The sequence below is a fragment of the Channa argus genome, chromosome 4 (genome assembly GCF_033026475.1).
Source record: "Channa argus isolate prfri chromosome 4, Channa argus male v1.0, whole genome shotgun sequence".
Classification (NCBI taxonomy): Eukaryota; Metazoa; Chordata; class Actinopteri; order Anabantiformes; family Channidae; genus Channa; species Channa argus.
In genome coordinates this window covers 7,761,867-8,050,224 of record NC_090200.1, presented here as the reverse complement: position 1 = coordinate 8,050,224, position 288,358 = coordinate 7,761,867, and the positions used below count along the sequence as shown (strand labels likewise).

General features: G+C 39.9%; 7 protein-coding genes and 1 long non-coding RNA gene across 13 annotated transcripts in view; 5 read left to right on the top strand and 3 right to left on the bottom strand.

Moving 5' to 3' along the window:
• The first annotated feature begins 96,257 nt into the window (after positions 1 to 96,257).
• On the top strand, positions 96,258 to 159,729 carry cspg4 (chondroitin sulfate proteoglycan 4). The gene is made up of 11 exons (XM_067500294.1): positions 96,258 to 96,398; positions 133,411 to 133,574; positions 135,372 to 138,896; positions 140,344 to 140,544; positions 140,695 to 140,970; positions 145,123 to 145,299; positions 151,421 to 151,619; positions 151,885 to 152,016; positions 152,937 to 153,097; positions 154,671 to 154,854; positions 155,394 to 159,729. Exons 1-11 carry the CDS (start codon positions 96,329 to 96,331, stop codon positions 157,241 to 157,243), a joined length of 6,939 nt encoding a protein of 2,312 aa, XP_067356395.1. The 5' UTR covers positions 96,258 to 96,328; the 3' UTR covers positions 157,244 to 159,729.
• On the bottom strand, positions 154,094 to 196,239 carry snx33 (sorting nexin 33). Of its 2 annotated transcripts, XR_010914102.1 has the most exons (3): positions 193,739 to 196,239; positions 154,625 to 154,838; positions 154,094 to 154,522 (listed from the first exon to the last, which is right to left on the bottom strand). XR_010914102.1 is itself a non-coding variant. In XM_067500300.1 (2 exons), exons 1-2 carry the CDS (start codon positions 195,168 to 195,170, stop codon positions 180,967 to 180,969), a joined length of 1,686 nt encoding a protein of 561 aa, XP_067356401.1. In that variant the 5' UTR covers positions 195,171 to 196,226; the 3' UTR covers positions 177,504 to 180,966. The 2 variants fall into 2 exon arrangements, 1 of the variants encoding a protein (XP_067356401.1); XM_067500300.1 differs by lacking the exons at positions 154,094 to 154,522; positions 154,625 to 154,838 and adding an exon at positions 177,504 to 181,220 and having other exon boundaries at positions 193,739 to 196,226.
• A 680-nt stretch (positions 196,240 to 196,919) lies between these two features.
• Positions 196,920 to 207,042, top strand: snupn (snurportin 1). Its single transcript, XM_067500301.1, has 9 exons — positions 196,920 to 197,072; positions 198,049 to 198,213; positions 198,557 to 198,743; positions 201,937 to 202,041; positions 204,467 to 204,563; positions 205,178 to 205,275; positions 205,441 to 205,518; positions 206,008 to 206,088; positions 206,323 to 207,042. Exons 2-9 carry the CDS (start codon positions 198,056 to 198,058, stop codon positions 206,641 to 206,643), a joined length of 1,125 nt encoding a protein of 374 aa, XP_067356402.1. The 5' UTR covers positions 196,920 to 197,072; positions 198,049 to 198,055; the 3' UTR covers positions 206,644 to 207,042.
• Positions 205,589 to 212,983, bottom strand: LOC137125209 (uncharacterized). The gene is made up of 2 exons (XR_010914103.1): positions 212,323 to 212,983; positions 205,589 to 206,490 (listed from the first exon to the last, which is right to left on the bottom strand). It is a non-coding gene; the product is annotated as an uncharacterized lncRNA (long non-coding RNA).
• Positions 212,984 to 213,244: 261 nt separating this feature from the next.
• Positions 213,245 to 233,311, top strand: ptpn9a (protein tyrosine phosphatase non-receptor type 9a). Its single transcript, XM_067500299.1, has 13 exons — positions 213,245 to 213,837; positions 220,529 to 220,672; positions 224,033 to 224,122; positions 225,487 to 225,611; positions 225,891 to 225,996; positions 227,235 to 227,345; positions 227,532 to 227,848; positions 228,409 to 228,496; positions 228,786 to 228,855; positions 229,995 to 230,073; positions 230,190 to 230,340; positions 230,812 to 231,019; positions 231,168 to 233,311. Exons 1-13 carry the CDS (start codon positions 213,763 to 213,765, stop codon positions 231,356 to 231,358), a joined length of 1,755 nt encoding a protein of 584 aa, XP_067356400.1. The 5' UTR covers positions 213,245 to 213,762; the 3' UTR covers positions 231,359 to 233,311.
• A 2,440-nt stretch (positions 233,312 to 235,751) lies between these two features.
• Positions 235,752 to 253,063, top strand: sin3aa (SIN3 transcription regulator family member Aa). Of its 4 annotated transcripts, none has more exons than XM_067500297.1 (21): positions 235,752 to 235,823; positions 241,386 to 241,602; positions 242,121 to 242,303; positions 242,570 to 242,676; positions 243,497 to 243,791; positions 243,928 to 244,176; positions 244,299 to 244,451; positions 244,566 to 244,721; positions 244,865 to 244,954; positions 245,261 to 245,379; positions 245,483 to 245,693; positions 246,086 to 246,202; positions 246,467 to 246,705; positions 247,169 to 247,352; positions 247,553 to 248,129; positions 248,506 to 248,675; positions 248,770 to 248,943; positions 249,397 to 249,489; positions 250,006 to 250,100; positions 250,287 to 250,479; positions 251,176 to 253,063. In XM_067500297.1, exons 2-21 carry the CDS (start codon positions 241,417 to 241,419, stop codon positions 251,404 to 251,406), a joined length of 3,822 nt encoding a protein of 1,273 aa, XP_067356398.1. In that variant the 5' UTR covers positions 235,752 to 235,823; positions 241,386 to 241,416; the 3' UTR covers positions 251,407 to 253,063. The 4 variants fall into 4 exon arrangements, 3 of the variants coding, with proteins under 3 accessions (XP_067356398.1, XP_067356399.1, XP_067356397.1); XR_010914101.1 differs by lacking the exons at positions 235,752 to 235,823; positions 251,176 to 253,063 and adding exons at positions 239,197 to 239,429; positions 249,861 to 249,898 and having other exon boundaries at positions 250,287 to 250,304; XM_067500298.1 differs by lacking the exon at positions 235,752 to 235,823 and adding an exon at positions 239,197 to 239,429 and having other exon boundaries at positions 244,868 to 244,954.
• Positions 253,064 to 262,052: 8,989 nt separating this feature from the next.
• On the bottom strand, positions 262,053 to 278,833 carry crabp1a (cellular retinoic acid binding protein 1a). Its single transcript, XM_067502654.1, has 4 exons — positions 278,507 to 278,833; positions 275,072 to 275,250; positions 266,102 to 266,215; positions 262,053 to 262,457 (listed from the first exon to the last, which is right to left on the bottom strand). Exons 1-4 carry the CDS (start codon positions 278,574 to 278,576, stop codon positions 262,407 to 262,409), a joined length of 414 nt encoding a protein of 137 aa, XP_067358755.1. The 5' UTR covers positions 278,577 to 278,833; the 3' UTR covers positions 262,053 to 262,406.
• Positions 278,834 to 282,371: 3,538 nt separating this feature from the next.
• skic8 (SKI8 subunit of superkiller complex) overlaps positions 282,372 to 288,358 on the top strand; it is a 6,190-nt gene continuing 203 nt past the window's right edge. The window contains exons 1-11 of one of the 2 annotated variants that reach the window (XM_067500909.1): positions 282,372 to 282,505; positions 283,237 to 283,293; positions 283,381 to 283,408; positions 284,338 to 284,443; positions 284,916 to 285,088; positions 286,001 to 286,149; positions 286,361 to 286,454; positions 286,953 to 287,046; positions 287,259 to 287,351; positions 287,716 to 287,794; positions 288,324 to 288,358. The exon at positions 288,324 to 288,358 is cut by the window's right edge and continues 203 nt beyond it. In XM_067500909.1, coding sequence (XP_067357010.1) covers positions 283,282 to 283,293; positions 283,381 to 283,408; positions 284,338 to 284,443; positions 284,916 to 285,088; positions 286,001 to 286,149; positions 286,361 to 286,454; positions 286,953 to 287,046; positions 287,259 to 287,351; positions 287,716 to 287,794; positions 288,324 to 288,358 — 863 coding nt within the window. In that variant the 5' untranslated portion in view covers positions 282,372 to 282,505; positions 283,237 to 283,281. Of the gene's footprint in view, positions 282,506 to 283,225; positions 283,294 to 283,380; positions 283,409 to 284,337; positions 284,444 to 284,915; positions 285,089 to 286,000; positions 286,150 to 286,360; positions 286,455 to 286,952; positions 287,047 to 287,258; positions 287,352 to 287,715; positions 287,795 to 288,323 lie in introns of both variants that reach the window. The other variant, XM_067500910.1, reaches the window with a different exon arrangement.

The following is a 288,358-nucleotide window of genomic DNA, read 5'->3' as shown; positions in this document are numbered from 1 at the left end:
GAAAATACCACAAAAAAAGGTATAAATCATGTTACAATCTCTTTCTTAATATAGCTATTGATTTATATATTGTGCAGTAAAGGACATGATTTTCAACCACCACTCTCTCATCTAGTTACTAGAGCATATTCATCACTGATCACTCATCACTATATCATAATATTCCATCCACAATCCAAATGCTGACGGAAAAATTCCCCTCAAATATTTATGATACTACTATTGAATCATGTTCAGCAGATACAAATGGATTTTTTCCCCACACTGTTATTGCAATCTGAGATAGCCAGTGGCATAAAATACCATTACCTTTGGTCCCTTGCTGCCAACTGTCTGTCTGACACCATATATTTAACGTTTCTGTTTAAGCCAAGTCACCTTTTTCTCTAATTCCTTTCCTAACTCACACACACAGACATAAGTCCTTCCCCTCATTCACAAACAGGCACAGGACTCCTTCATCCAATCTTTATATATTTATCCGTTTTATTTTTATTTAAACAGCTTTCAGCAAGGCATGAATTAGGTCCCAGAGAAAGCCCTACTGTATAATGTTTCATGTTTCTATCACATGCTGAAAAATGGGTTTATGTGTATGCCATGAAAAGAACAGTAGGCTAGGAAGTGCAGGAGGTTCAACACTTCTGTTACCAAGACATTGTTAATCTCAGTGATTTCACTGTGAGCTGACTGCACTTGACATTATATTAAAAAAAAAGCAGAGATGATGATGTGTTGTGTTTAACAGAGTTGTCTGTTCTAGGTGATGTGTAAAGATGCCTGAAAAATTAAACCTGCTCCTGTTTTGTCCTACCAATGTTATGATTCAATCTATTCAAATGCACAATTTGCCATTCATGTTAAAAATGATGTATTTAGAATTTGAGTGTGAGGCTTGATGTGGGAGGTGAACATACACAACAATTCAAACAATTTTGTGCAAGTCTTAGGAAAAATGATAGTAATGACTGAGGCTCCATGTTTCAGAGTAGCGACCTGCTGATTTTGTGTTTCCCATTTATGTTGGAGAGAGGATTCGTTTCTCATAGTACATCTACAACATCTCTACACAGGTTTCAAAAGTCCAACCGATCAAAGCTTTAAAGCAGCCATTAGGTGCATTTCAACAAACCATTCTTGGCAGTTTTAAGTTAACAACTCGTAGGCTAAACGTCCCCTCAATGCATTATGATTTGCAGTTCCACAGTAGGGTTAATGCCCAGGAAAAACAAAACAAAAATACAGCTCCCAAATTCAAATTGTCACTGTTATCAGACACTGGCTATTATCTGAAGGGGGGATGTCGGTTTTATTGTAGCAAGCTAACAAAACAACCCCCTTGCTTAGCTCCTTACGACCAATAAGTGATGCCCAGCACTGCAGACTTTGCCCTGATAGTTCCTGAACCTTCAAAAAGTACTACCATCAGACAAGGGACTTTTTTGGGAGGTAGAACTACAGCCTGGATAAAAATTTAGACCCTGGTTGCTATTGTTAAAATGCAGATAGAGAAAATAAGTTCCACACAAGGTTCCTGGTGCAGGTAAAAGTCTCCACTGATGGAAATGGGATCAAATGACAGCTAAGCAAACATGTATATGTTCTTAAAGCAACATTATCAGAATGTACAAGACGAATATAGTTTGTTTAACTTTGCTGGAAACCTGCGTGATTTACTGACAAAAAATAAATTAAATAAAATACTTAGATGATGGGGCTAATTAAGTATTATACGGCATTAGAAACTGTGCCTTAATTATTGACATCTTTGTAATACATGATGTATGGGGAGATAGATGTCCAAAACTGCAGTAAAAACTTTTGAAATCGGCTTGTAACAAATAAAGGCTGACCAACATGGCATTAAATTGTGATGTGTAACAAATGTAAAAAGTCAGATGTTTAACATGTGTATCATTATTAACCATGGTCCTTAGAGAATATACCAATCTTGAAGAAGCACTATAATCGCTATTTAAATGTTTCACAGTCTGTGATCATTTCAGTTGCCATAAAAATCTGTAGCTCAAGGATCAATGTCAGACACAGCTGTTTAGATTGAGCTTGTGAAACATGTGGACAGCAGTATAAACTGAAGCGCCCCAATCAAAATGCTAAATCACAAGCACTAATAAGATATTTATGACAGCTTGCTTCTTAAAGTCAAAGCTACATCACACCAAGTCACAGCAGCGGCTGCAGATAAAATCTTTCATTAAATACAATGCCAGTCCCCCTCTGCTGTTCATGAAAGGCCCTGTCAACGGCTAATCCACCATTATGGACATCATTTTAGGCCTGATAACTTGTCACATGCAATTCCCCACTTGCGCGTAGGAGGGACCCTAAAGGACAATCTGATAGTCACCCAATCAGAGGTCCGAGAAAAACAAAGGTTGTCTCAGCGTGTGCGGGGCATTTGGTGGAAAATAAGGACTAATCCCAACTCCTATTCTCTTCCCTTAGCATTTCAATTAAATTGTCGACAGTCATCATCTCAATGGCACAGACAGACAACTGGCGTGTGAAAGAAAGCAAATTAAAGATAGATTTACAACTGTGAATCTCAGCCATTAAACGTTATTTTGCCCCAGAGCTAACCTTGGGGATAATAAAGAATAGCGTTATGAAATGCCTCCAAATGACACACAGGGAATCAAACCAGAACTACTCAAAAACAACATGCCAACTAACTGATCTTCTGCAACAAGCAGTTATGATTCTCTCTCGTTTCTCACTGATTGGGTAACAATTCAAATAATGTGGATTGTGTTAAAAATGTAGCTAATCTGGTATACAGTAAAAAATAATAGTGTACGGTTTCATTGACATTTGATTTTAAAATCCAAATAGTTTATAGTTAGATTTAAAGATACATTTTTTGTGCTTAAAAATGTGGTCAACACTAGATTCCCATTCACAGCCAGTGTATTTATGTGTCTGACTTGAATGAATGAATTAAAGTGTATGAAAAGCATCAAGATAAATGTGATCTTAAACGTAATCCAGTTCATGCAGGTCCTAAAATTAGGCATTCACTTAAACAAATTAGACAAATTATCATTATTTATTGTGGAAACTCTTCCAGTTTTAAGTTTGTGTGCGACTATACGACAGAAGATTGACCCCCATGTGCAGCAATGACTAAACATTTCCAGTAGCTGTTTCAGCCCAGCATATCAGGGGTTTTAGCCCCTTCCTCTTTAAAGAACAGTCTCAAATAAAAGATGTGGCTTGACTTCCTTGTAAGACCTGCCAGCTTCTGGACCTTCAACAGAATTTATATAAGATTTTGGTCAAGACATTGACTCAGCCATTGCAAAATATTACAAGTCTTCTGCTTTAACCATTCTTTGGTGAAAACAACTTATTTTCAGGTTTGGTTTATGCCTTGATATTTTCATGAAAGATATGTTCATAGTTCAGATTTGCCAAGCTGTGCTGGTCCAGAAGCACCAAAGCAGGTCCACATCATGATACCGTCACCACCATGTTTCACAAATTTGATAGAATTACACTCTCACCTTGTTTGACCCTTATTAAATATAATGCTTCTCATTTGAGCCAAAAAGTAAAACTATTTTCCCACAATCAACAGAAAAATTCTTCTAACAGCCTTCTGGTTTATTCACATAATTCTTAGAAAATTGTAGATGTTCTTTCTGGAGAGTAAAGGCTTTTTCCTTGCTACTCTGTTACAGCACTGCTGTTAAGTGTTCTGATAGTAGACTCATGAACATTGATATTAGCCACTGCAAGAGAGGCATTTAATTTACTGAATGCTAGCCTGAACTTCCTTGTGACCTCCCAAGACTATTACAAAGCAAATCTTAGAGGTTCACATGTTTTTAATCAACAAATATGCAAGACTGGTTGTTTTCTCTTAGAAGTCTTTACCTTTGACAGGTGCCTAGTTAGCACCTGAGACGAGTACAGCAAAACAGATTTCCTTACACTTCAAAAACATTACAGATGAACAGAGCAATTTCTTTTTTCAAAAAGATGAACAGGTGTCGCCTCAGGGGAACGTGTTCGGCATGTGTATTTGGCATAAGTTTTTTATGCCTGATGCCCTTCCTGCCGCAACTCTCCCATTTATGTCCAGGCTCAAGACCAGAACCACGGTGGCACTAGGTGGATGGTTGGGGCCACCGGGCTCCCTATATGTATATCAGAAACCCTGGTATACATACATAGGCAGTATTACTGCACCTCTTTCAGACATGACTAAAACTGATCATATTGCAGGGGTTGCTGTCAAAAGTAAAACTGTCAGTCAAACTTGTTAAAGCATCTGTGGGGCATCTGCTGTGGCCTGCTGGAGTGTCCTAGAGCAAGATTCAGAATTCCAACCAGCTCTAGGGAGGCTGTTGTGCAGCCAAGTCTGACCTCTGACCTCCCTGGGGAAGGAAGTAACAGAAAATGAATATTCTTTTTTTATTTCGGTAGAGTACCAAACACAGCCAGGGGAAACGCTGTAAACCATCAGCATACCAAATATCTCAAGTCACAGGGTGAGGAAGTAGAATGCATAGCCTTTGCAATGTGCTGGAGTTGTAGCCATCATTTTGGTATCGATGAGATGGGACAGGTGAAACTCAATTGACTTCACTTACATAAGGCCAGCTGGTTCTGTAGGTGTTCTCAATGGGAACTGGAAAACCAATAATTCTTTCGTCTCTTATTAAAACTAATTATGCTCACACAGTGTATACACAAGACAGACAATCATAAATATGTAATGTGACTTTGCATAATTTAAATACACACCAAAAAAAACAAGTATGATATTAGAGCACAGGATTTCTTCTTATTCCACCAACCAGAGAACACAAACATTGGGCCACTGGCACAGCTCAATTTGTGTGTCACTCTAAGTTACACGACCTAAAGGGAAAATTAATTAAAACCTTAATTAAGTCTACACAACGGGCAATATGAACAGGCTGCTTAGAATACTACAGCGATGGGTGGCTAGGCCCAGAAGTAGAGCATCAGCATTTGTGCAACTCCACAAAAACAAAACAAATGACATGTCACAAGGAATGAAGCAGGCTTTCATTTAAAAAGGGCTGCACAAATAATCCAGCTGACTTAGCATTTGTAACTAAAGAAAAGGAGAATAAGGGATGAGAGCATATAACAGAGAGAGCGAGAGAGAGAGAGAGAGACTAGGGCACAGAGGCAAATACAAAACAAGAACGGTGTAGTAAGAAACAGTCCAACGCTGGAATACTAATGTGTGCCATTGCCCTGTTGGAAAGCCTGTAAGTCACATGAGTCATGACATTCAGTTTAGGACCATGTCCCGAAAGACAATGACAAGGATTTTCCCATCCTGGCCATTATGGGTGAATTGTATTTTATAAGGATTAATCTGTTCTGACAGGAAGAAAACTGTTGGGATTGTTGCTTGTGACTTGTAGCTTTGGTACCGTAACTGGCCTACGGCTGGTCTGGTGTTATACAGTCCACTGTAAGCTAGTAGATCCTGGGTAAGCTACAGCAAACAAAGAAAAATAAATAAAGGGGGGGATAGCAGTAGTAGCTACTTATACTAAGTAGATGCATCATTGATGTGAACTACCTGAAAATGATGTAGGGGCAATGGTGGCAACAGAAATTCTGGAGCCCATGGGAATAATGACTGGTCAGCTTGGGCTCCTGTGTTTGTTTCTACAAATGTATGCAACCAGTAGTGAATGTTGATAGTGAAGAAGACATATTTTATCAGCTCTGTCACACTGAAAAATAAATAAATAAATAAATAAATAAATAAATAAATAAATAAATAAATAAATAAATAAATAAATAAATAAATAAATAAATAAATAAATAAATAAATAAATAAATAAATAAATAAATAAATAAAGCAATTGCAATTCTGTAGGCCCCTATTTAGTGAAGAAACAAGCAACATCCAAGTTGTTCTATCACAAAGTAATTGAATAAGTGCATGGTGAGTAGACATTAAGACATTAAACTTGCATTGTGATTGGCTGTCCAGACAGAAAGCAGACGCATTCAGGTCTCTAAAGACCTTTTTTTCAAACCCTATAATTTACACTATTTATGTCACTTCTCCTCTGAACAAAGACTGAGCTATGAATGCCTTCCAGGAGAAACTGCCTGAAAATATATACCATTCATCGTGTATTTAAACAATACTGTGCCTCCGCCTCAGATATCAGTGTCAGCTTTGCACTCCATCTTCCAGTGACAGTGTTCAGAACAGCTAACTTGGTCAGACAACACAACATGAAGGCTGCTTCTTTTGTGAGCATAACCTAACCCTTAGCAATAAGTGAGTGATGCATCATTTTCAGTGCGATGACAGATATTGCAGATATTATACATCTTAACTGTTTGCAATTTAGGAGTGATTCCTTGGCAATGTGGTTACTAGCATTGTTTTCTTTTCTTATTCAAGTCCAGATACCTCATAACTGAGTTTTGAAGCTGCTGGCTGCCACAATCTGAGTGTCCTCAGTTAGCATTGATTTTGCATAGCTAAGCTGCAGTAGAAAAGAGATGAGCTTCCGTTTCCTGAGAGAATGGAAATAGGAATGATTATTTACTTCAAGGCTGATGCTTCTGGGAGTCAGAAGACAAGTTCAACTTTTGCCAACCTCCCCATGTCACACCACAGAGAGGCTTAAAATGCAAATATGGTTTCAGGATTTTATTTGGAGGTTCAATTGAAAAGAAACGACAGCCTGCTGTGTCTTTGTATGCGTCACTGGTTACTGTATGGAACAGAAGCCTGAATGCAACCTGATCCAAACACTCCATCTGGTATTGCAATGGGACTGTCAAAAGGGCAAAACTGATGCTAAACAATAAATAAAAATGTGCACCATATCTGTGGCGGCAGTGTTGTTAACTGTTGTTGTCATAATGGTTACATACCACTTAAAAACCCTACGATCGACTTTTTCTTTTCATCCGTGATCTTCAACCAGCCTGTGGGCTGCACTGAGTTTTCTCTGCAACGTGTGCTGCTGCCTAACTATCCTGATGGTTCTGCGTGAAAAGCAACTGAACCCTGAACCTCTTCGGCAGGACGGCACATGGCTAGAGTGAGCCATTAAATATAGGCTAACACTTGCCCTTTGTTGAGCCTTGATCAAAAGCCTTGACCCAAATACAAGGTGACACATCATAAAAAGGCTGTCAAAAGGTTTTACCTTGATTTTGTCATTCTGTCTCACTCTCCTCTAGACCTCTGTCAATAAATTAATTACATGCATTGATTGAAGTTGGCTGATTTGGGGTCCTACAAAGTCTCATTCAATACTATTTTCTGTTCTTCAGACATCTGTTGTTACAAATCTAGACACACAATACATATGTCTGAATTGTCAAGAAAAAAAAACCCTGCCAAATTAATGTGGCTAATAAGGAGGTGGTATATTGCAGTTTTTAAAATCTCACATAAAACTATTGAGACTCCCACACACAAAATGAGGTTGATAGTTATACACCTGCCAGCTGCATTCACAATTTTTTTTTTATTATAATTTGTTGGTTCAGAGATAGGTGTTGAATGGCTAATAGCCATTTTCCTTTAGCTCTTTGCTTAACTAAGTAAATTTTAATTGCCCATTAAAATGCAAATGGTTTCATTAATTGAGTGCTGGGTTGTGCTAACTGCTGAACACAGCTATTGTGTTTACATAGGTAAATAAAGAACCAGTTAGTGATCATAGTACACAAATTATTATGCCTAAATTGTTGTGTTGCATTGTTAAATGATTGTTTACTTTTGTTTAGATTTTGAAGGACTTCACAAATGCATGAAAGCAGCTGTAGCTCAGTTGGTAAGTCGTTCACGTACGGAGTCAGTAGGTTAGTTTGAATCCCTGGTCCCGGCTATATGTCAAAGTGTCTGTGGGCAAGATACTGAACCCCTAACAGCCCATTTCCATCCCCAGCTGTGCAGTGCCAGTCCAGGCCGGGTAGAAATTGGGGAGGGTTGCATCAGGAAGGGCATCCGGCATGAAAACTGTACCAAATGAACTTACAAGATAAGCCGAAAGCAAAACCCGAAAAAAAAATGCTAAAAGTACCAGATACTATATATCCTGGTCGCTCAGTGGTAGAGCATTGGGTTGAGATGCAGAAGGCAGCGGGTTCGAATCTCACCCCACCAATTGTGGCCTCACCCAGCCACCAAGGGCAACCTTGGTGCCAGTCTCAAGCCCAGAAAAAAATCCCAAAAAATGGGAGGGTTTGGGCAGGAAGGACATCCGGCGTAAAATCACATGCGGAACGTGTTCTGCTGTGGCCACCCCTGAGGGGACAAGCCGAAAGCTGTTGATCTTGAGCAGATACTATATCTTAGCAGTAGAAAGTGAAACAATTATATTTAAATAATTGTATTAATTATTAAATAACATTCATCTTGTGTTTTATTTCAGTGGCTGACCACACACACACACACACACACATCACACATGAATAGGTAAAATACTAAAGGCTGTAAAGTTATTTGTGCACAGTACTATATACTCCAATAACTTAAATTCAACAACAATTTTCAAGTTATTTTTGTATTAATTTTAACCAAATTAAAAACCAAAACCAAAAAACTGTAACCAAAACAAGTATAATTTATTACAAACAATGACACAATTTACTGCGGTTTTCAATAATTAATGCAAAATACCAAAATTTCTCTCTCATAACCTTTAATCATATCACATGTACAAATTAGAAATGCTGGGTTATAGTTAATAAAAACAAAAAACTGCACATTGAACAAAAGCCTAGTATAAACTGTTTGTTCACTAAATGTGTGCACAAAAGCACAAGCTTAACTGTTGCCATCACAAAGCCACAAATATTTCTCACTATTAAAGTTCTGAAATCTTCAAGGCACATAGGAGAATTATATGATGAATTGCTTTTATTTTTCAGGGAGTAAATATAATATCCACATTTAGTTGTTCATAAATGTTTCTGAATCACTTTTCAAACCTATGATGACTTCAAAATCCTACAAGCTTTTTCGCATAGAGGATGTGTTGATTTATCAAACCAAAGGTGGTTTTTCATTTTATTTCAACAGTGCAAGGTTGTTTGCGTTTGTGCAAGTCAACTCAGTATTAGAATTTACTGGCATAGATTAACTAAGCTATATTTCATATTTCCCACGCTATGGAAATTAAAAAACAAAGTCACTTCAAAGCGACACATTTTTTCAACTTTAAACCAAAATATATTAACAAATTGTCACATCAGAGAATGACACTAATCTTTCCAGATCCCCCTCTCCCCAACAACAATTTCATTTATGTGTTACACTGACTTGCAACGAGGTGAATGACATGTCAGCCTTTACCGCGGCCTCAGTCAGTTCGTGGATCTGTCACAGCGCCACGTAAAAGGGCGCTGGTTCTGTATTTTCTCAACAATACATCCATACGATACATCCGAGGTTATTCTTAGCATGGCTCAACATGGCAGGTGCTGAAAAAAGGCAATGAAACTGTGATGAGAAAAGATTGTGACTGAGCAAAAGACCAGACAAGAGTAAATGTCAGACTGGCTCGTAATTGTTGGCAAGAGGTAAAAGTGATAAAAGGATGCCAGACAGACGCTGAGCTGGTTCTTGACTTTGGACCAGTAATTAACAGCATTTTAAGTTTTAGCATTTTATCATACAATCAAATCAACAGGGTTTGCAGCTACCTCAATATTTGAAAGTTAGCAATTTGTCTAAATAACACATTAAAACTGGTAATACATGCTCTGGTGTTGGGGTCTATAACTTTGTGGCAAGACAATCCAAGTTTGGTAGGAATATTTATGTTGAATTCAGTTTATACAATCTTTGACTTGCAAAGGGCAAGAAATTCTGGTCTGTGTGTTGTTGGCACGTACATTACTTTGGGCAAGATTGTTATATAGACGTGGGATTACATCCTAATGTCAACATCAGGTGGCTGTTCATCTTTGATGTGACAAAATTATGCACGTCATGTTGTATAAAACCCAGTAATATTACTGTATCATGTCAGTCAACATTGTTAGCTGGCTTCTGATGCCTTCTTTGCTGTGCACTGGAGGGCTCAAACCATGACGTATTTACAACTGTGGTCAAAAAGTGAATTACACTCAGCAAGTCCACTGGAAGCCGAAACATAAAATTACAAAACCCTGCTTCTTGGGTCTTTGAAAATTCACTTAAACCGTTTTCATAAAGAATGTGACATTTTAAGATCTTATTCTACAGTTGTAGTCTATAAAATTATGATTTCAATTACAATAATATGATTGTCTATTTATTCCTGGCACCAGACACCAAACATTTAATCCAAGTTTGACAGAAATTAGTTGCTTGTCTATAAATAAAGACTTCTAAATCTGTTTGACTTGAATTGTGATTATTTATAGGTTAGAATTATTCACAGAAAGGAAACGCATTATTTTAACAACAACAGTTACCCCATAAATATGTATAGTCTCAGATTAGATACTAAATGTTATTTTTCCCCTCATCAGTTATGCCCTTCATCAGATAGAGCCTTCTGTGTGCTTACCTATGGTTAAAAGGAACAACTAAAACACACAACTCCAAAGAATTCATTCACCACGAGGCACAAACAAATTTGTTGTTAAGAAACAACAATGTAATGAATCTGTCCGTAGACTTTTCTTAGGGCTTTTCTTAACAAATTTAGGAAGAACGTAAAATAGCAATGATTGAGGCCTACTATTTCCAACATCACTCACTCTGTTAAAAGGTGTTCTGTCAACTGTCCAGGAGTTGCGCTGTTGACAAGAAGCTGACTGCAGACAGAGGCACTGCTTTTGGTGAACTCATTCCACTTTATTTTTGTGCTACCATCAAGTAATAGCAATACAAGCATCTTCCCATGCGACTGTCAAACATTAACACTTTAAGGAGACAACAGATGTCAGTTAAAGTCTGTGCATGTCCAAAATACTGTAGATCATCCTGGTTTTAAAAAAGCTAAAGACTGAAAAACGGCCACATCAATTAAGCTTAAGTGACAATTTAAGCCAACCGAGAAATTTTTAAACTTTGGCTTTTAGTTGATTACATAAAGGCCGCAGGGGACAAAACTTTAAATGTGTAAGTCATAATGGTGTGTATTACAGCATCAAAACAGAGGACTCATGTTCACATCACATTCGTGGACTACAGAAGGATTCTGGCTAGTGTCCATCTGGCCAACCAAAGCACGCTGCCCAGCCACAGCTGATTGACTGATGGGTCCTTACAGAGAACAAACGCTGCTGCAGTCTGAGAAGTTAAGAATGTGATTTTGAATTTCACCCCAGGGAATACCTGTGCAGGGAGTTGACATCTGTCTCAGAAAGCCACACTAAAATACTGAGCCATGGCTATACACCAGACTGAATGGAATTAGAAACTGCCTGCAGCAGGCACTGAGGTTGCCGAGAATGTAGAGAGGAGCCCTCTATCAACTGGGAGTCGAATTGAAGAGGAGGGGCAGAGTGATGGAGGGGATTGTAAAGAATGCCAAGCATGATGCTTTTGATTCTGCCACCGTCTCACTCAACAGCTTCGTATCAAAGCCTTCAGTGCCGTTATCGCACATGAATTGTAATGGCACTGTCAAGCTGACATCTTACATTCAAGGGAAAATGATGGAGACATTATAAAGCTATTAGTGACTCTACAGGTGAAACTCAAGCCCACCAACTGAACATAAGCACTTACAACCTGTGGCATCATGTCATGGAGATCACAGAGGCAGATTGCTGAAATTAACTCTACTTTTTCTTTTTTCCCCTTCTTCACAAGAAGGATTTCTCACCACCATGTCTAGTTCATCCGAGCTACTACTGTAATGGATTTCATTGGAACTACTTTTAGCATTTGCTTTGAGTTTGAAAGGCTTTGTTTCTTAGAACAAAATTCTAGTGTCTGTTAGCTTGAATTCAATTGTCAGGCAGTTTTTCTAACTTAATACACCAAGCCTTTTTTTAACGAAGTTAACATGCAACAATTAGCGGCAACAATAATTGATTTCCTTAACTCTACACCTCATGAAAAATCAGGGGCCTGCTCTTCCCGCTTTAGCACTATCCATGTTTGATAGCATCACGCCATAAGCCTTGGCTGCAGGATTAGTTAGTTGGGGCATGCTGAATAAACGATCTCATCAATCAGGGCTTGACATTAACGCTTGACCTCTTGCCCAGGGCAAAATAAAAAAAAACTATGTTCGGGCAAGTGGAAAGTGTCATGCAGTGGCCCAATAGTGCAAGTGCAAAATAAATGTGACAGTCTGCAGTATTTCCCAAACACTGGTGTATGTGTGTCGCCCTGCTACAAATTGGTTAAAATCTTATTTCATTGTAGAGCTGCATGCAGAATGTTCAAACTTAAAAAGTCCACAATCTCAGATTTCAGATAAACATGAAACATCATTTGCTTTTTATTTGATGCTGTCCAGCCCATGTTTACTACCTTTACAATTAGCATCATTAACATGGATCTGCGCTACAGAGGAAACATTAACCTTGTTTAAATGTGGCAATTTATCTGTGCTATTAAAATGTAGAAAATATTCCGGAGAAGCTTCAACATTTTGTTAATCATTTAGTGCCGATTGATGCAGTTTCAAAACTTGACCAGAATGTTGCAAATCTTAAACTTCTTAAAGTTAAAACTTCACTATACTTCTAACTTTAAATAACTGTCCAAAACACGGGTGGTACCTGCAGGTACCTCTGCACCTCAGCCACGGGAGTTAGAAGTTACAGACTGTCTGCTCTTTACTGATATCTGTAACAACAACAACAAAAATAAATCAGCAAATCGCTTTAAGCAAATGTCAGTCAGACTACATGTTATATTAATGTGACAGATACACATTTAATCAACATCTTATTTTCTGGTTTTATCAGTATTTATGCTTCACTACAGCACTGAAGGATGCTATAAGTACATGCTGAATAAGTCTTTAACATTTTCGTTTTCACATTTGAAGGTTTTATTAAAAACTTAAGAGATAAACCTTCAGTATCAGTTTACTTTGCTTTTATACAAAACGATTGCTAAATGTTAGTAAATCCATGTGACTTAAAGTGACATGAAAACTAAATATTAATAATGTGTTATGCTTTTGTCATCTTAAATGTCAGCTTTAAGTGCCAAAGGCAACACAAACCAGCAGTATGTGGAACACATGCTTTAGCAGTTTTTAAGAGAAACCCATACACTGCTAGCATTAAGAAAAATTATTGGAAATACAATTCTTTCTTTCACCAATGTCAGTTATTCTTCAGTACTCTGAAAAGGCATCACTGTGGTCTAGTGTACACGTCACATCCATTGTAGGATTCCTGAATCCTACACGTCACCTTTTACCTTTATAAGAAAACTATAAGAGGTTGGCATTATATTTTTCTAAATGCCAATAAATCCTATGAAAAGCTAAATCATTCTTTATACTCGTCCTTTTTAGTACTTTTTGGCCATTTTCCTACTCTGTATGTGCCCTTCAGCCCCAAACTTAATGCTTCTTTTAGAAGACATACAGTGCATTTACACACTTTTAAAACATTACAGATGTTTTTAAATCCTTACATTGCTTTTAGGGCATTAAAAATTATTTAGACAACGAAGCTTTATGCCACGGAGGAAAAAGTATGTACATGCGGCATACGGCTTAAAAATATTGGTTTTGGTGTTTAAATTTTGTTTTTTTGTTTTTTTTTAACTGAAGACTGGCTCATAAATCTATGAATTGTAAGTATCTTTAAGGTTTATCACAATACTTTTATCTTCAACAGTAATACAGTTCTAATAATTATAATAATAATAATAATAATAATAATAATAATAATAATAATAGAAACTGGGTAAATAATGTGTATTCTGAGTACAATCTGCACACTCCGACCATAAAAACTAAATCTCTGTAAGAACCTTTAACCTTTATCTAGCCTGTCCATGGTTTGTAGTGCCTAGTTTACCGGCAGAAGCTTTTAAATATAACAAGACGGGCCCTGCCATGACCCTTGATTCATGCTCTCCCTCTCCCTATTGCTCCCACTCAGTCTCCCTTCCCTCTCAACGGTGAATTATTCAACAACAAGAAAATGAGGAGGGGGTGGAAAGGTGCATTACTTTTCCTAAGATGAGTGCTGAGGATTGGGCTGTAGATCAACCCCCGCCCCTCCGCCCATCTACAGATTTTTATGGACCAACATGCAGCAGTAGAGTGGCCAACACCAGTGTCCTGTTTGTGTGAATTACGACAGCACAGGCACAGCACCCACCCACTAGGGACAATATTAACTGCTGATTTGATGAAACGCGCACGCACTGATTAGTAACCCATATCTTTAGTGGGATTAAGTGAGCAGAACTGTGCCATCGCCTCTGTAGGTGTGGGACTGATGTACTCAGATCTGTGCGTGTGTGGGGGTGGGTGGTTGATCCCTATGTGAGTATGCATGTATATAGTTGACTGTGTGTCTGTGTGGGAAAATCTGATTTATTTTCCTTCCAGAAATTAATAGACTATTATTTTTAGTTTAAAACATGAACTTGCTAAATCATACAGAAGCTGTAAAGCTACTATTCAAGCTGTGATGCATGGTGTGTGTCCTGACACCTGTCAATCATAGCCAGAATAAAATGTTTCCAGTGCCGAACCCCGTCACCCCCAATATTAACACCGTCAGGACGGGTTAATGTTGCCTTGTGCTACATCAGTTGCTATTTAATATCCACGACCTCTTGTTAAGTGAAATTAAACAAATTTTAAGGTTCCTTGTATGACACATGCAGATGACCCACAAATATACATAACTGTGTCACCAAACAAGAATAATTCAATACTCCTTTGGGACAGTGTAGATGTAGCTCAAGTGGTAAGGACCAGAGGGTCCGCGGACCACAGGGTCAGTGGTTCAATCCCCAGTCCCTCCTGGCTACGTGTGGTGTGTCCTTGGGTAAGACACCGAACCCCAAGTTGCCCCCGGTGGGTCAGGTGAGCGCTTCGCATTGCAGCAACTGCGATTGGTGTGTGAGTGTGTGTGCAAATGGACGAATAAGAAGCCACATTGTAAAGCACATGGGATAAAAGTATCTGGATGACTGCATCCGGGTCACCTTTCGTACTCCCCTAATATCTACAAGAAAACAAAATCTTTCTTCTGTTACCCTTGAAATACAACAACGATGAGAAACTTCAAGGCAGTATTTGGAGAAATATGTGCATGCATTTATCACCATCAGGCTGGACTACTTCCACATCTGTATAAGAAAGAAAAAAAAGTACTTCTACTGCTTGATCATGAATTATTAAACAATCTCGGTATGAGATACATCTCTCCCAACCTGGCATGGGTACCCTAGATCAGTGGGTTCTGGTTGTTCGGAGAGTCAAAAGTAAAGATTGTAAAGCTGCCTTTAGCTTCTACACAGTTCCGATGAGGAGTAAACTGCCAGAAAAGCTTGGCCTTGAAAAAATCTCGACTACGTTCAAATCCAAACTTCCTTTCTTTCTCCATTGCTTTAAGCAAATGACAGTGGAATTTCTTTTTTTTTTAACAGTGGAACTCTTTTTAAAAGCTTAGCCCTGCAGTCTCTTTGCTGCATATGGGTGCATGTGCGATAACCAGCAGCACACATGATGGGGAAATAAAAAGTTACTAAGTAATGAAAAACATGAAAAAATAGATGCTTGTTCATTTATATTTTAAATACTGAATGTTGATATAACGGATTTGAACTGCTTTTAAACAAGGCAACGAAAACAAATTGTTGGTTAAAAAAAAAAACAAAAAAAAAAAAACAACTAGTGATAATAGTGATCTTACACAGATTAAGGTTTAGTAAATACAGATTTGGGTCTAGTCTCTCTGTGTTTTCCTGCCAGAAACAGCAGTAAGAACTCACCAGGAAATCCAATTATTGGAATAAGATTATCTGGGCGGTGGATCCAGCAGCGTTTTTTCTTTCCAGCTATTCAGCTGCAGATATTGGCCACCCAACCCACCGATTTCTCTTCCCTATACCTAATTTAAGACCCCTCTCAGCAGACCTCTCACCTTTGATAATGGCTAAATTCATCAGCATGGACCGGCAAGGTCTTAAGGGCACGGCAGACTGAACTAAGCTATCCTCTCCTGCCATTTTTCAACTCATCTCTAGCAGGACCGGCAGCCATCCGTCTTCTTACAGTCAGTGGCTGACATTCCAGCTGCTGCGCAAGCTGCTGAAGAAAAAAAAAAGTAACAAAAACACGACAACTCCTCATGCTAACACTTATACTCAATAGTCGAACCCTGTGGCTCTTGTGGCTTTTCCAATTTCAATCCACAATGCTTACGGTTTCCTTTTTATACACTAATCCAGTCCAGTTGCAAAGAAAAAACAAAAAAAGCTTGAATGCTTTTTGAACTCATATATAAAATGCTTCAACATGTTCTGAGTTACGTGACTTTTCTGTCAACCTTTTGATCGAAGAAAAGAACCCTGTACGCCTAAAACATCTGACATAGCATTACAAATAAGCGTACTGCACATGAACAGATTAGCCATTTTAATTTTCAAATCTCAACCTGTACTAAAAACGTTTATTAAAGTAAAAATTACTTTATTTGTACAGTTTAAAACTTCACTGTGGCATGGTGTTTTGAAATAGCATGACATATTGTAGTGACTGTATTTGTGGCCTTGTCTTTTCCAAATGTAAATGCCAATTCTTTGTATGTTCTGGCTTATTTAAGTTTATCATTTTAGTGACACTCCATGAATGTACGATCAATTGAAAACTGCTTTCGATATCGACACTAGAGAAGACTGACATCATTAGCAACCCTCATTGGATGTGTTTGCAGGATGGCACAGCAAGGATTCTGTGGGTTTTGCACTGCAGGCAGCCTTCAGCAATCAGTAGGGGGATATGAGCACATTTGTGGGGGTTTCTTTCTGGACTGGGCTTTACAGTTGTTTGGCCATTAGTAAGTTTTATTTGTTGTTTTCTTCTTTTGTTACCCACAAAATATAACACACTAGAATGGCAAATGTCCCTGACACTAATTAATTCCTGAAATTCTTTCTTCTATGTAAGTAGGAATAAACTAAAATTTTATTTTGCCTCTCCTATGACTCCTCCACAACCAGCCTTTGTGCATTTCTGTATTTTATACTACTCAGAACACTATTTTAATTTTTTATTTTATTTTATCTCGGTGGAAATGTTTTCTCCTACACTGTCATATGATCTTTAAAGAAAAAAAAGCAGTAATAAAAAGAAATGGTTTATATTTATTCTACATACAAACAAAAAAAGGATGTGGCAAGATAGTTGATTTCTTAAGAAACTGTTTCATTTAGATTTGAAGCTTTGATTCCTAAGATACCAAATAAAGATAAAGGTTGACCATCTCTGGCTTCACCCTTTGAGTTCACCAGCTATCAACTCTCATTTTTCAAGCCAAACTTATCCCAGCAATTTCTTGAGGCAGTGTCAGTGACCCCAACACAGACCTCATCTCAATGTCCCGTTCATGACATTTAGGCTGGCCTACAGGGACAGAATGAATAAGCAAAGAAGACAATAGAGGAGGAGCTGTAAGAAGTAGACCCTCATTTGAAAAGGGTTCAAAAGTCCTGCAGGGACCAGACAGAATGTGACATGGTCAGTCGCCTCTGCTCTCAATGGGTGCTCATCTCACACAGTGCTGTGTCAGAAAGACCATGATAGCCATGGTCAGTTTAATTTGACATCTTCATATCTAACCATCTGAACTTTGGGAATCACTTCGTGTCCAGTGATCCAAAAAAGTGCTTAATAAAATTATACTGAACTAAAGGTGGTTTTAGTAGTATGAGCTAGAATTGCTCGTCTCACACGGGATGTCATGTGATTAAATATAGGGTTTGTAGGTGGCACTCAGCCTACACTCAGAGATACGGAACCCGGTGCATGCACACATCATAGTCCCCACCACAACGTGCCATACCAGTATTTGTACACCAACAAGGTACTGGAGTAGAAGATATATCCAGTATTATTCAAGAGGCATGAGAACAGCAAACATGAAGTTTCTAGAAACCTAAATGTTTTAATTAATTAGATTTTATGAAGCGATCACACAGATAATTACTGTTCAGACATGAACAGTAATTATCTGCTTTGAGTGTTTATACAGGAGACTGTGCACTTTACTGTTTTTTTTTCTTTCAAAGCCTCTCGCCATAAAAGAAAAATGAGGGTAATATGCGGTGTTGCATCCCTGTTTATAAGATCACATCAATCTAAGAATGTTCACTTTGAATCATATGCATAATTTTATATTCCTAAGTAAAATCTGGTTTTACCTGGGAATTACTGTAGCCTGCTGGTGTTTTTTAATCTTCGTTATTTTGATAACGCAAAAAATATTCAGCTGGATGAGACTGGGTGGAGTCAGGAAATATTTTCCGACCCATGGAAAATAAAAAACAAAAGAAGGAGAAAGGTGAAATTAAGTTGATAATCTTTAATTGTTTTAGCGCCGTTTTACTCTGATTCTATTCATCCTAAACAAGAAAGATGTTATGAGAAAACAGAGGACAAAGCCTTAAATGCTTTACTGGTGAAACAGACGAATATCGGACGGGTGTTACAGAAACAGGAGGAGACAGAATGTATTTGGGTCAGTGGTTCAGTATGTATTTGTTCATGAAGACAGATTGGGTGGAATCACATTTATAGCAGTTTCTGTATTTGTGTTTGTCCCCCACCTTAAAAGACACCTGCGTGCCTCTTTTCAGCTTCATGACTAGGTTCACGTCTTTTTCAGATGTTAATAACAGCACACATTCAGCCTTATGCTGAGAAACAGCAGTTACTACTCTCCGGTTTCTACTCTCAGCTCATTCCAGTTAACACCACGCTTAATGTCTTTTACAAGCAGAAACTTTTCAGTACCTCTGTTTGATGCTCGCGAGTCTTCTATATAACAACTGGGCCTCCTCCAAATCTCCTGTGTCTGGTTACAAGCACATAATCATTAAAACAGGCTGATCGCACTGGTAGTTTAGAGAAAATTCTGAATATACCGCTTCAGATTAGTTTTCATAATTAGATTAGTTTAAAAGAAATTGTTCTAAACAACACTGAACTGCATGTAGCCAATGAGGAGAAAATAAATTAATTAAATCAATCAATCCTAGCCGACAGACTGGCGGACGAAACAGCAAGATGAGAAAAAGAGTAAGAAAAGATGCCAGGGATTTATAAACAGCGTCAATTGTGAATTTTTAAATTTTAGACTCGTACAGGCAACTGGGGTCGGACTCAATGTAAAAACCAGCAGACGTCACTGCATGGTCATTAAGTCTCTTTTCTGCGCTCTGTTACAAAAAGCCGGTGGTTGTTTTAATAGCTGATCTAACAAATCTATAAACCGTGATACAATAATTTAGCTTAGTCACCCTTCAATGAACGTAAAATCTAGTCTAAAAATTATGAGCTCCTTATTAGCATCTGGAGTTGCTTGATGTACTTTTACAGCTGACACCAGCTTTTACTTTTCAAAATTAAAACGCTATGAACCTGAGCCAGTGCCGGAAAGCCACCGCTCGTTCTGTGGCAGAGAAATCCACACGAAAAAAAAAACCTAACACAGCGTCAGATGAAAATTAAACATCTTTGAGCCTCAAAAACCTGAAGTCTTGGACTTTAGCGGGGGCAGCAGACGGAGATCACCGCTGGCAGCACCGATCTCACCGGGCTGAAAACGTCGGGCCAAATTTATAGGCTGAGATTTTCTTCCATTTGTCATTGCAGTAAAAGGTCACTGCAGTACATGTTGAGATGAGAAATGAGGAGCTCCAGCTGATCTGACACCAAAACCACGCACAGTAAAACATGACCACAGCACATTATGAATAAAAATTATCCAAGTAATTCACGTAGCATTTAACAATATTTATACACAACCAGTTACAGTGCACAGAATTTTCACCTCAAGCATCTGTGTAGTTTGTCCAACACTGGTGATCTGTAAACTTGTGCTCACTAGAGGAAGAGAGGAGAACTTCTTTTAATCGAACTCACAAATCTGGCATTAAATTGCTGCACTCTGGCAGCTCGCCACTGCGGTAGAGTGATGGATAAGTGTTCACGTCTGTAGGTAAATATCAATATCATATTGTATCGATTCATGTTGCAGTGGGCTATAATCCAAATATCAAATGTGCCCTTGAAAATGATTTTGCAGTTTAGTTACTTATGAGCCTTTTAGGAGACAGAGTGACTGAACATTTATTAAATTGTAATGTAATCTCATCACAACCCACGTTAAAAGAGACAAAGACACAATCTATATGATCTCTATATATCTTATGTCCATCACATCATCTGACAAAGTCAACGTAAACACAGGGTTATGACAGCAGCTGTGTCATAGATTAGATTCAAAACAAGTTTGTAGATGCATTAACAACTTATTGGCGCAGACAGTCGGATTCAGTACTGTGGACGAGGACGACACTTTGAGATGCCTGGTGGCTTAAAATACGAATTGCAGGTTGGACTTAATGAGCCTTTTTCACGGTGCTTTCCTGACCGAACGCCACCAGTAAGGTACCGCAGACATACCACACACTGAAATCATGACACTTTCAATGGCTAAGTCTGCAAATATTTTTGAGATGCAACAACTTTGGAAGAAATCTTTAAGTTTTTAAGAAAAGTTTTATTAGCTACGAGGCCCCTCTCTGAATCTTGTTATAAAATGTGGCGAAAAATATTTCAGCCCAGTAAATAGAATGCGGCGTTTGTTAGCCATGACAGACGAATGCAAGAGTCAATCTGGCTCAAATATTCACATGTCCTTCGTTTCAAAACAAGTTTAGTCAAAATACTGTATGTAATTTTAAATAATTATGTAAAGGATGGCCTCAATTCTAAGCTTTGCTGATAGTGAATCATAATTATGAAAAAGCCTCAAGGTTCCCCCAGGAGCACAAAAACCTTGATTAATGAATCTCCAGCTATTAATGTTTGTATCATCATGGGACATAACTGTAATGCAATGAGATCATCGTGGAGCCGGTTGATTGGAGATGAAGAAAAAAAAAAAAGATGAAAAAAAAGAAGAAAAACAAATCTTTAGGGATTCTGTAATTAGATGCCTAGTTATTGTCTTGTGGTTACACTGAGATTACTATAAATGGGAACCATACATGTGACAAAAAGGGTTTAAGCCATATTTTTTAAAACAACGTAAATTGATCCCAATCGTAGTTGCACAAGCAACTCAGTTCTACTCTGCAGCCAGTAATAGTAAGAGTAGCTGATATGAAAAAGTAACAGGTGTAACACACTTACCATCTGCAAGTTGAGAGGCATGACTTTCCATTAGGATTTTGTCATTGAGCCAAAAACCTTATCAGTTTCAGAGAACAAGCCGTGAATTCTGAATTTGCCTTTTTGTTCAGCTGTGTGACAAGCTGTATCTTTCACAAGCTGCCATATCTCCGGAGATGTTGATGCATCCTGAATCCAAAAGCAGCCATCACTACAGAAGCAGCTTTTGTTTTACACACACTCAATGTGATAAACAACATTACAGTGTACACATGATACAGCACTTGACATGAGGGATTTACATGCAAAATTAACAAAAGAATTGGTAAAAAAACAAAGCAAACAAAACATCACACCACTATCATCACACCACATAAAACGTAAAATGTAACTGACTACATTTTCTGAATACGACACACTGTAGCACAGTGGTTTCAGTACTTTAGGATCACGACTACCAGCAATTTCTGCAGCATCAGCCTATTGTCTGCTGCTGACAACACACACTGCTGGACAAGCTCAGTCCCTCTGTGCTTCAAAATCTAAAAGACTTTATTAAATTCTCTTTTAGCTCAACTGACTCACTCATTACATTAAATTAGCCTCTGTTTTTTTTTTTTTCATGTCCAGAACCTTGTATGGGTTTATTAGTTAAACAGAGGGGCCATGAGAGTTGTCCAAGAGATGAAGAGGTTTCAATTTTGCAAGTTTGTGCCATGTTAGATTTTTTGTATTTGCTCAGATGTTTTCTCAAGTAAAATCCAACCTTGTCTCAACTCCGCTCTGTGCCATGTATAGATTTCATGACAGAATTTCACTCACTAATCTTCACTCACCTCATAAACCTCCATGGTACATTTAAGTTACCATAACATGGTATTTACTTTGTAACCCTGCATCATAATGTGTCAACATTTCTACAAACTGTCAATAAACTAATTTTGCCGTGTTTGCTACTTCAATGGGCTAAAAGTAGCAGAGAAAGTGTGTGTAAATCCAGCTGTTGGTTACACATAAAAAAAGCCATTTCTCTCTTGTATTGCGACTTGGTAAAGGCTAGGTGTGTATTATTACATATAAAGTTATGTTCTTTTAAATAAAAGTATATTTAAAAAAAAAAAAATCTATTTTCTAGCTTGTCATTTCCACAGTTTTTTATCAGACGATAGGAACGATGGCAAAACTGTGAAAGAAAGATCCAAAATGCAATTATGCTTTAATGTTTTAATAGTGATCTATTATACATCATAACACTTCAGAAACTTCTCTTAGAACTTTTGCAATCACAAGATTATAAAATGTGGCTCACTAGAGTTGCTGCTCTACTAACTATTGCATAACCCATTTCACAAAAAACACTTTGTAAACTAATTTTAATCAGAATAAATCTAATTGATGAGACACTGTAGTTTGTCCTTGACCTTTCATGTTCATACTTTCTAAACAGAAAAATTTGGTTTTCTATGAATCCAGGGTTGGTTAAAAGTGTTTTCATTCAAAACCAGCACTTGAAATCGCTTAAAAAAAAAAAAAAGAAGAAAAAAAAAAAAAAGGGTGTTTGGAGACCTGGCCAATAATCTTGGATCAGCACTCTTTCAAGAGATGATGCGTCTGGGAAGGACCTCCCTGTTTCTGTCCCCTTAATTCCTTCTGAACTATCTAAAATAAACCCTTCAATATTCTGTGTGAGCCAAGTCTGCAGTCTTCATTGCGACATCCATCTTTAAAGTTCTTCAAAGTCTTCTACCAGGGTGCATGCCTGAGGGACCGCTCACTGCAGGCTGGATGACCCACATATTCCTCGTTGCCATCTATATTCACTTTGGTCTCATGCTCTTTTCTCTTTCCATTTACCGGGGCCTATCTGCTCATTTACAGGCTGCTATCTTGCAGCCCATCCATCATTCCGTTTTGTACCATACAGTGGCTTTGTGTTAATGCATTTTCTCAGGGCTCTCAAACTGTGTTCCCTTACTGAGGGAGACAATCTGTCTTAAAGAACTGGGAATTCAAATAGAGAACTACCAGGTTCACTGCAAAGTCAATACAGTAATATGCTACTTTAGTGTGGCATGTTTCTTCTTTGTCTTTCTGTTCAGGTATGAACTGAAAACCAACAATATACAGTTTGACTGCATTCACTATTTTTTTATTTGTTAGGGAAAAAAACAACAACTCAACAACTTTTAATAAGTAATTTCACTTTTTAACAGACTAATGTTAAAAGCTGAGGAGGAGCTCATAAAAAAAGGAAAGGAATCATATGAGTTTGACATGAACCTTGACTTTCATGTGTGCACTTGATAAAATATATAAACGGACCACAAAAAAAAAAAAAAGAATTATTGCTTCTGGCATTTGAAATTAAAATGGAAACAATAATGACATACAGCACAGTCTTTGTTGTAAGGAGTCAGAATTTGAAAGTGCAGGCCCAAAACTACACAGGCCATGTCTGGCTGTCTTTCTCTGAAGCCCATTTGACACTACAACCTGTCAATGTATGCAGCCAGACTGAACAATGCTGTGTCTCTATGTGATAGATACAGGCATCTGTCACTTCAAATACTCAAACTGAATAAAAGTGACTCTTGGCAACAAACCCTCAGCATTTGTACTGCATGCCTCTCTGTCTCTCCACCTCATGAGCTTGCACTTTTTTGGTTCTCAAGCAGAAACAAATGGAATAGCATTCTTACATACTTTGACGGATATACAATGTTAAATAACACAAACTCCACAACGCATTACATTCACCGCTAGTGTCCTGACCAAGCAGTTTTAAAACAGGCTGGCGTGACCACGGTCCTTGTGAACAATGGCTACCAACAGAGCAAGAAATTGGATCAATACATAAGTAAATCTGACACCGTTATCCCTACAGCAAGACAACAGAAAACAAGTTTAAATCCTCTCTCAGAGTATTGGAAGTTGCTTGGCCCATCACAACATGAGCAAGAGCAGTGAACTTGGATGAAGAAATGGTAGCTGAAATTTGCATTTCATAGCATAAATTATATATATATAAAAAATTTAAAAAAAAACAATGCACAGTTCTACGAAAATAAAGGTTTGTTTGGCATAACATGCATGTGCAAAAGGAGGACAGAGCTTTTTTTGTTTGTTTTAAGTTAACAGCACAGGAAGATGAAGATTTCCATCTTTAACATCTTTTTGTCCCTGCAGTAGTCAAAACTAAATATGAATGAATAAAAGTTAATGCTAATGCTGTATTTTACTGAAGGTCTGATTGGAAAGACTAGAACATCCCCATTGGAGAAAATTTGCAGAGATGTCAGAGAGACCAGTGGGAGAACCCAGGGATGTGGTATAGATGGAGAAAAGAGAATTTAGCCCTGCAAGAGTGGAGGTGAGACCATCAGAGCTCTAAACTTGCCAACATACCTTAAAAGGTTTGAAAAACAAGATTTAGGCCAGGATTAGGTGCTTCACAGTTTTAAAGACTGCAGATAGCTTGAGTAGAATTAATACAGAAGACTGAGCTGCAGTTCTTGCATTGATTCCATGACATTGCCATTTTTGTTGAAATTAACCCTCTTGAAGCTGGACTGGTTGACATCAAGAAAGTATTTCAGAAGTGAAATCTGAGATGTGATTAACAACTGTTTGTTCAAGGGTCTTGGCCAGAAATGGAATGAAAGACAGGTCTGCAATTTTCCCCAAGGGAGGGGTCGAGAGTCTGCTTCTTAAGCAGTGAGGTAACTCAACCCTGTTTAAATGCAGTGGGGAAGGTGCCTGTTGTGAGAGATTTATTAATGTATTGTGTAACGGCAGGGATTAGTATGGGTGCAGTTTCTTGTTGAAGAGCAGAGGGGATGGGAAGTACAGACCAGGTGGTAGGATGTTTGAGAGGAGGAACATGGATGTGTTGCCCCCAGAGTGAGAAAAATGAGGAAAGTGATGCATTGTTTGATGAAGTTATTAGCAGGATAACACCAATCTGGGCAAATCTGCACCAAAATGAGGAGAAGACAGTGTTGAAAAACACCCTCGGACAAGCTACTCACGAAGGTGAGATTTTTGATTTACTGAAAGTGTTTTTGAACATTGTGGTCTAATTTTACAGGAGGAAAAATGATTTAGAGGTTAATTTTGCACAAGTGTGCAATGTGCCATTAGGGATGCAGCTAATTGGCTTCACTCATGAATTGAGCCATCTTGTCTTTTCTTAAGTAAAGTCACACTTTTGAGTTTTTACCATGGTCAGACGGAGTTGTAGGTTCGGACATATACACACTAACTCTTATCCAAACAAATGAACATGCAGTAGCATTGAGGATTAATGTTCTCATGTAGACCAGTCCTTCAGGCAGACAGCTACAAATGCCCTTGGAATTATATAGCCTTTGTTTTAAAAGGGATAAGAATCAAACCTGAAAGTTTAGTTTTTGTTACAGGTACCCGGGAGTCCTTTTTTATTTGGTTCTAATTTGGAACAAATCTCAAATCCCAAACTTAATGGTCACAAAGTCTGTTTTGTTCAGGACTGATTAAAATATCACAGCTCTATCTTCTAGTATCACAGTACATGTAAAATTCAAATACTATCATCAATAGAAGCTACACAATATCACATAATGCTGCCACGTCTAGAAGTTCGTGTTTACGTTGGTGTTTAAGTGCACCAACTTGTGTGTATAAGGCACAACAGTACTAACTGCAATAATATCCTGTCATTGCCACACATCCAAGGCTGCCAAGACAAAAACTGAATGCACGCCATGTCTTTGATCTCCTCTAGTGAAACAGCCAAAGATTGGAGTGATGGATGCAATCTGGATGTGTTGTGACGACACCTCTGTTTATCTCTTACCCAGCCATGAAGTTTAATTTACTGCTTTGAAGGTCAGAAGAACTGTCCTAGCTTCATTTATCAGTCATTTATTTCACTTTGTGCTCCATTTGTGCTACATTTGCACAATAGAAAATTCATTCATATTTTAGAAAGAAAAAAACAACCTGGGATGTTATTGGACATTCACAGCTTAAACCCCCATCTATTACAAAAGAAATTTCGGCTTATGTGGAAATTACATGACAGAAACAAGTCAATTTACCCCTGCATATCTTTTTTTTTTGGATGACTTTTGCTTGCCCCCAGCCATACTGCAGTTTGCCTGTATTTGTAAATGTAAACAGACAACATGTGACAATGGTTGAATTAGACTACTGAGCGTGTTCTGTTGTTTTTTTGTCTATTTTTCCCTTCGGGATGGACCGTTACTACTAAAGCAGTTCACTAGAGCGAAAGATATTAGTTCCCCATCTAACACCACTTTCATGCACTCTGGCTGTGTTGTGCTGGGCAGTCGTGCAGAACTTGCTCACTGAGGCCATTTGAATGGCATCTCCTGGGAAAGTGTCTAAAATCTGTGTACTGCCAGTCACATGTGTAGCCTCTCAGATGGTCTCCTCCTTGGCTTCATGTGTTGTGTTTGCTACCAGCCAATTTACCCTCTGCTCATTTGTTTCACACAGGTGACATTAAATATAAAAGTTTTTTCAAATCTGTTGGAAGATGTCAAAAATTGTTATTCCTTATATGAAGGTTTTTTGGAAGATTATACAGTATGTACATTTTTATACCTGTAGTTAGACAGAATACTATTTTATGTTTTGAATTTTAATCAACTCAACTTTCTAGTTCTAAATGTTTTAAACCAAAGACATTGTAGGTAACTCAAGAAATTGAATTTTTAACTTCATCTAAATGATTGGACCAATGATTGAAATTAAGTGAGTTGTGGCAGGTAGTGTAGCTTGAGGTGACTGGTAATTGCCACAAGCTAACAACATAATGTAATGACACAGAGTGTGAAAGGGAGTCCACAATAGGCGGGCTGATGGTCTGGGTCTGGATGCAGACTCTATCCTGTCCAGACAATTATGAAGTATGGGGTCAAGTGAAACACAGCATTTACAAAAAATAAAAAAAAAACCTTATTGTGAATTTTTTTTTGGCTACGTTATTTATCTTTCCAGGTTGTTAACTGAATATTTTAGATTGATGGCCCAGTTAAATTTTCAATGCGTGAGCTTAGTCTCAAGCCAATTGTGGTAGACATTTTCTACCCACCCACATCCCACCCTTTTCACTCTCACCAAGTGAAGTGCCAGGAATAGGTAAGAAAGAAACAAGTGGAAGACGCTCTGTCTTGAGTGCTAGTGTCCATCTTTAGAATCCACAGCTTATTTAAATCAATAAGCAGTGTGGTGGGGACACTAACTGGAGGCCAGCACAGTAAAGGGACTGCACAGATTGCTACCTGCATGTGCAGATGGTGTCGTGTCAGTGACTGGAACTGTTTATTGCTCCGTGTGATACTTGTTCAACAGGCACCATTTCGTAAGGAGCAGGCGGAGCTAAATACGATGAGGCCTGGGCTGGAGAGACAAATGCCACCTCCAGAGCTGTGGAAGTACCTGTGGTGTAATTAAGTAAACTCAAGGCATTAGTTACCCTCTGCCTTTAAGGTTTACAGTTAGTCTGCATTACGTCATAACTTATGCTAGAACTGCTTAGTCTATTTCGAGTTTCATAATGGAAAATGCAAGAACCAACAAAAAAAAAGTCAGCATTTCACTCTGACCTTTAAGAACAAAAAGAAAAGAATCCCCGCCCTGCTCTGCTCCAATGTCAGACTAAATGGGAAACAAACAGAGATGAGCACCTCTGCATGACAATCACAAAGGTATTTGGCCTGACAGTGCAAGTCAGCAGTGCTACAATATGAAAAGGCCAGTGTGGGCAGCTTGGCCAGTGTTCCCACGCATGTTAAGAACCTTGCTGCTGAATGTCTTATTGGGTTCTTATGGTAAGGTGAAGTCAATGGCAGGGCAACCCAAAGCTCAACAGCAATTAGCGTGCATTAGTGATAGGGTTTGATCGCATTTTATCAAATGTGAATCTGAACACACTTATTTAATCCCTTTCAATCCATTTTCATACTTAGTAAGATATATACAATTACCCTAATCTGGAATTTTGCTTTTACTAATTACATTTATAAACACAATTCATACTTTTAATTATTTAGAGATCAACAATCTAACCAACCATGACACTGATACAAACTTCATTAATTAATCCCTCCAATGAGTCACAATGTTGGTCATAAAACATTGCAACAGGCATCACACATTTTTTGAAAATTCCCAAACTCAGCCATTTTATGTCACAACAATCAAAAGACTTCTGTGAGATCCTGGTGGGACTGATAATGCATTCTGCATTCAGAAAATGTCCACATGAAGTTGTTTTTTTTATAGAGAGGTAACGTTCCTCTTGGCCATGCAGTATATTGTTTCAAAAGCTCTCACATAAAATTTGTATTATCCATGAGATCTCAGTCTAATTGGCTTAAGGCGTAGTTTTCACATTCACACCAAGCAAAATGAAACACAACTAGAATATATATTCTCATGCGTGTGTATTACTAAACTCATGGAGTAACACCGTAGATATAATGATCTGTAAACTGGAGTCTTATCCTGAATGTGAGGGAGTAGAACTGTTGTTATAAAGTTGACTTATTTGCTTAACAAGTCTGATGCTGAATAAAAATTTCAGCAACAGACCTGTCGTTCTCACTTTGTCAGCACATTTTGCAGTTCTTTTTATTTCCTTCTTTAGCTACAGAACATCTGGTTTACTTTCATGGCCTTTTTTTGGCCAAAGTCTATAATAACAGAGAGGTTAGAGCAACATGAATGAAATCGAAGAATGCGTTTGGCCACAGAGCTCAACACCACAAGATATTTTACCAACCTGGAACTGGATCCAAAACAGTACTATCACAACACATTCCTAACCTGTAAATCAAAAATTTTAATGCAATGATATACAAAAAAAGATGCATGCAAAAAAACAAAACCCAAGAGCAGCAGAGTTGTCTAATCCTAAAGTGAATGTCATGGCTTAAATGTCAGCTCCTGATATGGGCAGACAGTAAATTCTTGAGCAGGCATGTCAGGTTATGTAAAACCAAGCCCAGATGATTCACCAGCAGCTGATAGTGACATACTCACTACAGTTTGCCAAATGTGGGAAATTTTCTCATTTTAAATCATTCTAGCTTTGAGAAAGTGTTTGAACTTTTTTTTAATCTTTAAACCTATTCTTTTTTACAGTCTAAAAGTGCTGTGTGCACCCACAGTTATTCGTTTCACAGTCACCTTTCTTGCTTTTGGTTACCATGTAAAGCTATCAGACAAATAGTGACAGTCTGTATTTTCCATGTCATGACCAAGAACTCGGAAAGTCCCCCTTTTGTGATTTTTTTTTAGCATGTTGAAAACAGGTGTAATCATTAAAATGGAAAAGCTAATTTTCAGAGAGAACACCACCACCAGAATAATTCTGGTGCTGCATTATAAAAAAAAATAACTTATGCCCTTGGTTTTGACTTGATTATAAGTGACTTCTTTTAAAAGAGGTGCAAATTGCAAACAACATTACTGGCAAACCCTTCTCAGCTAATGCACTTCCTTTTAACTATGATGAATTGGAAAAAAATCAGTCTGTATCTAATTTAAGGCATCTATATTTATAAGAAAGAAAAAAAAAAGAAGAAGAATTCTACATGTACTGCCTTTATATTAAGCATTTTTTTCCCCCGCTTGCCTCAGGCGAAATGGTAGTCAACTTCCAGAGCACTGAACCCCTTAGTATTGGTCGCAACCGCTAACAACATGTCGACCAATTCTGGGTAGCAACCAACCGCTCATAATTACTCCTGTCTTTGGGGTACTGCTGACAAATGAATCCTGTTTTGGAACAAATAAAGCTGAATTTGGTTAAACTAGGGATAACATGGAAGACTCATGTAAAGGTTTAGTTAGCACTCATCCATATGCATGTGAAGGACTGGCTGTCCCAGGCTTCAATGTAGGCTTGTCCAATAAACCTAATTTTGATATAGGTTATCATTATGGCTTTCTAACTTGATAAAAAACACATTTCTCAAGAAAAAACTATCATTGTGCCCCGTTGCATTTTATTTCTCTTGTGTTACAAATACAGTCCATCCTCTTCTTGTAGTCGTTTTCACCACTGACTGCAGTAAAAGCTCACACTCATTCATGCTGTGGCCCGTTGAGTTCAGCTAAAGATTCTACAAAGCAAAACAGTTTAAGAGGTCAGTTGTTGGTCCAGTTTTGGACCCAATAAGGCTTGAATGTGCACCAGAAGGTGTATTGTGTTAACCCTTACTTTGTCAATATAAGAGGTAAGCTTGATAATCTTGGCAGAACTTTGTGGGTCTTGTTCTTGCTACTTTTTATCCAGGTTATCAGAAAAACGTCATGGTAAATGTTACATATACATAGACATAGAGGCCAAGGAGTAGTCAAAGGTGACATTAATTGATTTAGATTGGTTCAGATGAGTGCACATAAAAACATGCGTTTATTTGCCCTACAAAAAACAGCAAGGTCAGTGAATCTGCTCTGCTATGGATGTAAAAAGTAACAGCAGCTGAAATGTCTGAACCTAACGTGCGATATGTGCATCTGAAATAACAGTGAAGGACTCAGTCTTGGTTTAACATAATAATCGTAATAAGGATTTTAGCACAATTGGCTATATAAGCTCAAAACATTTTTGAGCTTGTAAAATAACGTACACAAATACCAACCTTTCTGCACACATCTACATTTTTAATTACAGATGAAGCAAGTCCTACTTTTTACCTGCCTAAAAAGGACCAAGACATCAAATGATAAGCTAGCTCTGGCAATTTGTAAGGAATGCTGGGAACTATGTGCTCACCTTGTGGTGTTTATACAACCCCCACAAACACAAATTCAACATGGTAACCCGTAAAATAGAAAAGTAAAACTGCAGAAAAGCAAAGACTCACTAAATAAACACCAACTCTACCACCCACTAACTTTAGTGCACAGTGTGTTACAGCAGGGTGAAGGAAACCTACTCCCTTCTGTGGTGTAATCTGAAGCCATTTAAAAATATATATATATCTTGCTGTGTTGCTTAAAACAACCACATGTCTCTCTCTAATTATAAAGTAATATTAAATACAATGACCAAAATCATAAATAGCTATTCAAAATTAAACAAACTGCACAAATCACCTATCAGATGATGAAGAATGTATTTTTTATATTTATATATATATATATATATATATATATATATATATATACATATATATATACATATATATATATATATATATATATATATATATATATATATATATATATATATATATATATATATATATATATATATATATATATATATATATATATATATATATATATGTGTGTGTGTGTGTGTGTGTGAAATTATTTGTTAATATTATTTTAAATTAAAATCTTTGTGACCTTATTTTAAGCCTGTATTGTTAGTCAAAGAACATGAGGTTACAAGAAAGTGAAAGGGCGACAGAAAAATCAAACACTATTACAGTCGTCAAGTGCTACACGTGAGACGCTTCTAGGTTTGCAAGCTGTAAATGCAGCCTAAAGTGTTCCTGGCCAGAAATAAATTTCCTATATAACAATGAGAGTGTTTGTGGTAGATGGGTGATTGAAGAAAGAAAGAGAAAAAAAAAGGAAAAAAAAAAAACCGAGGCATCAACCAAGAGTCTGCGTGGACACTGAAAGTCGTAAAAAGGAACAAACAACTAGGCAAGTGACATTTTGAACACACTGAATTTTATCATCAGTCAGACATCCCAGCCCACTTCAAACCCTTGTATTTCCACGGCTCTAAACTACTGTTCACCTAAAAGGCCTAGACTCGTGAACAACTGTATTTCCTTACTAACAAGTCACTTAATGTACAAGTCATTTCAACAACAACGGCAGCAACCTATATGAGCACTTGTGCTACAGGTAGTCATCAGTTTAAAATTACAAAAAAAAGAAAAAGACAGAATACTTATACTGTGCAATAATCAAGCAGAAATAAGTGACATTTTGCTTGAAAGTGTGAGTCTCACTCAAAACATTTTAGAAGCAATTATCTCTTTATTTCTACCAGTGCTACATTGCTGTTCTACCCTGGACCACACATCTCCACTTCTAATTACTTAATGTAATTCTGATTTTAGATATTTTTCTAGGTTTTTTATGATTATGAATACAAAATTTGAGCTAAAACGGTTGTTGTGCCCCTTTTACTGATTCCGTCAGCCTTTCACCTTTCATCAGTGGTTTCAATGGTACAATTTGACATGAATAATATTATTTAGTTACAATATTGCAACAAGCTACTGTCTTGTATTCAGACAGTGCAGTCGATTCAGATTTGGTGAATTACCACACTTTGTCCTTCTGTCAAAAGTTTTCAGTTACTGAAACAAATATTAGGCACTCCATGACATAACTATTTGCTGACAAATCACTCCAATTTTCTACAGAACTATGCTGTCAGTAGCTTCCACAGGAAGGGGCGGCATGGAATACATAAATGTAAATATCAGCAAATGTAAAATATTTTTACACTGGAGGATTTTTACATTTTCACCCTTTAACTGGACATAAATTCATAGTGTTTTAAATTAAATATTGCAAAAAATAAATAACACTAAAATGAAACTGAGCTAACATGTTGAAGTCAACAGTGTACACAGGAGAAGGTCTTGATACAAAATAAATAGCAAAAATCACGTTTATGAATTTGAATGGAGTATCTCTTTTACCCCTCTGTGCAGTACCTTAGGAGTATGCAGCCCGTTTTCCACTTTTGTGCATTTCTGGACTGACCATTAAATTGTACTGTAGCATAGGCTGTTACTATTTAAATGTACATTTTGATAGTGCAGTGAGTGTGTCAGGCCTCATGCTTTCACTCTGATCGCTGTATGTTGTCAAACCCAGAAATTACTCCCAGCCTATTTTGCTGACTAGAAAGTCAATGCTATAATGATAACCATGTACACACCGCCCAGTTAATTTGAATGGCACAGACAATCAGACAGCTCACTGCAGCGAGGCCTTCCCTGTTTGAGAGATGCCCCTAACCTGTCACTGTGTAACACATCATAAACAAGATGCCACTCTTCGGTCCTCAACCCCTCAAATGAAGGCAGCCATCTGCTTGTCATCGCACTTGTCAATGGACTCATCCATCACGAGGGAAAATGGGCCACTTTTACACTTTTCAATGACAGGCAGATTTCTAAATCACTTTGGTCACGTAGCGGTTTACTATCAAATACAAGAAAAAGTCAAGCACTTGTTTTTAGAACAAGTTTCCGCCACAAAGTTACTAAACTGAATTCTAGCAGCTATTAAAAATGTATTTATAGCCTCACTGGAAGCATTTCATTATCAAATTTATTTTGTGTGTAATCTTTTGTTGGTGTGAATTTTAGTATACAGCATTGGTAGAAATCCCACAAGGTAGTACTAACCAGCCAGATAATAGATGGTTAGGGCTCCTTTTCCTTTGGGCTGTTCCCTTTCAGGGGGGTCGCCACAGCGAATCATGTGCCTCCATCTAACCCCGTCCTCTGCATCCTCTTCTCTCACACCAACTAACTTCATGTCCTCTCTCACTACATCCATAAATCTCCTCTTTGGTCTGCAGATTTTGTTCTAAAATATTGTTGGTGTCTTGTTGAATAGGTACAAAAGCAATGCAGACAAGTAAAAACTCCGCCATAACTTTTGAAATAAACTAATTGCTGCTGAAGCTTCAAAAGGAAAATAAAATTAGGTCTGAAGTTAAGTGGTTTTCAAAATGTCTCCATTGTAAGGCCCCTTTATCAAGGACACTGTTTTTCTATAAGGTGAACTTCTCATTAACTGAAAAAGCAGTCTAACTGTAACACGATACTGCATTATGCGTAATGGTTTTTCAAGCAGTGTTTTCTTTCTTCACATGAAGGTTTGGCAGTTTCTGAATCAAAATGCTGTTTGTCGTTTTCAAATAGCCACTTATCAGCAATCCCCACAGTGGTAATCAACATAAATCCACATGAGCATAGGGGATGACAATAGAGGGGAGAGAGGCGTAAAAGTAAGAGTTGTAAGGAGAAATGCCAAGTACGTGACGGAAAGGTTGGTATTAACAGCACCAAAACTGAACCGGGTCCAAACACCATCTCACACTGAGAAGCATAGTAGGGAAGAGAATGTATGGGGCAGACATCTTGAATTACATGCTGCACAAATAAATCTTGGCACAAAAGATGAAAATACAGACTTGCAAACCTTCTCTGGCAAACCCACTGCAGCGTAAATAGATTTTTTTTTTCAAGCAATAAAAACACCATGTTGTCTATATCCTGTGACTGTGTTTTAATTTCTGATGTTGCTTTGCATAAATTAACATGAGAAAGCAATTCTGTTCCGCTACAGGAAAACATTAAAAATAAAAACAATAACTAAACATGACAGTGCAATCACCTCTGTGACAACAGTGAAGTGTTAACTAGACTTGGGATATACTGTAGACATGCCCCTGTTGAACCCATGCCACATCTCAAAAGTGCTATGTGTAAGATAAGTGCTGTAGGTGCTGCACACAGTATTAGGCACTTGGAAGGGGAAAACATTGTGTAGCATGAATACATTATACTAAGAAGAGAAGTGACATAATGGGGCTACAGTGCCTTTTGCCTGGTTTAGTGTCCCTCACTAACTGAGACTCAGGTTAGTCGTAGCAAGAAGCAAAGAGACAGGCATGGCAATTCCCTCTGTGTCTTCAACATCAGCCAGACTGGAAATAGGATTAGGATTTCACTCCCATACACAGAGTTATTTGGTGCATTTGTTTATGCTTCATATGCAGTCACATCTGAGAAGAGGCACGCACACACACACACAGACACACAGACACACACACACACACACACACACAGGAGATGACTCATTCGCTTTATGAATCACATTGTCCTATCTTAAACTCATGAGGGGTTTTCATGAGGGGGATTAAAAAAAAATTACAACAATGCATTTTCATACTGTACTCCTGTAGATCTGACGATGCAGCAAAATTTTGCAGATGGCAAATATATTAATGGAAGAATTTGTTAAAATACTAGAGGTTTCCTTTGTTTAGCACAGGTTACATGCTGAGTATTGCAGTTTAGCTACTGCATGTCTATGAGTTGAAGGGATTTTTTGGGGTCATTTTTGGAATGTATGAGTCTTGACTTTTTTGTCTGCTAGCATGTGGTCTCACTTTTGTCCATGTCATCATGAGACTGTTTGCATTTTCTGGTAGAAAAAAAATTATATTTATTTTTAAAAACAAATGTCCGATGCTTGAGGTAAAAATCAATGACGGTTTTCTTTATAAAGTAAGTACACATTTTTTGTTTGCTGCAGGTACAGTACACACTGCATTACTTTGTTACTTCATGGCAATAGACTCAATGTGTAGTGGCAAACAGGACCCACTCTACATTTTGTCAACGTTATTTAAACAGTGTAGTCTGATTGTAAATATACCACAGTATGACTTGTATCAGTTCATTTTATTTAAGGTGACTTGCATGTTGTTTCAGATACATTTACTTATTAATGACAACACTGTGCATCTGTATAGAGTTTGGGAAAATATGTCTTTACAAATCTCATCAGAGTTTCCTTGCATAATCTGACATGTTTTTTTGTTTGTTTGTTTTTTACAAAGTACACCATAATGACTAAATGATTTGAGATTTAAATTATGCAGAGTAGAACATCTAAAGTTGGTTGTTTGCTTTATAATAATGGCAGGCATTGTGTTCTTGGTCTTGAACAGAACACACAAAACTGGTTTTACTGACAGGAAATGCTAAAATTGACTGTGGCATTCAAAATGTGAGTTGCTCATCCACCAAGAAAATTTTTACTTATTTTTATTACATTACTAGATATTTGCTTAGGAAAATCCAACCTCAGCCAGCATTTCAATTGACTCAGTTCATTTTAAAGCCAGATCTCTATTTAGTACATCCCCTTATGCCTTTTCTAATTTTGAATCAGAAAAGCACAATGCTTGGCTCAGGAGTCCTTACAAATGCATTTCGATCTATTCTCACTATTCATTTATGAGATAGCAGAATGTGGCTCAGTGAATACAAAGGCTTTTTGTCAAAACACAGCACATAGCAGTACACCTAGCCTTCTAAAAACTGGACCTCCAGGAAAATGGCAAAAATGTGAAGGTACAGTAATAAACATACAAACATCCTTTGACTTTCTGCTTCAAACCTGGTGTTCTGCTAGATAATGCAGTACATGATGTAAAGTAGAGCTTTTCCATCCCGTCTCCAATTTATCTTGATATTTTGTTGCCACGTAGGAACGTATTGTTCCCAGTTGAAAAAAATATCCGGGTTAAATTTGGTTTCACATGTGGGCTTTCTGTAAACCCATTTCCTTGAAGGTTTCATGGAAAAGACTGCACCCATAGAAGTAAATAAAATAAAATAAAAAGTTAGAAAATAAAATAAAAATTTTACAAAGGAAATAAAACAGTACATTTGGATGAATTTTCTTCAAAAAACAAACAAGAAACACTTGTTAGACAAATTGGCAGAAATCAGTTAAATCACAAATAAATATTAAAACTCATTATTTTGGATTTTGGAAATTTGGACTTGGTAAAACAAAACCTTAGCAGCCATCAGCAATTTATTAACCTTATGCCCCAAAATTCACCAAATCTAAATATTAACTGGAATTACTTAGGACTCCAACTAACCCTATATTTATTTTTCAGTAAATATTCAGTCGCCCTTAGGCATCACTTCACAGGTGCACATGAGCTCCCTTGTAGAAGTTCCACTAAATGGTAAATGGTCAGGTCTTTGAAGCATGCAATCAATGAGGTGCTGAAAACATTCCATGGTACTGTTGGTCCTAGCTGACTCAATAACTTCGGTTTTTGTTGTCCCTTCCATTCACAGCAAAAGCACGCAAGCCCCAGGAGGCCGGCTGCTTCCTGCGATGGCTGCAAACAGCGTCTGGCACCAACGATCAAAGCAGCATCACCGTCACTTGGATAACACACATCAGAGATTTTAAGATTCAGTTAAACAATAAACAAGCTTAACTGCCTTTAAGCTATATAAAGTGAGTCACAGCAATCTAAAGCTATGATGTCACATATAGGGCGTGTCAATAGAGAGTTTTTTTTTTTCCCCCTCACCCTTTAGTGTGTGTATGGGGGGCAAATGGCAGTCACTGGTAAAGGTGACTGGAGTGGACTAAATGTGGTGGGGAATTGTGAGGGATTTTACTCATCAATTTCTATTTCTGCCATGGGGTTGAAGAAGAACCTTATTTCATTTTTTCATCCACCCTTATTCACTTCTTCTTTATTTATCCTGAGGTATTGATTTTATATGAGTGATGAAATGATGGGTTTTTGCAAGTTGGGAGGATGGCTTAGGATGTCAAGTGCTTTCTGATTGGTATTTGATGTTGACAGCAGAGGTTGAAATGTAAATTATGGCATGAGTGAATGAGAACTGGTAGGAGACAGGCAGCGCATGCACTGAATTTGAATTTGAACATATGATACAAAGGACCCAAGAGGTCAGGGGGCCATAGACTAGAGTCTCTGAAGTTACAATTCACACTTCTTTTCAGAAAGAGCTCAGTTGAAAGACACAAATTACCATCGAGGGATGCACAACATCCACAAAAAGATGGAGAAGGACTCAACAATAATTAATGACCTAAAACCGTCTAAAAAACGGTGCAAAAAAAAAAAAAATTAAAAATGCTCAAGATGACATAAAAGGGATGAAAAATACACACATACATAAAACATCAATAAATAGACACAATAAGCAAAGAAAAACCCACCAAGCAGCCAATGTGCCCAGGGGCACTTTTCCTTATGATCCATCCATGAATGGAACTGGCATTTATTAAAAAGACATCAACACTGTGTGTTGCCCTCAACCAAGTTAGACTAGACCAAAACTTTTATTTCCAGTCATTTTTAGTCATGTCCATCTGAAGACGGTGCCTTACTTTGCTTTTGTAATGATTTTAAAAACTTTGGCACAAATACTACCTCCATTTTTAGTCTTTTCAAACTCGTCTATCATGGTCTTCTCTAATAACTTGAAGGCATTCACAGCTCCAAGACAGAAGATGACAAAGCTAGAACTAACCAGGAGACAAGCAGCTAAAAATCTGATTTATATGTTCAGGGGAAGAATAAGAAACACCACCAGAAGAGCCCTTCACCTTATCATCATTAACTAGGATAGCCCCCACATGTGTCCTTGGCTCTCAGTTCAACTTTTAATTCTAATGAGCAGGAAAAGGCTAAAAACCTTGACAGAAATATCACTTTTTTATTTGTCGTCGTTACAAACCCGTGCATATCCATGTCTGTCTTATCTGATACAGTCCACACTTTCCAAACAAACACACAGATTTGTGCCTTGTTTAGAGAAGCATGAAAATATCACATTTTGTCTTCTTGTTTAAAGCCAGCCCTATGAATGAGAAGAGGGCATGTGAGGGTCTCTGGCCTGCCATGTTTTAAGATGCAGAGGATGGTTCTACACCCAGAGGCATGCACTTTGGTCACAGAGTGAAATCTGTGTAGTCTGTCATCTAAATTTGATCAGGCCCCAACCCTACACGATGCTGTCATAGGCAATACAACTCTGTGGGATTTGGGGGTGTGAGGAAGAAGGGGCGGAGCGTCAATGTGCGGGGGTAACATCTGTTTCAAAGCAACCCGGGGCCCATGCTTGTGTGTTTGACCTTGCGTCAGCAAAGTTGGCTGGGGCTCTGTTCCATGGACAACGCGTCGCCAGTGGCATAAACAAGAGGAAGTGATGCTTAAACAGCCCTTTTGCATCCAGAAAAGAGCAGCATTATCCCCCTGCATCACACTTGGATTCACTCACATAAACACTTATTTGCCTGTGCTTGATACACAAATATCTATTCACAGACACACAAGTTACTGCTGTGGTGTTGAGCTCCTTATTGACTTGCCTTAGGCCTGAGAAGGAGCACTGGAACACAGTCTGGTTTGCATGATTGCAATGTGGGGTCAACCTTCAGATATACAGCTGTTCCTGCTCACACATCCCACCCACTGCTAGCTGCATGTGTATGACAATTGTATTAATGTTTGCCACAGACACACATGCACACACAAGTAAGAATGCAGCGCGTGTGCATCCACAAATGCAAACAAATGTAGAAGTGTGTACGTGCCAAAACACACAGAAACAGATGCAAACAGCCCTCCAGTGTTCATTCGTATAAACAGAGGTTCTGCTGGAGCCGAGCAGCCTACCTGCTTTTCAGTGTCTGAGCTTCTATTGTTTTTATTCTGTGGTCTTAAACAGCAGCTGTCTCGCTCCTGTAGATCTGTCTATGCCACTGTCCCTCTCACTCTTCCCGTCAGCCTTTGTCATCCTTGGTTCTCTCCTAGCCACTGTCCTCTTTTGCTGTCTCACTCACTGCCCATGTGTTGTCCTGTCTGCCTTTTGCAATGTCTCGTTACCAGCCAGGCTAAGCAAAGAATGTTCTACTTCTATTTCTTTCTCTCTACTGCCTCCATTTCCCACAGCTAAGTCCCAATCCAACCCTTCTATTCCTCCGTCTGTCTGCAGTTTCTTCTCCTTGAGTCTTTCTCACCTTACTCTCCCAGCACTCTCCTTACTGTCTATCATAGGCAGGAGCTGCCAAAGATTTTTGCATCCCTGGAGCATCAGGAGGAGGAAGAGGAGGAGGAGGAAAGGGGGGTGTTAGCAGGAGGAGAGCAAGAGCTGGCACTGATGTTGGCATCTGACTGGCACAGGGAGCACCCAGTTAAGTGGAATCGGATACACTGTGCACTTCTCCAGTGTACTGCATTGTCCAAAAAAAAAACTTCAGCCATCCATCTCAGCCCTCTCTCTGTCACGGACATTCAAATTTGAATTTTAGTTACTTCGAAAATAAAGAGCGATATAGGAACAGTAGCAAATGCGTTTAGCACTAAACAGCTTGCCAGACAGTTCTGGACAAGTTGAAAGTACAGGTACAATAGATAGCAAGTTAACAACTGAACTTTTTTTTTTTTTGGTCCTTTCATCTTATCCCGTGAGTTCAGGGTTGGCACAGTGAATCAATTGTCTGCATGTTGATTTGCCGGTTTTTAGGCCGGATGCCCTTCCTGAAGCAACCTTCCCCAATTTCTACCAGGCTTGGTACCGATGCTGCGTGGATAGGGATGGGAACGGGTTGTTTGGGTGATCAGTGTTTTGCCAAGGGACACGTAAACATGTAGTCAGGAAGAACGCGGCGTAAACCTCCGGTCGGTCGGTAGGTAGCCACTCTACCAAAGGAGTTAACAACTCAACATAATACACGTAATTGTTAATTATTTTATTCTAAAATTACAGATGCAAATATACTGTTTTTTGCTCAGTTGCTAACAATCTGACTCACAGCTGATGCGTCACTTCAGCTTTAAATACGAGGACATCTTAAAATGTAATCACCTTCAAGTCTTATTAAACGTAACATGTTAAAAACAGAGGGAAGTTAGTTTGTCACCTTACCAGCACCTCTTAAACCTAATATTTCAGGGTTGCAATAAGTAATAGAAAAATCAACAGCATTTGACTTGTCCCTTCAGGGTTTGTTACGGTAGAACGCGATTAGGCACAAGATTTTTTTTTATGCTAGATGCCCTTCCAGCTATAACCCTCCCATTTTGTCTAGGCTCAGGCCAACACCTGGTTGGGTGCGATTCGAACCCGCAGCCTTCTGCAGCCCAACCCAAAGCTCTTCCACTGAGCCACCAAGCCCGCTGTGTATAAAAAGCTAATGCTAGCATAAAACTGAAATCTGTCCACTGTATTCTGCTCAGTCCTCACTCTCACTGCTCTCCTAATTTGCCCAGCTCGGACACGCCTTTCCTAAACGTTCAGGTAGGTGTCATTGTAAAGGAAAACTAAAAAAAGGATTACTGCAAATCTTAGTAATCAAGCAAAACTAGTTACAATTCTCAAAGTAGAAGAACAAGCTAGCCAGTCTATGTATTAAGTGACCACAGGAGACATCAATAAAACCTCACCACATTAAGATTTTCAAAGATTTGGACAATAAGTCAGATAAGACATTTGAGTAAAAAGTAATATGCCAAACATATATATTCAGTTACATTACTAAATGAATAAGCAATCCAATTAAACATGCAATGTTATCAAGGGGGACCAGGGAGTGAGGGTGTCAGGTCCATGCCCACTTACCAAAACACCACTGTGTTAAAGGACACCTTCACTGATGCTGAACGTGCTGCTTTTGGTTCTAGTTTGGGTAGAACATGTTACTGAACGGCATCAAAATCTCTCTCTACTTCGAGCTATACACGCCTCCAGCTGGCATCACCTTAACTCCTAATGATGAAAAAAGCCTCCAGGTGATGTCATATATCTAAGTCAGAGAAAGGTTAAAAGCATTATTGTACATTTACTCCCTAAACTAAAGCCACAGAAAGCAAGTTGAAAATTGTTAAAGTCGACCTTTAACATGCAGCACTTTTGCCCTATAATGTTGCAACTTCTATAATTAGGCTACAATAGAAGGTCAATAAAAGAAATCACTTATGTAAATGTTTGCTTCCTCTCTCTAGATTTCTTTCACTTCTGTCTCTCAGTGGAACCCTCTGCTGCCCGTTTCCATCCGTCTTCATTTCTACTCACTTCTCCTGTCATTCTCCCCCTCTCACTCCATTTCCCTTTCTCCACACTAATCTCCCATTACCAGAGATGCCATGTTAGAGAATGAGTGTTTTGAGCAAGCCGAGGCGTTTGTCTCTATGTCTGCAAAGAGACTACCTAAATCTGAGACTACTCTTTGAAACGTATACATCCAAATCTCTGCCGCCCCACACACTTCCCATTCCACACTCTCATTGCCACTTACAAAGCTATACATTTACAGAGCAGTCGATGGGAGGTGAGCTCTGTTTTCATGTTGTGTTTATCTGACTAACCGGAAGAAAAAAAGGGGCTCTATTGAAGCACAATGTGGCCCCCTGGTGACAGTGACTGGGAGTGCAGATACTCTGCAGAGGTTTTCCTCCCTTAGCCTGCTGCCCAGTGCTGTGCTCTCATTCTGTTTACACAGTCTGGGCTTTGACTGTCAAGTCTGCAACTGATTTAAGGAAGATACTACACACTGAAGTTGCTTCCAAAGGCTGCAGACGTCTATTTGGTGAGGCAGATGGTTTACCATGTTAGTGAGCCTAATTACTCAGTGGGTAAAAACATTTGCAGAGTGTTTATATTTTTAATAGTTACAGTTCAGATTATGACCTTGTGGTTCTGAGTAGCTTAGCCGAAACAGCAGGGTGCCAAACTTACCAAGGTCAGGAAAATGACACTATCCACATTAAAATCATTATATCACCCACATTCCAAAGGAATCTTTTCTATTTTCTCACTTTTAGTGGTATCTAACAATGCAGATCGTTTTGGGATGGATGCAATTTCTGTTTGCGATACTATATTTTCCCTGTAGCAATACTGTTGCCACTATGCGTGTACTATTAGGGACCATTTTACCTGCATGCTGTAGCTTTTGTTTTGCTTGGCTAAGAATCATCAAATTTGATAGAGATGCGTCAGAGGTAAGGCAGCACTCATTTGCTTCCCTACTATGGCAGCAGCACTGACCTACCATAACAAAAGGTTAAAAGATAGATTTCAGCTCACCAAAGGCAGCACAATGCACAAAAAGGTATGAGGGCATATTCCACATTATCTATACAAAACCTTCAATCTTAGTTGACATTATTGCTATGCTAGTGACTCTGCATTACTAACAATTGCCCTGGGATGTGAAGCAATTTTGGAATGGTCGCTAAAGCAAGTTACAGCAACTTCTGCACACATAACATGACACACAGGCTCAAAAAGCATATCGCCCAAAGAGAATTATCACAAATGTCCTGCTAAAAAACACTTTTTTCTTAAAGCCTTGAAGACTTTCCCAATTAACAGAAGGCTACTGCATGTGCTCTCTAGGCCCCGAAACTATTGAACTGTAGCCAAATAAAATCAAAACCAAATGAGCCTAATTGTTTATTATGGTCAAAACATTTCACATTTGAATCTCTGTTTTGAACATTAGAATACATGTAATATATAATATAATATAATATAATATAATATAATATAATATAATATAATATAATATAATATAATATAATATAATATAATACATGTAACACATACCTGTCTGAGTTTAAGGCTGCGTTTACATCAAAATCATTTTCTCCAGTCAGACTCTGTCTTTTTTAAATCGTGTAACCACGCAGCAGCTAAACTGGACTAATATCACATGTATCAGGTGTCTAACAGCTCGTTGACATTTTATGGTCCCATCCCATTCGAATTTTAAATAAAATCCTTATAATCCTACTATTCAGCTGTCAGGTTTTAAAACAGCTAAACCTCAAAGGGCCACAAAGATTGGAGATTACATTTTTTATACTGCAGTGACATAATGAAAACAATATATCCACAGGCAGCCAGGCACACATGTTGCCATGTGTCATTTTTGTATTTCCTCAAAATACGGAAGCTGGATAACAGGTTTACTGTCAATGAGGAGATCTAATCTCAGGGTGGTGAAAGTGTGAGAGAGGCATGAGAGAAATAATCAGTTAATAAAGCTTCAAGCATGCCTACAAGACATAAAGGCCTGGATGTCCCACAATTGTTTACTTCTAAACTCAGACAAAACTGAAGTTATAATATTTGGGCCCAAAAATCTCAGAGACATGATGTCCAACCATATTGTTACTCTAGATGGCATAAGTCTGGCCTCCAGTACTACTGCAAGGAACCTTGGAGTTATTTTTGACCAGGATTTGTCCTTTAACTCACATATAAAACAAATTTCTAGAACAGCCTTCTTCTACCTACGGAACATTGCCAAAATTAGGAGCATCCTATCTCAAAGTGATGCCGAAAAACTGGTCCATGCATTTGTTACCTCTGTAAATACTGTAATTCCCTACTTTCAGGATGCCCCAGTAACTCCCTTAAGAGCCTGCAATTAATCCAAAATGCTGCAGCAAGAGGGCTGACTGGTATTACGAAGAGAGATCATATTTCACCTTCACTAGCTTCTCTCCATTAGCTTACCGTTAAATTTAGAATAGAATTTAAAACCCTGCTTCTTACATATAAAGCTCTTAACGGTCAGGCTCCATCATATATAGAAGATCTCATGGCACCATATCATCCCAGTAGACCACTTCGCTCTCAGAATGCAGGCCTACTTGTGGTTCCCAGAATTTCCAAAGGTAGAATGGGAGGTAGAGCCTTTAGCTATCAAGCTCCTCTCTTGTGGAACCAGCTCCCAGTTAAGATTCGGGAAGCAGACACCCTCTCTACTTTTAAGTCTAGGCTTAAAACCTTCCTCTTTAATAAAGCATATAGTTAGTTATAGTTATGCTGCTATAGGTTTAGACTGCTGGGGGACCCACCCCTGATGCACTGAGCTCCTTTCCTCCTCTTGACCATCTCTCCTCTCCTCTCACCCCTTAATAGCACCACTTTATGTCATTAACTCTGTGTGTTCTCTCCCGTAGTTGTCTTTGTCCTTCTCTGTCCCTTTCTGCAGGTGTCCCTGGCTTTGAAGCTGTGTGTCTTCCAGCATGCAACTACTGGTCCTACCAATCTGCCCGATGTTTTGTTGGGGTTTTTTGTTGCTCTGTTCTTTTCTCTCCCCCCTTTCCACTCATCCCAACCGGTCAAGGCAGATGGCCGTCCACCCTGAGCCTGGTTCTGCTGGAGGTTTCTTCCGTTAAAGGGAGTTTTTCCTCTCCACTGTTGCCTATGGCTTGCTCCAGGGGGAATTGTTGGGTTCTCTTTATACATCTTTATAATCTTGACTTTATTCTGTAAAGTGCCCTGAGATGACTTTGTTGTGAATTGGTGCTATATAAATAAAGTTGAATTGAATTGAATTGAATTGAATGTTAAGGGTATGTCATTATACAGATATCACAAAGAACATCAACAAAGTAGTAACCGTTTGCTTACTGTGCACAAGCGCATGCATAGACACGCACAGCAAAAGTAAAAGCAGGAATCCCATAGGACAGAGCTACAGAAGATCCTCTGATCTCATTACCCCTTACCTCCGAACTCCGCAAACAGATATACGATTGCACAAAGCAGAGGTTTCCAAGTTTGAAGTAAGCAATGATATCAGTCCTCATAGTTCATAGTTCGCAAGCTGTTCACATCCCGGCCTCACTTTCACTCATTTCTGGCCTAGGTAAGGGCCCTGTGGCACTAGTTAGTCTCTGTACCTTTGTCTGCAGTACACTCACACACAGAAAGAGGCTCTGTTATGTGAGTCAGACAGAGAAACGTACTGTACATGCAAGCCCATTTTACTTTGTGTGTACTGGAAACCTTCAAAAGACCCTACTCAGGAGGTTTATATAGATTAAAATAGATGAAGCAGTAGTTTATACTCTACATGATGCATAGTGAACACTTGAGCAATCATTGCAGGAGTTTTAATTCTTCAGTCTCAATGGTTTGCATTTAATTTCTGCAAGCTGTATGTATGGAGTGGAATAAATTATCATTTACCATTTAAAGTTATCCATATTCCACTAATCATTAATAGTGGAATTTAACAGAAAAGAATAGTCTTCCTTGAAAACACTAGGTTATGTAACCACATCTGCTCCATGCTTGAGGATGTTTCCGATTAATTGTTAATACATTATGTATTTACTCTATGACTTTAAATCACGGTCTGACATAAGGCCAAAACTCATTAAAGTTGAAGTTGATATGCATCATATTGAATGTTGTTGCCATGGGCACACTACAGATGGGAGAGTTAAGGCAACAAGGAAACAAGTTTTAAACAGCACTGGGCACAGGTCTAATTAATGCAGTATTTAATAAGTGTTATTCTGTTGCATCAAAATGATTAACTTTACCCAGCTTGGCTTTTATTTCACCAAACTTATGTCAGACCAGAAACCAAGCTAAGACACAGTAAAACTAGAAGAAAAGACAGCAACTAAACTTGTTTCATCAGTTTACTGAGCCACAGGAAGACCCACAGCAGACATACTACAGACTGGCTGACTCAGACTATCCCGGAGGTATCAGCTAACTCTATAAGAACCACTAATGGAGTGGAAAAGTTTTGGCAGCAAAATATTGTGCACTTAATGTTATATGAAATCCTGAAGCTCACTAATGGCTGTGGTCAAACCCCTGCACTCTGTCACGCTCTTTTTCAGTCATTTTGCCTCCTTCGTTAAAAGCTTCTTTACACATTAAGTATAAAAAATCCAGAAGGCAGGAGTTTCATCAGTATACTGATCAGCCATAAAATTATGAGCAGTGACAATAAAAATAAATAACATTGGTTAAGGCTTTACAATAAGCTTTTTATATCTTGCCCTTTGGTTAAGTAGCATAGGTGTTTTACTTGCCCATTAGTTAAACTGGGATTTTGACAGTAATTATATTTTATTAATATACAAAACATAAAATTGAGAGTTGACATTATATGCTCTCTAGTTTTCAATTTTATTTTTTAAATAACCTAGTTGGGGCAACTGTGGCTCAGCTGCTAAAAGAGTTGTTCAGGATCATAAAAAAGTAGGACTATGACTATGGGATTTCAGTTTTGACTCAATTAACAAATTTCTTTTTCAATGCTTTTGTATTAAGGGGGATTTAAGGGATCACTTTTGAATTTATTTTTATTGACTGAGAAGGCCGAAATACCACAGTGTAACGATTACAGGTCATGATAAAATCTGACAATAACACGATTAACAAAAAAAAATAAAAAATTAAAAGGTTGATTAAATGTGTATCTGACAAATTAATACAACATTTTAGGTCAGACTTTACGCTTTATGTATAAAAAGCTAATTGATCCAAATATAAAAAGGCCTGATTCGCAAATCTAAATTAACATTTTGCATATTAAAACACTGACATCAAAAAGAGTAAGAGGCCTTTGAATACAACATAATAAGATACATACTGTACAGGCAGCTGTGTTATTCCACCCCGTGTGTGTGAAGCTACTCCATGGATATTTTCTACACTTTGCTAAAAGCAAAAATAATTTGCCACATTCAACCAGATTGAACACTTTGTTTGTAGTATGGATCCATATTTTTAAAGCTCTGGGAATTTATGGTGAAGTTTGTTAATGGGTAGGACAGATGAAACAAATGAAAAATAAAAATAAGGTTGAACAAGCTGAGCCAGCTCTACAGTGAAATCATTTTAACCAATTTGTGGCAGAGCTACACACATAACAGGAAATGTTACAAACTGTCACATATATTTTTCAGTTGCCCAATCAAGATGAATGCTGCACCTTACTTGCCTGATAATAAAGTTTACTTGCCCCAGGTGATGTTGACTAGCTTGTTAATATTGCACCTAGAAGTCTGTAGTATATATTTCGCAGGTCCCTGACGTTCATGTATTGGAGTTAGAAAACATGGACAAGGGAAAGGATTTGATCACCTTTGACAAGAGTCAAAGAAAATCCAAAACTGCACCTCTTGTGGAATGTTCCCTAGTCCACAGTGGTCACCAGAAATGGTCCTGGGAAGGGAAACTGGTAAATGGCCGACATGGTCATGGACAGCGCAGGCTGACCCATGTAGTCCAATCCAGTAGAAGTGCTACTGTAGCTCACACTCATAAGAAAAAAAAAAAAAAAAAAATGGAAATACTGGTTCATCTCACTGTACATCGCAGTTTGTTGCATATGAAGCTATGTAGCTGCAGACTGAACAGGGTGCTCATGCTACCTGTGTCCACTGTCCCAACCTTGCACAATAGACATGCGATCATCAGACCTGATGCACAGGCAATGGAAGAAAATGGCCTGGTCTGCTGTTATGTAGAAATTTGCGTATATAATAATAAATAATAATAATAATAATAATAATAATAATAATAACTTTATTTCTAAAGCACCTATCAAACATAGTGCTACATTAAAAATGAAAAAAAATTATAAAAAAATTATTAAATTAAATAAATTTATAAAATCAGGTGAAAAAAACATATGTGTACATCATTTATCCGGCGAAGTGATGGGACCAGGATGCACTGTGGCAGTCAGATGTATGGTGGGAACTTAGAGGACTAATGCTCTGCTGCTGACATCCTGCTGTCAGATACCAGAAAACACATTCAGAGCTTCTGTAGAGTTTATTCTCTGATTGGTCTGAGCCGTTGTGGCAGCAAAACAGAGACCCACTTTATATTAGGTAGGTCAGTTTGAGCAGGGTCATGCTGCTTATTCACAATGAAAATGTTCTCTTCCTGTATTCATTCAGGACTATTCTTTGTAATAAAGTTACAAAATGCGTGCTTCTTCTTCTTTTCCTTTTGGCTGCTCCCTTTCAGGGGTCGCCACAGCGAATCATGTGCCTCCATCTAACTCTATCCTCTGCATCCTCTTCACTCACACCAACTAACTTCATGTCCTCCCTCACTACATCCATAAATCTACAGTGCTACAGTTATCATTTATGGGAAGGAACCGTACACTCAATATTGAACACTACGGTGGCTTTGCAGTTACTGTCCATAGGCTCCCAAAAAGACAAAAATCTCACAGGACAGTGTTTCTGCAGTGCCAATGCAATCGCACCGACACCAACTGTAAAGAGGAGAGGAATTTCATCACACGCCTGCCATAACTAGGCACACACAGAATGAGCTGGGTCCAACTTTAGACTGTTGACTGTCATTCACCCCAGCAGTCTGATATTACCAACATAGCTGGGCTCTTACTAAATTCAGACCTTCTATGAAGGATCATAAGGCCAAGTCAATAAGGAGCTGTCAATGCCTTGTTTATCCGAGAGAGAGAGAGATTTCTCTCAGTGGGATTACTGACTTTTGAGAGCTCTTAATATAAGTTATGTTGTGATTAGCTCAGTGTCAATTATGTTATGTACTTACAGAAAGTCACCAACAGCACCTAAACTTTTGCACTGGTGTCTGCTAAATGACTAAATGTAAATGTAAATGTAAATGGATAAGATGGTGTGTAAGTGTGTCTGTGTATTAGATTTCGTATTCTCACTCTTTTGTATTGTGTTACAGTGTTATTTTTTTGTTGATGGGCATTGTAGTTCTTATCAGTTCAGTATTTTTACTTTAATTTGATAGTTTTGCGAGCACATCTATGCTGGGTGACATCCCATAATACATCATAATGACAAAGTGAAAAGATTTTTTCAAAACCTAAAAACAGATCTTTCATGTATAAAAAGATTGATACCCATATGCAGAAGCCAAATTTTAGCAGCAATTACAGCCAAGACTAGACTGGATGGGAGGAAACTGAAATCTTCTTCAGGTCTGTGCACCTACAATATGTTTCAGACAGAGTCTTGTACAGGAGCCAATGCGGTGTTGTCTTAGCTGTATGCTTTGGGCACTGCCAGGGTGAAAGGTCGACCACCAACCCAGTCACCATTCATGTGCACTCTGGAGCAGGTTCTCTTCATGTTCCGGTCTATTTGGTCACTTTCATCCATCCTACCGTTCTGAGTAGTTTCGCTGTCCCTGCTGCTTAAAAAGGCCCCTGTAGCTTGATGCTGTCACAACCATGCGTCACCATCACCATGTCAGTAACCAGGTGATGTGCACTGCCTTGTGTTTGTGTGACATTCAGTAGGGACTTGTGTTCTGAAAAACACTGACATTTTGGTCCCAAACCACTAATGAGGAGTAATGAGGCTCAGTTTGAGCCAATGAGGTTTGTAGTCATCTCCTGCATACTTAGCCAGATGCCCATCACAACAGACTACTTCTACTTTACCATTATTGAGGCCATTTTGATCCTGAGAAAACTCAAAGCCTCAGAAACTGGCATCAACTCTTGCTGCGATGTACAGTATGGCACAATTTTATTACAATTTACACATACACAAACACGTACGTTTGTCTTAGTATGCGAATAATGTATTCAATGTAACACAGGTATGTGACCATCAAATATTATGTTGAAATGTTTTTCTTTTGGGATGGAAGATTTCAGTTTGGTTTTATAAATTTACAGTAATTAAAAAAACATGTTTCTATTTTATGAGGTGTACAATCATCAATATCTATAGTCCACAATAACTACAGTGGATAACCAACAATGAGAAAGGACGACTACAAATTAACAGAAATGTGTTTATTAAGTAATTTTTTTTATAAAAAAAGAATATAACATCAGTGATTAGCTTAACAAGATATTTCTTAAGTGTTCTCTACTGTCTTCTTAGCTTGAAAAGGTCCAAGTCAAAATAGCTGCAGGCTTTTGATGATACACCTATCATTCTGAAATGAGTTCATTATCCACTGCTACATTATATGCTAGAAACGCTACTGCCTGAGACTTAACTTCTTGGCACGAGAAGTCCAATTTTATTTTGCCAGAATTCAATACCATCATTTAGTGCTTAGCTCGTCTCTTGATTCAACTAATACTTTTACTCCCACACTGACAACTGAAAAAGGAGACAGAGAGAGGGAGAGAGTGGAATAGGCATAAAGAGATAGAAAGGACATGAGAGTATGTGAGGGTCAGAAGTTGTAACGGAGGACAGAGGTACTGTAAAGACAAAGGAGGGGAGGACACATCAGTGAGAGTGGTGTGGTAAAATGGGAAAGTGAACATCAGGATAGAGAGGATGAGAAAGTGAGGGTGTGGGGACAAAAATGAGCCTCAGAGGACATACAGAAGACAGGTAAGAGGTGCTCAGGACAGTCCATTTTGACTACAACTGGCAGCATGCAGCAAGAGTGCTGCCACAAAGGCTGTACTACAGAAGGCCTAACAATTGCCTAGGACCTCTCTGAGAACAGGTTTCCCTTAGAGGCTGCTGGCTGTTCCATGCGTTAACCGCCACTCCTTTTGAAATTGCTCCTCTGAGATTTGATGATATGGGCATGATGTGCTTAACAGCAAATAATCTTCACACAGACAGGAAAACGAATCTCTTTCTCAAAACACCCAATTCATTAGATGAACAGGTGATATGAAAGTTAAACTGCAGAGGTCAGAGAATGGTTAAGTGTACGCAATTGCACTCGTTTTGAATTGTACTTGTTTCCTACCAATTTTGTTTCATGAAAACTGTGGATTTAAAATATTTGCCTCAATATAACTGTGAAAAAAAATAAAATAAAATATAACAAATTAAAAAAAAAAAAAACACACAGTACAGCAGCAGGATAATGGGACTGCAACCTTGTGAGATTACAATTTATCTCCAGTATCCTTTTTGTTTCATCTAAATTGATAATATGCAGAAGTTGAACCATCATCTGAGTGGATTTTTATTAAGGTCAACACTGAGTGACTGCTAACTTTTAAAGCTCCGAGGTTACGTCAAACAGGCTTGGGAGTAAGCAGCATCAACGCTGGAAACCACTATCAGAGACAGGAGCAAAGAAGCATTGGGTCATTCATTACAAATACTTTTTTTTTTTTGTGTTTAACTTTTTGGATACAGTTATAGAAACACAGGCTGTCACAAAGGTTGAGTCCTAACATACAAACACTGATCGTGATACAGTGAAAACACAGGGTTTTGTGCATAATATGATTTGTTGATCTTTCTTGTTGCTCTTCTTTGCTTTTCTCTTTCCAGCCTTCACTCATCCCAACCCGTCAAGCCAACTAGTGCTTGCTCAAGGAGGATTTTTTGGGTTCTCTCTATATTCTTGACTTTCTTAGGTAAAAGTGCTTTGATGTAACTTTTTGTTGAGAATTGGTGCTATAAAGTTTATTTAAATTGAAATTAGAAAAACTGTTTGTGGGCACCTAAACTAGGGCATCTGATGACAAGTTGATGACACTGGCTGACAAGTTTCAATAATCATTTGGATCATGTTGCTGAAAGGTTGCTATATAACTTCTCTACAGGTATAAAATGATGATCAACAACAATTCATCATGACAATAATTTAAAAAGCTTTCCATTTTCCCCGTTGTTTAATATCTCCATAGACAAAATGCCTTAAGAAGAAGGGAGTACAAAAAACAGCTTTAAGATATTACTATAGGGTACAGCCAGGAGAATATAAGGCGAGAAAATGAGTGGGCATGATTAAAGATAATCTGCGCCCTGAAATTGTCGATTGGCTGGGGGGTGGGGGGGGCGGAGTGGATGGCATGCCATCTCAAAATTAACAACTCCATGTGATCATCTATATTTGGCCTGTCACACGCAGTAGGTGGAATTGAATCCCACATCTCTCTCATCTTCCACTCGTGCAGCTACTAGCGCCTAGTGCTCCAACCTGCGTCCCTGGCAAACAAGGAAGCAACATCCCCTTCTGCCAGCTTCACGGCTGACTGACCCCCTCTTGCAGCTTTATTTTGTAGCCTAATAAATAATGAAGGTTTGATTTCTCAGAGGGGTCTCTGCACATTGTGCACCTGGACACCATGCATGTCAGTTGGCAGAAATTAAAAGGAACCTGCCAACAAAACTCACAGAACCACAATCACTTCCTACCATGCACTGCACTGTTAAATGGGAGGCTTTTTTGACTAAAATTATGCTTTTTTTCCCCTCGTAATCCTCATAATTTGCTATGTTGGACTCTGTGGCAGTTGCAAATAAAAATATTCTGTTGCTCTCCACAAATCAAAAATACACTTTTATAATGATTGTCTCCAAGAGATCAAAAATCACAATCCAGGTCTAAAGATGCCTTTCGATTTTTATTAATTTGCCAGTGACATGTCAATGACCAAGCGTATTTAACAGAATGATTGGCCGTATAAGCCTTGGATTTAAAACTGCCCCTGACAGCAATGAGTGAGTATGGTTTCCATCTTTTGTGACCTTTGCAGTATGAAAAAATGGTAACCATCTGAGTGAAGACCTAATCTTTGATAAGGGAATAATTTCTTCATATGGAAAATCGAGTAGTTTATTGGACATTTGGTGGCGGGTTCAAATCTCCTGACCGACTGAGCAACTGAACTAGAAAAACCACTATGTCTATAGCTTTCACTTGAGAAAGCTCTTCAAGGAAAAAGCTAGCTTTACTATTACACATCAGTCAGTTGTGTTCCGTGCATCCCAGGGGTTACTGCTTCAAGAATTGGCTTCATTTATTTTTTTGTTGTGTCCGTTTTCTTTCAACCTCTCTCATCCCCTTCTACTTCAGTAAGCGGTTTCCTACAGTGCCCAGAACGACTTCAGAATCCCTAGAGAAGAGGCGGGAACATATTGCATTTAGCTGCGGTTATGCATGTAGGTGGAGAAAGCTAAACTGATACAAATAGTATTACAAAGGCAAGAGAGCATAAGCTTTTGCACATCCTAACACAAACTATCCAGAATGCAATACTGTCACCACATGTTAATCGAGAATCCTATTCATTTAGAAATGTGCATCTTCTTGATGTATTTAACAAGAGCGAGATTATAAATAAAATAATCTAACGCTGAAATTTAGGCTAATGCTCATGTTGTACTTTAGAAATGTTAGTCACTGGATGTGATATTTTTATTACTGGAGGCACTTCTTATGATGGGTTAGGGTTAGAAAATTGTGATACTTATTCAAGGGCCTCACAGACTTGACAGCATGGCTTAATAACCCTCTTTGGAACCAAATGACAGGTCAAAGCATCATTAATATAAATACTGCATTTACAAAGGCATGGTCACCCATTCTTTAGCACACGCAAGGGGAAAGGCAGCAATTTCCTTAGAAATGCTGCCTTCTATGACAGCAAACAATTGAAGCAATAAAACTTATTATGAAATAAGCTAATTCTTTATCTTCCCAAGAGTTGGATAATAACATCAATGCCATTATCACTGTATAATGTGGGAAGATTTTTAGTTTTTTATTACAAGTTTCTACAGCTATAAAGGAGTTTATATACTGCTTAGCTTGCTGTTTGTTGTAGGGCAAGTACTAAAGGACAACAATGGAATATTTGTACTGTATGTTCACTCAACTCTGAGCACTTTGTGTTAGCTTCATTATAAACAAGCACCTGTTTCTGTGACTCACTGCTACGGGCTTATATTCAGCATTAAATCCTGAGACTCTGGATTGGAGTCTGGGGGAAACAAAGTCTGTTTTCCCATAGATATACATTTCACTTCACCATAATCTGACCTTACCTTAAGATAACAAGCTACCTCTGACAACTCCTGAGTCTTGGGATCTTTCCATAAGGTTTGATAAGCTGAAAGCCAATGAGAACCCCCATCAAGCATTTTCAAAATTAAACACAGTAAATTGTTTGGGTATACTGTACGTGTAATTCTCAATCTAAATATCAAAACCCAATAGATTTGGCATAATATAGTCTGAGAAGGCACTTTTAATAGTTTTACTTGGCTCACTGCTACACAGCTAACAGCTGGGCTTTGTTAAACGCATCGTAAACACTAAAGATTAAGTTTTACATTTGCCTGGTAACACCTTAAAAGTTCAGTTATTGTGTGGCTTAATCAATTTTATGAAGTTAATATTTCTTAAAAAGGCAGTTACTCTTGAAAATTAGTAAACGATAGGCATATTTTATTTTGTCACACTTCAGGTCTGGGACCCAAGACTCTTCTCATTGGTTTGAAGACCTTGAGGTCTCAGAAGTGGAGTCTGCAGCTGGACCTTTGTGCCTTGCTCTGTCCAAAAGTATCACTTGCAGGGCAAAAAAATATATTTAAAGAAAAAAAAGGTACATTTTGTTGAAACACGCTAGCTGCTTCAGCCATTTGTACTTTTACTAACGTATGCTAATGATAAGACAACCAGCTAATGCCTGTAGGATGGAACACACCATCTAATATAAAGTTAAGAAAAAAAAAAAACTAATCCCAACATTACAAGCCAGAAGGGCTCGGAAATAACAGAATCCCAATTAAGAGCTGTTAAAATTGATAAATTGTTTTATAAAGCGTCAGATTTGTATTTTCCCCTTTGATAACAATTCCGGTGGCAGTTGACAAGAACAAAATTTAAAAAGGTGTTTTTTGAGAATTAACTGTGTCAGGTGGGAAATGACCCAAGGCTGCATTGTCTGCTGCTGTAGAAAAGGTGGACATTTTCTGTCGAAGACTTGTATTTGATCTTGAAGTTGATTTAATCTGTTAAAATGTGTAAAACTTTTTGATGGCAGCCAGGTTGTAAACTTAAGCGAGAGAGCACAAAGATGCAGTTAGTCTGCAGGTGTACTATAGTCTGGCTGCTTCTTCATTTTCCTGCTGACCTGTATCAGTAAGTTTCATTCAAAATCCCTTTATGTTCTTTTCGCTTACCTCTTTATTAGATAAGACTGCCGATGGCCATTATTCCCCATGAAATATATTTACTCACTATTTAGGTAATATTACACTCCCTTTGTATCACTGTGAAGCAGCTGCATAGTGTATTAAAGTCTGGACACTGGTTGTAATAGCTGGGGAACAGATAAGCATGTTAGTGCATTGGATAGATTGGCCAGTACATTCCTACAGGCTAGATGAAGAATTATGCAGTAACATGCAAAGCACTTTGAGTGATTAAAACCCAATTATTATGATTATAGTTCTTGTACATATTAATACCTTGGACTGCTAATGTCTGGATGCTGGTTCAAATCAGATAAAACAGGCAGCTGGCATGTTCGTATAGGGCATTTTAATCATTTAAGGCAAGTTCTGCATATTGGACATTTTTATTTCAAAAAAGAAATGTGTCAACAAGTACAACAACTGCTCTGAGAAAACAAAGTTGAAAAGAGCATTAGTGTGCAGCAATAAAGGCTTTAATATTTAGCATTCTGTATTGGATTCCTGTACATCATCTTTTTCATATATAGTTAAGGTTTCTTCTAGCTCAGTTCAAATAACTGAAGTAATACCTCCTAGGTTTTTAATAATACCACAAAGGATGATTCTTCTTCATAATGTTTTCACACTTTTCTTCATTCTTTTACATTTCAATCAACAGATGTGGCGCAACTCAATATGTCAATTTACCCAGACTTTATTTGATAGACCTTATCTTGGAAGTGTTGGCGTAGCTCACTATTGTAGCCCACGGAACGCTGTCTGGTTTATATCCTATCGGTGTCAGATGTAGCTAAAGGCAATGTGATGCATCAAAAAAGCTCTGGGACTCATTACCAATTCTCCCTTCCAAAAGGAGGGATTAAATATTATTTATAGGGCAGGGGGTAGACTTAAGTTCACTTCAATTGCTTCTGCCCCTGTTGTCAATCTAAATGATACGCTTTCAGGCGTGAGGCCTTTACTGGATGTATTGGAGAGTTTAAATTTCCTATTTCGCCGCAGGAAGTCTTTGTGATGAGCTGCAACCTAAATTATACTGACTGCACAGGGAACAAGATATTGAAATTGACTGACAACATGAAAACAATTACTCTTTATATTGGGATTACCAAGTAATCCTGTAAATGACCACTGATCACCTCCCGTTTTAAATAGTTAATAAAAAGGGTACATTACAGGATAATCAAAGTTTCAGGAGACGTTTCCTCGTAGCAATACCCCATCTTACCCATTCGTCTGAGGTTATTGTGCACTAACACACACTCTACTGCCTCCACTGACCCTGTCTAGCATCATAGATCTATATTACAGACTTGGTCCTGCATAGGCTGTCTGTATGACTGATTCTATTGTGTGCCTTCACACACACACACACACACACACACACACACACACACTAATCTTTTCACAAGGGCAAAACTCTGAGTTCTTGTAAAGATTTGGGAGTGTGGCAGTGCAGTAATGTGCTGCAGTGAAGTTGTTTCTCACAACTTTTCATTAGTTTATGAAGACTTTCATTAGTTTGTGAAACTTCACTTAAGAAATAAAATCTTGAGATGACATCTCTTCAGAGATAAGCTCCTTCCAACAGTGATTGATGAAATGCTATGATACAAAGCTGTGCTGTTGTATCTAAACATTTATTCTATCAGTAGAATTTGTGTTTTAGAGACAGAGTGATAAGGCCAATGTCCTTCAGCACAGCCAAGTAGCACTGATTCTTTAGACGTTTACTGTGTGATCTTCTTATCAGTACAGCTGCATAGTACAGTCTGTGTGTAAAAGCTGCTCTGCTAAGCAGCAGTGTGTAATTAAAAAGGTTTCCCTTTCATTAGTGATTCTGCTCATCACTTAACTATTGTGATTTGTGCGTATGTCAACTGCCTTCTTGTTAGGGTCCAAATCTTTCACAGGACTGTGTCTTTATGAGCAGGTGTCCTGCTCGGTTTTCGAATACTGATTTAATGGCAGCAGAGGATATTGATGGGCTGTACCCAGAGGCTGTCAGAATTCATTTAAGTCGAGGGTCTTTTGATGTCTTCTCCCACAGACAAGGTATGGAGTTATTACCTCGTCGTCACTGACTGCCCACCCCCCCATCTTTGCCTCCCCCCACCCACCCCTTCTCTCCATCTGTCTGTCTTATCGATGCGTCTGTTGTCAGAGAGGATTGAAGATGGGGGGGCACCCGTATAGAGAATCTTCACAATCTCTTCACTAAAACAAATAATTGTCCTCATGTTGATTTGCCCTTCCTGACGCAACCCTCCCCAATTTCTACCGGGCCTGGACCCGCACTGCAAAGCTGGGGATGGGAATGGGCCGTTAGGGGTGCAGTGTCTTGCCCAGAGACACTTCGACATATAGCTGGGACCGGGGATTGAACCACTGAACCTGTGGTCAGCCGCCCCCAAGTAATACTTTTGCTGAGTACACGTTGCATATTATTACCTGGGTCTTTATTTTCTATTTTGGAAAAGTAAGTTATAACGCAAATAAAAAAAAAAAGAAAAAAAGAAAAAAGAAAGTAGCCCTTTTAAGGTTACTTGCCTAAAAAGGGGTTATAGAAAAAAAAAACAATAATCAAAAACAAAACAAAACAAAAAAAAACTTAATGCAAAGTGAAGTTGGCAAGTAATGCCAAGTGCACGTAACTTTAGATTAAAATTGGGCACTAAAATATGATTAGGTTGGCCTTAGGGTAAGTTTGCCTTAAAATCACTAATCCCTAAAGTTACATAATTTCTCAATCTGTGCATCTCATATCTATTTGCAACATAAACAATAGTGGTTTCACACTATTCTCACATTTCTGTCTCCTGTGGGATCGTCCTGTGTTTTGTAAAGCCACCAGATGTCGCCAAACTGTGATACGTATTTGTTGTTTATTTTTAATGTTTGTACAAAAACCAACTGCGTCATATTTTACAGTAGGACAGTGTAACAGGTGTCACAACACAGTGCATTGCAGCTTACAGCCCAGAATCTTTTGGCTCTTTTCACATGTATCCTGCATATTTGAAATATTCAACTGTCATGTAAATTAAACCAAAACAACTGACTTGGCATAATTTTAAAAGATCAAAACCAATAAGAATAAGCCATTGCTCTGCCCTTCATTCCTAAAAGATCTCCAATTCCTTATAAAGCCTTTTCATAGCCTGAATAATCACGTCATGTACATTTCCTAGAAATTTGACATGAATTTATTCATTCAATATAAAAAGCCTGTCAATCTATTTGACATTTCAACAGCTCTTGCCTTACATAAGCAAACTGACACAACACATGGCCTGTGATGTTCAGTCCAATCTTACCAAAGACCACTGAACTGTCTTATGTACTAGGTGTCAGTTGTCAGTCATATGGGAGGAAGACCGAGAGGACGAAGGGAAATAGAAAGTTGATGGGAGTGTTTAGGATGACCTCCCAATCCTTGCCATGATTAAGTTGCATTGATGAACTTAAATGAAGACCTTACGTTTTTCAAAATGTTTTTCTTAAAAGGACAAACTTGAAGAATTGCTCTTTTAGCACAACTGTTACCATGTACAATTCAGGGGTCTATAAAATATAATCGTTCAGGTGTCACCTGATATGGGCAGTGATTTTTGGTTGATTCTTTTATTTTCTGGCATCAAGCATATCTTCCCTCATGGCATCTGTTAAAAGTTCTCAGTTTAAGCTAAAACTGTCAGAAATTGATCATTCTACCATGTGTTTATTATTTAGGTCAAAGTGGGTAGTGGAGTCCTACTGGAGAACATTATAAGAAGAGATGATTCTAATGTTTTGACCACCCAGGGTGACTTGTAAAAGTAGAATTCATGGCAGAGCCACTGTATTGGATTCCATTAAATTGCACAGGTGGTCATAATGTTATGCCCGATTGGTGTATTTAAATTAAGAAATTGTAGGTTTTCTTCCATACTTACTGCATTTCCTGCCAAGAAAAGGCTCTTGATTTGCACTGATGTGTGGCCATAATAAGATGCCATAGTGATGATGGTGCATTTAAAAGATAACACTTTCATTAAAGCTTAAATAAATCAATTTAGGAAGGCAAAATTAAAACTGCCCAGCTATGAATAATTTGAGGCAGTTGCATATTAGCAATATGTAATTAAAGTGAAATGTAAAACCAGTTAGCCATGGCTCATTAAAAGGCATAAAACAAGCTTGAAACTTTAGTTAGAGGAGGGCTAAGAAATCCAGTGGAGGCGCGAGTACCTAAATACTAAATATTGGATAGGGCATGGCAAAGTTTTCAAGTACCACCGTTTGATCAGGCTAAGTGAAGATGATTTGCTGTGATCTTGAGGCAGACCTGGCCAAGCAGCTTCATGAGTTTCTTTGTCTAAGAAAGCGTAAAGCTGTGTTTAATACCTTTAATACTCTCTAGTAACTACATCTAATCCTGCTCTTCTAATTTCACTAATTCATGTTTCTTATGAATCACTGACTGCTTATCCCTTAGTGTTAATGTCATCTTCATGATAAAATTAAAAACGCTGTAAATAGACCGGGGATTTAAATATGAGAAAATGAATAACATGTAACAGTTGAGTGTTTGCATCAAAAAGGCATTTGCTTATTTCTAACAGCCAGGGCGACTGTCTGACCAGCCATTGTGGGAGGACAGGAGAGTGGCAATAAAATGCAAAGAAACTGGACACCCCCTCTATCCTCCCTCACCCCACACAAAATATAGAGGGAAATTATGCGTTAAACATCACAGAGCCACTCATTTCATGAAGGAGCAGTGACACTGTCAGTAAAAATGGCAGAAATAATAATCAGTTATTCACAGCTCTTTATGGTGTCTGTATAGTTTTGTGACTATGAGCTCCACAACTGAGCCCAATGATTACACCCACAAATCTCTCTACACAGCAGATGAAGACTAGAATCAGCAGGCAAGTAGCTAGTCAAAATGTTTTCCTCATTATTAAATGGACATGAGGATGGCTCTGCTATGTTTAATATTTTATGACAGTCTTAACAACATCCTCTTGACAAACTGTAGTTGTAAATGTAGGTCTACACTGCTGTTAGCTTGGCCTACAGCATCATGTAGTGCTGTTCAAAGATGCAACTGTGTAAACACGTGAAAATAGACGGCACCTTGATCCAGCAGCATCAAGGAAAAATGTTCACTATTGCAGTTCATCTGTTTGCTCTGAGTGTCTCAGGAAGCTGTGCATATATTCCGGTGAGCTCTTCCACGTAAACACACACCAATATGCACAATACCCACAACTTAGGGCTGGCACCTCTCAAATAGAAATACCTGAAGCAAAAATTGAATTGCTAAACCTCATTTGTCAGCAAAGCAAGAACAGAGAAGGTGGAAGTAGAAATGAAGAGCAGTGCCAGACCGAGAGAGACTGAAATTCTTCTACTGTCTTGTTTTAATTGCTTTCTGCTTCCTTTTATTTCACCCACTAGCAGATAACAGACACTTCTCCTTCCTCTTCACCATTCTGAAATCTGTATCTGTCTGTTTTGTGCAAAACTAGGTTATGTTTTATTGTGTCTGTCTCATGCACGCACATTTCATAATACATGTATTTTATCTGTCATTTTAATTTACCTACTTTTTTTTTTATATGGAAAAATAATGTGCACCAAACAATAAATAAACAGAATATATGAGCATCAGGGCTATTCTGGGTATATATTAAAGTACCAGCCAGGGCTGTAGTCGATCTATCGAATTAAGTTCATTCCAATTTTTTAATTCTCGAAGAGAAAAATGCCTAAAAACACTGATCTTGCAAAACCATGAGTAGTGTTTTCTAAAATGGCAGCAATTTTCAGGAGTTACAACAGTAATATAGCATTTTCTTGAAAACATCTTCATGTGTGTGCTTTGTCAGTCAAGAAGCTCAATGGCAGCTACAGTGTTTGGAGACAACAATATAATACCAAAGATATGCATGATACCTCAGTGACATAAAAGGCCAGTATCCCTGGAGTTTATGCCAACAGCCATCCAACTGAACCCTAGGATAAACCCAATCCTTTAACAATTTTCCAAAAATAAAATAATAATAATTAAACTAGGATAAACTTGTCCCTCTAATCAAGCCCCTTGTCAGGGCTGACCACAACCTGATGCACATCCTACCTGCAAGCCCCAGGTTCAAAGGCAGGCCCCCACCTCCAAAACAGTGAAAAGAAGGTCTGAGGGTGTCACAAATGCCTTGCAGGGATATTTTGAGGACATGGATTAGAAAACACTCTGTAATGCACCTTTCATCAATGTCCTCAGCATGTGTCTCAACTGTCTTGTTGACATCTGTATACCAACAAAAACTGTCCGCTGCTTCTCAAACAAGAAGCCATGGGTCACCAAAATAACCTTGAATGAGAAGGCGGCAGCATTCAGGTCAGGTGACAGTCTGGAGTGGCATGAAAAGAATCACTGGATACAAGACCAACAGCCATAGGACAGAGGGGAGTGTGGATAGAGCTAATGGTTTTAACATCTTTTATAATAGATGTGATGTGCCCATATCCACCCCCCCAAGGAGCTTCAATACAGGTGCCCACACCTCGCACCTGCATGACTTGAACACCACTCCTACCCATGCAGCAATGACCATCTCAGCACAGCGGGTGAGGAGAGACCTATGCAGGCTTCGCTCAAAAAAGGCTGCAGGTCCTGAAAGCCTGTGCCCCAGCAGCTATGTGGCGTTGTTTTCCTTCAGCAAATCTTCAACCTGAGCCTGCCGCTGGAACATCACACCGGGTGCCAGTACTGAGAGTGGCCCATCCGAGTGTCAACAGCGACTCTAATCTAATGGCTCTAATCTCCCACAACATCAAAGTGTTGGAGAGACTGGTCCTGGACTTCCTTCGGCTCCTGGTGAAACCACCTCCGGACCCCTTCCAGTTTGTAGGATGTATCCAGGGTGGAGATGTCAAGGAGTATTGATCAGTGGTCGACAGTTTGGTTAGCTGTTGTGAGCACAATCATCTCCAGCTCAACTTCAAATAAACAAAGGAAATGGTGCCGCTGTCTGGGGCATGAAACTGGACCCTCTCCATCTTGTGGCTGAGAGGAGAATGTTGTCCAAACTTGTCTCAATCCTGGACAATCCCTCCCACCCACTCCAATGCGTGCTGGCTGCACAGAGAAGCTCTTTCAGCCAGAGACTGATCACAGTCAAGTGCCCCACAGACCACCACAGGAGATCCTGACTCCCAGTGGCCATTAAACTATTAAACTCATCCTCCTTCTGTAAAAAGGAGGGGGACTAAATGGTCAAAATAGACAAATAGAATTATTTTCATTTCATTTATGTTTACTCCTCTAGCTGGGTTTGGTCTTATTTGTTGATCACTAGTTTGTACTTGTACTTGTTTATTGTCATGGTTTGGTGGGGTTTCCCCCCCTTTCTTTTCTACTTTTTATGTGGAAAACGGCTGAAACAAGGCAACACGATTTCACGATGGATCAATAAAGTCGCTTGAATCTTGAATAAAGTCGTTATTAATTAGCGATTAACTTTGTGTTTAAATCCTATCATAATAGTAATGGCCAAAGTATAGAAAATAAAGACCAGATTTTAGATCAACGGCTTGTCCTTTCTGGGGTCACCGCAGTGGAACTTGTTCCGCACGTTGATTTGGCGTGTGTTTTTACGGCGGAGGCCTTTCCTGCTTCAACCCCTTCTAGCCGCAACCCTCCCATTTTATTCGGGCTTGGGACCAGCACCAGGGTGGTCCTTGGGGGCTGGGTGGGGCGGCCTTCTTCATCCCAACTCAGTGCTCTACCCAGTCAGCCAGGCCCCCCAGAGAACAGATTCTACAAATTCTATTTTCTATCAAAAAGTACACACAAGGAGCAGTATACATTTTTCTGCATAACAGACCTTCACATTTTTTAGTCAACATCAGATTGTCTTTTTTTGTGAACAGCACGATTTAAACTGAGTAAATTAAGAAGACAGTAAATATTCGTAATTGCCCTCCGGACAAAGTAATACAGATCTGTGCCATGCTGTTGCTCTGTGTTTTGCACCATCTTGCCCAAGGGCTCCAAAAGTCGTCACTCAGCTGTAAGCAGACAGCCTTATTAAAATTTTGCTCAAACACACCGGGGCATCTGATGAACCTGGTCATGACTGAATGAATCACAGCACATTTGAAGTCTGTTTTTTTCATTTCTGCATCCTCCACTCCAGTGGATGCAACATTTAAGATGAAAATGACTCTAACCAACTGCAAGTCCTAGAATGTCCAAAGTAAACTGAAACTCGTACAAAAGAAAAGATGGTACAATAAATAGACATTTCATTTCAAAGAAATGAGTAAATTTAGACAGATTGTCTGGTGGTTACAGACAAGACAAGTACATGAAAGCTCGAGTGTTTGTTGTGCAGACAGCGATAGCTTCAGGTTCTATTGATTTACCAGCCAGCTCCTGGCATAATCAAAGCCCATCCCAGAGGCAGCGCCATCACTGCTTCACTGCACTCCAATCATATTTGCGCTTGATCACATCCCAAAGAGCTTGTCACCTCAGTGTTTTGTGACACTTAAACCCAATATATACACCCCCAACTTGTAAAATGGAAGTTGACCTTCCTCTCCTCAGGTAAACTGCAGGCTTCAGTGATTCTGAATGAGATGCAGTTTTACCCTGGGACCAGGGAGTCCCTGTTTATTCCTTGCATTACACTGCTTAAGACAGTATTCTACAAAACCAGCATGGTATAATAATTTAACTTTAGTAAGGTCTTGTTGATAAGTAGCTACATTATTATCTGACATTTATACAATGGATGTATTAAGAAAGCTTGATGGGTCGCTGACCTTCGGCCAATTTGTCCCAGTATCCAATTGTGGTACCGCAACAAATCTCTGGTGTCTGAAGGACTTCACTGAACACACCTGATCTGGGTACTCACCTGGAAAACAAGCAGGACTGTATATTAAGGACTTGGTATGGCCATTTCTGACATGTAACAATGTATAACAACAAGAGCCATCTGTGACACCACTGATCACAAAAGTATATAAAACATCTTACCCTTTCAGGGGATGTAACAATATTTGCAATTTTAAAAATGTTGTGGGACTGTCACAATATCTACAACAACATTATGTGATTATTTGGCTGAGTGGTTCTACGCTGATCAGACCAGGCACAGTCTTACTAAAAGGTTGTTGTGGACATGTAGCAATGTGAAAAAAATATTTTGTACCTAATTTAAATCTTGTATCTCAAGCATTGTTGAATGCAACCATCTGCTCCTTGTCCCCCAAATTCCCGCTGTTGTACTGGTCTCCAAACACAAGGTTTGTCATTATTCTTAGTTTTTCAATATTGTTAGATGCAGGGATAGTTGCAAAACAAGTAGGGCTGCAGAGCTTGAGGCCTGGAGTTCGCTACCCCTGATCTAGGTGCAGTCTGTGGACGAGCTGACAGGACCAATGCAGAAAAATAAAAAAAAAACCTTTAACTACTATCCTAAGAACTTTTTTGCTTCTATGCAATGAGAGCAATTTTCATCCAAATAACCGAAAAAAAAAAAAAAAAAATGTATTATGAGAACTGGAACCCACTCTTCGAAGTGCCAAACTGCCTTTATATGGATATTTACACAAGAAAAGAAAATTAACCAACAGCATATTTGTAAGTATTGTTAATAGAGAACACAAACTTCAGTGGCGAGTAGAAGCTGCCAGGAGGTGAGACTGCCTTAGTTAGGGGAGGGACTCTGTACTTCACAGTATAAACACGTTAACCATGTTAGGGAAACAGTGGGCAAAAGATCATGCACTCCCCAGCCTCATCTAAAAAAATAAATAATAATAATAATAATAATTAAAAAAAAATCCATCTCTTCACTGGCTGGTTAGTTTGACTATCATAAAACTGTGTGTTTGTTGCTGAGGTTAGTAAAACAAACAAGTGAGCAGGCACAGCACACAAAGAAACTAGGCTATGTTCTGCTTCAGTGAATGCAGTTAAGTAGTTCTAAACTTTTGATTAATTATTAAACAAATGTGTTCCGGACGTTCTATGGTATTAAAATATTTAATTGTGAATGTTTACTGTGCTACTTTGCATTATACTCATACTCTAGGTCTTCCCATTTGCACTGGATGCCTTTATGTCTGTTCCCAGACTAAACAATACACATATGTATTTTGGAGATTTTTTTTTGGGGGGGGGGGGTCCTATTGTAGAGGAGGTGGAAATGAGATTTGTTAAGGGTTTGCTTGAGCTGTCTGGAGTGTTCAGCATCAGTAAGCTTCAGCCAATGGAAACTCCTCAGAGACAAAGCAGTATCTCTCCCTCGTCTATCCAGCTGCCCTGGTCTGGCATTAGCTTCTGGCTGTCTCAGTCGATCCTGTCTCAACTCTTCCCTTGACTCTTCTAATCCATTTTTTCACAATGGTGATGCCTTGTCTCCACATTAAAATAGTTGGGGTTAAGAATAGGTCGAGAAAAGTTTTGCCTCCATTTTAGAGTCTCAGTCACAATGTCGGGTAAGTCGTGATTACTCTTTGTTGTGATGGTAAACTGATGTAATTTTTTGTACTCCAGGAAAATACAGCCCGTTTGCTCAGAAAATATAAATGAAGCAATGCCACAGCTCCAAACACCTACAGAGAAATAGAGTATGTCACATACAAGCTTAACCCTGGAAATGTAATCTATTGATGGCAGGTAGATTGGATTAATGACAGACAACATTCCACTAGGGATTGGCTGGTAAAAAGACATCTCAGATAAACGGTTTACGAATCGCCGTTCTAGCTAGTATGCCCCTTCCTGTCAACCTACATCTGTCTGGTGAGGCAAGAGATTGATGTCTGCTGTCAGTCTGCTATCTGCTCCACCTCGTCACCCCTGCCGGATGCCACTTCTGCCGCGGTAAGAGTCCATCTTCCTGTCCTCACTGGTTTGACAGAGTCGAGCCACCTTAAAACTCAAGTCCCATCCACCCAGTCAGCAACAGCTGTCCTTTCTTTTCCTTTAAAACCCCTATTTAAAGAAATATAGGCATGGGGGCTAGCAAGGATGATCTGGATATATTTGGAATGAAGGGTGATCAGTGACATTTAGCCATTCAGACATGCCTTAGCAATCAGTGTGAAGAAAACAAGTCAGACAATGTCAAATGTAAACCAGAGCTGCTAATAATTACAGTCCAAATTTGGACTGGTAGCAAATCAAGCTGCCAGGATGACAAGTCAAAGACTATGAATATCATTAATAATTCCAAGCACTATCAAATGGCTCAACATCTACTTCAAAGAGGGTGACTTTATTTTGCCATCAACACCTGGATGTGGCATGTAGCAGTGGAAAAAAGTGTTGTGCCTCCTTGGCTCTTGCAGGTGCCCACTGAAGCAGAATTAGCAAAAGACATAAAACCTACCCAATTTGGCTACATGTCAAAAAAGTTTTCATACAGTATGCGCTGTGGATGGACTCCAGTGCCTCTTTAATCAGGCACCAGAGCCTAGTCAAAGTATTGCTGACATGCTGGTCTTTACATTTATAAAAAGAAAGACATCTGTTTGCGTTTGTGAGTAAAAAATAATTAAAATTATAAATAAAATAAAATTTAAAAAGCTCATGTTTGTAGATTTCTATGACCCAGGAGGACATTTTACAAGGTAAAAGAAAAAACACAAAATCTTAATTTTCTCAGCATTTGCATTCCCTGTAGGAACTGACATATGTTCATTCTAATAACAATCTTTATCACATACCTTTAAATTTTTGCTTGTATGAATCATGGTACTTGCTTTACCATCTGTTTTGTACCCACATCGACCTCATCAGCCACACAGCTCCTTTGGCTGCCAGATGCCCACTGGCTGAGAGCCACAGTATTAAAAAGCTCAACATCTCACAATATGACAACATACTGCTGTATCATAGAACAAGCAAACGTAGTGGAGCTTTTCCTTAAAGCACTATAGGACAATAATATGTGAGCAATAAGATAAAGGTACCAGTGTAGTGTCACTCTGAGGTGCTGCCCAGAACTTTAATGCTTCAATTATGAATTAATCAATTTTGATTATCCATAAAAAAAATAATTATAAATCTCAATATACTTTCCATCGTGTCAGACTGTGACAGGGCCACTTGAAATCAGGATTAATCCACCAGTCTATCAACTCCAACTGTGTATATACAAATTCTACGATTCACATTTTTAGGAAGCTTATCCATTCATTACCTACTGTTGGGCCAAAACAAACAGTACCATAGTTAAACAAAAGTTAAACAAATTTGCAGCTTTTAAACCTTTGAGCTACTACAATCCTGTTTATTTCTAAACTGTGCTAACACTGCCACAATTCCTTTTAACTGTACGTTTTACTAACCCTTAAATAAAGCATAGCATGTCCCTTAACTATTTTGTTCATTATTTGACCTTCATTTCCTTCTGTATATTTGATTTAGCACAAAAACATCTTGCTCTTGCAGGATTTGGGCAGTGTGTCAATCTCTAGAACATCCAGTCATTTCATTCATTAGGTGTGTTGCCCCCAAGTCTACTCAGTCATCAGGTGTGTGCTGGTGCTAGACTTTCAGAGACTAGAAATCTGTGACAGTGAACAGTCTAGCTTTTTACAGTCTTTGCTCGTCTTCAGAATTGTCCCCAAATTTAGGCACTGATAGTCAAACAACCAAGAACCAAACAAAACTTACTGAAATTAATAACCAAGCCTACCGTCAATGATTTGGGATAAAGTTTCATTATCCTTTGCCCAGGAGTGTCAATCACAGGCACGCAAATCACAGGCATGCAACCCTTTTTGACTTTGGAAGAACTTTCCAGGTGTAGCCTTAAGTGTCCATTATAACACATCAATAAAAAGTAATGTGTCGTAAAATGGATTTGCTCTCTGAACTATGACCCAATAACTTCAAATCTGCTTTTTGTAGTAGCAGAATTCTGAGGTCAATACTTTTTACATTATGAGACAGTACTTAGCAGGTGAGGAACAAGTGAAGCCCCGAAAATAAATTATTAAAAAAAAAAAAAAGGGGGTTTTCAATTTCCAGAAGAGTGATTACTCAAAACTCATCTAAAGTTTGTCAGTCCAAGCGCTGTACAGTTATCAGTTTTCCTGCCATACTCGGGACTATTGAAAAGTAACAGAATAATCTACTTTTTAGAAACTCAAAACAATCTCATATACTGTAGCCATTTATTACAAGCCCTGCAGCTGTGATGCTCTATATATCTGAAGGTAAAATGATACAGATTCTCACTGGACTTGGTTGTTAGCCGCAGATATGCCTGTTTATATGTGCATGTTCCCTCTGGTGACTTGTCGCAGGGGATTAAAAACATAAATATGGTCGGGGAATCCAATAACCGTGTGCAGTGAAGGGAGAATATGCATCACCTACAACTCGCAAACACCAAATGTCAGCAAGCATAGCTGCAGCTGTAACCTTGACAATGACAATAATGACTATTAAAATGGAAATAATGATGACATTGCCCAGCAGGATTATCATGTCGGTTGTGTGCAACACTGTTAGAGTGTCTCAAATCATAAACCCAAATAGTGTGATCATATTACTACTGCAACCTATTGATTACCTCATAAACATGATTTACAGAGTATCATATGCAGTTTCAAAAGGGGATACCCATGTTAAAACATGGGTACATTATACTCACATTTATGGCATGATTACTAGAATTTGTACTGGCATTTTTTAGATGCAATGTGGACATTGCCTTTACAAAAAAATATATTATTGTTAGGGAATATCACAATCTAGTTAATCAGGGGTATTCTTTTTGAAAAAAATATCAAAATATTGTGACAAACTTGACACCAAATTATCAAAAAAGGCTAATGGTAGTTACTCAGTTCCCCTGTGTGTATTAGCTATAATTTTATTTTATGACTTATCTTCTGTTTTGCTGCATTGGTAGCTCTACCCAATTGATAATTACAATAGAAGTCTAACATGTTTGAACGTCTTCTTCTTCTTCTTCTTTTCCTTTGGGCTGTTCCCTTTCACCACAGAGAATCATGTGTCTCCATCTAACTCTGTCCTCTGCATCCTTTTCTCGCACACCAACTAACTTCATGTCCTCTCTCACTACATCCATAAATCTCCTCTTTGGTCTTCCTCAAGACCTCCTGCCTGGCAGCTCCAACCTCAGCATCCTTCTACCGATATATTCATAGTTTCTCCTCTGAAAATGTCCAAACCACCTCAATCTGGCCTCTCTGACTTTATCTCCAACACATCTAACATGAGTTGTCCCTCTGATGTCCTCATTCCTGATCCTGTCCATCCTCGTCACTCCCAAAAAGAACCTCAATACCTTAAGCTCTGCCTCCTGTCTTTTCTTCAGTGCCACTGTCTCTAACACCTTTACTTTCATTCTCGCTGATACTCTATTATCCTAATGTTTTAAGGTTTGAACATAAACATTTAAAAGTACTGCTTGCTATTAAAATGTAATTTAAAACCAGGTAGACCGTAGAATGGTGCACCCAAAATAGTGCCTACAGGTGGAAAGCTGTATCCTTTAATTTACTATCCTGGCCAATTTGGCCTCGAGTTCTGCTCATAACTGAATAGCAATTTTAATCAAATCTTCGATACCTGCCAGATCTGAAAAACTAAAAAAAAATAAAACAGTGCAATGTGATAAAAAGGGAACCACATTAAATGTCCTTTCCATTTAGCTCAACTCTACAACTGAATACTAATAAGGTCTGCGTTTTTAGGGGTTTTTTTGCGCTAGATTCACCCGACTTCTTTTGCCTCTGGTAGGCCATTTTTGACTTGGATTGTGCAAAACGCAACTAATCATCTGTGCGTGTCATCTGTGTCTGTGAGGAGCAATCTGCTAACAAAGCAACTACTGGGTGTTTGAGTGGCAATATAGGAAATTCTGCAGCATTTTTTGCCTTTTTCTATTTTACTGCTCAGAAGTGTACACTAAGCATTCCATAAAACACTCAAATACAACTCTGTTGAGGACAGGACCAAGAATGCATGACATGATGATACAGAGAGCTCTTGGCAGACTCATCAAATCAATACAAATGAAGATGTCTTTTTGAAATAGGGCAACAGGCCCCTGCTCCTTCCTGTTTTGGCTCCACTAACAGATCAGTCTGACAGGACCGTGTGTAAAGCAGGTTCACAAACACGAGTCACTTAAGCATAAAAACTGGCGGCTGTATTCCATCTCAGAGATTTGTCCATTTCATAGCAGCTCCCTCATGGATCCTATGTGATTGGACATAAAGCCTTCCATCTTTACACCCTGTTATTTACACTCAGTAATTCTATTAGTTCTCTAGAGGTGGGAGGATGGGAGGGCGGTGTGTGGTTGAAGATGTGTTTGTGTGAAGGGATTTAGTTGCCATTAGAACAAACAACTGAATGCTGCACACATTTAATTAGGTGCATCAGCTTTAATGGCAGTAAATATTTAAGCTGATATCAGTTTGAACTTGGATTAGAAGTATTATGGGAGGGTGCAGTGGTGTAATCAATTGGGTGGTGGGGGGGGGTTCAGATCAGCGTGCAAAGTAATTACAACTGCAACGTGTCAGTTTATTCAGTTTGCTGAGAAAACTGCAGAGGTGGCAGTTTATTTATAGCATTTCATTGTTTACCTCAGCATTCCTATTAAAAAGAAAGGAGACATTTCTAATCTCAAACTAATCTGTTGTTTGGATCAGACGGTCTAATCAGTGTAAGCATGAACAAACGACTTACTTAAAACCAGGAAAGGCTCCAGTCTCATGTTACATTGCATCAGTTACAGACCAGCACCCCTCAGTTAACATATTGTATAATAAATGAATAAGTAGTGCAAGCAGTTAACTTGTTACCTCTTTAGCAGATCATATTTGTTGTAGTGTTTTGATAATGGTGTGTGAGAGTGCTTTTACTGCAGGCTATTATTTTGCTACAACATAAGTAAACAATTTGCCATTCTCACTTAATTAATACCGAACAATCTCACAACTGAATGCATCTGAAAAGGTGAGAACATGTATCAGTACAATGTGCTATACTGTAATTTCCAGTATATGGAGCACTGTGTTTATATTAACATTACAGGACTCTGTGTATATGAAATTCAAGGTTTCAAAAGTGACAGAGAAACAAGGACGTCTCACCAAAGTCTGCAGTTACCATTGGTGAAAAACATTTTGACGGTTTTCGTTTTGAGGCCCCAAAAGCCGCACTTTTTTTTTAAACTGTTGGATGGGTAAATAGTAGAAATTTGTGAAGATTGTTCAATAAAAACAGATGTAGGTATTGAAAGGGTCAGTCTCTGCCACGTGAACTGCCAACTGCCATTTTTCTAATAAATGATGTACTGTACTGTGCTGTATTGTACATTTACCTACAGAAACCTAGAGAAAGAAAGGGATTCAGACATGATGTTATTTCAAAGTGGAGCTCTTTCATGTGTGAGACAAGACTTCATGGCAATTATGGCTCATCCTGCTTTTCTTTGAGCTCTTGCAAAAAGCTAACTGGTCGATAGTTGATCTAACAATTCTACACAGTCGCCCAGTTTTCATCATAAACTAATTGACCACATATACATGTGGATCACGCATTCAATAAAACGTAAAATTTAAAATAGTCTTATATTACATAGACTCATTGACAGCAGTGGGAGATGGTTGAGGTAGTAGAGTTAGCTGCAGCATTTTTGTTTCTGACACCAGGTTTTTTTTCTTCAAAAATTAATTGATTCCAAAATCGCTATTTTAATATTTAAACGATGAAAACTCGAGCCAGCCATAAACTGCTAAAATAAGGATGTTTGCCTCCCCAGGAATGAAGGCGGACACCAGTCTCTCATTCTCTGGCAGAGAGAGATCTGCATCCTGAAATCTGGATCAAATTTAGAACTCAAAGAATTAATAGGATGAAAGTTAATACAGATTTGAGCCTCAATCAAAGTCTCCAGTATCATCACTGAACTGGCTGTTTTTCCCCAGGGGAGCTACAGACCCAAAACAGGTGTTGCACTTAAAAGCAGGCACTGGACAGAGATCAGTGCTGGTAGCGTGGATCTCAAAGGGCCGAAAATGCTGGGTCAAATATGTAGACTTAGTTTGGATAAGCCACTAAACTCAAACTTACTGGATAGTCAGGTATTACCCAAACATCAAATGTTCCCTATCAAATTATTGTGTATGTATGTATGTATGAAAAAGTCATTTAATCTCAACACAACCCATGTTAGAGAGACAGAGACACAATCTTATGTCGATCACATCATCTGACAAGGTCAAAATAAACACAGAGTTATGACAGCAGCTATGTGACAAATCAGACAAATCATGCATCCACAGACAATAGGAGTCTGTACTGTGGACTCTGGATTAATAAGCACTTTTTCTTGTGGCTGGAAGGAGAACTGCAGAATACACTTTCTGACCCTGCTTCAGAGTTAAAACATACTGCATTCCTGACAGAAGGCCACCAGTAAAGTACTACGAACATACAGCACTAAAAAGGCCAACACTTTCAATACCTACATCTGTATTGTAAAACTGAAGGATAAGGATGCTAGTGACGATTGCTTGTACTGATATTGCATTCATATGAACCCAGTTGAATTATATTCTGTCTTGAGTTCGTGTATACAGGGAAAAACATCAATTAGAACTGTGAGTCATCTAGAACACTTGGGACAGGAAAAAAAAAAAAAAAGGGTTGTGAATGTTGTGTTTTTAGCTTTTTCTGCTGCGCGAAGCAAATTAAGTAATGCGGCTTTAAATACTGGATTAATGCAGTTAAGGTATATTTTCTACTGAAATGCGGACTATATGACCACCTTGTATTTTAGGACTAAAATAAATGCTACACAATCAGTTCATAAAATATGTAAGACATGAGAACATGTCACATCACAGCTTATATGACAGGACAAGATTTGTTCTTGTTTCCTTCTGAAAGCAGCAACACAAAATTCCCTAATACAGTTATTGGAGTACAAATGCAACACAAAGCTAAAAATCTGTATTATCCCCCTCTTAAGCCATGGACAACAAGACACAAGAAACACTCCATCAAGCTTCGGGGAATTGTAATACTCCCACACAGACTGTGCAGTATTGAATAATGGTCTGATTTAAGTGCCCATCACTGTCCTAATTGGCTTCCTCTGGCTCCGTGTCTGCTCTTCTTTCTCAGTCTCGCTAACATTCTGACCATCTCTCTGTAACTCCCCTTGAGGCGTCGGGCACATGTCTCTCGCTGTGTTTTTCCTCATATTACCTTTTTGTTTGGTCTTAGATCCTGCATGCTGGCTTGCCTTTCCACTGTAGCGACTAATTAAAACAGGGAGCCATGCACAACTTACAACAATTAGTTCTCACTCTGCCAGTTTTGACATCTGGTTGAATCATCCCTGTTGATGAATTCCTGTACTGACTGTGTCAAAACCTCAGTGAAGTTTGTCATCATAACTGTGAACTTTCAAAAGGAGCCGTTTTTGAAAAATCAATGATATTCTTACCAAATCAGGAAATTAATTGACATGCTTTATAATTATACTTTCTGCTCTACTGCATAGATATGATATCATTTTGACACACGTATTAGTCATTGTTCACTTTTGTGTGAGCAGAAAAAGTTATGCTGACACTTCCTTGTATAATTTTCTGGGTACATGGATACAGTTTATTAAAAAGAATGAAATACTAATCGGAGTCAACTTTACTTGCTATGTATATGTCTTACAAACCTCTTGCCATCTGCCCATTTCCTCAAAAGGGGAAATACTCATCTCACTCATACGAATTGACCTAATTATAGAATTTTTAAGTGTGTAAAATACAGAGCCACCATGCTTTACATGGACAATATCTGAATTGCAACAAAAAGTACAATAGACAATTATGGCGAAGTCACTTTGTGTTTTGAGGCAGTAGGGCATACGGTGAGGAACAAGGCAAGATTGTTCTAGTGTAAAAATCTCAAATAACCTTTTTGTCCCAAAAGCCAAGCCGCCTCTCATTGTCAGTGGAACAGGTGGTGTTTTGCAGAAATCACTACAGCTGGACAAGTCGTAATATTCTGAGGTACATTTATAAATGTTAACACCAGTTTTTATCCATTATTTCTATGTTTAAATTAGAATACTTTTTTTTGTGGCTAGCGATACCTTTAGCGTTATGATGAATAATGAAATTCTCATTTGTGTAGGTACAAAAAACCTACTTTAAAATTAGCTGACCCACATGAGACGTGTAATTAAAGTATGTTATGTTACTACGCATAGCAGGACAGTATTTCTTGTATGTATCAAGTGATTGACAGGAAGTGAAGCATAACATAATGTGTGCACTGTTCTTAAAAGCACACAAGCACAATAAAACAGCACATACCAACAGCGACAAACCCAAACTTAGGCGCATCTTTTGCTGTGACAATTACTCAGTCTTTTGTATGGTTTTTGTCCATACGGTGCATTTATGATGTGGACTGCAGGAAGATTAGTGACCACTATTGTGTTCCTGAAAAATAAACAAATTGAACATACTGTACAAGTATGATTGTCAGCAAATAGAGAAACAACCTCATCCTACCCATCTACCCTACATCCAGATGAATATATGTACACAACTCCAGGGGAAATGCAGACACAGGAAGTCTCTCAGAAATGCAATATTAGAGTAAAGATCTAAATGATAGTAAATTATATAATAAATAAAAACTAATGAGAACAGACTAGAACTGCAAACAAATCGGAGTTTTCGGTATCAGCACATCTCATTAATACGTTCATTTTTTTAATAAACGCGCCACATTATTACTGTTATCAGTTATGTCTTCTCTTCAATGTTCTTTACAAACAGATACATATTATTCAGTGGCCTGCCCAGAGGGCCAGTTCAGCTACAGTAGATCCACACTGAATTCATCAATCAGTCTCTACATGACCCCCCCCTCCTTCTTTGTGGTCTCCGTTTGTCATTTGTGATGGGAAAAGACCAGATTTCCATACACAGAAAAAATAATGACTTGAAGAAAGAAAAAATATCCACATATTTGTTAAATGAAGCTAAGGGAGCATCAAAGAAAAGGCAGGAGGATATTCAGGCCTCTAAAGAGGCAAGTGCCATCTACTAATCGAAGTTTAGCTGTAGACCATGTTCGAAGCGGGCCCCTCACACGCACAACGACAAACCTGTGTAACCTTAGCTCTGCGTATATTAAATATCACATTCAGCACATGATTTCCATATTTTTCCCTCAGAAGCTAGCAAACACAGCTGAGCGTGCGTTTGACTCACCTGCCGCTGACGGTGCTGCACAGGTGTCCAGAAACCACGTCCCACGTCGAGTTGCTCCATCACAAACGGCTCTTTTTAAAAGGTCCGCGGCTGCGTTGAAGCACTTATGAGTGGACTTAGTTTGTCCTCATCACTCGTTCTGAGCTTCTCGTAACTTCCACAACCTAAAAAAAAAGAATTATTTCTTCTTCTTCTTCTTCTTCTTCTTCTAGTTCCTTCTAGTTCTTTCTAGTTCTTTCTAGTTCTTTTTTTTTCTTCTTCTTCTTCTTCTTCTTCTTCTTCTAATTCTTCTAATTCTTCTTCTAGTTAGTTCGTTGTCGTCGTCTTCTTCTACTTCTTCTAGTTCTTTCGTCGTCGTCGTCGTCGTCTTCTTCTTTTTCTTTTTCTTTTTCTTCTTCTTCATCTAGTTCTTCTTCTTCGTTATAACTGTTGGTAAACAGCCACTTCCGAATTGAAGTGTGGACCAGAACCGCAAATCATTTATACATCAGTGATACTCGTATCATTGCTACTACATTTCTTTAAAAAGCCCCGTACTTTCAAAATACAGCTAAATGTCTGTGTATCTGATATCTCCTGAACTTCCTCTCAATATTTCTTTGAATATAAATATGTATTTTGGAAAGTGCATAACAAGACTGATGATGGTTTTTGGGTTTTTTTCAAGGGTCAAAGAATTTGAATTAAAAAATGAGGGTTAAAAAGTTCTTTGTCATTTTACGTCTAATTATGTACATTTTGTGACACATCTTAGTAAATCTGAACAGGATAAAGGGTTAAGCAATTTTTTTTTTTTTTTTTTTTTGGTCATTGGACCTTTTGTGTCTGTTTTTGGTCATAACCTCGTCCTTTTGGAGAATTTTATGCCACTGTTTATCATTTTCGAGTTGCTTTGCATCTTTCTGCAGTCAGCCTTAAAAGACTCTAATCCATGGGCCGGTTCACTAATCACTTATGAAAGGCGTTCAAAGTAGCATCTAACTGGCTGGTTGCTGGGTTGAGTCGGTCAATGTCCTCTCTGAATTTGGCTGTTTGCTATTTGCTGTATGAGTATTTGATGCTGTTGAGTATTTTTTCTGAATTGTGAAATTACATCTTCAGTGACTACTCATGGTCAGCATAGTATTCTTCTTACATTTTCTTAGCGGTACCTCCAAATATTTTCTCTACTCCACCCTTAGACCAAATATTCTATTCGCAGATGAAAAAAAATCTCCATCTGCACCCCGAGTTTAAAACATTCTTATTCTGGATATTCTGCCTTTTCTTTACTCCATCAAATCAAACTGTCCACTTTGGACACAACATACAAATATTAATGACTGCTGGCTTTTATATTGTCATTTACAGTTACTTTAGAGTTGTGCAAAAAACTACATTGACCACAAATTAGTTTTATTTAATTAATAAATGTATTTTTTTTTATCCTGTTGCATCCCATTCCACAAAGGTTTTAAGCTCGTCTATCTATCTGTTTGTTTTAAATAGCTACAGCAATTTAATATCTGACTTCTTCATTGTTGACTTAGTATTTTGTTTTTGTTTGTTAAAGTAAAAGACTGTGACTAGATTATTTGGATGTGCTCAATAGAGGTTCAACCTCTATAAACTATTTACTCGAGGTGCAACTTGCCCCTTCTGAAATACTTTATCTTCTTCATGCTATTTTTATACCCATTCATGGTGATGGCCAGTTGTCAATTAACCTAATTAGTTGAGAGATGGTTTTTTCGGGGGGGGGGCATCACACAACTTTTCAAATTGAGCATAACAAATGACATTCCTCAGTTTCAACATTTGATATTTTATCTTTGTACTGTTTACAATTAAAATATGTTTCAAATTATTTGCAAACATTTATATAGTCCCAACTTTTTTAGAAACAGCATTTGTATTTATGTAGAATCCAAAGTAGACATATTTTCATTAGTTTGCAATTCCACCACAATGGTCCCAAGGTTCAGTGCTACTTTCAAGCAAACCCACATTTACTTCCACGCACAGAGAAGTGACATTAGGAAAAATTGTCTCAAACTCTCAAATTCACCTCTGCCTTGCGAGAAGCTGAAAATGGAGATGTTATTGTTGTTTACACAGTTGTTATGACTACAAGCAGGTTTTGCCTCAGAAGGACGATCTCCTTGACATTAAAGATGGCATCTCCACTTTTCACTTCCTTCTCTCAGTTTCTCTGAGCTGTGAAAGAGAGTGCAATCTGTTTCAGTGATTACAAGCGGACTCACAACAACCCAGCAGCACTGAAGTGCTGGTGGTGTCTTGCTGCCTATTCTCCACAATGCATTGTGGCACCTTTTAAACGATGAAAAACAAACAGCCCGGCTCTGCTCTGTGACAAGACTTTTTGTCTATTACAGGATATTAAAACAGCGAAGTAATTCTCGACTACTCTCCCGCCATAAACCACTTCACTAATGTTTACATGAGCTGCAGGAATGAAGTGTCTTACAGCCAGCTAAATGCTTGTGAAACCACCTGTCATGTCAGCAAGATGGGTTGTGGCTTCATTTCCACTCCGATATAAAACTATGTTTAAAAAGATTTTGCAGCCTCCTTTTCAAACGCTTCATGCTGATACCTTATAACTTATTGCATTACTTAAAAAACACCCGTTGAACAAGCAAACCTGGAATAATGACCATCTTTGTACCTTAGAAAGACTGTATACTAAATATTAGGGAGGCAGTTCTTCTTAAATGCAGCATTTCTTCTGTGTAAGTCTCAGGTCCACACAGAAAAAGTCACTTGCAATGCTTTGCAACTAGATATTTAATTCAGATGATTCGATGTGAAGCTTGAAAATTTGTCATTTACATGTTAATTTGCATGTCACAGTAGATCTGTTTCAGTGTGAATTTGTTAGTCTGCAGTGTCTCTGGTGTCTCTGCATACATAAATGTGAAGGGCAAGACCGGCTGAAAAAGCAAGGAATCTGCTACATCGTTGGCTCAGTTTGGATGCTGGTTGTTGTTTGGTCTGCACATTCATTTACAGCATCTCCAATATTTACGATAGAGGTCGGGTCAGAACACCTGAGGTGGGCTGCTAACCCAAACAAAAAACACAGGGAATTATCACACAAGTCTGCGACTCTGTGACATTTTAAGGCCTCTATCATGCACTTCTTAGCGTTTAAACCACTTTTCAATCGAGCCAGTTCAAAGGCTGGTTCATAGCCAGCGGCGGTTCTTCATAGATGGCACCAACGCTTTGCTGGTCTAGAACCAACCACAGGGTGTAGGGCAGAGCGTGGGATTGCTGTGACTAACAAGAACAAATATTACTTTGTAGTTGGAAAGATTAAAATCAGTCTATCGTTTATACGTTTTTTGTTTAACTGCGATGTGATTGATACCAGACCAGTTGATGCTACCTACTGTAGCTACCTAAATGCTAGCAAAGTCTAACAATATACTGTTCAGTGTTAATACAAATCAAAACGTGTAAGGTAAAACTACACTACATACTTCGTATTGAACCTATGGGCTTTCAATAATGAAAAACAGTGGAAATGCATTGTGTGCATCAGTATACGGGCTTCATTTTTTGCAAGAGATTTTTCTTTTGCACTGATATTGTATGTGTAAAGGGCTTTTGGGGACCAAGTTGTCTCCTGTGTTTGCCCTACATTAAAAGATTAATTTTACGTACATATTTTGCTGAAAGTTTGGCAAATGTCACATCTGTTAAAGTTTAGCATTTGTGAAAGTGACATAGCTTTGTATGTAAATTCTGAAATGCCATGAGGTCTACGAGGGCATGGATCTTGAGCTGTATATAGACTCTATCATAATGATGCTCTCCAACCTTTTCAGAATACGGAAATCATTTCAGAAACATGGGAGTGATTTGGCTGAATGTCTGTCTGTTTTACTATCAAGCAGATGATGATAACTCCCAAACTGAACCCTACAGATTAAAAAAACTACAAAACGCATCACGGCTACAACTGAAATTTGCAAGCCTACAGCTTTGAAGAGGTGACAAAGAAGATGTTAGGAAAGCAAGGCAAGGGGAAGGAGGCCGAAGTTAAGCTGTTGAGCCATCTTCATCAGGTTAAGTGCTTGAACTCCTGACAGTTGGATTCAAAATGAGGTCTGTCAGCTCCCATAAGCTGTGGTGAGACAAGCTGTTTCGCAGCAGACTGAAACCGGCCTACTGAGCTGCCTGGCAATCTGCTGATCATGAGGTCAACAGATGTGGAGCTTTAAGCAACAGCTCCCCCTTCAGAACATGGTCAGCTCCAGAATTTGTGTCACAAAAATGTAGGAGGAAGTAAGGCCAATTAGTGTTCTGTCTGTTGAACTCCACAGACCAGATGTGCCCTGAAGAGGAATTTGGACCGTCTCCACTTTCTTTTCTCCATCCTGAAATGGAGCAGACAGCCGTGGAGGTCTGAACGCATACATCTTCATACTGACCACACTGACTTAGACAGATGGGAGGGTGAGCAGCCTTAAATAGATACTTTTGACCTTTATTTTTTAAGTTCTGTTTAGAACTTTCTTAGAAGTCATTTGAATTCTTCTCGTCTGGGTATACATTAAAGGGGTTAAACCTAAAAATCTAAAATTTAATTGTCTCTGGAATATTCTTTCAAGGGCTGAACTAAACTTGATCCAAAACCAAACTTACCGACTGATTAAATGTAGTATTTTATTCTTTGCTAACATCCACTTCATGGTGCTCAATGCTGGAAAAATATAACCAAAACGTGTTGTTCTGAATGAAATGTTTGTATCTGTAGCTTTTCTTTGTCTTTTTAGTCAAATTCTTGTGGGTACGTTTTGCAAAGAATCAAAGATCACCTTGAGTTCACACTCCGTCTGCTGTTTCTGTGCCAAGTCTAAAACTGTTATAAAAGATTTTTTTTAAACTTTTCTTTTACTTAAGCATAAAAGATCTAAGGTTTGTAAATCATCTCAGTAGAATGTCTTTTACATTAAATACTTCAGATGATACTTTTGATCTGTTTAACATTTAATACCCACTAATACTCTTATTGTTTTCATTCTGTGTGAGGCAGAAAGACCCGGTGGACTTTAAGTCCCACTAGCCGTAAGTATCAAACCACTGTTTCAGTTTCTAATATCAAAGCAATTCACAGACACGTTCCACTCCTCCTGAGATACTTGTTATGCTTAGTCTGCCAGCGTTGCCTACCCTCATGCGTCCTCTTTTCCCTCTGTCGCTTTGTGTCTCTCTCTCTCTCTCTCTCCAGCTTAAAGTGGAGAATGTAACATACAGTAATTCTTCCAAACATTTTTGAGAGTTTGTTCTTTTGCTTTTCATAAAAGACACGTAGACGCTCTGACCCCGAATATCGCAATCTCATTCAAAGCGTCACAATATCCTCATGGGAGACAGGTATTTATCCACTCCTGGTCCACTGTAACACAAATGGATTTCTCTGTCAGACACCTATTCTATAAGTACAGTGCCTGATGTAGCCTCACTTTTAGCTCTTTCAGGAATAATAAATTGCTGGTGCTGTACCTGCAGGTCAGCTCACTTGCTGCTGTAGACCGTAAGAACCCTGAGTGTGAAGGCACTAAAGCAGTGGAGGCAAAAGATGAAGGTAACGTGTTTTAACGTGTAACGTGTGTGTGTGTGTGTGGGTGTGTGTGTGTGAGGGTTTGCATAATATTTTTGTGTATATCTGTGTCAAATTATCAGTCATCAGAGGAGAGAAAGTATTTAGGTCCTTTGTGGTGCAAAAGACATAAGCACTTCTTCAACATTGTTAACTAACTAACTAACTTCTTAATGAAAATATTTATCGATGTGCACAGTTTGTGACTGCTCTTCTGTTGCATTCTAGAAGAGCAAACATTTAAGGTATGTTATGTTAGTATCCAGTAGTCCACACATGTAATATTTTAAATTATATCATTACATGTCACAGGTTTTGCATTACTAACACAGACACATAGTCACCTGAGGGCTTCTCCTATCCGCGCTGAAATCTCCAAGATTATAACTTTAAGTATAACCTCCAACCTAAATGACCATGCATGTTGTACATTTACATAATGGCCATGTGGTTAAAACAACAACAAGAGAAAAATGTGGTTTCCTTTGGCCCCCAACCTCATCCCTACAAAACCTCCTTACATGACCGTGTATTGCTTGACTCTAACATGTCTCTGTTGGTGTTTTAATGTTGCTGTTATGATCAACCCTAAAGAGTTATTACAGGACCGTGGTCTTTTGAATCTACTGTCTAATTAGCTCATTTAAAGGCTAATTTCTCTCACTAAATCTTCTTAACTCTTGACCTCTGTTGTTGTCCAAAAAGTATTACAAACACATCCGCAAGACGTACCCATGTACTCGGTGATGTGTTCCTTGATTCTGAAAACCAGGACCTTTATAAATATTGCCCACACTGAGCAGATCAGTGTGCTTCAAACTCTGTACTGTGTGCTGCCCCTGCATAGTTGACCAGCCGCATTAAAAGAACATTCGGATTTGAAGCATGTAGGGTTAACGTTTGTTAAAAAAATCTCAGGGTCTAGGCTTTTGAAATGAAGAAATGTGTTAATCATTTTGGGACTACAATGAAGATCACGGAGCACAGATGAAACAAATATGTCAGGCTGCAGACTGACAGACATGAAATGTGAGAACATTAGATTCTGTGTTGGTTTTACCATATGTGGTGATTTTGGACAATAAAATAAATTTAGAAAATGACTGAAATGATCCTTTAACTATGTACGTTGAGAAGTCTAAACCACTACTGTGTATCTTATGGAATACATGAACTGTATATGTTCTATTGTACGTAAAAACTCATTTAAAATACAAAAACTTTCCACAGTCTTTGGCCACATATTTCAAATGACTAATTACTGTCTCCAAGCCCCAGTGGACAGTAAAGTGTCTGCCATCACTGTGTTCTGATGATGCAGCTAGTCACCGTCTGCCGACTAGTCCACTTTATATTTGTAGAGTCCTGTGGGTCGTCAGTATGCTCATGATGCTTGTGAAAGCTCAATACTGAGCCTATCACAAAGCTCACACAACCTGTGATGAGGAGAGTTTTAGGCAAGTTGAGACGTGGCCTCCACTTTACCCTGCTTGGAGTTTCCACACTACTGTTTCACTCATTGATATTTGATGAGCTCACTTCAAAAGAGAAGTTCAAAATATTCTTTTGTCTGCCTTTTTTTTTTGTTCCCCCCACACAGTCTGTGCATGTTTGATTTGGAGAAACTGAGGTGCGTTGGGTCTGAAAAAGATCCTGCACATGAGATTAAGGTTCTTGGTTTTAAAGAGAGACATAACATGTGGCGTACACTAATTTTAAAAAGTCCAGTGTTGATTTGCATCCTCATGTTTCACCTCATAGTGTGTCCATTTTTAGCTGACTACAACTAACAAATCCTAAGGAGTTTATTGATACTCAGAAAGGTGCAAATGTAGCTGACAAAAATTACACTTTATATTTAAGGTCAGCTCTAAAGCAAGAAAATATACATATGGTACTGAACAACAATGAAACTTAGAATATTCAGAAAAGCACAAAATGGATTGGGTGCAATTGGACAACGATGGAGCTGCAATCACTTTTAAAGTGAAGAATTCTCTGAGCTAATGTGACTTTGAATTTTATGTGCTGTGACACCTTATACAACAATCTAGGTGAAGAGAAAATGGTGCCGACACATGAGAGACGAATAGAAAACCTTAGTAATTTTTTTTTTTATTATTCTTAAACAGCACCTCTGGCTTTTGGACATTGGAGTCTGTGAAACACTCTTTGGATGGCTGCCTAGTTGTATTTATATATATGTGTTTGCCCCACATAGATATACGAAATACTCACAGCAGCAGGTATAATCTCTGTCTGTAAACAAGGTCTACATTTGTTAAATTAGTGTCTTGTGGTACTTAAATAAACAAAGCAATCAATTCTATGTTGCAGTCATCAGGAAGTAATACAGGTTCTCATAACCTCTGCATAGCTAGTAAAAATGAATCCTTTAAATTCAAATGAATTCCTTTTTTGTGTCTACAGTAGAAAGCTGGATGCCTAATCAATCATAATCCAAACAAAAGAATAACACAAAGCAACTATGGAGTGCAATTTACTTCTGTCTGCTCTCACAGGAAAATAATGATCATCTCCTTCCCTCTCCTTCTCCACTTAAACATTTTTCAAGTCCTTCCTTAAAGATCTCAACACTTGGAGAAAGGATTAACAGAGAAATTATCGACTAGTTTTACTTTGAGACTAAACCTTAGAGACCATCCATTTGTTTCTCACTTGGTTTTATCTGGTGCAAAAGTCCAGCAATTACTTCTCCTCTAACCTTAAGAAGCTCAAGAAAGGCTTCTGTAATCCTGCCTATTGTACGATGGAAGTGGTTTCGTCTTACATTTGCGTGTGCTTACATTAGAATGCACTGCTCATGTTGATGGAGGCCAGCAGGATCAATCCATTCTGAAAGCCTCCGCATTGAGAATCTCTGACGCAGTATTGGCATTATTTAGCCGTCGAGGGCTACATTTAATTAACTGGCAGTATGTCAGTTACCGAGAGTCTGAAGGGTTTAGCAGCTGGTCATGTCACTATTCGCTATTGAACGGGTGTTCAAGTCCAACTTTGTCATTACTGTCCATTTACTTTATTCTTCCTCTATATTAAATTACACCTCTTTGTATTAACTGGTTATTTCAGGCCTGAAATACTGGCTCCAGAAGGCCTCATTCGCCGATTCACAACCGTGCCCAAAATGCTGAGTTGTATTTTTTTTTCTGCTTTATTGTGGGGCTAGAAGGACAGCATGATGATGAGGGGGCAAGGGCTATTTGAGGCACTCTACAATAATGTAATCAATGGCGTTAATGGAATCTGACGTCCATAAAAGAGCTAATGTTGGTCAGCCTCTGCCACTAATTTGCATGGAGAAGGCTGTGGCATCAAAAACACAGCAGAGAGCCATCTGGAACTGCAGCCCAATGGCAGCTGTCTGGGTATGCCATTAGTGATGAGTACTGCTACTGTACCTAAGCCAATCAACATCACATAAGGAGGTGGCTGCAAAAAGGGGACTTAGTCCATATCTCACTCTTGTTTGCTCCATCTCTGAATATTTGTTAGACAACAATGGAATTGCATTTGTTTTTATTTTACTTCTGCGTCTGCTTTGTACAACAAATGTCCAGTGATGTTTATACATGAAAAAAAAAAAACCTGAAAGTTCCTCTGGTTTGTTTTGTTCTGTTTTGAACACAGCAGCACCTAATCTATGCAAACGAAACCAGTCAGAATGCAAATGTTTTTCTGTCATCTGTCATTTACTGAAGCTGACACTTGACTAACAGGCCCCAGTTGTGACGAATCCCCAACAGATTCACGGCCTGCACCCCATGTTACATTTGGCATGTCTTCTCTTCCTCCTACGACTATGGAGACTTGTCTCGTTACCATCATTGTGGAATTTCACAAACATCTTTTGTATAAGTTTCCAAAATGCATTTATGAGCTTTAAAAAGTTTTGTTTTCTAAAGCATATTGTTATAGATAATCTGATATTGATTGAGCCGGAATATGTGTACCCTGGCAAAGTATTTGGAAGATTGTAACTTTCATTTTGACCTTTCGGGACCCTCTGCACACTATGCATGTCTTTGATAGAAAAGGAAACATTATCATTTTAATACTTCTATTAAATGTGCCCTTCTGTCTCCACATTCAGCCTCTTTGCCTCCATTTCACCATTGGCTGCAGGATTTGTTTCATTTTTATCACATTTGGCTCACTCTTGCTTTCTGTTTCAACCTAATGGCACTCAACTGAGAGGGCTGAGTGAATAATGAAGTGCTACTGCTAGAGCATGGAGAACATATGGACATTTTCAGAAGTAGTTGAGCTGCTGCAAAACTACTCTTTATATTTACATATAAATTCTATAGGTGCATCGATGTGTTTGTAATAGATGTGCATTGGCAACTATGCATGTGACTGTCTGTCATCATCTAATCGTTGTGTTCAGCTATGAATTAGAAACCACTCAAATATTACTTCTTTTACACATGCTTTTGTTTTTTTCTATAGGTGTGCAACACGTGGAACTTATGACCAACAGGTTTAGGATTTACATGTCTCATCTTGAAGTAATTAGATTTTAGGTAAACGATAAATATACGACATCACTGGCACCTATTTCAAACACTTGTAAAATTGCAACAAAGACATCAGCGCACTGCTAAATCTTAAATTAAGACAAATTATAAAGGGCAGAGTCAATTCACAACATCTTCAGTTGAAGCAGTGCAGAGCTCTCCTGCAGTATTTTCTTTTGGCGGTGTGTGAGGCCTTATTATTGAAACAGAAGCCAGGAATCCTTAATCCCCAGGGGTCTCAGTGGGAAGGAAAAGCTTCTTGAACAGTCTTCGTTCTGGGAGCCTGTGGTGGAATCCAGCGATCAGTCAACCCTGAGCCACTGAGCCTCCTGAGAGCTTGGGACTCAGACCAGTGTTTTACAATGGCCTCGCTGCACTGAGGAGAGAGAGACAGAGAGAGAGAGAGATAAAGAAGAGAGACAGAGATGTAGAGATTTAGAGAGACTGAGACAGCTAAGGTCTACTGGGAAAAAAACACCATAACTCACAAACATAAAAAATTGGCTCAACATCGGTGTATTCACAGAGCTGACTTACAGTACGAGGCTGACAGGACACAGGAGTGGGTGTTGATTTTGCACAACACCTACGCACATGATACAGTGTGTCTGTATCACGTCAATGCATGTGTATCTGGATGGACGTCTTTGCACAGCAGACCATTTTTGTGAACAAAACAGCCTTTCGATATCATTCAGACATCAGTGTCCAACAGAAGCCCATGGGAGGCCATCTTGTTCATTTTAAAACAGTGATTGAAAAACTATTCATGCTGCACTGTGCATAATCTTCCTGTTGCTGCTCCATATTGTTGAAATCTGAATGGACTGCCACATGGTTTTGCACAGCTCATAAAGTAAGAAAGGCAGACTTTGAAAAAAACTGGAATCCATTTTCAGATTTATTGCGGGCATGAAAATACAATTCACTGCTAAATGTCAGTGAAATTATGAGCTGTGATGAGATTTGTATTAATAAAAGGACAGGATTGTGAGGATGGAACCGGCTGTCTTTGACAAACAGTAGGAAATCACCACCAGCTAAACATATTAAATTTAGCATGGGGACATAGTCTATAGATTTCTACACAGCAGCCATGCTGCTCATATAGGACCAGATCATTTTCTGTGATTCATCCAGTTGCCGTTTAGTCAAGACAACCTTTGACCACAGCTGGCTAATGAAATTACTCACATGCATAAATATATTTTACAAACAAACTGCACTTCCTTTTTCCCACAGACCCAGAGACTAACCTTGCATTTCTGGCCATGTCCTCACATCACAGTACATGGGAAACAACTTTGGGTTTGTTTATGTGCTTAATACGTCCCACTGAACAATAATGAAAGTATCCACTATGTTTACCGGAAGCCTTTAATTTGAATGTTTTCTCATGAAATGGCTCTGGTGAGTCACACATACATCAAAACCCATGACCCTTCAATCTGGTCATTACAATAATTGTAGTCACACATTCGAGTGCATGCAGGCACAGAGGTCTTGTGGGTGGTCATCAAAGCTCATTTGATCCTCCACCAGAGGGCAGTGCTAAGTGCTCTCTTGACCTCATAGCTCTGCTTGACTCTCTGGTGGTACAGCGACTGCAGCTCATCCCACCTACCACTGTATCTCGGAACTGTGGTTTATCTGTGGCCAACTTAGCATCTTGCAGGGTCAAAATTCAAAGTCCAAAACAAAACAGCTTCTAACTGCTGCACATGTTATTGTTGTCCAATAAATCCTGAGTATTTATTTTCCCAAAGTAGAGTACTATTTAGTAAGAACTGTGCAGTTTTAACTTTCAGACAGTACGGGATGAAACTTCTTTCCTTGACTCGTCGCACTGACAAATCTCACTGAATATACATAGGAGGGGCTTTGGATCTGTGGCAGCAAAGGACTACAAGAACAGAGGATGCACAGAATTAGTGAGAGTATTGAAATAGAGCTTGTTTAATAATCACTGTGTTGCACTGTGCTAAGCTTTATATCTGAGTGTGTCTTTTGTGTTTGAACAAGCTTGGTGCAAACACAAAAGGCAGCCCAACCTTTTTAGGCTTCCAACAGGTTTCTGTAAGTGGTGAACGCTGAATGCCACTCTCCACATTGCATGCTCAATCAAGGTTCCACAATAGAAGGTAATTAAGTCATTTAAAGGGGGGTTTCACATTTTTTCAAATGCATCCTATAACATGTAAAAACACGTTTAGAGGTTGTCTCAAGACAATATGAAGCCTCCGCCTTTCAAATGAGTAACATTAGGTGGAAGATATCCACCTAATGTGCAGCATTTTCGATTCAAAATTCCCTCTTTTGGTGTCTTTATTTTTATGGAAACTTACAGACTTAAACTTGAAGATACCCAATAACTTAATATTCTCAGACTGCCGATGTCTCATTTTAGCTTTAAATGGACATTTGAAGACATTTTTGAAAGGACTGCGACCAATTAAGAAGGGACCTCTCAATGGCCTGTATAAACAAGAGAAGTGATTACAGCAAGAAAAATCTCTTTCACTGTTCATGTGGGCACCTGATTGGACACACTTGAAAAAAATGTGAACCTATGCTCTAACTGACAAGCTTGATGTATTGCAAGAAGTTTTATGTAGTAATAAAGTCAAAAAAAGAATATTATACAAAGAAAATCTGTAGCCTTCGTCATAAATACATTGTTCAATGCTAATGCTTCGTGTTTCTGTAAAGGAACACACATGATTATTATTATTATTATAACTTCAAGTTGAGGCTTTTCTCTTTTCTCGTGCTTTCACCGGTATGTCTGAGACTGTACTCTGACCCTGGCGAAGATGAGCGTCTCACCACCCACACCGTGGCATTCAAACCATCCCACGCCTTCACATAATGTGATATAAATACATCTTTCTAATTCAGGAACTAATAAAGTGCAACTCTGTGAAGGGAGAATGACATCTTAGTTAATTACTGTGGTACTGTACGATACTGTACCTGCAACGCGTAACATTCAAAAGGTGTCGCTGCAATGAAAAAAATAACATTGGCCTATATGCAGTTGAGTTGAGTCCACATCAGTAGAACTGCCAGTCAATATCAAAGAGAGACCTTATTTTTTCTAGCCTCCATGGATTCTGTACCAGTTTGATTGTGTTTTTCATAAATCCTTTAATATCTAAATTCATATTTTAGTGCCTTTTCTTCTTTGTTCACCACTGTCATTTCTGCTGAATTGTCTCATTTCAATAGGGCTCAGTTGCCTTCACGTAATGATGACAAGGACGCATCATGATTACATTTTCCAACAGCCAAATTTTCACATGCAAACACGTGAAATGTTATCACGTGTTTGCATGATCAGACCTAAAAGTAGAGTCGAGCTCTCCACAAGAAAGCGCATCAGCTTATTTCCTAAATACACTCCACAAAGCCAGCGGAGCTTAATTTTTCTTGCACGTGACTTGTTTGTTTCGAAACCTCCGGTGCAGTACTGACAAAAGCGAACCTTTCCTTTTAAGGCTAACCTTGACGTTTTAGTTTTAGTATTCCTCCTCATGTGGAATGTCCACACTTGTTGATTATTAATGAATGGAGTTTCCATGACTTATTTATCAGTTTGCCCCAAGAAACCCTCATTCATTCATCGCCCCAACATGAGAAGAATTCATCACAACTCTTAACCTTGTAGGACAAAAACCTTTTGAGATAAATGTGCAAATTAATTTCTTTCTCTCTGTGTGTGAATTTGTTATTGTAGAAATGCATGTTTCATGCACAGCTAACAATCCTCTCCTGTTTGTGCTGTTTCAGAAATATGCCGCAATGCATTACTTATTAATTTCAGGTGAGAAAATCAAAGGATGGATTCTTTTACTCCAAATAAAAAGCCTCACAGTCTCATGTGCCTTGACTGTTCTTTTATGACTGTTTCAATCACTGCCTGACTGTCTCTCCAAAGACAACTAGCGGCTTCACACGTTCTTTCTTCTTCTTGCTGCATATTTGCTGCTTTAAAGCAGTGTGATGTTCAGAGCACAGTGGGGGGACTTAGTGTTACAGTAACAACGTTGTCACCCTCCCTTCCTCCCTTCCATTTTGCAAGCTCATATGCGAGCAGCTTGAAGTGAAACGGCGCATGAAATTCTGAATTTAGTTTTGTGTACATGCTGACTCTGGCACACAACTGATTGATAGAAAGATTTCTGTCCCACTCTGTCACACTGATGATCTGTTGGCTTTAATAGAGGGAAAATCCAGTTTTAGACATTGAGCTGGTGATGTTATGCCTTACAATATCGTGCATGTGTCAAGAAATAAAATGGAATAAAAGGTTAAACTTTACCAGAGTTTAACCTTTTTAAATTGTGACAAATTAAGTTTAGACTGACACGGTAACCTGGTTTACTAAATAGATCGATGCTAATGAGATATTATTCTACCAGTCTGAGGATCCCTATCCATCTGTAGATAATGTGCCCCACAGCATCACATTTGGAACAAAGACTTAGTCACCAAGCTGTCAGAGAAAAGATAAACGCGCTGTATGCAGTGTATATTTGGAAACTTATGTGCTAACAGAGATTTTAAATGCCAGAACACAGTTTGGGTTGCAACTACTTATTACCATGTTACATGGTGTAGCTTTAAAGGCCATGGGAGCCTTTGACTGGCAAGCTTAATCCTGTCCTTGAGCAAACATACTGTATCTTAGCAAGTGATTGAAGATTGAAGATGGGGGGAAAAAAGAGAAATATGTGTATATATGAAGGTGACACAAATACTCTCATAGGATTTAGCATCATTAATAAACAAAAAGAAAAGGCTGCATTACATGTGCATATACTGCAAATGAGTCAACCGTTTTCCAGCAGTGTCATGCGTCAGCTGAAGTGATAAAATAAATTAAGTTGACACCGCCAATGAACTGTCAAAAAAGGAGAGTAATAGGCTTAAAGCAGGAAGAAAGTAACTCTGACAACTAGTGTCTGCTAATGTCGCTGCACAAAATAGAAGGCTGAAAAATTAGATTTGCCATGCTTTTTTATGATCTGAAAATGTTGGCTGTTGGTCATTGGGAGCCCTTTGAACGCTGAAAATGTGTTCTGGGAGTGAACTGACTTTATCAGTGAGTGTCATTCAGTGGCAAGAAAGTCAGTGTGGGTGCAGGACATGTGGCTTTGATCATTTATTGATTAAAATCCCTTCAGAAATTCTCCGAACTTCATTTTGGCTGCTTGACATCAGCATCAGGCTGCAACATAAAATCTGACTTTAATCAACACCTCCGTGACAATGTTAGGTGTGTTAATCAAACTGTAAAACCTCTATCCCCGTCGGGTAGGCGAGCATAGATTCAAAAAGCTCCAACAACACATTTATCTGAATTATTATTCGACTAAAGTTGATCCAAACAAGCCGTTTTACATCAGCAGTGCAAGACATTTTTTGGTGTTTTCCAGTGAATCCATGTAAATAACGACTAAACAAAGACAATAAATTGCTAATCTTATCTTGATACTGTAACTATTGTAAAGTTGTGTAAACATGCATTTAGACATTACGGAGATTTAAAGTAAAAGTGTTGAGATTTATTGTCAAATAACTTCACCATCACATGATGAAGTTATATTAATTAGGCAACAATTACAAATGAAAACTGACAATAGTCAAAAATGTCTCTGAAACCACCTAAATGTTCCCACTGGGGAAGCTGGAACCGGTGCGATTATTAATTGGTTGTTCAACTTATATTACCTGATAAAAACCTCAATATCTATGAGCACTGTAAACTATTAAAAATGCAGTGTCTACATCCGATTAACTACCAAACTGAAAAGGCATGATGATGGGTTACAAAGCTACTTCTAAGGTTCCGGAACTCCACAGATCCACAGTGACTAACACTACCTACAAATAGACATGACTTGGAACGATAATGACCCTTCCCAGATCTGACCGACCTCTAAAAGTCGTCCAAGAGCATGGCGGTGACTCGTCGAGAGAGTCACAAAAAGTCAAAAATTGAGTCGTTTTACATCTGGTATAAACCAAACTCGGGCTTCCACAAAATGAACATCAGGCTGTAGTTACATGTAGTTAAGAATGGAGGTGGTAGTGGGATCTGAAACAATTCAGTATGACGTGCACACAAAAAGAGAAGGAATACGTAGATTTCCCTTCTCTGTGTGCTGCTTTCTCTCCCAGATATTCATCAAAGTGTCCAGTGGCCATGCTAGAGTTGGGGTTGCAGTGTACAGGTGGTTTCAATTTGTCCTCCCTTTTTTTCTTCAGAAAAAAGGCGTATTGTTCACAGATTAATATTATGCATTGGGGATTCTTTTGGTCAGGCCGCTTCTCTTTGAATAGCCCTCAACGAAGAGCAGCACAAAGACAAAGAGAGCAAAAATGAACATTAATCAAACAATTAGTAAGACATTATATTGTTCTTAAGAGAAAGTGAGTGGGCTCACACGAGCAGAAAGGCTCAACTATTTATATTTCCTGTAAAAAATGAAGAATTGCTTATTATGAAACTGTGTTTTCCCACACCAGGGTCCCTGCTACCACCAGTGGGACTGAAGACGCCTCTTGATCATTAAAATGTATTTTAAAAGTGTTAAATTACAGTGATCAGACCACAGTGATTACACAGCATTTGGCTCAAATTCTTATGCTAACAGTGGAAATAAATGTTTAGAATAACATGACATGCTCACTGCGGTTACTCCTAGTCTGGAGCTTTGAGGTCATAGCGATGGTCTGGGCAGACTAGGCTGCAACAACAATTGAAAGTGGGATTTGAGACCATGTGGTGAAAACTCTGTGGAAGATAATTTGCAGATTTTTCAGCAAAACGAGCCCCGTTATTGTTCTGTGTGGAGATAAGAAATGCAGGACTGACCACCAGCATCAGGAAAGCTCCTGACATACAGTATAACAACATATAATATGAGAGAAATCGAACATGCTTTTATTACAGTATTCATGTGTACTTTATACTGAAAATAGTACTAATCACTCCTCCGCTTTAAAATGGCTGTGTGTAGTGTTTCATTTGTGCGACAAAATGCAGAGTCTTCATTCTGTATAAAACATATTATAAAAAAGAGTCTCCATCAGTTTGAGTTTGTCATATCAATTGAAGAAGATCTTCTTCAAGCCTTCAAGTCTTTTTAGTTAGATTTCTCCCAGAGGGTGCTTTCTTCCTGAGCTCCAAAATGGATAACAGTAAGACAAAGAGTGGATCTCTGCACTGTACAGAACCTCTGGAAGATACAAATACTAACTAAGATAAGATAAACCTTAATTTGTTCCACAGTGGGGAAATATCCATGTTACAGCAGCAGCAAAAGTGAACAATTGTGTGGCAGGAATTTCTGTACAGAATGAAAAACAAAAAGTACATTAAAAATATCTATATAAATAAAAAAAATAAAAAAAAACTGAGCTGAAGCCTCATATAAGCTTTCGAATTTCAGACTCCATTTTTACTGAAGGACTGTTTTCCACCATCTTTCACATTCTGTTTTAGCTGGGTAGGGGTCGCTTCACAGCCAGTAGAGGATAAAGGATGATAGTGATAAGCAAGTCCTTCATCGTGCACACCGGGCACGTGGGTATTGCCTGAGTAAAACCACATTTAGCTTTTAAAGCTGCAATAAGAGTAGTAGTACAGGTCTTTGTACCTGTGGTCAAAAATGGCAGATACATATAACATCCAACAGCTGTCACTGTGACAAAGTATTTAGATGCTGAAAGGTTTGTCTGAAGGAGGTTGGAGTGGACATTCATGAAGAAAGCACTGATTTTTAAGCCAAACTAATCGTAACACCTTTGTTTAGAACCCAACCCTAACCTTAACCAAATCCCACATTTTTTGGTGTTCAGGGCAAAAATTGGCTGTGAAACTGGCGCCATCTTGTCTCCATTGTAAGTAACAGTATTTGTCATTTTGTTGCTTTGCGCCTAAGAAGGATGTAATTTCAACAGGCAGCTACACCAACCCCACCCCACCCCCCCACAAGGCGGTGCTACTTCAGCGAATGGTTCACTACGCATGAGAGGGAGCATTGCCCTATACGTGGGTAAAGGTTTCTGTAGTAATGAGCCAACTACGGAGAAATATTCCCAACTATGCAGCTCTGAGGTCCTTGTTAGCTCCATTAAACTCCTCCTTTTCAGACACAACATTACCCCATCAAATCGGAACAAAGGTGGCAACTAGCTGGTTAATGTAACATACTGTTAGCATTTAGTGGCAAGGCAACTAGAGTTTTGCCTCCAGTAGTTGATGGAAAATTAAAACAATTTCAAATGAACAGCAAGGAATTAATGCGATGCATATTTCATCAGAAAATGTTGCAAGGCATCTAAAGAAACGAGAAAAGAAGACGACTTCACGCTGGCGTAAACAGAACAGGTTTTACAGATGTCTACAATGTGGAAAATGCATTCAACATGTTTTAAGGCCTGTAGGATAAATATAACGTGTTTGGCCGAGAATAGCTGAATGTAAACACTTTGTTTACATTCAGCTAACAAAGACTCCACACGACACCTTTAATCAAAGCACGCCCATGCATTATTAAGTCAAAGCCCTCTTTTCAATTGCATCAACTTACTTTGATAAAGGGGAGGTTCACACACATCTACTTGCATCATCTGGAGCTTATGCTGAAGGGACTAGTGCTGTTGCTGTGCTCTCACATACTGCAGGAGCCCACTCATATCAGTGGGTGACATCCCTCCAGGGCAAATTATGCATCCCCAGGGAGGCGAGAGCATGTCATTGGTGCAAACGGTTGGCTGTAGCTCAGAGGGAGCATTTTAATTGCAGCTTGTGTCATGCTGAAATAATCAGGGAGGAGGAGTGGGGGGGGGGGGGGGGGCTTGGTGTCAGAAAAGGTTGTGTGCAATAAAAAGTATTGTGTTACAGGTTTAATGTGTTATTCTACAGATTGAAGACTTTGTTTGAAGGAGATCTTGCTCTTTCTACACAGATCATTTAAATACAGATGAAAGCCCCACTCCATCAGTCATGAATGAGAAAAAGTATCAAAAGCTGGTGTTAAAGTCCGGGAATAAACACAGCCTCTCCATCCTTTATGTAGAATTATACTCTCATTTCCATGTTCTGGGATGGCTTATCACATTTCACATGCCAGCTAAATTGAACATCATTCTCGAGAAATTGTTTGTTCAGTTGAATAGAAAAACACTAGTTGAACTGTCTGGGCTGCAGTCAGTGGCTGTTGTAAAGTTATTCCGCACATGAGGGGAAGTGTTTAGAAAATTCTAATTGTATTCCAGTTTCAGCTGTCAGAAAGAACGAGGAATAATTTGCCAACCAGCTGAGTGTGAGACAGGTGAAATTGAACGTTCAGACTTTGAGAGCGAACTTGAGGTTTAATCTTAGCATCCAACCAGAAAATACTAATCCTTGCGAGGAGTTTGTGCATGTTCATTACCGAAGAAAAAAAAAAAAAAAAAAGGAAAAGCCAAGTGGAGAACAATCAGTGACAGCACTCAGCACAATTAAAGTCCCTCTGTGAGTGCTTTAGATAACTTGAACAGTAAAACTTTTCTATTGTCCCTGGCCTATCAATACGGGAGAGATAGTGAATGCAAATCCAACACACCCCACCTCTATTTCATGCTAAAGTGTGAGCTTAATTAGCTTCAGGAGCAGGTTTGTTGAACAAAAACATAAAGTACGAGAGACATTGATCAAGGGAGGAGGGCTAAGATAAAGCACCATGAGAGTTAGGCATTTTTCTTTAATTAAAAGTAGAAGGTTTATCCTTGCAGAAGGCAGCTGCTGGTCTCCAAAGGCCACTCCAATTACCGAGTGAGACAAAAGGAGGGAGACTGTGAATCCAGGAGTGGCTCAGACTGAGAGAGGAGAGAGGCAGTGTTGCGAGGGGGGATGTTTGAGCTGATAGGTGCTACAGGAAGTCTTGGTAAACCGCTGTATGTGCATGTACATCTACATGTGTCTCTTTGTGTGTGAACGTGTGATTTCATGCACGTATGTGTGCACTCGCACATTTAGATGTGCGAGTGCACACGCAGCAGGGAGAGCAGGCAGCAGAGTAGGATTTTCCAGTGTGTGTGTGTGTGTGTGTGTGTGTGTGCTAGAGAGGGGCGTACCTCTTGTGGTCCCTCCCCAGCCCTGCCCCTTCACATAGAGGAGTATCCTGTAGCAGGTCCCAAAACTGGAAACTCATTCAGTCCCTTCTGAATGGAGTGTCTTTAACGTGAGAGTGGAGGACTTAACTCTGTGCACGAAAATATGACAGCCCCGCATACGGCCGTGGTCTTCCTGACCCTGCTGCTCTGCCTCCCCAGTCCAGGTCATGGAGGTAAGTGCCACTGCAAGTCACTCTGTTACTGTCCTGCCCCCCCTTTTAACTTTTTCAGCTGATGAGAAAATGTCTCAAACTTTATCCTTCACTGTATTGGACTGAGGACAAAGTTTGTAAGTAAACTCCACATAAGGTCTTTTTTCTTTTTTTTAACATTTCTGTTGTTCACACAAACACACCCTATATCTCTCTCTGCCCCCTTGTCCTTCGTTGTTCAGCAGTGAATCCCCCTTATTCTTGTATGACACTCGAGAGGGGAATTTTGTACAGAGGGGGTGACCCCGGTCCAAAGTCGGAGACAACATCTGTTGCTTTCTCATCTAATGCAGTTTTTTCCTGTACCTTTCAGTATGTGCCTGTGAGTGTGTGTGTGTGTGTGAGTGAGTGAGTGAGTGTATTGTCTTTGAGAATGTTTGCATTGAATGCATGTTGCCAAAAGGCAGGAGGAGGTAGTGAAGCTGAAGCCCTCTGTGGTTGGGAGGTGAGCTGAGGTCCCTCTGCCGGCAGCAATGAATGGCTCTTTCAGAGGGAGCACACAGTAGCAGGCAGAGCTCCTTAACCACCCAGAGAGGAGAGATGAACGTGTGTGTGAGGGACAGAGGTGTTAGTAAGGAACGGAGAGAGCCAGGGTGTGTGTTTGGAAGGGGCGTGCTGAAAGGAAGGCCAGTACAGTGGTCCTAAAGAGCATAAGTAAAGTCTGCAGATGGCTTTTTTCTCACTATGATAGGATGCAGTTTGCCTTTGTGTGCAGGTTTGTGTGGGATGTGCAGTGTTTGGGCGAGGCAAGTGTGGTATGCTGAGGAGAAGTGTTCTCCAAAACTTAACTAACTCACCTCATCGCAAAATTGCACTGTACATATGGTGAGTTGGCAGCGTCAGCCTTGGACTTAGAGCAGCTGTTGAGCCCGTTGTCTTCTGCCGGCTGTTGGATCTTCAAACTCTCACTGCAAATTCCACTCCAATTCCGGGGCAAACCTCTCGGCGAGTGTCTCATTGGCAGCTAAAGTGAAAAAGTGTCTCTTGATCTGAACGGAGGAGTATCACTTTGTTTCAGTGGCACTGAATCAAAGCTCAGCTGGAGAGCTGGATTCAGTTCTTCTGCACTGTGATCTGTTCACCGCGAGCATGAACAGTCATCTGTTTGCTCATTTGTAGAAAAACCCACTAGCGGTGACACCTCCGCTGGAGACATTGCATTCGATGCAGAAACTTTTTGCACTAAACTGGGCAGCGACTTTACACGGGCACATTGTAGTTAGTGCTGACGGCTTAAATGGTGCTGTGGATCATATTTCGTAGATCCAAAACCCATGTTCCTCTAATCACAATGATGGCTGAATAAAATGGGAAAACTGTGTAAAGGGACAAGTGAAAAAGTGTCTCTTGATCTGAACGGAGGAGTATCACTTTGTTTCAGTGGCACTGAATCAAAGCTCAGCTGGAGAGCTGGATTCAGTTCTTCTGCACTGTGATCTGTTCACCGCGAGCATGAACAGTCATCTGTTTGCTCATTTGTAGAAAAACCCACTAGCGGTGACACCTCCGCTGGAGACATTGCATTCGATGCAGAAACTTTTTGCACTAAACTGGGCAGCGACTTTACACGGGCACATTGTAGTTAGTGCTGACGGCTTAAATGGTGCTGTGGATCATATTTCGTAGATCCAAAACCCATGTTCCTCTAATCACAATGATGGCTGAATAAAATGGGAAAACTGTGTAAAGGGACAAGTGAAAAAGTGTCTCTTGATCTGAACGGAGGAGTATCACTTTGTTTCAGTGGCACTGAATCAAAGCTCAGCTGGAGAGCTGGATTCAGTTCTTCTGCACTGTGATCTGTTCACCGCGAGCATGAACAGTCATCTGTTTGCTCATTTGTAGAAAAACCCACTAGCGGTGACACCTCCGCTGGAGACATTGCATTCGATGCAGAAACTTTTTGCACTAAACTGGGCAGCGACTTTACACGGGCACATTGTAGTTAGTGCTGACGGCTTAAATGGTGCTGTGGATCATATTTCGTAGATCCAAAACCCATGTTCCTCTAATCACAATGATGGCTGAATAAAATGGGAAAACTGTGTAAAGGGACAATTTCTCCTCAACTAATTATCTGCTGGCAGTTTTCTTGCTGCCTCAGTGTGAACAGTACTCACCCACTGACCCTGGAGAATGAAATGCTAATGTTGACCAGATGTACCAAGCCACTGATTAGATTTTGGCTCCCTACGCTCCACAAAATGCCTGCCACAAGCTGTCGGGGGACTCTCTTTCACCAGCTATCTCATTTTTTTTGTTGTTGTTTCTACATCTGTAAATGCCACAGGCCGTATGTCCAGATGACTTGGCATCACCAAATCATCTTCTGCTCTAGAAGCACTGTGCAAGTGTTCTTCAGGTGCTAAAGTGGTCTGCTTGCTCCCACTCTCACTTTATTCCACAGCCTTCGGGAACTTCTTGCACGGTGGCAGAAGCCGATTTGAATCGAACCCCGAAGGCAGCACAGAGAGCCATCCCCTGTAATAACATTTTCCATGAGCAGTCTTCAGTGGTGCAACCTACCACTTTCCCATAGTGTTAAAGCCTTTGTGCTTCGTCCGCCCACACAGCAGCCACAGGAACATTATGATGCAGTGTGAGCATAAGCAGTAGCTCACCAAATCTTATATTCCAGTTCTATAATTCTTTCTCCACATTGAATGAATAAAGTAAATGAGAGAGTTCTAATATATTTTGGTTTTCGTGCCATCTGTATAGCCTTCTGGTGATGTTACAGCACTGATAAAACAAAGTTTCACCTAGTGAAGCTCACTAAATGTCTCCTAACCTATTTGGATCCTGAATATGATTTCACTAGAGACGAGAATAAGGACACACAAAAGAAATAGATGACCGGCAGGGTTTTTGATTTAGAGACCATGTGTCGTACTTTTTGCTGAAATCAAGAAATTAAACATAAATCTGAAATTAGACATGACGTGTTCCTGGTTGGAGTCCCTGAAGCACCCTCTGTATCTCCTCAGTGCCATTAGGGCTTGTCCTTTAATCACCACTTTACCAAAGTTTGGAAAACTTAGCAAAGCAACTATTTCCAAGCCTGGAATAGTACTCTGTTGCGTATATGTTGTTTGGTTGGCCTGGTGATTTGGGTCTGTTTCCCGTTTTTCTGTCTGTTGATCTGTTTGGAAGTTATTTGCTTCTAAGGAAGTCGCGTCCACTGCCACTCCCCTCAGATGGTCAAAGGGTGTGAAAAGTTAATGACTTCTTTCTTGCCCCATTACCAGCCTTTCTACTTTCTAAGTCTTTTGTGGTTTGTTACCCAAAATAACTCTTTATAACATGTTGCCACCTTTGACAATATTAATATGAGTGGAGATATGAATACACAGACAAAACTCCTGTCCAGCTCTATTGGCAGAGCTAATGATGCCGTATACCAACATGTACAACATGACAAAGCTACTAGATAAGTTTCTAAAAGCATTAATCGAACCATCACGTACCCAATTGTGAACACTTGTGTTAAATTGTTCAAATAACGTAAGATAAGGCAAAACATCTTCCACCAACATCATCTAAAGGCTCATGCACATGAGCGTTTCAGAGATAGCGTGCTCCTGAATGTGTTTGCGTTTTCAATTGCAAAGCTTAACGAAGGGATTTACATCCCGAGACTGCATATGATCCTGCTATCTTCCCTAGAGTGTAATGTCACTATGGTAACAAGAAAAAAAAAAGGAATTTGCCTTGGCTTTGTGAAGTGCTGTACACGAGGCATCCATGTGTTCCTTGAGAGCTGGCAGAGAGAGAATGGTGGGACTAGTGTCTCTGCATGCACAGATGATTAATAAGGCCATAATTTGCATTGGAAAATTGATGAGATTAGTGTTGTGCTTGTTGTGCAGCATATGCGGACACACTTTGTGACCCTCCCATCACCCCTTAGTTTAAACACAACGCAATGTTAAAAAAGAACAGAAATGGGACTGATGGAGTAAATCCAAACAAGAAAATCACAGTGTTTATACGTGTAGAGTGGAATTTGCAGCCCCCTATCTGCTCCTGGTTCGCTCCTTCCCTGTGCACATCCCTCTACATGTGACTGAACAGCTCAGGGTCCAAAGAAAATACCTCATCCTTATGAGATGTGATCGTATGAGTCAGTCGGATCAGTGTGCACTTACTACACTATATTTTATGCAAAATATATAATCGGTAACAAAATCGTGTTTGAACCGGAAGTAGAAACATTACAATTACAATTTAAGTGGACGCGCACAAAATACGGACCAATCTCATTTTTATTTTATTCTAATTTTTATTCTAATTTTTATCCGTACAGGAGTCATGAGGTCCTCCTTTTAGTTGCATGAAAATGAGCCGCACCACCACCACGCACCCACCCACACACACACACACACACACTTCTCGTGAGATAGTTTCAGTAAGGAATGGTTTATTAACTTCTTTTTGTTGTTGTTTTGGAATTGTGGCCTGAGGCAAACATCATTACAAGAATCCAAAGTTAGGTATATGGGCAACCTGGCTCACCCTGCCTTCCCCTCTATAACTTCATCTTGTTACTATAGTTAGAATTTCATATCTGAACGGCTGCAACAAGGTGAGCAGCATGTCTGCCCTGTAATTACAGCGTATAACGGAAATGGTCATGGCTTGAGTCCTGTAACAGCAAAAACCACACTTGAGCGAGACTATGGGCTACTGCTGTTTATTAACAGGAAGCTGCTGCAGTCAGAGAAGTGTGTCAGCTAAAAGCCAGATAAGTAAAATGCAAAACAGTGCTTTGGAAAAGTCAGGGTTGCTGATCATTTTGTCATTTATTGCACTGTAGTACAGCTACAGTTAAAGTATGATTTAAATTCTGGTCTTTTTTTCATTTTTTCATATCACAATGGTATATATCAGTATGTTAACCACATTATCTAAACCACTTTATTGAGAGGAAGAACTGCAAACACACACCCTGAAATGCCCATGATTGCAGCAAGTACAGGGGCTAAAGTTGAACCAGTAAGTTGGAAAACTTTTACCCTTTGCCTGTAGTTTATCTTCCAAATAAATTTGGCCAACTTTGGGGCAAGGCTGGATGGTTAACTGGGCAACTGCCCCAGGCCTGCAGACTCTCAGGGGTCCCAGAGGCTCCAGTTCAAGGCGTGTTTGTTACTTTGTGGTAATTGAATGGTTTGGTAAAACTGCAACCTCAACACAATATAAAATGTGGACTATGTACATTGCAATCACAATTTATTGGCTCTGACCTGAGGGATCCCAAATTAGACTTCCTTCAGTTCAAACTGTGATTATGAAATAAATATTTCTGGGTAGTAATACAGTTTATAATAATAACCAATACATACACACTGAGAAACAGTTTAGGCGAAACAGAGGGATCCCCAACAGCTCAATTGTGCCCCAAGGTCGCCCAGTGACTGCTCATGTTTTCCCACTGACTTCCACATCTCAGCAAATATGCAGCAACAATTCGGGCACTGACAGAAATAATGTCCAAAACTTAAAATATGGTTGTAGTTAATCACGATTATCCCTCAAGGTAGCAGAACCATGTGACAGAGCTATTAGATGTCCTTCACAGGTTTATAGAAGTGCGGGTGCGCAACTCTTCAAAGAGAGAAAGTCGGCCTTGCTCTTCATTGTACAGTTATTCCCTGCATGGTTGTCAAACTTAAAGCAGAGTAGCTTCAAATGCACATATCACAGCTCAGTTTATTGTCATTTTGATGCAAGAACACTTAAAAAAGGGCCTGTCCTTCGCCCTGAGGACTCTCTTCTTCACTGGCAGATGATCTTTCCCACATTGCTCCCTTTGAGGTTGCTGGCTGCCGATGGCAGGCTGCTTGGATTATATTTTAAGGCCATTATCTGCGTAGAGCAGCCAGACAGCCCACACACAGACCCTGGGTGTGTACACAAAAGAGTCTCTGTACATAAACACAGGCACAGATCTCAGTCTTAGGTGGAAGGTCATCACATGGTGTTGTTTTAACCCCTTTTCTATGTCAATCAGATAAGCTGGCGTGAGGGAGTCGATGGTCTACACCCAGATTTCAAGTGCAAAATTGTCAATTTGAGTGTATTTGAAGTGTAATTACCTTGTCGCCATGCAATTGTTGGTAACTCTCAGGGCACAGTCTTACCTACCGCACTGCACTGTAAAACAGTGAAAATGGAAAATGCATTAAAGGTAAATTTCAACTGTTTAGTCATAAATAAAGCTACAAATAATGCACAAATCATTTGTTGGGTAAAGGTGATGATGTGAAAGTCAAGGATTCATCCTCTGGGAGTCCTAAAATATGTCACGGCAATTCATCCAACAGATGTTAAGATATTTCAATCAGGACCCAAACAGGTAGACAGACAGGTGTCATACAGCAACACTACTGGCATGTGTAAAAATCTAAAAGTGAACACAATAAAAATCCTTGGGACCTTTGTGGCCTTATCATCCATGAAAAACTATGAAAAGATACATTTTACTGCTTATTGTCATCTAGTGGCTGTATTTAACGACATGACAACATGACGTGCTCTTTAATTTATCAGGAGGTGGTGCTATTTCAATGATTGAGAGGGGATGTACAAACATGAGAGAGGGGGTACAAACAACGTCTTTGGGCAGTAAGGTTGGCAGACAAAAACACAGATGACCTATACACTGCACTGTCCCTGAATGCACCACCAGCAGAGAGCTGCTGATGCTGCAGAGAGGTTGAGGATACTTAATATAAAACAGACACACAAAGGCAATAATAGACCCACTTGCCACAACAATAAAGGAAATATCCTATTTCCGGGTGATTGCTTATTATTTTGTGTATATCGCTAAAGCACTATTAATATGCGGGAGAGTCACGGAACGTCCGGGAGAGGTGCAATGCCTCCCTTTGGCCAAAAGCTGGACACACTCGGAAACAGCAGGTTGGATTTGATTCAGGATAAATTTAAAGATATTGGATCTTTGAAGCAGCAAACAACAGGATATGGATAAGATTACTGCCGATTACTAAGCATTATAAAAAGTGAGCATGGTAAAATATAAGGAAGTAGCTTTAAAACAAACCAGAAAGTCAAGCATTTCCTTGATGGACTACAATGATAGTGTCATGCACATTAGGATATCTGTAAGACCACAATGGGACCAGAACCTGAACTGGAACATTAGAAATCAGAGTGTGTTATGACCCTGAGAAAGGCTTATACTTTCCCCCAACTGCAGCAACTGAAATGTGTGTTTATTTTTGATAAGAGCTGTTGGGGAGTTAAGTGCCCAAAATGAAAACTCCAGAGAAAATTCTCATCATCACGGAACTGCCAAGTTTTCAATAAGCAGGAATTATGCATGACCAGATGTCTCGATACGAATGGCCTCTGTGGGTTTTCTTCCCTCTTTTTTCATTTTTATAAAGAGAATAGTCCATTTTTATCATTTTTGTTGAATAAAGAGGATTCAGTTCTACTCTGGGAGCCATTGTTTCTCTTATCCATTGAAAATAAATTAAAAAGATAAAAAAAAAAAAAAAAAAAAAAAATCTAATATATTCTCTTCCCAAGGGGCTTTAGTACAATTAACCACTCTGTTTTCCTCCTCAAGATCAGCCAGATCTTTGTTTATCCTGAATTCTATTGTACAATAGTTATCTCACATTATCACCAGATTTATCGTCAATATTTCTGCAGTTGAACAATCTGCTTCGCGTGTAACTCACATGGCCTCACCATTGGAATCAAAGTAGTGTGTCCAGTGAGTTGAGAAAAGGCTGCTAAGACAGTGGAATCATGTGTTTCCAGTTTGGGGCTGCTTCATCTGAGATGTGACAGAAAACTAAACTCACAAAAAACATCTGGAATCAGCTTGTTCAGCTAGTAGCTGGAAGCTTTAATGAGCCTGTCCCTGTACGTCACTTACCTAATATAGACAAAACAAACGCTGTGAAAGCATGCCGAAAGTGTGCCGAATTAGGCAATACTTGGAGAATGTTTGGTGTAAGATCTGAAGTAGTTGAGTTTGTCGTCAGATCTGTTTTTATGTTCACTCAGCCAATCTACGACTCCAACTGAGAAAAGTGTACAGTAAGCCACACTCAATAGTAGCTCATTAGACCTTTAATATGTGACGTTCTGCAAAGCATTATCCCTTATAAACTTCTATTTTTACATGTCCAGCAGGGACAGTAGCTTGCACATGAATATGACTCACTGCTTTAAATATAGAGAAACCCACTGTGAGTACAGGGGACTCCCTCCAGCCCAGAGGGTGTGTGACTCATAAACACTAGGCCAGAGTGGTTAATCATAAGACGTCAAGAGTCCAAACTAATCATTTTTAATGCCTCTAATTAGCTCCTCTCTTTGAGATGTTATTCGTCTTAACCCCACAATGACGGGACCGAGCTTTAGCCACGAATCTCTGGGGATAAATAACATTTTTATTTCACTGTTTGCGAATCGGTGAAGGCTTGGACATTCTAACAAAGTTCTGAGAGTCTGGAAACCACCTGACATCTGATGCATAACTTCACCAAGAATGTGACTTAATTTTCTGTCTTTTCCACAAGGATGATTTTGAGTTGTGTGAAATAAATAAGAAAACGCCCCCTTTTTCTTCCGACTAGCGAGTCTCCTGCACTATAATTCCAACAACATGACAGCCAGAGGATGCTGTTAGGAGGGCCACTTTTCACAGCACGCTGACATAAAGGCAAATCAGCGCCAGCTCCCATCCTGTTGAAAATCTTCATCAGCACGGCCGAGGGACCATGAAGTGTTCTGAGTAATTTGACGCCAGACGGCCTCATTACAGGCTGGGTTCAGACAGAATCTACAGGGCTGGGGATAGCACAAGGCCTGGGATCTGGCAGATTACAGTCTAGAATAGTTTGTGCCAGATAAATATGGCTAGTCGGGAGGATCAACAAAAGAGCCGGGTTGCTTCATATAGAGTTGAGGGAAGACGGAAAGGGGATCCAGAGTGGGGACTTTGTGGGCGTGTTTGTGATTGAGTTTGTGGGTGTGAAGGCATTTTTTCTGCGTGTGCTCAGCTCACACAGGTCTCCAGTGTCAAGGGGCCAGAGCAAATGTCGTCATGTCTCCAGTTAGCAAGGCCTAAAATAACCAGAGGAAATGACGAAGTTTGATTTGACTGTCTGTATGACAGCAGCTTGTAGCAGGGAACAGCTGCACGGCGGAGCTGAAGCACATGCCGCTGGTTTTTGGCAGACAAACAAGCTCCTGGTTCAATCATGTGCTGAGTCTTTCACACAATTGAAAATAGTTTTATGAAACACTGTGAAGTAGAAACTGGAACATGGATCAGAGTCCACTCCCAAAGTATTCTTATATATCTGATGCTGTTTAATAGATCTGGATGTAAAAACCAGAAACCAGAGAGAACTTTACAGACAGATTTCGATAAACAGTCTGATACGTAGTATTTATTTATATAGTATCTGTATGACACAAATATGTATTTGTTGAAATGTTAAACTAATGTTATAAAAGATGGAGTGGGAACCATAATACTATGTAGCATTTTAAAGTTTAGAGAACAGTTTTGATTCACGCTGCATTGAAAGTATACACGTGTTACTTGTGTGGGGCTTTTATTTTGGTGGTTTTGCAAAGTACATATACTGATACTTTGGCCTTTCTTGGCTTTTAACAACCTTTCTGCACTCTTTACACTGTATTTGTATTAAATATATCGGTCAGAAAACAAGTCTACTGACCTTTATCCTGAAGGAGATTCTCTTTCTCTGTACAACAAACCCGATTTCTGTTTACAATTATACAATTCGAGTCTTTATCCTGCTGAAAAATGTCCGTCTCAGACATATGGATGGATTGGATTACTCAATGGGACTGCTGGGCACAGGCCCTGGGGCCCAAGAGGTCAGGGGCCCCATGGGAAAGAGCCTCTAAAGTACATCTCTGTTCATATTTTTGGTTTGAAAAAGCTCACTTAAAAGACACAAAATGACCACAAAGAGATATACAACAGTTCGAAAACGGATGCGAAACCACTCAAACTCAATAAACCATGAGACTGTCCAAAATAGACAGATATTTCTCAGAAACAGAAACGAAACAAAAGTGAAATTAGCACAGACTGAAACCAACCATACAGAAACTCTGTGCCCAGGGGTCCATTTTCTCATGATCTATCAGCGCTCAGACAGACTTGCCTCAGAGCATATGTTTACATTTGCAGACATTATTCCCATTTCATAAATTTTGGGGCACTTGAAATGAATTCACGCTTGATTAAACAAAACTATTAAAAAAAAAAAATAAAAAAAGCCTTTCCAAACTTTTCTATTATGTGAAAATAAGCAAAGATTGTGAGGAATTAAAAAAAAAAACATCACAATGCACTGAAGTCAACAAATGATCAGCCAAACCAGAAGAAATGCAGATGACAGGAAAGATGAGGGTGCACCACGAACAACCAGTATTTTTGTGGCTGACTAGGCAGACTGATGTAACATTCAGTGCCAGATCGGGTCAAGGGAATAGGTCCCTGGGGAATGTAGCGAGATGGAAGAGGGAAGCTGACTGTTTGTGACCTTGGAGCGACCTGTCACTTTACGGGCAAAAACACATTCCTAAGCGTCTCATCAGGACACACACTAGATGTTTCAAACATTGTCGAGATGAGTTTAGATTCAGTCCGCCTTCGCAGGCGGTTCGTAACAGCAGCCCAAATGACCAAACGATACACGTTATCATTTGCTGACATATTGCGGCTGTAGTGAACATGTGATCGTCATCAGTAAGCTCGCAAATTTTTGCTAGGACGGGGTTTGTTTGTGTGGATGGACCAAAGTTCAAGTCCAGTGTGAAGCTGCTGTTAGCTCTTATAGTATTGAGTCACATGATGTGAGCCATGTGACATTAAGGATCCTGTGATTTTTATGGCAAACCGCTACTTTTTTTACTAAGCCAACCATCCTCATTTAGTGCCTGAACCAAACCCTGATGTTTGTGCCTAACCCCATCTCCAAACCACTATGTTTGCACAGTTGTAATACAGTGTTTTTGGCTGTTTAGGGCAGAAATTTGTGCCAAAGCGGCGCATGTCTCCCTACACCATGGTTGCTCTTTTAACAAATAACATTGTTGGTTGTGTGAGAGGCTATGGACATGGTTGGAGGACGTGTTGCTTGATTGCAGTGCTGTCAGAATCATCTTGTCTTATACATTGGAAACAAGATGTCGTTTCTTCTCTTAAATAAAAAAAAAATAAATAAAAATACACACAATCTATTCATTCTTCCAATCTAACAGCGATGTGTTCCAATCCTTGCTCAATATGCTCCAGAGGCTGTATGGCTAATTTGCAGATGCTACACATAAGAATACCTATAACTACTGGATGGCAATTAGCTTGAGGCCAGCCTACGGGACAAAACTGAACTTTCTTCTGTGGCCTCCTCACTCTCTAATGCATGTTCATTTATTCTGAAAAACGAGCAAGCTCCTGGTGTTTTGTTGTCCCATTTCCATTGAGTGCATAAGTTATTTTTGGAGATGTGTGGAAAGGAAAAGTGGTCAAGAAAAAAACTAGATGTGTTGTGCAACCAGGCGCCTGTTTAGTCATTGCTGACTCAAGAAAAGGTCTGTCATCTGGCATTTAGTGTGCACCCTAAACACCTCCATACTGTTTAGATCCTTGGGGTGTTGAAGTAACAACCACCAATCGCTGGTTTCCATCAGTGGAAGTTCACTTACTCATATTATTGTGAGCATGGAACTTTCCACATCAGCATGCGAATCCAGGTGAACGTTATGATCCTCTATTGAGTAGACTAATTAAAGAGTTCAGGCGCAAATGGGAGATGACAGTAGGTGAAGGAGGGGGGGGCGCTTTTAATCAGGTTGAAGTTACGAGTCAACTGAGACACTATGTGTGTAGAAGCAAGTGTGGAGAGGGCGTGTTTAAAATTTCACACACACTGGCGTCTTTTCTACTTTAGCAGAAAGTGAAAAGAGGTCAGCGATTTGAAATGTGGTCCGAACTTTAAAACGGGAAGAGCTCCCTGCGATCAGATGTCACTCTCATCTAAAACCGGCCTTAGAGCCTCACCAATTCTTTCCAAACAAAATGGAATGTTTTCTGCTTTGCAACCAGACATTACCAAAGCAGAAAGCACAGGGGTTTGCTGAGGGGTGCGGGGTTCACACAACTTATGTGTCACAAGCAGTCATAGGGAGAGAAATATGAAAAGTTGGAAAAACTAAATAGCACCAAGCTATTTTCCTATCTCTGCTTAAGGAAAGAGGCACCTTGGGTAATTTATCATGTTGTGTCTTTTGGTGGAAGTCTCACAACTTGCTCGACTTGCTCAGCAGCTGTTGTTGCAGAGAAATCATAGTGTCATACTGCATGCAGACACTTGCGAGCACAAATATTTTCCTGGCAACTGAAAGTGAAATAAACTAAATTCACTGCCTTGCCAAACTGTGGATTTCACTTCCAGACATAATTGAACATGACTGTCCAAGGCAGAGAAGACCGAGGTGTTGTCCTCACGGTTCGCTGTGTCTGTTTTCCTGATGCATTTGTGTGATAAGTAAATAGGGGAGATTGTAATTACATTGGTAATTGAAACAAAGTAAACATCTAATGCCAGTAAACTTAATCAGTTTGATAACAATGATTAAAATTGCACATAATCAGGAATAAGCCCAGATAATGCATCATTGATTAGACCTAATCATGAGCATCCTGTTATTGGTTGCACAATCTGAACACAAACTCGCTCACTTCAGGCTCCCACTTCTGCTTGCAGCCTATAACAAATTACAGTATGTGCTCGTTAAACACGCGCTGGCATCGTTGTGACCTTCGCTTCTCCTCTAATGGGACACCTTCACTCTCGCTCATAATTGACTGGCTTTTTGAACAGTCTCTGCTCAGCAGCCAACTCTCGCTCGCCAAAAAATGGCACTGCAATATTTTAGTGGAAAGACTCGCCTCCTGATGGCACTGCAGAAGTGGCTGTTTAAAACATGACACCTCCAGGACTGTGCTGAGAGGTAAGAGCCAGTCCACATCCTCATAAAAACACACTTTCTGTGTGTTTGAAAAAGTGCATTAATGCCATTACCTGAGATCTGTCTTTGTGTATACAGGTCAAAAACCCAGAGCCTGTCAATGGCCTGAGCGAATACAGTTATGAAGCTGACGCAGTTTTGAAGTTGAAACTGTTTGAAAGGTGATATTTCTACTCTCTGTTTATTACTGAGGTCAAAGTGGGTAGTGGAGTTCTACTGGAGTGCATTATATTAAGAGATGTTTCTAATGATTTGGCCATCCTCATTCATTTTAAAGAGCGTGGCCAAAACATTAGAACTTTAGAACAAACTCTTCTGATAATGTACTTTGACCTCAAATAGTAAACAGGGAGTAAACATATCACCTTTCTGACAGTTTACTTTCAAGCTGTTATAAAGTTTTTAAGTAGAGCATACAGTATTAAACTCCAGAATACACTCTATACAATATATATATTCTGTCATTTCTGTAGTTTATTAGCAGCTAAAATGAGGCTGAAGCCCCAATTATAATTGTATAATTGAGGAGCTAAAACCATATATAGGAGGAGGCAATAAACTCTGGTTTAGACTGACATCTGACAACTGCAGACAGGTGAACCACATACTGGGAGACCACATGACACCAGAACAGCTTCTATGGGCCTTGGTCTTGATTCTCCAAGTCTTCTATGAATTAAAAGGATGAGACATTATTCTTCCAAAAGATATTCCCTCATTTAGTGTTGGAGAAAAGCTCTGTCTAATACCTGGCTCTAAATTCTGTGTTTAACTGGATTGAGATCTGGTGACTGCAAAGGCCTGAACATGTGATGACCATTTTCTTCTTTATAAAATCCTTCAGCTGCTCTTTCTGACGACACGACCCAAACACATCAAGTTAAGGTTACGTTCCGTCTGGGCACTAAAAAACATGGTTGGGTTCTGTTAAACTGAGGTGGCTTTGTTTTAATTCGATGACTCTTCACAAAGCAACAGCATGTTGTTTAACACTAGACTTGAACTCGTGTCCCCTTTGGGAATGTCCTCTGCTTTGTTGACCTGTCCAACTGCCTCCTGGCAAAACTTTTCTCTGTCTAAATACAAGGTGACACAGTTATGTTCTACAGTGCTACGGCTGATACCCGTGTCATTATGGTGTCACGTTTGTGTGGGCTGTTTTTTCCAGCTTGTACAAGCAGCCTACACAGAGGACAGTCTCCTTTGTGTCCTGGATTCATTTAGGGTTTCCTCTAACATGGTGCCCATCTGTACTTGTCAAATCCCCCACGACATTTTGTCTGGCCACACAAAGTCACAAGACAAAATTTCCCATGGACTTCTGAGACTGAGAAATCTCAATTATGATTATGATTTTACAGTGTCACAGTGGGATTTTTCCCTTTGTAGCATCACTTTCAGGACAAATGACACACGCCCACATAATCCTGTGAGTCTTGAAGAATGCAAACTTGCATGAATGTTGTCTTTTTCCATTATCATTCATGTTTTGGTATATAATGCAAATTCACAATTTTTTTTTTTTTTTACTTTTATCACTAATATCACACCAAGACACCACTACAATACACAAACAGGATCCCATTTAAACACCTTACACATGGAAATGTGATTTCAGCCCTGCAGTGATGTCTTACTATCAGATGTATGATTAATTCACAGACAATGATGGTTTTACCTTAACCAGAACAGACCTCCTCAGGCCTCTTTTTAAATGCAAGTCATAAACTATTGATGTTGGTCTCCGTCTGAACTTACTGCTGACTCCTGAATCACATTGCTCCTGAGTGAGGTCATTTGGAAACAAACTTAGTGGCCAAGAAAACAGGGGAGCTGGATAATAAGTACAGTAAGACTCTGATTTATGAATGGAGCTTTAAATGTGAACAGGTGTCCTGTCTTGTGGACTTATGCTTCATTCCTGTGAGTCTTCAGCCACAGTAGGAAAAAACAGAGCAACGTCGAGCTTAATTGAGATGAATAAATTTAAACTGTTGAACCTCAGAAGTCTCAGTGGAATAGTTTAACACTGTGAAGACATGAAACACACATTGTGCGCTGCAGAGATGGTTTAATGCCGGATACAACAGGATGAGCCCTGCACTTCCTGCAGGTCGTCTGGTGTCAGCACACTGCTGTCTCCTCCTCAGCAAAAAAAAAAGAAAAAAAAAAGCTTAAAACACATGTAAAAATTATAAATGTGATGAATTTTTTTCATGCAATAACAACCATGGGATTCATGATAAAATTAGGATCAAATGACACAAAGCTTTGATAAATCATGTGGCTGTGTTGCAGTTTTTGAATCTACAGAGGCTTCTTTATAAAAGCCTCCTCCTGTTTTGGCTACAAACCTTTTCACTAAAGCTCATGTTCTGTGGCTTCATCCAATGATATTCCAATTTTTTCCAACTTAAATGATCCCCCCATCCCCCAGAAGTGTTGCATAAGTAACATTTGATACCCACTTCCAAACACTATGTATGTTTGATTTATTTACTAACACTGTTCCTGTCTGAGCGTGTACAACTCATACACAACTCATTTGACTTGAACCAGAACATCCTCTGGAACCAAGACAGTCAGCAACAAATGGACTATTCTCCATAAAATCCAGTCTGTTGGCTGGGAGGCCACATAGCAAAGTATGTTTGTAAAAATGCATCACTCACGCATTCCATACTTCTGCAGTGCCTCATTCAGGATGTGTTTATTACCATGGGCTTTTCTTTCTTTTTTTTTTCTTGTTGAATCGAGCACATCTGTAGAACATCTAAGTGCCAGCTGGATGGTATTGGATGCCTTTGGCAGAATTTCAGAGCAGCATTCATTAGCAGTCAGAAAGACATGTGCTTCTTCATTGGGGCTGTGGAATTGAATTCCTCAAACTCATTTAAATTCTAATAAACAGCTACAAATATGTCCACAAGTGAAGGACAGGCTTCGTTTGCATTCGCAGGGCCAGCGTTTTGAGTTCAGCAACCCTCTGACACATGCCATGTGACATAAATGCTGAAAATCCACGTTGCCATCTAAAACAGTCGGAACACGAAGCACTTAATAGCTTAACTTGGAGAACTTTTGAATTCACAAGCATGTTAACGCGAAATGTAAGACGTGTGAGTAAACTGCATTACACAGTGTGATTCAGCAGGTTTTACATACTACACATCCAACCCGGAGCCTTTCTTCACAGCAGGCTGCTTTTACTTGGTATCCTCAAGGAACCTTATTGTGTGTTTCTGTCAGCTCGGGGAGTGTAACATGTTGCGAAATCCTCAGGGCACCAGAGGCTGGAAGTTGCCTCTATGGTACAATGTTTTGCTGGAAATGTTTAAAAAGCTTCAAGCTGCTTTTCTGCAGTCACATGGCAACAGGAAGCATCAATAGCCATTTGCAGTTTTTTCAGCACTGCAGCTAAAACAGAGGTGTGGTTTCTTGTCCCCCGTGGGCAAACAGTACTGCACATTTCTCCATTGAGTTGTCTGTCAAAGTAAATCCATACTTGTGGTTTGTGTGTGTTCCTTAGTTTAACTGCAGCTTCTCACTGAATACAACTGTTGCAGTTATCGCTGCCACATCACATAACTGAAGCAGTTAAAAATAAAACACATTATTAAGGTCTTATGAAGCGGCTGTCGCACGGAGAGTGACGCTATTGGAAACCAGACCAACGCCCAGACACTATGCCAAGACCTTCTGGTGAAACAGCAGATCAGAAGCCTCTTTTGCCCGAAATATATCTTTTGCTGCTCACCAGAAAATCCCCTCCTTCCACTGGGTACACGCCGTACCTTCTCTTTGAGTCTTTCTTTCCATTTGTCCTTTCCTCCACTGCAGTTAGTCAAAGGTTGGTTGAAGCCGATTTTTGAGAATACAAAGGCTCCTTTTACAGTAACCATCTGAAAAATAACTTTTTGTGCCATTTGTTTGGTTTGCCTTTTTTTTTTGTTTGTTTTGTTTTTTTTGGGAGGGGGGAGGTGGTTTCCTCCACGGCCTGAATTGGACGGCCCCTCCCTTCTGCGATGAAGTGCCCCCGCAGCTTATAAATGTTTAAAAAGAGCCTTCTTCTCTGCAATCCCAAACCACGTCAAATCTTGGCAGAGTTAAAGGACGAACGCAGTAAAAACGTAGCAAACACATTCCATGTCATCTACCACACAGAGCACTGCTGGCTGTGCGCGCGTGTGTGCACGTGCGTGTGGGTGAGAACTAAATCCATGTGTGCATGTGTGTAATTCAGTTCGCCAAACTTCTGTCAACCCAGTGCAAGTCTCACACTTGCTGTTTGCTCACCACACCCCGTGTGAGGCTGAGCAGTCACTTGCTGTCACTTCATGCTCAACTGTCGACTCGTACGATGACTTGGTGGACAAGGAAAAATCGAATGTATGTGCTCCATATTCCTTAGCAACAGTTCAAGTGTTTGCTTTTCTGTTGGCAACACCACGTGTGCTGCCACACTCTCCATACGGCGTGTTGAAGGCGTGATGAGTAATTCAGAGATAAGTAATTTTTCAACACCTACAGTAGCAACACTCAGCTTCACTTTTATATTAATAGGCGCATTCGCACTGGGGAGCCACCATTGTTAGCTGCAGCTTACGTGTCTTGCTCAAGGGCACCTCACTGGACCCATGTAGTGTGAGAAAATGGCATTACTCAACCCACACAGAGATCTCATTTGGGAATTCAACCTGACATCCCTGCAGGCGTAAACCCTCCTCTATAACCTGTAATCCACTAACACACACGCTGTGGTTTAATCAGGAGGACCTTTATCAGTATCAACGTCTGTCTGTGTGTCCGCTCTTGCCTGAGTGGTTCATTGAATTGATCGTGTCTGTGTCGTATTAGGAGGATGCGCGAGAGCAGGCGGTGGCGATCCTCATGTGTTTATGTATGAGATTTCCTGTGTGCGGCCATCTGAAGCATTAAGGCAGATGGATGAGTCAGACAATTTAAGCTTCTTACTTTTGTTTTTGCCAATAAATCCAGTTCTGTTGCTATATTTTTAAGCATATTTATGTGCTTTATTCTTCTGTGAGAAAAGTTTCTAACAACCCTGTTTGCCAAAAATTATGTTTAGAAATAAATGTGACTCTCTCTTTTTAATGGCAACCATTGCATGTTGCATGGTGAAAGCATTCATTTCTCCAAACCAAATGATGCTATAAGATTTCAGTTTATCTGAACATGCCCTACTATTGCCACAAAAAACCACTATATCAGAGGATGTTTAGACAAAGTTGCTGTGCAAGTTACTAAATAGAGCACTGACTTCATGCAGCTTTAACAAATATAGCAATATAAAGGACTAACTGACATTTATCTGTGCACGACCCAGAACCACACCCTTCATATGACTCAAAGATAGGAAATAATATGTCATGCAGCTTTTACAAAACTGCCAAGCTAGCATCCTTGTATGAGGCTAAAAGTCCAGGCCTTATTAGAGTGAGGAACGGCGACACCCACAGCCAACGTTTGTGCAACAACGGCTTGTTAAGCATTAATTGCGCTGCCATCTCCGAGCACGTGCACATTATTCAATTAACATGAGTATAAACTATCACCGCAGGTGGGCTCCCAGTATACACAACAACGTGGCTCCTTCTTTTTAGCAGTTTTATTTAAACAAGGTCACAAAGGAACAGTTAATTACTTGTAGTAACCTCTCTGAAAGCGGGAGGAGATTGCATTTCCACCATTAATAAGAGTAAAGAGTGTTCAAGTCAACATGGGTTTTGTGACACTAAGGTGTTGTTTTCCAACTCTTTGGCATCAAGATATGTTATTTGGAAAATTCTCACAGATGGATTGCCGAACGGTTCCGCCAGATAAAGGCCCAGAGGCCCGAGAGGTCGAGGCCCGTGGGCCAGACCTTCTGTTTCAAGTGAGTGTTGAAATTTCATTGTTCGAAAGTCACAGAACTCGGTTCAAAGACAACAAAAAAAATAACAACAAAGAGATGCAAAAGAAATAAATCACCACAGACACACAGAAATCACTATGAACTCAAATGATTTAAAAAAAAAAAAAACGTATGACAATCTAAAACATACACAATACAAACCACAAGATAAAAAAACCCAACAACAAACAGATGCACATTTACTGCAAAGACATGCAAAGTATTTCCAAAGAAGCAAAGCGTCTAAACGAGAAACAAAATGCTAAAGAGAGACAAAAAATGAACAGTTGTACAAAATGCCAGTTCCCTTTTCTCCCAATCTGTCTACAGATATTCAAAGGATAAACCAGCAACATGTCAGTCCTATATAAATTTTGTAGTATTTTTTTCAAAAACAAAAGTGAACCGTCTGAAGCCAGCCAAGAGAGGCTCTTACCCTTTTTGTCTTTTCGATGAGACTTTTGCTTGATATTAAATGTGGGTTAAGTTTGGGTGCAGGCACTCAATGACTTACAAATTGGTTCAAAGGGATTGAGTCACTGCAATCAAAGCGGGAAGGCTGCACACACTAGAGGAGATAGAAATGATATTACTCGCGCACACGATGGGAAAAATTGCTAATGAGTCTTTATGAATGTCTGACCCTAATAAGAGTATAATCGTATTGGGAGCTGTGAAATCACATGTTCACCCATTAGCAAAAGAAACACACTTCTCAGTGTTTCCGATTAGCTCGAGAAGGTCCCAAAAGGGCCGTTAGCATGCGCACTCGAGAATGTGTTTAAATCCAGAGGAATTTTAATTACTCTCAGATAGCTTTCAAGTGGGTCAGCTTATGTTGTATGGATGCTAAATGAATGGCTCTGTAAGCTGTTTTCATTTCATCTGCAAACTCAGACAAGAGTAAACACGTCAACAGCATCATCAGGAGGTGTCACCGACTTTTTTCAACGGTTGAAAAAAAACGAGGAAATTGTTATTTTGTAGTTGTCGTGGAGCCTTACTGGACTCTACTCTTCATCTGCTCTTCATAAAGACTGATACCTGTTTCAGATTTCAACAGATTTCAGTTTCTGAATCTTATTCCAGTCTGTTTACTATACAATGCTGATGATCAATTTAGAAAATGACTGATAATGACACTTTCTAGGTTTTTCAATGCTGTGTTTGACAGATGTGTTCTCCACACATAAAGTGTGTGTTTTGTTTTGTTTTTTTTTCATTTGTTTGTCTGACGTCTGGGGCAGAAGCTTGGAGGAACCCTTTTTTCTCAGGAAACGTGTTGCCAGCTTGACAGATCATCCAGATCTGTGAAATACTCAAAAAGCTAATCCTCAGATTTATGGTTATCATATCCGTTGGCATGAAATTTGATCTCCCTGTGAAGTATGAGATGTAATATATGCATGTTCAGACCATGTGGTGCAGCAGTTCTCACACATATTGACATTCAGCGAGGTTTGCTGACTTAGCCAGTAAGAACCCATGAACACATCTGCAGATGGTTTGGGTTTGTACTGCAGGAGAACTGCTGCTCCATATTCTTCAAGCATTGGGTTAAATCACATCATTTGTACTTAAATGAGGCGAAGAGAGAATGGAAAAGTTGCTTCTCATACTCTTCCTCCTCCACAATGAGCCAGATGGACCTTAATGCATGCTAATTCCCTTTTTGGAAAATGTTCAAATAGTTTTACAAAGCCAACTAGCCAAGCCAAGTGTATACAGCAAGTTCAAGTAACAACTAATTCATCAAATCAAATGTCCCGAGTACAGGTGTACTTTTTGGCTCCTCCTCAGCCTCTACTTTAATAATATTCTGTACAACTCTTTCCTACACATGGATGAGCTGAGGAGGCCATACGTTAATAGACATTGATTAAAGTGAGAATGGAAAAATAGTATATTAAAATATCCATTTTGTAGTTGTATAAATGTAAACAAAACAAATGTAAACAAATTGTATAATTCATTTGGCCATTCTGTGTGGAGTATTCTCGGGTTTCCTCCAACAGTCCAAAGACACATGTCAGGTTAAATTGGTGACTCTTAATTGCCCGTAGGTGTGAATGTGAGGTGGCTGTCTGTGTGGGTCTCTCTGTGTTGGCCTTGAGATAGACTAGACCAGTAGCTCTGAGAAATGAACAATATACCAAAAGCCAGACCACTGAGCATGATCAAACTGGGGCAGAAAGGCTTAAAATCTCATCAAGGCCTAGCGTTAGTGAAGAGACATCAGTACACAAAGGGGCAGATGAGGATGCAAACCTTGGCAAAAGTCACCACTGCCACCACTTTTAATTTAATCCTATAGGAGACTGGTGACTTATGTAAGCACACCCCAAACAAAACCACCTCTACATCCTGATATAATCTTAATTGAACTACAATTATCGAATCTCACATCTTGATAAACACTAAGAGACATGAAACCAGCAAACGAGGCCATTACTTTCGGACAAAGGGCTTTAGGATTCAGCTCTGGTGGTTGTCGCTTGATTAAAACTTCAAACCCAAGCCTTTCCTTGACAATCCAAAAAAGGTTTAATTTAGCAACACAGCATCTTTAGCCTTATGTATAATTTGTGGCATTATTTGATGTAACATTGTCAGATGAGTTGCTAAAGAGTGGGCCTCACTGATTTCTGCCGACCAGAAGTTAGATCTTTAACACAAAGCCATCCATAGCTGTCAGTCTAAATCTTAAAGTAAAAAAAACTTACATCAAAAAGTAAAAGTCTCCTTTGTGCCACTGAAAGGTGATTTAGTGCTTTTACTGTGCTGTATAATTGACCTGCAAGACTGTTATAGGAGTCACGTGGCCACGGTGTCAGTGTCAGCCAAATGACAGTATGTTGAGCACATGTTCATAAAACATTAGACGGGAAATGGAGAAGAAAGAAGGTGAAGGACAGAACATTTGCTCCAGGAGGGACCATTATCTGTAATAGCATGACATAGTTTCGCTCGTCCACAGGGATTGGGAGCAGAGAAGAGGAGTCTTTAATCAAGTGAATTTACATATTTCAAACATGGTCCAGTACATGATTCGAAAATATGCTGTGTGCTAATAAACAGAACTTTGTGACTTTAAGTTGATGGAACAAAGTGAGCAAGTGATGACTTTTGACAATGTGCATTAAAACGTGAGACATTTCACAGGTTTTTCAGTTTTTTACACTTTATCATACTACATTTCTAGTAACTTACGGCATAATCTTCCTATTGACTATTGACCACTGTGAATGGAAAACTAGATAATTACATTTTTGTTAATGATAAATGTCAGACTAAATAAATGGTTTGTGCACATATGAAATATCACGGTTCTGTGGTTTCTGTGTGAGAGCTGCGTTCAAACTAACGATAGAGCTGTTAAAGCACAACACTGTGTACAGAGCTGCTTCACAGACTCACACTTAACAAGTAAAACCTTTCATTCAATCAATACTTGGAATTATCAGCTGTCTGGATAGACTCTTAAACCCTCACGGGCTTGTGTTTATTCTTCCCTGCCATGTCAAAGTTTACAGTGGCTACCTCCGCCGAGTTCTGTTCTGTTTTCAGCAACAGGATTTTGTGAAGGCGAGGATCGATTTTAGACATGGGCTTTGTTTTAGTCTTCAGTCAAGACAGTCACTCTGTCTCAATGGAGCTTCTGCCTCCAGCAGTGAATAAAAAACATATTCCTCCCTTTCCATTTTGCCGCTGATCAGTTACTTGGCCCCGTTGATGATCCTTCTCTCACTCGATCTCACTGACACCGTGTTTCAACATTGTGCTCTTCCAACGCCTGGATTCATCAAAGTCTGACAGCCTTGTCAATATTCCCCACCCAAAGTGGGCAAAAAAAAAAAAAACATCTAGCGCCTCAGTGCGATGAACAAATGTGCTCATAAATCTAAATATAGCCGAGGAGCTGTCAGCATTGTATGTAAAACTATGTGCAGTGATGTGGGTATTATTCACCAAATCTGCTAAAGCCATCTGTGCGTATGGTATGTCTCATACCATCAAATTACTCACCCGTGTGTGGCACTTTCATTAGAGCACATAATGCTGCCGTGGCAGGATTAAAGATTAATTTTGTCTACCTGATGATGAATGACGTGCTCACAAGATGCACCCGATCTGGATTAGCGGATTCTGACAGGTCTGAGGAACATGTGCTCTGAAATACACACCAGGTACATATTAATGGATGATTTAATCGTTATAGATTTCTTCCCACCTGTAACGTCATAAAGAAACACGAAGACACAAAACCTTCAGACAGTTGAGACATATATTACGAGGATTTGAACTGAATGTCAGTTTCCACTATTTTTATCGCTGAAAATAGCTACAGAGAACTTGAGTCTGTCTCAGTTGGTTTCACTTGGTTTTCCAGAAGGTTTTACTACTACTTGGGTATTTAGTCACAGGTCAAGGAAACTTTGACATGTGGCCCAGAGGAGCCAGGGTTGGAGTCGCTGATTTTTGGACAACCTTCCCCATCATCCACTGCTGTCGCGCAATAGCATTTATAGTTTTAACCAAAGCTACCGAGAGTCATAGGACGTATTTGCATCTATCCAACTTTTCAAATGCAAGACTACCACGACGAGACAACAAACAACATAAAAAGAGACATAAAACAAAAAGGCACATAAAAAGGGTACTAAAAAAGGGACACGAAACTACTGAAGAGTCAAACAATTTTATGAAACGATAAAACAAAACAGTTAAACAGCGTTTGCAAAGTAACAAAAAAGATGCAAAACTACCACAAAGACCAACTAAACAACCAATAAGAAACACACAATATCTAAAAAAAACACAAAACTATCTACAATATGTGACCTACTGTAGAATACGTGGGGGCCTTTTAGACATCTGTGCCCAGAAGGCCATTGTCCCATGACCCGTAAATGAGTATGTTTTTTACTCACTTGCTCCTCGTGAGTCATAGATGACTTTATACTTTCTGCAGGCTGTGTGTTTGACTTCGATTTTCTGTGCCGACCAGGACGGTTTCGTGTTGGTGGATCGACTGTCAGTTACGTGTGTACAGATAATTAACCAGACTTTTACCTGAAGTAACTTCCTGTTTTCTAATCAATCCCTTAATCAATGCCTCATTGAACTCTTGGTAAATGTTCACATCCTCTTGTCCACTGTTCATCACAGTCAGAGAGCAGTTGTTTTTCTCTCCTCTGAAGATCATGGATACACCGCTCGTAGACTCTGAGCAAAGCTGAAGGCTGCATTCAGCTGTCACACACTATTAGTCTTCGTATCCACTGTTCTGGCAATTTAGACAGATCTTTGACTGCGGAACAATAGTTTCACTTTCAGCACACATACCTCTAAAGATCAGCTCTGTAGCTGAGAAGCAGTCAACCTTCAGCAATAGCTGCCCTGATCTGCTGTCATCCTCGAGGTGGGTGGTGCAGTATGGGAGGGACTTTGATTTCTCTGCAGTCGTCCGCAGTATGCACTGTTGTTTCAAACACAGCGATGAGCATTTAGTTGAATCAGCAATGCACATTTGGGGGTTACACAAAGGAAGATTATGAACAACTTCTCTGAAGAAATGAAGAACTAACACTGTAATCAGTCAGAGGCAATGAGGTGCATTACTCGTAATTACATCTGTTGGATACACGGGAAAAGTTCCTGGAACAACAGCCCATCCGAACCCCCTCTTGTTATCATCTAAATGCAAATTAGAAGTAATAGGGACCTTGTCTGTCTATCTGTTGAGGTTCTGTGCCAACTTGCAGGAAGAGCAAGAAGAAATAAAGCTGTCTGATGTTTGTCTGACTTTCTGTACTCACTCTTTGTATTACTCAAGATATTTTTCCAGTCTCCCAGACACATACTTCCCACTTTCTCGAAGTCTTTTTCATCATTCTTCTTTTCCTCTGAACATTTTCTTCTAAAGCTTTTTTGTGCATTCTGGCTTTGAGGCATCCCTGAGGTTCAGCAAGCAGTGGTGTACACAAACTTGTGGTGCTGTTGTTTCCAATATGACTCATGACCCTTGTCACAAGTTTTTTTCCCCGAGGCCCTGCACACATGAAACCTAGTAGACAAGACTGTCCTCATGTGAAATATGGCTGTATAGGTTGCTTGTACCAGCACTCTAAAATAACCAAAAGATATGTATCACCGCTTGCCGATGTCTGCCGGCTGTATTGAACATCAGTCTGTCACCTGGTGTTTACTGTAGGCAAAGGTTTGAAGACGGATGGGTCAAAAAACTTTCCTACAGAGAACCAGAATTTTAATCCAGTGTAAAAGAACCTCTACTGCTGTGATGGTGTGTTACATTTGACACTGAAAGTCAAAATTTTGAGTGTCTGTGGTGTGTGTCTCAAAATATGGCTCAAAATATGACATCAGTGACTTTTAAGGTGGGGGCGGGGGGCGCGGCTGTAGCTCAGTTGGTAAGCTAGTCATCCATGGACCACAGGGTCAGTGGCTCGATCTCTGGTCCAGGCTACGTGTCGAAGTGTCCTTTGGCAAGACACTGAACCCCAAGTTGCTACCAATGGCTCAGGTGAGCACCCTGCATGTCAGCCACTGCATCGGTGTGTGTGTGTGTGAACGGGTGAATGGGAATCAACATTGGAATGTGCTTCAGCGCCATTTGCCTTAAATCAGCCACCATTTTTGTGCCATTCTAGGAGACGCAAGCTGCCATTGTGCTGCTTGTCAGGTGCAATTTCAACTGAAGCGGGTCTCTGTGTGTTGGTGGGCGCGTGGGACAAACAACCCACATGGGCCTAAAGGTTGAAGGACTTGTTGAAGTCAGCTGAAGTTAAACTATTTCACTCTGCTTTTATCCTGTGCTGTGGTGGCCAATGCTGACGATTAGGTCTCAAATGCTCAAACTATAAGTGAATTAATCGCTTCCAGGTGTAGAAATGGCTGGCAGCCAGAGGTTTTCACTAAAGTCGCAGTGAACAGCTGATCATATCACAGCGCAATGTGACAAATGTCAGGAGGAGGAAAGAGATTCATTCTTTACCAGCAATGTAAAGGTTGAAGCAGCCGACCTTGTTGCAGATCACACTGATGCACGAAGCCCAACTGCTAAAGGACGAAAGTTATGCACCGTAAACAGTGATTTGTGTTGCCACGATGCTGCGCGGGGCCGGGGCTGGCGTGTCAGTGAATGATTTGGCTGGGATACAGAGCACTTTTGTCATCACGTTAAAATCATTACCAGAGATGGGGCATGAGCTCTTCGACCCAACAAAACCAGTGCTTACATTACACAGTATAAAAGCTCCATACTATGTTTTACCAGAAATTATTTTACAAATTGTTTGGAGGGGGTTGCTTAGAAAAAGACGCCTATTTGTGAGCAGAGGTTTGTTGCCCAGATCATCTGAATGAAAGAGCATTACCACTGCTAAGGAGCCCTTGAGCAAATGAACTTCTCCCAACTATAGCATTAGACTCCAGGTGCGTGTCTGTGTGTCACTGCGTAATACAGGGCGTTCCTGGAAAAAGGGGTTCATGCTCTGTGAATCCACTCTTTTAAAAGAAAGGTTAAATAAATAAAGAACAAAATTTCACACTGGACTAAATACCCATTTGGTCTATTTAGTGAGTTTTTCAAATATTGACTTTATTCTGTAAAGTGCCCTGAGATGACTTTGTTGTGAATTGGCGCTATATAAATAAAGTTGAATTGAATTGAAATATTCATTACAGTCTTGGTTTTATAATTTGCATTAGTACGTATAAGTAATACGTTTATCAGCTCAGGCATACATACATTCGTGGTAAAGCTCCAAATAAGAGAAAGTGAAGGCATCTCAACATCAAATTTCTGGAGACTTCCCCCCATTTCTACTTCCAGCTGCTAACATTTTCCAGTGAAATTATGCTGTCCACCTTTAGGTCAGTACTTCAGTAATGATACCAAACTGTGCAAATTTGGGGAAAATGAAATGGAACACTAAGGTCTTGTTGAAGCTGTTACGTAGCATCATTCCTTGGCTTTCCATGTTATAGGCTGCTTATTTTGGGCTGGAAACAGCACATAGAAAAAGAGTGAGAGTATTGTAGCAAGATAGGGGGGAGGGTGCTGGTGACTTCTCCTGATGAGTGGTGGACTGGGTGGAGCAGGGCGGACCTCCTCAACAGTAGCCTGGTGGAAAATGGTGGGCTGACTCAGCCAGCAGGCTAAAGAGGAATGACTGTCAGACATGGCGAAGAGTGTGTGTGTGTGTGTGTGTGTGTGTGTGTGTGTGTGTGTGTGTGTTTGTGTGTGTGTGTGTGGCCATTAATATGTGCACAGATGACTGTGGGTGTTTACGTTTGCACCATGTCGGCTACTTCTGTTTTTGGGTGTGTGCACTGGAATGGTTTAGAGTAACGCCGGCTGATGGAGGGGTTTGAGAGCTGACATCTGGATAAGGCATTATCTGGGCCACTAAATTCAGCGGAGTTAAGCAGCAGAGAGGTTTTGGGGAGTAAGGAGCGAGGTGGGGTGCTGGGCAGGAATCTGTGTGAGCTGGAGAAGGTCAGTCTGCTGCTGTGTGCTTTCAGCTGGTTCTCATTATGGGGCTAATGTGACGCTCTGATCTCAAACACACACTGACTGTGCAGACCCAGGTTAAAGCCGGATATGGGTTTTGGGAGGCCCCCTTCACTACAGCTTCTGTATCACAGTTTCCCTCCTTGGAGCATGGCGAGACTAGGGGCCTCGTTTATAGAAAGGCCTCAGTATCAGATTTAGTCTCGGAAAATTTTGTAGGGTATGAAGCCTGAAGCCGAGTCTTGTCTCTAGACATTTGATCAATGTTAAATTTAAACAGGAGACTTTTCAGATCCATTACTTGTTTATAATTCTCTCAAAAGGATAATTGCAGTTTTTTTGGAACCTGCTGTGCCTGTGCTAATTTCCCTGTCACTACCTTCACTGTGGTCATCAAAGCAATCAGTATCAGCTTCAGTCACATCTTTTTGTATGCTCATATATCTGAGTCAGAGGGGAAGCAAATAAAGGATTTGAATTTTTGTCTGTTCTAGCCATTATAGCTGAATGCTTGGGAATAAAGATGCTGAGAAACTTGCTGACTGAAATCGCACTTAGCCATAGCATTCAGAAGTAGGTGGAAGTTATTGAAATATGTTTAGTCTATATTACACTGCAAATGTCCCAAATCCTAGTGTTGAATGTTTAGTCATGGTGATAACTCTCTCTACTACTTAAAATCAGAACATATTGTGAGGGGGGGGGCAAAATACCCTTTCTTTCATTTATTCACAAACACACTAATTCCAGGGAAGCTGCCATACATGGTGCTGGTCCGGAGAGCAACTTGGGTTTTAGCGTCTCCCTTTTATATGTGGCTGCAAAAAGCCATGATTCAAACCGCCGATTGTTTAAATAATAGGCAACCCGCTCCACATCCTGCGCCACACCCGCCCAACGAAGCAGCCTTTTCTGCGATACAGAAAAATGTGTTTATCGGAACATTTTAACTGTATCAAGGCTTAAAATCGACACGCTTTTTTCAATACTTTTGACTCTAACATACAAAATTTGGCAATTACAAAGGAAAACAAAGGATGGGTTGATTTATTCATATTTAGAGGCCCAACAGCAGCGACGCCCGACATGAACCCCATTTTTACCAAGAGTTCTCCTACTCTCCAGCTGATCTGGGTTTCTTAGGATCCAGGCCCCAAGTCTGTTCCCCTGTGATTTATGACAGTGAACTGCTACTCAGCAAAGTGTTTTCCAGCCCACTGAAAAGCCAATGTCATGCTGATAATTAGTGGTGGGGTGAGTGATCCCTGCGCTGGTTCTCATAACTGCAGTCCTAAGGGCACTCGGAGCGAACGCTGAATGGAGCTATTGATATCTCAGAAATGACTCTGAAAGAATCAGGATGAGAGCAAACACACTGACGCACCTTTTCAATACCCCCCAAAAAGTGATGGAATCATCTTGCTGTCAAGTGCTTTCTTTTCTTTCATGCTCACAAACGTGACTGTTCCAGTGTCGCCTCAGATACTCTCAGTAGTCTGCAACTGTGTACCAGTCGTACAAGTGATGGAAACATTAAAACCCACTGTAAGGAACTGAGGACAAAAACCTCAAGAGCATAGTCTGACACTCAAGTAAAGTTCCAAGAACTGCAGAGGGAGTCTCCACACAGAGACACGGGCTATCAGAAATATGTGACATTTTTATGTCAAAGCTGGAAAACCCCAAAGTTGGGTCTAAAGGAGTAGACCACTGAATGTGTGCAGTATCATTATACTCTCTTCAATGCTCCTGAAGACAAAGCTCATAGGAGGATCAATACCACTCTCGTGTCTGTGCTCAGGAGTTGAAGCAACGGGGTGTTTAAGCATATTCTCCAGTGTTAAACCATAAAAATAGTTGAACCACCTTTAAAACTCAAAGCTGTTACATTTGCATTTTTATTCTGGAAATTACCAAGCTTGTTTCTTTCAAACCGTTTTTCCTAAATTTGTTGTTTTACCAATAAATCTTAGTGCCATTTGACATTAACGATCGGCGTCAGACCAGAATTCATCGACAGCCCGTGGCCGACCCACTGCAGCAAACACTTTTCAAAACACCTCAAAATGTTATAAAGCTCGCCTGCTGAACACTTCCCTCACACTGTGTTGATCCTGTTCAGTATGCTCCCAACATTTGCAGCTCTGTCGATAAACTGCAGCAGGGGTTACTTTCAGTGCAGCTTTGGAGCCATGACACGGCAACAGTGCACCATGAAAGTAGTTCTACTGTGAGAAACTACCGTTTGAGTGTTGAGAGCAACTGATTTGGAGGCACCTTTTAAGCTTCTGCGAAAGCATTTATGAAACAAAAGATGGATTTCTCAGGAAAGCGTTCGTGCGACATGAGAGAAAATGGAAAAGCAGCAGTGTGGTGATGATGAAAAAGTGCAATAATTAAAAGTGGAGTGACAGGCTATCGCACTTTAAATTGACGACTTGAAATAACCAACAATAAAATGAATTAGTTTAATTATCCTGACTAATCAGTGGATGTAGCAACAGGACACAGAACCTCTTTGCTTTGTTGACATTGTACATATTAGAAATCTAAGTGGCTGTACTTAACTGCTTGCTAATTTCCTGCTGCCATTACCTTGAACCTTCGGTGCTGTGGAACAAAGCCAGAGCAGTCTAGCCAGCTGTGCCTTACATGCTGTGCTCACGGGTTGTTCTCCCACCTTTCAGGCTTTTTTGGAATAAAGTACCGCGGGATAATGAAAATCCTTTATTGACCTTTTAATTAGATTTATGAGTGTATGTCAGGTGCGAATGAGTAGAAGCACAGGACACTTGCTATTCTGCAAGATGAGAAATACGCTGTATCACTTCAAAAGTCTGATTAGCCTGGATGTGATTTCCATTGCTACTCGGCTCTACTTTCTTCCTTCCTGTCTTCTCCCTTGACACACCGTTCTAGCCTCTTTTCACATGGTGAGACTTCACACTGGAATTCATTACCGGAGTGTTAAAACGTCCTTCAGCTCAGTCTATAAACAGCCTTTCTCTAGCTGAGGGAAAGCAGAGAAAGTCACAGTTAGGTGTATAAACAATCACTTGTTGGAACATTTCTTGCAGTACATGAGCATCTGGCAAAAGAAAGTGTGTGTGTGTGTTTGTGTGACGAGGGATATAGGTCGAAATAGCAACAGGGGAGTCAGTCCTCTGATGTCACAGGGGGATTATTTTAACAGGACCCACCCATTGGGACCTCGGTGGTTGATGGCTTCCTCGGCACGGCTCGGCCGACAGAGGCACGCTTTGTATTAGCCAGTCATAAACTACAGCAGAGCCCCGAGTCACAACAGTGCTTCTGTTCATGGCTGTTTCTCTTACTACATTGTTACTTGAGTGAGATCATCAGTCCAAAGCCATTAAGAGCAACGAGTCTTTTGGTTTAGCTCAACGAGCCAACAAACTGTGAATTTGTCACACCATATTCGGCCACAGTATTGACTCTGAGAGGAGCTGTTTACCTTGTAGCTCAAGCCTGATTTGGACATTTCAGAAGGCTTCAGCGTGTACTTTTTCAACTATCCCGCTATGTCTTTGTTCAGAATTGCCTTGAAATACAGTAAAGCAAAGGTAAATTAAAATTGCAAGGCAGCCGATGTTTTGATGGAAATGTTTTTTCAGCAGCAACTGTGCGAAGAGAGGCCCTAAAGAAAGCTTTTGAAGTATTAAACAAGGCTGTTGCTTCTGTTTCCTGTGATTTGATTGGATGTCTTGAGGTCTTACGTTACTCCACTGCAACCTTTCACCTTTCTGATCCCTCCTGACTACTTTCATCTCAATCCCGCAAAGAAAATGGCAGCAGAGGCAAACATGTCACTTTTCTTTTACAAATGTCATTAATTCTGCAGCAGGGCTTTTTTCCCCCTAGCCCTCAACAGAAAGTGGGCCTTTCCTATTCATCTTGTATAGCAACCCAGCCTTTCAGACAGCCTCTCCCATTAACGGCTCAATCCCAGACAACACTGAGGCTTTCACATCTTTATTTCCATGCTTTCCCTCCCTTTTTCTTACAGGATCGTTTTTGAAAGCTGAAATGACATTACACTGCGAATGGCCCTAGTTTTTCGTTGGCGCTGCCACTCCTCCTCTGTTGTTTAAGTGCAAGTTTTGTGTTTGTTTGTTTTTGTTGTTGTTTGTTTGTTTGTTTTTCAAAAAGACAGGCTGAAAAGTTTTAATTATTACCATTGAGGAGGCCACCCGCTGCGGCTCCACAAGCCTATTTTATTCTGTATTGTATGTACTTCACTCTGGCTAACATTGTGCTGTCTCAGAGGGAATTGAATGGTGGGCTAAAATGATGCTGTGCTCGTTTCACACTGACATAGTCTCGTTTGAGAAATAGCTCCATAAAACCTGTAAAAGTGTGTCCCTGGTGATCTCTGAAAAGTCAGTGGGGAAGGAGGGGGGGGTTCTTTAAAAACCGCTGTTGTCAAGGTATGTAAAGTGGGGGCTCTGTTTAACTCTGCTGGAGGTAGTTGTGTTTTCTGAGCCTGATGTATTCAGACTGAGGTCTATAAACATGTTGCAACCAACACCATCTTTTCCTTTAAAGAGCAGCAAGCAAGTTGTCATTCGGATCTTGTTATTGTCATTTGCATTTATGTGAAACAACACGATGATGGTCATGAGATTGCTCAGTCCACATGATATTGTAAATACATACGTTTAACGTATTTGCTGCATGGATTTGTCTCAGTGCCATCGTGTTGTTTTTTTCTTCAAGTCAGAAGCAGAATGTTTGGGGTTGATGGAGGCAGACAAAGCCTATGGCTTTTTAGGCTACAAAAGTACTTGTGATAAATGCGAGGAACAGAAACATGTTAATGCAGTAAACACATTCTGTCTCATAATTCAAGTCACCACTTGTCAAAGATTGAAGCACAGCGACGACATTAATCATGCTCCAATTGTTTTGAGGAGACTTTGCATTGCAAGCGTGAGGATTTCAGGGAAAACAAAAGAAAGACGTTTTCTCAGCAGCTCAACAGCTGAAGTTCTCTTAAGGCTTATTTTGTGTCACAAATTGTTACTACATAGATGTCAAATGTAGGGAACAGGGCTGTGACTGGGTTTGTTTGTTCCAACACTAACAAACTACAAGAAACTAATTTAAAGTGTACAACGTGACTTGCAACACTTATGATCTATATAGTATGTACAGTTGAAGTTATGCAGTGTTAACTGTTAGGGCACACGGGGGCCATCTTGTGGGGTTTCCCTGTGTTTCTGTGGGTAAATTGGATGCAATTTTTTTAACTTCCTGTCATGATTCTTAGAAGCGTCGCCCCAGCAAGGCAGTAGAGGAGTGCTGCCTTACCTCTGCAGGCATGACTGTACTCTGGCAGTGTGTGATTTACAACGTTGCCACTGTAAAACATTTCATGTATGGATTGATATTAGTTCATCCATATACTGCTGCTTGGTATTACAGGTGTCTTAAACCCCAATGTCCAGTCAAAAGATATTTGACTCATCCAGGGAAACGTAAATTGGAGAAGAGATGTCATTTAATATATGACAGATAATCTTAATAACGTTATAATTTATTGCTCTGTCGCCTGGCAATCAACTAATTTTTTAACATGATCAATTTTTGGTGTACAATTACTGTATATTATAACAGATTCAGAGGTAATATCTGCACATCTACTATTGACCCTTGTGAATAATGTGTTAATCACCATGTGGCCGTGTGCTTAATGCAGTTATGGGCCTAAAGACTCCTCAATTCTATGCTCAATGTAATTATATCCATAAGCCATTTTGTTGTAGTAGGCACAGCCCAGGAAAGGAAACAAATGACCAGCATAACCCCTATTTATAGTCAAGTTACTTTTCGGTTACTGTTTGGATTTCATGCAGTGTTACTATGGCAGAGAAACATGAAACCGGGCATCCTTACTTCTGCATGGTTAGAAAACTTCTGCATACGGTTATAGAAATAAATCATATTGTGGACCTCATTTTATTTATCTATAGATTGTCTTTGTTCTTACTGACAGATGAAAAGGTTTTTTTGCTTTTGTGTTGTTGGCGTACGAAATGTAACAAGGCAAAGTAGTAATAAAGTTTTTTGAATCGGGAACATGATATAAAAGAAACATAGACTGTCACATTAATAAAATGAATTTAAATTGCGCACTACTCGGTTTCACAGACACACTAGCAGCCCATATTTATTAGATGTCTCTTCAGGTATTTAGACTTCAGGATATTTTGCATGTGATTCAAGTATTTTCATTTGGTGACCAATGCAGCCAGGGCGGAGAAAAAAAGTCTGCAAGTGATTCTGACTCACACAAGTCACAGGACACAAAGTCGAATGAATGTCTCCAATCTTCCTGCACTTGTGGTCAGTGTGTCTGTTCCCCATAGCTTTTCTGGACATGTGTCGCTAGATTGAGAGAAAAAGAGGATGGAGAAGAGGAGAAGGAGGAGGAAAGGGAAAGAAAGACAACAGAGTAATTCATTTGGTCATCCACGAGAGAGAGGAAGACTCAGTTTCCTCCAAGCATTATAAATACAAGCGCAGTCAGTCATCAAATTATGGCCATCTGCATTGGCCTGAGACCAGGACTCTGCTTGATGTACAATAAAGTAGTGTGTGGAGGGGTGTGGTAGCTAAATGGCATTACAGACTGTCCTCTCGTGCGGTTAAACCTCCACACTCAGACTGACACCGAGGGACGTAGCAGCTTCAAAACTTTAGCTCACAGGCAGCATGGATAGTGATACCATGTCAGAGAAGTCACCTGTCACATCATCAATTTACACCCAGGAAGACGACAAACACGCCTTACGTAGCAGTAAAAATCTGGAGACTTGCGATGCCCAGTCCCAATCTAAAAAAGCCTTTCATAATTATGTTTTCCCTTCACCCTGTAGGTGCGATTCCCTCTTTGCATACCCATTGAATTGTGTGAAAACATGAACATTTTCAGCAAGGGTGCAGAGACAAAAGAAGTGTCACAGAGCAGGGCATTTGTACAGATAGCATGCTGAAAATGTGCTTTTCCGACATGAAGCCTATTCTGCACAGAGCTTTTCACAGCTTAGCTGGGGAACTAATGAATTCCAGGACCAGGTACACTGCAGAGAGTAAAGCAATTGTGTGGATCATTAGAAAATGTGCTCCTTTTCCTGAAGGCAACAGCAGCTAGCTGAATTTGAACCAGAAAATCCCCAGGCAGAATTGTCTTGGCATCGCTCTCTCCTTCAGCCTTTTATCCCCATGCTCAGTGAACAATCCAACAAAAGCTCGGGTTTAAGAACCATGGAGCACATTGCGATTTTCTTTGTTAATGCAATTGCCTGTAAAAAAAAAAAAAAAAAAAGATTCTGTTCCCCCATTTTTCAGTTTCAGCCTGAAGGCTCCTGAGCAATTAGCAGCAGTCTTTCATTTGGAATACCGTCTCCTTAGCAGAAACTTTGTGAACAGTTCCATAAAAGCCTCTAGCACAATCGGTAACAACTAACGTCAATAGCCTCTGAAAAGTGGCCATTGGGAAAATGTTACTGATAATTTAATTTGATTCACTAATACAAATGGATATTTGCATGATCAGCCTTATTCTCACTTTGAATTTTACCAGCAGGGATCTCATTGCTTTCGTTTTGCTACGTTTCTCTGATTTCTTTCAGATCATTTGTTAGCATTTACGAAATGGGCATTGCAAAGTTCAATATGTGATAATGTCAAAAACAATTTCCTGTGATATTTATTCCTGGCAACAACCAATATGGCTTTTCTATGGCTGCAAGGAGACCAGTGCAGTGTAGCAGTGTGTAATCAAACGTCTCTGTGTGTATTTAGCTCTGTGCTGAGACCGTTCATCATTGACTTTGTTCATGACAGAGCAGCCTTGGAACCAGAAGCAAATGCCTTTTAGTGAAATGACAAAAGCACAAACGCAGTGATAAAAGCTTTGCTCTTGTCCTTGCTGACATCAAAATGATTGTCTTTGTTCACATTTCCAGGGTTTGTTGCAGAACTGGGGAGGAAGGCTTCATTTATAGGATGGGAAACCAAAGGACAAATATGACCTTCGGTGTTTTAAAGTTGGCGGCGTGGCATTAATGTAGATGCCACACAAACACGGGCTGGCCTTTAAAGACTCAGACTTTTGCTCTCACTTGAATACTTTCAAACAATCTTGAGAAAATACCTACGGATGTGAATGCTTCGTATCTTAATTTCTCCTCTTCTGTTTTGTGGCTGTCTGAGAGGCTTTTCCGTGAGAATTTTGCCTCCTGGCATCAAGCCCTACCAGGCCCCTGGATTCCAATGTTGGTTCTGAGGGAACTTTTGGGCGGTCGTGATCTCAAAGGAACGTTCGAGCTTGCAACACAGCGATGTTTCACTGCTTCACTATTCCAAAAATTCCAAAGCATTAGTATTGTGTGATATGCAGCCCGCCTTCTTCACTGTGTGCCAGTGAATTTTAGCATCCCGAACTATCACCCTTATGAGGGCAAGTGGGCGGCTAATGGAAAGTCCCGTCTCTATATCTTTTGGTTAAGGCCATGGAGAAAAGCCTGCTGAAAAAACGGGGTCTTGGAGGTGGTCCAGTTTAATTTCAGAGCATGTGCACTGGGAAATAATTGACTTCCTCTGTGGTCTACATTTTGTCGAGGGCCCCGGAGAGCACAGTCCAAGGCAGGTGGCTGAATTTGCATATCATTGGAAATGAGGCAGCTCAACCATGGGAAATCCTGCACCCCTTGACTCTATATGCCCAGAAAACCTCCACAGGGGTAATGAGTGAAGTCTCAGTGAGAGAATCCCTTTGAGGCCAGAGCTTCTCTCATCCAGTAGCAGCAGGACACCTGATAATTTAGAAATCAGTCTTGAACAAGATGCACTGCAATGTGAGAGCGACAGAAATACCCATATTTCTGCAAACTTCCACATTACAATGCACAATCAGCGGCTGTAGAGTGAGCTTAGAGTAAAATATGTTGTGTTATCCTATATATAGTATAATGAATGTAAGAGCTTAGAGAGTGCAAATTGACATCATGTTACAGTTTATATATTTTTTTTTTGTAAATGCAAATTCTTCTCCATCCTGTCTTAATTGCAAAGAAAGGAGAGTGGTGATTCAAATATGAATAGTTAATTAAATATATGTCTTTGTGTGACTGCTTAAACAATGTGACTGAAACCCTGAGAGTTTTAAAGTCGATTTTTTTTTTACTGAGCATGATTTTATTTAATGCTCCACATCAGCAGAACATCAAATTAATCAATGGTATCAAATCAACTCACAGGTCACAGGTGAATTTTCATGATCTCCTTTGAAATGACACCCACTGTCCTCCGACCGTCAAATTGAATAGGAAAAAAAATCCTTCTCCCAGGGTTAAAGAGTCGGATGCCTCGGCGTTCTGGGATAACATAATACCCTGTTCTTATCTGTATTTGCTAAAACCTATTTCCACTCTTGACAGAATCGTACTTTGGGGACAGCTACTGCAGTATACACACCTTTCAAGACGTGTCCACCTTCGACCTGTCACTCCAGATCAAGACGAGTCGGCGAAGTGGGCTGCTGCTCCTGGCTGCAGGACGGGAAGACTACCTGTTCCTTGAGCTCCAAAATGGGAAAATACAGGCAAGTAGGCAGCAGACTGACATTTTATTTACATGCTAGTATGAGATAATGTAAAAGACTCTTTCCTTAAGATGGGTGTAAATGTGTATGAACATCGTTATCCTTGAATATCTGGAGGTATGTTAAGTATACGTTTCTTGTTAGCAAAATTACCAATAGTTTTACATTATCTTTTTTTAAATTAAAATTAAAGTATGATCTCCATAGGTATAATAACACATTTTTATACTAAAACAACTTCTTCCACAAACAGTACTTGAAAGAAAAGAAATGTTTGTAAGAAAGGCTTAAAATACACAAGCAGATGCAGAGTTAATTTAGAAAGAAAAAGGTGAGGTAACAACCTTACTTATCTCAGGTATGTTAAGAATGTGCATAATTAGCACCTGCCTAGCTCCGTACACATTTAAACAATATGTATAAATATTTATAAATATCTATGTAAACTCAGTGTTAAAGTACACATCTCTTTTATTATCTTCTCACTTAGTAAAAGGTGCAAAGCATCTTGGTTTCTGCTTTTTTTAGTGAAGGATAATTTAAAGCATCTTAGATACTGGTCACCTTTTAGTAATGGACATTCTCATAGATGAATGCTAATGTATTATGAATTACTGTGGGTCAGAATAAAGTGATGAAATCAGCTCAAACTTTACAGGCAGCTGCTTTTGTTGTCTCCATAGTGACACAGATGTCATATTTGTCACCTTTTGAAAGTTTATCAAACATATCGGAACTAGTCTTGTACATTTATGTGATTAATATCATTGAATTCACGAATGTTTAAAATGCTTTTCTTAGTATAGTATTTGTACTTTAGTAGCTTAGCTACAATTGAGAGCATGTACTTAGTACTTCAACGTCAGTACAAAATTCAAGTGTGCTTTCTTGCAGTGGATTGCTTTTCAGCAGTACTTGTACAGTACTTGCGTACTCCTACAACCTCTGTATGTACTGCGTAGTACTGAAGGTCATAAAGAGCAGGACATAATTTATCTTCGTTGCTGTACATGCAAATCATGACGGATACTTGATTAGGTGTCATGCCAAAAACAACCTAAAGTTTCTGTTGTCATCTTTAGTAATCTGACTGAAATAAGACCCCTGACATGTTACCTCTATAATTAAGCACTGACTGCTTTGAAAATCAGCAGAATTAGCATCAGGTGTACTATCACAGAGATTCATAAAGATTTTCCCTTGACAGGACAATATCTCTTCCTTTTTTAATGAGGCCAAATCTCAGGGTATGTGTAATCAAGGAATGTTTCCTTTCTTAGTCTTCATTCTCTTTCCTCTATGAGATGCACTGAGCAAATAGACTCAAGGCTTTTTGAAAATTAAATTGCTTTATCTGTCATTCGTGCATAAGAATCATGTCATTGATTTAAGCAAACCCCAAATCTTTGATGTTATCCGTGGAACTTCTTTGAACTAGTTCATTTAAAAAAATACAGCTTAGTCAATACTGTGAGTGTACCTCAGGATTTTTCTGGGGTTGTAGATTTACTGATTAGATCATAAATGTTAATATTATAAAAGGATGAGTCAGTCGATATATTAGCCTTACATAAATGATATGTGAGAGGATTCAGAAATGGTCATTTGTGGGTTCAAGTAATAGTTTCCTGTTTATAAATGTTTACATGGACAAAGTTGTTTTGTCATTGTGCAAAAGACCTTCCCCATTAAACCCACATTGTCAAAGACTACCAATAAACTTCACAATGATAAATGAGCTGAGCTGAAATGTATTGCACACTTTAAATGAAATGAAATGTTTTCATTTTCTTCTAGGCACGGATGAACTTGGGCGCTGGAGAGGTGACATTGTCCTCATCTCAAGGTGTACAGTTGAACAACCTGCTGGATCACAAAATCTCGCTCACATTGCAAGATGGGAAACTCACAATGACAATTGATGAGCTCTACCCGACATACGTTCCTGTGAAAGCCAGTGGGCAACAGCTCAACGTAGATCTGGGCATTTGGCTCGGAGGAATAGGAGAGCTGGAGGCTCCCTACCTCAGCAATGCCATCCCACCATTCCGTGGTTGCATTTCTGAGGTCAGATTTGAGTCCCATCAGTTCGATATTCTCGGCAAAGTGTTCAAACAATGCCAAGACACAAAGGAATCCTGCAGCAGTGAGTTTGAGGCAGGTGATGGTGAGGCAACTAGTTTTAGCACTCCTGACTCCTTTATATCTTTCCCCACCTGGAGTGGGGCTAGTGGAGCCCCAAGGGCCTTGGAATTTCTAATGAAAACCACCATTGAGGATGCGTTACTTGTTTTCCACCCGGGACGAGATTCCGACTTCATTGCTGTTGGTGTTACAAGAGGGATTCTCACAGGTATGGTGGACGTCGGCAGTGGCATGAAGGTGCTGGAGAACAATGCAGTGCAGCTGGATGATGATCAGTGGCATAGAGTTATGGTTCAGGTCAGTCAGGATTCTTTCGTCATAAATGTAGACAGCCAGTCCTCATCCCTTCGTCTTGACCCATCAGAAAACCTGGACTTGGTTGGAAACCTGTATTTAGGAGGCATCCAGAGGAAAATGAAGGACGTATTTCGTGACAGTGGGTCGTTAAATCACGTAGAGGAGGAAATAACATCTGAGTCCTTCATCGGCTGCTTGGGGGGAATCAAAGTAAATCAGAAGGACAGAAACCTACAGGATGCTGTTGTGACCAAAGATGTTCATCCGAAATGTGAAGGAGAGGACTATGAATACTCCACTTACTATGAATTGGAACCTACAACCTCTACACCTGTCCGCATTCGATATTTTAATGTGAATACTCAAAAATGCAACTCAACAGCTGATACACCAAGGCTGTTCAAAAACGTAACAAGACTTCTCGATGTCACCCCAGTGTTTGTACCTGAAGGTGAGGATGCATTTCTGGATCTCAACAACTTAAGTCCTACATTTGACCTCAGCGCTGCAGAAATGAATCAGTCTGATATTATCTTTACTCTGCAGAATAATCCATGGTACGGCATCATTGATATGAACACGGACACAAAGCACACACAAAAATTCACTCTTCTGGATGTTGTGAATAAGAAGGTTAAGTATATACATGATGGAAACGAAAGGCAGACGGATCAAATCCGGCTAGAGGTAGTTGCTCAGAGCAGTGGCTACCTACCAGAATGTCTGAAAACTCCTCAGGAGTACGTCCTCCCTGTTGAAATTCTTCCTGCTGGTGACATACTTAGTGGAGGAGAAATCACCATCAAGGAAAACGGCCGGACTCGATTGAGTCCGAGCCATATCAAAGTCACGGAGTCTGACTCCCTCTGCAATGATTTAGTAGTAACAGTAAAGTCTGCGCCTTCCTTTGAAGTCGGTCACTTCGAAAATGGTCACCAGCCAGGAAGAAGCATCTCACAGTTCACTTGCAGGGAGTTGGAGAATGGAAATATCTATTTTGTACATAAAGGAGGTCCTGCTACAGGAATTACCTTGGAAATCTCTGACGGACAGTCAGTAAGCTATTCTACTACTTTAAAGTTGTCTGTGACACAGCCACATATGACTATTGTCACCAACACTGGCCTTGTTTTGTCTCAAGGAAGTAATTCGTCCATAGGTGATCAAAATCTGGCTGTCCTCACTCATCCTCATAATGGAGACGCCTTGTATAACATCACACAACCACTCACATTTGGTGAACTGCAAATTATGACAAATGAAGGAATGTTCAAGCAGGTTACAACTTTCCATCAATCAGATCTGGATCAAAACCGCCTTAGATTTGTCAGCACAGACTCAAGTGACCAGGAAGATGTTGTGGTGGAGCGGATTCAGTTCAGCACCCACCTGGGTCAGTTTTCCCTTTGGAACAACACCTTTTTAGTAAAGATCGTGCCTGCACAAGTGAAAGTTTCAGATATGGTTGCACTGGAGATAAAGGCTGGAAAAGACCAAATAATCACATCCACAGAGCTTCAGGCCCAAGTGACAGGGAAAAACCCCAATCCACAAACTGTAAAATACATTCTTGTCAAACCTCCAACACTGGGTAGCCTCTTGTTGTCAGACAAAGAGCTAGCAGAGGGTGACATGTTCACCCAGCAGGACATTTTGGACAACAGTGTTAGCTACAGGGTCCGTGTGCGAAGGGCTGTGGATAGTATAGACCAGTTTCAGTTCAGAGTCTTTGCTGAGGATCAGTACTCTCCCCTGTACACCTTCCCAGTAAACATCCTTGGTGATGCAGGTACCCATGTTGTGACTAATGAGAGGCTGGTTGTCTTGCAGGGTGGAGAGCAGATTCTGAGCAAAAACTATCTATGGATAGAGTCACCAAGTTCAATAGATGTTCTTTATCAGGTCACGCAAGGCCCAAAGTATGGACGACTGATAAGGGACTCCCCTCCTGGGCAGCCTAGGTTTGAGGGGGCAATTAGAGTTTTCAGTAATGAGGACCTTTATCTTGACAGGCTTATTTACAAGCATGATGGCTCCAAGACAAGCAGTGATGAGTTCAGTTTCTCAGCACTCGATCAAGCCTCAGATAAAACACTGAGCGGTGTTTTCAGAATATCCATCCAGTTCAAGAACGAGCACGCCCCAGTGAGAGTTGTGGATAAAGTCTTCAATGTGGTCCGCCAAGGTCAGCGTCTGCTAACGACTGATGTTATCAAGTTTACGGATGAGGACTCTGGTTTTAATGACACCCAGATCATTTATGCTCGTGAAGGTATCCTCTCAGGCAACATCGTCTCAACATCTAATCCATCACAGCCTGTTTTCCGTTTCACACAAGCCGACCTGCGAGACAAAAAGATCCTCTTCATTCACCACGGAGCAGATCGTGAACGTTTCTCACTGCAGGTGTCGGATGGTTTCCACAAGAGCACTGCACTACTTGAAATCCAGGCAGGTGAGCCCTACCTGCGATTGGTGAACAACACAATCATCGTTATCGACCATGGAGGCACCAAGACCCTTAACACCTCTCTCCTGAGTGCTGACTCCAACATGGACATCAGAGATGACAGTGAAATCAAGTTCCAGATTACTTCACCCCCCAGCAATGGCAGGATTATTGTGAGTGGGATTGAGGCTTCAATGTTCACCCAGGAGGACCTGAAAAAAGGTGTTGTGTCATATGAGCATGATTATGATAGTCGGAGCTCCAAGGACTATTTCAGCTTTACTGTCCAAGCAAGAAGACATTCGGAAGATGGCACATTCAGGATTAAGATATTCAAGCAAGGTTACTTATCTGAGCCAAGAGTGGTAACCAATAACGTCATAATTTCCTTTGAGAACGAGCACACCATTATCAGTCAGAAGGATCTCAAGGTAACGTTCACTAATATGTAATTGCAATATGTTGAGCAAAACCCCTACATGTTAAATATCTGTACATTCGCGTAGCACAATTTGGCAGCGATTACATAACAAACCTTTTCAAGTTTATTTTCTCTTTGTGCAGAAAACGTCTTTTCTAATGTACATCACAACCACATGAAAGGGCTAAATATGACTGTTGCTGCTTTTAATCAAGTTTACGTACTAAATTACAGTCTATTAAGTGTGGAAAACAGAGCAGTAAGTACCCCTTAAGGAGCTTCCTGAAACCCACTGTAATTTATAAGATGAGTCTGTCTGCACTTCATCTTGAAAGCAATTAATGAGGTTTAAATCGTGGGTTCATTCATAAGATATTTTATGTATATACATTTTAAGTTTTAAAATGCTGAGGAGCTTTTCTGAAAGTAAAAAAAAAAAAAACTCTTTCTTTAAAACTTGAACTTCAAGACAGTGCACACATTTTAAATCAGCAGTATTGATTGGAGAACAACCTGGACACCGAGTAGACACACGGCTGAAATGTGTAATGAACAAAGCCTTGACAGAATGGCCTTTACAAGCGGTAAAACACTGACTGGCTTCTGGGAGCCTTTCCAGTGTGTGTCCTTACTACGAAGTGGAAAGTAGTACGATTTTTTGAAATATTGTCATGTGCAAGCGTGACTTCTAAACACTCCAAGGCTTCAGGCTCCTGGGAGTTTATCAAAACTCTATAAAGAGGCTGTAAATCTGCCTGTGTCTACATCTGCATGTCTTTTTTTACATTTCAGTTTACCGTCCTATGTAATACTGTGTGCCAACTCCATGAGACACAGTATGTACGGCACAGTAGTTAACGGTGCCCTATTTTAGTACAGTACAAATTAATGTAGCGGAACATTCACGTATCACACTGTGCCTGTTTTAGCAGGAAATGCTACAAGGCATCTAATTCCAGCTTTTAGTCTAATTGTGGCTTTGAAGCACGACTGATGATTTCAAATGAAATTTGTTTTTCAATGTTTTATTAGTTAATTTTGTTTTGCCAACTGTCACTGGAGAAGTTGCACAACCTTCTGCTGTTATGTCAGCAATGAGTATTTCCTCTTTTCCATTATTGTGTGCTGCATCAGGGGGCAACATCTTTGCTAACTGCTCACTGAATGTTATGTAAATGAAGTTTTTTTTTTTTTTTGGAGTAAAACTAAAAACTCACGACAGTAAATGCTCTTTTATGGCTTGAGAAAATAAAGCTACTACTCATGATACACGAAGAATTTCAGAAATAGTTGGATTATATGACAAGTGAATTATTGATGTGCAGTAAGCAGGCAGTGAACTGTTTTTCATACCTAATGAAAAGTGTTTTCAACGAAAAATGACTATGTATTAAAATGTGAAATAATAAATGAATGGCACCTTTTGCCTGTACATTGTGTTATTCTTTTCCTCGTAGGTGGAGCAAGCTGATATTCTGCCCGCAGAAATGGTGTTCACCATTAAAAAAGCTCCTCTTTTCGGTCACGTGGTCATGTCACGAGAGGTCACGAGAAAGAGTTTAGAAAGCACAGCGCCACCTGTCATCGAATACATTCACACCTTCACTCAGGAGGACATTAATGAGGGACGCATCATCTATGTGTCCTCATCTGTTACGGTTTGTCGTCATTTATTTTATTCTGTTGTGATAAATCCCATGTGGCAGCTTGTTTCCGGTCATATTGAGTTAAATCAGAAAAAACATAACCTCAGCCTCTGGTGGGGTTTTAGCAGATCAGTAACTTATTTGAACATCCGTCTCTTTCAGGGCGACGATGTCTTCACAGTGGATGTCAGCAATGGTTTCACCTCAGTGGAGGACCTGCAGATCTCTGTGATCATCTTGCCCCAGTTCATCCCCGTCCAGGTCTCCAACTTCACAGTGAAGGAAGGCCTCAGGAGAGTCATTAACGCAGACATTCTAAACATCTCACATCCTTACTACGACAGAGCCAACGTTGAATTTTTGTTGGACGAGACGCCAAAGCACGGGGACATCTACTACCTGAATGGGGACGAAATTTCTTATTTTACATGGAACGAGGTATGGAGTGAAAAAGATATGTAGAAATTAAGTGTATGCACTCTTCCTTTGAATTTGCCAGGAATATTTGACATAAGTATTTGCAAAAATATTGTCTTAGATCTTTAGTCCTGCAGTAACAGATTATTTGCAGTACTACTGTTTTTTCCACCGCTGCTGGAAATGAGATGTAAACTTAGAAAACAAAACAATGAATTTAAGGATATAAAATGTTCATAGAGATACTAATTAGTGCAGAGTAGTATCAAGTGATTGACTGATGATGTAAATATATTGGCTGTAGCTACTGTCCCATCCATCTGCTTATCATCTTACCTGCTTTTCCTGTTTAGAGTCGTAGGGGTGTTGGAGCCAATCCCGGCTGTTATTGGGAAAGAGTACACGACACATCACTAGTCTCTAAGGGCAGTTTAGAGTCACTAATTAACCCGACCTGCATGTTTCTGGGCTGTGGGAGGAAACCGGACCCCGAGTAAACCCATGCATGCATTCAGAGGACATGTAAACCCAGCCAGGCGGCGGGTTATTTTATCCACTTTAAGGATAATAATTTTCCTCGGTTTCCCTTAGTATTTTCAAAGAAATTGCACTTTTCCACTCCAAAACATTTGATTCAGCAAATGGTTGGTTTCATCAAATGGTGAACATATGTTTAACATATGAATTGCCAAATCCACTAAACATTTGATCTTTTATCTGTAACATTCTGACGATTAAATAGATTTGATTCATCAGTTTTCCATAGACCAGTGTCTTTGCCCAGCATGTGAATTTCATTTGGAAACGAATTCATATGTTTTTGCTACCCTACTACCAAAAACATCCCAGAAGACCCCCCCAAAACCCCAATAATCCACATTTTATCCTATCTTAATAAGTCCAAGGTGTATACGATCTTCTTGTCACAATTTGATCATTGTGGTTGGCTGAATCTGCTACCTGGAAAGAGACAAACCTGCTTATTTGTGACTTTCTCAGATATATTTAGAGAAAGAAAATTGCAAATTTCCTACCAGGCTACAATGAAAACTATAATCAAAGCCCTCTAGACAAGTCATGACTGACTCACTGAAGTTGGTCAAGAGGATTACCGCAGCATGGCGTCACCATGGAACTTTCCCCTGTTACTACTCACTTCTATTTTGAATTTGTTGTGTTGTACCAGAAAGAGAAGGGAGGGAGAATCTGAGAGCCGCTGCAGCACAGTTATCTGGTCTCCCTCTATGTGGTTCAGAGGCCCCAGCTTTAGGAAAATATTAAAAATGCATGAGTAGTTACTGGTGAAAAACCTCATGCATTCTGAATGGACCACATAGTTTCGTGGAGCTAGTTAGACACATATCTTATAGCTCCTACATGTAGTCCTGGTCTGCCTCTCCCGCTCTCTACTTTGCTGAACTATTGTGGAAAAACTCACGATGCCTTTGGACCGCCTGAAGCCAAAGTAAACTGCCACAGTATATTCCTATAATAATGTGTGAGTGTTCGAAAAGCTCCCGCGCTTTGCAACTGCCAGACTCACTCACAGTGTCTCCCAAAGATGCCAACGTGCAACTCGAACGGTCCGTGTGCATGGCGCTGATTACTCCGGCCGCGGGGAACATAGATAACATCGTCTGCCACTATGGAAATGTGAGAGAGAAAATGTTCTTTGTAGAGCTTTTTTAAACTCTTTCACTGTTCTCTCAGAGAATTAAACATCATCTCCCCCTAACGAGAACCACATTGAAGAAGAAATGTCCAAACCTCGGTCGGCGCAACATTTAAGCCAGACTGTAATTGTTCCGAAATGAAAGTGTGTATTATTCTGTATTGCGTTTTTTTTCTTCTTTTTTTTTTTGATGCTATTTCAAGCTCCACTGGGCAGGCTTACCCTTGCCCCTGGGAATGGACATTGCACTTAAAGGTGTGTGTAGTAATTTTCCCATAAAGCCATCATGTCGGGTGGTTCACTGAGGTTATGTAAGCATACAGTAACATGGGGGATGTGCAGACAAAAACTGAGAGTGACTCATGCAAAAAATCTACACCAACACCTACCACACGACTGTAAAGTAACTCTGTGCCATGTGGCCCAGATGTGTCCCATGAGCCTAGAATCTGTGTCAGATAATACACGGCACCTCTGCAAGCAACAGCACCGGCTGTGATGTCGTGCTGAGTCAGATCCAACTTGAAGAAATGTTAGAAATCCGAGACGCTTTGCCCTAATACACCTTAATCAGGTTCAGCTCTCCATCAGGTCTCCATTAGGTCTTCCATCTGTGAAAAACTATTAAAATCGACACAGACATTTCTATTAAATAAATGAATAATGCAGCTAGTATTCAATTTGGACGGATACATCAGTGTTTCTCTGAGTCAGTCTGAAGGCCATGTGTCCAACAACCACCCGCCGTTTATTGTCACAGCAAGCAGACGGATTGTCTCGCTGACTTTCCCCGATCAGTAATGATGATGGGGGTTGTTATTGCAGAAGGATGCCGGTCATATGGGATCCATATGGGATCAAATTGGCACTTCCTGCTCTCTGAAGCAGCTCCTCTCATACCAGCAGCTTTCTGGCCTTCGTCTAAACAAAGTTCCAACTGTCGTCTTGGATGAAGAGCACCCTGATTCTCTGTAAATTGGTCAGAAAGTATCAGAAGCAAAGATTAGGGAGCTTATGTGATCCAGATAGGACTACAGGACCCGAGTCACAGTGGAGCTGAGATTTCTGTTCTCTGTGCAGAAAGTCATCAGAATTAGATTGGCCCAACTATAAGTACTGGTTTCCATCTAGCTCACTTGACACTGGGTGACTGGTTTTTCAATGTGCATCTGGTTTTCCTCAATGTTCTGTCATACAAGTAAGATTCTCCTTGTTCCTGTGCGGCTGCCAGACTTTAAGACCTGATTATAGCTTTTATCTCACAGCTTTACTAAGATATATGATCTCCATAGAGCAGCAAAACAAAACATACAGTGTGTATTATACACAGTTTTGTTAGAGGAGAAGATTTCTATCAAAATTCCTAGATGAACAGGCATTTAAAGGAATATCTCTATAGCTAAACACATATCTCCTGTGTTTGATCCATGCAAACAAACTATAAATCAGTCTTGGTCCTAAATGAGGCTAACAGTGTCCTGGCTAACTCTGTTTAACCAGATCATTTGATTATTGTTTTATTTTTTCAAAAGCAACTTAACGAAGTGCTTTGTAAAAGTTGTGCACACTGAGTGAACTACTGTAAGCAGGGTGGTCACACTGTTTGGAATCGCGCTGGGTCTTTTTTGAATCAAATGTATGTTTGCCTGTTGAAAAGCCTTCATCTTATGAAGATCAAGCGAGGCAACAGTTTGACTGGGATTCATTTTAACGCCCTGTGTGTGGAGATGACTCGGAATAAATCGGAATACAAAAGGGTTTGAGGAGCTATCGCTTAACAGCATTTTTGTTTCCTGTTTACAAGTGCTTGTATTGACCTTACATTTATTGTAATAGCCGTGTGATGTTATAAATTATGTAGAATCGCACTCAACATTGAAACTCGTTGTTTTTTTTATCAAAATTCATAAATCAGTTGAGCAAAATCAAATCATAATCAGTTATTCTGTCCAGCATCTCTACAGTGCAGTAGAGACCTGCTCTGAAGCTCAGTAGGCCCTTATTATGCAACATTATGTGGAGCTATGTTGTTTGATTTTGGCCTAAATTCAGGAACAAAAATGAGTTCACCGTTATGGAAAAGCAGTGAAACACAGAAAGAACTTTAGAACACTGAGCACTGAACACTGACCGATGACATCAAACAGCACACAAACTGCTGTCTCTTGTCTTAAAGTTCTGTATTATGTCACCCACCCATTCACCCCCGGTGACCTCTATGAAAACACTGTGCACAAAACGAATCACACCAGCAAATTCTGTCAGTTTGTCATGTTTACTACAGCCACTGGATGCTTCCAATTCCCCACACATCTGTATCATAATAAACAGGCCAGTAGGCTGTAAGTGACCCAAGGTTCAGCTACCAATATTAGTAGAATTATCAAAGGAAAGAGTAATATTGTATTAGGCACCTACTCTCACTGAGCCTTTGCCACCAGTCAGATCGCATGCAGAATTGAGTGACAACTGGAACATTTTTTTTTTTTTGTCTTCTCCAGGTGAAACTTGGACAAGTCTACTACATGCATGACAGCACAGAGAGCACAGAGGACAGTTTTACAGTCTCTGCCTCAGTTTATGAGATTGGCCGCCGGAGTCGCCCTGTCACCATCTCAGTGACTGTCACACCAGTCAATGACGAGCCACCAAATCTGATGCGTAACACAGGACTTGAGGTAATTTTTTGCTCTCTGGAAGTGCATGAGCTGTTCCTTTGAGTTTTCCTCCAACTCCTTCACTGTTGCTTTAAGAAACTCTTTCTCTCTACAACATTGAAACTTTCAGTGAGATGAACGCTTTCTTCCCTGCATCCCACCTGATGAGAATTCAAGCTGACCACAGTTGTCACTTTCTGTGAATGAGGAGTGGGGAAAAAAACATTTTACTGCAATCTTTCAAAACGCTGGAGTGATTATTTTATGCGGAAAAGATGAAGCTGTGGAGGAAACAGCTTCCTTTGCTTCCCTCCAGGTCCACTCTACTTTCAGCCCATAGTGTCTTGGACTTATTTGCTTTGTCTTTTTACAATATGCTGAAGAAGACACCGCATTTCGCATATGCATATGTGACTGACAGGCTGCAGATATTTCCCACCTGCTCCACACTTTGCATGACTGGTCCAATGCACAAGCCAAAAAGAATATAAGAATATGATTAATGGCTTTATGATGGCTGATGCGATTCTGGCACTCTGAAAAGAGGTCAGTTTATAAAAACTGCTGCACAGTGTTTTATGCTTAGGTGCCTTAGTCTGTAATCTTGATTCTCTCATTGATTTTCTGACACAAAAAGTATGTGAAATTCAAAGTCTATAGCAACTCATTTAGGTCCCACTAGATACCAGCGCATCCATTACCTATACTGCCTATGGTGTTAAGAGTTGCAGGGGTGCTGTAGCCGATCCCAGCTGAAATTTGGCAAGAGTTGGGCTTCACCCTGGACAGATATGAAGACCCAAAACAACTTCTCTGATCTTTTAGAATGTCTTATAATTGTGGTATAAAAGTACCAAACTAAGCTGATATAGAATCACAGTTTTAAGAATTAATGAACTCTGAACTCTGAATGAACTCTGTAAACTTTACTGATCTTTCTCGCATCCAATACTGCTTACTTTCAGCTGCAGTTACAGTCCACCATCATGAATCGTGTATGAACTGTGAAATAAATTCACTTCATGCACCAGTCACATTAAATGCAGAGAATTTTTACTTAGACACTGAAGAATACTGACCTCACGGATGATGACACACGATGCATCAGTGCAGCAGTGGCCTCCACAGCATGTGTGTTTTTATAAAGAGCCATAAAAATACAAGTGAATTAGCATGTTTTGGAAAGTCTATTTCACTTAGGGCACGTAACTATAAGAGAGTGGTGATTCAGTACTGTTTGCACAGTGTCAAACAGACATGCATGTATATAGTATCTGTATGCATTTTAATGCGGTGCCAAATTTGCTGAAAAATCTGCAATTGAACAAGCAAGTAGGAAACAAAATTATTATTAGGGTAAGTTCTACAGCGATATCCCAGTCAAGTTTGATAAAAATGATTCGATTTTCAAATATTGAATAGGTCTAATTTGGAAACATGAGTCAGTCTCTATTTCATTTTAGTGCATTATTTGTCTTAGCCAAACGATTTTATCGCAGTAAAAAGTTTGTTGTAAAGCTAAATGGCTTTAGTGGTAGATTGCATCTATACAGGAGGTTCCCGGTATGTCTGAGTCTCGCTTTCAATCTGATTTACGTCAGTCATTAAAAAGTTTGCAGGATCAGTGGAGTAGATTCTACTGTAAGAGTAGCAGTAGGAAAAAGCCAGCAGTAATCAGCTCACAGAACTGGAAACCAACTGTGTCATTCAGTCATCCCTGCTCTGCCTGCGGCTTTGCGTCTCCGTGGCAACCCGTATTTTTGGAAAACCAAGATGGTCGAGGAGACCACGGCTTTCTGGCAGAGTGCGGGCGGCATCCAATCCCTGTGCCTCCTCTGCTGCGGCTGCAGAATGTAACCTAATATGTGGATGTCTAACCCACACAGAGCCCGGGTTGGCCCAGCAGCACTTGGATTGATTTAGAGCAGGAAGTCTGTGCGTTTGTGTGTATGTACTGACCTCTGCAGCAGATCATCAGATCATCATGATAACTAACATGTCCGTGATCAGGCTCTGTTCAAGCTCACCATTCATCCCATTTGGCCCAGGCCAAGGATACAGCTGATCTCGATTAGGGTTTACATTATGTCTCTGGCTGCTTCTTCTTGACTGTGCTGTATTTATCAGGAATAGTTCTCCTACTGGGTCAATATGACTTTTTGAGAGACTAGGCTCTATCTGGTTATGCTATTTTCACCAGCCTTTCTGCCATTACCATGTCTCTTTTCAGCATTTTTGATTTTTTTGCAGGATTATATAACTATCTAAAGGCTTTTGCTGTGAATGTCAGCCCAAGCCCCCTTGCTTTTTGTTCTTATGACCACTGAAGGATACTGAAATGGACTAATTTTGGTTTTTTCCTCATCAAAACACAAAGCAGGAAAAGGAGTGTGCAGTGGAGCAAATTAAAAGGAAACACCACTACTAAATTTATTCCCACATGGCAACAACAGCTCCCATCACCTTGTTTGTTTCTTGTTTTATTGTAGTATTTCCAGCTTCACCACCCACCTACTATTATGGCTTTAGGGACACACTGGCGAAACTCCTGCCAGAAATGTGGAGCCCTGAACAGTTTTGGATACAGTTCAGATGCCTGGTGATCCTCAGACTCCCAAACAGTTAAGACATTGTGGGATCCCGTTGAGTCATTAGCAAACTAAGTTATTTGCCTTTTGACGGCTTCTTCGTTACTGTATCAGGATGAAAAATCAGCTGTTGTGTCTGATCGAATTAAATTTGCAGCCGATCCTCTTAGGTGCTAAATGCATTGATTGTTATATAAACCATCAATTTGCAAGGACATTTTCAGATGTGTGCCCTAGATTGTCTGGTGCCTCACTGGGGATGTAGAGTGGGCTTATGTAGCCATCTAGTGGCGAGGATTGGGGATTGCACATAAAAGAAAAAAGAAACACCGTCCACTTAGGACTATTACTGGTACAGTGTAAATGTTTTTTTGGGGGGGGGGAGGTTTACCTATTTAAATATAATGTTGTATTTCATCAAATTGCAGAAAGGGAATCGTAAGAAAGGACACATCAGCTGCTTATCAGACTAATCCACAATTGATCCTTAAGTGACATTGCAAGCTGATAGAAAACAATGACAACAGGCAACAAAAACCGTAAAACGCATTTTCATGTGTCTATCACACACCTCTGTGTGGGTGTAATTACTGCTATTGTGTGCACTTGTTAACCTTCGTCAATTGTCTTTAAAATAGAGCAAATTATTCTTAGACCCATAATTTTCACAGCATTGGAATGAAAATACTTCAAAATAGAAGTACACTTGATTTGTCGTGCGTTCAAGGCAGAAACATATGCATGAGCTGTAAACACATGTGCTGTAGGCTGTTGGGCCCCCATTAGCATGACAGACTGTGCTTATGTCACATTTCTTATCACGCGGGGAGTTTGAGTTTCTCGTGTACGTGCACGCTCCCTTCGATTAGCCCTGAACTGAGAAATACTGCTTTTTGATTTTATGCTCCATCTATCTGGAACAAATTGCAGCATGCACACAACATTAAAGAGTAAGTAGCTGCAACACCTCCTAAAAGTCTTGTTTTTGCTCAACTCCAGTGGTTTAATTTGGCACCTTGCTGCTGTAATGCACAGGTGTACTGCATGATATCACTGATGTGTGTGATTAAAAGCACATTTCTGACCACGCATGACTACATTCATCAAGTTGAGCTTGTGAATCTATATGATGTGGTTTGTATGTAACAGTGATTCCTGTGCAAAGGTGCTGCTATCAGAATAACTATGACTTTTGTCTGGAGGCTGCAGTAATGTTACTATAATTTAACACCGCGCGTCTTGTTGCTATTTACACACAGATTGTTCCCACCTTCTCGAATCAAACTCTTCAACAGCCCCAGCTCCATTAGCAGAGGTTAAAGAAAGTTGCTGGCTGCTAGAACACAAGTTTTTGCTGTAGAAGTGGACGGTGTTATCAGCTGAGTCATCTCTGCATGCAGTCTCCATAGCTACAGTTTTAGAAGGACTACCAGCCCCTCGTGTTCGGTAAAGGGAGGGCTAAAACAAAAGGGTGGGAAAATACTGAGCAGGTGGCCAACGATGGACAGTGGGTGTTCTGCCTTAAGGCCAACAGATTCACTTCCATCCTCTCTATCAGAGTCCAGATTTGACTCAGAATGTTTGGCTTCAGTCTCCACTCCCCCACTAGGGATGTGCCCCCGGATAAAGCATCAGGCACTGCTTTCTGCCGGCCTGGGATGTAAAACTGTCCTGAGGAGGTAGAGTTTCTCTACAGTGAACACAGCGCTGCCCTGTTTGTTGATGTAGCTGATATGGTGCAGTTGTCAGCTCTCCCCAAAAATAGCCCTGCAGTGTATCTGTGGCTTAAAGGGATGCATTTTCCGTAGGATGGTATTCCCATCTTCAGGTCACTCCATGTTTATTTTCTGTTGTTTTGTATATTTTGGTCTATTTTTGGACATATTTTGGTGATTTTAGTGACCTTTTGTCCATTTTATGACTATTGTCTCTCTTTTTTGATCGTTTATTGTTTTTTTTTTACGTTTCAAACAGGTTTAGTTGTCCTTCTGTGGGTGGGAGGAGCACACAAATGTTATAAGCCAAAATACTAAAGTACTTCTAACGACTTATTGTCACAATAATCTATATAACTTTTTTATATTTAAAGAGTATATTTAATACATTTATGGGTAAATCATTTTAATGTTGCATCTTGTAACATTTCAGTTACTAAATTTAGTTGATTATATTTTAAATTATTAATCTGAATCTGAAAAGCAACTACAACCATGTTTTGCTTTTCCTGCTCAAGTGTAAAAAAAATCCTAAAATATCATAAAATGGAAAGGTTCAAGGAAAGTACAAGTATCTCCTTTATTTCCAACAAAAGCACCTCTGCTCTCCACTCCCTGGCACCTAATATAGATTTGAACGCATTACATCACAGTTGTTTAAATACGGATAGTTGGAATATAAATCATACATAATCTTACTCAGACTACGTGACAAAATCTAAGGGTAACATTTCAACTTATACAAGCTGTAATATTATTGGTGATATTTTAGCATCTAATGGGTTTGATGTGCACTGCTCTGCTTGTGAGCTGCTCTGGTGAACATTGCCATCGCCCTGCTTGTATTTTTCTGTGCTGCATTTGCAAGTTACCATGGAAAACTGGGCACATGTGGACACAGTGACATCACAGTGATTTTTTTTTTAGAGCACAGCTCTGATATTAACTGAAATTTGCAAGATTTCAACATTTTCAATATTTAAGCATATACAATAACATTAGGCTTTACAAGTTACTCTTATGTTCATGTAAATGAACTGTATCTTTAGTCAGACTGCAACACTGCTCCAAACTAAAAAAACTGTTAATTTGCTTCACTGAACAGGAGCTTGAACATCAACAGAAAATAACTCTTGATACGTGTCCTACATGTGGATGATATGTGCTTACATGTGGCATGTGTGCAGATGTTTCTGTATATCTGACTCTTGGCAAGTGACACCTGAAGCATTAATATCTGAGGCTTCTTGTCTCCTCTTCCTCCTGCCTGAGGCCTCTTGCTCTTCATCCTGGGTCTTGAGTGAAAGGAAAGAAGAAAAGCCAGAGATGTATCAGAGGGTGAATGGCTCTCGAGATCGATATGCATCTCTTAGTGCAGAGCACCCTCGGCTCACTCTCCCAACTGATTCCAGCTATTTAAGAATGTCTTTCTGGGGATCTGGCCCATTTCTTTCAATTAATGCTCCTTTCAGCCAGCCGACCATTAGAAGTCCATTAAAGCCCCTCCACCCAGGGAGAGTCATTCAGTCTGCACTGCTGTGCTCCATCTTCTGATAACAGGAGCATCCAGACTGCCACAGAGAAATAATTAACCTTTTAAATTCTTACTTTGGAGGTGGCTGTTTGTAGGATGGGTCTGCCCTTGTTTCTGTGCTTATTTTTTAATTAAACCTGGTTTTCTATTAGGAATTATCTCTCTGGATATCCATCTATCCGTCCTCTAACCATATTCAGATAATCTCTTCACCCATGGTTTGAATTACACTGCTCCAAACCTCTGACTGAGTAGTCTGCTGTTTCCTGTCATCTCACTCACTCCCCGTCCATGATATTTTACAGGTTCTTGCAGGCGAGGAGGCAGATATCACCGCCGACATGCTGCAAACCGAAGACACTGATACCCCTGCAGAACAACTGGTTTACCACGTGGAGATGCTAACAAATGGGGTGGTGGCATTGAAAGAGGGACCTGAGGAGAGCATCCTGAACTTCACACAGGCTCACATAAACAAAGGAGAGGTCATCTTCATTCATAATGGTGAGGACACTAGTTGGAAGTAAAAGCAAAAAGCCACCACACCTATAATGCTGCCTTTGAATTACTGATAATGGGCATATTACAACAGTTTCTCCCACACGAGTGTCTGAAATCTCATTGAAAACATCCTTTGTTTGCTGTTTTATTGTGACAAATAAAAGTGTATTTTACACTAGTGGCATGAAGACGAAAACCAACGTAAGACAAAACCAAAAGAAACTCAGAAGCAAAGAATTAATCAGCAGAATTTCTTCTGTCCCTGCAGGTGAGGAGTCTGGTGGTTTCGGTTTCACCGTGACAGATGGAGAGCACACATCTCCTCTCTACCGATTTGTCGTCACAGCAAGGCCTCTCACCATCACCATGGTAACAGAGGAGGAGCTCGTGGTATTTCCAGGTAAGATGCCAAAAAATCCTCCAGTCTTAAAGCTGTGAACTGATGGAAGGATAACCACAGTCATGGGTGAATGCAATGATATTTCTTTATTTATGTTTTGCATACACACAAAACTGCATGTAAAATGTATTTGGTGCAAATGACAAAACAAGTAGAGTTTTGCAATATCAAATTATATAAATATTCTGTGTGAAAATGTCTGGGTCAATGATGAAGGTCATAATCAACAACACAACAAAAAACGACACAAAATAAACTCTTTGATTACAGTGATGTTTAGCATAAACATATTTGCTGCTTGAAATTTATCCAACTATTGCCAACTTATCCTCATTATGGTAGTAACACATTACATTCCTGACAAACACAGGATAAACACAGGACACAGGGTTGGTATTTGTATACTAGTTAAAACTCGACAATCAGTTTCTTTATATGTTTAAAAGAAACAGACATTATCCACTAAAAGCCAATGATCAAGTAGACTTGTGCATTTTATTGTGCTCTGAAGGGACTTGTAGCCCAAACTGGGGTATTAATGCACATGGTTGCTTCCTTTCTATTGTTTTATAAATACTTTGAAATTCAATGGTTAATCAACAGCAGATGGACCTCTTGAGATTGCAGCTGCAGAAGTGAGATGCAACAGGCAACGGCCTCAGGGCTTCTAATAATAAATGTAACGTTTACGTTGTAGGAGATAAGTTGACAAATTTTTTAAATTAGGATAAAATGCTGGATTTGAACACTCCTCCGCACAGTAATGTGTGTGAGTTACTGTAACCACTGAAGTTTAACTCTAAACTTAATTTTACAAGCTCAACTACGCTGCCAAGAGGCCGTTTTCCACAGAACAATCTCAGCCCTCAGAGGAACATGTGTGTGTGTGTGTGTGTGTGTGTGTGTGTGTGTTTCCACAGGAACAAGGCAGTCCATCACAAGCGCCAATTTGGGGGCTGTAACCAGTGAGGATGGAAATGAGATAAGCTACTCACTCATCCGCCCACCTCGCTTGGGAAGACTTATCCTGGCCAATGACAAGAACCAGTATGAAGAAATTACCAGCTTCTCACAATCACAGGTAATTAGTGTTTTAGGGCATGAGGCTCAATGTGTGTTTTTCTGGGATGTGTTTTCTTCGAGGAGAGATTAAACTCATTTCCCTTTCTCCTCTTTCCCGTTCTTGAAATGAATGCCCTCCATTAAATTTTAATAATACAAACTTTGAAACAGCAAAAGCAAAACATTTAAAAAAAGTGGATTTATGTGTAAAAATGTTGTAACTTTAAGTATATTATTGTTAAATGAGCTGCATTGTATTGATTTTAATAGCAATTCACTTGATGAATCTACAAAAACTAATCATCAACAATAATTGATTTATAATAATCTGCCATTTCCTACAAACACTGTATAGTAAAAATGCCCAAATCTCACCGTAACCTTACCTAAGCCTCCTGCCATCCCAAATCTGAACCCGCATTTAAAGCTACAGTGTGTAACCTTTGTAACTCAGTAGCTGTTGGTTTCAGACTCATTGAACTTGCACCTATTTCTCTCTGACTGCTAACTTTTGTTCATTATTCATTGTGTACATATTTTCCATTTTATTTTGCTGCATGTGAAGCAACAAGCTATTTCCACCAGCAGGGAGCATCAATAAATTCAGCTTGTGCCATCATAATGTTCAGTACAACCATCAGCATGAACAGTTGACTCATGCTTAAATATAATATCAATGAAATGCAGGATTCAGTTTGACTGCACTGTTGGCCAATAGCCTCAAAGTAAAAACATCAAGAAAAGCACACTGAGACCTGCGTGTGATAAAATGCCCTTGGTATTTGAAAGCAAAAACTTTCATGAAGGATTCTGATAGTAAAGAGCATCTTTGTTCGTTGACTTAACTAATTGTACATAAAGCCTAAGCGTGAGACCTTATTCAGACTACATGACTTAATTTAAAGGTAATATTTCAATTTATCAAAGCTTTAATATTAGTGATGATATTTTCTGTAGGCCTCGTTTTGCCAGTATAGCAGACACTGGTGAAGATTGTGATGGCATATGCACCTCGGGCCCAGTGTGTGTCTGAAAGGGTGGCTGTGTGTTTTCACTCTCATCCAATTCAACCGTATCTGTTCATTTCCATTCTTGACATCTGACCATGCTTGGATGAACGTGAGAACAAATTCTATCTCTGACAAACTGTTCTGTTTTAGAGTGTGACAAAGAAATCTAACGCGGCGTTGAACTCCAAACACGATTTTGAGCAGCTTTTTGAGGAGTTATTTAGCAGCGTCTGTCTGTGTGTCTGTGCGTGCATCAGTAAACTTGTGCGAATGTGTGTTTACGTGTGAGACAGAGTGAGCGAGAGTTGAGTTTAGGATGCAGTGACCTCAGAGAGTGAATGCGGGCCGTCGCCTTTCAGTTTTCAAACCCATGTTCCAGGTTAGCTGCGCCAAACCCCCGTCGCAGCCGTCTGACCTCCCATCATACAGGGCCACTTAGAAAAGACAGAAGGAAAGAGAGCATTGATTTTCATGGTTTCCCTCAGGTCTCTTTCTGACTGAAAGCAAATACATTTTGAAAAACCATTGAATGTTACCAGAAACCGCTCTGTATCCTCTGATTTTGTTTTTCCTGACACACAGCTGGAGTCAGGAGCGGTCTTCTATGAGCACCAGCTACCTGAGGAGCCTTTCTGGATGGTGGGGGATTCCATGGAGTTTAAGCTGTCGTCACAACCAGCCCCAGATGTCGGTCACATCCTGCCCATCAACATCTCTTACTATGCTGCTCACAGCAACATCTCCACACAGCTGTGGAGGAACAAAGGTAGAAGAAGAAAAACAGGATGACATCATTGTAAATTACTCCAGTACACGAGTATCTAATTGAATGACCACTCATCACAAATTGCTGTATATACATCACGCAGATGTCGAGATGTGGAGATGAGTGTCTAAGCCTGTAAACCCTCATTACAACACTACCACAGTCGTGATGTGTAAATATTGTTCTCACCAGCTGCAGCTGCTGTTTATTTTTGCAGGCACATCAGATATTTATTTATTTCTTGTTTTAACCCTCATTTATAGACAGATTATTATAACCAACAAACATTTGAAAAGTTATAGAAGTCTCCCAAATTGAATTACTTGAATTAATTTAAAGAATGAGTTTATTTACTGGTTCAAGTTCTGTTGTCTGACAGTCTTCTTAATTAATGTTGATTAATCTCTGATTAATCAGCTATTATGCTGAACAATTATGGTTCTTCATTTTAGTTTGAAACTGATTTTTTTGCCAACAGTGGATAAGAAGTATCTTAAAAACTGAATTAGAAAATATTTGTTTTTGTTGTTTCTGCCCAGGTCTGGAAATTGTGCAAGGGCAGAGAAAAACCATTGATAATTTGATTCTTGATGCTTCGAACCTTCTGGCAAGCCTTCCTGAGACTGAGCGAGGTCACACAGATGTGGTTTTTGAGATTAAACGCTTCCCTAACCATGGTCGTATTACCTTGGGTGGTCAGGACCTACCACGCAACGCCCCGTCCTTTAAGCAGGAAGATTTAACTCAAGGAAAAGTGGAGTATCTTCATGATGATTCCCGGGCCACCTTGGACAGCTTCTCTTTCAGGGTCCGACTAAAGCCTGAAGGTCAAGGGGTGGTCCTAGAGGAGCTTTTCAATATCACAATCAAACAACGAGGCTCTGAGCCGCCTGAACTGGTCACAACAGATATGCTCTTGGAGGTTCTTCAAGGCTCCCTGACCATCTTGACACAGAAACATCTCAACACTCAAGACGAGGACAGTCCACCAGATGAGGTCCACTTCAAAGTGATTAGACCCCCTGCCAATGGCCGACTAGTTGATTCCCGCACAATGGATACCATCTCTGAGTTCACACAAGAGATGGTTAACCGTGGGCAGGTGGGCTTCTACAGTAATGAAAGCCTTGAAGGCAGCTTTGTGGAATTCATTGTGTCAGACGGAGAACATCAAACAGAGGCACACACACTCCACATTGGCATCTTAGCTCACACCCTGGTTCTTTACAAATCTTCAGAGATCAAGGTGAAGCAAGGAGATGATGAAACCCTTGTAACTGAAGAGATGTTGAGGGCTACTACTGAGGGCCCGGTTGAGGAGGAAATCCTTTACAAGATCACTAGTGTTCCTAAATATGCTGCTGTCATGGTGGATCGACAGCCTACATCAGCTTTTACCCAGAGACAGATCAAAGAAGGCAGAGTCAGTGTCCGCTTTGTGAAGTCCACTTCACCTCGAGATAGTGTCGCATTTGTAGCCCGCAGTCGGGCTGCTAATGTCTCCTCAGTCCTTAACATCACAGTCCAGCCTCTGGCCAACATCGCCAAGGATCCACTCTTACCCCGAGGTGCTCTTGTGCGACTGGACAGGAGGCTTCTGGATGCAACTCCCTTGGCAAACAAGACTAGAACATCTCCCACTTTTACTGTCATCCAACAACCACAAGGAGCTCGTTTTGTGAAATACGGAGGTCCTGGTGCAGGTCAGCCAGTGGAAACATTCAGCCACAAGGATTTAGATGAGGGCCGTGTTGCTATGGAAATCCTGGGTAGGTCCTCTAAATCACAAGGTGAGGTCAATCCGGATGATAAGCAGAGGTTTGAGCAGGCCCGCTTTCTGCTCAAAGCCCATGGGGTGCCCCCTGCAGAATGTGTGCTTTCCTTCATAACTGGTCCTTACAACTCCTCTGGGGTCTATCCTGCCACTCTGTTGAGAATTCCCTCAGAGGCCTCAGCAAAGGACAACAACGATGTCCCTCTCTCTACTGCAGCTAGTCCTGACAGGGGGGGCAATGTGGACTGGCCCAATGGGGGTGCCCCAACCACAGCATCCTCTGGTTCTGGCTCCCGTGAGAAAACACATGTTTCCCGACGCAGCAACATCTGGTCTATTCTCATCCCCATCCTTGTAATCCTCGCCCTCTTGCTGCTGGCAGCCATCTTGGCCTACTACCTGATCCGCAAAAACAAGACAGGCAAGCACGATGTCCAAACAGCAGCCTCCAAGCCAAAAAACGGAGAGGTGGCCAGCACAGAAACCTTTCGCAAAACTGACCCAGCCAATAACATCCCCATGTCCAATGTGAACTCAAAAGACACAGACCCGGAGTTGTTGCAGCACTGTCGGACAACGAGCCCAGCCTTGAAAAAGAACCAGTACTGGGTGTGAAACACTCCAAGATTCAGTAGGACACAAAGAGAGGTGGATCCTCAAGTGTTTGGAAGCTTCCTCAAATCATTCCTGTCAGTATTGCAGACCTCTTGCCACAGTAGTTTAAATGAAAACATTTTTGGACACCATTGGGTACTTATCTCAACTGAACTGTGGACAGATTCTCAGGCAATGAAACACTGAATTGAACTTATTGGCAAAGATAGAGGCAGTTTCTTGTTTTAGGAGGCTCAGGCCACGTCTATTTATTTTAGTTTTATCATTCCTCTTTGTCAAGAGCACAAATAAAGACATAAACATGCCAAATGTTTGCAAAAAGTATGTAGGGCGTGCTCTGTCATTGCATTCAATGTGAGATCATACACAAATTATTAAGCGGATAGGTAATTTAAAACTTTGATCATTTAGATTTTTTTGGTTCATCCGGAAAGTTAATAAGCGTGTACATACATCGTGAGATAATTATATGCTGTATTATCGACAAGATGACAAACTGCCTTTCAGTGTTTTCTTTTTTTTTTTTATCTCTTAAAGATGCAGTACGGTTGTTTGCTGTTCTCGAGGCTCAGGTTAGTTTAAAGAGCTGATGTAATGGCCCATTGTAACATATTTTCATTACCATTGAGTGTATTTTAAACATTTCTGTGTCATTTAATTCACCCACAGAGTTTAGATTCCTCTAAAGCCATCTGTGTTCCCACCTGGCTAATTCGGAATATATATATATATATGTATATATATACAGTATATTTATATCATGTTTAACCCCAGCCAATGGAAACTATCAATGCTGTCATCAAAAACTCAAGATGGAAGTAAATGGGCTTGAGTTGACCTGTTATTTTCATGTCATTACATAAAGAAATTTCGTCATTTGACTTTTGATCTAATGATGATCTAATGCTAAAATTAATTTGAAATAATAAACCTGAACACGTTTGATTGAATGGTGCTCTGAGTCATGTCATCTCCTATCAGACATTACTATTTCTGCATGCTTCTTCAAAACTGCTTAGAAATATTCACTGGACTGGCACAGCACTGACCGCAAAACTACACAGGCCACATTGGCTGACGGGCAAGGCTGAGGTCACCTCAAACTGGGAGGTTTCCAGTTTCCAAGTCTGCAATTAGGAAGTCCTAAAAACGGATTGGTGCCGGGACGGAGTTGATGAATAACAATGCACCACTGGTCAGGTCACGTTGATTTGAAATGAAGACACTGATACAGTCTTCAAAGCTGTTTTGACTTTAAGCATTCCATATGTAAGCTGAATATAGTCATATACTGAAATAATTTGTTTTTTTTTTTACCTTTTAGACTTGTTTAGTATGTTTGTTTTACTGTAAATGATTCTCTCCTTTGTTGTCACTCTGAACGGCCTTATCTGATTGTTGAATGTTGACTGAAGTAGTTAGTCTGACGTGTACAATGAGAAAATCCAATAACGTCCTGATCCACCAAGGAAAAGATGGACTCAAACAAACATTTGATTTTTTGCTGACCCTCTAATACTGTATATTGTTGAAACCATAGTCTTTTCTTAGTCATATACTGAATATACAGTTATTTCTTTGCATACTCGTTATCTAAGAATCTCCTCTTTCTGTAGTATTTGGAGAGCAGGAAATGCAGGATTTTAAAGATAGCACAGAGCTCAGGAAGTGATGTGTTTCAGGAGTCTTTTTTCAGTGACATTATCTCTATTGGACAAAGATAATGTAGCTAAGAATAAAAAGATATGTCCATTATTCAGGATATATCTCATCCACATTTTACCAGTGTTGGTAAATGTTCAGTTTCAGTATGATGTTGAAGATCCACATACATGTAGCTACATGGCCTATTGAAATACAGACTTTTTGATATTTTTTACAGGTGCTGTACTTTTAAGACACGTTTGTGGATGAGCATATATGTGCATGTGTGTTTGTGCAAGTGTCTGCCTCACACTTCTCTTTTGTCTCTATTGAAGTTCATTGCAGAGTTTCATTTTTTTTTTTGTGTGGAGGTTATGTGCTATGTCAGAGATCTAACTGTCGTCTGGTCTGTAAACTACAAGTGCTTTGGAGATAATTTGTAAGTAATGGTTAAATTCTGGGATCATAGAAATCCCAATTGAAGCTGCCTCTGGACTCTTTCTCAGCACTAGTGCAAATAAAGTCATCGTGCAACGAAAAGTGTGTTCATCATTTTGTCTGTAATTTTTGCTGAATTAGATGAAGCTCAGAGAGCACATTAGCCCCCTGTTCACCTCTGTCTAGCTTTCCATACTATGGAAACACCCCTGGGTGTTTCTCTGAAAACTTCTGCCTGTATTGAATTTTAATTATCTTGGAGACACTATCAAGTGCTTATTGCGTGTTTCCATAGTTCAGCTTTGAATGGAGACCAAGCATTTGTGCTTTGCTCCTAAACTTTGTGACAGTTAACCTCTTATTTTAAGATGGCCCAGTTCAACGGACATTTTTTTACCATTTCTACAAAAGTGCAAAAACCCCCAAATTTTATCGGACTTGGAAGGACACTTAAAACCTCCAACACTACGATCGGTGGGCGGCCTCTCTGCAAACTGAGCCACTGCTGCCCCTTTATCTTACAGTTGCATTTACAGTATATCATTTCAAAAGTGTTGAAGAAAAGGGGCTCATTTATAGTTCACATGTTTAACAAATAGCATTTTTTTTAAACATGTGAACCAATTATTACTTGTATTTAATTTAATTACATTTAAATAACATTAGTAAATATGTTCTTGTAGGTTTGATGAGGAAAACCCACTCTTACTAAAACTGTTAGGTCTAACATTGGGCAAAAAGACAAAACCAAAATAAAGAGAATATTCCTTTTATTAAATGAACTGTCCTCCTTACAAGAGACATAGCAACAATTAAGTTTAAATTTTGTTTTTCTCAACTTTTTGCCCTCTTTTTAAAATGCTTTGTGTCCTTTTGGCCACCAGGTGGCGTTAGGAAGCCAACAGCCACAGACAGAAGCTATTCTCTTGCAGTCATTCCTCAACATTCAAAAAGGCTTCCTCTCCCTCTCCCTCTCTCTCTCTCCATCCATCATTCTTTCCAAGGACTGGCCTTTGCCTTCAGTGTTTCTCTCAGCTTTTTTATTTTTTTACACTTCCTGTTCTCCTGTCTGCTCTCAGTGTCACTGGTCGGCCTCTGCTCTGCTCTGACCGCTCACCTCCAGGTTTCATAAGAGGCTTGGCACAGCTGTTCCTCCGCATGTTACTGCCTATGTCATGGTCTCTAAGCTGTCACTGTGCTGTAGGGGTCCAGACTCAAGCAGAATTTATTTTGAGAAGCGTACAGTGCTTTATTTTATCATCTGTCATCTTTCATTCTTTTTCAGTGTCACTCATCAATAATTGTCATGTTCACCAGAGAACATTTAATTCTAAACCTAAATTTGAACTAAACTAAAGTTGAATATTTACCAAATGAACTGTACAAATTTAATTTGAAAACTAATTTAAATTAAGATTAAATGTAAATTTGTAATAAATATAGCAAAATTAAGGCTGATTGTGATTGTAAAACTATAGTAAGCCTGGTCAATGTTGCCAATGTAGCTTTCAGTTCAGAGGTCAAACTGTATCTAAGGGACATAATGGTCATGTCATTATCCTTGACTTAACCAGAAATAAAAGATATGCGTAGAAAAAGTAAGAGTGAGGAACAGCTGCAGGAGAGTTACTGGCTAAAGTGAATAGCTGGTGTGAAGATCTGTTGCGGGGTTATGAATCCTCTTTGTGCTTTGCGTTATGATCTGAGATCTCAAAACTCTTTTCTGTTTAATGTCTTAAAGTCTCACACTGAAGCATTTAAGATTGCTGCTCCTACCACTTGGAATTAACTTCAAAAGAAAGTAACCATGGGTGTATTTTTGGCCATGCAAGTCTCTCTTAAAAATGAGATTTGAAATCTCAATGTTTAAATAAGGGAATGGAAAGGATTGACCTAAAATGAGTTAGAACTTGGAAGACAAACACAGAAGAAGTGATTGCAGTGTTGTAAATGTCAGCTCTGCTATCAAAAATGCGAACCATCCAGAAATAGAGTAAGAAATCACTTCCTTCTCCTAAGATTGACTGGACACGTCCCACACTCCACTTCCACATATGCTCCTGTGTTATCAAAGCTGGCTGTTGTGTTGTAATCACAGATTTGTTGGTTGATCCCAGTTTCCTGCTTCGAATTCCAGATTTTTTTTTTCTTCGAATTCCAGAAAGTGTGTTTTTGAAGGCAGGATTCCTTATTTTATTCTATGTTGGCCTCCTCAGAGAGGCTGAGTAGTTGATTGTCATCCAGTGTTGGAACAAAATGACTTCTCCTTTCTCCCAAAACACAGGAATGAAAACACTCAAGGCAGGGAGGCGGAGCCACTCTTGAGATTTTATGAAGATAAACAGACTTTTTAACAAAAAAAAGCGTGCGTGTAATTTCTTAAAATACCATTTAAAAATAAGCTGTTATCCTCAGGAGCAACAAGGAGTGTCAGCGTTACAGATGCAAGCAGAAACATACTTCTATCCAGCCGAAAAATGAAATTGTGCTATAAATGTCACAAGTAACAAAGCAATATTTTAGATAACTCAAGCTACTTTGCATCAAACAAACAGGTCAGAGCTGTGTTGTGTTGACTTTGGCTTTGGCTCTTCCAAATGGGCTTAGAGTCAGCTTCAGAAGAACAGACATGCCAGATTGCTTTAGACTACTGACTCCATCAGATCTCCACATGCAGGTGCTGGCATGCTGTTCCCACCTTCTTCTTCGGCATCGCTCACATCCGTGCAGAAGGGTCACGACCTTTCACATCAAGTTTTCAACTTGATGTGATTATCCGTGAGCTTGCGGTTTGTTCTCGTTTTGGAAACAGAGCGAGTGGTAGTATGGAGTTGTCACTTTGCACTTCTCAGGGATCATTTGTCAGTCAATCATTGCAGGTGGTAGAGTGATGTTTAATTATTTAGATTTTAAGGTGATTCATTTCTTCAGGTGACATTCATCTATTATTTTCAAATGCAGCTGTTTCTGTTGAATTCATTTTTGCAAGAAAAAAGAGGGCAAGTATGTAATTCAAATGGCACTGAGTCAGGTTTTTATGCAGCTTTAAACCTAAATTTCAGTGTTTTGTGGGTTTACATTACTCATTCTGTAGATAAATATGTAAAAGTTTAGGAATTTCTGCATTTAACAACAGACTTTGATGTGTGTACATTGCCTTTACTTGGATTGAGTTTAGTGTGATGATCACAAGGGACGACATGGTTAGCGTTGAGCATCAAGCTGGGATGCAAAAGTCTGCAGGATCAAATCCCAGCCCATGCACCAGGTGTGTCCTCGAGTGAGACACTCAGTGCCTTCCCAGAGGGGTTGGGTTAAATGCTGCAAATTTTAATATGTATGTGCTACTATTCCATTCTGCAGTGAACTCAAACCAAGTTAGGAAATAAAATGCACAGCACTTTAACAGCGTTGATGTTCAACTGTATGACGTGTTCACAGGCAGCTGTCAAAGAAGGTTAGAGCCGGGTCCCACGGCCCATGTGTCGAGGTCAGGGGAGCGGTGTATTTTGCTGGGCCAGGCCTGGCTGGGAGTCAAACACAGCCCTGCTGCTGCAGTCAGTCTTTGAGAGATTAAGACAAGCTTTTCAGTCATACAGGAAGACACACATACACACACAAACACAATGACAGTGTTTTTGTTGTTGTGTTGTACAGCTCCATACTAGTGCATGTTAGCAAGAAGAAGAGATTATCTTTACATTGTCTTGCATCAAGATCAAGCCATTACTGATGGAAATTATAGGTTTACAAAATCATCATAATACTCACCTGTCACTTCATTAGGTACACCTGTACAATTTAATACAATCCAATCAGAAATGTGATCATTCTAATGTGTGGCTACACTTTTCCGTACAACCTGGCACTACACTGAATGTATGATATAATATTAGCAACAATGTTGCTCAGTGTACTAGTATAGTGATCACAATTTTAACCTGAATACAGCTGCTGTTCCTTCTTACAAAAAACTAAATTACAAGCCTGCAGAGAAATAACTAAAGCTGAAAGCCTAAAATGACAAAAGTGGGGGGAAAAAATGCGTGACTGAAAAAGCTGAAGGATTTTCATCTTGTTGAATACTTCAGGAAGCACGATGACCTCTAATGGCCCTCGTGACTGATGGATTCTGGACTTAAGCCTGGATTCTACCATGTGATGAATCTCTCCATTGTGTCGTCCCTTATCTACAGGCAGAGAGACGAGACAACACACGAGGAGGATGTACACAGTGAAGCTAATGAGACCTGTAGGAGGTTTCTGTTGCATTATACCTGTAGTTTACATGTCTCCAAGCCACATTCCAGTCACAGTGGGCTACTTTTACGCCTGCCATGTAATTAGATGGACCGACACGCCAACCTGACTTTTAAGGAAACATTTAGTGGCTTTTCAGGAAACCAACAGGACAAAACGACGTAAAAGGAAAGGATAAAGATTTAGAGCTCGCCTCTGCTGAAGTCGGCAAGTGGGAACTTTTTTCATACTTTCCTCATATGGTGGAAAACATTATATTGGCAGGCACTTTTTACTATAGTGGAAAATGTGTTTACTTGCTGTTTTTGAAATAAATGGTCACGTGAGAAGATTGGTACAACTTCCCTCTCTGTAAAATAAACACGAAGCTAGAGTTAGCAGCTATTAGCTTAGTTTAACGTTAGCTTAGTGATTGCCTGATTCCTATTCCAAAAATTTTTTTTTTTTTTTATCACTGACAATATTTACTGCTTACACGTAAAACTGGCTGCCAATTACCTGAATGAGGAAGCGACATTCAGTCTTTTACCTGCCGATAAGTTAGCAAGTTGCTGGTGAGCATAGCATTTAGCAGCTAAAGATGCTAACATGTCCCTCAGGGGTAGAGACTCACAGATCTAAAAGAAAATGTAACATCAGAAACTAGAGTAATGTTGCTGGAAGTAGGTTGTAAATAAATATCATCTGTGATAGTGGATGTGTGTGTGCATTAATTTTCTTTTGGTCTTTTAGTCACATTAGCAGGTCTTAGCAAATAACTTGATCTGGTATTATTGTTATAAACCGTGGCCATTTTACAAAAACAGGATTCATCCTGTTAGAAAAACCAAGTTATTTAGAGTCAATAAATGTACTTCTTATAGGTTTTTATTGTTTATTGGTAAACACAAATTAGAGTAAAACCATCTAAGTTTATTACATTTTTTCAGCTTGCCACTGCTAATTTGGGTTTAGGGATTGACTGGGGGAGCAGATAAATTCTCAGGGTCCAGTGCTGAGCAAGACGTTCACCCTGTACTCGTCTGGGACAAATGTGGTCACCCTGCTTTGGCATTCCCACTGCCTGGAACACTGTTGTAATGGAAATCTGTCACAAAGTGCAGACGGAGCCAAGAACAGCACAGACTGTCGGTCTAATGTTGGCTCCCACCTTCTTTCATCCCTCCCCTCGTTCTATCTCATTCTCTACCTCCTTCACCAGCCATCCCCTCATTCCAGCGCCGTCCAAAATCATGAAGCAAGGCTTAAGAGGCTAGATCAGGCAGGAACTCATAATAGTGGACCCACCCAGAGAAGGCCGGGGGTGGGGGGGGGGTCACGTCTCAGATCTGGGTGTCATTACTCTGTCCAGCTGATATAGGTGGGGCTCTCCCTCGAGGGTTTATTGTGTTAGCACATGAAGAAGAGAAAGAAATCGCTTTGGTTTCAAGCACACGCGTATGCAAACACAAATCAGGTTTTGGTTTCTTTTCCTCATTGGAGAATATGAAAAATTGTCTATGCAGTGACAATTTTCTCCGAGCTGGCAGCCGACTGTTTTCACAATTTGTCAGAATGTCAGTCCATGTTATTTTTCAAAGGCAGGTTTGTGATTGAGGTGAAATGTTGTGCAAGATCTCCCTGTTGATGTTGGAGAATGAAAGCACTAAACTGTAACATGACCTGAGGAAGTGTGGTCCTGAGGTGTTCCTGAGCAGGGTACGAGCGGGGTGGGTTAGTCGTCAGATCAGGCCGGGCTGGGGTTCGGCACACACGCAGACGTGGTATGCGGGACCCGGCTGGGAAGTTATTTTAAGTGGGAACGTGTCTGGAAATTCACTCAGAGCTGTGCTGTCCGCCTCCACTGCTTTTCATCACCGACGTAGCCGAACAGACCAACGCATAACAATTCACACAGTGGATGGAAACTGAACTGTCGCTCACAATATGTACAACATATCACTTTGCCAGATGAATGCATAGGTTTGTAACAACGATTAATATAAAACCAGCATAGTTTGATGACACAAGTCCAAGTCAGTGTACAAGTAACGGGGGGGGTAGTGGGGTTGAGGCCGCCTGTGGAAACTGTTTTATAATCTCACCCTGTGGCTCTGGAGGAGCTTTGTCACATGGGAGAAAATCACCGGAGCTAACACTTGAGTTATCTTGTCTTGGCCTGGGAAAATATTTTAACAAACATTCTTAAGCAACTGGTGTCATTTGTACCTTAGTTTCTTAAACATGGAAGCAGCACAAACAGGCCTCCGCATAACTTCACAGCTTTCTTATTCAAATTGGCTGGTTGGCCACACACACACAATTAGGACTCATCTCATTTTCGGTGTTGGAGGTCATGTGGCTGTTCTTCTAAAGACAGGATTCCTGTGTGAAGTGTGGTCACCAAAGCTAAGCTAATGTCTCTAATTTTTGCTCAGTAATATTTTCTTTTCTGTTTTCCTAGTGTCAAATTCAAAAGTTACATACTGTAGTGGTGTAGAGTTTGGAGTTGTGTAAAGCCAAATTTGACAGAGCTGAGAGATCAGTAATAGAAATAGCAAGTAATAAGGTGCATTTCTTTTGCTTCTGAATAATTGTAATTACTTTTGTATGAGAAATGTGCAATACGTTATTGGGAACAGTCAAAATGCCCAACAACAACTAGTAGGCTACTGTTTAAAGAGCCAGCAGCACATTCTTCTAACTTAGTTTTGATAACTCTCATACTGTGTCTACACTGTTCTTGTTTGAATTACAGATGCCTTCCTGTTTTTGGCTTTTGCCTTTTTTTTAAAATATATTTATTTGCTTCCACTCACCACTTACAGGTGACAAATTCTGGATCTGTGACTGAACCAAGTTCAGTCTGGTTGTGTTGCTTAGTTTATATTTGCCTAGCGTGCAGGTTAAGGTGTGTTCAGATGGGGGGGAAGTAAAGTTTTATTTGAATATTTAACAGCTCGGTAGATTGTGAGGTGCTATACACCACAACACACTGACTCTATAGGCTATACAGACAACTCAATGTTAGATTTAGTACTAAACAACCTGTGTGTCTGTTTCGCAATGAAAAACATAAGAAAAGATAGACATAATTCATCAACCACTATTATACTCTGAACGGGCACAGACAGATAAAGGTCCCCCCCCCTTATAGCTTGGCCTTAACTTTTAGTTTAGTTTTCCTAAGTTGGAATGTAAATTCTGACTATTTTCAGATTTTGTGTCTATACTGATCCATTTGTCTCTATTTATTTGTGCCTGTTTTGAATAGTTTTAGGTTGTTGTTCATAATGTTTGAGTCATTTGCAAAGAAGCTTTGCAAAGCTTTGTCTTTGAACTGAGCACTTTCAAACAAGATATATGAACAGCAACCTAAGACGCTCTGTCCCATGAACTTCCGAGTCCCTGAGCTTGTACCCAGTAGGCCCATTCAGAAATACATCCACCAGTCTACTGCCTCTGTTGTGATAATGTAACTATTGTTCCTATGAGGCTATGAGGAGACTGAAGGAATAGAGGATTTAGAGTCTGGTGTCAAAAACAAAGAGGATGTGAATGTGTGTTGTCTACTGTAACTGTTGTGAAACCCGTTCAACAGTTTTTAATCAACCGCTGGAAACATCAAAGGAGAGAGAACAAATGTCATTACTTAGTCTAAGAAACCAAACAGACAGATAGAGGAGAAAGAGAGATGACAGCGTGAAGGCTCTTGGATCGAACAGTGAGATAACAGTTTTTTTGTGGCTTTTGATTGGCTTTTGTGGCTTTTGTGCAGGAATGTTGTTTACAGGGATTGGACAGCATCTAAGGAATGCAGACTGTGTTCTGAGGAAACGGCTGCTGTCTCCGGAGGGAACTTGTACACCCTGGCTGTGGACCCAGAAGGGGAATGCTGACAGCGATGGTCTTTATGTTTAACTCTGGGATCGTGTTCGAAAGTTTATTTTAAACAAAAATGTGGTGATACGAAATACCCGTTCATAGCCTCACACGGCAGAATATGAATCCAGTTTTCAATATGTTTATAACCGGGAAACATCCTTTCAGGTTTATTTGAGCTCAGTTTCATATGTACCAGATCAGCTACCCATGGAGGATAAATAATAACATGACTCGTCTGCTGACTCGTGGTAATTGAAAACATTACAGTATTATTAAAGTGGGGCTATGTACAGTATGGTTCAAAATAATAGCAGTACAATGTGACTAACCAGAATAATCCAGGTTTTTAGTATATTTTTTATTGCTACATGGCAAACAAGTTACCAGTAGGTGCAGTAGATTCTCAGAAAACAAACAAGGCCCAGCATTCATGAGCATTCACTCGTAAGGCTGTGCAATTGGGCAATTAGTTGAAAGGTGTGTGTTCAAAAAATAGCAGTGTGGCATTCAGGTGGCCCCTATTTAAGGATGAGGCCAGCACTTGTTGAAAGCCTGAGGAAAATGGGTCGTTCAAGACATTGTTCAGACGAACAGCGTACTGTGATTAAAAAGTTGATTGGAGAGGGGAAAACCTATAAAGAGGTGCAAAAAATGATAGGCTGTTCAGCCAAAATGATCTCCAATGCCTTAAAATGGAGAGCAAAACCAGAGAGACGTGGAAGAAAACGGAAGACAACCATCAAAATGGATCGAAGAATAACCAGAATGGCAAAGGCTCAGCCAATGATCAGCTCCAGGATGATCAAAGACAGTCTGGAGTTACCTGTAAGTACTGTGACAGTTAGAAGACGTCTGTGTGAAGTTCCTCTGTTAAAAAAAAGCCATGTGCAGAAGAGGTTACAATTTGCCAAAGAACACATCAACTGGCCTAAAGAGAAATGGAGGAACATTTTGTGGACTGATGAGAGTAAAATTGTTCTTTTTGGGTCCAAGGGCCACAGACAGTTTGTGAGACGACCCCCAAACTCTGAATTCAAGCCACAGTACACAGTGAAGACAGTGAAGCATTGTGGTGCCAGCATCATGATATGGGCATGTTTCTCCTACTATGGTGTTGGGCCTATTTATCGCATACCAGGGATCATGGATCAGTTTGCATATGTCAAAATACTTGAAGAGGTCATGTTGCCTTATGCTGAAGAGGACATGCCCTCGGAATGGTTGTTTCAACAAGACAATGACCCCAAACACACTAGTAAACAAGCAAAGTCTTGGTTCCAAACCAACAAAATGAATGTTATGGAGTGGCCAGCACAATCCCCGGACCTTAATCCAATCGAGGACTTGTGGGGTGATATCAGAAATGCTGTTTCTGAAGCAAAGCCAAGAAATGTAAATGAATTGTGGAATGTTGTTAAAGAATCATGGAGTGGAATAACAGCTGAGAGGTGCCACAAGTTGGTTGACTCCATGCCACACAGATGTGAAGCAGTTTTAAAAAAACTGTGGTCACACAACTAAATATTAGTTTAGTGATTCACAGGATGCTAAATCCTAGAGACAAAAGCATTTGTGCAAAATAGTTTTGAGTTTGTACAGTCAACGGCAGATGCTGCTATTTTTTTGAACACACACCTTTCAACTAATTGCCCAATTGCACAGCCTTACGAGTGAATGCTCATGAATGCTGGGCCTTGTTTGTTTTCTGAGAATCTACTGCACCTACTGGAAACTTGTTTGCCACGTAGCAATAAAAAATAAAATATAAACCTGGATTATTCTGGTTAGTCACATTGTACTGCTATTATTTTGAACAATACTGTAGATAAAGCATGAGTCAGCAGCTTTATGGTTTAGATCATTTCTCAGATTTATTAAAAAGAGAATTCCAAGCCAGACATTTATGGCCGGTATCAGCTCAGTGAATACCTCCTTATTCTGGTTAGGTGAGGGAAGAGTTCACAGTTATTTGTAAGCGAGGAACATAAATGTCACTCTTGCTTTGCTCAATTGGATTCAGTCATAGCTATAAGCATTTCTTATTTCAACGGTCCTCAACTTCTCCTTGACTTAAAGAAGTTGTTAAATAGAGAAAAACATTGCTGGTTAACATGTTTGGTTCCTAATCCTGCAGGGTGCAGAGGAGAAAAGGATGAGAGGCTCAAAATGTTCTCTCACTGCTGAAAAATCTCAATTCCCTAGTGTCTTTTCTTATATACAATTTTAAATATGATTCTGTAATTTATGTGCTTGTTGTATCATAGCTGTTGCTAAAACTCACAGAGTCCCAACAAACCGCATTCAACTTATAATAAAAGCTCCACCTTACTAATTAAAAAAATATATAAAATCCCAAAGCGAACAAATGGCCCATCATCTCCAGCCTGATCAAGACATATTTTATGTCTGCAAAAGGGGAGCAAGCTTAACTCTCCCCATTTTCATCATTTCATTTTTTTGTTTTGTAAAGATTGCTCGAAGTGTCTTTTCCTGTCATATCTTTCCTGTATGATCACGATTGGGGTCACACATTATACAGCCCCCTTAAGCAGCCTACACAGGATTTCACGGTTTTATTTTCAAACATACATTTTGGATTGAATATCACTTTTAAACTCTGCTTGGCAGTTGTATGGGTTCCTGTAACACTTCGTCGTTCAGCAGCTCATTAGCGGAGCCGTTTCTGGCAGCTGTTCAGAAGCCTCCAGGTTGGAGGATGTGCTCAGCAATTTGCACGTGTTCAAATCTTTTCACTTGCCAGAGGTCGCAAAAACTTTCAAACCAAATATTGGCTGTCTACTTATGCTCCTTATTGTTCAAGCCCTTTTCTACATGAACCATGAGCACAGAGAAAAGAAAATAAGAGCAGTAATCACGGAGGGCGAAGAGCAGTGTCCAGGTGACACCACCACATATTGCCTGAAACCCTACTGTTGCATTACTTCTGCTTAAAGTATGTGCACACGTGATTTGTATTAGAAAAACAAAAACTTATATGTCCCAGCTTTTGTAGCTGTTTTTTGTCCTTTCAGAATTCACCATCAAAACAACCACCACTGATGACACATTTTCCTGTAATGTCCTTCTTGTTTTGTTTTGTTTTTTTGTTTTTTTACACTTGTTTTAAATCAGCTAAAATAAGTGTAAATGGGGTCAAACTTAGCTAGACTTACCAAGCCTAAGAAAAAAAGGCAGAACCCTCCAGAGTGTTGGACCAAGGCAGCTGTCCAGGCTGCCATGTTGAAATAATTATCAACGCAACTCCACACCCCTCACCTGCACAAGCTCAGTGAGCACCACCACCACACTCGTGTCCACCCCCCTAAATCCACCTCAAGACACACATGGTCAGCTCCCTCTCCCACTTCCCCCCTCCAGACACCAAGACTGCATACACCCCCCATGCCCTCCCTCTGTATCTCCCTGTGCCAGCCTTCTGACCAACAGGACACAACATGTAAGGCATCCTCAGGGATGTGTCCTCTCCCTTCTGCTTTTCTCTCTAATGAACCTTGAGCTTGTGGACAACACGACTGTTATGCCGCCTCCGAAATGATGATGACACTGCATTCCAGTGGGAGTTTGATCAGCTGGCGCGTTGGTGCAGTCAAAACAACCTGGAGTTGAACGTGCTGAAAACTATGCAGATGACAGTGGAATTCAGGAGGAATTCATCACTCCTAGAAGCCAATGCCTTGTATATCTTGCCTAAACATTTTCAGATGCAAATACTAGTATTGAGCATAGGGCCCGATTCTGCCTATGTGTACTTGTAAATCTTCTCAGATACCGCGTCCTATACCACATCAACTTGGCAGGTAGGCAAAGGTACAAAATGTGAGGTTAAAAGCTGTTTTAATATAATTAACGAATATAAAAAATAAATAAAGTCTTAAGATCTAGTTGAATTATTCATACTCATGTTTCTCAAGAGTATTTTAAAAAGTTTAATATTTGTGAATGACATTGGCAATAAGACTAATGTATAGTAACTAGAACACTGCTGAAAGTTCACGTTTTTTCTTATTTATGTACTTAGTTATTTTACCGTTTTCTGTGTGGACAGTTTGTGTTGTCTTCATGTCTCCATCCAGGATCTCATCTCAAATGTATGCTTTGTTCGCCTTTTTTCCTTTTTATTTTCCTTCTTTTCATTGAAAAATGCTCGTTTATCAAACCCCGCTCGGTGCCATATTTGTTTTAGCAAAAGAACGTGCGGGATTTGCTTAGCCTGCAAAGATTGATGAGGATTTTACTATCTAGCAACTCATTCTAGAAGCAAAGCAGTTTAGTACCTGTAATGGCCAAATACTAAAATGTAAGTACTCGTACTTGTACTCAGGGGGAAAAACTGGTATCAGGACATCCCTAGTCTTAGCACACTTGACTTATAAGGTTGCTTGTGATTAAGCTGATGCAACTTGAAATTTGGAATCAGTCCTCTCTGGCCTTCCCTCTGTGTACTCTAATACACATTTACTTAACTTACTTCACTTTCACTTTTTGTGCTCTGCCATGTTTTAGTCAGTGTTAAAAAAACATGTACTTATCAAGCAGAAATCTTTGCTCTTCTCTGACTGATTAGAAGAGTGAGCCTCACTGGTGCTGGTCCTCATCAATATGTTTGTGTTATAGGAAGCTGTGACACCTCTCCACATTAAGATATGGAGCATTTCCTTTAAACATACTAGAAAATGTTGCATATTGTATCATTAAGTATTTGTCCCTGGCAGCAAGTATTTTATATGTATTAAACAATGAAACCACTGGTTGTATGTTAATATGTTACTGAAATTTGCCTCTTTAGGAAGGAAATGAAACTGACAACAAGTCTTAGGTGAGGTCAAAACCAAAGTGTGAGTTCAGTTGCTGAAATTGAGAAACATTTAAGTTACAGACAATTAAAAAAAAAAAACTACAACATCACTGAAAAATGCTGGATGTGACTAATTAAGTCATCTTTTCTCTGAAATGGCTCGAACAAACAGCACAGCCCAAACATTTAATTTTGAACCTTAAGCCAATGTGTAGAGCAGAAATTCTGTTTTGATGAGGTGAATTAAAACTGACAAAAGGTTTATAAAGATACAGAAGTGGTACAATCAGAAGTGCCAGCAAAGCAGTTTCCATGTGATGATGCAGCATTACAGACTGTGGTCCGGATGTGACAGCAGCACAGAAGTGTTTACGGGACTTGTTTTCTGCCTAAATCTAAGCCTGAGCTTTTGTTTTTATTGTACCGGCAGCACTTGCAATTTCCACAGCTACCTCAAGTCTGTCTCCCTCGCTATCTAAATATGTCAGATTTCACAATCTCTGGAGCAACAAGTCTTTGTTACGTGACGTCCTGAAACTGCTCAGCACAGAAACTTCTCACATGCAACTCGTGCGATACCTGTACAGGCATGTGGCAGGGAAAAGATTTCCTCATTTTAAAGTGAAACACAAAAGCGTGCACATTTAAATTCACAGCCGACTTATACAGCCGTAAAGTTCCAGGATTAGAAAGTCACATGTTTTCCTCCCAGCTACAAATTGTGTAAGAGCAAACCTAATGCACGGGGATTACAGTGTGTTTAAAGTATGTTCTCTGCACTTGAAATGCCCTTTTTTGTGACAGCACTGAGCCACGAGGTAATGAGCGTTTTCTGTTGGCTTTCCAAAAACCAGTCAGAGGGGTTTGTCACACCCTTTGCCAGGCTCTACATCAGCTTGACATCTTGGCTCTCTTTTTTTCAGTTCCATGTTGGTTAATGCCGAGTGTGCTACACAGCAAAAATGATGAGTCAGTATTTAAAGAGCTCTGTTTGTTTTATAGCACATACAACAGAAATTAGTCTTTTAGGACGCTGCTGATGTCACCCAGCGGAGATGGGCATGCTGATGCTGTTGTGGCCCAATTAACTAGTGATAAAACCTACAAAAACAAAACATTTCACTGGGACTTTCCGGAAGAATGTGAAGGCTTTTTGGGTCCAACCCACTGGAATGTCCTCTCTCATAGTCAGGCAAACAGTTAGAGCAAAAGCAGACGGTGAATCAGTACTGCAGGGCATTTTGGGATCTGTACTAAGTGTATATGGGGAAACAAGTGTTTATATGGACCTTTACCCAAATGAAAAGCACACAGTCTGGCCCATAAGATGTATTAGGAACCAGTCAGTTTAAACTAGGGTTACCCTTTCCTCTTATCTGGGTCAAGGTGCAGGAAAATGAGGAAGGGAAGTAAAGGAAAGCAGACCGGGAGGACATGGAAAGAACGAGCCAGAAAAACAAATATGCAAGATGCTAATAAGGTACAGTATGTCTTAGTGACTATCATAGGTAAAGGAATTGTACCAAGTCATTTTTTTTTACCCTGCCACAACAAAAAAAAAAAATCACTGCAGTTCTACTGCTACTGCAGGGTAAACATTGTGTGAAAAAGTTTTGCAGCTCAATAAATTCTATTGTAACCTTCCAAAGGGTCCCTCAATAAAGCACATTCTAATGGTTTCTCTTTAAAAACATCAGATATTAATACAAAAAAGACAAACTAAAAGCTGAAACTGCATCCATCCATCCATAAATCAATTATCTGCTGCTTATCTAGGGTTGGGTGAGGTTTAGCAAGGTAGTCCAGACATTTCTTTTCTCAGCCAGGTTTCCCAGCTCCTACTGGGGAATCCCAAGATGTTGCCAGGCCAGATGAGATGTATTATCTTTCCAGCGAGTTCTGGATTGGCTTTGGAGCCTCCCACCAATTGCACGTGGCTGGCAGACCTCCAATTGATCAGATCCTGATCAGATTCACGAAACACGTCAACTGGCTCTTTCTGACTCTGGGCTGAGCTTGGCCACCTTACAGAGGAAATTAATTTTCGACACTTGTGTTCATCTCCAAGAGTTGGGTGAGTTGGGTGAGTGTGAGGTGAATTGAGAGCTTTACCTTCCAGTACCACACCTGTAATACTACACACCACAGCTTGTAATACATGCTCAAAGTTAAAAATGTGGGGTCTTCACAACAGGCATTATTTGACCATTATAACCATAATTCCACTTAAACTATCTTAAGTTGTTAAATCAATGGAGTTGCCCCTTTAAATTTATGGGTCGCTGATTATGACTCATGCTCAGAGTTCCCAGGAAGGCAGCAGCGTGTTTCAAAAATAATTTCCATATGTTTAAAAAAAAAAACAAGTCTCAGCTCCACAGTGGCCATGTTTTCATTAGATTCAGATCTCCTTTGGCTCTGTGTACAAGTTGCTGTCACGTATAAATTAAACTATTAGCTGACATGTCAAACACCGACGGTATTTAGCAAGCAAAAGTTACTGTATACCGAATACATCTGTATACTGTTTACACGCCAAGCCTTTTGAATCAGGATAAAGGGTCTTGTTCGAGTTTAGAAAACTCAACCATCGTTTGCAGAAAGACTTGGTTCCTTAAACGCGTGTGCGTTATGACGGCTTATAATTTCTTTCCTGGTGCAGATTTACATCAGGCGGACACAGACTCGGGTGTTCATAGGAGCTTCTTATGTTCACAACAATCTACAGTTATTGTGAGCTAATGGTTTCCACTTGGGTGTCAGGATAACACAAAGGGGTGTTATTATTGGAATATCCATACAAGCCCTCACAAATCCTTCAAACAAATCCATCTGAGAAGGATAAATAAACTTTCTAGTTGAACAGTTCAAAATTTATGATCAGAATAAAAAGCCACCTGGAGTTTAATCTGTCTATGCTGCTAATGGTTCTTTAAAGTGGGCACAAGTTAGAAACCCAAGCATTAAGGATGCACCTGGGAAATTGTGTTTGTTTCTACATAAAACCGAATGAGAATCAAACTTAGCACAAGAGACAGAAAGAGTCAAAGTGGTCACAGTGAAAGGACAAAGCCACTGAGATTTCTCCGTGCCAGGATTCCACTGCCAAATTAGCCCCAGCGGCAAACAGGAGGAGGAGGTATTACCAACCAAACCACGTGTGTTGATTCAACCATATGTTGCCTTTGTTTCCTTCAGATGCAGGGGGAAGAGGAAGCAGTAATCCTCTGCAATGGGAAGTTCAAATGCATGTCACTGCAGTCAGTTCAGGAGTCACAGACAAACTTTCTGATTGGTCATCCATGATATGTTAAAACAACAAAGCCTTAAGTGCATCATTTTACAGCTGCACATACTCGTACACTAAGCTACACTAAACGAGTGGGAAATTTGAGATCTAAAACTTGTTGCAAAAAGTCACATTGAAGCTGCTGGGACTTGGAAACATTTGCTGCTGGTCTCTGAAGCTCAGACTGATTTTTCGTTTAGGGAAACAAATGAGGACTCTGGGTACATCGTGTCCTCTGAGGGATCCTGTCAAAGGAGTTGGACATGCAGCTCTCCTGCCCAGACTATGAAGACATGAAATGTCTCCTTTTCTTTCACTCAACATGTTGTTATAGTTTTATTTTTAAATTTTTTTTTTAAATGGACATCTGCTGGCACTCATGGCCATAAAGCTTTTACCGTGTGCCGCTGCAGCAGCAGTGCAGACCTGAAAGAAAGTTATGCATTTAGTTCAAGTTATGAAGTGAGTTTGTTGCAACAGGACACCCAAGCATAACAAGACCAGTGGTAACAGGTATGACATACCGTGATACTGTAACTGAAGGAGTGCTGTGCTTCTTGGCATTTTTAGTTTTTGCACCACGCTGGAGCCATTTCAGCCACTGCTCTCTAATCCTGAAAAAGAGGTGCCATAGTTACCTCATCCATGCTTCTGCTTCTGTCTTTGGAAAAAGCCTAAAAAAGAAGGCAAGCTTGACTCGTTTTCATCTCCCCCACTTCCTCACTCACATACAGTGGGTTGCTGAAGAGAACGGCACAATTAGTATGACTTTTCCAAGGTGTCAATTTACTGTCACCCTGCGGTTAACATTACAGAAGTGTGTGAAAGACAAAATTACTCTGAAAGTATTTGCCTCCACCACTCTAATTAGTGCAGTAATTTGGGATTCAAATTTAGACGTTGAAGTACATTTCATGACGTCTCCCCTTGGCGCGTATCACGGAGGTGACATCATCCTCATCGTCGCTCGAGCTGCATACCGAGACCTTGCAAAGAGAGCTTGAAACATTAGCATATGCTTTGGGTTCCAATGGAAACATCTGGATTTCGGAAACAAGTATGTCTGGAATATACACTAAGTGTGTTCAGCTCAGCAACTGTGATCCTTTAGCATCAGTGTACAATATATTGGTGCATAGAAACAGGACAGGCTACACAACAGTACTGTTAAGACACCTGCAGTCAGGTTTAACACAGGAGAGGCAGCTTAGTATTAATGATGTCTCTGCCAACCACTCATTTCCTTTAACAACAGAACTGTTCATTTGTGGAAATTAGATGTTTGCTTCCTTAACATCTGGGACAAATTAAAAGGAGAGGCCTGCTTTAGCCTAGCAGGCTACAGTTTGGCATTTATCACCTGTCACCGATTAACACAGTCAGTGAGCCTCAGTAATATGAGGAAACATGTAATAAAATGTTCCTGGAATAAAATGCAATACCAGAATGTGTGATAGCAGAAAGCTCATTAATAAAAAGCTTTCATTGTAACACGTCAGTTATAGTTTCATTCATAAAGCCCTGGTGTGATGGACAAACGTGCTCTTGTAAATAAAAATAAACAACTATATTAAAATGAAAACCAACATCAGAGAAGACTAAAAGGCTTCAATGTTTATAGCTTCAACACTAGCTGCAAGAGTAATTTCTTGGCTAACTAACGTGCTAAAAGCCTGGGTGGATTACCAAACAGACCTACCAGGCACGGGCCGAGGGTTCTGAACGGTCAGAAAGAATCTAGAACAAAACATCTGCACATAAGGACTGTTAAGAGTTTCGTGTTTGGAAGCCACAATGCTCATTTAAATTGGACACAAACATTTTTAAACACCAATTATGACAAAAGACAAAAACCCAAATGAAGTAGACACAAAATGACCAAAAGAAAATCCCTGCATAAAATGGTGAAAAATCTTGTCTAGTCTAAATTCTGGAAGGACATACACATATTTCTTTGTTTCATTTATTTGAGGATTGCATCATTGTTTTTACATGTTCTCCAATATTTTGAATAACAGCTCCTGGCTGTCCTTATTTTTGTTATATTCAGTGCAAACTGTTTGCATGTGTGTCACTACATCCTGCTCACAAATATCCTGACCTGCTGAGTATGGATAAAGAAAATACTGAAAGAATGCGACAATATTTGCACAAAGACTCATCACATAAAGTGAATACATGCATTAGGTCCCTATTTTATCACTTTCTGGGGCTTGCATCATAATTATACAAACAAATACCTGAATAGTCAACCTATTCATGTAAACACACACACACAAAAAAAAATCATTCTGAAATGTCAGACATACAAGTTTACAGAGATGAAGAAGACAGAGTGCAATCACCATCATTGTTTTTATTACATGTATAGGTCCCCTTCCCTTTAATCAAGTGACAAATTACTTACTAAAAATTGCCATCCGTTATTTCAGAGACTGAAACTAAGCCACAGAGCTCCTGCAACTCATCAGGTCACACATCCATGTTATGAAACAGTCACTCGTGTGAAACACCTGGCTTTTAATTTATGCAGCTTTGGAACACGAGAAGAGAGTCAATATGATGCGTAACTGGGGCTGCAGCACTTTGTCCAAAAGGATTTTCACTCTTGCATTCACTCAGTTGCACCTTGCATGTCTTTCTTTTGCCTACATTCTCTCTTTGCCTTTGGTGTCTAGTTAGTTTCTTTGTAGAATGTTTCCTTAAATCTTTCCAAATGCTCTCGTCACATTTTCCTCTCAGTGAAAAATATATTCAATTGCAAACCCATACCGCAAATTAATTTTTGCTTAAACCAAACAGTTTAAAAAGGAAGCCTTACAGAAAATATCAGACTTCTTTGGTCACAGAGAAACTGAAATGAGTGCAAATACTGGCAGAAAAAAAAAGAAAACCAACGCAAGCATAAGAAAAGCAAACATTTGTTAAGAAAATAATCCAACATAAATAACACCACATTTACAGACTAGAGTTAAAATCTCCAGATTCAGGTGCAGCAGTACCAGTAACTGAAACAACACTCATATCTGTTTACTGAGAAACTTGCGCTCCTTTGTGATGGAGGAACCATAACAAGGTTCGAAAGTCAAATTCTGAGAATCAAAAACACCAGGCAGAGATTTCACAAAGTTAATTTTTCATTTGCCTTTACATCCACACCCAAATAAACCACTGAACCATCAAAGCGTCTTCCACTGAAATGACGAATCGGGGTCTCACAGCTGACAAATAAACACTGGGAATAGATGGTGGAGAAGTGTGTCAAGCTCACAAAAAGGCCCCTTACATTTCCTGAGGTAACTGCCACGCAGACTCCAGATAAAGCCGGAAGTCAGCGTGATAAGGAGAAGTCTCGTGTAAACTGCGAGTTCCCATTAAAACAGCATGAGCAATGTTACTGGAATGGCTCTTATTTAGCAATAAACACCCACTCGGCATGGAGTGCCGGAGGTGGGGGGAGGGGGGGGGAGGGGGGGGGCTTGAATCCTCAAATCCTACTCACTGTGGACAACGTTTCTAAAATGAATGTGGAAGGTGACACTGTGACACACAACTCACAACTGCAACAAAAACACAACAGTATACAGATAATGCTGACGATTAATAAATTGATAATCACTCTCCTGGAGAGAGTCACGTGGGAAGATCGGATCTCATGTCTGCAGGATCAATGAAATCGTCCAGCCAGCAGCTGGTTAGCCTAGCTTAGCATGAGAACGTTGCATAGTGAACAGCCAGTTTGTGTCTAAAAGTAACTAAACCCATTTATTAAGACCTCAAAAACATAATAACTAATAAGCTAGGACTTGTTTTTACATTCAATAATAAAACTAAAGCATATTAAAGTTGCAGATTTATTGATTATGGTGCAGACTACTTGCTGAACAGGGACAGGCTTTGCCATCTATAAAACCACAAATTAACATTTCTAATATTATTTTTTTTTGTACAAAATAATGAAACAATACATTTAAGTGGTGAATTTAATACAAGCACGCTAGCTGTTTCACCTTGTTTCCAGCCTTCATGCTAAGCTAAACTAAGATAAGCTAAGATAAGCTGACTGCCTGCTAGCATGAACAGACACGAGCTTGTTATTGACCTTCTCGTCAAATTTTTATGGCAAAAAGCAAATAAGTGTAGGCTCTTTCCCAAAATGTCTAACTGTTCCTTTCAGCGGTTATAGCTGCACTATAAGGATATTCTGAAAGACATACATTTTGGTTTTATTTGCACATTAAAAGTCATTTTAAACTGCTTGATGTGAACATCAAACTGCTTTTTGACCCAGACTACATTAAACACCAAGCTCAAGTAACACAGTAAGAAGAAGTTGGTCTTGTGTAAACTAAATGATCTAATGCAAACACAGAAATGCCACGTTAATGTTTTACCTCTCGCAACCAGTTCATCCACATCTGCAACGTGACGACTTTTCATATTGGCTGAACCAAACTGCTGCTACATATTAATTAATTTTTGTTTTTGTTTTACGACATGAAAATGGGTTTTGACTTGCACAAAAGTGAACTCATTTCATTCAGTCCCCCACATTCACTATGCACAGTTATATCAAAATGTGCAAACTTGTGTTTGAAATCTGCTCCATAAAAACACAGTCAGTTCTACAGACAGTCAGTCCATTTCAAAAATATGCCATCAGCATTCCTCAGACCCTTAAAGGCACTCAAGCAAGTAACAAAATCAAAAACTACCGTTGTATCAGGTCTAGACAGGGTTCGATAACTTGTATTAAGGGACAACCAGAGGGAGGTGACATGAAAATGTGCAGTGGAAACCTGAGCAACACAAACCAGAGGAGACGACGGTGAATGTGACAGATTTACAGGTCAGACAAAAACACTGCCATATTTGTTTTTTGATAAAAACCTAAATAGCCGACATAAAACATCTGGAATGTTTACTGGATCTTATTAAGTAAACCACACTATGATTAATTTTTTTTTTTTTTACATAATGGAAGCAACTTGTCTCAGTCCCTGGAGAAGCCAAAGTGCATGATATTGTAGAGAAGGGGACATAAAACCCGTTTTATGGCTTTAATGTATTACACTATAGAATAATCAACTATATGAATGTCAAATCTATATTCTTAATTTAAGGTGTAACATTAAAGTATGTAAAATTAACAATATGCTTTGATATTGCCTTAGTAATGTGTATTTTAGACATAAAAAGGTACAGTAGGTACAAAAATGTGACTTTGAATCCATCAAAGTGAACAACTGACTGGCTTTCAATGTCTTTCCAGTAACTACTGCTTCGTTTACCTGCAAGTCTTTCTGAACCTAACGCCTTCATAAAAGAGCCAAGACTAGCAGCCTCCCTTCTTTCCCTCGTGCTTCTTTGTTTTTTTTTTGGCATCTTGAACCCGGCAGACAATGAGTGTCTTTACAGACAGTCATACATGCGCAGGGTGCGCTCCAGTTGTTGGACAACACGTTGGTAAAAGGCTATCTGCTCCGTGAGGTAGGCCTGCATCATGTCTTTGAAGTCCACCTCTCGCCGCTGATGGAAATGGCTCATCTCTGCCTGTAGGGCGAACCCGACCGTCCGGCAGCGTTTCCTAATGCCATCGGCCTCGTCCTGGTCCATCTTCCCTTCATCACTCATCCGCTGGCTCTCCTTTACCTTGGCGAAGGCACCTGTGTTAAGGAAAAAAATAAATATGCTAAACTGCGTTGCACAAACTAGTTAGCTACCAAAAAGGGTCAGTCGATCCAAATGACCAATAATTAGTGCTGCTAGTTTACCCCGGTTTGACAGTACAATATGTGGGCGTACTAATTGTTTCAGTTTAACTTGCCCAGTTTTGAAGCTCCATCTCTGAGATCATCTCTGAGAGATTTCCTTTCACTAAATCCACAAACAAAAATGTATTTCATCACTTGGTGATGACACATAGTGGTTTGAAGCCATGCAGACAGTAAAATGTTAGGATTGTTTGTTCTGCTCCAGTGTGGAAACACAAACATTCTAAACTGGCTCCACTTGATACTGCACAGAACATATGGTCCGTTTTTAGTAAATACTACGGTATTAGCTGATCCGTAGAGTATTAATGTGAAATCTCTTCATAACTGAATATTTGTTTTTAAAGCATTTGCTGGCTGCATCTTCTCAAATTTGACCCATTTTCTTTTTGTTACACATGACAGTAAATATTAAATATCATACGTACTATACTGTGGTAAATATACGCTTAATTTCTCTGGACTTGTTAATCAGACACAAATGTTTTTTTATGTACCAAAATTTGAAAAGAACAATAATCAAAAGATGAATCAATAAGAACATATCCATAATGGCAACAGCTCTACCATAATACAGTAGTCCTTAAGATGACTGCTGTAAGTGAACTAAGAGAAGCAGAGACACTGATTCACAGTGAATCACACTTGAAATGACCCTTTAGGGCACCGTCAGCTTAAAAATTGCAGACAATGTACAAACCAGGAGAACCAACAGGCTGTTAGTGATAATAAGATGAAGTTTTGAGTCACATATAGGCTTTAAAATGTGCAAGTGAAATGCCATAAAACAGAAGTGGTGATAAAAAATAAACGCAGTCTAAAAGCGATCTCAGATTTTGTGGCTTATGGGGTGGGTCCGTATTACTGTATAGTGGGTACAGAGCAGTAATGTACCGCCAACATCTTCTCTGTCGAGATCAGCGGTTCAGACCCAAAATCGTAACTCCCCCCCCCCCAGAAATTAACTACTGTAAAGCTGCACACTTTATAGGCGGGAGCAGCGAACATGCCACACAATTACTTTTTGTTTCACTGCATACCAAACGTCTCGTTTCAGTGGAATTAAGACGCGTTGTAACCACATTCACCCAGACTGCCATGATGTCACTTTCCAAGTGCAGAACATGGCAGCTCAATGGCATTACGCCATGCTGCATGTCTCATCAGATTAGTGAGTCTCAATCTCACACAACCTGAGCTCCAAACCAAGAACCAGATAGAGTTCAGTGAGACATTGTGCACAGTATATAGTAAGCAAGTCAAGTTCGGACAAGCTATAGTCCTTTTGCCTTGTAGATGTGCTGCAGGGTAAAGGTCTTATACTTTAATCGCTCTGCTTTGGATTTCGTATAGAATTCCTGGCAGAAGTCTGGGAAAGCATGAACAGCACTTCCAATCTGTTCCAGCGAAGAGGCGTGTGGACTACAGTCTGTGGCGCTGACCTACATTCATGTATTCTGTTTTCCACATGAGAGGAGAATGTGCATCACCAGATAGTATGTCTGTGGGACATAAAGGAAAAGCACTCATGGTTGTGTGTGGAAAAAAAAAAAAACGGGGGGGGGGGTGCATTTTTGGGATCTGCTATTGCTAAATCCTACCACAACGCTTTAAACAGCAGCATTGGTTCCCATGCAAAACCTCTAAAGCTATAACACAGGCGATTTACGTTGCATTACAAAAAGCTGAAGCTGTTCAGGTTGTGTTGTATTCTAAAAGCTCTTTGTTGCAGCTAACCCTTCGTTCTAAGCCGTATCATTAAAGCTGCAACATGCAAGCAAAAGAATGGTAGAATAAAAAGCAAAGCGGGTGGGTTTCAAACCATTCTACAAACCAATCCCTCTCTCCCACTGTAAGCCTTCTGCCTTTTTTCCCTTGAGTTAGCAATTGCTCTATGATGATATGATACATGGCCAGTGGTCTAGAAAGTCACCAGATTTGTTTATCTTGCCCAACCAGAGCAACTACCGCATGTTTTATGGCAGCTATTTTACATGTGACAGCTCCACGAGTCAGTGCTGGATATGTATTATTACTGTACAGAGGATTAAGAAAGTGGGGGAGGCAAGATGAGTAGAAGAGGAAAGGAAAGAGAAAGGGAAGCAACAACTGTGCACGGGACCTAAATGCTCGTTTAGTGGCTAGAATGTTTTTTTTTTTTCAAACTAAAAGACCTATTTTACAATCATACCAACCAAAGTATGAATATGAATCTTTATAGACATTATGGCCAACAACTGAAGTAGTCAAAATGTGAGTACTTCAGTTGAGTAATATGTCCAAATGCTAAATTACGGTAAATAATTGAACTTGGATCTGCAGGTAAGGATAAAATTGCTAGATCAATCCCTTATAAAGCAATTAATTTAAGTTCATAATCTCTTTGCTCATCTTGACTAAGTGGTAATACTTGATATATGGCCGATCACACCTCCTGACACCCCACAAAAAAAGATTCACAGGCTCTTCCACATAATCCACATGTGTAATGTTTATAACGGGTATTAACACATTTTATAACTAACACTTCAGCCAATGGCAAGCAAAAGAAAATATTTAAGGCCTGTTTTGATAAGTCGCACTGTATGTGTACGTAAGAGACGGAGAAAAAGAATGAGGCTCATTGAGATTAACTATGACCACAACGCTCTGGGCGGCTGAACTCAGGCATCTGCTAAATTCCCCATTCCCACAGCCATCCCTGGGCCTGAGGTCACGGGAGGATGAGTTCAGGAAGTACAGCACTTCTCCATGTCTACGTTTACCTTCTGTCCTTTTGATGCGAACATGAAATTTGAGAACAAAAGTCAGTCTTGTCTGCATGTGGGGTTTTAAGGCCTCGTTTATGTGTTGGTGTTGTTCACAAATTCTTGCGATTAAGTTCATTTTTTATGCAGAGCCAGCATTATTTTTCTCCCTAGACTGCAGATTCTTTTATGGTAGAAACATTAAGACACAGCGGTTTTTAGGACAAGTGGGTCCAATTTTAACTCTCATCATGAGGGACCCTGGTTTCGATTTAAAGCTAATTATATCATTTTTTCCTGTTTACTCTGACGCATCCATAAACTGGAGTGAAGCTTCTTCAGCTTAAGGTAGTTTGTATAAATCTGTTGACCCCTACAATGTGTATGCAATCAATCAGCATAACAGTGGACTGCTAGTCTCTGCTGTCTGACAAGAGCTTTTACTGTAATTGGTTTCTTTTCCCATACAGTATGGCTCATGCCTTTATTAATCAGTGTAGGTAGCAATTTGAAAAACCACTAAAAATGTCAACTTGGCTCATAAAGTATCACAACTCTTGGTTGTGCAGTGCTTGGTTTATTTTTCTTAGAATGTAATTAGCTTTTTCAACTTCCTCTGGCACAAATGCTTGGCCTATATTTCCAAAGCGAGGGCATTAAGTACCTGTTGTTTGATTCATTCAGAATGATCCATTCATTACATATAAAGATACAATCCTTCAAATGTTCCCTTTAGCTTAGATAAATACAATCTCCAGTTATCAAAGACACTGATTGCTGCTTCACAATCCGCTCGAGGTGACTGAGTTCGTGTGGGTGTGAGATTGAAATCCTATGTGAAAGCAAAGCTGCTCGTAATGACTTCACTTCTGCAGTGCAAACCACAAAACACCCCTGTTTTCCTTTAGGACTACATTTCTCTCTTGAAAAGTAAATAGGGAAAATATCATTTTCAATTCCAACCTAATTTGCTATGGTTTAGTAAACCAACCGAATGGCTTGTGCGTTGCAATGAGCTACTCTAGTGCAGTCCAAGGTAAAATGCCGTAGCCTAAATCTGACTTCTCATCTAGTTTAAGGTTCCAGTCCCTACAAAAACATTCGTGTATTCTTCTTTTTCAAATTTCCGTATATCTGAATGACTCATCAGTGTACTGTGAAATAAACTAATCTGGGAATTTGGTTCAAAGACCAAACAGAAATAACATGACATGAGTAGGATTAGTGAATGTTGTTCACAATCGCCAGAGCAGTTAACAAAAACACTGAGGACAAATGAAGCTTGTCACCACTAAACACTGACTGTGAAGGCCTCTGATGTGTGCGTGTGTGTGTTGGGGGGTGGTGGGGGGATTGACGTCTGTGTCAAGCACCACAGTGAACTGGTGAGATATTTGCTCTCTGTTGACCTGTAAGGAAAAATAAAAATAATGAAAATATCAAAAAGCCTTCTTAAAATGCTGCATTAGGTGACAAAAGGCCGGTTTACTATATGTATTTTCTTAACTCGGGTCTTTCCTGTCACTCTTAGCTGTGGCACAATGAAAAAAAAAAACAGTACGGCCTCTTGAGGGCGGAGGCTGTCTGCAGGGTTACTGTTGCACCTGCAGTCAACACAAGTAGCTCCACAGCTACTAGTCTTTTCATCTTTACGCTGCCCACTGACATTCAAAGATTCAACAGGATATGACTTTGAGGAGGGAGACAACAGTATTAGAGAGGAGAAACAATAATGCAATGATTACATATTTACCTTTACTATCTGTAAAAGGTGACAAAAATTGAGACCAAATGTACAGTACACACTGCTATTAGGTTGAGTCTATAATTATATTACCTCCAATTGTAAGAGAATAAACTCAGTGTTTATTTAGGAGACTAATCCCCTGCCTTTTAACTGCCATCTGTAAATCCTCCCTCCTTTGTGGAAATGGTTTTTGGCTTGTTTGAAAAGTTATTTGAATGTTGATGGAGAAACAATTCACAAGCTACAATCCAGTCATTTCCCACATTTTCTGGGTCTCTACCATGTTCAAAATATCTTCAGATTTGAACCAACTGTGATAGTTCCATTAAATGTAGTTCATTTATTTCCTTCCTACCCATTTTAAATGCTTGTGTGACCAGGACTTCAGATAAAATGACAAAACACAGCAAACAGTGACATTTAACCTTAACGCAACAAAGGGAAAACAGAAACCGAGACTTCAGAATAAAACACTTTAGGAGAGGAAATAAGAAACCTAACAAACAGTCTTAAGAATGCATGAGGGGGTCAAAAGGACTCTGCCATATCTGCCAGTGTTTAAAGTGCGCCTTAAAAGCCTCAGTAATAGTGTTTACAGCAGCCAATCAGATACACAGATAAAAACGGTGCTGACGTTTGAGTCCTAAGCTGGAATGTCCTCAGTCATTTACCTTCAAGGCTAATTTTTACTTCAGGGGAGGAGGAATTTTCAGAAAAGAACCACGCTCACTAGCCTGAACAGGGAATTAGTTGCTGGAAATGTTTATTATGTGATCGTGCTCAATCCTCTATTGTGCCCATCCTCAACTTTTGAAGCCAGGACAAATCACAAATTTAAGACATGATATTCCCAATAGCTTGATAGCTCTCAACTGACGCCCAACAAAGATGTTCAACAGATGTTCTTCTTTTTGAAGCCTATAGACAATCTGATCTTAAACGCTTATATACTGTAGGTCACACTTACACATATGGTGTTATAAATCCTCATGTGTCAGACATGTTGCTATCGTGTCCTGTTAAGGAACATATGCTTGGCACTGATCTTGAGGGGATGTATTACTCATCATCACTAACAGCCATGCATTTATGTTACAATGTTTATCTGGGATAAAGGATTTATTTCATCCCCTTTCAGCTCAGGTTTCCTACATTTGTTAAAAAAACAAAAAAAACAAAAAGGATGTTGTCATGGTTTCATCACGCATGAAAATATTTTCAATTTCTAGCTGACTTTTACGACTAGTAGGCTTGGCCAGTTTTAAAAAGCGTGGATAAGTAATCACATTTGGAGTAAAATAAATGACCAATGTCAACACCGTCTCTGACACCATAATGCCTTTGTATAGCTTTGTATTATCATTTTAAGCTTTGTTAAGAGCTGTGGGCTTTTGAAATCCTTCCAAGTCTTAGGGCTTTCTGTTTGTTTTTTGACTCTGACATTAATTTATTACAGCACTATTTATTTTATTATGGAACAGATGTATTATTTCCGCTGTGGGTTTCCCCTCTTACATTGTTGAATGAGTAGTGTTACAGTGCGTTAAGTCAGGTGACACAAATTATTAAAGTGAGCCAAATATTTAAAGAGACACTGTAAATATATCCCAGCAACGTGGACATCCAACCCCATGTGCCACTGGCACCAAATCAAATACTCATTCGAACAAAATGGATTTTCTTTTGTCTTAACTATAGTTGCTTAGTAATACTCACAACAACAACAACAACAACATGTCGTCCCAAGACCAGAGACAGCAGTGCTAACAATGGTTCCCTCTGAGGGAAGCCGTCTCCATGCCATCCATAAGCATCGTGCCGTTACCATGACGCCAGGGGCCTTGCTGGCAATTTAAGCCTACTTTCTATCAGGCGGAGACAGAGAGACAAAGAGGAAGATGTCTCAGTTTGGGACTATTTTAACTGTACTTTAGCTGCACTGGAGGTTGAGATGTTATTATTCTGATGAACTGAGCCAAAACTATTTAACTGGTGAACCTGATGCCAAAGAATGAACTGATCAAAACATGAACAAATACAGATGGTAATTACTTCTTATTTCCATTCCTTCATGACAACGCAAGCACTTTGAGAGTCAAACTAACACGCCATCCATCCATCCATGTTCTAATCCGATTTTCCTTTTAAGGGTGCTGGTATTCACTGGATGAGAGGTGAATAAACCCAGGTTGAGCTTCCACAGCTAACATAAATTACATATAAATAACATAAATTCAGACAAAACATTCGTACACTGAATCATACAAGGTTTCCAGTTAAAATAACCTGCACATTTTTCGAATTGAAAATATAAATGTCATAAAATAAATAGGTTTCCCGTACATATCTAACAGGGAAGGGAACCCAGGGTAGACACACTAGTAAGATTATTCTATACATCTAATCTGGCTTGCGAATGGCTCTGGATCCCTGAGGCTGGGGAGAGGGACATCTGGGCTATCTTACCGAGCCTGCTGCCACCACCAGCTGACTTTGGATAAGCAGCAGAAAATGAATGGATGGATGGATGAATGGATAAATATCCATATTGATCAGGAGTAGCCATTAAGTGTGGCCAACATAGACTTAAAACAATACCAATATTCTTGCAGCAACAATAAATAACAAATTGATAATAGTACAATTCAACACTCACAAAATCATTTTGGTGTTCAACAAATTATTACCAATTAGGTATCGACTGTCATCAGTCAGTCATATATTTGGCTCAGCTCTTTACTGTGCTGCCGTGTTATGCAAACACATCATCACTCAGCCGTGTCATCCGTTTCATGACAAGGGAGCCAAAAGGCGAAGTTTTCGAGTTACCAGTCAATCTATGTTTCCACCTTGACCTATGGTCAGGACCTGTGGGCAGGAGGTGAAAGAATGAGAACAGGAAAACGAGCAACTTAAGTGACATTCCTCAACAGGTTTACTGGACTTGTGCTCAGACAAAGGGCCGGGAGAATGTCTCCTGGATGCTTTCCATTAAGGTTAATCTTAACAGGTCCACCTAAATGTTTTCTAATTAGTAGAAAACGTAAACCCAGGACATGCTGGAAGAATCTGTCATGGGAACAACATCCTCCACTGATGTTTGTAGTACTATGCGTAACGTGCTGCCACCATGACCCAGCTTGGCAGAAAACGACATATGGATATGTGATTATGGTGTGGTTTTAAAAAGGGGCTGCCTTTGTACTGCTGCAGGTATTTATGAGACGAGTCAAGGTTTAACTTGGCTAAGGTCACTTCAGGCACACTAATTTGTTTTATTCATTATTAATGATGTTGGTCGTGTCAAGGAGAAGGAAACTCACTGAAATCAAGACGTGGGCTGAACACTGTGACTTTAATGTATACTTCCAGTTGCATTCATGAGCTATGAGCTTTGTAACATCAGCTCTGTTACCTTAGTCTAATGTTGCAAGATCTGTGGAGGTGGCGTCGCTCAAGAAAAAAGAAAAACAAATAGTTTTGGGAGACATCTGTAATCTCTTTCAGTGTGATACAGCAGTTCACTGGGGCAACATAGACAGGAATGCAGAAGCATGTGGAGAGGCAGTGTGTGTAAGGATGAGGGCCTAGCCTCAGTCAAGATTTATGAGGAAGCAAACAGGAGAGATAAAACATTTGCTCTCTATAGTCACCACCGTCAGCAAAGGGGACTGTAGCCTACAAAATAATATACAATCAATGGCCAGAGGGTGCCAGATGTGGGCCAGTGCACACTCCTCATGCCAAAGTCTGGTACCCACTCACAATGCAGGATTTTCCTGGGTGTTGAAACCAGTGCATGGAATGTTAATCAAGAACATGCTTATTAGATCACATAAACACGCCACTCATTGCTGGTCAGCTTTAAAAACACTAAACAATACTGACAAGCACAAAGACACATCTACAGTATGAGCATGCGCGCACAACCTCAGACCTCTGGGTTGGACGACCCTCTGTTATCAGTTCAGATCAATAGGAGAATTTCTCTGGAACTGGCAACAGAATATATTCTTCATTCAAACAGACAGAGCCTGCATGTGGTTTTCTAATGCGTTAACATATGGAGGACAACTAACCTCTTGTCCAGATTAAAAGTCTGGCTGGCAAACTGAAGGCATCCCGAGGGGGAGCAAGCTCATTCTCCAACTGAATAATGCTCTGCTCTGCTGCAGATCACAGGAGGTTTTAATGCACTATCAGCAACAGCTGAAGGGAGGAAATGAGCAATGCTGCACTCTAAGCTTAAAAACTATTCAAGACACTGAGTCAAAACAAAAATAGATCAGCTAAAGTCTGGTGCCTTTTATTTGGAAAAACGTACCACAGAACCTTTTAAAAATGTGGTTTTGCCTCTTCAGAACACGATGCCTGCTTCTATTTCACAAATGTAGGTTACCGGTACTTTCAATATGTCATTATTAACAATAATTCTAAAAAACAAACAAAAAGATACTGTTCATTCAACAGGGGACAGTGCATCAAAACAAATATTACCAAACGGATCGCAAAAGGCGGTGTGGTTGTACACAACGGCCTCTCACACACCAGCTCCACAGGGTCTTTATTCTAGAACAATGCAGCATAATTAACCTTTCAGTTGTGTTCAAACAAGCTTTAGGTTAGGGATTAGTTCTGGCAGGGCTTCAAAGTGCTGCAGGAGACTTTTACCGAAGGAGTCCAAGTCTTTGGACCAGACTAGATTTACCTCCTCTCTTATTGAAACCAGGGGAGCAGCTCAGACAAAAAAAAAAAAAAAGAAAAGAAAAAGAAATCCTGATATGGATGTCTTGTATGGCATAACAGAGGGAAAAAAGATTAAAAGAAGCCTGCAGATGTGAAGAGGATAAAGAAAGAGAGGTGAAGTTTTTGGGATTTGAAAGACTTGCAAAGTGAGCAACAGCAGAAACTAGATTAAAAGGCCTATTGAGTAAAAGCTGGAACAGGCCAGATAATATGAGAGAGAACACAAATGTACAGAGCACACCCTGACATTTATTTTGACATTACCCCCCCCCCCCCCCCCCCCCCCCCCAAAAAAAAACCCTTCTCCTCCCTACACCCATTTTATCAAGGCCACATGCAGTCACGGCCGAACACCTCATCTCTACATTCCTGCAGTCTACATGCTCCACAGGACACACAGTTAAAACGGCTTCGGTGAAGGAGAAAGTCAGGCAGAAAAGAAGCAATAGAGAGATGAAGAGGAAAAGAGCGCCCCGGAAAAGGCTTACTTCAGTTCTGTGTTGCCACAGCTGTATCTGGTTCAGAAGAACACAAGTCGCAACAAGGAGAGTTATGTCGCCAGGCAGGGAAGGCTCAGCAGAGGCCTGAACGGAGGCACTGCCGAACGTGGATGACGCATCACAAATACCTTTAACATATTGAATTGTTTTTTTAAATGTTTTGTCTCTGGTTTAATTAAATACAATATAAAGACAGCTAGAACCAGACTAGCTGTTTCCCTCTGCTTCCAGTGTTTATGCTAAGCTAAGCTAACTGTCACATAGGTCCTGGTTCATATTTACAGTACAGACATAAAAGTGCTATTGATCTTCTTTGTAAAAAAGAAGTGAATAAACAAATTACCCAAGACAAGTTCTTTTAGCTAAATAAGGAAAAAACCTAAATGTTACAATGTGGGGATTCAAAACTTTCCTTAAATTTAAATTTGAAACAGGTGCAGAGTAATTGAACAACAAGCAGAGGGCACAACAAATCGGAACAGGAACGTGATGCCAGGAACTTTCAGCAGTACTTCATTTCATGTCTTCCTTAAGTGACTAAAGACAAATGTCAGTCCATAAACACCATAAAAATCATGATGCCAATGTTTAGGTGATGTGTTCAATAGACACATATTTAACATGGTAACAGTAGAGAACAGGTGAGCAGCCTTTAAAGTTTTTTTGTTTTTTTTTACTCATTTCATTTTTTAACTAGAATTAAGGGGCAACTTCCCCAATTCTCAGCTTACTTCCTATAGTTCTAGTTTGAACATGTATATGTCTTCCCTATAGTTAAATATCTATAAATGCTTCTACAATAATAAAAAAAACAATGCCAACTACTAATAAAAACATACTGGAATACCCACAATATGTATGCTTCCTCTTTTTTATTTCCCCTACAGCGAGCCTAATGCTTTTTAAAACACCGTTTAATAGGAAATGTCTACATACAGGGTGTAAATTCCACTGGTACATGTTGAATAAAACAATACTAACAGTTGAATAGAATAATCATGTTTTGGGATTTGGGTGGACTTGCCCTTTAAAAATCAATCAATTTCAGATTTTGTTTTGCTCATTTATTCCTGGGTGGAGTGACTAAGTGAAGGATTGTATCACAAATGACCTCTGTAACAATGAGCAGCTGGTGTTTGAAGGAGATAACAGCATTTACCAAGAGCATTATGCCTGGTTGGCTGCAGGCCTTTCTTTGCTCCTGAAGTACCACCACTCGGCTGATATGGCAACGTGCTTGACATGCGATACAGAATGCTGATATCACTAACAAGGTTAACAGGAGATAACACCTGAGTCACAGACCTGAGCAGAACGAAAAATATTTCACCATGCGGTTTATGAAAATCAGCCATCAAACTCACAACCCTGGCCCCTGAGTATTAACTGCAAATGATAATTACATTACAATGTCGTGCTTTAGGGTTTCAGGTCAAAAAAGTTATAGATTAAACATGATTGTGCTAATGCAGGAGAGTAAAACTAGCCACTGTTGTGCTACACGTGTGACAGTTTTTAACAACTTTAAGCTCTGAGCAGTGCTTTTCACTTTGGGCAGTTGCAGTAACTTTACCAGATGTGAATACTGATAATTGCAAACAGGCTGAGCCACTTACTGGAACATTACCTGGCTGAAGGTATGATTCTTAAAGCAGATGTTTTACAAAGAAACATGGCAGTGATCACGGGACCCAGCTACATTATGCTCGTATAGAAAAACATTATCATAAGAACATTTCCTCAGAAACTTCTGGTGCTCTGAAAAACCTGGTGTTAGCTAAATGAAATAACTTGTTATATTTTCAGTAGCAGCAACATACATATTTTTAGACTTATCTCACTAAGGGAGCATAATGTTAGGTGAACCTGCAAAACCACTAACTTTCAAACTTTATATTAATGCTACAGTTTTGATAAATCTTTAGTTACATATATACTATGACACCCATCCAATCTTTTTGTAATGTCAAATTATTGAATGTCACCAATTGAATTTCGAAACTACTTTACTTTATAATTTGATAGTGTTCAATATATTATTTCTTGCATACACCACCACCTTTCCCTCACACAACTGTTGCGCAATTTGTTCAACTGCATCACAGTTACCAAAGTATGCCAGAATAGAGTAGTATGTGGGTGTGTGTTTGTGTGTGTTTCCAAAGTAGGAAGTGCAAATAATGTCCTGGTGTAGGCAAACACTAATATTCTTGTGTTCCTCCCATACGGCTGAATAAAACACGCTTGCACTAAGTTAAGGTAAATGGTTTGTGTCTGTGTGATGATGGGAAGGGAGATGCTGGAGGCAAAACCTGACCTGATCTGTTATTCATTAACAAAATAAAGAGCAAAAGATTGGGAAACATCAGCATTGTCTCTTTCCATTACAAGACACTTTGTGTGCTGTTCTTAACTTTTACTGAACTAATAGAATTCACTTGTTGCAAAGTTATTGTTGGCTGTGTTTTGAATAATAGCGGTTTGGTTAAAACATGAACAGAGATGCTGGAATAAAAAATGGAGGGGGGCCTCATACTGGACGAGAGGGTACATCCAAACACCTGAGCAATCATCATTAACATTTAACTGGATTTTCCTTTAATAGTGTTTGCAAGCACTAATACGTGAAACCCTTTGTGTATTGAAACTACTCATGACCAAATTCGTTACCTTTCTGTAGATGAATAATGTCAGGGAAGTTAGCGAGCAGGCCTTGGTAGAGCGACAGCTTGTCCAGCATATGGAAGAGGTCATACTTAGGTTGCTCTGCAAACATCTCTCCGATGTTCTCGTAAGTGCGGCCTGTATGGGAAATGGCGTTGTTGAGGGAATCTGAGCTGTGGGGAGGGTCCAGCATGAAAGCCTGGCTGATGGACTGGAAGGCGTTACCCAGCCGCTGGAACTCCTTCCTGAACCCACCGAGGTGTTTACGCACCAGCTCGGAGGCAACATGTGTGAGCTGCATCACGCTGTCGTCCATTTTCTTAGCAAAGGCCTTGAAGGTGTCGACCCTTTCCTCTACATCCTGAAGGTCCTGGTGCTCGTTAGGGATCTGGAGGGTCAGCATGAAGTGGGCGCCCACCATCTCATCCTTCTCTGCCCGTCTCTTGCCCAGTTTCCATTGCTTGTCGTCAGCGCACATCAGAAAGTGCTCAAAGCCTTCGTACTGGGAAAGGACAGGGTGGCTGGTCATGTGGTTCATCCACAGTATCAGTCGCCTCTTACGCTTCTCAATGAAGTCTTCCTCAAATCGCCCCGTGGCCTGCTTCTCAGGCAGGTGAGGCACAGAGATCACAGTGAACTTGTGCAGTAAGCGGTTGTACAGCCAGTCAAAGTGTTTGTAGCGCCTGTAAACAGGACGCCCTGTGTGGCTTGGTGTGACCCGGTATGAAATGTAGGTCTTGATGCCCTTGAATTTGGTCTGTTTTGTGGGGTCTTCAATGGAGCAGGAGAAAGGTTGTGGGTTCTCCTTCCACTGGGGCCCCAAGGGACCCATCTCAATAGTGTAGGACTCAGCTATCTTTGCCATCATGGGTACATCACCCAGAACAAAGGCTTCTACTCCTGAGCGAACAAAACTGGAAAATCTGTTCAAGTTCCTGCCCACCATACTGCCTTTCCTGGAGCTGGAGATGCTGTCCTGTCTCTCCATGTGGGGTTTGGCCCGGTAGTGAACATTGGGGTTGTTGGACATTGGGCTCTGATGGGAATGTCCATTGGCCCCAGGGCTTCTAGTGTGGTCAGCATCATCCACAACTGTGGATCTGTCATCCCAGTCATCCCAGTCATCATCATCTTCATCATCATCGTAAGACTGCTGCAAATGAGAAGGGGTGTTTGGAGAGGGGGGGAAATAGGAGACCTTTCCTAACGACCCTGGGGGGCTAATGGAGCAGTCCGTCACATTAGAGTTTGAGCGAGTGCGAATAATTTCCACATAAGATGCTGGGAAGAGACCCCTCTCCCCTCGGCTGTTCTCCCCCTGAAACCAACCGTCTACTGAGTTCTCATCAAAAATAACCAGTTCCTCGTTCTCCTGGATGCTGATTTCCTCTTTGTTTTCACTTTGAAACGTGTAGATGGCTTTGGCTTTCACTGACATCTTGATACTTCAGTGGGTCCGAAAGCGGAAGATTCTATTTGCACATAGTGCCTAGATTACATTGCTGCTACGGTCTTCGTGCATGCTGGGTTGGAAACATCTGACACTAGCTCACTGTAATATTTAAAGTCATCTTAAATTACATGGCAGCTGTTGGATCAAGTGTGCAACAGCATAAGATGACCTATGTAAATTTAATGTGATATTTAATAACGACAGAACTCCACAGTTAAATTCACTACCACGTAAAACTATTAACTCTATCTTTCAAAATAAAAGTCTAAAATGTGCCTACTGTGACCACTACCATCCTCAGCCTCATTGAGGCTATTGTTTTATTGTCTTAATATCTTAATATAATGCTAAGAGTCTGACAATAACTTTAGGCTATAAAGGCTATATACCACACTACCTCCCCCATAGCAGGGCACACAGACCCCGATTGCATCTCAAACACAACAGGTTGAAAAAGAAAACTGCTTTCACCAAAGAGCTTCTCCCAACGCGCCGACGGCGGTTTCAAACCCCGCAAACTGAACTGCGACCTCGCGTTGTTCGCTTCTCGGACACTTGTTTCTCATTGCGAAGCCCACAAATGATCCTTGAAGAAAACATTTCCAACACAAAATGCCCTGACGTGATGAGAAACACAGGAATGAGTAATGCTATCCCCGTGCATTTTGAGCCCGGTCCGCATTCCCTTACACTCAAACTTGCTTCTTTTTCCTGGTAAACAGGTTCCTGCGCATCTCCAGTCGATCCGTGAAATTCACAAGAAATGCCGGATCGGCGACCAAACACTGGGTTTCTACGGAGCACTAGCACACGCCAAGGTCCAATATTATTGTTCCGAGTTTATTCCTGTGCGCGTTGCAAAAAAGAAAACTCTTTCCATGACGTTAGGCTTGGACAATTGAATGCAAGTTCGCCCTTTTTTTTTTCATCTGCTCCTTTATATTGTTTGAAAGAGGGGAATCTGGCTCAACATCGCCCTCAGCATGACAAACGGAGTCGGTTCGTCCAAGGGGACGCGGCACGTCACCAGACTTCAGATGATGACGACAACGAGGGCGGTTTGGTTGCAAATGAAGAAACAACCACCACCACAACAACAACAACATAATAATAATAATAATATTTATAGCCATGAACAATATCATTCAATGCAAAAGTTTTCCTGCATACATTTTACTAGAAGTATACTGAATTAAACTGATTCTTTTAAACCACCGCTACAAAGCCACTATGACGTTATAGGTATCTAGTTTATATTCTCAAAAATTTTAACCATAGATGCTCTATATATATATATTTATGTACACTTTTTGATGTTTGAGTAAAACACGTTTTTACCTCTAATCAAATAAATTTAAAAGGTTGTACTTTTTACTTCAATGAATGTACAAAAACAAAAGCTGGAAGCTCAGCATTAGATCCTGCCATTACTTTCATATCATGTTTTTTGCAAGAAATAGTTTCTTGGATCAACCAACACTGTAATTATAATACTAATGAGACAATTAAAAAAAATCACTTACACATAATTTAAATTTCCAGACGTTTTAGGTTTTCTTCACATGTTGAGTTGCTGGGTCAACTAAATTGCAAACTCCGGATTAGTTTCCTGCTGTCGGCCAGCAATAGTAAATTGTTTTTTGGTATTTTTTAAAAGTTAATAGTTTAGAGGCTGTGACATTTTTCTGATACAAGAGAGGTTTTACAAAATATTTAATTGACATGCATAATTTAAATATAATCCAATTATATAAAATAACTAATTTTAACACGAAACAAACTAACTCCGGGTTAATTTTTTTGGTCGGCCAACTAAAAGTCGCTGGTGGTAGAAAGGATGACATCGTGACGAACGGGCAGCAGCGGCAGCTTCTCTGAATGTCTAAGGCAAATATTTAGCTGCTTTCTTCATTATTATCTGACAGAACCTTCTGTTCCGTAGTTAGTCTGGGTCATAAAGTTATGTTTAATGTAACGCATTGGTGAATCAGTGAGCTAAGGCCTTGGCGGCTATCCAAGATTGTGCTAGCAGAGTTAGCATGATGCTGAAGCTAACTGGCTAACGCTAACTGTAACTCAACGGCTTTTAGTGCAAGACTGGTCAGGATTTTGTTCATGTCAAAGATTCATGTTAGACACCCGCTAGATACAGGCTCAATCACTCTTTTGAGCAGATTTTTGTCGTTTTCGTGTATAGTCCTATCACGCTTAACTTTACATTCGTTCCTAATGCTAGTCCAGTGTGCATTCCGTTCCCAGTTTAATGCCAGATTACACTTAGTTTAAACTGGCTGAATAATATAAAACAGCGGTCCTGCAATAAATTCCACTTGCCTGAAGATTATATTGTTCAGTTTATGTTGAGACTGCATAGTCATGCAGTTTGTGGTGGTTTGTCTATTATTTTGTCCACAGCATTTATATCAATAAGGGTGCATTTAAAACAACTTAAACACTATAAGTTGTTGGTATGATGCATTGCACTTCAGCAGCATCACAAACAACATCCTTTTCAATGACTACGCAGTCGAATCAACTACCTAATACCTATAATCAGGTCAAAATTTTCTTAAAAAATGTCTGTTTGTGAAAATTAGATCTAATGTAGTTTTGGTGCTAGAGCGTTATAATGCTTCACAGAACACAATTTTTCTATTACAGCAGTTTAATCGGTCCTCTCACATTTGCATTCCATTATGCACTGCTAATATTGGGAGGTGAACCCAAAGAATATAGTTCTTCATTGGCAGATATTCATCAACAACCTTTTAGCACCTTTGTTAGTTTCAGAGAGGGGATTATGGTCTGTCTCAGAAATGTAGGAATGAAAATCCTAAAATCTCATGTAAACATTCTTCTGCAGAGTCCCCATGGATGACCTGACCCAAGCCCTTTCGGCCAGCTTTGCTGTGTCCAAGGAGCCCAACAGTACAGCTGCCCCCCACCCTCGGCTGGCTCAGTACAAGAGCAAGTACAGCGTGCTAGAGCAGAGTGAACGAAGGCGGCGCTTCCTTGACTTGCAGAAAAGGTAATTGTCTTGAAGATTTCAAATTGTGCATATTGTGATACTAAAATATATTTAATTTTGCCTGAATATCACATTTGTTTTGAGGTATAAAAAATAAAACGAGAATGGGTTTAGCTGTCGGATGGTTTTAGCAGCAACAAAAATGCTCATTTCTGCAAAGATGTTTAAACATGTTTTGATTTGACAAACTTGGCTATTGAAAAATTTAACTCACTGAAAAATCTGATTTACGTTTAGGAGGCTGGCATTTTGATGTTTGTCTAAGTAAGAGACTAGGAAGCTTTGTGTGCAGATGAAGTTCAGAGATATGTTTATCACAGCCTTTTCTTCTGACTAATGTCAGCAAAAGGTTAAACTACGTCAACCATGCACGACGTCTGGCTAATGGGGACTGGACGGGGCCAGACAGTGATGGGGAGGAGGACATGGAGAAACAAGAAAAGGGGGAACGGAAGCAAGGTGGTACCACAGAAGAAGAAGAGGGAATGGAGATTGAGAGGAGGAAGCTGCCAAGACATTATGCAAACCAGGTCAGGGTTATGTTTATTCTTCTTTTCCTTTGGGCTGTTCCTTTTCAGGGGTCAGCACAGTGAATCATGTGCCTCCATCCAGCCCTGTCCTCTGCATCCTCTTCTCTCACAACAGCTAACTTCATGTCCTCTCTCACTACATCCATAAATCTCCTCTTTGGTCTTCCTGTAGACCTCCTGCCTGGCAGCCCCAACCTCAGCATCTTTCTACCGATATATTCACAGTTTCTCCTCTGAACATGTCCAAACCACCTCAATCTGGCCTCTCTGACTTTATCTCCAACATATCTAACATGAGCTGTCCCTCTGATGTCCTCATTCCTGATCCTGTCCATCCTCGTCACTCCCAAAGAGAACCTCAACATCTCTGCTACCTCCACCTCTGCCTCCGGTCTTTTCTTCAGCGCCACTGTCTCTAAGCCAAACAACATCTCTGGTCTCACCACCGTCTTGAACATCTTTCCTTTCATTCTCGCTGATACACTTTTATCACACAACACACCTGACACTTTTCTCCACCCGTTCCAACCTTCTTGTATTCGCCTCTCCACCTCTTTTCCACACTCTTCGTTGCTCTGAACCGTTGACCCTAAGTATTAAAGTCCTGCACCTTCTTCACCTCTGCTCCCTGTAACCTCTCCGTTCCCCCCGGGTCCCTCTCATTGACACACATGTATTCTGTCTTGGTAAAGGTAAAGTGCTTTATTTGTCATTATACATACAAGGTGTAGATGAAGAGTGAGTCCTGAGCCGCTGTGACAATGTCATCTGCAAACATCATAGTCCATGGAGAATCCTGTCTAACCTCATCTGTCAGCCTGTCCATCACCAGAGCAAACAAGAAGGGGCTCAGAGCTGATCCTTGATGCAGACCCACGCCCACTTTGAACTCCTCTGTCACACCCACAGCAGAGCTCACCACTGTCTTACAGCTCTCATACATGTCCTGCACCACTCTAACATACTTCTCTGCCACTCCAGACGTCCTCATACAATACCACAGCTCCTCTCTCTGCACCCTGTCATACGCTTTCTCTAAATCTACCAAGACACAATGCAACTCCCAATGACCCTCTCTGTACTTCTCCATCAGCTTCCTCAAAGCAAATACTGCATCTGTTGGACTCTTTCTAGGCATGAAACCTTATTGCTGCTAACAAATGTTCACCTCTACCCTTAGCTGAGCTTCCACTACTCTTTCCCACAACTTCATTGTTTGGTTCATCAGCTTTATTCCTCTGTAGTTGCCACAGCTCTGCACATCTCCCTTGTTCTTAAAAATTGGTACCAGTACACTTCTCCTCCAGTCCTCAGCATCCTCTCACTCCAAGATCTTGTTAAACAAACTAGTCAGAAACTCTACTGCAACCTTTCCTACCCTCCCTCTCCACAGGTATGTCATCAGGACCATCAGCCTCCACTCTTCATCCTCTTCAACATCCTCCTCACTTCATTCTTACTAATCTTTGCTACTTCCTGCTCCACACCAGTCACCTCTTCTACTCTTTGTTCCCTTTAATTTTCCTCTTTCATCAGCTCTTCAAAGTTGTTCTTCCAACTTCCCATCACACTGTGGGGCGACTGTGGTGCAGAAGGGTACAGCGATTGTCCAACAATCTCAGTTGTTGGTTCAATCCCCAGCTCCTCCAGTCGCATGCAGAAGTGTCCTTGAGCAAGACACTGAACCCCAACTTAATTGCTCCCTCATTGGTGTATGAGTGTGTGTGTGATTTTGATTGCGAATGGGTGAATGATGAGCAGTGTAAAGGGCTATGAGTGCCAGTAGGTAGAAAAGCGCTATATAAGTGCAGCCCATTTACCATTTACTCTTGGCATCGGTCAATACATTTCCATCTTTATCTTTAATTACCCTAACCTGATGCACATCCTTCCCATCTCCATCTCTCTGTCTCGCCAACCTGTACAAAAGCTGTACAAAGCTATACAACATTCATCCTCTGCTCTGGCTTAGTCATCTTCATCTTCCTCACCCCCAGAGTCATTTTACACACCAACATCCTGTGTTGTCTGGCTACACTCTCCCTTACAATCACTTTGCAGGCAGTGATGTCCTTTAGATTACAACATCAACACAAGATGTCGTCCACCTGAGTGCTTCTACCTCTGCTCTTATATGTCACCCTGTTCCTGCCTCTTCTGGAAGAAAGTGTTCACTACAGCCATTTCCATCCTGCCCATCACATTCTCATCACCTCTGTTCCCTTCACCTACATGCCCACTGAAATCTGCACCAATCACCACTCTCTCACCTCTGGGGATGCTCTGCATCACTTCATCTAACTCACTCCAGAATTTCTCCTTCTCTTCTAACTCACATCCTATCTGTGGGGCATAACCACTAACAACATTAAATTTCCAGTTTCAGACTCATCAACCTGTCTGATACTCTTTTCACCTCTAGAATGTTCCTCACAAACTCCTCTTTCAGGATAACTCCTGCTCCATTTCTCTTCCTATCTGACCCATGGTAGAACAACTTGAACCGTGCTCCTAAGCTTCTAGCCTTGCTACCTTTCCTCCTGGTCTCCTGGACACACAGTATATCCACCTTCCTTCTCTGCATCATGTCAACCAACTCTCTAGCCTTCCCTGTCATAGTCCCAACATTCAAAGTTCCTACTGTGAGTCCTACACTCTTGGCTTTCCTCCGCTCCTAATTTGACCAACAGTAGCCCAATTTCCACCGACACCCTGTAGGTCAACAGCACCAGTGGCGGTCTTTGTGACCCCGAGCTCCAACCGATCCGGTATTTAAGTCAAATTTAGTGTGGAAGTCATGATTCACATGTTTAATTCGGCATGTGTTTACGTGAGATGCCCTTCCTGACACAACCCTCTGCATTTATCCAAACTTGGGACAGACACAAGAAGACACTGGCTTGTGCCCCCTAGTGGTTACATTATCAGGGTTATGTTTATTATGAGCCCAATATGCTATTCTATTCATTTTGTCCAGCAGAGGGTGCATTAGTTCCTAGAATTACAGCCCAGCTTTCTGAATTATGTTTGTATAAGCTTGATTTACATTTAGTCCTTTAGCAGAAACTTTTATCCAAAGCAACTTATTCTCATCAATGCGGAGATATATTTGAGCTATCAATCTTGGACTTTGAAATACAAATGTTTATGAAAATGAAATAAGTGTGTTCACAAAGTCCCTTCTCTCCTTCAGCTCATGCTGTCAGAGTGGCTGGTGGATGTGCCATCAGAACTGGACACTGATTGGCTGATGGTGGTCTGTCCTGTGGGGAAAAGATCACTTATTGTTGCCTCTAAGGTAGGAACCTCTTCCAGATATTCTGTTGTGTCACTGTCAGCCAAATACATCTGAGATTGTGTGAGCTGCTTCCTCTTGGTTTTTATTATTCAACATCCATTGCTGCTGCTTTCCAAATTCATTTACTTGACAATGACAACAAGGGTCTTTTCTAATTTGAATGCACTGTCATGGCTTAACTGAGTTAGAATGTTATGGTAGGACTACTGCTCTTTGCATCTCCTGCTTTTAACTGCAAGGTAAAATCCTCGTTTAGAAGAGAATGGGTAAGTTGTTTGCGTGAGTATGGTGATATGAGCAGATGCTTGGGAAGTATTTTCCTGAACCTGATGGAGATGCAAAATTTACGTAAATGTTTAAATAATGCATATGAAATATGTTAATTGTGTGTATGGAGGGCACTGTGTGAATCTGTTGCATCTACAGACACTTGCATATGCCACATCACTACAAGAATATAATGCATTAAGGTTGCTGTGGTACAGAAGTGCTGAGCAAGCTAAAACACCAGATTTACTGAAGGCAAGACACACGTACAGGAACAAATTATAAGACCATCAAAAAAAGAGATGTTTGCCCTGGTTAAAAGAAGGACATAACAGATTTCATTTGAGTACTATTTTGCACATTTTATTATCCTCTGGGGTACATTTAGCCACGAAACCAAAGTTTTAGTGTCGGCTCTTAAGCTGTAGTATGTATAGCACTGTTTTCCAAATCTAGGGCTGTGAGTCAGTGCTGGGCCTCAGAAGGTTTGCAGCTGGGCTGCATAATAATTAGTTGAGAAACATTTACATTTGAATTCAACACGGTCTGTCCTGCAATGTTCATGATCTCTCACTGTCAGGTTCACACATGATGCTTATTTTGAACTAAAGTAGGTCACAAGTACTTGATGTAATCAGTCCATCACCTGCTTAGCTGGTCTATCTTCCTGTGTTTTGTGTTATTGTTGCTACTTGCAAATATGAGGGAAAAGCCAGTGAGAGCTTTAGAAAGAGCGTTAGAGCTGCAACATTTGACTTTTATTATTTTGGTTGTGTTTCCTGAACAAAATTGTGAATATAAAATAAGTCTGCCATGCAAAAAAAGGGAACTTCTACTCGAGCGTGGAGTCTGCATTGATACTTGTTATCATCTTGTGAATTATTGGAAACAGAAAATACAAATTTGGGTGAGAGGTGATAACCGCAGTGAGGTTGAGAAAGAGGCAGTCAGCGGGGGTCCATGTTTAGTCAAACAGAAACGTGCCTTTTTAATATCAAATACATTTACTGAAAAATGTATTTTCAAAATCATCCAAATCCTAAGTTAGAAGAAGAAAAATTAGCTGTTCATTACTTCTTTTGAAAAAGATTAAAGGTTTTGTTTATGGTCTTTTAACATCACACCTTTTTATGTTGTATTGTAAGATCAAATGTATTTATTTTTTTTAACCCTGCATTTACTAGTCTTGTGGTTTACAAGTAATGAAAAGGCTTGAAAATGCTTATCATCATTTTGTGCTGTCATACTGGCACTAGACCAATTTTCCTGTCTCACTAATGTCAGCAACACTCCCTGCCCTATGATGCAACCTCTATCTATAATATGACGACTGTGGCTCTAGTCATATTTGTCCTCATTCATCATTTCAGAACTCGACCTAGTTGATGATAAATTTGTGAAAAACCACGACCCATTGCTCTTCACAAAGCGAGAACTAAAGAGTCTTTGAAAACTCAAAAACAACAGATGTTTTCCGGTACTTGAGGAAAACTGCATGAGCCCCTTTTTTTTTTTTTACCTACTTGCAAGCTTTTTTACTGATTTGTCAGTTAGTCACCGTGACAATTTTAACTTAATCTGTCCTGATTTACAGTGTAGCTCTGTGGGGACTTTGTGCCAGTACCTGGACGATGATAACCATTGAAACCACCTTCACCCAAGGCCTCTGATCTTTTTCTGAGCACGTGTCACATAGTATTATAATTTACGTGCGTACAGAACCTATAAAAAGTATTCAAAGGGGTGAAGGTTTCCACCCTTTGTTTTATTGCAATATTGGATTGCCGTCGATTTACTTAGGAAATTTTGACCAAACAGTTACAAACAAGAACTCAGATCTATACAAATAAATCTAAAACTCTAAAACTGAAAATGAGTGATTGCATATGTATTTACTCCCTGAAGATAACAGATAACAGTTGTTGTCTGTACAGCCTCTGCCATCTCAGCTGCAGAAACTCGTAACTCCTTAAGAGTCATAGGTGTCTTGGTGGCTCCATCACTAATCCCCGTTCTCTATGGTCACTCATGTTTTGAGGACACATTCCATATTCCTTATATTGTTTAGTCATTCAGAAGCTGGAAAATACCATTTCTCTTTTTTCTTACCTGGGCCCTGCTTGTTGGAATCATCTCTCTCTTTTTTTTTCCCCTGAAGGGTTCCACTGCAGCGTACACTAAAAGCGGCTACTGTGTGAACCGTTTCCCCTCCCTGCTGCCTGGTGGGAACAAACACAACTCTGCTATGGGAAAAGGTAGGTGGGGCTGTTGTACCTTAAGATAAGCATTGCACAAAAATGGTCCTAGAGAAGTAACTGTAACTTTATTTCAGTTTGCAGCAACATTCTGAACAATTTCCAACATGGGGCTTGTAATGATGTAATCACTGAGACATTTAACACCATGTATGTGCTGGTGGGACAGTCAGTACAGATTCATACCATTCTCACATGTTGTCTGTTATTGTATTGCTGAGACCGTCACCAAGGTGGCCCTTGATGGGCGGGACCACACTTGGTGGGGTGGGATTCGCCTTCTGCATTTCAAGCTGATGCTCTACACACACACACACACACACACACACACACACACATGCATTGATATATATGCATTGTCCCTTTAGAAATAAATGAAAATCACAGTTTTATTTATATTTCTAATACAGATATGGCTGAATTTCAGGCTGAATTAATATAAACAAAACCTAATGGAAATGGTATTTCAGTTAGCAGATCTTTACATTCCTAAAGCTGCTTAAGGAAAAAAAAAGGCAAAGATATGTGTGTGTGTGTATATATATGAGTGTGTGTGTTTTAATAAGACCTAAGAATATATGCAATTTCTTATACCCCTGAATTTTGTATATCAGATTATACAATCCTGGACTGCATTTACAGTGAAGTGGACAGAACATACTACATACTGGATGTCATGTGCTGGAGAGGCCACCCGGTCTACGACTGCCCGGTAAGACTGGCTTTTAATCCTCCAGCAATCCAGGAATGCTTGTCTAATTGCTTAAACAGCCCAGTCTGGGCCACAGATGTGCTTCTTTGCCAAGCTGCCCATTTCATTGGCTCTGGATTTGAAAGATGAGTTTTTTGTTTACAGTGCTTGTTTTCTCATCAACAGACCGAGTTTCGTTTCTATTGGCTTCAGTCCAAAGTCCAGGAAACGGACGGGCTGTCAGACATCGCCAAACGCAACCCGGTGAGTACCAGCACCATAAATAGAGCCTTTCCACTACATGCCCAATTTTTCCTTCCTGTACTTACTAATGTTGTTTTTAGGTTTTCTGCACTGGGTGTTTGTTTTGTTTTATGCCTTGCTGCACTTTATTTTGCCATATGGGATAAATCCAGTCCTTAACGTGAACCTTAACTTCCTCAGGGCAAAATGAGCAAAGGGGAAATTAAAGACAGGCTTCCATTACCATCTAGAAGACTAATTGTGCACTAAAGTGATTATTACTCACAAGTATTTGATATAATAGTGCATTGACAAAGCCTGAGTAAACTTCGACTTCAAGGTCCGCTCTTAATCGTCACTATTTTTGTAGGCTGATCTAGTAGGAGCTAAATCACCCGTAGTCTTAGCAGAGTAAGGTCACTATTAGAAAGCAATTTCTCACATTTGACAAGAAGACAAATTGTGTTTGGAACTAACAACAGAGTGCTCTGGTTTTGTTTGGTCCAACAGTTCCGGTTTGTGAGCCTCCAAAGCACAGACTGCACAGCAGAATCGATTCAGAAAGCCCTGGCAGCTGAGTACAGCTTCAACGTAAGGACTGATCTTTAGACCTTAAGTTGTTTTCTGCAAAATAAAAAAACAAACAAAAAAAACAAACAACTTTCTTTGCTGTGTTGGATTTAGTGTTAGAGTTGGAAAAATGCTATAAATACTAGATTTGATCTATTTAGTAAAGGATCTTTTGAAATGCAAAGAGAAATAAATTTGACTTGCTTTTTATCAGACTTGATGTATAATAATTTGATTATGAATTTCTGGCTGCAGGTGGATGGTCTCCTCTTCTATCACCGGCAGACCCACTACACCCCGGGCAGCACCCCTTTGGTGGGCTGGCTTCGCCCTTACATGGTCTCTGACATCCTGGGTATAGAAGTTCCTGTAGGACCCCTCACCACCAAACCCGAATATGCCAGCCACCAGCTGCAGCAGATCCTAGAACACAAAAAGACATCAAGTGAAGTTCGGCCTGCCAACAGCAGTGGAGGGTATGAGTTAGAGTACCTGTCCACCCCGAGCCAGGACTGTGGGGACTCTCTGAGCTTTTTAAATCAAAAGCCAATAAGGGAGGCACACATGGAGATGTGAGTGGGAGGCTAAACTAGCTGCAGATTGCTAACTCTGTATTTCTGAGTGGTGGCTGCACACATATGGCTCTTTTAGAATGTCTGCTGAATGCTTCTGCAGATCCAAGCAATTGCAAAGTATGGCTAATTCTAATCCGGCAGTTCTCTGGAAACATTCAGAGTGCAGATTAGTAGAGACATGCTTCTGGTCAGAGGACAAATTGGAGCAGCAGGTGAAAATTTAGGATACACACAGTGTTATGTTTAAGATGTTGCTGACTGGCAAAACCCTGCGAGTTGGGCTAATGCTGAACAGCCAGTGTTAAATGGACTTTTACAATTTTAATATCAATTCTAAAGTTGAAGTGTTTTAAACTGTATGTTTCGAAATAAATGTGTTTTATTAAATTACACTCCTTAACACCGGGTTTCCACTGGTTATTGCACTTTTGGAGTTTTGTTGAAAAGTTTATGGAATTTCAAAGAAAGAAAATCAAGTCTTACTAACATGCGTATTTCACTACTTTACATGTGCAATTTGAAAATATCGAACCTATAAATATATTTTGAATTTATATTTTGACAAAAATATATTTGGGGAATTTACAGAATTTAGACTCGATATGACTTCATTGAAAAACACTACACAGTTAATGTTATGATTTAAAACAAAGATTCATGTATACAACATAAGACAAAAGTCACTGAGAACAAATGTCTTTTCATGCCATTTGGCATCTGTGCCTTCTGATAAAAATGACCACAAAGTGTCCATTTCCAGGATCTCTCGATGATGAAAAGACACCTGGTTTCAGGCTTTTGTGCACCTCTCCCTCAGCTGGCCTTACAGACACATTAGATCCCAAACATGAGGTACTGGATACGCCTCATTTTGATTAATAAAGTATCTTTAACACATATCTATTTTCTCATGTCTCACTCCTTAATATATCTTCATCATTCTTACCTTGTAATACAAATACGTTAATCAGTTGACTTACGATTTACACATGATTTATAAATGAACTTAAATCTTTTTTTTTTTTAAATCGTCCTTTCTGCTGTTTCTCGCACTTGCATCTTGTGAAATGTGAACACTTTTCTGATAGGACTTTGATTTTTGCTGCCTTGTACCTCACTTGTAAGTGGCTTTGAAAAAAAAGCATCTGCTAAATAGCTAAATGTAAAGTGAACGCACCCCATATAAGGTATTTAGGACCTTAAATCAGTTTGATCTACTTAAACAAAGTTCACACAACAGTAGGATAGTATAACTATCCTGTGGGGTTGATATCTAATACATGGGACGGGCTTCACCCCCCCACAGAAAGAAGTGTCTCATAGTAAAATGGCACTAAATATGTGTGTCCACTCCAGATTATTTTTTCGCAATGACACAATACTCTTCAAATTACTCAATAAAGCTTACGCGAATGATTACATATCACATATTGATCAATCAACTACATGTCACAGATAGTAAACCATAATTCACTCAAAAATATTCCACCCATCCATCAATTTAAAATAAATCTTTCAAGTTTCAAACAAGTTGAGAAATTTGGTTGTCAATTGAAAAAAACATCTGCACACACCTTGGATCTGATTGTACATGTGCTGTAGCTGATGTTCCAGTATATAATAAGACATGAGTCATGCTGCTGATACCAGCCCTCATCAGCAGAATTCATGAGCATCTCTTCCCCTTTGCAATGGGCTCGGTGTGTGATTTGCGTAACTGTGAAGAGCTGGGCGGAAACTGTCAACAGGAAAAGACCTGAATGTTTCTGGCAGGGTTGTGAACTTGGTTTTAGTGACCTGTGCCAACAAATCCTGCATGAACTGGTTTTCAATATTTTAGGAAGGGAGTTCACCATATTCTCCTTTCAATTCTGTTTCTCCATTTTCAATTTGCTGTTCTAAGACTGTTTTTCAACACCTTGGATTGGTTTCCACCTTTAAAATATGTTTTTCGGTTATTAATAAAAGACTTTAAAGATGTAAAGCTGAGGTAGAGGTGGAACAGGAGGAAGGAAAACAGCTACTGAGACGTCTTTCTGTGTGTATATGAGCAACTTAATGTCATGCATCTCATTAAAAGATATTCATGTTTTTGCCTCGATACTCACTTTTTCTACACTGGAAAAAAAAAAAAACAACTTATATTTTCCTTTTCTTACTCTTGCCAAAGTGTCACAATTGCTCACCACCTACATGGAACATCAACAGGTGAAAATAACACTACCTTTTGTGGGGATTGTCATAACTCATTCTGGGAAATATAGGAGATTACTAACTGAAGAAGGTGCACCGTGCAGCTGAGGGAAACTTAGTCAACCACAATTACAATATCTCATCATGCGATACTTCCTGGAAAGCAACAAACACTAAAGACTGACATTGTGTAACAATAATAGATAAGAGAATAGGAGTTTCCGGTTGTGATCAGTTTTGATTATCTGCTTTCTAGTGGGATTTCACTTCTACCTAAATGTAGATAAAGCACATTTATCAATAATTGTTGATGAGGCTTGTGTTTAATCAGGTTTAAAGTGGTGCGATGCTCCTGAAAACAGATGAGCATCATTTCCAGATGGTCTTAGGATCTATCGCCAATGTTTTCATTGCATTTCTGATGTGTGCAAAGTGTACATCGCATTTCTTTAAAAAAAAAAAAAAAAAAGCTCCAAAGACGTGACGCTTCCAAATGTATAGTATTTAAAAACAAGGTATTTGACAAATGCAGTTTGTCGCGTACAGTCGGATGTTTTTTCTTTCACATTCAGTCACCGCTAAACCAAGAGGACGGAGGCCTATCAAGGAGAGCAGAGCAGGGCATGTGGTTACTGCAAGAATTCAGGTATTAGTCAGCAACACCAATCACTTTCCAGGAACTGAGCACCTGCCACAGTTACGCTTTTCAGAAGGCTGTGTTTCTCACACACACAAACACACATAGTGTTGCTTACTTAGGGCCTCGCTAATGTTTATGAAAAACCTTGTCACAAGACTTCTAGGGAGCGAAGCAGGTTTTTGAAACCCTCGAAAAGTTGTCGTACGCATGCTGTTTAACCTTGGTAAAAGTTCCTGGTATTCACTGTGGATAAAGGCAAACAAAACAGTATGATGCAAATGTAAGGTGCACGTTGACTTTATGCATTTACACACTGAGCTGTAGCTGAAATTTTAATAGGTCAAATTTTGTATTTACCAAAAACAGCATTTTATTGTTATTTACATTTTTTTTAAAAAGTTGATTCAAAAGGAATGCTAAGCTAAGCTAATAAACTCCTGGCTTTTATATATTGATTTATTCATACATACATAAAATGGGATTGATCTTCAGTCTACCACTTCCAAAGTAAAATAATACTTTTTAATCTGTATTTTAGCAGACAAACACATTAAACGTCCTTACTTAGACTTCAAATCCCACCCTATGTATTAACTGTAGACAGCTCCTCTCTACGTTACTATAACCCCCTAGTTCCCAGATCCAATAATAAGGACACATCCAACTCTGGATCCACAATGTTTTGCTCAGGACAGGATTTTTATAAAATCCAGTCTAATTGTAGTCTTATCAAACGCAGTTGTGCGTTATCTCCAAGTCTTTATTTGACTATTATAATAATACTTTGGCGTTAAAATAAACGGCCTGGAGAGGATCGTGCTGAACCAGCGCCTCAGACAGTCTCGGAGTAAACTAATCTTTTAGGAAATGAAATGCTTGAACACTGACCGATACAATGAGTTAAATCAGGTCTTCATAGAAAAGTCAGATGCATTTAGGCCTGTTTGGAGGTTGACATGCGTGGGCAGGGCTCTATGAATTTACCAATCACATTTTCCCAAACCACATGATGTCAGCTGGCTTCACAGGAAGTCTATTGTTGCCCACTCCCTTTTCCCTTTGGCTTTCAAGCCAGACTTTCTCACGCCTCATTATTTACAGTTCACCTATTGTGGGGTCTTGTTTGTTGTGGGAAAAAAATAACATAAAACGTCAGTGAATGTTTTCAACCTGTGTCTAAAATTACATGTAAGGCCAGAGAAATAAACAGTCTACCTCCCTCAAAAGGATTTTCCTTCTTTATATACAGGTGAGGATAACGCAGCATTACAAATGTTTCCAATCTTTTTGTGCCTCCTGACTCCCCGTTTTGCATTGCATTACGTTTACAACCTCATTAAAAACATATTAAGGTAACGCCAGTAATCCTGCGAGGAATGCAATCTCCTCCCCGCACTTGAAATAACCTTCCTATTGAAATATATCAGCAGCCTGTAATACTCTCAGAAAAGACCTGCAGTGTGTCTGTGGGTCATATTACAGTGACCTTATCATACTGACTGGTATTTTCTGTTTCCTCTGATGTCATGCAATTCCTGTAAAGTGTACTTTATGATAATGTAGCCTAGGGGATGCATGAGTCGAGAGTTTCACTAATTAAATTGTTATTCTTTCAACCAACTACTATGGGAGGGCCCCGTCCTATTATTAGTAATTTCCTTTTGCTTTATTTCATTCATTAGTGAAGTGCATTGATGGAGTCAGGTGTACTTCTGTGATGCATCACAGGCACAAACATGAATGTAGAGAATCTTAGCATTTACCAATGCAAATCCATCCTCTTTTAGATCTATGTGGACATGTGAAACGTTAGAAGCTTAAGTTTCTATATCACGCACCATTTAGTTTCCAAATTAGTTGTGTTGTCCTGCTTGTTAATGCTCAGCTGAAATGTGAAGGAGTAGTTTCACATTTTGGAAACACTCTTTGGTCAGACTTTGGTAGAAATATAAGCAGCAGCTGCTTCGGTAGCTTAGCTTAGGCCAAAGAGGAAAAGATGTTATCAAAATTCAGCCACCACCAACATGTTACCTAACGTATTTCCCATCAAACCACAATTTATCATTTTTACACTTTGTGGTAGTTAGCAAAGATTAAATAAACACATTAAATGCAAGCTAAGTGTTAGGTGAGTATTTAGTGACTTTGAAGGTGCTGGTTAAAGTTAGCTGCTAAGCTAAATGAAAGGCTAGGTGCGTATCGTTCTCTTCTAATCTCGGCAACAAAGCATATTTCCCAAAGTGAAGTAATCTGGATTTGAAAAATAACCTATTTATTCCCTATAAAGCCGAACTTTAAGCTTTTAGCATCATTAGTTGCTGAGCAAAAACTGAAATGTAGATGCAGTGGTTGATTTTTTGTTTGTTTTTTTTGGCGCATGGTAAATTAAATACACCTAACATGTTAATTATTGAGCTGTGAAAGTGCTTGTATGTAGATTTTGTTTTGTTGTTTTGTTTGGTCATTGTATTAGCAAGCTAAGCTAACTTAACGCTAACTGATTGTTGCTTTGTGGTACCAGTCTCCTAGCTAGTCTTAGGTCTTCGCTATAAAGTACATATATGTGTTTCAGTTGGTAAGGTGAGAACATTTAATCCTCAGCGAATTAATTTAGTTAAAAAAAATTCTAATACTATAATGTCATTCAGTTCATTATATGTGCATTCTTCTAATTTTCACATTCCTCACGTTATGCGCTCAGAAATGCCATTTCCGGTCGGGGTGTTCTATTTTCATAAACGAAGCCACAGGCCAGCGAGCTTTTCTCACGTTCTGCTCTTAACCACCAGGGGTAGAGCAACGTGCAGGGTTGGATTCGTGCCTCTGGAAGTGTTGCTCGCTACTCACTCGCCCCGGAAGCCGTTCCGGTCCTTCATGTCGAAGCACGTCCCGAAGCCCCAGCGGAGCGAGGAGCGACGATAAGAGGACACGGGAGACCGAAGACCGACTGTCCTTCGCGGAAGTCTTCTACCTCTGTTTAAAAGCCTGTTTGTGATTGGACGCTGCAGCGGATGTCAAAGCGCATCACAACGCTGCTTTATTACGGAATGACCCGAAAAACAGAACATGTTGAACGCTCGCAGACATTCATATGATTTGGTCTGATTAAACGATGATCTGATCCGACAAAGGATCCACCAAACAACTTTCTAGATTTATTAGAAAATAAAAACTTTTCTGTTCAAGATCTTTGGGTAGAAATACAGTTTGATGTCATATAATTTACATTTATCCAAAAGATTTGATTCAATAGAGCATTCATCAATACGAAACACGGTTTTATAAATAACCTAGATTGGGATATTGAATATTTAATTTTGAAACAGAAGACCAATAAACACTGATTCAGATATTCAGCAATGTGCATCCAGCATGTGATCATTGAAGACTATTTACACATGTGAGCACAGCACAAATACAGAATGCACGTTGTTAATTTACAGATGTGAAACTGTTTTAAACACGGGCAGATGGGAAGAAAAAAAAACACCCCGTGCCGACCATGAGTTCACATTGTGATTATTTTTTTGGACAGTGTGTATATGGGCGAATATAAATATAAAAACTTAAAAGGCACCACGGTAACTCGACCGGATCCGACTGAAAGGTGATCCAGCTGAGCCGCCGTCATCAGAAACAGACGTCGCTGCACATGACGGTTCAGAGGAAAGGACGTATCAGAAACACATTTCCTCGGTTCCTCTCTCTCCTCGCGTCTTTTCCTTACATCTTTCCATGCATCTTTAGTGGGAGGGACTAAGACGCAAGGAAAAAACGCGAGTGGGGGAAACGACGGCGCTTTCAAGAGACTTGGGATGTACCCAGTCTCTTTCTCGACATAAAGGCGACGTTCAGAGTTAAACGCTTGCTATTCGTGGCATGGAGGAGTCAGTGGGCAGCTGCCGCCCTCTGATCTGTGTAATGTTAGGTGGATGAGCAGCAGATCATGGTCTGAACCCTGCTATCACTGAGCCGAAGCAAAGCCTCATCTAACTACTCGAGCGTTGTCCTCTGTATTTTTTTTATTTCCTTCCTTCCTTCTTTCTTTCTTCTCTGACCTCTCGGTGGAATTTGACACAACATCAGAAATGCGATTTTCCCACTAGGGTTTGATGGCAAATCCAGGCTAAGTGGCCTCTGTGTTTCGCAGTTAAACACTTCTGCAGCGTTTCAGATGCACTCAACTTTCAGAGAGAGAGACAACCCCTAACAGTCGTTTTTTTTTTGACACGAGAGATAGAGACAAACACACACACACACTCATATATCTCCGTTATTTTCCACTTGATGAGAAGAACGCGTCTGGTGACCGGAGAACTGACGGGGATCATGGCAGCTACTTTATCGGCGGAGGAAGAACAGGTAGGCCCTAAGAGTTATGTTTACCCTTATTCCTGTTTCTGTTATATCACCCAAATTGTTCAAGCCTCGGCCCCACCTGGACGCATTTGGCCCTTGTGCATTGCTTGTGTGCACCGAGGCGAGTGGCGATGGCAATGCGCAAATGGTGGATTCGTTGCGAAATGGTCCCGAATGCCGAGCGGAAACATTGTATCGATTTCTGGCGCAGTATTGCTGCCGTTGCATCACTGTCGGGTTTTTTTTTTTTTTTTTTCAGCGACTGAGCTGAACTGTTGCGAAACAGGCCGAGTTCGCCTTTAACGGGCTCCACAGATGTAAAATAATTCATTTGGCGTCACAGTGTTGTTCGTTCGTGGGTTCAGAGCGTGAGATTCTCCGGGAAACGCTGCCTGGCTCCACGTTTGGCAGAAATGTACACAGTGGAAACGCGGCTTTCGAGTGTCGTGATCGCAATGTGGGAGTGAAAAGCTGTAAGGTGGAACATCTGAGCATCTTAATAAGCGGATAGTATGAAAAATAAATGAAATCCATTTCATTTCTCATCAAAGCCTTAAACGAGTTGGAACTTAATGACTTTAATGTGAAATATTTCTGTAAGTTTTAGAAGCTGTAAACTTTGACATGCTCCCATCATGTCTGTATCATTTTGCATATTCTATGGATCAGACCTGTATATGCTTTATAAAGCCAGGCCCCCAGAGATGGATCATTTTCTATGGAAGTTATTTTAAAACTGAAAAGCCAAATTTGAGTAAATCTGAACTACTTCTGCATTGTTGATGAATCACTCTGAGCACTACATTCGATTACATTGCATTTTACAATTTAAATAATGCAATTTTCAGTTTAGCAGTTATCTGCAAAATAATTTTATGAATGTGTAGTTTTTGGTGACACTAAATGGTTATATTAAAGACTGTATTGCTTTTTAGTACTAGGAAGTACCAGAGTAGATTCATGATGTTAAATCCACATCTCTTACAGTTCAATCAAATCCTGAGCATTAAAACCTCTGTGAATTTAGTTCATTTCTGATCTGTAGATATTTATTTTGGTTTATAGTTTAAATATAACTTGTCAAATCTAAAGTGGCATAAACTTCAACAAACCACAACATATGTAACATGGGCAAAAAAGTAAAGTTTGTCTTTTTGTACACTTTTAATTTCACTCAGAACAGAGAACAAGGGGACTAAGAATGTCAGCTACTTTTTCAACATGAGTGATTTTGCAAGTCTTCTTCTGTGGTGCCTATTCTATGCTCATGCCTTCTCCTAGCACTCACTTTCCTCATCATCTGACCAGCACTAAGCCTTATCTGGCTACTCCATTTCCTGTGTGAGCAAGGGCCCCCGCTAGGGCACCGGACACCCTTATTATTCTACAGCCCTGTGTGTGTGTGTGTGTGTGTGTGTGTGTAGCTCTCTTGGGAGTGTACACGGGTTTAGTGGAACTTTATTCTAAAGGCAGCTGTTAAAAGCATTTCACTAAACTCAGGGGAAGGGAGAGTTTATGAGTTACTATCGTGTGCTTTAGAGAAAATGTGCGTGTTTGTCTGTGTGTATGTGCTGTCTACTCCCAGGAAGCAGTGGAGTGAGAGAAAGTGGGGAATGGAGAGATAGTGACGTTATTGACTTCCTGTTAGGGTATTGACTTGTACCAAGTGGGACTCGCTGAAGTGAAGTGAAGCCACTTGGCAACGTCAGTCCTATATTTGTAAATAGTTTTTAGCATGGCATCTGTATTCAAATAGATTCTGGGAAGACAGTGGGCAGCCACCAACCCTCCCAAAACATCATAATTTGGAAATGCATCAGCCCTGTTTGTGGGATCAAGATCTGAATGTGATGCTGTCGTACTTTTCCAATTCGGTGGAATTTCCTTCAGTTGAGACATTAATATAGTCATCATCTCTGACTCTTTTTTGCTGGAATGTGAGTACAGGAGACACTGTCAATTCTGAAACAGTTTCTTGTAACAAAGGATGATGATTCTAAGTAAAACAATAAAAAAATAAATCTGGTTTCGGTGTGCCAGTAAGTCAGGAAGTGGATTAGCATTACCCTGGCACTAACACATCTAAACGAAGTGCAGCTGTTGCTAAAACAGATTTGGTGCCATGAGGAAGTTCCAAAGAACTGTATTAGTTTTAGTGGAATTAATAACAATGGCCAACAACAAAACAAACACGAAATGAATTAGCAATAGTTTTATTTGATCACCGTGTCTCTGGCTGCTTTGGGGTTTGTATTATTGGCCAGAGAAAACAAGCAATTTGAAGACTTTACATTGGGCACAAGAAAAATGTAATAGGCGAACACTGAACTGACAAATTAATTGGCAATTTACTCAATAATTTGCTGCAGCACTGAAGTCAGCTTTAAAGCAGAGCTGTTAATTGCTTTGCAACACTGCCCACAATGACTTAATGCAACTAGAGAAAGTGGCAAAATGTCTATTAGTTGATAAGTTTTTATTGTGATATTGCTCAACCATAAATTGTACATTAGGATTACTGTTGGTATTTTGAAATTTGGAAAGACATTTTGCAGTGTGCAACATATTGAAGTGAACAACAAACATTACATACCTAATTAAATTACAACCCATGTCGACATGGTTAGAAGCACAAAGCGACGGCAAACAAAGCTTAAGACCAATTATGTGTAAAAATGCCAAACATTGAGGCCTCTGGTGGGACAACCAGGGTTCTATGAAAAGGTCACTTTGAGAAAGGACAAAAGACCCATTTCTTAAAAAAAAACCAAAAAAAAAACCTCAATCTGTCAATTCATCTCTCGGTACAAGATCTCTTTCCTCTTTGTAGATGTGGAATTGGCTTTTGGATTGTTTGACCAAAAAACTACCCACATCCTCATCCACCAGCTCCTAGGGCAGCAGCATCCTACCACAGTGAACCCAATCAATAGATAACTGACAGCCATTGTCAACACCACAGATGAACAAATCCAATTTGCCAGTGAACAATCCTGCTAACAATCCAACTAATAGTATTATGTAATGTCAATTGTATACTGAAAGGCCAAAAAGCACTTATAATATCTTACTCAGCATTTCAGAACAACACCCTAAAGATATAAAGACAATTAGACAAGTGAAGATAGAAATATTAAAGTCTGTGTACATTACTGCATTTGCACTGATCTGTTAGCCTATTTCCATTCCCATCAAAATACACCTCTCGTATACACCAGAATTAATGGGTTTAAAACAAATAAAGGGTTAGGGTAAAAAGACCTCCTTCAATGTTGAGCAAATATTTATGCATCCTACAGGAATTGAATAAGTCACTCCTCCGCAGTGAGCCTTCTACTGCAGGCCGGTGAGCTATCATGAAAACAAACTGGTTCATCCTCAAATTCCACTCTGGCGGATATGGCCCCTAGTGCAGAAAAACCAAACAAGACCGTCTTCTCCAGGAACAGAGGGTCACTGCCTGGAATTGGCAGGCTCTCCTTAAAAGGCTAAGGGAGGAAGAGCAGCTGTCAGACTATTGAAATCTTGGAAACCCGAGTGTACCTGACAGCAATCTGACAGGAAGTTGTCTTTGGCCAACAGTGAAGGATTAACGGTTCACAGTGCAGCAACAAAGAACTGACAGCCCACATTAGATGGAACTCGAGCATGTTCTGTTGGACGACGGCCTAGTGAACATAAATGACCTACAAATACTGAGAGACTCTGATTACAATACTGTATAGATTAAAGACGGCGTAAAGTCTTCTTACATTACATTCAGCAAAAATCAAACACCTTTTTTGAAGTACTTTCAGGTTTTATAAATCTTGTTATGGCAGATTACATTTAATTTCTCTCTATAATTTGCATTGAAACAAACTATAATTTTTGGGACAAGGCATTCATGGAGAAGACGCGAGAATAGGGAGTTACTGGAATGCTACTATACAAGTAACGCTAGCGAGAGGGGTTACATGCAGAGGATGTGGGACCTATGGATACTTTGAATGTATATATATTTTTATAATGTATATATTTTTTCAGCTTTTATTTGGTAGGTAGGGACCATGTATAGAAACATTAAGCTCAAGAGACAAAGATGTACTAAACCAGATTATAGCTATGCAGCTAATTTCCATCTTTAGTCACTTGACAGACTGAGAAAACAATTAAACATCCCAACGCTATACGCTCGGCATACTGTTCATTATCCATTCCATACCACATCATGCACATCACCTGTTCCAGACTGCACCCTATAACCTTACACATTTTACCCACCCTGTACACACATCCTGCACTCACCTGCAGGCCATACACACTGAACCTTTAACATTATATCATACCACCATGCAAATATAAAAATGCAGAACTAGGTATTCAAATCCAAGGAAAGAATGACATGACCGCAAAACATTGGCCAATGTTGACAGGCTTGGCCTTCTAAAAACCATTTTGTATTTCTCTAGAGAAGGTTACATAGTTAGTGTGGGCTTTCAGGTCTGTAGGGAGAATATTCCACACCTTTTTATTGGTTTATATGGAAAAAGCTTGTTCTGAGTTTTGGGATGCTACACTGCCCACTAGAAGTAGTATTTGTTGCTCTGTTAATCTTTTCAGAAGTCAACTGATCATCTTATGTTGAGTGAGTATATGACCATGGTGATGCTGACATGTTTTCTTATTCATGATTTTCAGGGCTTGTTTGTAAAATGACTCCAAAGGTTTCAGGGTTGTCTTATTTGCTTGAGAACAGCATGATATGAAGTAGTAAAAGTGAGACACTTTAGCTTATGTTAGTTTTTCCACATTTATTAAAAAGTAAAGAAAAAAAAAAGTCAAACTGTTATAGTAATGCTCACAGTAAATAGGTCTCCGCAGAGAATTCGCTTGTGAGTTCTGAGACATGAACTAGTAAATTGATGATTTGTCAGTTTTGAGTCCGTTTTATTCTGTAATGCACTTAAAAGAAGTCTTTCCCCTTCACATTTTCCCTATGAGAATCGGATATGAACCAACGGCAGCCGTGTCAGGTGCAATCACCCCTCATCCCTTGCATGTTAAAGCATCTGAACAGAGCAGAAGCTGCAGGGCCTGCTGTCTTTGAAAGCGCTGGCTTTCCTGAGGAGAAACAGTGGCATCCTGTCTTAAGGCTCAGCACTTGTCACTGATCGTTTTGTATTCTTAAAGAGCCGCAGACTCCCAGAACTTGACTTCCTGTCTCCCATGCATGCCTCACCGCTCCTGTGCCTAACCAGAGAAGGGGAACCCTGTGTTTAAAGTGTGAGCTTTCATTACCTGCTCTGTCGCCTTTTGACGATTCACTGAGTGCTGACTCGTTAACTCTATGGGCGCTGAGGGTGGTGGAGAGGGAGACAGGAAGCCTCTGAAAGACTGCTGACTAAATGCATAAGGTATTTGTAAGATGACTGGAAGGCCTTTATGATAAACGCATATTTAATGAAACTAATTATCTGCTTTAAGATTTGAACTAGCCTAACCACATTTTGTTACATTTTGATTGAAAAGTGCTACAAAATGTTGAAAGCCAGCCTTTGATGAAATGTCTGTTTTAAATGTTTTTCCTATTAAAAGTAGATCATAATAGTTTATTAAATAGTCACATGTTGGGATGAAACGGCAAAAAACATAACCCAAGTCAGTATATCCCCTCAAATCCACATATCTTTGTGTCTGTCAGTTCATTGTTGGGGTGTTTGAACTTTACAGTACTGAGCTCTGGCAACTGCTCTCATGGCACCTTTTTTTTTTGTTTTGTTGTATACATGTTGTCTGTATACATATTTGCGGGGGTTTATGTGGGAGTATAATTAATGCCACATTATGAACAGTAAACCAGTATAATATACGCTCTCGTTTAAGCTGTTTGCTGTTCAGTTTCGCTCTTCTGAGGTTCTCTCCTGTGGTTGCAGCCAGATTTCACAAGAAACTAATCAGCATCTCCATCCTGAAACATGTTAGATCCACATGTGTAGGCTTTACCTCCAAAGAGTGTGATGGCCAACAAATCAAATTCTTCCCTTGGAAGAGAAAAGAAAAAAGCAAAAAGTTCCTGTAACAAATCAAACCTCTAAACACTTCAGTTACATCCTCTTACCAGACATCATCTGGCTACTAATGAACAGCTGTAGTTGAGTGCTGAGATATAAAATACTATTTCAGCCTTTAACTTCACACGACTGGTATTACTGCTAAGTACTATTAAAGGTCACAGTATATTACCTCATAATTATTACAGCTTTAAGTCGCACACACTTGTTCAACAGGATTCCACCTTGTTTCCCACTCACGTTCCTGCCTACACTTTAAAAAGTGAACATTGTTGGCTCTATGTTGGAAGTTTTCTTTAAGTGGACAAAACCACTTAGTCACCTCAATGCTGCTGTTAAAATTTTTCATTCTATAGTATTACTTGCTCTTTGTAGATCAGCCATACATTTTTTTTTTTTTTTTTTTTGTCCCTTTATGGTTTCCAGAAAGTGCCGAAATCATTTCCTCAAAATAGCTGTGGTTAACACATGAGATGAACCAGCAAAAGCGAAGAAAAGCTTCTCAGTTGGTTGTAGAAATTAGTTGAGACAGTTTCTGTACCATGTATCAAGTGTAAAGGCCAGTTTCACTTCCTGTTTGACCCTTTGATTATGGGAAATTATGATGTGTAATCTGTTCCTTTTTTCTCTTTTTTTTTCAGGCTACCAGGCAATTTCTGGAGGAAATAAACAAGTGGACCAGTCAGCATGGAGTGTCCCCTCTGTCCAGAGAATTGGCTGTTAAGTTCCTCATGGCTCGCAAGTTTGATGTCCTCCGAGCCATTGAGCTATTCCACAGTTACAGGGTAAGGAAAGACGGAGACAATAATACACACAACTTTCACAAGAACTGGTCATGAAACCATATTTGGAAAAAGAAAAAGTGTGACCAATATGGGGTAAACAGTGGACATGTTTCATGATCCCATACAACCTGCAGGTCACAAAATTGACATTATTTCCACAATGTATCTACTCGGCTCCACGTAGCCCTGCTTCTCCCCACTGCTACAATCTGCTGTGCTCCACCACTCTCTGCCTAGTGCTTCAGGCAATCATTGTTAGGAAATTACAATACATGTGAATGAGTCAAAACTTGCTGATCAAGTCGAGAACTGAAATTCTGACTGGTTCGAGGGGCTGAAAAACTTCAGCTTGATGCATGTTGTTAGCGGTGCTTTTGAATGAGTCACAGGAGGCTTAGACGGCCTCTCTTCACATTGATAAAAGTTTTGGAGCATATTTATACAAGAAACTTACAAAAGCTATATGTTGCATCTTTTTAAAAGTAGTGATGCCTTGTGATCACTCGTCATTATCCAAACACGTTTCCTTTGGAAAGATAATGTCTTGAGTCTCTCTCTCACCTGGGCACAAGGTCTTGAGTAGGTGAAAAGAGGCCCCAGTTACAGAGATGCTGCTTGCTTGAACATTGTTGGCCAATTATAAAGGTGTGACACAGCCACAGGAGGCAGACGTCATTAGGTGAAGAAACTGTTGGCCTGATTCATCTCGAGCTACAACTGCAAAACATAGTTTCCACTTTTTAGTGTTTAGTAATCTACATTTAGAGACAAACTATGTACTTCATAACTCTGAATGCTTTCTATTTCAGTATTATCAGAGAATCTACACCTACATTGGAACAATTATTCTGCTTTGCCTGACCTTTTCTTGCTTATTATGTAATACTTTAACTATTATTTCCACCGAACAAATTGTATTATCTTTGCTTGTTGTTTAGACATTTATGAAACAACTGCAAAGTCTGTAACAATTTGCCTCTGGTCCTGCAGGGTATTACCTTTCTGGTGTGTTCAGATGAATGTAAATAAGACTAAAATCCGGACGACATATAATGTTACACTGGAGCTTTTTGGTGTCTCTGAAATCTATATGAACAATTTCAAAACACCTAATAGCAGTTAAACAATGCAGAGGTAGAATGGTAGAAGAAATCTTCACCACTCCCACAGCACAGTTACACAAGTTGATTTTTTTTTTTTTTTTGTTGCTCACCCTTCTTAAGGAGCCCTCGCCCAGCAAGAGATTGCCTAAACAGATGCACCAGAAACCTCAGGCCAAACACACACAGAAACTCACACAGTTAATTAAACACTGGGGGGATATTTCAGAACACAACATACGAGCCTATTCAGCTTTTTCAGAGAGCTTGAAGCCTATCACGAAATAAGAGTTGTCATCAAAAAAGTGAAGTGTCTGGCATGTCTGAGGTTATGAGGTTTGCATAAATAAGGAATTGTTGGGAGTTTCACAGGAAAGCGCATATCAGGCCTGCATGCAAAACGACGGGGATGGAATTGGATGAATTTATATATATATATATACACACTGATCTTCTCATTTTTGTTTCTGTTTAGTTTCTTATGCTTTTGACCACCTTCCTATTTCTGTAGAGTAAAATACGGTCAAATGTATAAAAAGGCGTTGGGGCATGTGTATGTGCTGTTGCGACATTGTGAGGCCACCTCACTGTGGCCTCACAATGATAAGTTGAGAATATAATAAGTGGAGTGTTAGGACTTAATAAGGGCAGAACATAATTGAATACAGCAAAAAAAAAAAATGCCTGTTTACTACATATCACTAATATAGAAGTGGGTAATATTATTACCATCCAACTGGAAAATGATGATCTGGATGAAACCTTCAGGGCATATTCGGAGAATTAGTCTGTAGGTTTCATCTACTTTATGATCTGAAAATAACACTTACATAATAACATAATCAAGACATGTTCCTCTGAGCCATGTAATAACAACCAGCAGTTGGGGGATATTATCTCATTTTTGCGCCTAAATGGTCTATAATGCTATAAATTTCATTCTGGCCAAATTGGAACGTGCAAAATGGAATTTACCGGCTCAGATCTCCTTTAGTTTATCTACTGCAGCCAACGGAAAGTTGACAGAATTCTTACACAGACTCTAATGACCTAAAAAAAAAAGCCACTTCAGTATCCAAGGTGGATTCTTATTTCAATAATGAAAAGCTTGCTTGCATAAATGCAACTCCTTTAAGAATGACTTGAATGTGACTTTGAAAAGGATTAGTCTCCCTGGCATGCCACAGTTCATTATCTCAGTTTAATGCTGCGTCAGCACCAGGACAGGGGCTGGGGACAAGTAATTAGTTGGAACAAAACGAGGGGGAAAGTTTCCCAAAGCTTGTTTGGTTGAGGGGTTGCTCTTCAAAGAGGCCAAGCTGGCACTCAAACCGAGATGGTGGATGGTGTAAGACTTATAAATATAAATAAAATGTTCATATTTTGTTTAAATCCTTATCTAAAGTTTATTAACTTTTTTTTTTTATGTACACAATCCATCCTTAAAGTTTTATTGTATCAAATCCCAATAATGGTCAACACAATGGTCTGGCCTCACATGTGGAGTTTGCATATCCTCCCCGTGCTTGTGGGTTTTCTCAGAGTGCTCCGGTTTCCTCCCACAGTCCAAAGATATGCATGTTAGGATGATTGGTGACAATAAATTGCCTGTGAGTGTGAATGTTTTTCTGCATGTGTACGTAGGCCCTGAGCTGGATTAGAGACCTGTCCACGGTGTGCCCCTCCTCTCGTCCTGACAAGGACGAGAGGAGTGGCTGACATGAAGTTAGTTGGTGTGAGAGAAGAGGATGCAGAGCATAGAGTTAGATGGAGGCACATGATTCACTGTGGCGACCCCTGGAGACAAGAGGGTGTTTTAAATTTGCTTGACGTTTTAGAGAAACCTTATTGAGCACTTTATGAGGAAGCTGCACCATTTGACTGTGGCAAAAATTAGGCTGCTTTTACTGTATGTGCACGGGTGACATGTGTGTCAGTTTAGGACTGCAACTGTTTTCACATTGGAGCTGGATACATGTCCCTGCCAAACACTAATGTGGACCATCAACATAAAAAGTATAAAATGAAACTTTGAATGGAAATGACACCTCACAGGTTTGGCTTCAATAAGTTCAAGAAACTCCCACACAACCTCCTGAGGGGAGAAAAGAAATGGAAACCATGCAGACAGAGATCCTCTTGGCAGGAAAGTCGAGCATGTAATTCTCCATTGTTCACAGAGAGGAACTCACCTCAATGTGACAGCCTGTTATAGAAACTCCAGCGCCTGACTTCACCTGCTGTGCTCTGTTTTCTTCAGGAAACTCGTCTTAAAGAAGGAATCGTCAGACTTCAGCCTCAGGAGGAACCTCTGCGCTCAGAGCTGCTCAGTGGAAAGTTTACTGTGTTGGTATGGGTTTCCTTTAAATTTGGCTTCCCTTCAATAAAAAATTATTTCTCTTGGCATATTATACAGAACTATAGAGGGATAGGACAGGTGATATTCTATAATCTCATTATAGATCCCAACTAACGAGCATTGTCTGTAAGACAATGTTTCATCCTGAGGAGGAATCAGTGGGCTTGAGCCTCAGGCAGTATCTACAAAATGTTTCACCAGACAAATATAGAATAACACCAGTCTTATCCTTTTAATGACTCGGTTTACAATCCCTGATTCAGCGATTTACTTTTGCATGTTTTGTTTTCATTTGTTATTGTGCATTTGGTTGCATTACAGTATTTTTATACAGTATTGATATAGTTGGTCTTACTTCAGTTCTGTATTGAGTAGAGTTACTTGGGCTGTGATAAAGCTAATAAAATCCTACTGCTGAATTTCCCAAGGGTTACCTATTTTTTTTTTTATTAAAATGATTTCTTTCAGACTTGTCAAGAAAGTAGCTTGGCTTGAGAATCAGTTAGTCGATAATCTACACTTTAAAGGATCCCAGTTTGGCAATGTAATGCGAATTTATGGTAATAATCTGAAAGTAGGCTCATATAATAGGGTATTATGGTATATTGACTGACCTTCAAGCCAAGCAATGTCCCGGGACCAGATAATTTTAGCCTTTTGTTAGCCAAATCACCAAAGATGCCCACTCACACTCTCCTGCGTTTCCCTTCTTCCTTCCCCATTTCATGCCACAGTGGCACTGATGCTGCACATCCTCATGTCTGACGTCTGAGTTCTCAAGCCTCAGCAGCAGAGTTCATATCCTGTCTGAGGTATTTTTAGCTTCCATGCCCGAGAACACAGGCTTATTTGCTTACAACAGTCAGTTCCGGAGTATCTTTGGATGGAGACTTCATTCAAATATGGAGCCTCTAGTTTTTATGGCATCAGCAGCCTTTATGCTGAACAGGTTTGACATGGAGAAATATGTTCTGTCTGTCTTTTGGCAAGAAAGAAGGGGCCTTTATATGTGCACCATATTATTGACAAGAACCGTTCTTCCTGCTGAATTATTGACAGCCCCTTTTGGCAGCATGCCAATAACCGGCAGATGAATTTAGGTGCCACCATGTGGTCAGTGTTCATTTCTGCACAGCTTCCATTTGTCTGTAAAGCCATAATTTAATCTGTTATATGAATGAAAAAAGGGAACAAAATTAATATTGTCAGAATAAAATGGTACAGTACAGTCTTCTGGTTTTATTAGATGTGTTACCCGGAGTTAAAGTTGGATAGTGGAGAGTTACACTGTGTGAGCTAAACCTGTCAAACAAGGTTGACAACTGATATAACCTGTTGGTGCTGTGTACTTTCAGAGTGTACGGGACCCTTCAGGGGCCTCCATTGCCTTGTATACGGCCAAACTTCATCACCCAAACAAAACGGGCAACCACGTGGTGCTTCAGGCCCTCTTCTACCTCCTGGATCGGGCTGTAGAAAGGTGAGGACTGTGGCAGATGGAGCTTCTCTTATATTTATAAAATAGCTGCATTATTGGTAAAAACTACAAAATTTATGATTAATACGATTACATAACCCAATTAAATTTCTAAATAGGTTAGGTTCCCGTGAGGGGAGTCGAAATGACAGCAACATGTCTTGAAAGATGACTATGCTGTATTTGAAGATAGGGCTTCTTTTGAAATGTTACCCATTTGTCCTTGTGATATATATTTGTATATCTCAGAAAAATAAACACAAGTTTCGGGTTTTCCCACAGCTTTGAGACCCAGAGGAATGGCTTGGTGTTCATCTACGACATGGCTGGATCCAACTACACAAATTTTGAGCTGGATTTGAGCAAAAAGATCCTCAACTTGCTCAAGGTTAGAATTTCCTCCACCCACCCATTATCTACACCACTTAGCTGTCGAGGCAGAATACACCCTGGAGAGTTTGCTGGTCCGTCACAGGGTCACACAGATGACCATTCATGCTCACATTCTCACATCTTATGAGTCACCACTTACACTAACTGCACATCTTTGGATTGTGGGAGAAAACCAGTGCGAGCATGGAAAGAACATGGAATCTCCACATCGAAACGTTGGGATGTTTGATCCTGTCCACCCTCCCACTGTGCCACCTCAGAATTACAGTGACGTCTAAATGTCTGAGACCTAGAAACAGAGCGGAAATCTTAAATATTCCTTCAGTTTGCAATTTTTGTGTCCCTAAATCCTAAAACGTTAATTATTTCCAGGTTTTTAATGACAATATCATAGATTTTCGAGGTGGTTTCAAATTTTCAGACTGAGCAAATGAAATGCACAATCCTGGAAATTGCAAGAAAAAGCAACAGAATTATAGACGCACCTTTTGTGTTGTAAACACTGGGAGCCAAATAGAATTTTCTGACTTTGGAAATGATTCACTCTTTTCCAGGACTGGGTTAATACATACAGTAACTGCTGAGTTAAGCTTTTCATCCTGTGGAAGAGGAGAATAAAATGTGGTTGGTGTCTTTAAGGAATTTAATGCCCATCCAAAGGGCAAAATGAATGGCTCAACAAGCAAAAGAATTATATACACCATGTCTGCATAATATGTAGGAAGACATGAGACAACTGCCAAAATAAGCACTAGTCTAAGTGTTTAATGCTTTAAGGATGTGGGGTAATATGTCATCTGGAGTCAATAACAGACTTGTGTGGCCATATCCTACATCATAGCAGTGGTGTGTGTGTTTTGTACCCACATATTAAACTAAATATTGACTAGAGTAGGGAGGTTGTTCTCAGTAGAATTTGTATTTGGGTTCCACAACATTAAGGAAAGAATTCTGTATGGTTGGATTGGCTCCAAGACGTGCTTGTCTTTAAGAAATGATTAACTCAAACAGGGTGAAGGAAGTCAGAGACTGCTCAGTGCCAAGTAGCCACATCAGATTGATGACAAGAATTTGTTTATTGTTGTGTAAATTTTGAAAAGAATAAGTCCGGGAAGCCTTTGTTAACCTGCTCCAACCCAGACCCGACTCGGTATAAGTGGAAGAGAATGAATGAAAGTCTGATATAATGTAACCTATAGGTTTTTTCTAACTTGTGCTGTCTCTCTCCACCAGGGGGCATTCCCTGCCAGGCTGAAGAAAGTGTTGATTGTTGGGGCCCCAGTTTGGTTTCGAGTGCCCTACAATCTGCTGAGCCTGCTTCTCAAGGAGAAACTCAGAGAACGGGTAACAGAAGGGAGCCTCTGATTTTCTAATTTGTCGAATAAGCTCACATAAATGTTATACTTCTCGGGGATGCTAATGCTGAATCAGTTACCACATTACTGTTACTGAAGATTTTCATTAGCAAAGATGAGTCAGTCTTGAATGTAACACAAAAAAACTGTTAACTTCTCAATTCACCAACTCCAGGTTCAGATGGTAAAAATGGCTGAGTTGCGCCACCACCTTCCCAGAGACTGTCTCCCTCAGCACCTCGGTGGGTTGCTGCCTCTGGACGCATACAGCTGGAACCAGCAGCTATTGGCGGGTCAGAACGGCAGAATAGACCCTGTAGATGAGCTGGTGGGCATTCCATTGGAAGACATGTCCATTCACATCCCTGGACCCGAATCTATGCGACCGCAGGAGCTGCTGGCACACCTTGGCAGACTTCAGCGCTCAGGAATCCACCAGGAGTATGATGATCTCCGCAAAGAACCCCCACCAGGAACCTTCCACTGTGCACAGTGAGTTTGCACCAAGACAGAGCTGGGATCTTTATGCATATTGTTACTTCTTGAAAAAAGAATGAATGGCATTAAGTAAATTCCCCAGTAAATCTAGTCTCAAAGTATTATTCTAACTTCTGCTACTTGTTTATCAGGTGCATTCATGGTAAATAGACAGCACTTATCTGGTGCGTTTCTATAATTTCTCAATATTGCAGGTATAATAAATATTGAAATAAATTCTGCAATTATTGTTAGTCCACATTAATCACCAGTTTTTAATTCATTAACATGCATGGCATGACATCTATGGCACCGATTAAATGTTGTGAGTTGTATTTGAAGTTTTGTGAATGGTGCTTTTTGTGCCACATCCTGTGCCCCTCAATCTTATTACTTCAGAATATGAATCCCAGGACTGGTGGCAATCATTTTTAGAGTGACTAATTAATTTTCAATGTATGTTTGTATATCTTTGGAAAATGGGTACAATTTGCAGACTGTCATACTTTATAGGTTATAGCTGTCTGGCTATGGCTTATGTGTCACTTTTAATCTTTTGTGTTCATTGTCTACAGAGCAGCCTACAATCAGGAGAGGAATCGCTATGGAGACGTGTTGTGCCTTGATCAAACGAGAGTTCGTTTAAAACCCAGAAGGGATGAGGTTGGTGCTCTTTAAATTGCACATAATACAGGTGTCATTGCTAAAAAATGTTGCATCCATAGTCCCTCAACCACCCAAAAATGTGCCAAGGTTTAAAATTTGGAAAGGCTGCCAGTCTGGACAGCTATCAGATAGCTTGTAAAGAAGAATTCTGACAATCTTGAGTAACCAAATGTATTTTGATTCACTTCTCAGCTCTGTGGAGACTCTGTGCAGTTAATTGCTAGATTGATTCATATTGTGTTGATGAACCGATTTAATTCAGATTTGGCTGCCATCTTCTCCACAGAGATCAGATTACATCAATGCAAGCTTTATGGATGGCTACAAACAGAGGAACGCATACATTGGTACTCAAGGTACGGCACCTGTCCACAGAAATGTTGAAGATTGAAATGGAAGATTGTACTGTGTTACAGGCAAAAACAAGTTCAATCTTTTAGTATGGAAAGATTTTAAATTGGTTGTAAAAGATCCCAACATTTACACTTCCCTTGAACATGCTTTTTGTGTGTATAGCATGTTCACTAAAGGTAACAGATGCTTTTTCTATCAACATTGCAAACAGAAATACAAATGTATCAATATCCCAGCATTTGTGTAATGAAATAATCTCAGTTACAAACTTTCACGAGCACAGTGTTGAAATGGGAACATGCAGAAGGCTGCGGGTTCGAATCCCACCCCTACAAGGGCGACCCTGGTGCCGGTCGCAACCCAGATAAAATGGGAGGACAGGAAGGGAATCCGGCGTAAAAACTCATGCCAAATCAACGTGCGGGACACTTTCCGCTGTGGCGAGCCCTGAAGGGAGAAGCCGAAAGCCGTTGATCTTTGCAGCTATTAAACTCTAGTGTACACAATAAATGCAGTACTGTTGGTGATGCAGGGCCACATTCTGTCATAAGTTACGTGGCATTTAATTCACTTGTCTGGTCAATAAGGCAAGTTTTTGAAGACTGAGAAAGCTAAAAACAGAAGTTTAATTAGTATAGGTATTATATTATACAGGATTGCAATTATTGTGGAAATTGACTTAGGACCCCTGTTTCCAGTTTACTTTTTAAGCGGAGGTCAAACATTGTTCCCTTAAATCACATGGCCAAAAAAAAAAAAAGTGTGGATTTAGAAATTGGCAGGATTGTTAGGGAGACCATCTCATACAGACAGAATGGGTTGGTGAATCTCTGGATAATCAGTGTGCACAATGAAGAGTGGCCAGAGACAAACATTCCAATAAGATCAGTTTTTTAATTAAGTGTTTGTTAGCAGTAAACAAAGAGATGAGAAAATGGTCGGGGGCACCAATTATTTCACTACCATAACAAAAGGTAATTTTTGTTTCATTAGTGTTTAGTACAAGTGTAGCTCATTAGGCTACTGTCCTGAGTCATCACACAGTCCCATCACACATTTGCTTCATTACCTCGGACAATGGAACTGATTGAACTCTGAAGTCATTTTAATTTTGCTTTGAATCACCTGTTGTTCTGTGTAGGACCACTTGACAAGACCTATGGTGATTTCTGGAGAATGGTCTGGGAACAAAATGTGTTTGTCATCGTGATGACAACCAGGTAATAGAATTCCTTTTTTAAACTAGAAAAAACTAAAAAAAGTCAAAGAAGTTGTGATTTTCCAGAAGCGTGACTTAAATGTACTTAAGCATGTATCTCCTGTCTCTTCGCTGCAGGACAGAGGAGGGCAGTCGAAGGAAGTGTGGACAGTATTGGCCACTGCAGGAAGGGGGACAGGAAGTCTACGGCCACATTGCGGTGGTGAACCAGAGGGTGGACCACCACACCCACTATAACCACACCACCCTTGAACTGCACAACACTGAGGTACAGCCATGAACCACTGAATACAAATCGCTGCCTTTTCATTGTCAATGAACTATGTGGGGAAAAATAAAGAAATATAGGTTTGTGAAGAAAAAAAAAACTGGGTCAGTGGGATTTTCACAGTAAGATCCATTTTCCTTTGGTAGGCAACATAAGCAAACCTGAACACTGCTAAAACTTTTTTACTTTTTTGCCTGTGTACGGCTTAAACAAAAGAGATCTAACATGTAGTATCCAAATTCTGAGATGCGGTTGGGCAGATTTTTCACTTTTGTGCTGAGCCGGGCAATTGTTTCCTCTTGACTCAAAGTTTAACATAAATCTACTCATCTACTGCCTCCAGCTTCATCTTTTGTGTACGAATTTGAAAGCTGCAACAATTATTTCCCCTAAATCTGTGAGAAGGCAAGTAAGTCCACTTTTTAAAATGTCAATATTACTTCCCCCTTAAAATATTTTGTGTCCATCCAGACATGTGAACAGAGACAAGTGAGTCATTTCCAGTACCTCAGCTGGCCTGACTACGGTGTTCCCACCTCAGCTGTGACCCTCATTGACTTCCTTGGAGCTGTGAAGAGACAACAGAGGAAAATGGTGAAAGCTTTGGGACTTCAGTGGACAGGCCATCCACTGGGACCCCCAATGGTGGTCCATTGCAGCGCAGGGATTGGGAGAACAGGTGAGATCTTGAGATTTCAGACGATGTCAAGTGATTATTTAGTAAAATGTTTCCGTATTTTCCCGGACTGAAAAAGGACATTATGTTCACATTTATCAAACACGACTGCACTTCAGGTGTCACTGCTAACCAGCCCTGTTGTCTTCAGGTACCTTCTGTGCCCTGGACATCTGTCTGTCTCAGCTACAAGATGTAGGCTCACTAAACGTGTGCCAGACAGTGCGACGCATGAGAACACAGAGAGCCTTCAGTATTCAAACCCCAGACCAGTACTACTTCTGCTACAATGCCATTCTGGAGCATGCCCAAAGGCAGGGCCTGCTTCCAGCCAACCAGTGAGCTTCAGCCACGATGTCCCAAACCAGTCAATGGGCCCTGAGATTTCTACAGTCTGTCTGTTAATTCCGAGCCATGTTGTGTGACTAATTAGTGAATCCAGGAAAGTAACTTCCTCACAGATGTTGTTTTGTGAAACTAGGCCTTTCTTTATTTCCAGACAGTGACCATAAAAGGCTTGAGTGCTGACATTGTGCTGACATTCCGGCTGCCAACAATGTGACCTTTTTCTTTATCGCTGAACATATCTCAGAAAATATGTGGCTATGTGAACAAACTTAAATTTGTTTTGCAGTTTTTCTTTGTGTGTAGTCAGGTACACGGGTTAAATAGATCGATCAATAACATTTTTTTTAAATGTATTCAAAAATCGGGGACATTAAAGGAATAATTCACCCCAAAATACAAAAACTTACAATGTTTTATTTTTATTTTTTTTTAAGTTTGCTATATCAACTGCTGTGGAAATCTTGATAATTTGAAGTCAAACAAATCTCCCACTGGCATGATTGTCAACTCAAATTGTACTTATTGGCATTTCAAATGTTAAACCAAATTACTGACAGAATTCTAATTTGAGTGAAATTATCCTTTGAACACACTTTTATTATAAATGGCTTAATCTCCAGTCTCATTCAAGAAGAGCAGTGTAGTTTTTCCACCTCCTGTTTCCTGCAAATGTTGTTCATCGCAGTTCATTTTTATCATATGATTTATGCCACGATCATGGTACGAGCTTGGTTTGCATAGTCTCAGGAGCGTCATACTAAAACACACGGAGGTGAAAGATTCAAAGATTGTCAAGACAATTTAGTCAGAGTATTTTGCCAAGAAATTGTATTTCTTTGGAGTTGCGTGATTTGTCCTCCTTTTCCTCCATAGATGACTGCACATTAAAATACTGTATGTGTATGTTTAGTTTTGTTCCACTGAAACCCAGAGAATGACCAGTGTCCATCGCCACCTTTGCTCACTAGCAGTGCCACTGTGCTTGTGAAAATGTATTGCTAAGCCACACACACACACACACACACACACACACACACACACACACACTTAGAGCAATCTGTGCTGCAGTGAGTAACTCATTGAAGCTTACATTTGTGCAAGTCATCAGTTACGACCTCATGAGTAGTGCAATATTTTTATTTTTATTTTTAAACACAAGTCTTAGCACTTTTAAATAACTATCCCCAATGTGCTCAAAGATTAGTCCTCCTGGTGATGTGGTAAGTCGATAAACCCTAATAGTAATTCTGTAGGGCAACACGTCATGCTGGGATAACTTGATTTGTTATTAAATTTAGTAATGTTTAAATAGGAAACATTGTGTGACATTTTGGACTTACTATAAACATCTGCACAGAGCTTTATTGGGGTAAACCCGGAGGAATTTTCAAGGAAACCATAAATGAATTGTAGAATAGCTGAATAAGCATGCACAAATTTGTGCCTACAGCCTATAAAGTCCTTTGTGGGCACTTCAGTCAAATCAGAAGTATATTTTCATTATTATTGTTACTTTAAGTTCTATAGACTGTGGTTGTAATCACTGCTTTCATCTGATCCCAGTATCTTGTCATTATTATAGAGTAAATGTACAAATACTGAGTGTCTGGTTGTCATATGTTGCATTATATTGTTGACAGGTGAAAAAAAATGCGTTCTTTGCTACAGAATTCATATTGAATTTGCTTGTAGTGAAGCCTTTCTTTTTATTTTATTTTTGTTTTCCATCCTCATGCACTCTTATTTTAGAATTATTTCTCTTTCAATAATGGATGCAAAATGTGGCCTATTTTATTTTTCTATTGTATTCAACAGTTTTCATACGATTAACTAGGATATACCGTTATCTACATTAATTTTATATTTGTTTTATTATAACCTATTACTTTATCATTCGTATAAAAATTTAATTAAGCTATACTGTATTAAATATAAACTGTAAATGTGTTCATTTGTACACATTGTGTCTTTATTTTTGACGTACTAAGTTGATGTTAAACTACTGTGTTCACAGCACTAGATAGTTGGTGTCTTGCAGTGAAGCGTGTAGCCACCCAAGCTGAATGAAGACTAAAGGTCCCACTGGGTAGAATACAAATGAATTTAGCTGTTCAGCTTTAATTAATCAGATCATCCAAGTTTTTAAGCTGCATCACTTCCATTGAGCCTACACTCTAATGAATGAGAACTACCTGTGGAAATTAGCGGTGAACCATTACAAAGTTTGCCCTCATCGAAAAATGTTATGGATCACACATTATGGTCTTAGCTGTCAACAAATCTTGACTCTATTGAACATCTATTAAACCACAGACAGGGAATTTAAGGAGAATGGTTTCCATCTCAAGTACCAAGTAGTCTTCAGTAGTCTCTGACTTAGCTATTGTTCTCAAAGACCCAGCAGCCAAAAGTAAAATGTTTCCAAGTATGTACTTGTCCACTGAAACCAAATCCCACGCTCATTAAAGAGCTTGGTAATTATTACCTGTTACTTTAACCGACAAATGAAAAGTCCAAAACATCACTTTCTTTTTTGGTGGTGGTTGCATTACAACTCCTAAAATGCTGCACACACTCTACGAAGGCTCACTGCATTTACTTTAGCTACACTGTGGTGTTCACCACTACACCAAAGTAAGAAGTGTAGCAATACTGAAACGTAAAAACCAACCATGATGATGTTCACTGAATGCAGCAATGTATGGATATTTACGTTGGCTATTGCTTAGTTTTGGGTGTGGTATGACATCCTCACTGCAAATTGTCACTCTCTGTAAATTGCAGCAGAAAAACTTGGCAGGAGCACAGTTAAGTGTATGCATACTCCTTCCATTTAATATCTTACTTTTCCCTGCAGTTGAGTGAAAGCTTTTTAGCTCACACACAGTTGGCATTTAAACACTCAAAGTCAGAAAATGTTCCTTTCGAAATTTGAATCACTCTTGATATGTTTTAGATGTTTGTCTGTTATTTATTTATTTATTTTAGGTGGTGCCACACTTCACTCTGCCTGTCAGGACAAAAACCAAGCCATTGACTCCATGGTAATCTCTGTAACAGTGGCCATAGTGAACAGTCAACAAAATTAAGAGTATCAAGACATGACGTCCTTTGGCATAATGTCTGGAAAAAAAAAATCTTTATGAAATGGTGGGTGTAAAGACTACAATTAGACTAAAGCTTGCAGATGCACAAACATTTGAGTTAGAAAACCATTTAATAGATATTAATCAAAAAAGCATAATCTGATTACGAAAGAAAAATATTAACTATCACTTATATTCTAGAATGACGGGGCCAGATGGATGAAAAGCAGGAGTTGTCCTGTGTCTCAGTTCATAATAAAGACAAATAGAGTGTCGGACTATTGACAGTTACTTTGACAAATGCAGTAACAGTGTAGACAACTGCCATTAGGAGTTAGGAGTTGACAGTCATATGCTGAATTAAAATCCAATACAATAGTGGAGGACGTACTCTGGCCTGTATTAAAGTAATGGGACAATACCAGCAGGGACATCACACTGTAAAAATACAGTTACACGATAAATTCCTGGACTCAAACTGAATTTTACTGGAGTAACTAAACCCCCTAAAAATAATACTTATATATAATTTCAGCTGAAAACATTAGTACACTAATCACATAGTTGACTAACAGAAATAGCAAAGAAAACAGTTTTAATAACTGTTTAGGTAGTTTGAGGGGAAAAAAAGAACCAAAAACTACTGGTTTCAGTTTCTCAAAGGTTAAAATTTTCTGATTTTGTTTTTATTTTTTTGAGTGTAAAGATATTTAGAGTTTAAACTGTTTCACAATACGTATTTCTAATGGCAGCATGTTCTAATCTTACATTATTTGTCTTGAAACATTAAAGTTCTCGCTGCTGGGCATTTGTAGAAATCTGTGCATATAGTACGTGGAATATTATAGTATAATTGTAATAGTAAAGATCAACGGTAACCGCATGAGTTTTTACGCTAGATGCCCTTCCTGCCGCAACCCTCCCATCTTTATCCGGCCACCGGATTCTTGTGGGGTTGCCCTTGGTGACTGAGCGGGACCACGCCTGGTGGGGTGAGATTCGAACCCGTGACATTCTACATCACAACCCAATGCTCCACCACTGACCTACTAGGTCTCTTAGGAGTAAAAGGAGTAGCAGTATAAAATATATGATACGCTTTAGTAGGCCCACAGTGCTAGATGAGATTATGTTAAGGACTTTCCATCAGTGTTCCAGGTGTGTTTGTAATGGAGTAAAAATACAGCGTTTCCATGACAGTCGTGTCTCCACAGTGTTTATCTGATGGAGACAGTACCGTTTCCTCGACTTTAGCGGGTTTTATTCAAAGCAAAGTGACGTGTACCGTGGTATGCGCCAATACCAACGGAGGGGGGGCGTCTCCAACTATTTTGTTACAAACACGAATCCGGAGTAAGGAGTCTTTTTCCTGGGTATGTAACAGCTGGTTAAACTAAATAATATTCCTAGTTTTGCTGCTGTGACAGCCGAACGTTGCTCGGCTTCGAATCGGAACACCTTTGTCCCTCGGTGGCGCCGTTTGCGTCCTGAAATGAATTGAAAGGGGCTTTTGTGTTGGCAAAGGGGAACAGAATAGCCAAAAACATAACGTGGTAGCTGCTAAATTCTGCACGTCGTCATCTGGTCGCTCAGTAAACTGCGTCCCCCGGGCTGTGTGACGGTCCTCTGAGGCATCCCGCTGTCTGGAAGTCGAAACATTTTGTCTGCAGTGTTGTGTGAGCATGTAGCGCTTGTTTGCAAATGGATCGGTGGTGGTGGTGGGGAGGGCGCTTGTTGTGGTGAGATAGGTTAGACATTTTACTCCCCAGTGTTGAAGTAAACAAAGAATATTGATTTGGTGAACGCGCGGTCGTCCCCTCTGCAGGAAAATGGGGCTGATTTTGGCTGCGCCTTTGGGAACGCGGAGAATGGCGTGTCTCCGCCGCGCCGCGCTTTCCACACAGGGACGCCGTAGTTCCCGTTTCGTTTGACTTTGGCATTGTTTAGTAAGGGCAGCTGGATCGGCTCCTGCCGCCTAGAAAGGGTGCAGAGCGAGCCGCGCAGGCAATTCTCCTCCGTGTCCACCGGTGCTCAGCAGATAATGCGTTTTTGCGCTGCGAGCCCTTTAGTTTGCATTGTGCAGCCTGCAAATACGTGGAAACGACGCAGAGTGCAGGAGCTACTTGATCCTCCTGACCGTGTGGTGCGGTGTTATGGGGGATCTGCACAGCCCACACTGCTCGTTGCCCTGGATGCTTTTGGACAAAACTTGAGTAGAGGGAACAGCCGAGAAATGCTCTTATATTGTGTGTTTACAGAGCTAAAAGCAACAGTGCTGTTGATCCAGTGGCACGTCTTTGGAAATGTGCACGAAATTACAAGAATTGAGCAGTCGAGATAGTGAAGCACTACGTGTGTGCTTTAGCCCGCGGTCGCTGCTGAGTCCTCTGTGCCTGCACTGGAGGGAGGAATCCCGGGCTGGTGTTGTAGCTCCGCCTGTCGTGGGCGATGGTTTATTTTAGAAGTTCCACCTTTTGGGGGATTTGTAATGGCGGTTGCGCGCAATGATTGGCTGCAGTGTCCAAAAAGAGGAGGGACACAAGTGCAAGCTCAGACTCCTTCCTACAAAGTCACATGTGACCAGACTCCAGGAAGTGGCAAGTTATGTAGACCAGGGATTCCCAACCCTGGTCCTCAGGGACCCTTGTCTTGCTTGTTTTCCAAGAATCCCTGCAACCCTGTACTACCCACTGCTGATTACCTAAATCAGGTTTGTTCAATCCCCTACTGGAAGATACCATTTTAAATGCGTGTGGGAGGACACAGACAATTGGTACCTTCCAACTTCTAATTGACTGAACACACCTGCCCCAGGTAATCAGAGGTAGGGCACTAATTGGTTAGGGCTGGTTGGAAAAACAAGCGGTGCAGGGGACCTTAAGGGCCAGGGCTGCAAGCCCCTGGTTATTCAAGCATTAAAGAGCTTTGGTTACTTTTGAATTACATCTCGCCTGGATTTTATACATCCATTAGATCAATTAATTGACTAACTGTAGGAGCTCTTCTGTGTCATTATCTTGTATGGCAAAGTGCTTTGTAGCATAAATACCTGGGGTCAGGGAGTAGCCCAGTAATAATATAGTATAAGTATGAATACACTGCGCTATGTGCCCAGCACTGATGCAAACTTAGAGGGAATCTAATTGGTCAAACCAGTCACGAGTACACAAGTATATACTTTTCAAGATACAATATAATAGAGAACATATCAGAGTTGTTATAGTTTTGAACTTGGATGTGGTTAATCATTGTTAAATGAGTTGATCAGAATGTGATGTGGGTACTCATGGGGAAATTTTAAAATATTTTACCACGTGATGCATATATGACATGACACTAATAGTTATATTAGATATTGTTTTATTTATGTTATGAATTAGTTCTGATGGCCTTTATTTCAGTGCAGTGCTATACATTTCTTTGGAAAAAAGTTGAGGAGCTGGAACCAGAAAAGTGAATTAAATTCAAAATGTGAATTAAATGCAACACAAAACTCTTGATATCAGATCAGATTTTAAATTGTATGATTTGAGAGACTATACATTGTTTTTGATGCATGATGTCAAATGTATTTACTTTATTAGTTGGCTTATAATCCTAATAAGAAAAAAAATATTCCAAATTACAGATAAAACCAAAGTTTTAAATCACTGTCTGTTGGTTATCCTCCAAATATTGAGACCCTGGGTACATAGTTCATTATTCCCCTTACTACTAAGCCCTTGCTGGATTTCAAAGTAGGCAAACTATATTGACTCTGTACAAATTAATACTACTTATTGAGTTGTAAAAACTGCCTTAGCTTACACGTATTTGTTATAAACTTGCGTTGTGTCAAAGTCCTTCCATGTTTTATGGTTAAAGTAAATAACTCAGAATGTCCAGGATCTGGCTTCAGAGGCAATGTGGAAGTCAAGTGGATTAAATAAGCTATTAAATGGCTAATGCAATACGTTTATATACTTATAGTAGGTGTTCAAGTTTTAGTGTGTTTTTATACATGCTTATTTACCAAGTCTTTTGCAGTGGGGGTCAGTTGGGGTCCAGCAAGAATTGCTCACTGGGGCCCACACAAACACAGAAGAAAAATGTGACTGGCCCCATGATGCCTCCCACCTGAGAGACTATGAAGGTGGCAGGTACCTGGCCTATAATTACGAAAGAATCTATAAACTTCAACACAAGTACAAGTCCTAAGTGACTTTGACATTTAGTAATTTAGCAGACGATTTATCCAAAGCAACTTACAAGTGAAGTACAAGCCAAGCAAAAATCTAAATCAAGGAGAAAATATCAAACCAAAGTCCTATCAGAAAAGTGTTGTGTAAAACAAATCATTATCTTTAAGAAAGCAACTTCATATGTCAATTCATATTTTGTCACTTTACGATTTTGTTGCACTTTCAACAGGCAGATAGCATTTATGATTATGGAATTAAATATTGCAGGTTTTGCTACTTTTCCAACCCTTCTGAGAGTATGCCCCTCTGATGTCCCCATTTAAAGTAATTTTTCACCCGCCCGCGCAACTCTGACCCTACATATATATCATATAATGCAACCATTCCACTCACTGCTGGCATTGTCGCGCTTCAAGTCAAAATAGGCGTGTTTGGTAACTGTACCACAAATGCTTGACTGACAGCTCGATTTCTCAACCCTGGTCCTTCGCCCCGCCCTCCCATGGATCCTCTCACTGAACTGACCAATAGCGTCCGTCCATGGGCGGGAGTAGCTTAAACGCCACGCCTTCCTCCGCTGCTAACCGAACGGAGATTGTTTTCCTATGTCGGGGAGATTTTCACTTTGCAGCTCAGAGCTTGAATTGTTTATTTTATTATCAGACGCCACAGATAAGTTGCGTTTTCACTCATACACCGCTTTGGTATCTTCTCCAGTCTCAGGTGTAGCGGTTAATCCACAAAAACCGGATTATCAGAGCATCATCTGCGAACTTCGACTTGCCATTTAGGAGAGAGGTGAGTTCAGCTGAATTCATTCAGTAAGCTAACACAGCTAGCTACCCAACTACCATTAGCAGACGTTTTAAATAAACCAGACGGGAGATTGACGTTTCTTTGCTTGCCACTCATTTGTAGCCGGGCCTGATTTGAGCAGTCCAATAGGTCGATAGTTAATTCTTGCCTTAGATCGTCCGATTTAACACCAGCGAGACGGGTCGCTAATGATTAGCTGCATGTGCCCGACGGTGCTCTGTGTCGGGCTACTCATGTTGTTTACATTAGCTAAGAGCTAACTGCCAGCTTTACAACCCCGTGTCGACAAACAAGTCCCAGGCTAAGTAATATAAATAAACCCCTTAAATTGCTTTCTGGCTAGATAGTCAGTCAAACAGTTAGCAAGTTCACGACGAATTAGTGCTTACCTGCTTTAAATGGAGAGCAATTTGCGGCGCTCCTGCGCCACGCTCCAAATGGCGGGCGTGGGGTGAAGCGTCGTGCTGTAACTCGAGGTCGGTGCTTGTGTTGCTAGGCCATGAAGGGAATGGTGAAGAGCTGCAGTCAGACTAAGGTCTGTTAGCGTATAGCAAACAAAACTGCATCGGTTTGGACGTGATTATAATGTTAGAAAGCCAACTATAGTCGATATGTGTAAAAGCTGCAGCTTTGGCTGCGGCTGACGATTAGTTGGAGAACAGCCCCGGGCACAGCGAGCGTTCCTAGTGCACGGACACTTGAGTTTGACAGTCGTCATGTCACTTTTGCTCAGTACTATGTGTTTAAAACGGGATTTATTATTAGGTGTCTAGCGTTTTATTACAATACAGCTATTCGTTGAGTAATTTCGGAGTTTTTGCTGTCTTGAGGAAGTTGTGAATGGCATACAGACTCCGACGTTCCCGCATCACCTGTTTGTTGCATCGGTGACGTAGTGTGTCTATGTTTCATTGGCTGCGAAGACTGCAAGTTTTACATTCGGTATGTGGTAACATTTGGGTGCATGGGACGTGAGTTTCAGTGTCGTCCACCGCCTCAGAGAGCTCGTCGCTGCGGCGACGGAGTAAGAAAGAAATGATCAGGCTCTATGATAGTTTTCACCAGGGGCGCAGTAGTAAGGGGAGTCGTGGAACTCGGTACACAGAGCCCCAACGTGGCCCCACCATAACACTGGCAATTCGGAGTTTGTGTTTTGTGTTTTCTTGCAATTTTGTAATTTTTACAGTGTTGTGATTTTAAGTAATTATAATGTTGGGTGAATGATATGAATAATATGCAGGTGCAAAAACATCATTTGAGGCTCTAAAATAATCCCATTTAAACTATAATCCTTAATGTATTGTGATCTGGCTTGATAATATGTAAAACTGCAGGTGCAAATTATTACTTTAGGTGACATGTATAAAAGTAGGCTTCTACGTGGCTTTTTAACTTGAGATACTTTCATGAATATGTCTAATATGTTTGTTCTTAAATTTACCGATTGAAGTGGTACATTAGACCCCAATACCTGGAGGTCTGGAAATCAGAAGTTGTTTTTATGTACAGTTTTTTTGGAAGCTGTAAGCATCAAATGCTTAGAGATTTTGGCAACTTGCATTTTGTGGTTTGTGTTTGTTTTTTCTGCAGTTTTGAAGTTTTGTTATATAAAGAAAAAGTGTTAATAAACTGTTTTAATAAAATTATTCTTTTTCTTGCGTCAAGATCAAAGTCGGTTCTATACGGGTTAAAGTTATTGGAATGTATGTTGAAAAAATGACAAATAATTATTTTTACTTTTAAAAAATCAGCACAGTCCGTTCGTCCTCAGCAAAGTTGCAAAAGTGACTGGAGAGCATCACATGAATGCTTAAATTCAGAGTTTACGCAAAAAATATTGTTTCCTTATGTTCCACAGCATATTATAATTGTATCTGATAACTTAATAGAGCTTGGTCACTGTAAAATAGGGTCCATATGCTGTGCTTTTTTCCCCAGGTCTCTCAGCTCTCACGAGTATGAGTTCATAATGAAGCGGCGACTGGAGGATCAGGAAACGGTTTTTGCGTCCCAGCAGCGACGCCTCGCTGGCAACGCAGAGGCTTTCCAGCATCGTGTCCTGGCCCCAGCTCCAGCCCCAGCTGTGTATGAGGCCGTGTCTGACAACATGCAGCCCACAGCTGGTGTCCAGTACTCTGTCCCACAGGGATACCAGGTATATTCTCCTAATCAATTCTTGTTTTGTTGGCTGTCAGTCTGCAATTTACAGAGTTGTACAAGTATGACAATTGATTTAGTCATTTTATGTGTGGTCATTGAAGTAATTCTTCATCATTCTATTACCATAAGATATTCAATTAAATTCAACTTTTTTTATACAGCATCAAGTCACCTTAAGGCACTTTATGGTCTGTAATTATATAGCGCTTTCCACCTTATTGGTACCCAAAGCACTTTACACTGCTTCTCATTGACCCATTCAGACTCACAGTCACATACACAATCACATACAAATGGGGGAGCTGCCATGCAGCTGGCCTGGGAACAACTAACGTGGGGTTTAGTGTCTTGCTCAAGGACACTTTGATATGTGACAGGCAGAGTCGGGAATCAAACCAACAATTCTGGGATTGCTCTAGTTCCTGAGCCACAGTCACCCACTTTACATAATATCTTTTTTCCATATCTTTTCTACTGTATATCCCATCATCAAAAGTGTTTCTGCTTTTCCAGGTTCCCACTGTGGCCCAGAACAGCGGAGGGCACGGTCACACTCCAAGCCCAGCTGTCCACAGTGGGTCCCACCACCACAGCCCAGGAGTTCAATCCCATGGGCCTTCAGTGATGTCAGGACACGGCCATTCAGCTGCTCCTCAAGCATCGGTGCAGGGCCAGCAGCAGTTTCAGAGGCTCAAGGTTAGCATTTAGCTTTAAGTTTGACAAGCCCTTCAAGTTCCATTGAAAACCTGAAAATGTCACGGAAATGTCACTAAAAATCAGATTGTTTTTCTATTTACCCCTAGTTGTATTGAGCCATGCACCTTGTTCAACTTAGCTTATGGTTAAGGATTTATTTTTTGTTTTAAAAGAATTAGGGCTATGGTGCTGGAAATAAGTCTAGAAGTAAAAACCAAGTGGTGGAGTGAAAAAAAAAACGACTTTCTCCCTTTTCTCTTCCTAAGGTGGAAGATGCTTTGTCTTACTTGGACCAAGTAAAACTGCAGTTTGGAAACCAGCCTCAGGTCTACAATGACTTTCTGGATATAATGAAAGAGTTCAAGTCTCAGAGGTGAGCACATTTTTACTGATACTGTGGGTCATTGGCTTGTACACACACAAAAAAATAACTGGTCCTTCTGCCATATAAATATAGTTTGCAGATAATTAAACCATCAAACTTAAAATACCATTTAAAATAAAACAACATGCTGATAATATTCAGCATCAATTTAGCTCCAGTGTGCAAATCAGTTTTCAAAATCAGCAACAAAATATAAAATATTTTAATCAGCACATTGCGTGACCATAGACTGCATGACCACCACCCAGTGTGGGATTGCTCAGATTTAGCCTTGTTTCCAAAAATTATTCAGGAGTGATCTTTATCTCTTTCAAAACGTTACTCTGTTTTATACCAATTATACCAGCAAAATACAGCAATACGATATATGAATGATCAATTGCATTATTTAAAAGATGTATTAGTTTATGTACATTTTGTCATAAGCTGCTGGAGCAAAATGACCAACCCGAACTATTGTGCTGTGTGGTGGAGCCAGGTTTTAACAAGCCCCCAAAGAACTGCCCCAAGCTGCATACTCACAGATACTCACATACACATGCACACTGGAACCACAGGCTGCATCCAAGACACCAAAGTACTATCCAGCACAACAGACCCATCTGTGAATGTCTGTCCGTTGCTCAAGTACAGTAAAAATATCTGAAAGTTTTCCCAATGCAGTAAGGAAGTATTTTTACTTCATTACTTGCCACCTCTGTTAACAGCGTACATGCTGTCCTTTTGCTTTAATGCACCACAATGCTGGTAGCTGAAGTGTCGCATCCCAGACGTGGTGGCTAAGGTCGATGTGTTTTTGTGTTTTCAGTATTGACACTCCTGGGGTCATCAGCAGAGTGTCACAGCTTTTCAAAGGTCACCCCGACCTCATCATGGGTTTCAACACCTTCCTGCCACCAGGCTACAAGATCGAGGTCCAGACTAACGACCTGGTCAATGTGACCACACCTGGTCAGATCCACCACATCACCCCACATGGCATTTCTGTCCAGAACATCCCCATAACAGGAGCAGCTACACAACACCAAGCCCCGCTGCCATCTGCTGCAACAACCACTGCTCCACCCCTTCTAACACAGCCCACCCCTCCCAAAACGAGCAAGGTGAGTAGCATCAGCAGACTGGAAGGTGACTGATGGCCAGGCCTGTTCTATAAACCAAAATAGACAATTAAAGACAAATGTAGTGTTTTGTCCTGCAGCACCTGGTTTAACATTCCTAAAATTGTTCTTGTTCTAGCCTCTTCAGCCCCAGGCCTTGACACCGAGCAGCCAGAGCAATCCGTCCATCCCTGCGTACACCTCTCCCCGCTCCCCTCCCATGCAGCTTCATCCACCAGTCAGTGGGACCCCCACTGGGCCACCCATGCAGAACAACCAGCCTGTGGAGTTTAATCACGCAATCAACTATGTCAACAAGATCAAGAACCGCTTCCAGGGCCAGCCTGACATCTACAAAGCCTTTCTGGAGATTCTCCACACTTACCAGGTCAGAATCAGAAATAGATCTTGGAGATTTTTTTAATTAAAACATTAAATGTTACAAATGAGGATTGTCACTGTTTAAAAATAATATGGTTTTTAGCAACACCTTCTGTTTGTTCTCTACAGAAGGAGCAGCGGAACGCAAAGGAGGCTGGAGGGAACTACACACCAGCTCTGACAGAGCAGGAGGTCTACGCTCAGGTGGCAAGGCTCTTCAAGAATCAAGAGGACCTACTCTCAGAGTTTGGGCAATTTCTCCCTGATGCCAACAGTTCAGTGGTGAGTAGTCCTGAGGAAGACCCTTCCCTTTATTTCCCCAACAACAATTGATTCTTCAATTTAGAGACTAGATTCATAAATGCTTGTCTTACCAGTATTGCATTTTATCTATAGATGTTAAATAAGACCACAGCTGAGAAGGCAGAGTCTGTACGGAATGACCACGGTGGAACCGCCAAAAAGCTGCAGCTCAACAACAAACAGAGGCCCAGTCAGAATGGCTGCCAGATTCGTCGACATCCAACTCCAGGAACCACACAACCTGTCAAGGTACATATGAGAACTCCCAGCTTCTGATCCAGTTAATTACTGTTTTTTTTTTATTTCCATTTTGTTAATCTGTCTTTGTTGGACTGTTTTTTTTTTAATGGTTGTACCTATGTCTCTTTACTGGTAATTTGGTAATGCCACAGAAGAAACCCAAGTTACTGAATTTGAAAGATTCCTCAGTGGCGGAGGCCAGCAAGCATGGAGTCGGCACAGAATCTCTGTTCTTTGAGAAGGTGAGTATTTTGTTTGCTTGAGTATCAATCAGAGATTTAGAAAGACTTAATAGTTTGTACAAGTTTATTAGAAATACTTTTTTAAATGTGAGTCAGTGAAGTGTTTTCTTTTTATTTTTTTTTTTTTATTTTTTTTTTTTTTTTTACTGGAAACTCCTGGTAATGAACAGCTAAATATCAGCTGTCTTTGACTCCATATGATTTATTCTAAATAGGATCAAAGCCAAACCTTAAGTAATATATGAATTTTGTGTTAATCTATTAGGCTCTGTGATAAACAGCTTTTACATTTGTTTCTCATAACAGGTTCGTAAAGCCTTGCGAAGTGCAGAGGCCTACGACAATTTTTTGCGGTGTCTGGCCATCTTTAATCAGGAGGTGATCTCCAGAGCTGAACTGGTTCAGCTGGTGCTGCCCTTTTTAGGGTAAGTTGTGTGACTTATTAACACATTATGTTTTTTTGTTTGTTTGTTTTTTACAGTAAACTTAAGTTATATCTAACATTTTTTATGTAAATATGTCCCATAGAAAATTCCCCGAGCTTTTCAACTGGTTCAAAAACTTCCTGGGATATCGGGAGATGGCCCACATTGAAACATACCCCAAGGAACGGGCCACTGAAGGCATTGCCATGGAGATTGATTATGCTTCCTGTAAGCGACTTGGCTCCAGTTACAGAGCCCTGCCCAAAAGCTACCAGCAGCCCAAGTGCACCGGCAGAACTCCTCTTTGTAAAGAGGTGAGTTTGGTACTTAGGGAAAGTCTAGACACATCCATAAGGTTTGGAAAACAACCTAATGCTCAAAATCTTATCTTACTGTATCTCTATCCAGTAAAAAAAAATCTGTAATTATTTTAATGAATCTGTAAATGGTGACACTGTCGTGTATTTCTATGAAGTTGCCTCAGATATTGTTAGTTGGATAGAGTGTGGTAAAGATATGAATATGCTGGCAAAATGTGCAAAACACACATAATTCAACAAAAATGAGACGAACAAATGGACTCCTTAAGATCAGTAACTGGTTAGCTCACATCTTATCCTCACTGACATCAATTGTCAGCACTTTAGTATTATTAAAAATGCAGAGCTTAAAATTAATTCAGTGGGTTTTTTCCCCCTTTGTCCAGGTCTTAAATGACACCTGGGTCTCTTTCCCCTCCTGGTCTGAGGACTCCACATTTGTCAGCTCCAAGAAGACTCAGTATGAGGAGCATATCTACAGATGTGAGGATGAACGCTTTGAGGTAACCGAAAACAGGAAATGACCCGGTATATCATTTTGAATGTCACCTCAAGCGTGATCATCACAGTGCAAACGTGCATTTTATTCTAATCAGTGTTTTCCTTCCTATTTCCAATACGGATTTCATTTTCATATTTATTTCAAAAAACATAAAGACAAGTTGCTCAGTGGCAAACATTAGAAGACATGAATATTTGAAAATCCAGAGATATCAGGAGGCTTTTAAATCAAAATGAAGGGCATCCATGGTTTTTCTTTCTTACAGTTGGATGTAGTACTGGAAACCAACCTAGCCACCATTAGAGTCCTGGAGACAGTACAGCGGAAGTTGTCCCGAATGTCTGCCGAGGAGCAAGCTAAGTTTCGCTTGGATAACGCGCTGGGCGGCTCTTCGGAGGTTGTGCACCGCAAGGCCATCCAGAGGATATATGGGGAAAAAGCACCCGACATTATTGACGGCCTAAAGAAAAACCCTGCAGTGTCTGTCCCCATCGTTTTAAAGAGGTGAGTGTCGTTCCAAGGCATGAATGTTGTTATGTTACCTCTCATTTTGACAAATTAAATTTGTAATAAACCACTAAAAGTCAATATGAAGCGTTTTTATTTATTTTTTTGTGCAGAAAGATTGCTCTGCAACTTTAAAACGCAGTGCTCACACGCTCTGTGTTTACCATTTGTAAGTAAATGTGTGTACACCAGCTATTTGGCCCAGTCTGAGGTTATGAGCCACAGTTTATAAACCCAGTAATCCACGCAAGGGAGATTAAGGCAATATGTTGCAAGAGTGGCACATTTAAAAGTGGCTCCTGAGAGTTATGTTCTTTTTTGGGGGGGGAGTGGAGTCTCCATTGCTGCCAAAAGATCAGAAAAGACATTGCTCCTTTAAGGATATTGTATTTTAATTTCTGCCTCAAATGGATCATGGATCGGCAGAGTGTTTAAATTGCTCGACTTCTCTTCTAACCAGGCTCAAGACAAAGGAGGAAGAGTGGCGGGAAGCCCAGCGAGGCTTTAACAAGATCTGGAGGGAGCAGAATGAGAAGTATTACCTCAAGTCTCTCGACCACCAGGGCATCAACTTCAAACAGAACGACACCAAAGTGCTTCGATCCAAGTCCTTGTTGAATGAAATTGAAAGCATATATGATGAGGTGAACTTCTTTCTGCTTTGTGTCTCAGTATTAACACAAAATATTTTGGTAGTGTTAGAAGGTCAGGATCAGTATATAATATCAAGGAAACTGTTAATCGAACTGGAATTACTAGACCAGACCTTCCCATCATGGTCAGTATTGTCTAAACTAATATATTCTCTGCTTCCAAAATGTTGACATTGTTTTTTGCTGTGCAGCGCCAGGAGCAGGCCTCTGAGGAGAATGCCAGTCCACCCACAGGCCCCCAACTGACTCTGACATACGAGGACAGTCAGATACTGGAAGACGCAGCGGCGCTCATCATCCACCATGTCAAGCGGCAGACCAGCATTCAGAAGGAGGACAAATACAAGATCAAGCAGATCATCTACCACTTCATCCCTGACATGCTGTTCTCTCAGCGAGGTGAGCTCTCGGACGTAGAGGAGGAGGAAGAAGAAGAAGAGATGGATCAGGATGAAGGCGCTTCCAAAAAGCACAACGGTGTCCCTGGCAGCGGGAGTCCTTCCAAGTCCAAGCTGTTGTTCAGCAACACAGTAGCGCAGAAGCTCCGCGGATGTGATGATGCCTACAACCTCTTCTATGTCAACAACAACTGGTATATCTTCCTTCGACTGCACCAGACGCTGTGCTCGCGTCTGCTGCGGCTGTACGAGCAGGCGGAGCGACAGATCGAAGAGGAAGTGAGGGAAAGAGACTGGGAGAGGGAAGTCCTGGGACTCAAGAAAGAGAAAAGTGACAATCCAGCCATCCAGTTGAGACTGAAGGAGCCTAGTGAGTAACAACACGCAAACATGCGTATTCCCTGATTTTTCTAGGCTCTTAGGTGCAGCATGCAAAGCCACTGGTGTAAAACAGTCTGTAAACAGTCTAAAAATAATAACTTTCTAAAAAAGGTGACAACTTTCAGCCAAGGTTAAAAGTCAATCTTTTCTGCGCCCTCTGACCTTTGTCACCACCCAGGTGCCTCTTGGTTTTAGTAAATAGTGTAAGCATTATAAATGTCAATGACAATGAAACCTAAGTGGTTCAAAGCACAGAAGTTGACTGTGTATTGAAGTCCACGAAACACTCAAGTTTCTCAATTCAATTAAACCGCGGTGATATGTCTGTTTTAATCCATGTAATTCTTCGCATGTCTTTTGTCTAGTGGACATTGAGGTTGAGGAATATTACTCGGCCTTCTTGGAGATGGTTAAAAATCTACTGGATGGAAATATGGAGGGATCCCAGTACGAGGACTCGCTGAGGGAAATGTTCACAATCCATGCTTACATTGCCTTCACAATGGATAAGCTAATCCAAAGCATCGTCCGGCAGGTGAGATTTACCTTGTCCTCTCATCCACAGACTCCTGGGGGTTGTTATGGTTGAGGGTTTTTCAGTTAACCAACACATCTTGCTCTCCCCCCAGCTCCAGCACATTGTGAGCGATGAGATCTGCGTCCAGGTAACAGACCTCTACCTGGCAGAGAGCGCTAACGGAGCCAGCGGAGGAACTATGGCCACCCAGGCTTCACGGAGCTCTGCAGAGACTATCTACCAGCGTAAAGCCGAGCAGCTCATGTCTGATGAGAACTGCTTCAAGGTAAAAACACAAAGTTTAAAACTGGACTGAGGAGTCTGAGTAAAAGGTCCCACATTTACAGCTGAGATGAACAACTTCATAAGCTGAAATATTTCAAAAGCTATATTTTTAAGCAATTTAGGTTTCAGATTTCCCAGAGATGATGCAAAACGTGATCATCCTGTGTGACAGATGCTATAACAAGTGAGTTCCGAAGTGTGTATTTACTTTAGTTTACTTAGAAAAGTAAACCCTAAATGCAGCAATTTTATCTGTTAATGCAATTAAAAGGTTACAATTAAAGTAGTGTGAGTTGCAGAACTAGCAAAGGCAAGATTTGCAAGTAAAATCCTGGATTTCAGCCTCAGAAACTGCAGCTACATGGTTTGCACTCCAGACCCTCAGACCACCCAGAGTTATTTATCTTTCACACACTAAACTCAACTCTCACACTTGCCTCTGTCACTTTCTCAGGTGATGTTTCTGAAAAACCGAGGACCAGTGCAGCTCACAGTGGAGCTGCTCGACACGGAGGAGGAGAACTCAGACGAGCCCATGGAGGCTGAGGTAAGCAACCTTTTAATCCCACATAAACACTCTTGGTTTTGAGGTTACCAGCCACAATATCATTTCATAATAATTGCTTCTTTTTTACTTTTTTTTTTGTTTGTTTTTTTTAAACCAGTAAAGATTTTTGTAAACCAAATCAAGCCTTGGCAAACAGTTATGCAAACTCCCAACCACAGTGTTTGGTTTTCAGCTGGTCATAGAGGTGCACATTGTTTAATGGCACTGAGTTATGCTAGTTCAGAACAGGTTAAGTGTCTTATTTGGCTGCTTATATCATAATCAGTCATACTTTTGATCATTATCTTCATATTTAATATAAAGTAAATACATGCAAATAAAAGTTACTATTGTTTTTACATTCTGTCTAGTAAGAGGGTCCACTTTTCCAGCTGGAGTGGAAATACTAGTAAGGACCTGTTGCCAACCTTTTGGTAATACTGGTGTTAGTAATAGTGTTTACATACCTAATGTGTGCCTTAAACCTTTTTTTGGTTTTTGTTTTGTAATTTGCAGCGTTGGTCTGATTATGTTGTACGCTACTTAAACCAAGATTCCACTACGCCTGAACTGAGGGAGCACCTTGCTCAGAAGCCAGTTTTTCTTCCCAGGTGGGTTATCTTGAATTGTGAATGGAGTTTTGTTCCCATAGGCAGAGAAAAATAAGGATCTCAAAGTCAAATTTAAAAGTCGAGCATAAATCCTTTTAGTTAAATTAAGTAATCGATTTCTTCTGACACATTCCTGCTGGATTTCTTAAGTTGCTCTCATTGTGTTTGTCACTGTGTCGTAATCAGGAATCTGAGACGGATCAGAAAGTACCAGAAGGGCAGAGAGCAGCTGGACAAGGAGGCCTGTGAAGGTGGCAAGAAATCGCTGGAAAAGGAGAAAATGGAGTGCATGTTCAAGCTCAACTCTTATAAAATGGTCTACGTCTTCAAGTCTGAAGACTACATGTACCGACGCACTGCACTGCTGCGAGCTCACCAGGTATTTGCTTCCCTTTGATTAATACAGACGTTTTCCGGAGGATTTACTCAGTAACTGTTAACTCTTAGATTTAAAGCACTTATCCTCTGTGCACCTCTCACAGTTCCTTGGTTTCATTCAATCTCCCGGGCAGATAGTTACAACAGTGTTGACCTTGCCATATCTGGCACTTTACATTTATAAGCTCCAACAGAGGAGAACATTTATTATTGAGATAAAAACTAAGTCCACCTCCACAAGTTGTAATGGACAGCTGACGAAAACATTTCACTGGTCCATCTTAGTCACCAGCAGATACTTAGGTGAGTCACTGAAAACTAGAGTTGAGTAAAACAATGTCCAGCTAGTAAGAACAATTTAATCAGTGTATTGATAATTTAGTCCTTTCAGCGTAAGGGGATACAAATACTGTATTTGTCTGATTTGCACATTTTGACGGCCCATGGAAAGATGGACATGGTTTATTAAAAAAAAAGGACTAGGGAAATGTATCAGGGCAGAAATGACTGTTCAATAGGTTTTCAGTCACCACAAAAGCCACTGATTCAGTCGTGTACTGTACTGTTCACCTTGAGGATTTGGTATCAAAGAATAGTTTCCTTCATGCACTGAGCATCTGGGATCACTGCAGTGTTTATGTAATTCAGTAATTCAGACAGTAACTTCAATTTTGTTTTTTTTTGTTTTTTTCCTCAGTCTCATGAGAGGGTGAGCACACGGCTGCACAAGCGCTTCCAGGGCTGGGTGGAGATGTGGGTGAAGGAGCACGTCACCCGTGACATGAGCGCTGACACCAACAAGTGGCTAATGGGCGAAGGGCGCGACGGCTTATTACCCTGCACCACCACCCGCCAGCCAGAGGTCCTTCACTTCATGAACATCAACAAGTACCGCGTCAAGTATGGTACACCTGGCAAGGCACCGTAGCCGAGGAGAAAATGCGAGAGAGACTGAATTCTGGGGGTGTTTGGTCTAAAGTAAAAGAGGTCAGGAGTAGAAGTAGGACTGAGGGCTTATTAATGTGTTTTTAAGGCTTACATGGGAGCACAAATAAGTTAGCTACCGTGTATGTTGCACCCGGGGCGGCTGGATTTCTGATTTTACCAGCGTTTTTAGCTGGGCCCATTTTTTGCGCAGGGCCTTTGGTGCCAAAACTTAGGAATGGTCTTGTACTGGTCACAGACCTGAGTTCTTACCAGCACTCAGAGCAACGTCTCAAACTTCTCTGAGCCTTTTCGACAGGACTTAGCAACATGAACATTGAGCCTGTGAGAGACGGAGTGGTGCTTTTTGTACTTTATCACAGCTGAGCTTCAGTTTAGCTTTCGACTGACCTTACTTTCTGAAGCCATCAGAGTTGCATCAAAGTCAATCATGCAGGGTTTTATTTATGAGAGTGTTATTCTACAGTATACATGGAAAACAATTTGGGGGACAAGTGCACTTATTAGTAAGAGGAAAATGTCATGTCAACTAGTTTTTGTTTCAAAATTGAAGGTTCAGGAACTCTGTGAAGTCTGAGAGATCAGGTTCAGACATTCCTGCGTTAAGGCCAAATCACTATTATGTATCACTAGATGGAAAGAGGGTTCTTTTCCAAAACACGTGGCAGCATTATTAGAAACCGTGCCTGAGCCCTAAACAGTATTGTCGGGTTAACACCGAAAAGCACTGTTGCAGCAAACGTTTATTAAAAAAAAGAAGAAGAAAAAGCCTCACAACACTGTTTGGTCTCAGGCTGTAAAATTGTATAGCTCGTGAATGTCAGATACTGACATGTATTCCAGTGTATGTGTTGTGTATATATATTATATATAGTTCTATTAACACAAATGATCCTCGCCGCCCTGGAAGTCAACCTTTTTAAAATGCCCTCCACCAATACACCAGCTTGTGTACACAAACACACACAAACACACACACACACACACACACACACACACACACACACTCATCTCATTCTGGGAGGCCTGTTCACATGCCGCTCACTTTGTAAATACACTGTATATATTCTCAGACTTTTTATGCCAGATCTGTGTTGTTGTGCTAGTAATACTTTCCAAGCTTACTGTGGACTTTAGTGATAAATGGCTAAAGTTAGTATGTATATGAAAAAGACAAATGCAAGACCATTTATTACGGTTTTTACCAAAGGGAGTTGATTATAAAAATAGCTGTTTTCCCCCCTTTGTGTGCTCCTTCATGTCTTTTCTTTTTAATTACTGTAGTAAAAACGTGGAAAAATAGAAATGTATCCAGGTCTTTTGGTTTTTATATATGAAAAATTACTTTTTGTTTTTCCTTCTGAATGTGACACTCGGTTAGTAAAAATGACTGCCCCCATTTGACAACCGACACCGTCCGTGGTGATGGTGGGACTCATTTCAAAGTTCAGTCTTCAGATGAATGGACACAACAGTCTCACCTTGTGATGCACGCTTCCCTCCCTGGATAGATTATTGCTGCAAACATCACCCCACACCGTATTTTTGATAATGGAAGAAGTCACACGAGCATGTATTTAGTCCCTTTATTTAGACATTATTTAAAGTAATAATAAAAACAACATTTGTAGCCTACAGAATCCACCATGGAGTTGAGTGTTTCTTTCTTCGCATATTTATGTCAAAGTGGCAGGGACACAGTTTATCGCTTGTTATATTCTTTTTGTATTCAAAACATTCCTATTTCAACAGCCTTTTAAACAAAATAAATTTATTCTAATCAAACAGCCCAGTTTAAAATAAAACATTTAACAAGGTTAAAGCTCACGACAGTATACATACAAAGATTAATGCAGTGAAAGACGTTTTCCATGTGCCAAGTTAAAGCACACTGAATGACTCCCAGTGGGAAAAGTTTGTAATTTTTTCAAATTTATAATTCTTAACTTTTAACCGCCAGCAATGATCTGTAGTACCAACCTAAACCTAGTACACTCATTGTACGTTGTTCTAACTCTTCATGAAATGCTGCAGTTAGGGCACCTGCAGTTGAGATAAGATATAATTTATTGCCCCTGAGGGGAAATTTGTCTCGGGCACAAGTGGTGCACACAGTTACACACAAATCCATAACACACATGAGAACACACACCATCATGTTCACATAACCTGTGCTCATAAATAGTACAGAGTAGATAGACCCATTAAAATGAACAGGTGGGGCAATTCATTATGGATTGACATACATTTCTTAAAAGAAAACGAACGGTTAATAGCCAATCTGGCATATTTCATGTTGCTAAATATAAATATATAGGCTAAAAATTAGGCCATGTTGAAGCCCACAGTGCAACTTCCTGTATCCATGGCAACATAATACTTCCTGTTTCCCTTCCCTATTCCTTGGCGATCTTTAATTAAGATTGGAAATCATTCCAAGCATAAAAGCATTTAGATAAGAATTAAACTGTGATTTGCAAACAAGTAGAAATTAACAGAATGAAAAAACAAAGGTTTCTTGCCCATAAAACAGTGTGAGAAACAAAATTAGCAGCTTCATGCATGTGGGAACAAACAAAGGCTTTAATTGGTTAGTCTTTTAGTGATTCCATATTGCCTCCCAGAACAATTTGTATTCAGTGTAATATGTGGGATCCTGTGTGCCACACTCACCGCAGCTCTTTAAAAAATCGGAAGAAATTATGCCTTTTTTAAGCAAAGTGTTTAATTTACTTCGTTGCCTTTATAAACTAAAATTGGGATGTTTGCTGCAGTGGATTTTGAATTTGGGCACAAACTGACCTGTAGCTGTCACTGCAGTAGCTATATAGGAAGTTCAACAACTCACGATGGGCTTATGTTTAGCAAAAATACTGAATACCTGAATACTTTTATCATTTGAAGTGGTTAATTAGTCCATATTCTGCTGCTCATCTAGCAGATTTGAATTCTATCTACATGCTACTTTTACTGCAGAGTAGTGTAACAATGTATGAATCTGCAAAATTTCATTTACAAAATAATGTTGAAACAAGAGTATTTTTAAAAGCATTTGTGAACCCACATATATAGGTGGAAATCACAACAGAGGTGATATTTCTTGAAACCAAGTTTCCCTTTGAAATCCTGCAGGGGGAGCCCTCAAACTGTCCAACAACATAGACGTAATAAGACCGAGTCACAAAAGAACCAGGGATTGTCACAGCTTTATCTTACTTACAGATAAGAATTAAAACGTTTATAAAGTTGTTTATTAAGTTTATGTGTTATTCTTCCAGTTTCTTTGTCACTAAAGATGGTTTACATTATTTCCTCTATGACTGTTTGACCAGTTAGCTTATGTTGTGCCACCAACAGTATACAGTTAAACAAAAGAAAGCAGCAAATCTCAACATTTAACAAGCACATGGCATCTTTTGACCTTTTTCATTTATAAATCATTATTTATAAATTTGCCTGTTGGTTACATATTGGATGATTCACTAGTGAACTCCTAAACAGCCACTGCATGAGACATGACTAATAAAAAATATGAAAAATTGAATAACCGTGGCCCAAACAAAATGCAAAAATTGAAAACTGATACATGTTTTGACTAGTTCAAAGCACACTTTGGGTAACGTGGGGCACAATTATAGATTTAAAAGGCTCTGAAAATGGTTTGAGGCTGCTTCAGCTGACCTGAGGCATCAGAGAAATTTAGTGTATCTACAGTTATTCACCGTATCTGATAGGTTAGAGGTTGTTTGGTGATGCAAACTCTAGACTGACTCCTGGATTCCTGCAGACTTCACTGCACTTAACTACAGCTTTCAGACCTTTACCAAAACACATCCACTGAAGTACACACATCCTTCACAGACTTGACCGTCCCAGCACTGAGGCTCGGTCAAGAAGGAAAACCAAGACATGCCAGCAGAGCCGTCCGCGCCTCCGGCTGGCACCGAGTTTCTCACCAGCTGATTGGGAGTGGAGGGCTTTTGTTTGATTTGCTTTTCTCCCAGAGCCCTTCTGCTTCTGGTTACTTCCTTAGAGTGCGCACACTCCTGAATTTTCAAAAGCTTTCAGCTCCCTAATGTCGGGACTTCCGCAACTTCTGACTCAGAAAGCAGAGCTATTGTCACAACTACAGAGCTGCTATTGTCCTGCAAGCATGGAGGCCTTGGCACTCAGAAAGCAGAGCAATTAAATCACTGAGAATGACCACATACCTGTCTGAACTCTATTCTCGCATGTGGAGAATTTACTTTGCTCTTTACTAGTGCAAAGTAAAGTACTTGTACTCCGCTTCTTGGTGAAGTAGAACATTCTAGCCAACGTCACAAGATATTTTCGGCATTTGAAAGACATCAGAATTTCACTCTGTGTGCCGATATCAGTAACAATGCTAAATAAGGCAGTATTATCCAAATTCTTTGATTTCGAAATTATTTTTGGAATGGGTTATGAGGTTCACGGGACCACAGATTAGAAGAATAAGAATGATGACTCAACAGCTATTAATAACTCAAAGCACTCATCATCTTTCTCTGTAGGTGATCTGTTGTACCCACTTCATCTCCATGCTCAAAAGAGGATTTTTTTTTTTAAGTGTGTGTGGTGGTGGTGGTGGTGGTGGTGGATGCACAGCCCAGCTGATACGTCTACTTTCTAGGCTGATTTGTCTTGATGATGAAAAAAGTGCCACCCTGCAGGCTCCTGTCTCCCCTATAAAAAGATTAGTGAAGTCGGGCTTTCTTACATAACTGCCGTGAGCTCCTGTGCTGAGCAGTCGATTTTACACGCTCAGCTCCAGCAAACTCAGTAGTCAAGAACAACAAATCTCTCCACTAACCTTTTTAACCTTTTAATGACTCTCTTCCCATCAAAGATGTCGAACACAAGAAGCTCCCCAAGTCTAACCTGCCACGCCCTGGATCGATGTGTCCTTTGGTTCATATATATCACATGCTGCAGCAGCTAATATTTGGATGTGCTTCCTCAGTGGCTCTGAAGATACTTTGTTGATCAGACTACCACTTTGGTCCAGAATGAAATATTTCTACAAATATTAGATAGGTTGTCATAAATAAATGTAGGTACAGATGTCAGAGGATATACCCAGCTAGCATCTTCTAGGTCCTGGATGATCGGACATTCATGCCTAGAAAGAAAAAGCTTTGTTGATACCGTCACTCTTCATCTAATTCAAACTTTCAGTTCATTCTGAACTTTAGTTAATGGCTACATGCCATTCCCATCAAACTCAGCTGTACTTCATCTTTACTTAGCACCGTGTGGAAAAACACATTCCCTGCTAATGAGGTTTGTGTCATTCAAAGCATCTTCTTTGAGAAGCGAAAGCAAAAGAAGGATGTGTGCTAAGAAGTGGCCGATGTTGTGGGAGTGTCTATCAGTGGCAACTGAGTATGTAGATTACAGCAACACAGACGATTCAGGAGAGGAGAGTGACAGCTTTCATGGTTGTAAGCCTTTGGTCTTGCAATGCCACAAATAACATCACAACAAACAACATCACCATGTCTTTTGGCCTCTACCTATTACTTTGTGTGTCACTCAGGACTAAACGTTTAACAGTCTATCTCGAGTTGTATCTCACAAGTTTTTAAAACGCTTTTGTCAATACAGTGGAAGTAAATCTGATCTTTGGTGTCTGAAGTATGACTGTAACAAGCACATGGTTTCCCTTATCTTTTTTTTCGTCCTGAAGTGTATTGTATTGTATTAGAGGCAAAGCAGAAAAGCAAAAACGTGTCTATGGCTGGATATCACCAAAGATACAATTACTTTGTTGTTATTTGTTTTTATTAGTAGTAGTAATAGTAATATGCTAAACTGAACCATTGGAGAAACAATTATCATTTGGATTGAGCTGTGACAACGATGATGCATTTCATTATCATCCAGTTTTTCTTTCTCTTCTTCTGCTGCTGCTTTCCCATCTTTCCCTTCATCTTCTTTCTCTTCTTTTACCACTTCTTCTACCTCTTTTTCTCCTTTCTCCTCATTGTCTTCTTCTTATTATTATTTGTCTTATTCTTCTCCCAGAATGGTCTGAATACGGATGTCCCCTCCTCAGACAGCCATTTATTGAGACTAAAGCGTGACTAAATATATCAGAGGCATGTCAGCAGCACAATGCACGCTGGGTAATTTAATGTGACAGCAGGCCCCCCTTCCCCCCTTTCTCTTTTAGTGATATGTCTTAACAACAATTTGATGGATTCCCATGAAATTTGGTGTTCATATCCACCTCAGCTACAACTGTTAGCACGCTGACATGCTAATATAGTAAAAATGATGCAGACATTTTTGGTATGTGTACAGATAGACAACAAATTGAATTAAAAAAACACCGGAAAGTGGTTTAGTAAGGTGTTGGACCTAAAGGTGACACCAGAACAAATTCAGTCCAGCTTGACATTGGCTCTACAAGTTTCTCTTAAATCATTTCATCATGTTTTCATGATGGTGGTGGACAATGTTGTCTAACACATGGGTCTAAATACTCCCATAGTTCAGCTGGGTTGGGATGAAGATTAGATATTTTACATCATTGTTATTAAACCACAGTGTGACCCTTCATCCTGGAAGAGACCTCTCCCATCATGATAGAAAGGTGATCACTCAATACAGGAAAGAATGTCTAGTCTGACCATCTTGCCTTTAGTGCCTATGTTGTACTAATGCATATTCAAATGTACATTCTTCTTGGTAATGATGGGATTAAGTCCAAAATCCAGCTCCATGAAATTCTAGACGGGCTAGTATTTCCTTAAGTCCCAGCAACAACGTCTTCATGACTTTCTTTACAAATAAATTTCTATCTATTGGAGAAAAACACACCAGATCCTCATTTTCAGCAGCTCTAGACTCATTTTTGTATAAGACTTGTATAAGTCCCCTAAGGAAGAGTTTGTCCTCACCTATAACACTGGTCACCTATAACACATGTACAAGCATGTACAAGTGCTCTTAACCACATTTTCTAACTGTATGACATCTGTCCTCTAAACATAGATCTAGTCATTGTTCGTACTGAAAGAACCAGTCGACCAGTCGTTGAGAGTAAAGCTCATGACGTCAGAGCTCCATAAACTCTTTCAAAATCAGAATTAACTGCTCAGCAATTTTATACTGTAAATGGAGCGTGATTGGATAATTGCAGTGATGTTGCTTGTCGTCCCTTCTTGTGTACGAAGGACTGTGATGTGCAATGGGTCAAACTTATATCAGGAAGTCTGTAAACTAAGAAAGTATTTCACAAATGTTTCTTTGTTTCTGATCTACTGTTTTGTGTCAGATGTTGTTGCTTTATTTCCAGGTCTCAGCAATTAGCCCGTTGAGTACAAGCTTGTTCTTTACAATTTAAACTGTGGCTAAAACTAAAACAATAAGACCTAAGGTTGCTGGAAAGTGGAATTTCCCTTTAAGTATGCACTAATTACTAAACTCCAAAACCCACTTAGTGCTTAGGAGGACTCAAACTGGGCTGTGTATTCCACTGTACTCACAGAGACACCACTGTTTGGTGCCCAGAAGAGAGCAGTAAGACAGGCGAAGGGGCCCCTTCCCTCCAAAATGGAGCACAAACACTATTCAGCTGTTTGAATCTGCCATCTGAACAGCAGCTCGTCATTAAATTAACATCACAGCAGGCGCGCGCCCTCGCACTTGCTTCCCGGAGCATTGTGGTGCACTCAGGGGGAAACTCATTCTTTCAGGGGATACCAGGTCAAAAAGCACGGGTGGTGTAGGCTCGTCCCAGCAGCCTTGGCGTTGAGAAATGGGAACGGTCGCTGGGCCACCCTCGCCAGGCAGAGTGTTGAAAGGACAACCTTTTAATCCCTGGCAGCCGTGGAGGACAGAGACAGATTCGCTTTTTGTTTTTGATGTTGTGCCACTTTCTCGTCACGTCCACTCCAAGGACAGAACTGAATCAAAGCCAAGGCCTCCCCCTGACCGCTGGTGAGGCTGCAACACGTTTCACTGCAACAAGCGACTGACGCTGTGTTGGCACAGACCCATGTGTTGTGCGCCTGCACTGATGAATTATCTTGAATAAGTTCCCCAGTGGTTTTTCACCCAAAAGGAAGATTTGTATGCTAGTGGCTGGCTCATGTCGCCCTATAGTAAATGAAAGGAAAACTATCCAAAATATAAATGAAGCCGATTGTCTTTCATCACAGACATTCAAAGAAATGCTCAGATTGTAAGTTTCCATCATCCATCCAAATGTTCTCATTCTCACCATCATTCCATTCATCCATCACTTCACATCAGCTTCACAACCCTGTGGCAGCAAATTCATCCAGCTCTGACTCCCAGATTCCCCCAGATATCCCAGCTGGGACCATGCCCAGACTACCTTCAGATGGGGGAAACACATTTACCAGGTGCCTCAATCACTTTAAATAGCTTCAGTGATGTGTATCAGCAGCTTGGCCAACATTTCCCATCACTTTGCTGAAACTCTTATATACTGTGAAGACACTCACCATTCAGAAGAACATGAACTTGGCTGTATTTAAAGGCAGGGGCACAAAGTACAACCACAGGTGGTAAGTACATTTACTCAAGTGCTGTACTTAAGTACGATGTTTGCTTCTTATGGCTTTAGTTTAGATGTAAATGTACATGTTTCTCTCTGACATCCCTATATTAAAATATCTCTATGCTTCTAGCTTAAAATCTCCTCCAGATGACATCAACTAGAGGAGCTTTCCAATACTCGGAGTTAAGAGGATTTCATCTGGAGGAGTGCTGGAAAAGCAGGTTGACTACCAGACTAGTTTGAACCTAGTTTGAAGTTTGAACCAACAGATGACATCACTGAAAAACCTTTCTGGGTGATGTCATCTGGAGGCGTTTTTCAACTAAAACTAAAGAGAGATTTTAATGTAGTTAAGACAGATGGAAGAGTCATGGCACTCATATATAGGTGTACCTCACAATCTATAGGAAACCATAGGATGCAAGTTAAAATCTGTTAAGCCTTTCTTCAAGTAAAACTTCTGCCTGTGCTAAGTCCTTCGACCTGTAGTATTTAAGGATTGAGTACTCCTTGAGTACTTTTGTAATCCTACTCTCTCTGCTTACAACTGTTGGGCTTATTATGTATATGATTTAGGCGTGATGACTGATCAGAACCAAGTTAGACCTGCAAATCAAACTGCAAACAATTTGCAGATGGGGAGAAGTGGATTTAAAATGTTTTCTGTCTCAGTCGTGCAAACTTTAATGCAGATCCTCGGGTAAAGATACAGTATATCATCCCACATTACTAAAATTAACCCAGGTATAATAACACCAATATCAAATGTGTCATATGTTTTGGCACTTTCAATTGGTTATTGATAAAATAACGTCTGCATTCCCCTTCACTTATGTCATGGGACAGACCCCATGGGTAAGTTAAATAACTTTATTTAACCTTCACATTTATGTGAGGGTTAAATCTGTTGATTAGTAAAATACACAAATAACAAAATTATCTTGTTTTTGCGAATTTTAAACCCCTTTCTAAAAAAAATTAAAGCTCTGTTGTCATCTGTTTCTGTGAGGAGTCAATTTATTTGAATGTGAAACTGACATTAGTCACGCTGAAGCGACAGGCTCCTTCTTGGAATCCTTTGAATTTATTTGTTCTCGTCTGTCTGGTCTCATTTTGTTGCCTCAGAACTGTATCAGACACAAAGACGGGTCTCTCAGGAGTGTCTGGGAAGAAGCAGAGCGAGTGACGAGCACAGCGGGGAGTGGGAGGCTGCAGCATGATGCGATGTGCAGTTTGCAGGGGGGTAGTTTGGGGTTTTAAGACATTAGTCCAAATTCATCTGGGTCCATTTGGTTCATAGATGTATGTGTTGCCTCATCTAGAACTGAGAACGCTGACACCTTTATTCCCAAAGCCAGAAACCTGTGCATATATCTTAAATCAATAGACAAACGTTGGCAGATCCACTCCCTTAAGTAATTTATAACCAAGTATGAATGTTTGTTTATGAACCAATGTCACCTCAAGGTGCTTTTGGTAGCTTCTGGCATGTTCATTCATGTCACCTAATTTTTAAAAGCAGGTGGACTTTTTTTAAATGGTTCCAGTGATCAGGCTCAGAATCGGTTCCATCACCTTCACGCAGTCCTTAAAGTGACCATAAGTATCAATACACCCAGCAAAAAATAGCACAAAGAAAACTACATAGATAAATAGTTAAGCCAATCAAAGTTGTTTTAGCTCCTATCAACTCATAATTATGGTACAGTAGACAACCATTTACTTTGTATTACTTCCTATCTTGGCATAGAACTGTGAGATCAATAGAAAAGGTTCCGTGAGTTCTTTTCATGGGTAACACAAAGCTGAGCTCCAATCTCCTAGGTTTTGGCAAGTGTCTCCCACTTCAAGTCCTGTACTTTCCTGTACTGACCTCCTTCCTACACACACTTTGTTTGCATCAGTTAAGCCTACTTTGTTAATACTTACTACGGCCAAATAAACATATCTCTGAAGGGTAGAAGGCTACCTACTGAACAATAATTACGGGCTGATAAAGTCTGGATGATGCCCACTGAAAGGTCTACATCAGGTGTTTTTTTTGTAGGAATCAGCGACTACTCTGAGTCAAAAAAGAGGCTTTAATACAGTTTGTTCTGTTATTTTATTGTTGCTGTCATTGAACACAGGCACTGAACACAGTAACTGACACATATGGTTCAAATAGTGACTAAATTCTACGTCAACAGCTGACGGGGGTTGCAGGTATGGACACTGAGATATCCAGCTACAGTACTACAGATACAACACTCACTACAAATAACCAGATTACAAAGATATTACTATTGCATGTGGACACTATGCATATAGATGCTGAGCAATTAAGCAGGATACTCTACTGATGAGCTAACATTTTAACATGACAGAGTGTTGTTGGGGTTAAATGAGTTGTGGTCCTACTGGTTTTCTGCTTTGTCCAGACCATTGCTTCATTCCCGGATATAAATTCGTGTGCACACAACATCGTCTGCTCCAAAAACCTAGAGGAAACAAAAGCACAGTTCTGAATTTTAGACCACAGTGACTGAGCAGTGTAGCTCAATGTTTTTTGTATTCACTGAACTGCACGTACAGCTGCAAAAATAAGAGTGAAACTATTGCCAAAGAAAAAAAGTCAACATTTACAGCCAGAAGGTCAGAAAGATGTTCCAACCTTGTCATTAAGAAGTCAATATCAGCTGGAAGTTGTTAACCTCAAGAGAAGACTTTAAAGCAGAGCAGGTTAGGGTTAGGCAGTAGGGTCTCGTGGCTAGGTTTAGGGAAAGCCATGTGGAAGGCTCTGAATTATTCCAGAAGGACTAACTTCAGGGAAAGTTAACAACTTTCATCCAAAGTGCAAATGTTTTTGTAAAGCCACATTACTGCAGTTTACCACCCAGCTGTGGCAAACCTCAGTTTTGGTGAAGGTTGTCTGAGGCCTTCACATTCACACATCTGTTAGTCAAACAGAATGTCCTTGATTGTATTTCACGTGTTTGAAACCCCTCCCCGCACACCCGCCTGGCATCTGGACTAGGGTGCATCAGTAATTGGACATCCATTCACGCATCACACAGTGATTGGCCCGGTGTGACGCCATGCCACGCTTCTCACCCAATGACAGCTGCAGCAACCAGGTCCCTTGTATAATGGATGGATGGACTTTGTGTGGATTTCAAAATGAAGCAGGACAACTTGCGTTAAAATACCATCTTATTTGCAATATGAGAGAAACAAAATTAGCCTTTTGTTTTTTTTTTGAGGGGGGGGGGGGGGGGGGGGGGTTGAGTTCAAAGGGAAGAAAACTTTCCAACCCAAACTAAAAATGTCAAAGTAATCCTATTAAGCAATGGCTTATATGTCACAACAACACAGGGTGGCCAACTATAATAATTCACACCACAAGCTTTTGATGATGAAATCAGAAGAAACTGCTGTGATTGATTTACAGTATGCATCTTTTAAATGCACAAGCCTGAAATGACTGAGTCCAGTCCTTTGATGCCATTGTTTCCCATTTTATTTCAGGCTGATGTAGCAACAGAAATATTTCAAGGCTTTAAAATGTTTTTAGATTAAACCTCTCTAGTCCTCCTCTGTGTCTTGAGCTCTAACGTTGCTCTGTTGTTTCTGTGTCTGGGGGCTTTGTGGAAACAGGTTTTCGAGTTCCCCATCCAAAAACGAAAGAGGTCATATTCTTTACTTCTTTTTCTTTGTTGGCTGCAAACTGACCTCTATTGATCAGCTGCACTCCTCCCAAGCAAAACAGTGGGCCTCCCACCCTGGTTACTCAGTGTTTAAACTGCTCCCCTCAGGAAAACAGACCGAGAGCAATAAGAACCTCCACCAATAGACACAGGATCAGCTTTCTCGTCTAAACAGCTGAACAGTACAGCTGTTTCAAACCATGTTATCAGGTAAACATAACTATCTATTTAAATAGTTTTCAATATTTAAAGTTTAGAATTTAAGCTCTTCAACTTTTATCGCAATGTCCATGTTGCTTTGTGTGTTTAGTGTGAAAAAAATACTTGCTCTGTTTTATTCCTAAATTGGTTCTTTTCTTCTATGTGACAATGCAGAAACTAAGCCTGAGACGTTCTTTGTATGGTTATAAAAGTGATTCTGAGTCTGATTCAATGCCGATTCAGTTTTTGCGTGTACTCGGTGCTTCCCTTCCAAAACATCATCATCATTGGTAGGATGATAAAAATTATAGACTTCCAGCAGGGGTGGAGCCAGAGGGGGGGTCTGAGGTGGCATTGGACACCTCCAAAATATGGCACATGGAGAACTGAGCAAATCGGTAGCTGAAATAAATCACTTCATTATTCTACTATTATATACAGTCACTTTATCAGGTACCCGGTGTACCTGATAAAGTGACTGTATATAATAAGTAGATTACAATCCAATGCAACCAATACAGCAGCTCTGCCAGGGCAGAGATGGTTTTAATGTTTTGGCCACCCTGTAATGGATGAGGTGTCCAAAACATTAGAACCACGTCCTCTTATAAGTCACACCAGTACAACTCCATTACCCACTTAGACCTCAATATTAAACAGACAGCAGATTTATCACCTTTCAGGTTATCGTAGCAAGATATTTTAACTCTCCTCATCTGTGCATCAGTATTTGTTTCTGACTGTTTGTAGTAAAAACATTTTTGACACTGAATAAAAATTCTCTAAATACCACATTAGTCCGTAATTATATAGTTTATTATTCCCAGAAAGGGAATTCTGGCCAAGCCATTAAAAATGTCTAGATTCGCCTCTGTCTTTCAGTGAAGAGTGACGAGCTCTCTACATACACTGTATTTATGTTGGAAAAGATCAAGGTTTTGAGTTTGTTTTGGTCTGTCAGGATTCTCCACACAGGTCTTTATGCTCCTTTTTGAAATGTCCGCTTATACCCATTGCACTCCACACCCAATGCTTCCTTACTGAACTGCAGTGCAGGGATAGACTTTGTAAGATACTAATTTGATTTGTGTCCAACTCAGGCGGCTCAATCTTTGTGTCAAAGAACTCAAAAACATTTTTACACAGAACAAGGACTGTGGAATTTATTTCCCATCTCTTCCAAAGTAATCCGTGGTCCTACCTTTTTGTGACTGAAGGTTTTGACTGTGAATCAAAACTGTGTCCCTATATGAGCTGTAGTGGAATGGTGTGAAAGCAGGAAGGACCGAGGTGAGAAAAGCAGGGACCCACACTGTCACTGCTCAGCCGGATCAGTCTCCGTTAGTGCGTGAGTGTTTCAGCTTCGACAGGGTGGCCAGGCCAAAGTGTCACCAGAATGTCAGGCGCTGTAACACGTTCTGCTTTTAGCACTAAATCAAAACACTGAGGGACATTTCATGTGTCCTGCCTTCTTGTGGCATCGAAGACCCATTTAAAAAGGTTTCAGCCCTGCTTCCCACTTTTGCTTCTGGCTTATAAAGTAACACTTTGCAAACACCCTGTGATGATTTTCTTTTCCAGCATCTAAACCTTCTCTTTTGCCTTTTGGACATTCATCTTACAAGTTCTCGCAAAAGAAGAAAGCAGAGCGTGGGAGTGTTGAACGTCGAGAGGGGAAAGCTGTTGAGTCTCTGAGAACTGTTCATCCGGTCTGTTTGTCTTCAGCTGCTCCCCTGCACATTGCTCAAGGGGCTTTGAAACCCATTGACTCCTGCCCATATTAATCTGGGTAAATACAGGGGGTATTACTGCGATGTCAGCGTAGCAGCTCCTCTTGTTCTCCTTTCAGATCTCTCCGCGGGGTAGGTGAAAGCTCGGCTCCTAGGGAAATGGCCGCTCTCATTTCCTTTAAGGATGAATCTCCAGGGTGACCTCATACACTCCCTGCCTCGTTTTTATTAACCATTATTCAAACTGAGTGCACTAGATTGAAAATCCCATCTTAATGCATTGGAAGTCTTCTGAGCCCTTTTGAGAACAAGCCACAACGATTAGCTGCCACTTAGATCATATTCTTATCATACTGGAAATGCAAAACCTCAGCGAGAAATAAGAGTTTGTTAATCGCTAAACTTGAGGTTTCCTTTTTCCTCTTTCTAAAGGGTTTTATTTCTTTTCTAAGCAGTAATCTATTAAGAGGCTTTGGGTCAGATGATAAATCATTGCTGTGCGCTCACCAGTATGAGCTCATCGCCTTTCAGCTCTCGGGTCCAGTAGGTTTTGGGGCCATCACCATCCACCAGAGTCTGCTGACAGTGGATCTTGTTCTCTGACTCCCAGGTGGCCAGGCTCTGCAGGTGGGAAGATCAGTGTGTTGCAGTGAGTGATGGTAGGACACATTTTATTTACAGGACAATCAAATAATAGAAATTACAGTGGCCTATAGCTGATGCATTGTGGACTGTGAGCTCTTATAGTTAATGCTGAGAGTGTGTGTAGGTTGTACAATGATAATGTGCATGTGTGTATATGTGGGTGCACACTATGTATGCTAATAATATAAATGGTCAATAAGATTAGATGATACCTCCCATGACACAGATTCACAGAACAGCACTGGCAGCAGTGCAGACATCTTCTTTTCTTCTGAGAAAATCTAGATAAGGTGAAAGTCAGTGCATCACACTTATCCACATAAATGTGATGCACTGATTTTCACCTTAGAGCTAAGAGATGCCACAGATGTTGACATCGGGTTGGACTGATTTTATGTCTCATGCTACAGGTAATTTGATTGCCAAACGTTGTAGCTTTAACCAGCTGCGATCACATTAACAGTATTTCGTCAATATTTTTACACCACCCACTCTAATTCAGATTGGAAACCCGGGCCAGGCTGGTTGGGTGTGTTCACAAGTGTGCTGTGTTTTTAATCTTTGTAATGAATGTAGAAACAATGGCGACACGTCACTTTGGAAAAGGTTAGAACGACAAAGCTGAGACAGGCCTCATCACCCAGAATCACTGCTGAACCTTAGCTACTGCTCTTAGGGCTGAATAGTAGCAAATCTTTCTTAATCATTTTAGTAATAAGAGCACAATCATTGGTCCGTGATAATTCGTTAATGACCGGGTCGAGCCTCTGTGACCAAAGTGATATGATATTAGAAATGGGCAGGTTGAGAAAAAGAGTCATATCCTCTTAGGGTCTCTCTCTGCTACTTTACTTCAGTAATATTTCAAAAGGCGTCAACGGGATTTGTCAGAGGCTGCCTTCGAGACTAATTTATTCTCAAGTTGCCGACTCAAATGACCTATCAGAGAGTCACAAATTCATAAAAGATCAGGGCCAAAGGTGACGCTTTGGTGCTCTGTTAAAGGAAAAAAACTCACGTATTCTCATGTTAAATATGGAGACGCCACTGTCATATCTGTCGGGTAAAAGTTTAGATAAAGCTGAGAAAAACAATTGTTGAGATTAAACTCTAGGCTGTTAACTGCAGTTTTGTATTTATAGTAATTTTAATGTTTAGTTGTTTGTGTGTAAGTTTACAGCTACATTTGTTAAAAACGTGTTGGCCTCATGCTGTACTCTGACTTGCTTAAGTATTTTCCCACACATCTGAAATGATTTGTTCTTTTAGTAACGCCAGCTGCATGTTTCTTTTCAGCTCAGCATCTTGAGCTACTTATCCCACTCCAGAGCTTTGATCAAAGCGGCCACTGCATCATCCAACTCAAGCGCAATTTGCATCTGCACAACGATGAAAACCTCTAACATTTTTCTAGCGTCCATGAGCAATGAAAACGGTAAATTGTCCAGCGTTGCCTATTAGACGATTTGTTTCATTATTTATACACATTTGCGTTTTTAAAAAGCACCACTGCTCAGTGACAGAGCAGCAGCAGTTTCTCAGAGCCAAATGTTAATCACCATATCAAAGATAAGGAAAGCCAGCACAGATCCCTGCAGGCGGCCATCTGCAGACTTTGCCAAGCTGAACAACGGCAGCTTCTTAAGATTTTTTTCTGTAATAAAGCCAGAACCCAGAGAGTTGATTAGCCACGGCTCCATTTTAGTGCTAGCGTCAGTCAGCCTCAGAGTTGGATGGATTTTCTCTTGCACTGCACATTAGCTCACAGACAAATTCTCACACATAGTCTTTCTCTTCCAAATAACACAGCAGAGCTTGTGCACACACATTTGAGACCAAGACAAATTCATCCTGCTAGTCCAAGGCATTTGTTTTACCATGTCCTGTAGCTTTTTACCTCTCAGAGCGTCTGCTGTCTTTGGCTTTGGTTCAGTCTTTCACAGACTTTTGCATTTTCATTGCTTATCGCACACAAACAGTGATTCGAAAGCGTGAGAACATGTCATTTACTGCACGGCTTAAAGGTTTTAAAGTTAGTTTTAACAACATTTCTTTTAGAGCCCTAAAAACAACACGTTCGGCTCTCTCTTAAGTTTGATCGCATTTCCTCTTTCATTTCACTGTTTGCTCATCACATTTACCTTAAGGACACAGAAAGTGAAGAACAGCTCCTCTTTATGAAAACCGATTATTCTTTGCCAGTTGCCTTAATCTCTATTATCTTTAATATATGCCTAACACTATAACAAAAATCTGATCTGACCTGTACTAAACTCATACAGCTCCATGCTCCTTTTTGTGTTCTAGTGTCAAATACATTTCATTACATGGCCACTATTATTGAGCATAGCTAATTGATGTATTTGCATTATATGATTAGAAATGCTGTATTTGACATCTCAGTCATTTACTTATCTTTTCACACAATGCTAACTGGTAACAACAAATATTTCACACAGTTATTAGAGTGTAGTAAGTTTATTTTGATCGATGTGATATTAAGAGAAATGCCCTTGAAAAGACAACATCTTCTGCGTGATCAGCTGACTTAAATGACTCCAAATTATTGCAGTTTTTCTCATTTCCCAGCTGATAGAAATTACTTGCAAAATCCCGAATCTCTCCTGTGCAAAATTCTTCGATCAGTGATCAGTCCTTATCCATCTCTAAAAACCCCACTGTGTTGCTATTTGCAATTCTGGATCAAGGTTGCGGTAAAACAGTCAGTGTGATGTTGATAAGAAACTGTGTCCTAATGGACAGAAGCAAATGGCCTCTTGTACATTCTGATTTTGATTGCAATCTTTTTGATATTTCCACCCATTTGTAGATGTTTCATTTGGTTTCTTTTTATTTCTCTGTATTTATTTTTCCCAGTAGTATTTACAGTGTTCAGCTTTTCTGTGTTTAAACAATACGGGCGAAGAATGAAATCTGATATAATGCAGTAAATACATTTTTCTAATATTATTTCTTGTATTTTGTTGTCTACTGTGTAGTAAATGATTGAAAGAGTGTAAGTTTGACTATAGGATGTGTTGTTTGTGGAAAACATTATCTTTCGTTGCGTGTTTTAATATTTTGTTAGCTTAAGAGCATTTTGAGCGGTGATCTTCTTTTTTGGCCTGTGTGTTCACTGTTATGAAAATGTGACTGCCGAGTGGACACAGGTGTCTCAGCAAATGAGAAAAATTGTAATAAATGACATACTGTCAAAAGCAAAGAAATGACACAGATGTCTTAGGTAATAGAAATGTATTCCCACATTGCTCAATGCCATTGTTCTTTGTCAGGACCCACACATGTTATTTATCCCCTGTGCCTCTCTGTGCCCTGAGGCAGGTATTTGATACCAAAAGTCTGTATCTATGGCAACCGGCTGGGTTTAAAAAAGAGGTCACTTGTTTATGTTGCATCCTGGAAACTGAAGCGCTTGTAATCAGTGGAAAACATTGTAGCATCACCACAGATGCCGTATATTTTTCTACAGAACTGAACCTCAGCTGCACAGCACAGCTTTAATAATCACCTCTTTCTATGAGAGCAGGTACATATTCACCTCATGCTCCTCTGTCGTCACTGTGAATGACAGGAAATATCTTATCACTTTCTCCTCCTGGAAGTGAGAAGAGACTCTCTGATCCTACTACACTCACACACTAACTGGAGCGTTTTAATCTTGTGGCGGTGTTAATCAGCCCTCTGCTCTTTGCCAGGCACAGATCAGCGTGTAATCCCTTTAACCATGGGGGCAGCCGACCTTTGCCAAAACCAACTTAGTCTTTTCTTGCCAATCGTTCCACCTGAGGCTCCGCCAACACCCCACACTGCTTCCCCTTGCTGCTTCGGCACATGTGCCAGTGTCAGTAGGCACAGCCTCCTGCAGGTTTAGCTCCCGTTTGGTGTATGATTTTGGGGGCTAGACATTCTTAGAAGAGTAAGGTTGGAATAGAGAAACATTATGCATCTAAATAATTAATTAAATGAATATGTGTAATTTGAAAAAGGTCCCTTATAGTGGACACTAGCTTTATGGAGCATATTAGCCTCTTTCAGCGCATTGTTTTGGTTTGGTGCCTGTATGTGTGCAGTCTGTGGTCAACCTGTAGGTCTGTGTTGTGCATGTTATAGAGATGCTCTGCTCCAACTGGACAGCTGCACACGCCATCAGTGGAAACAGAGACTGCAATTTTGTTTTTCATTATTTTATGTGGGTTAGTAAACTTTTTGTCATGCTCTGCTGCGACCACCTTCGCCCTTTGCTTCTCTTCAAGGCTTTCAGTTTGATTTTTAATAGGAAACACACCTCCATTTGGAATTCCCAATCAGATAAGGCCACCAAAGTTAAAGGCTCAGTATTTAGTTTTCATGTATAAAGAAAGGCTACACTGCCCCAAAGCCATACGCTGTTCAGCCAGTATGGATGCAAACAATTTCCAAACAACGTCCCATTCAGGTTGAACACGATTGTGCTGGGCTTCAATTTTAAAATCCAGCATGTTCCAGAACAAAGCAATGAAAGGCAGATGCCTGTAAATATTCTCTGATTTCATTGCATCATCACCAAAAATCATTTTTGCAGGCTAATGCTCCTAAAAAAGACTGTGGCAAATGTGTGATGCCGACTTGAATCTCAAAGAGGCTGCATGTGAAAAAAAAAAAGCCAGAGTGAAAGCCGTCTAGCCCTGCCCAGCGCCCAGCATGCCGCAGGGCACAGACAGAAGGAGTCACAGTCTCCAGGGATCCAAAATAGATCATGTCTGCGCTCCCTGAATGCAACACAGAGTTAATACCTCGAAACAAAAGGTAGCAAGGAAAATCATTATTTCAGAGACTGCTGTATAAGCATATACATATACAGTATAAGCATATATGTATAAGCAAGTTCAACATGCATTGTTTGCTAAAGATGTCATTCAGACACTCACAGATTTAACCATGAATATATTCTCTACTGCAAATACCCAGAAGGCCATTGTGGTTTTCACAAAATTCCCATTTCCAGCTTCTCAGCTTGTTGGATCAGTTTTGTTAACTAAATGTACTGCAGGCACCCAAATGCACATTTTTTGTCTTTTCCATGCTCGGTATTTCTTCTCCACAAGCAGGAATCTCCCTACTTTTTCCAACCCAGGACTCAGAGCCATAAATGTCCTTTTAAGCATTTGAGAATAGAGCTAGAGACTGTCCAAGTCATACTTACGAAGAACATAACGTTTATTGGTCAGATAGCTGCTAGAGAATGTATGTGTGTGGTCATATCAGAAGACCTGCAGTTGAGAGAGACGTACGTGAGATTAAGTGTACGTTCAGTGAAAAAGGACAAACCAACAGTTTGGAGCAATTTAGATAATTATTTTGTGAAAAGGATGTATCGCAACACTATTTTGAGCTTTAATTTTGTATTCTAAATCATTTATAGCATGTCAAATTTTAGCTGTGTAACACAACTAACGCATTCTTTTAGGGTTTTTCTTTATTTCTCTCACTTCCTCGGGTAGTTTCAATCATCCTAGCCCATTAGTGAAAACCTGGATGTGTGCTATCTTGTTGTTAGCTCATTAGAGATGCTAGTACGAACAATATTATTATATTTTTATATTTGACAGATATAGTGTACAGTGAGCGTAACATAGAGCTTCTGAAAGTGCTTCACCTGTATGAATGATTATTTGCAGTATCGACTCCTGAAATGCCAAAAAGCATCCTCTTAATAAAGACCTGTAACTGTAGAGATGCACTGGTCAGAGATAGAAGAATCTCCTACCAGCCTACATTGTCAAATGTACTGCATGAATAATCTCATCCACAAAACCCAAATTTATTCAATGGCAAGAGTCTGACAAGTTATACTGCAGCTGTCAACCACTCCCCATCCTGGATGTGTTATGCAACTGTCCCCTGTGACTCTGCTGACTGCTCTTTATAAAAAGTGGATACATACTGATAAAGGGATGTACTGCAGCACAGCGCTCACTTTATTCCAGATTTCTTTTTTTTTTCTCTTGAACCTATAGATGTATATGAAAACATTTTGCCTGAAATGCTTGAATGCACACGCTTAAACCTTAAATAACCATTTTATATCATCACCTTGACATGTCATCAGTTTCAGGTCCAAAGAGAAGTGTCTCTTGGTAGCTCCATTTTACTCTGTCTCACTGAGGGAAATATACAGGTTGTTCACCGGCTGCGCTTTGGTCTTGAGCAGAGAGCAGATGGTTTTTAGAGTTTTTCCAGTCAAGTGACAGTGAAGTTGCCGATCAGATGGCAAACCAATGAGCTGAAACTCACAGTAAAACTCTGTTAAGCCAAGTGGAGCTTCAGATTAATTTGATTCTTTTTTGTGTAGGTTCATCACTGCAAACAACCTCTTTTATGAAATTCATGATTGGATTGAAACCACGTTGGACCCGTTCCCTCCTATACTGTATTTGTTACAGGCTCCCCTAACACCAGAACTCAGCCCAAAGTGAGAGAGAGCGAATGTGGACGAAGCCTTACACGCAATAGACACATTGAAAATTTCAGGATTAATTTGTGTCTATGTTTGTTTGAATTTGTTTTGTCTCTTGTTGCTCACTTGTTAGTGTCTCTTCTAACTTTTCTTTAGCCTTTTGTCGTCTTTCAAACAAGAAATATTAACACTCACTTCATGCCTAGGCTCTGGCCCAGGGGCCTATGCCTAACAGTCCTGTTCAGTAATCAATCGCTGCTGATAACATGCCCTTTTTCTTAATAGATCTATGTTTAGAAACATCTTTAATCACCTTTAATATGCGGTTTTTGTGGTCTGGCATTATAGACAAATACATTTTTTCTAATCAGAAAGAACTAAAGCCTATTATTTTCTTTCTTTCTGCAATTGCTGTGGTTGAGGTGATTATTAAAGCTGTGTTGTGCAGCTGTAATGTCAGCCAACCTATAATATGTTGGAGCAATGTCATTTGTCAGTTAATTAACATTTATGTATGTTGCTTGTTGTTTGTCTTCACATGTCTGTTTGTGGAAGAGGACAACATAGATTACATGTTAATGTTGTTTCCCCGCTGTGTCCTTACTGACCCCAAACAAGGCTCTTTTTCTCTGCGGCTCAGATGCAGGTTGCTTAGCAAAGGGCGATAAACAGATAAACATTAGAGCAAGACACTTGTTACCGAAAGTGACTCAGTGGCAGCGTGTCTTTGCCCTGACATCTTGTTCCAGAATTCTTCAAGTTTTGGGTCTGACTCTCTGCACTGTGTAGGTGCAATACCATTGTTTGTTGAATTTCCGACGATCACACTGAACTAAATCAGCATCACGTGAAAAAGAGCGAAACACGACATTATGAAAGACAGATGTGGAAGTTGATTTTTATATAAGGATGGAACGTAAAACACAACAGATGAGCCCAAAATATACAATATATGTAACAATCAAGAGTTAAGTAAGAATTGTATTTTAGAAGGTAAAGGAAAATTAATAGGAGAAGAGATGTTTTTGTGGCACAGATGGAGCTCAGTTTTGTCGAAATTATCATGATATCTTTATACTGTTAGGCTCAACAACTGAGCTCCAACCTGCATATTTATTACACAGTCAACATCCGGGTTTCACTAATCAGATCAAATAAGGAGCGTTCTCCAATAAACACGTTTATTGCATGTAACCAAACATGCGTTTATACACGTTTTTTGGCTGTAGACTGAATGTCCAGTTGTGTGCGTTTTCACATTTTTTGAGTTTATGAATTACACAGCATATTTGTGTAGTCACGCTTTTGCAGAAATTCTTATGAGAACCAGGAATTAAGACTAAAAAATAAAAAATAAACATAAAGGCTTGTCCCTGCCTACTTTTCGAACTATATCAGGATGTGAGAAATGGCCCTCGGGGCCTGAAGAGGTTCCGAGAGAAACTGTCATCATACCAGCTCGAGGTGCCTTTAATCCATCTGCACAGACATGAGGATGACACCAACAGAGGAGACTGTGAGGAGGTAATAGTTTTTAAACGAAAGCATGGAGAGAGAGTCGAAGACCCTGGACATACACACAAAAACACAGAGAATGTGAGGATATCTGTAGGTGTAAGGAATAATTTGTTTTTTTCCTTTAGTTCATACTGAAACATATTTTATCATGGATGGTTTGGAAATTAAAGGTACATATGCCCTCAAACTTCTCTCTGACTTCACTATATCAATCTATGTCTATACTGTGAAAAATGCCTCGAGATGACATCACATGGAATCTGAACTCCTAATGAGTAAAAACTCCTCCGGGTGATGTCATCTGGAGGAGTTTTTCAGCTAGAACCAGTAAAATATTTTAACATTGAAATGTCAGAGGGGACTTGAAAAACAGTAAAACACTCTAGTCGTGCTTTACCTCAATTACTACACTAATACTTTCTTAATGATAAAAGCAGCCACTGGTTTGTTTTCATTTATGTGCAATATGAACTAAAGTGCAACATATTGTGGAGCATCCCGGTGCTAATTGTTGTTCATTTCTGCTTTAGGATTTGTGTTGCACGTCACCATGTAAAATTATTTGTATTATTTTTAGACTGTAAACTGTATTTGCAGTGTAAATAATCCCTTCTTACAATTTGTTTGATGACATTTTTTGCGTATTTTTCCGTTTTTAGTCATTTCTTGTCTGTTTCTTTTTTTTTGTGCCTCTTCTGGATGAGTTCAGGTGTTCATGATGCTTGAGTAAGCATCTCTCTGTGTGGATTGTGTGTCTTTTAAATGAGGTCTTTCAAACACTTTGAGCCGTCTCATAAATATTCTGCTCAAGAAACTGTGGCTGAAAACTGTTGTAGTTCAACACTCTGCAGCTCTACCTTGCACTTTCGTCCGTCCACCGTCTCCTCGTTAAATTCTTCCCCGATGTGGAAGTTGATCTCGGTGGTGCGGACACTGGTGGATGTCTTGATGTAGAACTGCTCGCCGTCCTGACGGATCTCCACATGGGGGTTGGAGGCCGCTGCCACAGCCACCTTCCTCAGCATGATGCTGACTCCTGGGCAGGTGAGAGGGACAAACATGATTTTTACAGTTATTATTGTTTGTACGGGGATAATCAGTTAACTGCATTATTAAAAGAAATTAAAAATTGGATGTGTCATAGTCATTTCTGGTATTTTGCTCATTTCTAAACTGAGATTTGAATGGAGATAGGCTTTGTTGCTGCTCTAATTAATACAGTGAAACACTGTAATGACCTTTACTTTAGAGAAGGAAAGAGAAAGGAAAGAAAAACATACACTTTATCTCTGTGTGCAAAAGTAGTGGCATCCGGAGCGTGAGAGACAGATCAGCACACAAAGGAGGAAGATGATGACATCTGATGACAGGCAGCCTCTTTTTGTGTTGTTGGTTGTAAAATTTGCACCAGAATGACCCCCAGTGTGTTCTGCTTGTGCCGTCTGCCTGATGCTCGACCCCACCCAAATTTAGACCTCTCCAGGCTGCCATGCCACATTCGATCACACACCAAATGAAGGCGCACATATGGGCGCCCGCACCCTTTTGTTGGCGTGTTCAAAATTCACAAGCTTAAATTTTTCTCCAGCTATGACAGAAATGTGAGTGTTTCTGATTAAAACACAATAAACAGTTTTGTGGTTTTCACTGAAACCTCAACTATATGTTACAACTGAGAGAAATCTGTGGGATTGTGGCTCTGAAATGTGTGTGACGGGTTTTGCATCCACATCCAGGAGAATAACAAAACTCTTGAGGATGCAGAGTACATCGGCGCTGACTCGCCTTTTGTCTGATCACTGCAAGAGTGGTGTTTCTGTGTGTCACTGCCCGGGTCTGTGGCATTACTCTGGCTCAACTCTGCAAGGCCATCTGGCTTCACATCCTGCCAAAAGGTCCTGCAGCTTTTACCCCACTGCCCTCTCCTACCAGCTGATATGTCTTAATACGTTGAAAAGTTAATTGCTTTGAAAACAAGTTCAAGTATTTTAATTTTGTCCATCTTTTTTCTCGGAAATTAACTCTAATAAGTTCTGATTCTCAAATGTGGTCTTAGTTGGTCAACACCCAGTCATGAAAACATTAAATCAGCATTAATTTGACAGCTTAAACGTGACCCCACCCATAATGTGAGGGATCACACCATGTGTTTTTCTAGCATTAAATATGTATGATCATGTCTGCACCAAGACGTCTGCCCTTGTTTATGACAAACTGATATGTTTCCTAAATTTCATTTGCATTTTTGTGAACAATTTTGTGGATTTTTAGCTTGATGTACATCAGGAGAAAAGGATTACAAACAGCCAATGCTACAAAGTCTTACACAAACCTCTGTCACCATAACACTATTTGTGACAATCCTAATGCTCAAATGTGCTCAAGAGGAGTTCTCATAAATTGATAAAACCTTGGAAACCATCATTTGGCCTCATTATTGTGCATAAAGTGTGAAGCATTTTACAACATTCTTTGTTTAAATACAGCCGCACATGCTGCTCAATTAGCAAACTGTGAGTCTGATCAAGTTTTACAGCTCTGCACCATGGATGGAACAATCCCCTCCTACTGTCAGAAAACCACAGAGTCAACAGGTAATTATAAAGATGTTGATGGAAAGTGGCGGCCATCCAGCACTGGAATCCACACTGGTTGCCCATCGCAGCTCTCCATTGACCGAGCCCTGATGTAGGAGCCAACGAGTGATCTGCTCTGGCAGATGTGGTTTAATGTGGAGGAGGAGCTAAACTCAGACAGTGACTAATTTTTCCTTGGACAGAATCTTGTCAAGTTTTTTGAACCTTCCATCAAAATAAAACAGTGGAAGAACTGCAGACATTTTCGGAGCCTTCAGTTGATAAATTTAAACTGGCTTTCAAAGTTAAAGCATTTTGTGTTGCTTTTAAAGGCTACCTCGATAGAGTTAAGGCTAAGCCAGACATTACTCTTTCTTTTTTATAATGTCAGCAATTCCTGTGAAAAAACAACAACAAATGACTCTGTCTTTTAATACTTTCTGACTATCAGAGCTTGTCTCCAGCTGTCAGAGTGTAGCCTGGAGATACACAGCCAATGTCTATGAAGAGGTGATGAATACACGATTTAATTATTTAAAAAAGGTTTAGCTGGGCACTGTGGTTTGTAGCAAACAGGAGAACATTTTTTGGGGACTATTTTCAGTGGCGGATTGATATATATTTTCGACGCACAAAATCAACCACACTCAGGTTCATCAGGAAAAGGGAACATGGCTCACTGATGTGTTTCATTGGTTTAGTTCAAAATGAAGGTGTGTAGCACCTAAGAATATATTACTACTCTTTCTTTGTAGGACGAGTTCATGGTTTGGTCTCATATGTTCTTGGGGTTATTAGACAGTGGGAAAGTGTAACTGAAATCTTTAGGATAGGATGTAGAATTTGCACCTTTTAAGCACAAACTTTTCAAAGTGACTGTAGCGTGCTGTTACATTTGTGCAGGTTAGTGCTACTCTGATGCACAAGTAACTAAATTGTCAATTGTTTTCGAGGGACAAAACTGATCCGTTTGAACTTAACTTGCCCTGTTTCACTAAAGAAGGAACCATTCATGTTTAAGAACTTCTAATTGTAATCCAGTTTGGTTTCAATGCTTCCTGGAGAGCAGTTGAAGCAGCTCCCTGTTCTCGCAGTGGGGCTTCTCCCTAAAGAATTCGACATTATTCGAAAGACACCCAGCCCTTTGCAGTGCCCTGTCTGCTTTGGCAGTCCTGGCGTGACGAAACGCTGCAACACAATTGAGTGACCCAGTTAAATGGGTCCAAATCTAAACCATCACAATCATCAGGGAAGACCAAAAAGAGGAGAAAAAAAAAAGGGAAAAAAAAAGGTCGGAGACAAGAGAGAAACACTGGGCTCCAGAGATACCCCCCCCCACTCCCCCCACTTATGCATCGCTAATGCATGCCCTACTTAAATGCTGAACATTAATAATGTTGTGCCCCCTCCTCTGTTCATGCAACAGTACCAAGTCTGTTCAGAATTCAGCATCCGGTAAAGCCGAAGGATTTCCCTCCAGCAGCATCTCCCCACAGATCTCTGCCTCCTTTTCCCTGGGAGTTTTCTTCAAGCCATATAGTGTTGTTGAAGTCAGGCACACAATTTCCACAAAACAAAACCAAAAAAAAAAAGCCTTTTTGTATATGGACATGATGGATAGTCAGCTTCATGCAGGGTGGTGGAGCTGACTGTGGAGGCGAGAGAAGGAGGTGGGGTGGGGGTGTGGGTGGGGGGTTGAGACAGGAGAGGACTTACCCAAAGCTTTGAGAAGTTCATCAAAATTCTCGCTGCTCTTCATCTTCCAGGTGCCGGCAAAGTTAGGCATGACTGCTGAGGCTGAGTGCTGCGCAAAGAAGCTGTTCCTCGCTCCAAAGTCTCTCTCCTGTGTCTCTCGTTGACTCTTTGTCACCCTCCTCCTCCTTTCCCTGTGCTCCTCTGCTCTGGGCTCAGCCTCTCCTTCACACTGTTACACCCACTAGGTCTTTCTCTGGGTTTCTTTGACTTATTTATTTATTTCGCTCACACAGACGGAAGCTCACACTGCCTCTGCTGCTTCTTCGTCTCAGTATCCCAGTGCGCTGGCTGCAATCTTATCTTTAGCTCTTTTATAGCTACTGTCTTTAATGGGAGTCAGAGGAGGTCCCTCCTCCTGAAAGCTGTGTCTCATAATACGGTAGCACTGAGTTTGCTCTCTCTGGAGATTCTTTATAGAGCTATAATCTGTTCAAATAGTCATTTCTTAATAAAATGTGGCTGTTGGCTCACATAATAGGATCATTAAAAAAAATTGATTTTAATCAATAAACCTAATCAACCCCCTTCCTCTGGATGAAAGAAATGGATCATTACACCCATAATGTTAGCAGGGAAATTGGTATAAAAGTTTATAACATGGTCGCTGGGACTTCCACATATTCTGTGTCAAACTTCTACACTCAAAGCTACTGTTTTTATTTTGCTGCACTGGTGACTTCATTAGAAGGAAACGTACAGCAACGCGCTTACAACCCTGAGCCACAAACATGGATCAAAGAGGTGGTTTATTGCACTAATAATGACTCAGCTCGATGCTTTGATTCCCCCAAGGATTTAGCATTTTTTATGTATGCACTGTATTCTGTTTGATTAACTATGTACTAGTCTAAGTTAATATGGAACGTGGAAAAAACATTTACACTCCTGAGCCAAGGTGCCCTTGAGCCAGTGTTTCAACCTCAAAGTGCCTCAAGCAAACTGTATAATAAAAATGAAGGGTTATGAATAATAATGACAGTAAACTGAGACAAAGTGCAATCCACAAAATTGTGTCTTTTTAATTAGGCACTTAATGTTCATCTTCATCTTCAATAAGCATTAATTGAACTAAACCTAAGCATACGAATTACATAACACCTTTTTGAGAACCATCAGAAGGAGAAGGTGGACCTACACAACATTATTATTGTCCTCCTTCTTCAAATATTTCTTAAAACAAAATATTTATGGCAAATATGATCAAATACAGCTGCTTGACGCAGCAACTTCCTCTCTGCAGACGGTCGCTCACGCCCCCCTTGCTCTCCCAACATCACACTGTCAAAATACTACATCATTTATTTCTTATTTTTATAAATGTACACATTCATTCTCATTTGACATGATTATATATTTAAACGTTATTAATTCCATGGACATTGTATAAATCTTTATATAAAGTCATCTGTGTTTATTCTAATAATGATGCCGAACAGAAATGAGTTGTATGACCTGTATTAAGATGCCTTAGTACTACTACATCTGGGATAGCGACATCAGATGGAAATTTCCCTCTCAGCATAGCTCTTGCTCATCTACAGCTTTTAATTTCCTTTGTCAAACATGACAAAATGCTCCAATAATAAAATATTGTAAACGAGCAATTTCATGTAAGTGTTTATATATCATCAGTGTCCACTAAAAGTTACATACTACTGAGGATCAGAGGTGGAAAGTAATTACCTACATTTACTTAAGTGGAGTACTTGATGTATTGAGGTAGGTCTCTTTCCATTTTATACATTTTTTACTTTTACTCTGCTGCTATTCAGAGCACTTGTACTTCTTACTCAATTACATTTATTTTACATCATAGTTCTTTTTTGCAGATGCAGATTCTTATAACAGAACAAAATCAACTACTAAATGCTGATGAATATAAGTACAGGAACAGGTCAAAATTTGCTCCCCTTTTGCTGCTGTATTTGTTCCAGTTTTTGACTATTTAGCAAGTTAGTTACACAAATCTGAACTTCTACATTTATGTTGTTAACAGAATGAAATTAAATACAAATGACAACAAATAGTTGTCTTTGTGCAGTACTTCTACTTTAGCTGCATCATGTACTGCTAGAATTAAAGTGCTTCTTTTACTTGCAGTGAAGTCAAGTACTTACAATTACTGTACTTCAGCATGTGTACTTTGACCACCTCTCCTGAATATAGCAAATATTTAAAATATATATCAATATTTCTGTAGCTAAAGTAAACGTTCTATCTGCGCCTGTTAAGCAGGTGACTAAAGGAACACTAAATAATGTTTGTTTTTTCTTCCTTGTGTCCACAGTGTCCACTTTTTTTACCATTCAGATTTAAAACCACTGATAAAGTATTTGTATTAAAAACTGTCTGAGTTTATATCACTTCAGAAATTCAATACAGTTTTATCAACGTTCCACTTTATTTTAGTTTGTTGCATTAAAGTATAATTGTTTGTTTTTTACTTCATGCTTCAAAAATGTGTCACCTTTAAAATATTTTTTTCTAAGTGAGTTGAATCAACAAACTAAAAAATGTGCTTCAGAAAGATTGGGCTCCGAAAACCAGGATCATAATTGGTCTTCAAACAAAATCCCATCAGACAATCTCCCTCTCAGTGTTTTAAGTAGGTCTCGTCATCCTCACTCAGGTCCTGAGCTTTCACAAGATTCACAAATATGCATTCTCTATTATTGCAGGAGTTATTTAAAACACATTGGCCGTATTTTCCTCCCTCTGCTTCTTATGCAACTTCATCTTGACAAGGAGATGGTTTTGAAAGTAAGAGCTGAGGCAAATGCTGCTGAGGCAACTGTCAAAATGTTAGGATTTTTTTCTGCTTACTCCCCATACTAACGTTTTCTTTTCTCTGTGCACCATGGGTTTACTTTTCTTTACAATGAGCTACTGTGAGTCAGTGAAGACAGGAGCTTTTTGCCGTCTTAAGATTTACTGTGAAGTCAAAGACGAATAATTTCTGGCCTTCTCCGGGTTTCAAATAATGTCAGTCCTTAGCAAAGATGCTACAACCTTATAAACAGCTTTTCCATTTTCTTTATCCTTAGGTTTAACAAATCATTTGTCTTTGTCTAAGGTCTTTACACAATATATTGAGCCTGTTCAGCCTCTTTACTGAATTAATGGAATTTAAGGCTTTTTTTAATTAGCCTAATAATACTTATTTTAAAAGGCAATAAATGAAACACAGGATAAAAAAATTGTGTGTCTTTCTCGCTTGTTTCCCTGTGTTGTTTCTATTTTTTTTAACTTAATTTAAAAATGTAATAGCTTCTGACACCAGAAGAAAGTCCATAAGAAACTAGTCATAATCTTTATTATTAATTTAGTAATTGTTTCCAGTATTAATTTAGTAATTGTTTTTAATGTTGGCGAACAATTAGGGCCCTGGTATGTGAACCAACAGTTTTCTATGTATTTGTTCTACTTTTGGATTCTCTGCAGTCACACTGTGTCTTGAAAGGTTAGGTAAATTAGGAAGTGTATGTATAACTGTATCGATGACAGTTATGTGAGACAGTTATGTGAGTGACATCACATAACTGCCTTTGAACTTTGCCTAATCAGTGGGGCAGTTTTTTCAGGGAACAGAGGGATGTGGGCAAAGACGTTATACGTATCCACATCTACAACTTGTAGCCTTTAAATCATAATAACGTAGTTTACAGTGACTAATAAATAAAATGACACTCGATAGGCTGCACATTAAAAACTAAACACGTTTGCATTCCTCGCCTATATGTCTTTCATTTTTACAGAATATCAGTTTTCCATTTCTTCATAAATGCTTTACCTTCACGATCCGCTGGTGGCGGTAGTGAGCACTTTAAAGAGTTCGCTAAGCACTCGGAAACAGGCGACGATAAACGGATGTTACGTCACAATGTCATGGCGTCTCATATGTAAATCGCCGAGGTTTATTAAAACCAAATTTACGAAAACATTTTATTAGGAGGTTTCAAGGTACGCTTGTGCATTTTATATCCCTCATAGAGTTTAAAGTCTTATCTTCAGTTACGTCACAGTCAGGTCCGTAGGGCTGCTAGTCAGAGTTAGCTGCCATTAGCTGTGGTGTCTTTAAGTCTTTAACCTCATTCTAGCAAGTGTATCAAGTTTGACGTGCACATATACGACCTAAAATGTGTGCTCTTGGTGGTCTAACTGTTAACAGGATATCTTAATAACTTCTATAAAATTATTTTTCCAAAGAACCGCGTAGCTCGGTCACAACTAGCTAAGTTAACGCGCGTTGGCTAGAGATGATTTTATGGAAACAAATGAGAGTCGTTTGTAGGTTATCAATGATGAGATGCATCATTTTGTTTCTATTTATCTTACTTCATTGTGCTTGACAATGTGTGTCGGGCTACCGATTAAGCACCTTCTTCAAATCGGTTGCTACAGACTGTAACGGGTAGTATCCCATTTACAAACCTCAGCGGTTTTTAAATTTCTGTTCTACATTCCTCCTGAGAAAGTCCAAAAGACTAATTTCTGAGCTAATACTTCTTACCTGGAATAAAAGAAGACTCACGGGAACTTTAATTGAGACTTTCATTCAGTGTATGGTTACAGCAAAGCTCCACGTTTGCCTTTTTAATTCATAGTTATTGCAGTCACTACTTGGGTTTTTCCTTAAGTTCTGAATAAAAGTTTAAAAAACGTTAATTAAAACACTGTCAGCTTTTTTTCAGGTTTAGGAAATCCACCTTGCTGTCTGACTTTCAGGACCAAAAAAAATGAGCACTCAAGTAAGCAATAAATTAGCATGGATTCAGATTCTAATATGACATTCAGAGAGTTTAAATACTAACTATTAACTTGTGTTTTTATTTCAGTACAGCATCCTTTTCAAGCAGGAACATGGTGAGTAGTGTTAAATAATTAAACAGACCTCACTGTTCAACATTTGTATCTAAATTAATTTAAAATAATAATAAATGATCTCCATAAATAATTCTAGACTCATAGTCACATTGTTGACTGAGTTTTTATTGTTTTTTTAATCTTAAGGATCAAGAATAATTGTATAGTCCCAGAGGGTACCTGGTTTTTTTTTAGCACTCAAGTAAAACAATGATGCAGACAATATAGGGCAACATTAAACACAGAGGACCAAAGAGAAACCCCTAAATTTGATCACTGTATCCTGTCGAAATTTACCATAGTTATAGCAGACGGTAGGAAAAAATGTAAATCTTGGTTATGGCTAATGGCTTTTAAAAGAGAGGGCCAGAAGGCAGGACATGGAACCCTGAATATAGAGAGCTGTCAGACAAGATGGACAGTACTCTTAATTGATTTCCAATGCTTTTGCTACTAATTTTACTACTAATAATTCTCTTTCATGAGCATTTTTGTTTACTGGTGAAAGAACCAAACCATCATATAAATGAAAATTTGAGGACACTATTGATGAAAGATGTCATTTTGATGGTCATCTGTGGGTTGTTGTCCTTTCTCTACTTTTATTTGTGTTGTTGGAGACGTGCATTAGTGTATGAACAACTGTGGAACTACATCAGGAGTGATGAAAGAACTGCATTGTAGGTGTTTGATAAGATATGTTGTAGTCCCCCTCCTCTGTTGAGAGAGGTTTGTTCTAGGCTTGTTCAAACCAGGCATTAAGGAAACCAATTCCTTCCTTACATATTTCAAGATGATGATTCTCACACTTGCTGATAGTGGTGAGGGTAGAAAATGTATACACGAGAATAGAGAACACAGTCCTGACATTGAGGTCAGGTCCTACAGATCAAATAGTCTAAAATGAATGTGTGTGTGTTTCATCCTAGCACATGATGATGCTATTTGGACAGCAGCATGGGGTAAAAGTGAGGCGGACGGGTCAGAAACTATCGTCACTGGTTCACTGGATGATATGGTCAAAGTCTGGAAATGGTACATATTTTTTATTGTTAATTTTCTTATGTTCTCTTCCTGCCTAATTATGTGTTTGTCTATTATTATTATCGATTTAAGTGCTTTATAAATAAAGTTGGCTTGGCTATTATTATTATTATTATTATTATTATTATTACTATTAATAATAATAGTAATAATAATAAGACTTTTGAATGTGGAATATTAATATTATTTGTTTGTGCTAAAAATTAATTATCCTTTATTATATACACTTTCTGTAGAATTACAATTCCTTACGATTAATATTGTACAGAAAGTAATATTAATTGCATTTTAAGAAGCACTTGGACTAATGATTATTGTCAGATTGGAAATAAAGTAAGTTAATCCTGCTCAGGCTCTTACATTAGTGCAAAATTAATACCAGAGGAAACCCCAGACCCCAATTTCTGAAAAATATGCCTTAGAAACAGACTTCATTTGACTTGACTGTTGCACCGTCACGCAGGTCGGATGAGAAGCTGGAGCTGCAGTGGACTCTGGAGGGCCACCAGTTAGGTGTGGTGTCAGTGGACATTAGTCACAATGGGGCAATCGCCGCTTCCAGCTCCCTTGATGCTCACATCCGTCTCTGGGACCTAGAGTCTGGAAAACAGATAAAGTCCATGGATGCTGGACCAGGTCAGACATGAACGTGTATTTTTAGAGCAAACGTCCTTCAGCTCTGTGATGTGTTGGGTCTTGCAGAGTAAACATTCAATGAGTATTATGTTTTCTATTTTCTATTTCTATAGTTTTGGCCCTCTGCATAGTCTTTAAATGTGTAATTTATGAAATTGTTAAAGGAATTACTGTTTTGTTCTGTAATATTCCCACTCAGTATGTAATTTTCATTTATTAATAATATTTTTGGGTGTGTATGAAAATCTTTGAAGAGTTAAAATTATTAGATTAGATTAATAATAAATTCTAAAAATTATTGTATTTAAAATTTTTGGCCAGACTTCCCGGTATCTGTATTTTTGCAGACAGAGAGATTTTTCTTTAGAGGTGATTTCCGGGGGCCTGTAAGACCACTCCTTTCGAATAATTTGGCTCTGAGACTCAACGTGTCACTCAGTTCAGCATTAGCACAGCCCTGCAGGGGGTGACAGGTTGTTTGGTGGCTCTGCAGCACAGCAGACCAGACAGGCTCAGCTGTACTTCATGTGAATGCCACGTCCGCTTTCATTAGTGTTACTCCATTTCACTCAGTGCTTGCTTTGGGTCAATACATTAAACACCTTTTTACCCAAGTTTTGGATTGTTATCTTCAGAAGTTAAATTTGTCTGTTGTGTAAAACTACTTTTTTCCTTTTGTGCTTTTGTGGATTTATAATATTAGACATAAGCAATTGATCTGTTATGGTAGATTTTGCAGTAGAAACATAAGGTTTGGGGTCATGATTGGGGACAGTCAGGCAAGAGACGAGCTGGTTTAAATATAGATAATGCACATAAAAATAAATGTAATAAATTTTCATTGCTTTAATTTCTGGAAATAAAATGCAGTGGTAAATGATGTCATACCTCTGTCTTTCTGTTCTTTTCTAGTTGATGCGTGGTCAGTGGCCTTCTCCCCAGACTCTAAATACATCGCTACAGGAAGCCATCTCGGCAAGGTCAACATCTTTGGTGTGGAAAGTGGCAAGAAGGAATATTCACTGGACACTCGTGGAAAATTCATCCTGAGTATAGCTTACGTAAGGACCCATAAATTGTCATTTCAGTTGGCTGGGTGGTAGCTCCCCCAGCTCAGACTCATATGGGCAGAGACCTCATTGTTTCTGCTTCACATTTGACGTTTTAACACTTTGTCTCCAGGTGCAGTAGTTGTTTTATAAAGCATGTATCATCACTCTACATTTGGGACATCAATAACAGTAATAGGTTTCAACCTTATCTGCTCTTTAGAGTCCTGATGGAAAATATTTGGCCAGTGGAGCTATTGATGGAATCATCAACATCTTTGATATTGCTACTGGAAAGCTACTCCACACACTGGAAGGTAAAGTCATTTACCATTTGGGTAGTAAATATTAGGTCTCGTGTTAAATTTAGATTTTTTTTTTCTTATTGTGTAGATTATTTTTGAATAAATACTATTAGAAAATAATGAAAAAAATTTCTCAAAGCTCAACAGACACTTTAAAAAGCTTATGTTATGGGCCACAGTTAATAACTAAGAGATATTAAGTTTAAAAAGCCTTTAAAAGCTGGAACAAGCAGGTGTGTGGCCCTTTTGCTTAAAAACATTACTTAAATTGATTTAATTAAAAAATCTAAGCACTAGATGGATACAAATGAAGACCCTGAAAGCATGGTTGCATGCTAAGAAGTTATATATTTTTGCACTGTTCCCCTGCTGCATGTCATATAATTGAATTTGTTTTTATTATTATCCACAAACTGGTAATTGCTGCAGAATCAAGATAAAGAAGTGTAAGGAACCATTGCACAGCAAAGCAGAGAGCAGACACACCTAAACTTCCCTCTCTCTCGTCAGGTCATGCCATGCCCATCAGATCCCTCACCTTCTCCCCAGACTCCCAGCTCCTGGTCACGGCCTCAGACGATGGCTACATCAAGATATATGATGTGTAAGTTCAGCTTGGTTTTACTGTGTTCTAATTCCTAAGATGAGGAAAAATCCTTTATTTATTTCATTCATGTGTTACCAAAGATGCTCAGTACACATGGTAAGATGAAAATGAAATTCTAGATGCAAAACATGGGGGGGCAAAAAGGGACATCAGTGTTACAATGATATAAATTACGGGTACAAAAATATCTAATAAACATTGTTTTGCAGGCAACATGCCAACCTGGCTGGTACGCTGAGTGGACATGGATCCTGGGTTCTTAATGTTGCCTTCTCCCCAGACGACACACACTTTGTCTCAAGGTAAAACTTCATTTTTTGCTTTTTTTTTTGAAGTAGTTGAAAAACAGATCCGCACATGTATGTGAGTTTTCATGCTGTTTCCATTTCTAGCAAATGCTATAATTGAAATCTGTTGTAAACTATATTCCAATGTAGTTTGGAAGCTGAAAAATTAATTTGTGTTCATATTTAAAGCATTTTACTGTGCATATAAAAGTAACAAAATTTCCCTGGTGCATTTAAGTTAGCAGAAATATGTTTCTTCCAGTTTACTATCCCAATCTTTCACTCCCGCTGTGGAAAACTGCTTTAAAGTTTCCAGATCACACTGCTAAGAAAAACTGTGATAACACAAAGCTTGATTGATCTGCCTTGCTACCTTCAGCTCATCTGACAAGAGTGTGAAGGTTTGGGATGCCAGCTCCAGAGCATGTATCAACACTTTCTTCGACCATCAAGACCAGGTAACAAATTCAACCCGGTATCTCTTATGAGAGTGTGTTTTTTCAAATCCAGCTCTAGGTGCTGATGTGTTGGGGGAAATCAATATGGTCAGTGTCGTGGAGCAGCCCCTCCTGTAACCCCTCTCTGATGTTATAGTTTCACACTCAGCCGTCATTAGATCTCTGGCTGCAGATGCTTGTGGAGGGTTTGATCTGTATAAGCCTCTGATTGAATCGGCACAGCTCCTCAGAGTGGAGATCAAAGGCAGTGGGGTCTGCCATATTGTTTTTTGTGTCTCATCATTGTGTGACTACAGAACCAGAAAATCTACAAGGACAATTCACAGCCAATTAACTGTTTGAGCTTTGCTTTGTTTTTCTTTTTTGTGTGTGTGAGTCCGTGCTTCAGCTGCTTTAGTTGCAGCTTAAATTGGTCAAAGGAGCAACACATAAACAAGGCATTTTGTATAGATTAGACCATTTAAAGGGGAACATTTGCAACCAGGGATATGAGCAGTATTTAATTTTGAGTTTTATCTTTTATCTTTAGGTGTGGAGTGTGAAGTACAACAGCACCGGCTCCAA

Excerpts from the sequence above, each read along its gene's own strand:
- crabp1a (XM_067502654.1), bottom strand. The coding sequence starts at position 278,576 with ATGCCTAACTTTGCCGGCACCTGGAAGATGAAGAGCAGCGAGAATTTT. Across the intron at positions 275,251-278,506 it reads TGAACTTCTCAAAGCTTTGG|GAGTCAGCATCATGCTGAGG; the intron begins GTAAGTCCTCTC and ends TCACCTGCCCAG. Across the intron at positions 266,216-275,071 it reads TGGACGGACGAAAGTGCAAG|AGCCTGGCCACCTGGGAGTC; the intron begins GTAGAGCTGCAG and ends TCCCACCTGCAG.
- snupn (XM_067500301.1), top strand. The coding sequence starts at position 198,056 with ATGGATGACCTGACCCAAGCCCTTTCGGCCAGCTTTGCTGTGTCCAAG. Across the intron at positions 202,042-204,466 it reads CACTTATTGTTGCCTCTAAG|GGTTCCACTGCAGCGTACAC; the intron begins GTAGGAACCTCT and ends TTTCCCCTGAAG. Across the intron at positions 206,089-206,322 it reads CAGCTGAGTACAGCTTCAAC|GTGGATGGTCTCCTCTTCTA; the intron begins GTAAGGACTGAT and ends TTCTGGCTGCAG.
- cspg4 (XM_067500294.1), top strand. The coding sequence starts at position 96,329 with ATGACAGCCCCGCATACGGCCGTGGTCTTCCTGACCCTGCTGCTCTGC. Across the intron at positions 96,399-133,410 it reads CCCCAGTCCAGGTCATGGAG|AATCGTACTTTGGGGACAGC; the intron begins GTAAGTGCCACT and ends CACTCTTGACAG. Across the intron at positions 153,098-154,670 it reads CCAGCTTCTCACAATCACAG|CTGGAGTCAGGAGCGGTCTT; the intron begins GTAATTAGTGTT and ends CCTGACACACAG.
- ptpn9a (XM_067500299.1), top strand. The coding sequence starts at position 213,763 with ATGAGAAGAACGCGTCTGGTGACCGGAGAACTGACGGGGATCATGGCA. Across the intron at positions 213,838-220,528 it reads TATCGGCGGAGGAAGAACAG|GCTACCAGGCAATTTCTGGA; the intron begins GTAGGCCCTAAG and ends TTTTTTTTTCAG. Across the intron at positions 230,341-230,811 it reads TTGAACTGCACAACACTGAG|ACATGTGAACAGAGACAAGT; the intron begins GTACAGCCATGA and ends GTGTCCATCCAG.
- snx33 (XM_067500300.1), bottom strand. The coding sequence starts at position 195,170 with ATGTCAGTGAAAGCCAAAGCCATCTACACGTTTCAAAGTGAAAACAAA. Across the intron at positions 181,221-193,738 it reads CATTATTCATCTACAGAAAG|GTGCCTTCGCCAAGGTAAAG; the intron begins GTAACGAATTTG and ends TCCTTAACACAG.
- sin3aa (XM_067500297.1), top strand. The coding sequence starts at position 241,417 with ATGAAGCGGCGACTGGAGGATCAGGAAACGGTTTTTGCGTCCCAGCAG. Across the intron at positions 245,694-246,085 it reads GAACTCCTCTTTGTAAAGAG|GTCTTAAATGACACCTGGGT; the intron begins GTGAGTTTGGTA and ends CCCTTTGTCCAG. Across the intron at positions 247,353-247,552 it reads TTGAAAGCATATATGATGAG|CGCCAGGAGCAGGCCTCTGA; the intron begins GTGAACTTCTTT and ends TTTGCTGTGCAG.